The 240,938-nt window shown below is 40.7% G+C and overlaps 2 protein-coding genes and 1 pseudogene across 5 annotated transcripts; 2 read left to right on the forward strand and 1 right to left on the reverse strand.

The window, feature by feature from the left end:
- The first annotated feature begins 22,956 nt into the window (after positions 1-22,956).
- Positions 22,957-23,257, forward strand: LOC108593033 (large ribosomal subunit protein mL40 pseudogene; annotated as a pseudogene).
- A 24,165-nt stretch (positions 23,258-47,422) lies between these two features.
- SLC35B4 (solute carrier family 35 member B4) lies at positions 47,423-75,558 on the forward strand. 2 transcript variants are annotated; one of them, XM_002751971.7, is made up of 10 exons: positions 47,423-47,731; positions 54,472-54,585; positions 57,172-57,274; positions 59,713-59,762; positions 62,416-62,497; positions 62,705-62,765; positions 64,266-64,375; positions 64,921-64,996; positions 68,455-68,530; positions 69,850-75,558. In XM_002751971.7, the coding sequence occupies exons 1-10, from the start codon at positions 47,655-47,657 to the stop codon at positions 70,094-70,096; spliced, it is 996 nt and encodes a 331-aa protein (XP_002752017.3). In that variant the 5' UTR covers positions 47,423-47,654; the 3' UTR covers positions 70,097-75,558. The 2 variants fall into 2 exon arrangements, with proteins under 2 accessions (XP_002752017.3, XP_017831117.3); XM_017975628.5 differs by lacking the exon at positions 54,472-54,585.
- Positions 75,559-102,966: 27,408 nt separating this feature from the next.
- LRGUK (leucine rich repeats and guanylate kinase domain containing) lies at positions 102,967-240,044 on the reverse strand. Of its 3 annotated transcripts, XM_002751972.6 has the most exons (20): positions 239,717-240,044; positions 229,754-229,861; positions 227,379-227,460; positions 223,491-223,591; positions 218,477-218,558; positions 209,441-209,565; positions 204,344-204,487; positions 185,990-186,070; positions 183,486-183,572; positions 182,179-182,285; positions 177,305-177,424; positions 169,411-169,507; positions 164,022-164,135; positions 162,992-163,193; positions 160,874-160,969; positions 139,858-139,997; positions 120,776-120,864; positions 118,919-119,044; positions 109,280-109,419; positions 102,967-103,265 (listed from the first exon to the last, which is right to left on the reverse strand). In XM_002751972.6, exons 1-20 carry the CDS (start codon positions 240,014-240,016, stop codon positions 103,135-103,137), a joined length of 2,472 nt encoding a protein of 823 aa, XP_002752018.3. In that variant the 5' UTR covers positions 240,017-240,044; the 3' UTR covers positions 102,967-103,134. The 3 variants fall into 3 exon arrangements, 2 of the variants coding, with proteins under 2 accessions (XP_002752018.3, XP_035110594.3); XR_013524246.1 differs by lacking the exon at positions 139,858-139,997; XM_035254703.3 differs by lacking the exons at positions 102,967-103,265; positions 109,280-109,419; positions 118,919-119,044; positions 120,776-120,864; positions 139,858-139,997 and adding an exon at positions 152,813-154,213.
- Between the last annotated feature and the right edge of the window lie 894 nt (positions 240,045-240,938).

Here is a 240,938-nt window from a genome sequence, read left to right on the forward strand (position 1 = left end):
GTGATAGGAAATAAAATGGGACTGGATATCCCATCTCATTAAGATAACCCATCTTATTGGACTGGATGTCCAATCTGCCCTTTACTGCCCGACTTGGCTGTCAATCCTTACTCAAAGTCTATTAGCATTTTTCTCTGTGATGTCACTATTAATAATACTTATTAAAATCACTTCAAGTCACCATAGGTGTGGCACAGCTATATATGCAAAAGGTGTTGCCATTAGATCATGAAAATGGAGTCTTAGTCTCTGACCCCTCACCTCGGGGTGAGAGAGTGCAGTCAAGCCAGCTGGGCACTGAGTCAGTCCCACAGGCTCCCTGGAACCTGTCCATCCCCCACCCTTCTCCCTGTCTTGGCTTCCTGTTCTCCACATGAGTCACCTGCTACTGCCATCCTCTGGAAGTTTCGCTGCCCAATGAACCATTGGGCTTTAATGGCTAGGAAATTTTCCAATGATTCACCATGTCTGTCTTTCACCTAAGATCACGCCTTCTCCTTTTGTGTTTACCTTTGGATTTCAGAGGGGAAAAGAAAAAGGGGAGGACAGAAATGAAGGAAAGGAGAAGAGGAAAAGAAAGAAAAGGGAAGGAGAGGTGTTCTGGAAGTGTTTACCTGATTCAGAAGGAAACAGCTGAAATGAAACCAATGGAGGCATGTCTGTGCGCCACACCCGCTGACTCCCATGCTGGATCTCAGGCTTTAACATCTCCATTATGCACGTGGTTGCCTGGAGCAGTTACAGGATAATCCGTAAATTGTGTAATATGGATTTACTTTCTTAATTGCATTTTTATGTCATTAAAATGAATTTAGACTTGGCCTTATTAAACAACAAGGGGCGCTTACAGATTCCTAGGGGAGAGGACAGCTTGAACACAACAGCTTCTATCTCCTAACAACCAGAATCATGGCAAGAAACAGACACATTCCAAGGGGATGTTCAAAGAAAATATATCACAGGGACTATGAACAGTGATGTGAGCAGAGTATAGGGATGGAGCAGGATCTCGGAGCTAGCAACGGTGGGAGCGATTATTGCCTGACACCTGAAGTGGTTCCCACAACTCAGATCTAACTCTAGTTCTAAGGGACGGACAGCTCCAGCCAGAAGTTGTGGTCTTGGGTAGAGGAACATGGTATGGCAGGAAGGGAGGAACCAGGGAAATAACCCTGATCTCTTTCCTCTCACCCTTCAGTCTCCTGTGGAAACCTCCCACTGGCTGAACTCACCCAGAAGTGAGAGGGTGAGAGAACCCCTGGAGGCTGTTCGCTCACACCAGCTTCCCAGGGTCAGAGCAGAGCACAGAAGTGAGGCACTGGGTCTCCAGGGGCAAATAGAGAAGCTCTATCTCTATCTGTGCAGCATATTATGATATCCAGAGAACAGATATTTGCCCCTTCAGGTAGAGATAGATGCAGATGTGTAGGTTCAGATAGATTTTTAAATCTCATTTGATCCTCACGACGACCCCGCAGGGTTTTCGTGTTTTTCAAATGCAGCACATTGGGCTCTCAGAGGTCAAATCATTGACCCCACTAGAAGCCGTGGCAGAGTGAGGACATCAATCCAGGATTTTGACCCTTCAGACAACATTCTCTGCCTCTGCCTCTTCTCATACCTGCCTAGCACTTCCTTTCTCCTCACCTGCCCAGGGTTGACCTATCCTTCAAGACTAGGTCAAGCCTCTATGAATGAAGTAACTCCATCCATCCCATACCTTCGGACTGCCTAGAGCCATTGGTGGTGGTCAACACTGCATAAGTTGGCAACTATTCACTTACTGCCTTTGTATTGTTCTGTGGGTGTTGTCCCTGAATGTCAGAGGCTATTTTCCTGAGACAAGATCAATAGAAGAGTCTTTGGGATGTCAGCTTGCAAGAGTACTTAGCCCATTCTATCCCTCAGATCAATAACTAGTTGCCAAATTTGAATAAGCAGCAGGAGAGGGGAGACTGAACCATGTGAGGATGTGTGTATGTGTGTGTGAGCGAACAGCATTGCATCAGTCAGGGTTTAATGCAAGAAACAGGAAAAGTCTAGCTGAAAGGGATTGAAGATAGGGAATCAGGCACCCCTATAATCACGGGGCAAGCAGAAGCAAAGGGATCACCTTTGGATGATTGGCTTTTAGGTTAAATTACTCTAGCTGTGCTCCACAGCTCAGGGAGCTGTCACTGCATCCAATCGTGTGAGGCACCACTCAGTTGCCTTGCACCTCTGAAGTGAGGATCAGACACCCAGACATGGAGTTGAGCCACCACAAACATTCACCTCTGACTGACCTTGCTTCCAACAGCCACAGTGTAGACAGATGGCCTCTGCCTGCTTCTCTAACGCTCGAGCAAATTCAGCTCACCGGCACCATCTCGACTGCACCTAGGACCCCAGCTCTAAGAAATATGGGAGGGCAGTTCGGGGCCTCTCCTCTCTTGCCATGTTGAAGGGGGCTCAGCAAGGGGTGGAAATGGATCCTGATTGTCGGTGAAGCACGTGGCTGCGGGCGGATGTGGAACATCTGGTGCTGCCTTTGTCTGAAATCAGACAGTGTGGTCGGGGCTGGATGTCTAGGAGGTCTGTAAACTCGGCAGGGTTGAGGAAAAATGCTCCTGAGTTATTTCAGATTGAGCATTTTTATTCCATTGGTGAAATTTCACTATGGGCTTCAAGATCAGCCTTGAAGTGAAGCAGATGTCACAGAAAGACCATCTGTACCATGAAAATCATGTGGAGAGGAAGGCAACCAACCTTCCCTTGGTACCAGCATGAGGACCATGGATGGGATGAGGCTAGTGTTGAATTATCAGGTTTTAAGGTAGAAGAACCTGAGTCTTTTGAGCACCAACTGCTCATTTAAAGCTCCCCTCCTCAAGTCCGCAAACACACACACACACACACACACACACACACACACACACACACACACACCCCAACTGCTCATTTAGAGCTCCCCCTCTCAAGCCCACAAACACACACACCCCAACTGCTCATTTAAAGCTCCCCCTCAAGCCCCCGCGCCACACTTCCATCTTGAGCCTTTCTTGAACAACAGTGCCCCCTACTGGTACTGCGCAAACATTTACTTGAGTTTTCTGTGCCTTGGCAACAAATCAACTCTATCTGAACTCAACTTTTAGGTGATGGAGGGAAGACACTAAACTAAACTGACACGCTGAGCAGGTTAGAACTGGAGCACATAACACTTGGCTCCTGGGAACTGGAGCAGCCCCTACCTCTTGATGTTCTGGGCTGACTCTAGCTAGTCAGGACTTAGAACAGGCGTCCTAGACTGGGGACTGGTATGGCACATTTGGCAACGGCTGGAGACATTTTTGATGATCATGACCGGGCGGGGTGCATCTGGTGTGTAGAGGCCAGTGATGCTGCTAACCATCTTACAGTGCGGGGTCCTCAGGTACCATGGTACCTAACAGGCCATGGACCGGAACTGAGCCATATAGCAGGTGAGCTGCAGGCGAGCCTGCAAAGCTCCACCTGGATTTACAGCCGCTCCCAATCACTCACATTATTGCCTGAGCTCTGTCTCCTGTCGGATTAGCCACAGCATTAGATTCTCAGATTCTCATTGGAGCATGAATCCTATTGTGAACTGCGCGTGTGAGGGATCTAGGCTACACACTCCTTGTGAGAATCCAATGCTGGATGACCTGTCACTGTCTCCCATCACCCCTATATGGGGCCGTCTAGTTGCAGGAAAACAAGCGCAGGGGTCCCACTGATTCTCCATGATGGAGAGCTGCATAATTATTTCATCATATATTATAATAACAATAGAAAGAAAGTGCACAATAAATGCAGTGCACTAGAATCATCCCAAATCATCCCACCCTGCTGGTCCATGGAAAAATTGTCTTTCCCAACACTGATCCCTGGTGCTAAAAAGGTTGGGGACTGCTGCCAGAGTGCACAGGACAAGAAAGAAGTACCTGGTCCAAAATGTCGGTAGTTCCACAGTTGAGAAATTCTGCCTTAGAAAAGGATAGTTTTCCCCCTAGGGACTATGCTCAGGATGACAGGACCTCCTCTTTCACTGGGACTCAAACCCCTTGCATAGGTCACAGTTCTCCTCAAACCTGAGACACTGAGAAAGAGACTTGGGGCAAAGAAGAAAAACCCACAAACCTCACACACTTAGGATAGTTATTAGAAAAAACAAACAGCAGAAAATAAATGTTGGCAAGGATGTGGAGAAAAGCGGAAATCCTCATATATTGCCTGTGAGAATGTAAAATGGTGCAGCCTCCGCAGATGGAAAACATTGTGTCAGTTTCTCAAAATTTACATCTAAAATTACTATACAATCCAGCAGTCTTGTGTACCCCAAAATGCTGAAAGTAGGGCATCAAATAGATACTTGTACATCAATATTCGCAGCATTATTCACATTAGCTAAAAGGTGGGGAAAACACAAATGTCCATTAGTAGAAGAATGGATAAACAAAACGTGGTATATATAAACAATGGAACAGAATTCAGCCTTAGTAAGAAATGATATTCTGAGGCCTGGGGCAGTGGCTTATGCCTGTAATCCCAGCACTTTGGGAGGCCGAGGCAGGTGGATCACGAGGTCAAGACCATTTGGTCAACATGGTGAAACCCCGTCTCTACTAAAAATACAAAAAAAATTAGCTGGGCATGGTGGCGCATGCCTGTAATCCCAGCTACTCAGGAAGCCGAGGCAGGAGAATTGCCTGAACCCAGGAGGCAGAGGTTGCAATGAGCCAAGATTGCACCATTGCACTCCAGCCTGGGTAACAAGAGTGAAACTCCGTCTCAAAAAAAAAAAAAAGAAGAAAAGAAAGAAATGATATTCTGACACATGCTACAACATGGATGAACCCTGAAGATATTATGCTAAATGAAGTAAGCCAGTCAGAAACACAGAAATATTGCATGATGCCATTACTTATCCTCATAATAGGCAAATCCATAGAGACAGAAAGTAGGATGGAGTTTACAGGGGCTGCGGGGAGGGAGGAATGGGAAGTTTCTGCTTAACGGGAACAGAGTTTCAGGTTGAGAAGATGAAAATAGCTCTGGAGCTGGGCGCAGAGGCTCATGCCTATAATCCCAGCACTTTGGGAGGCTGAGGTGGGTGCATTACCTTAAGTAGGGAGTTTGAGACCAGTCTGACCTACATGAAGAAACCCCATCTCTACTAAAAATACAAAATAGCTTGGTGTGGTGGTGCATGCCTGTAATCCCAGCTACTCCAGAGACTGAGGCAGAGAATTGCTTGAACTTGGGAGGCGGAGGTTGCGGTGAGTCCAGATCTCACCATGGCGTTCCAGCCTGGGCAAAGAGTGAAACTCCATTTCAAAAAAAAGAAAAGAAAATAGCTCTGGAAATGGATAGCGATGATAACTGCACCGCATTGTGAATGTACCTAATGCTACTGAACAGTACACTTAAAATGACGAATTTGATGTCATATATGTTTTACCGCAATTAAGGAAAACAACCCACATCCCTGGGACTCTCATCTCTCTTAGACCAAACAGCGGCCAAGGTCAGCAGAGGCCCCTGTTCACCAAGACCCTCTGCCAGTGACCCACACAGGCCCAAAGGTCTGTTTGCCAGGCCTAGGCCAGGTCATGATATATTAGCTGAGGATTTGCTGCACACAGCCCTGATCACCCCAGGCTCAGATTGGATTTACTAGGACTAGAGACAGCTGGCAGCACATGTGGCCACGGCTTCAGCTCACCAAGAAGGCATCACCTAAAAGTCTGAAATGTTCTGCGCGGGAGGGAGCTCCTCTGAAGCCCTCTTGGCTTTCTGTGGAAAAAAAGATAAGAGAAAGGGGCTGGACCTTGGAGGAGGGATAAGAAGCTTGCCAAGTCCTTCTGGCTGTCCCTGCTTATCTGCTGTGCCTAGAACCTGCCAGCTCTGCTCCAGTTCAAACAAAGCTACTTTACTTTTTTTTTTTTTTTGAGATGGACTCTTGCTCTGTCACCCAGGCCGGAGTACAGTGGTATGATCTTGGCTCACTGCAACCTCTGCCTCCCAGGTTCAAGCAATTCTCCTGCCTCAGCCTCCCAAGTAGCTGGGATTACAGGCACATGCCACTGTGCCCAGCTAATTTATTTTTATTATCAGTATAGACAGGGTTTTGCCATGTTGGTCAGGCTGGTCTTGAACTCCTGACCTCATGATCTGCCCCGCCTCGGCCTCCCAAAGTGCTGGGATCATAGACATGAGCCACTGTGCCCAGCCAAAGCTACTTTACTTATCTTAGTCCATTTCTCTGTGGCATCCCGAGGTCCATTGGTGTGCATGTGTCCAGGTGGGTGCACATATTCATGAGTATATTTATTTAACATTTGTGTCTGAATGAGTGATCTCATGTCTTTAGAATACAGGACGATGGGGTCAAGGTTGGGGTTAGTTCCAGTTATGAACAGCAAGCGTCACACAGCAATCACTGTTTAGGTCACAGAGCAGCATTGCCTCAGCTAACCTGCTGACACAGGGGAGTCGGTAAAGGAAATCCATCCACCCCCAGCCATGCTCAAGCCCTCCAGGAAGCAGAAGCCTTTGCAAAACATTGAGCAATGCAGAAGGACCTTTAGTGAATGGTGTATGGTTCACGCTGTCTTTTACTCAGAGAATGCTGCAGAGCCCAGAACTAGCCTGTAGGCGATATTAGTCACTTTCCATCAACGAAAGCCTCCAGCAGCATGAATTCATGATTCTGTTTGAAGTTATGGGGTGTCCATGGTGTATACCCCAAGATTTTCCCAATGATTCCTTTGGGTTTCCACTGAGGGAGATCAGGGACCACCGTGTAGCCTGGGAGGACAGGAGTAGACAAATGTAGTTGCTGAGTTATCGGGACTGGAAATATCTATACTCCCAGTGCAGGCCCTGCGGAATTCACAGACCGTCAGCACACCCCTCTTAGTGGAGGCCTTGACCACCATTTCTAGCATGACCACAGCATTCTCCTTGGCCAACCACAAAAAAACCTTTCTATGTGACTGAAAAGCCATGGCTTTCTAAAGCCTAGAAATAGGGGTAATGTCATACGAGGTCACACCTGTGGGTCAGTCAGTGTCCCTGTACATTGTCTACTTGTGCAGAGTTTATCACAATGTGAGAAACCCCGAATCTCCTCTTGTCTCCTTACTGTACACCCCCAACCTCAAATTCAGCATAATAGTTCCCTTCTCTGTTTTTGATCATACTACTCTACCTGAAGAGAATCCCTCCCGTCCTTGCCTCTTTATTCAATTTCCCCAGTTTCTAACCATCTTTATACTTGCTGTTATTTAATCAAGTTGAATGTAGAAGGCAAGCTATCTTAAAACTGCTTTCTTCCTGGCTAACACGGTGAAACCCCGACTCTACTAAAAAGACAAAAAATTAGCCCGGCATGGTGGCACACGCCTGTAGTCACAGCCACTCAGGAGGCTGAGGCAGGAGAATCGCTTGAACCCAGAAAGCAGAGGTTGCAGTGAGCCGAGATCACGCCACTGCACTCCAGCCTGGGCGACAGAGCAAGACTCTGTCTCAAAAAACCGATACGAAGCAACTGCTTTCTTCTGGAGACTTTTGTTTGCAATTTCAAATTCTGCCACCAGGTGGTGGTAGCACGTTATTCTGGTTTCCAAGAGAACTAATATCCTACCACGTGCACTGGCAGCCATCGCCACCTGATCTCATGATTCTACAGTGACCTTAATATTACCATCCCCATTTTACAGATGAGAAGGTGGAAACTCTAGAGACCCTGCCCAAGATTACACCCCTCATAAGAAGCATAACTAGAGCTGTGAACCCAGGTCTGGCTTTAAAATCCCACGTTATTCTTATTGAACTTTGCTGTTGGGGGAGTTTCCTGAAGAGACCCCACTTACAATTTGCCGTCTTTTCTTTTAATTGAGTGAGTCACACAGTTTGCCCTCCAATCAAGACCCTATCTTGTTCCTGGCAAGTCATATGGTTGGTCTTTGTGGCAAGGCTAACTTTCCAAGTCAAATGAACAATCAGATGTGATCCCGAGGGGTCTACCATGAAAACCTAAGACACTCAGATCACTCAGGGAATTCCAAAGCTTTAGAAGCTCCCTTCCAGGAGCTAGGACCAAGTCTGGATCTCTGTTGGGATAAAATTAATTCTTCATCGTACACATCTCTATGGCAAAATACAGTCTCCTGGAGCTTCCCATTCTCCACAATGTCTCAGAGTTCAGAAAAATCCTAACACCAACCATAGTACAAAATAATGTGGCCACAATGTGAGGCTCTTTTCATCTGCTTCAAGCCAGGGGTAAATTTAGAGTATTAAATGAGCTATCTCTGATGCATACGGTAGGGGCAAACTTCCATAAGTACAGTCTCTCTCTCAGCTAAGTTTTTGAGAGCTAGTGAGTCACTTTACACACCCTGGTAACCGTTGGAGAACAAGTATTTGATAAGCTCAGATCTGAAGGCCTTGGTCCGTCTCACCAGGTCTATACCCTCTGCTGTTCAAAGAAGCTTCTAGCAGCTTCACTGATTATATCAACTTTGAGTTTAATGTAGGAAGAGAGTAGATCCACCTAGTATTATCACTTCCAAGAATAAATACTGTGTTGTGGGTGACAATAAAATTGGCAAAATGAACGTCCTCTTAGGTGGCAGATGTTATCAAGATAGCTGCTCAGGGCCGGTCACAATGGCTTACACCTGTAATCTCAGCATTTTGGGAGATTGAGGCAGGCAAATCACTTGAGGCCAGGAGTTCGAGACCAGCTTGGCCAACGTGGCGAACCCCATCTCTATAAAAAATACAAAAATTAGCCCAGTGTGGTGGCGCACACCTGTAGCACCAGTTACTCGGGAGGCTAAGATGGGAGAACGGCTTGAACCTGGGAGGGAGGCTCCCCATGAGGTTGCAGTGAGGTGAGATCGTGCCACTGCACTCCAGCCGGGACTACAGAGCAAGACTCCATCTCAAACAAACAAACAAAAAAGACAGATGCTCAGGCACTCCCACAAAAGCTGCCAGCCAGGATCCCTGCTCCCCTTCTCTTCTGTGCCAACAGCTTCATCAGGAAGTTGGCCACAGGGCCCTCTTCACAGCCTGTTTTGTCCTAAGAGCGCAGTGGACCCAGTGCTCGTCGTCTGCCAGGTTTACTTTGTCCTCAACTTCCCATGTCCAAAAAGAACTGCTCGGGCCAAACTGCTTCCCAGCAAATAAAGAAGCGATGTCCACTGAGGAGTCTTTCTGGACCTCGTGCTGCTGTTGCGGTGTTTGGTGATGTGACACTGGAATGTTACTCAGTGCCATTGTGCCCCTTCCAAACCCCCCTGGGCATATGATCAGCAAAACACCAAGATTCCTGGAATACACAATCCTTGGTTCACTTTGTTGATTACTGACCTTTTCCTGGGGTTGTTTGTTAACTAGGAAGAGGATAATTACATGCATTCCACATTCCAGGGAACTGAGCACTGTACCTTACCCATTACACAACAGACACATAATATAAGTTACACTAAATTACCACTGGGTTTTAAGTCAGCGCGTACTACATTAATGAACGTGAGTTCATCATACAATCCCCCGTGGGATGGGCACCCTGAGAAACACAATGTTTCTTGTGTTATTAGAGTTTGGATAGAAACAAAATCTTCCTGGTGTATTGTCCTTGAATTCACAGCCTCCATTTAGCCTGTGGGAGGGAGTTTGAAGGTGATCAGCAGAGATTCATATTGATGAAAGAAATGAAATCATTTGAACTCAACATGGCAATTCTGGAAAAGTACTCCCATACATGCCCTGTGCAGCCCTGGAAAGTTCTGGTCTTAGCATGCCCTGGAACAATCTCGGGGTGCATCTAGAGAAACCACAGAGCAGCTATAGCGTCAAGCACATAAACCTTGACTATCATCTACGCGTACGCTGCAAGGGGCAGCTCAAGGGGCAGAGACCTCCGAGGCTCCTCATGTTCATTGCTGTGCTTGACACAAAGATGCGCCACCCAGGTCAAGGAAGGAGTTGCAGCCCAGCCGTGAGAAGTGTGGTCAGCAGACAGCCTCTAGCTGTCAGCAACTTCAAGGTCAGCCTCAGCTATAGAGAGCTGCTGCCTCGCTGGAGGTCACAACTTCTGGGGACAGCTGTGCCTGGTGGCTGAGCAAGACCAGGATACAAGGCCAACTAGCGTGGTGCAGCCCTCGCTCCGTGGCTCTCCTCTGAGTGGTCTGGGTTTTCTGAGGCCAGCATCATCCAGGTTCGGCTTCTTCCTCTGCCCAGGCCCCCTGCTTCTTTTTATGGGGGTTGATCCCTAATACACATTTGAACCCTAGACTCTTGTCCCAGCCTCTGCTTCCAGAGAAGCCAGCCTGGGCTGTCACACTACCTGCCACCGGCACCTCCCCTTGGCAGCCTTCTGGGGGGCATGAGGTTTTCACTGCTGGGAAGTAAAGAGAATACAGACTTGAGTCACACACGGAAGCCCATTTGGATAGTCCCATTTTGTCCCATTCCCCAGCTTTCTGTGGTTGGACCCTGGTTTGAAAAACAAAAAAAGACCACAGACCTGAAATTATTTATTTATTTATTTATCTGTTTGTTTGTTTATTTATCGAGACAGAGTTTCACTCCAGTCACCCAGGCTAGGTACAATGGCACTATCTCTGCTCACGGCAACCTCTGCCTCTTGGGCTCAAATGATTCTCAGGCATCAGACTGTAGCTGGCTACAGGTGCATGCCACTACACCCTGCTAATTTTTGTATTTTTTTAAATAGAGACAGAGTTTCGTCATGTTGCCCAGACTGGTCTGAAACTCTCGTGCTTCAGCGATCCACCTGCCTTGGCCTCCCAGGCCTGAATTGTTAAAATCATCACACTATTTCATTTAGAAGCACTGCAGTGCAGATGGGAAAATGGGGCAGCTCACTACCTGAGGAAAGGGATCACTCATACCAATTCTTTTTTTTTTTGAGATGGAGTCCTGTGGCCCAGGCTGGAATGCAGTGGTGCAATCTCACTGCAACCTGTGCCTCCTGGGTTCAAGAGATTCTCCTGCCTCAGCCACGCTTCACACCAATTCTTTACATCAAAATGACTAGTTTGCAAGAAGCTCAACCTAAGATCCCTTCCAGGGCTGTCCTATGGAGGGCAGGGAGAAGAGCTCCCCAGACTCTGATAGGAAGGGACGAGGAACATTCTAGGTGAACCGTTCTAGCAAATTTCACAAAAGCTATTTGAAAGAGTATTGATTACATATACTTGAAAAGAGTCATCATAGCTGTCCAGAAAAATACTTGCAGGGAGTTCAACATTAAGAGTCTCTTCATCAGGGGTCCAAAGTGGCTCCCGCCGGAGGTCGTGGCGCTTGCGAAGGCGAGGTCATCAGTTCAAGGCTAACCTGAGCAACCTCATAAGCTCAAACGGATTGGCAAAAAAAAAAAAAAAAAAAAAAGAGTCTCTTCATCAGTTGATATTTTAAACTTCTTTCTCTAACTACTGACATGAGTATTGAATCATTATGGAGGGACTGATCTATTTCTGGATTTAGTCGGGAAATTGAGATCAAAGATCCTGCTCTGTGTCATTTCAGATTCTGAGCCCAATTTAGCATTTATTTCATCTTGCCTTGACTCATAATTAGTTGCGTATATATTCATCTCCCCTGCTAGACCATAAAGTCCTTGAGGATAGAAATGCTTTGACTTATTTTTTGCACCCACTTCACTCCTCCATCCCTGACTCCATGCACAGTGGAGTGCCCATGAGGTTGGCAATCATTAAGGAAGAGGTAACAAAGGGCAAGGAAAAGTGGCAAAGCATTGCACCTGTGCTTCATGCCAAGCCCGGAACAACTGACAGAAAGTTCTACTGATGGGGCCACAGCTGTCCAATTGGGCAAGTCTCTTTCCCGGCAGCATAACTTAGCAGGATGTTGAGATACTTCAACAGGTCTGGAGATGGTCCTGCCACACTTTCATCTGAAACCCACAAGAAGAAGCTACTCACTTGTTTCCTGAATTTACGTGGTCGCAAGTGGCTCTTGGACACCTGGAATGGTCTGTGGTCCTGGCAGAGGGAGAAGGGGCTGGGGAAACAGGATTGGGGGGGGGGCGCATATTGTGAGCAAATATCCACATTTTCCCAACTGTGACTTCGGCTGCTCAGGGGGATATGTATGGATTTTCAGGTACCTACGGACTAGAGATTCCTCAGGTCTCATTCTCCCATGAAGCCTCTTCCTTCAGCCTTCCAAGCTGCCAGTGTTCTCTTATCCTTCTGTGCCCGCCAAGTTTTCCAGGGCACAGGAAATTCCATTCTTTTTTTAAACAATGATTGCATCTAAATTCCAAGCCACCCTTTTCCCATTTATATAATACACAATTTTATTATATATTATGTAAAATATATTTTACATATATTAATTAATATATAAGCCACTGCGCCCAGCTAATTGTTCACTGTTTTGATCCGCCATTGCTGAAAACAGTTGCTAGTAGCTTAGAGGAGAAATAATAGTATCTTCATTACATAAAATATATTTTACATAATATATAATATATATATTTCATTAGTGATACATATTATTCTAGAAAAGAGCACATTTTAAATGAATTATTTCAGACATCTTTTAATACAGATGTTAATTAATGTTTCATTTTAGACAAATATACTTTTTTTTTTGAGATGGAATCTCAATCTATTGCCCAGGCTAGAGTGCAGTGGTGCTATCTCAGCTCACTGCAACCTCCGCCTCCCAGATTCAAGTGATTTTCCTGCCTCAGCCTCCCGAGTAGCTGAGACTACAGAAAAATATACTTTTAACTTAATAATGTATTTAGATCAACATTTTAACTTAAAGTATTTAGATAATATATATTATATATTTATGATTTACATTTTTACTTTATAATGTATTTAGATCAACTGCCTATGTCAATAGGTAAGCAGTGCTATCTTTTTTAATGCCTGCAGATAATTCATTCCACCCTATGGATGTAGCATAATTCTATCCTATGGATATAGCATAATTTGCATAGCAAACATTATTGCTGGCATTTAGACCATTTCCAACTGTTCATTTTTATTTTTGAGCTGGAGTCTCGCTCTGTCATCCAGATTAGGATGCAGTGGCACGATTTTAGCTCATTGCAACCTCCGCCTCCCAGGTTCAAGCAGTTCTCCTACCTCCGTCTCCCGAGTAGCTGGGATTACAGGCATGAGCCACCACGCCCGGCTAATTGTTGACTGTTTTGGTCAGCCATTGCTGAAGACAGTTACCAGTAGCTTAAAGGATAATAAAATCTTCATAGTCCACAGTTTGTGAAACACTTTCATGTGTTGTATCAAATCCTTCTACCAACCAGGTGAAGTAGATATTTCAGGAAAGGGAGGAGGCTTAGCAATGCTGTAACTTGCCCAAGCTGGGTGGGGAAATTGTGTCTCAAAGCCAGGATTTCTACCTTTAAGAAACTGACTTAAGTGGATCGAAAGGACAATGTGATTAAAAATTACTGTCTTGTCCATTAGTAATTTTAGCCCATTGTAGAGTTATTTTGTAACCTTTATTACATTTTTAGGGAATTCTGTCAAACTTCGGAGTCCTTTGGAGGCAGCTTCAACCCTCTACTTATAATTCATTCCCGACCAATGATTCCTGACCTGCCATATTTATAGTTGGAAATTATTGAAACAAACAAAATGTCCAACCACAGAGGGTGTGTTGGCTTCTCTGCTGGAGTATGGAGATTGTCCCTGTCCTGTGTTCACTCACTTGAGCAGTCTGGAGTGGGAATTCCCCAGCAGTACCTGTCTCAGCCTCACTCATCCAGGAGCAGGGGTCCATGGGCCACATGACCAAGGCAGTGACAGCCTCCCTACTCAGAACTGCCTCTCCTCATTGATGGGGGAGCAGCCATTTGGTCACATATGTCACTAACGCCAGATGTTGTGTGATGTGCTAAGAATAAAAAATTAAGTTGTAAAATAACAAAAAAGCCACTTCCTTCCCTTATCCTAATTTCAGCTGCAGACCAAGGCAATCTTTTTATCCTAAGCAAGATTTAATACACTTCCCCCCTCCTCTTCTATTCCCACTCTGTTGCATCTCATGTTGTATGCACACACACATCTGTGAGCACCAGTCCTCACTTGACAAAAAGGATTTTAAATGAAAAAAGATGTGGGAAGGGAAGATATAAAGAAAAAGAAACTAGCTAGATGGACGTGCCTCCAAATCTCAAAGGTACTGGCTGATGTTAGTGTAGCTTGGAGATCACCTAATCATTTAATGAAACAGAGAAGAGAGAAATGCATTTGCTAGTCTAAAAAGCCACAAGTCAGTGAATGCAAATGTGCCCTATTCAGAAAACCAAATTAAAGGAACTACTGGGAATTCTCTGCATAGTTAAGCAGAACAATTCCCCCCGCTTTAAGGCCATGTTTACCCTTCAGAAATCACATAGCCTTAAGATGGAAATCTAGAAATGCGTCATTTTCAGGAAGGATGTGTCACATTAGCCGGACCCTGTCCTTCAAAGGAAGAAACTTGAAATTAATCATTGCCCTGGACAGTTTCTGCACATGCTGCAGCTGCAAAGAGAGAAAGCATGTCCTAGGGCTTATATTTAACTCTGCTGTGAAATGACAGGTGTCTGGGCCAGTCAGAACCTTGGCCTTGCTCTGACCCATAGCCACAATCCAACATGAAGCCAGTTCAAGACACCGCAGACCAGGGAAGTGCCTTCCAAAGCCACAGACAGGTACAGGCAAATGAAGTCATGGGGAAGATTCACAGCTCAGCCCTTGAAATTTGCCACTGGGTCAGTTGCAAGCATTTATTCAAGGTGTATATGCTTTGATTAATTGCTAGAGCGCTTTTCTTCCCATTGTCTCCATCTCCAACCAGGCCAATGATAGATTTCTGTTTTAGGTAATGGAAATGCCCTCAGCCTAGACCAAGCTGAAAGGGGATTTGTGTGAGCATCCTAAGACCTCATAAGGAAGAATCCCAGAGGAGACAGGAGAATGTTTGCCTCTCTCTGAGTCTCCATCTGGGTGTGCACCTCTCTCTCTGTCTCTCATCTCTGGTTGTGTCTCTCTCCATGTAGGCTTTTCAGCTTGCTTTCTTCATGTCTTCCTCTCGTGCACGAAACTCATTCCACAGCTCCACGTGGACTTATCTTCAATGGCACTGCAATCAGCTGAGGCTGATTGATTCTGATTCTCAATCCCACATTCCTAGAAGGCAGAAGATTGTAAACAAACAAAAAAAAAAACCACAGCTTCCACCTTCATGGAATAATTTAGTAGAGAGAAAAAGACACCACCAGAAATGGGCACATACAAAGATAAAGCACAAAGTGAGAGGAGGTAGTATGCAAAAGTACAGACTGCTACAGACAGAATTATAGAATGACGGTGTGTGATGGCAGACACAGGGGGTGCAATTATGTAGATTGAGGATGCCAGGAATTGCAGTCCTCAGACAGTGACATTTAAGCCAAACATGTATATATATGAATTAGCCATTCAACAAGAAAGAAAAGAACATTCTGGGTCAGGGGACCAAAGCCCTGGGGTGGGGAAGAGCTGAGCTTACTTAGTAACATTACATGCCTGTGCGGCCAGAGTGTGGTGAACAGAGCAGAAGGTGAACTGTGATGAACCAGAGAGGTTCTCCAGGGCCAGAGATGCTGGGTCTTATAGGCCAGGTTAAGGGTTTGGGATGTTGTTGAAATGCCTCAGGAAGCCATGAAAGGATTTTAAGCAGGTACATTATTTTGTTTGTTTTAAAGTATCATTTCTACAGTGTGAACCAATATAACTGGGAAACAGCCATGGAGGCAGGGAGACCAGTTCAGAGCCCACTTTGGGAGTACAGAGGAGAAACTATGCTGGCTTCTTAGTCCAGGGCTACAGGTCAGAGCAATGGCCAATCTATGGTCAACTGGGGATCACAGCTCCCCAGGTTTCGGCCCTGAGCAACTGGGTAGGTGCAGGTGCCAGCAATGAGATGAGAAGCCCTGGAGCAGGAGCAGATGGGGCAGGACACATTAGGCTTCAGTTGCCTCTGAGACTTCAACATAGAATTGAAGACCAGGTAATTGTATATAAGAATCTAGCACTTAGGGCTGGGAGTGGTGGCTCATGCCTATAATCCCAGCTCTTTGGGAGGCCAAGGCAGGCCAATCCCTTGAGGTCAGGAGTTTGAGACCCACCTGGCCAACATGGCAAAACCCCGTCTCTGCTGAAAATACAAAAATTAGCCAGACATGGTGGCAGTTGTCTGTAATCCCAGCTACTCAGGAGGCTGCGGCATGAGAATCGCTTGAACCTGGGCATGAGAATCACTTGAGCCTGGGAGGTAGAGGTTACAGTGAGTTGAGATTGTTTCACTGCACTCTAGCCTGAATGACACAGAGACTCTGTCTTAAAAATAAAAATAAAATAAATTTAAAAAATAAAGAATCTAGCATGGTCTGGCTGTGAATGATAAAGTTGAGAGCCATCAAGATAAAGTTTTTTAAATCATGGGAGAAAGTGCAGAGTGACATGGAAACAGAGACTAGGACTGAGCTGGAGAATCCCACATTGATTGCTGAGGTAGGGAAAATCAACCAAGAAGTCTGAGAGGGACTAGCTGGAGAGAAATAAGGAAAATGGGCAAGCAGGCTGTCCCATAGCAAGGACAGAGATGGAGTAAGCAGCTGAGCAGCTGGACAAAGTCACTGAAACATTTAACTGCTTAAACCAACACTGACCCAAGGCCTGCATGTAGGTATTGGGCACTGTCCCAGAAGGTGTCCATTAGACATAGCTAATGATGACACTGTCTCTATTTTCCTTCCAACTCCTTCATGTTTTATAACTATTTCAGGTTTTACTGTAAACATCCACCTATCTATCCATCCATCCATCCATCCATCCATCCAGTCCATCCACCCATCCATCCATTTACCCATCCACTCATCCCTCCATCTACCTATTCACCCATCCATCTATCATCCAGCCCTCCATCCATCCACCCATCCACCCATCCACCCATCCATGTACCAGGCTTCCCACTAAGGTGCAGGACACACAAGAATACACAAGGGGGAGCCCTCAATCTTCTTTCCTTTCACTTTTTCTTTTCCTTTCCCTTCCCTACTGGTTTTTGCTTTCCAGCTCTGAAGAAATTGTGCAAAACGTGCTTCACGTATGTATAACAATATGCATTCTGGTATTTGGTTTTGGTAAAGCACCTCACATTCCAGTTTAATTATGTTGAGTTAGTAGTAGCAATAATGGCAATAATAGTAACACTATGATTGAAACAATATCCCTTTTAATGAAGAGAAGGAATATTTCTAGCCTTCCAAATTACGGCACTGTGTTTTCACAGTCTAGATTGCCTCTAGCCCATTTAAGACGACTTTCCCTCGGTTAATTCAGTTTCTTTCAACATTTGCATTTTCTTGCAGCCTGTCAGCATGAAAAACTCCTATGTCGTGATGCCTTAAAGGTCAGTGTAGTACCGTCACAAAGACTGATGAGACTATTTTCTCAAAAGACAAATCTGTTGTGCTATCCTCAAAGTGAGCCCTTTTTTTCTCCCACCCTGGCTCCCCCAGCATCCCTGCTGACTTCCTCCCTAACCTCTGCTACCACTAGAATCACAAGTTCTCCTTTCCTGGGTAGGTCCCTTCTCTCGCTACCATCTGCCATTTCTATATCGTTTATTTGTCGTGCTTGGTAATGATGGTAGATTTCACGAGAGCTTTCCCACATAGATTCACGTATTCCTTAATGACCCTCTGTGGGACGGATTAATAAAATAAGGCACTGCCAGTCCTTCTTCAAATCTTCTATTATGTCAGAATTCACCTATCACCAGTTTTTTTCTCTATGCCTAGACCGTTGCAAAGCAGCCTCACAGTGGTTCATTCATTCTCCAGCAGCCATGACCTCCCAGTCTCTCTACTCTCTGCCACCTACCTCATTCCACTTATGCCCAGTGCAGCCTAGAGTTTCACAACCTGAGGCCATCCCTTATCTTTCTTTAGGGCAGCATATTCCACACACTCAGTTCTTGTTTTTGTTGTTAGTTTTTTCTTAATTTTTTTTGCGTCCTCTTTTCCCTAAACCCCGAGCCCATTCCGGTGGTGGATTGCCTCACAGCCATTCTGAGGCAGGTAGTGTATCATCATCGAATGCACTTTAACGCGGATAGAGGACATAAATCCTCAGTAAATAGATAGACTCCATCCGCTCATGTTTGCTGTGGCAGGTGATGAATTAGGGAGATTCACCTTCCGACGTGTGAGAGTTGTTAACCCTGCAATAGCTCTACCAAAGAAAGAGGCTGCTGAGTGTCTTTCCCTGGGGGCCTTTCAAAATAAAAATGAACCTGCCGCAGATGATTAAGGGGGGGCAGATTCGATGACTTTTCAAAACTCCTTCCAGTGCTCAGTTTCTACAATTCATCTCTCCCCAATTCTCCCCTCTGATCTCAGGAGCATGAGAGAAGTTGTGTCGTGATGGACTGTACCCATCCTCCCCACTTCATGTTCTCTTTGTCCTGATTTTATTGATGGGGTGAGGTGGACTTCTTGTAAACCCATCAGAAAGATATCTGAAGCACACCTTGGGGTACATATTACATCTAAGAACCCGATGTTCTTTTACTGCTGTCCCTGAATAACAATTATGCATCTGTTTCCGCACTTGACCATGTCTCAGATTTGCTGATTTTCTTTGCTCATGCTCTCTTGCCAAGTTGTGAGTGAATGGGCACTTCTCTGAGGCACTGAAAGTCTCCCGAGAAATAATTAATCCATCAGTTGTTCACTTGAGAGGGTTACTGTGAACCCGGAAGCATGTTCTTATGTAGCCTCCTGAATTTAAAAGCCTGTGCTTAGCTCAGGTGCATTGTGTGGCTTAATGTAATGTGTCTCACCCAGGCAAATCACTTGCTCTACAAACATTACTAAGCACCCACTATGTGCAAAGCTCGGTGCTTGGGAGATGCTAGGGAGGATCCCAAAGCCAGAGCACAGAGTCAGTGGCATAGCAGTGAGTACAGCTGCTTTCCAAAGACACAGCATGCTCCCTAACAGAGGAGGAAGAGGGTTTCAGGAAAAGCCTGGACTGTGGAGTCAGACAGACCCGGGCTTTTACCCACCACCAGCTTTGCCACTGCACAGCCAAGGAATTTTACACATTACCAAGCTCCCACTAAGCCTTGCTTTCTTCCTCTCTAAAATGGAGGGAAATGTAAGACTCTTGCAAAGTTTAAGTGAGCAAATGAAAGCGAAGTGTTCCATCAGTATCCAGAGTGTATTAACTGTATCAAACCTACCCACAGCACCTGAGTTTAGCTGGAAGATTTTATTTAAGGTATGTCTCAGTGCATAGCTGTATTCAAAAAAAACAATTTCTCCCACAGAAATCTTTGGAGCAAAATGTCTTTTCTGAAAGTGCCATAAGGAGGCAAAAAGATTGCATTCTACAATTAAGAGCAAGCAGGGCTCCCCACCCATTCTCTTTACTCCTCTCCCTCCCCCAAATCCCACATCTTATGCAATGCCCCACCCTTCTACTTTTCGTAAGTCCTCCTTTCACTCCACCTGACTCTCAGACTCTTCTTCTGACTCTCAAACCACCTCCAGCACACCTATCCCACCTTCCCAAAACGAAGAAGCCTCCTACAGAGCAGCGTCCTGAGATTTTTTGCTTTGTTTTGTTTTGTTTTTTGAGACCGAGTCTCACTCTCTCACCAGGGTGGAGTGCAGTGGCACCATCTCGGATCATTGCAAACTCCGCCTCCCAGGCTAAAGCGATTCTCCTGCCACAGCCTCCCAAGTAGCTGAGACCACAGGCACCTGCCACCACCCCTAGTTAATTCTTACATTTTTAGTAGAAATGGGGTCTCACCATGTTGGCCAGGATGGTCTTGATCTAGCCACCTTGTGATCTGCCTGCCTTGGCCTCCCAAAGTGCTGGGATTACAGGTGTGAGCCACCAAGCCCAGCCCAAGTATTTTTTTATTGCATTTTAGGTTTTGTGGTACATGTGAAGAACATGCAAGATTGTTGCATAGGTACACACATGGCAGTGTGATGTGCTGCCTTCCTCCCCTTCACCTATATCTGGTATTTCTCCCCATGCTATCTCTCCCCAACTCCCCAACCCCGCTGTCCCTCCCCTATATCACCCCTATAGACCCCAGTGTGTGATGCTCCCCTCCCGGTGTCCATGTGTTCTCATTGTTCAACACCCACCTATGAGTGAGAACATGTGGTGTTTGATTTTCTGTTCTTGTGTCAGTTTGCTGAGAATGATGGTTTCCAGGTTCATCCATGTCCCTACAAAGGACATGAACTCATTGTTTTTTGTGGCTGCATAATATTCCATGGTGTATATGTGCCACATTTTAAACCATGCAGGACATTTATCCATATGTCTAAGGATTGTGGAGGCTGTTGACTTGAGGGAAGTGATTTTTCCCACTTGTATTAAAAACAAAAACAAAACCTTGGGTTTAAGAGAAAAATCTATGAAAGAATCTGAAAGGATGGAGGAGGAAGCGGGAGAAAGTGGAAGTGGAAGGTTTCCCCTTCTTTGTAAGAGATAATGAGCACTTGTCCTTCCAAAGCAGGGAGAGCATAACTGCTTGGTATACCAGCCCTGGAAGGAAAGCTGGGACACTAACTGCACACATTTCAATGGTTTATAAAGTCTATGGTTCCTTTTCACCATCACTGTGAGAGCAGGGCTTTCTACAGTAGTTCTGTAGTTCTGAGAATGTAGTGAAGCACCCTGCATCTTCCTCTAGCCGAAGACACAGACGGAGGCACACATGCCCTGCCCTGGCAGAAAATGCAAAAATGCACTCTTAGGCCAGGCTGACTTTCCCAGAGTCACACCACATCTCTGAAGAAGAACAAAGCATGAAAGGACCTGGATTCAAAATGAAGCTGCTGGCCAGGCACGGTGGTTCATGCCTGTAACCCCAGCGCTTTGGGAGGCCAAGTCGGGTGATCAGTTGAGGTCAGGAGTTTGAGATCAGCCTGGCCAACATGGTGAAACCCTGTCTGTACTAAAAACACAAAAATTAGCTGGGCCTGATGGTGGGCGCTTGTAATCCCAACTGCTCAGGTGGCTGAGGCAGGAGAATCACTTGATCCCGGGAGGCAGAGATTGCAGTAAGCTGAGATTGTACCACTGCACTCCAGCCTGGTTGATAGAGTGAGACTCTGTCTCAAAAAAAAAAAAAGGAAAGGAAATGAAGCTGGTATGCAATGTGCAGCTGCCCAAGATCCCCCGTGGAGCCTACAAAGGCTCACATGACTATGGGTTTGTCTGGCCCTTGTGAGAAGGGGTTTCTGGAGGTACAGACAGCAACAGCTCTCGGGTACATCAAACAGGGTCTCCTGCATTAACCTTGGCTGGGTGTTTCATCAGATACAGTTTAAAGTGGACAGAGGATGGGTGGAAGGAGATTGAAGTCAATTGAGTGCATTCCATATGCCAGGAGGCTTACATCTGTCGTTTACTGAATTCTCTAATGCTGGATTAGGTAGGTGTTATTATTCTCTTTTTGTGGATGAAGAAACTGAAGCTGAAGTTTTTAAAAACAACTTGCATAGGTCTCAACAGCTAAGAAGAAGCAGTCAGAATTTAAAGGCAGATCCATCTGATTCCAAAATGTCTTCTTTTCCCATAACTCTACATAATCTCCCCATCTTCAGGGTTTTGCCTTAAAATTAAAACCTCATGAACCTTATATACAAACTTTACACATTCCTAAATTAAGGTTTAATAGAGAGACCCCCCAAATCATTTTCGATTGACATATATGTCAGGTGGTGGATATGTTAATTAGCTTGATTTAATCATTCTACAATGTAAACATATACAAAAACATCATATTGTAGCCATGATATATACCATTATTACTTGTCAATTAACAATATAATAAAAATATAATAAAATTTTAAAAAATCATTTTCACATAAAAAAGAAATCACGCAAACCCAACTTAATTAAAATCATTAATCCACCCTTTGCTCAAAAACTGCCCACACTCTGCTACTTTCAGTCTCTGGCTTTATTTATGTCCTAGGCATGTTGAGAATGGCCAAATGACTGACATAATTTTGCTGCAAATGGAGGAAACTCTCTTGTGGAGATTATGGTGGCCCTGGTCTCACTTCTGCGCAGGCTCACAGCAGTGTAAGACCATTCACTGAGGCAGCCATAATGCCCCGAAATTGTACTGAACAATTGTGCATTCAAATGCTGTCATTCGCCATTTCAGAAGTCAAAATACGGCTATCTGTACAACTGTTTTCACAAAATGTAGAATCACAGCAAAGGAAAATTACTCCCTTCCTTCTGAAGCATGTGTTCTCTTTGTTCACCAAGTTAATGAACTCTCCGCACTGCCAGGTGAAGGACCAAAAAGAAGGAAAATAAATGTTTGATTAAGAAGAAAGAAGAGCGGCGACTTAATCATTACCCACCTATACCAGGAAGTCTGCACGGAGTGTTGGAGATGAGCTTTCTTTTAAGAAAGGAACTTAACTGGCACCTGACTGTTTTTCTTCTTGTGTTTCTAATTTGACCTTCCCAAATGGCATCTGGATCTATAAGGAGATGAGGGGGGCGGTCTCGAAGAGAAGGAATTATTGCAAATTGAGGGAAGCCAGTGACCTCCAGAATCTTTGTTCTTTTATCATTTCTTCTGCAATTCATAGAAGTGGGACTAAGAGGGCTGGCCTTGCTTGCTGAGTTGTTGCACAGAGTAAAGTCTTTTGCAAAAGCAAAGCAAAGCATCAACTCTCTAATGTGCAAGGCAGTGTTCTTTATGGGTGATGTGGTTTGGCTGTGTCCCCATCCAGATCTCACCTTGAATTGTAATAACCCCGTGTGTCAAGGGTGGGGCCAGGTGGAGATAATTGAATCATGGGTGGGGTTTTCCCCATACCGTTCTCATGGCAGTGACTGAGCGGAGAGCTCTGCTTCTGAAGAAGTGGTCCTTGTACAAGCAGCAAGAGCATGAGATGGAGAGGGACACCATCAAGGCCATGCTAGAAGCCCAGCAAGAAGCCCTGGAGGAACTACGACTCGAGTCCCCGAAGCTCCATGCTGAGGCCTTCAAGCGGGATTCCAACCTGTTCCCCTTTGAGAGGGAAGGGCCACATTACACACCACCTATCCCTAACTACCAGCCCCCTGAAGGCAGGTACAGTGACATCACCAAGGTGTACACATAAGTGGAATTTAAGAGATAGACTTGCAGGCAGCTGTCCTTAATGTGCTGCCCCTGAGAGTAGGAATGACCAGGGTTCAAGTCTGCTTTCCACAGAATCAGGCACGCTGTTAATAAATACTGATTTAATTAAAAAAAAAAAAAAGGGGGGGGGGCCGCGTCGGGGGCGGGGGACAGGCGCGTCCCAGACCCGGCAGCCAGAACGCCGGAGCGCGGTGCGGCTGGACCTCCGCAGGAGGCGCTGCGGGCCAGACTGTGAAGGGGCGCACGCCCAGAAGCGACAAGGGTAGACATGACGACCTCTGTGCTGCCAGGCGTCTCGCTGCTACCTCTGCGCCGGACGAGCGGGCTTCTGGGAACTTGGCAGGCGCAGATTGGGGACTCCCACCAGCGAGCTTCATTGTTGTCCTTCTGGGAACTTATTCCCATGAGATCAGAACCTGTTCCAAAGAAGAAGAAGGTAGATCCTAAAAAAGACCAAGCAGTAAAGAACCGCTTGAAAAGGAGGATCCGAAGACTGGAAAAGGCTAGTCAGGAGCTAATTCCTATTGAAGATTTTATTACCCCTATAAAGTTCTTGGATCTCTCATGAGATCTGACGGTTTTACAAATGGGAGTTCCCCTGCACAGGCTCTCTTGCCTGCCGCCCTGTAAGATGTGAGTTTCTTCTTCTTTGCTTTCTGCCATGATTGTGAGGCCTCCTCAGCCATGTAGAACTGTGAGTCTATTAAACCTCTTTCCTTTATAAATTACCCAGTCTCAGGCATGTCTTTATTAGCAGCTTGTAAATAGATTAATACAATGGGTGAGAAAAAGCCCCAAATGTTCTCCGTCATGCTGGCCTCGCAATGTCCCTGGAGGTTTCTTCCTTATGGCTGGTTCATCCTGGATTCCCCTTGGCCACAGAAACAGCCCTCAACTCTCTGCTACTAAACAAACTGGTTTCAAAGGCTCCCCACACAGTGACTAGCACATCATGACCTCATTTCCTAAGACAACAGTAGTTGTTGAGAATGATCTGGCTTCTCAATTCTCCTGCTAAAACTCCCTCCTGAGGACTCCAGCCGAGAACTATGACTACCTCCTCCAGTCCCCATATTGCTCCCTGGCATGTTGTTGACTCTGTATTAATGACAAAGAGGGAAACCTCTGAGTCCTCCTGATGCCTCAGCAAATATTAAGTTGAAAACAAGCACTGGAAACTTAGGTCAGAAAACACATTATCGGCCTTGTATATGGCCATTAAGAATCTTAGCCAGATGGAAGGCAGAAAAAGCACAGCAGAAAAGCACCTCTTCCACGTTCTCAGCTATTTGGAACAGCAAAGCTCTGTGTATGTACATATAGAACAACCAGCTGAAGTAGATATTGTGCGAACAACCTGTGCCAGAGACTTCAGGTGCCTATAATTAGCAACCAAGGAGAGTTGGCCCAGCTTTGTAGATTTTCCTATAATGAGATCATTATTTTATACACTTATCCAATTCTGCATGAAGAGTTTCTTTATAATCCCTTTACGACTTTGTGGGGTTTTTTTTTTTGTTTGCTTTTCATTTTATTTTTGTTTTGAGACAGGATCTCACTCTGGCACCCAGGCTGGAGTGCAGTGGCACAGTCTTGGCTCACTGCAGCCTCGACCTCCTGGGCTCAAGCAGCAATCTTCCTACCTCAGCCTCCTGAGTAGCTGGGACTACAGGCATGTGCCACCATGCCCAGCTAATTTTTCTATTTTTTTTTTTTTTTTTTAGAGATGGGGTTTCACCATGTTGCCCAGGCTGATCTCAAACTCCTGGGCTCAAGCAATCCTCCCACCTTGGAGTCCCAAAATGCTGAGATTACAGGCGTGAGACACCACATCTGTCTCCTTTATGACTTTCTACAAGTTCATGCAATGTGGGAGTCAAGGAGCATAGAGACATACAATTTGGACTCTGGGAGGAGATGCTAAGAATCAAAGAAAGCTCTGAGAGAATCAAATCTAGCTCCTGCCATGTAGATGTGTCTCAAGTTTTAACCATGTGCCTCGGTTTTTCTCTCTGTGAATTGGAGAGAAGAGCACTAGCATATGCCATAGGACATGCTGCAGACCTAAACTACACATGCAATTTCTTTATCTGAGAAGCCCAAGGTACATCAAGTTCATTCATGTTGTTAACATTTGCTGAGTATATGCTATAAGTGGCCAGGAAGTTGTCTAGTTGCTGGTTGCAGCAATGGGCAGAGCAGGCAAAGACCCTGTCCTTAAGGAGCTTACATTCAAGTCAGAGGAGATGGAAAAAAATAGTTATATGATATGGATAATATAATAATTTGTGGTATTGATAAGTATGAAAGAATCAAAATGGGGTCACTAATGTTCAAAAAAATGAAAGAAAAAACTGACAAATAGAGCTGAGGAAGGCCATGAAGAGAGGCATCACACTGGTATTCATGAAAACAGAAACTATTACAAAAGACTGCTGATATGGTTGGCTGTTCCCCACCGAAATCTCATCTTGAATTGTAACTCCCATAATTCCCACATGTCATGGGAGGGACCTGGTGGGAGGTAACTGAATCATGTGGGCAGATCTTTCCCATGTTATTCTCATGATAGAGAATAAGTCTCATGAGATCAGGTGGTTTTATAAAGGGGAGTTCCCCTACACAATCCCTCTTGCCTGCTGCCATATAAGATGTGACTTTTCCCCTCCTTTGTCTTTTACCATGATTGTGAGGCCCTCCAGCTATGTGGAACTGTGAGTCCATTAAACCTCTTTTCAGCCAGGCATGGTGGCTCACACCTGTGATCCCAGCACTTTGGGAGGCTGAGGCGAGTGAATCACTTGAGGTCAGGAGTTCAAGACCAGCCTGACAAACATGGTGCAACCCCGTCTCTACTAAAAATACCAAAAATTAGCTGGGAGTGGTGGTGGGCACCTGTAATCCTAGCTACTGGGAAGGCTGAGGCAGGAGAATCACTTGAACCCAGGAGACAGAGGTTGCAGTGAGCCGAGACCCCGCCATTGCACTCTAGCCTGGGCAACAAGAGCAAAACTCCTTCTCAAACCACAACAACAATCTCTTTTCTTTATAAATTATCTAGTCTCAGGTATATCTTTATTACCAGCATGAAAATAGACTAATACAACTGCAAAATCCACAACCTTACCCAAAGGTCATCACAACCTTACACAAAAAATACTTTAGCAAGGACATCTGCCCAGCATCTGCTTGTGTAACCTTGGGCTGGTGTCAGCCTTGTTACTAATCTGTGTAACCAAGTAGGATTATTTCAAAACAATTATGTAATCCTCCTCATTTTTCCTTTAAAAACTTATGTCTTCCTTTACCTCCGTGAATACACACATAGTTTACTAAGGCACACATTTTACCACTGCAATGTTCTATTTCCAAATAAATACCTTTTCTTTTAGAAAACCTCTCTGTTATTTAGGTTGACATAAGTATGCTTCAAAAAAATAAAGAGGAGTAAGTTGCTGGAGAGTGATGAAGGGGGGAGAGTCCTGCTATTTTAGGCAGGATGACCTGGTACAGACTCTCTAATGAGTTCATTTGAGCAGAATCTGAATGAAATGAGGAAGTGGGTGATGTAGATATTTGAGGAGGAAGCCATCCAAGCAGAGAGAACAGCAAAACGCAAAGCCTCACCCATCCCTCAGTATTCTAATCAGAAAAGGGGCCAAGGTTTGCTTCTTCAGACAGAGGCTGGGGATGCGGAGGTCCAGATAAAGGAAAGATGTGGGCAAATCCACACCATTTCAGAGTCTGGACAGAGGCAAGGGGAAAACGTTGCAGTTCTGGCTTCAGTCCCACCTACCCCATCAGTGCTCTAATTCTGAATGCTTGTGTGTCTCCAAAATTCATAGGTTGGAAATCTAACTCCCAAGGTCGTGGTACTAGGAAGTGAGGTCTTTGGGTGGTAAGTAGGTCACAAGGGCTAGGCCCTCATGAATGAGATTAGCAGCCTTATAAAACTGGCTCCAGGGAGCTATTATGCTCTTTCCACCACGTGGGACACAGCAGGACACTATCTGTGAATCTATCTATGAACTCAATCTGCTGGCACCTTGATCTTGGACTTCCCAGCCTCCAGAACCATAAGAAATAAGTTTCTGTTGTTTATAAGCCACTCAGTCCATGGTATTTTGTTACAGCAGCCTGAATGGACCGAGACAGCCTGCTAGTGTTAAGAACTAAACTGCAGCAGCCTTCCACTGTTTTCTCAGACCCATCTTTCCCTGACTGTGAAGATCCTTCTACTTTTTTCTATAAAACGGAGTTTGGATTCTGTGCATCTCTGAAAATGGCAGCAGGAAACTTTGAAAGTGGTCTTATTTATGCAAAGCAACACCATTCTCCACCTACAGTATGCCTGTGAGTGGGCAGGAGGGAAAACAAAGCTGGGGCCCTGTGCTTCACACACAAAGTGCCCATTACCCTCCCACTGAATTTTTTCTTTTTTTTTTTTTTAAAGGCTTCAGCTAAATTACAAGCCACATTACAGTCTCAGTACACCTCGTTGTAGGGTGTATATTATACTTAGCCATAAAATGTCTTAAGGTTTCTTGGGTTGGAAATAGGTATAACATTACAGTCCATTATTATTATAAATTTCTCTTCATTACCCTTTGTTATATTTCTTAGCTCTAACCAAAATAATTCTTACTCTGCTCACTGTTTACAACCTTCGGCTGTAAGTGGATGGTCCCTGAGTTCCTCCAGATCATCATTTACTGAGCTCTACCTATTCAGCTCTTTTAATCTTTCTTCATAAATCAAGTTGTCCTTCTCCATCATTCTTGTTGCATTTCCCCTCACGCTCACCCCATTCGTCTGTACCTGGCTGGTAATTAGGTGCTCAGAGCTGAGCGCAGCCTTCCAGGTGGGGGCTCAGCAGAGTCAGCTGTTTCTCCAAGTGTTGCTTAGTGGATCCATTTCCGTTTCCTCTTGGGCCCCACATTTCACCCAGACAGAGCTGAGCTGAAGAGAGCACAAAGGAGAACAACACAAACATTACCCAGACCCAGAAAATGGGTCCTGGGAGGAAGATACAAAACTGGGCCATGTTCTATTTGGGGCCCAGAAGCAGTCACAGGAAGAGATGCTATGAAAAGGACAGGAATTCTTTTTTACTCCATCTTCAGTGACAACAAGAGAACAGGTGTCACGTGGCAGCAGAGACATTTTATCTTAAATGCTATGAAAACCTGCAAGAGGCTGAGCTTTCTAGGATTTCTTTCTTTCCAGAAGTCACTAGAAGCCTCCTCTACTGTAAGGTGACAGACAAGGTGACGCCTCTGATTCCAGGAGGATGCTGAAGGCACGACCCAGCAACTTGCTCTTTCCTGCCCACATTCCCTCACCTCCAACAGGCTCCTTCTCACTCCCAAGTCACAGAAGGGGGCACTTTCCCAGCTCTCACCCACAGTGACCCAGAATTAATTCATTTTCTCATCAGCAGATGCATGGAAGAGGAGAAAACCACATCAGCAGATAGCTCGTATGGGTTCTTATGAATCAGCCACACCTCTCCAGCAACTTCATTATGAGCTTTCCTCATATGCCTGCTCCAGCCTTGAACATAACATTCTTCTAGAGCAGGCATCTGACAGACACTTGGGAGATGGCCCCAAACAGTAGATTTTCATGTTTCCAAGCCAGAAAGCCCTGTGTTGTTGCCTGGCTCTCCCATCCGCCGGATGATCTGAGGTGGGTAATTTAACCACTCTGGGCCTCAGCTTCCTCATATACAGGATGTCTCATTGGGGTTTTTGTCCACTGTGAGTGAGAGGGCATAAGCAGAGCTCCTGATACATAACAGGCGATGTTAATTTTTCTCCCTGGAGGCAAAAGCTGTAATGGTGGCTGGCTGCCGTAGACCACACAATCACTCATGCTTAGGAAATTTCTGTAATCATTCCTACTTAGGGAAAGTTAGCGTTTGGAGAGAAAAATTCAAATAATGCAGTTTGTCTAATCCATTAGTGAGACAGCATAGAAGTTCCTAACCTAGCTTTGATCTGCAATTTGGAGGAAGCAGTTTCCAAATACTTGAGGGATCATTTATCCCCCTTGATGTGATGCTGAAATTTAACTCCCATTAACCATAACAGGCATAATGAGTCAGCAGCCAGGGGGAAATACCCTCCAGTGCTTAATGAACACAAAATAAAACATCTCCTTTTATCTTCAACATCTACCAGGATAATTTGAATAATGATATTCATATTCATGATGTATACCAACCCTTCCATCAGCTCAGCCTTGTCACTAAGGCTCCCACTGAATGCCAATAAGTAAGCAGAGATCTTTCCGATGATGTGGTGGAATGGAAGACGCTACTGCAGATGAATCATGGCATCTCAGGTCAGTGAGGCAGATAAAAGGCAAAGGACATTGCACACTAGCTGCATCTTTCTATTCGAACCCATGGAATCGGGTGACCTTGAAGTGATAACCTCCAGGTAGAGCACAAATCACCTTTAACCGAGCAGAGATATTACCAACGAGAGATGGATGACAATGGGACAGTGGCAATAATGAAGACTGTGTTAGTCCATTCTTGGGTGGCTATAAAGGAATGCATAAGACTGGGTAATTTATAAAGAAGAGGGCTTTACAGCCGGGCATGGTGGCTCACACTTGTAATCCCAGCACTTTGGGAGGCTGGGGTAGGCAGATCACTTGAGGTCAGGAGTTTGAGACCAGCCTGGCCAACATGTTGAAACCCCATCTCTACTAAAAATACGAAACATTAGCTGGGCCTGTTGGCATATCTCTGTAAGTCCAGCTACTGGGGAGGCTGAGGCATGAGAATTGCTTGAACCCAGGAGGCAGAGGTTGCAGTGAGCTGAGATCAAGCCACTGCACTCTAGCCTGGGTGACAAAGTGAGACTCTGTCTTAGAAAGAAAGAAAGAAAGAAAAGAAAGAAAGAAAGAAAGAGAGAAAGGAAAGAAAGAAAGAAAAGAGGTTTAACTGGCTCATGGCTCTGTAGGCTGTACAAGAAGCATGGTGCTGGTATCTGCCTGGATTCTGGTGAGGCCTCAGGGAACTTTTACCCATGGCAGAAGGTGAAGGCAGAGCAGGCATACACGTAAGGAAAGCAGCAACAAGACACGGGGAGGCACTACACTCTTAATCAACGAGATCACACATGAACTCAGAGCAAGAACTCACTCACTATCCTAAGAACACCACCACGTTATTCATGCGGGATCAGGCTCCATGACTCAAACACCTCCCACCAGGCTCCACCGCCAACACTGGGAGTTACATTTCCACAGGAGGTCTGCAGAGGACAACCATCCAAACCACATCAAAGCCCATTCCACCAAACACAAGGTTCAGTAATTTGCCCAACTGAGACCAGACAGGACAGATGTAGAAGTTTGAAAAGGAGTGAGGATGGGCAGGGGGAGGTGGGTGGAAGGGTTCAGGCTATATTATAGTCCCAAATTGGACATGAAAATCTCTATAGGGAAGCCATCGCTTTCTTTTATGAGCTCCTTGAGGCAAAAGACTCTGTCCTATGTATTATATATTTATATTTCCACCTCTGAGCACAGGGCTTGGTGCATAGGGCTAACAGTTTCAAAGCGTTCATTATGCACCAGGCCTTGGGCTAAGCATTTTACATCATGCAATCTTATTCTTTTCTCACTATGAGTCTATGAGGGAGAGAGGTAGTATTATTTCCTTTTTACAGATTAAGAACTTGAGTCTGGTTCAGAGAATTCTAAAAACTTGCCCAAGGCCTGCTAGTAAATGTTGGAACTGAGACTTGAACCGAGGTCTGGCTGGTGCCATTGCCTATGATCTGATGCACCATAAAATGCTGACTTCACAGCACGTGGCTAATTTGACTACAAAATTGAATATTGCCTTTTCTTTAACTTCAAATATTTTAAATGTAAGTAGCCAGATGGGGCTAGCAGCTACCAGACTGGACGATGCAATTTGGAAGAAAAGGTTGGGGAAGAGACGTCACATCAAGAGGGTTGAGTATTGGATACTGCACTTCCATTCAGAATTTGGCCTTGGATCCACTGTGGGAAGCCACTGAAGAGTGTGAGTCTAAAGTGACCATCAGATTTGGATTTATAGTGACTTGCAGCATCATGGAGGATACACAGAGCACAGGGTGCTATCAAAGCTCATAAGAGGGAGCCCCAACTCAAGATGAGCTTGGAAGACTTCCTGGAGGAGGAAGCCATACCTGGGAAGAATCTGAAAAACTGAGCTGACATTTGTCAGATGGCCCTTCAGGGAGGGCATTGGAGGTAGTGACAAGAACAGGTGCAAATCACCAGAGCAGGACCACATGGCTACACTCAGGGATGTCCACGTGCAAGGGTGGAGGGTTGTGAAATGAGGATGGGAAGTTAGGGAGTGAAGGGCCTTGGACACGGGTTTGGATTTTCATTTTCTATAGAGATATAAGAGATTCATCAAGACTTTTAAACGGAAAAGTGTATCTTACATGTGAGACCTTGGGTTAACTATCAACCTCTCTGAGCTCTTTCATTTTTTTGAAAACTGAGTTGTGGATAATTGTTGTGAACTGAACACAAGCCCGGGAATCTCCTCCAGCGAGAGGGTCCCAAACCTGGAAGAGAGTGTGTGTGGAAAAAAAGAAAAGAGCGTGGTCTGGAGGACTGGATTAGGCTATGCCCAGGCAGCCATTTTATTTTTGCAGTAGATTCCATTATATACTTTTCTGCTTAATGTTGTTTACATCAGAGCATTTGTCAAATAACAAAAGAAACAAAAAACAATTCTGGGGAACTAGTAAAAGGAATAGCACAAGGTAAGTAAGTTACGCCCAGTAAATACTTAACAATTGTAAAATACTGAAGTTAATATTTTACAACTAATGTAGCAAGGATCCAAAAATGAACACAATGAAGCAATAAACCATAAGGAACCGAAAGTGGACACAATGCCTCCCAAGTCCTCATATCCCTAAAGTAATGTCTGCTAATTATTTTGAATAGTATAGTCCCTCTCTCGGTTCCTGCTTTCCCTCAGCTCGACTCCCCCCAACCGGGGATCTGTGTCCGGGCTCAAGCTCACCGTATGGCGAGGCCCATTTCCTAGGGGCCTCACACGGGAGCGATCCCCACAGTTCTCCCTCAGATAATGACACCTGCTTTGGGGATCTGTGTAAGGGCCACTATGTTGCCTACAGCTGAGCAATTGCAGGATAAAAGTTAGTTCTCCTGGCTGCCTCCTAAAAGCTTAGCACTTTGGAGTGGGCATACCACTTCCCTTCTAGCTGTCACCAATATAGGCTTGATGACTCCAACTTCCTCCTTTTAACTTTCTCTTCCCACCCTCCTCTGCAGCACCCCAATACTGTTTCATAAATACCCTAAAATTATGGGTGTTTAGGGCATGACCCTACAACAACAACAAATGGTTTGTTAATAAAGAAACACCAAAACTTTTATTTCTAACAAAACCCAGACCGCCATATTGGTGCCTCATGAGAAATAGAGTTGATATTAATCCTGAGTTGTTTTCATTTTATGTGAAAGAACCACCTTCTTTCACCCTCGCCTGCAAGAACAAGCAAAAGTGAATGAGGTGGGTTTGTCCAAGTGCCTTTCCAGGTTCCACCTTCTGAGTAGGATTATTCTATCGAAGGGGATTGGAGACTGACTCTCTGCCTTCAGACGACATGATGTAACCTCCAACAATCACAGCCGTATAAGGAAAGCAGGCTGCAAACACTGCACTTGGGCCAGGTGCAGTGGCACAATCCCAGCACTTTGGGAGGCTGAGGCAAGTGGATTACTTGAGGTCAGGAGTTTGAGACCAGCCTGGCCAACATGGCGAAACCCCCATCTCTACAAAAATACAAAAATTAGCCAAGCATGGTGGTGGGCGCCTGTAATCCCAGATGCTTGGGAAGCAGAGGCTGGAGAATGGATTGAAACTGGGAGGCAGAGAATGCAGTGAGCTGAGATCGCACCACTTGACTCCAACCTGCACAATAGAGTGACTGGGATTCTGCCATTTGGGATCAGGTTAGACTGTAAGAAACTTGAAGGGTTAACCAATTGTTACAGACTGAGGTTTTGTGTTCTTTGCCTGTCCCTGGCTCCTCTAAAACAAACAAACAAACAAACAAACAAACAAACAAACAAACAAACTGCACTTGAACAAAACCTGTTGCCTCATCATCAGAAACTTTGGAAGACATTCTTCTCAGGAAACAGGTTTTCCGTATGTCAGTGGGGTGGGCAGGAACATAAAACCTTCTTTACTTAGGCGTTCCTCCAGCCACTCCTCATTACTGCTCACATGAGCCATCTGTCATGGCTGAAAAGTTAAGAGATCTGAAGTATCCAGAATGAAATCTGATTCTGGACAAGCAGTCTTCCCGTGTTCTGACCTTTGTGAGGTTATGGCTTGTGGACATTAGACGGGAGCTTGAAAGGCCTGTAATTCAGTTTTCTTCTCTGTCCTGTTAGAACTTGTTGAAATATCATGAGGGCAAAATGGAAGGGAAACTACTTGCCGCTAAAAGCTTTGCAGACATAGACTTCAGCACTGCAAGAAAAATAAGCCTGGAAGAATGAACTCCCGGGACGTAACTCACAGTGGCAAAGAGCATGGACTCCATGTCAGACTCTGTGGACTCCATGTCAGATCCTGCTCAGCTGCCAGCTGCCTGGAGCCTGTTCTTTAACCTCTCTGAACTCGATTTCCTTATCTGTGTCTGTACAATGAAAATAAAATAATACAGCTCTCCCATAGGGCTGTGGCAAAGTAATATACGAGACATTATAATGAAAAACATCTGGTAAAATATCAGGCATAGGATTGCTGTTCAATGTACGTCAATTATCTTAAAGAACACTGACATAAAGTAAAGGCGTTTGTTCATTGATGTATTGAGTGCTACTGTGTGCCAGGCACTATTCTAGCTGCCGGAGCTTCACACAAAGTCTCTGGCTTCCCAGAGTTTACGACTGCGTGGAAGACACCGGCAATAAAAACCAAAATAGAGAAAGATAATGAATATCCTGTTGAGTCATGGTAAAACAAAGAAAATAAAGCAGAGTAAGTTCAAACAGAGCATCAGGGGATGCTATTTTAGCTAAGGTTGTCAACAGAGATCTCTGTCCGAAAGTCACATGTAAGTGAAAACTAAATGAAAGGAAGGAGAAAGCCATGGATACACCTAGAGGGAGAGTGTTCCAGGCTGAAAGAATGGCCAGGGCAGAGGCGCTGTGGCAGGAATGAGCTCAGCATGCTGCAAAGGGCCCAGCATGACTGGGGGGCAATTTATACAGGCAAGAGCTGGCAGATGAGTAGGAGAAAGGTTATCAGGGGCCCAGTCACAAGCTGGAGTATTTTGAGAAGTCTCAGTAGTTTCATCTGTGTTTATCTTGCCTCTCTGATGAAATTGAAAGCCTCTAGGATCAGTAGAGTAGAGTAGTTAGAGTTAGGACCATGGTTTTGAGAATCAACAGATCTGGGTGTTAGCCAAACTCCCAACTTAATAGCGCCTTGGAAAGGCTCTTAATCTCTCTAAGCCTCAATCTCCTCATCTATGAAATGAATATTGTAACAGTGCCCATCTCACTAGATCTTCATGAAGACTAAATGAGATAACTTGAATACAATGCCTGGCATTGTGTAATTCCTCCATACGTCAGATATTACTGAGGGTGATGGGAACATGCTCTGAGCTTTTCTTTTTTTGATATGCCTATCAGTAAATGCATATTAATCTCTTACCATGTGCAAGTATTGTGATGGATAATCTCATGCTTCATAGTGTTTTGTTGGCCACATAACAAGACTCTTCACTCATTTTTTGAAGACTTACAAAACAGCAGTTACTTTTTAACCTAGCAATCAGCTGACTGACAACTCAATTCGGAACACCAGAGCTGGGAGGAAAACAAAATACGTCTTTGAATTCCCAAAACACCTGTCAGAAAGATTATGCACTAAAGCAATAAACTTGAATCATGGAGAGGCCTCCGATCCCTACTCATTTTTAATCTCTACTCATTTCACAGGCGCAGCTGAGTTTCTCAAGCTGCAGAGAGTTAGAGGGCACAGTGGCCAAGGGCAACATGCTGAATGTAAAAAACGCAACGGTGTGAAAGAAGACAAAAATAAAAGCTTTAAAAAGCAGAGAGAAGGACTCAAAGAAAGAATACAGGAATCTATTCATTCCTTTGTTTCTTTAACTATTCATTCATTCACTCAACACGTATTTATGGGTAAGTATTGTAGGCTAGGCACTATCCTTAGGAGCTGGGTACATAGAAATGACGAGAACATATTCTTGCCTTCACAGAGGCACCCTGGCTCATACACAAGGGTGTGGAGGGGGCAGACAGGCAAGAAATGATTTCAATACAATGTGTTAAGAGGCCAAGGGGGAGTACAGGACACTAGGGGGCACTGGAGGAGCATTGATCAGTCTTAGGCATCAGAAGACTTCCTGGAGAAAATGGGGCCATTTAGTATCAGGGCTCTTAGACCATAGTTCACACAATGGCTCAGCGAGAATCAGCACGTTGCAATAGGGGATGCTCAAAACCATGGCATCGAGTACACAAACAAGGAGAGCCAACATTCATGTATCATATTTGATAAAGCAGGGGATTGCATGAAGATTTCCATTCAAAATTATTTCAGTACAAAAATACTCAGTTCTAAAATCAATATGTTACCTGCAAGTTCTTGGTTAGTCGGAATGAGTTATGTCCTTGTGATACTGGATCAGTGAGGAATTACTGTAGGCAGCACTTGTCAGACAATATATAACTTATACTATAATAACATTTTATATTATACTTAAGTATTAAACAAAATATCTGCTTTGGTGTTATTTATATTTGGGATTTGAATTTTTTTAAACCATCTGGTTTTAGGGAGAAGATTTGGAAAGAAGAATCCTTGGCTACAGGAGTTCTTTGAAAGCTTGTACTATCGATGCTACAGTTAGAAATCTAAAGCAAGTCTGTTAACCTAAGTCTCATAGCCAAGCAAGGGCCAGTTGTCCATCTATCTAGTTTACTCAAAAATACATACCATTGATATTCAGTGCAGGGCTGTCTGTTAGAGCCAAAGATGTGAACCAACCTAAAGATCTAATAACAGGGAACCAGTTCAATAAAAGATGGTATATCCATAAATGGAATATTATACAGTCATGAAAAAGAACAACACAGTACTAATATGAATATTCTCCAAGACCTATTTTTTAAGGAAAAATACAGCATGAGAGTGAAAAAACTACATATTTTGTAGAAAATGGAAGAGTATACAAAACATTGGTGACAATGGTTGCCTCAAAGTGGGAACAGTGGGTTATTGGGGCTTGGGAGAGGAAAGGAAAATTATTTTACATGAGTATCCTCTACGCCTTTTGATTTTTGTACTGTTTATACATATTACAAATTAAAAGTGTCACCAATCCCAAGGGTAATATGTCAGGGTCTGCTGGTAGAGAGATGGAGCTGGTGTCAAATGAGGGTGTTAAAGAGCTGGTTCATCCTTTTCCTGGCTCTGTCACTTCGGACGTGATCGGGGTCATAAGCCAGCAGCCTACAGAAGAAATCTGGCTTAAAGATTGGTGTATGCCGTGCCTTAATAATGTGAATTTGAAGAACTTAAATAGACATTTCTCCAAAGAAGATATACAGATGAGCAATACACACATGGAAAGGTGCTCAACATCACTAATCATTAGGAAAATGCAAATTGAAACCAGAATGAGATACCACCTTGCATTCACTAGAATGGCCATCATACAAAAAACAGAATGTAGCGAATACTGGCAAGGATGTAGAGAAACTGGAACCCTGTGCAGTGTTGGTAGAAATATAAAATGGTGTAGCCACTGTGGAAAACAGTATGGAGATTCCTCAAAACATTAAACGTAGGACTATGATAAGATCCAGGAATTTCACTTCCAGGTACATCTCCAAAATACTTGAAAGAGTTTCAAAGAGACATTTGTAACCCTGTATTCATAGCAGCATTATTCACAAAAGCTCAAAGGTGGAAGCAACCTAAGGGTCTGTGGCTGGATGAATGGTTAGACAAAATGTGTGATATGCCTAGAGTGGAAAACTATTTAGTCTTAAAAAGGAAGGAGATTCTGACACATGCTATCACATGGATGAATCTTGAGGACATTATGCTAAATGAAATGAGTCACTGAAGGACAGATACTGTATAATTTCACTTACATCAAATACCTAGAGGAGTCAGACTCACAGAGGCAGAAAGTAGAATGGAGGTTTCCAAGGGTTGTCAGGAGGCAGGAATGGGGAGTTGTTATAGAACGGGTGTAGAGTTTCGGTTTTGAAAGATGAAAAGAGCTCAGGAGCTGGATGGTGGGAACGGCAGCACAGCAGTGTGAGTGTGTTTAATACCACGGAACTTTACACTCTAAAACGGTTAAGGTGGTTATGATGGTTATGTTATGTGTATGTTATCACAGTGAAAAATAATGTTGAAAATGTAAATTTGAATGTATTCAGAGTTTACGCTTTTTAATTCCCCAACAAAATTCCTATGGTTTATGGCCAGTTTCACACATTGACCTTAGAAATCAGTTTCACCCACTTTACCTTACTTGCCTGGCCTACACATTCACAGTGAGCCTTGAAAAATATATTTCATCATATTTCCCCTAGGACTAATAATGCCGACCTGCTTCATAAGATTAATGTAGGGGGTAGATGAGCTATGTATGGGGTCACTTTATAGACTGAAACTGTCAGAAACTGAGACGTGCTGCATTCTCGTCCTAGAACAGCCTATCAAAGCACATCTTGGTACATGGTTTAGTTACATCTTCACAAGCGCCTAATGCCTGAATCAGAGGAGAAAGGTGGCAGTCAGGGTAGGAAAACTAAATGATCCCATAGGTTTGGTATTTTTTCCCCTAAGATATTATCAGTTGGCCAGGTGCGGTGGCTCACACCTGTAATCCCAGGACTTTGTAAGGCCGAGGCAGGTGGACCATGAGGTCAGGAGATCAAGACCATCCTGGCCAACTTGGTGAAACTCCACCTCTACTAAAAATACAAACATTAGCTGGGCGTGGTGGCATCCGCCTGCAGTCCCAGCTACTCAAGAGGCTGAGATGGGAGAACCACCTGGATCCGGGAGGTGGAGGTTGCAGGGAGCCGAGATGGAGTCACTGTACTGCAGCCTGGGCGACAGAGCGAGACTCCACCTCAAAAAAAAAAAGATGTTATACAAGGCAGGGGGATAGAGGCACAGTAAAACAAACAACAACAAAAAAAACAACTTGGAGACTTGTCACATTTGACATGGGTAAAGAACCAAGAAAACTTGATTCTTAGACATGATTCTTTTTCTAAAGGTGGTATAAACAGTCTCTTTTCCTCAGTTAGATTTGCTACCTCTGTTCAATTATATAATTTAACAAACAGCTTTTCAGCAAAAATGAAGGGGAAAATGGTAAGGCACGTAGACAAAAGAGCCCTGGCTCCTGCTGTTTGGAAGCTCATCCACAGTCATGGGCACCGAGGTTTATTTCTTCAGGGAATTACTATTTTTTCTTGTTTAATTAAATTGTTTTATTTTTATGGATTTAGGGGCTATGATTGCAGTTTTGCCATATGGATATAATGCATAGTGTTGACATCTGGACTTCTAGGGTACCCATCACATAAAGAGTATACATGGTACCCATCAGGTAACTTCCCATCCCTCCTCCTACCCTCTTCTCCCTTTCTAGTCTCCGTGTCTATTACTCTGCTTTCTGTGTCCATGTGTACACATTATTTAGTTCCCACTGATAAGTGAGAACATTCAGTATTTGACTTTCCTTCTGAGTTATTTCATTAAGGCAATGGCTTCCAGTTCCATCCATGTTACTCCAAAAGACATTCTTTTTTATGGCTGAGTAGTATTCCACTATACCATGTTTTCATTGTCCAATCATCTGTTGATGGATACTTAGGTTGATTCCATATCTTGACTATTGCATTAGTGCTGCAATAACCATACTAGCATAGGTATCTTTTTGAAATAATTATTTCTTTTCTTTGGGGTAGATACCTAGTAGTGGAATTACTTGGAGAAATCTCTATACTATTTTCAAAAGGGGTTGTACTAATTTGCAGTCCCACCAACAGTGTCTAAGCATTCCCTTTTCTCTGCATCCTCACCAATATCTGTTGTCGACGTTTCCATAGCAATCATTCTGACTGGTGTGGTGGTGTGACTGGTAATGTCGAGTGTTTTTCTCACACACTTATTGGCTGCTTGCATGTCATCTTTTGAAAAATGTTTATGTGTTTTGTCCACTTTTTAATGTTTTTTTTCCTCATTGGGTTGTTTGAGTTCCTTGTAAATTTTCTTCAAGTAATTATTCATACTTGGTTTCTCTTATAGCAGGTACCATTTTCAAACCCTTACCTGTTTTGTTTATGAGTCCCTTAAAAAATAGCTGGTTTTCGGAAAGGTCCTCTTCCTTCCTTCCCCCTCTTTCTTCCTTCCTTTCTTTTTTCCTTCCTTTTCTTCCTTCCTTCCTTTCTTCATTCCTTTTTTTCTTTTGTTTTCTTTCTTTCTCTTTCCTTCCTTCCTTCCCTCCCTCCAACTTTTACTTACTGAGCACCTACCATAAGCTAGATGTCATCTGGATGTGGAGGTTACTGTGGCTGAGAAGACAAAGCCCTTGTCCTCAGGCTACTAATATTCTGGTCAAGAAGGTTTTCTTCCTAGCCAAACCGACATTCCTACTGTCATGCTCTGAAATTACAGATATCTGAAAAAATATGTCTTCAAGTAATGCCCTTGAAAATGTTAAGAGTTCATAAATCTATAAATATACCAGGGCATTGCTTGAATCTGACCCATGAAACAAACAACAAGAATATTTTGACTCTATAAATAATACCTTAAGTATATTTACAGTGTTCCTTTCCCATGCACAGCTCTAAATATCTCAAGATTTATGTAATGCAAGGATGAGAAAATCATCTTCATATGGATAGATATGGAAAACAGGTCTCTGTAGGATTGGCAATTTTAGACTTAGGCAGTATTCCACCAGAGTTATATTATTTAATTTTTTTGTCAACAACTTGTTTATGTGAATTTTACAAATGATTCAAAATATATGAGTGTCTAGAACTAGAAACAAAAATGGCTCTTAGAACAAGCTTGACAGCTTTTCCCACTGACAACACCAGGTCAAAGATGATGAACATTCCAAAATCAATACATCCTTCTATCTAAGCATTAGATCTAATCAATATATCCTTCCAAGGTGAGAGGACTGTGAAGAGGTTTAACCACGTTGAGCCCAGCTGCTAAGAAGTTGCTATTCATTCAAAAATGTTAGAATTCAGAATTCAGGGTAATAAAAGAAGAGAAAAAAGGTCTGTGAGATACAGTCATAACTATACTTATAACTTGGGTTTTATGATGAAGCAAAATGTTGAAGTTGACATGACCCCTAAAAAAAACTCCTGAATGTTCTAGTTGTCTATTTATGGCCTCTCCGCTCCAAATCCACCCTTCATGGCCCTGTTTGGGACCCTGTGGGTGTTTCTCCTCTGACAGGGGGCACAGTGTGGAGCTTTGTCACAGAAGGGGCTGCAGGGACACTGAGGGAGGAGGTGGCTTTTCCTCCTGGTTCTGGTGTGCTTCCCTCTATGTTGTTCATGCAGCACTCAGCCAGCTTGTAGGAGACCCTGGGGATTCACCCTGGTGAGTTCAGCAGTACTCTTACAGGTGGTATCCAGAAAAGTCTGCCAGAGACCCACCCAGCTTCCTAGAAAGTACAAAACTTCCACCAGCAGCTTCTCAATGAGCTGGTCAGTGCTCCACTGGGACCCAAGAGAGTGACCTCTAGTGAGTTTTATCAGCAGCTCACTGAACTTCTCTGCTAGCCAGAGGACTACAGCCCTTCCCCCTTCAATGAGATCTGAATCTCCATTTGGGGAGGACGGGAGAGAGCCCTTTTCCAAATTTGTTCTTTACTTGGGTAGTCTGACTCAGTCTGATGTAGTGGCTACTCCTTGTATCTGCCATTCCTATAATTTGGGGAGTTCTTTTAATCCTAATCCTTTATAGTAGTTAATCTTCTAGTTAATACTATTCATTAATATTTCTTTAAATTTTCTTTGTTCAAATACTACATAACTTCTGTATCCTGACTGGACCTTGATTGATACACCGATGTCCAACAGAAACGTCCAAGATATTTCATAGTAGCCCTATTGATAATAGCCAAATTGTCCCTCACCAGAGAACAAATAAATCGTAGAATATTCATGCAAGGAAATGTTGCGCAGCCATAGGAATAAATGAGCTACAAACACACACAGCAAAAAGCTGAACTGACAACGTCATGTTGAGCAAAAACAGCAGAAACAAAAGAAATATACTGCATGAATCCATTTGTGTAAAGTGCAAAAGCAGACAAAACCTACCTTTGGGCCTAGAAAGTCAGAATAGGGCTTGCCCTTGGAGGGGGTTAGTGATTAGGACGAGGCACAAGAGCTGTTGGAATGCTGGTACTCATTTATTTCCTAACCTGAGTATTGCTTATACACCACTGTTTATGCAAATTCACAGAGCAGTACATTCTTGCTGTTTACATTTTTAAAATTAGTCAAGTTAAAAATATCATATATTCACGAGGTGTGAATTATTTGACTACATCAAGCTGATTCATTCATTCATTGAATAGAAAGTATATGCACATATCATGTACCAGTCACCATGTGTAAGATGCCGAGAATCTGGAGCTAAATTAGTTTTTGTGGATCCTGTTCATAAAAGGCTTAGTCTAGAGTGGGAGATCAACATGAAAACAGATAACTGCAGTGCAACATGATTAATGGATTACTCGGGGCATGGCGGAGTGCTAGAGGTATAAAGAAGGGAGCCGTAAATGGTTCATTGAAAAGCTGACGGGTGTGCTGGCTCACATCTGTAATCCCAGCACTTTGGGAGGCTGAGGCAGGTAAATCACCTGAGGTCAGGAGTTCGAAACCAGGCTGGCCAACATGGTAAAACCCCATCTCTACTAAAAATACAAAAAAATCAAATAAAATTAGCCAGGTGTGGTGGCAGGGACCTGTAATTTTAGCTACTCAGGAAGGGGAATTGCTTGAACCGGGAGTCAGAGGTTGAAGTGAGCTGCAATCGTGCCATTGCACTCCAGCCTGGGCAACAAGAACAAAACTCCCGTCACCCACAAAAAAGAAAAGCTACACACAGAAAAGTGACATCTTAGCACAGCACCTTCGTCCTGCACAACATAGAGGTATCTACTCACTCTACTGTCCTCTCCGGTCACCATAAAAGGACGAACAGGAGTTGTCTAAAGAGAAAAGGATATTCCAAGCAGACAGAACAGCATATGCACAGATAGGAATTTTGAAAGTTACTGTAAACCCGGAGAAAGTGAATTTATGTGGGTGGAGCCTAGGTAGCCCTAGGGAGAATGACACAAGATGAAACCAAAGAGGTAAACTGAGGCTTGATTGTGATGTTGATATGCTTTCTACTAAGTGTGAATTTTACACAAGGACTCAAGGAACATTGTATAGCTAGACTTCAAAGTCACCCCTCCCACGCAGACAGGACAGATGTCTGTTAGTTTTCTCCCACAGTGAATCAGGCTTGGTCCTTTGGAATCAATAGAGTATGGTACGAGTGGCACTGTGGTGACTTCAGAGGCCACCATGGCTCCTGTCTTAATATCTTGGAATGCTTGTTCTAGGGGAAACAAGTTACCACTCTAGAATTCCAGCTATCCTGAGTCTACCATGCTGTGAGCAAGCACAGCCTGAGAGAGACTATGTGAAGAGACCTGCTCCTGCCATCTCAGGCATCAACCTTTCAAGCTTCAGAGAACTCCAGCCCCAGCCCACTTCTGACTACAACTGCATGAGGACCCAACAGAGAACAGAGCAGCTGTGTGCTGAGCACGGCCAATGCACAGAACCTGAGTGAGAAATATAGTGTTTGGGGTTTTTTGTTTGTTTGTTTTGCTTTGAATCACTACAGTTTGGGGTGGTTTGTCATGTTGTACTACACAATTGGAACACACATCTCGGAATAGCAATGGGACGTGAAGATTTTGGGTTTGTTTTTGGAATTAGCGTGGGGGATGGGTTGAAGAACACTGAAGCTGAAAGTACCAAGATGTGAGGAGGACTTTACAGGAGGAGAAGTGGATGTCAATGGGAATGAAAAAGAAATGCTGGAATCTAGAGATACTTGTGAGGTGGAACTCACAGGATATTAAGAGCAAATAAATGTGCAGTGGGAAAAAAAGGAAGACCAAAATCTTTCAGGGTTTTTTCTAAAGAGAAGAGGTAGAGTACAATGTTCTTGATAGAAATAAAGGCCTATTAGGGAGGGTAGATAATGAAATGTGCATGCCCTGATGGCGAAGAGTTTACAGGGAAATATTAGTGAGGATTCCAAAGACACTGGAAACTTAGAGGACACAAGGGAGATGGGGCTGTCATAGACACACATGCAGGATCACTGTTTCATATGGCAACGGTGGAAGTTTCAGAGGTGAAATCCCCAAGAGAACATTTTGGGGCAATAAAAGGAGGGATTCAATGATGGAAGGAGAATCAATGATGGGATCTCTCTGAAAGGAGAACCCAGTGGTCAGAGGAGGAGAGACCATTAAGGAAACTGGAAAGGGTAAGTCAGAGAAGTCAAAAAAGAAACAGGAGGCTCATGTCTTAGAAACAGAGGAACAAGAGAATGTCAAGAAATATTCGTTTTTCATTGTAAAAAGCCACTGCCAGATCAAGTAAGGTGAGACTGTGGTATATGGTTTTGACAATTAAGAAGTCATTAAGGCTCTAAACAAGGCTGCTTTTAGTACTCTGGCATTGATCAGAGCAGTGTAAGAAGCTGATTGGAGGCTTAAAAAGTAGAGACTAAGGGCCGGGTGCAGGGGCTCATGCCTGTAATCCCAGCACTTTGGGAGGCTGAGGTGGGCGGATCACGAGGTCAAGAGATCGAGACCATCCTGGCCAACATGGTGAAACCCCGTCTCTACTAAAAATATCAAAATTAGCCAGGCGTGGTAGCACACACCTGTGGTCCCAGCTACTCGGGAGGCTGAGGTGGAAGAATCACTTGAACCCAGGGACAGAGGTTGCAGTGAACTGAGACTGGCCACTGCACTCCAGCCTGGTGATAGAGCAAGACTCTGTCTCAAAAAAAAAAAAAAAAGTAGAAAGACTACAAATATAGATTACTCTTTAAAGATAGTTGATGGTAAAATGAGGAAGGAAGAAAGATAAGTTCGTTTCTTTGAGCATGATTGTGGTCTGAGGGCAGGTTTGCTAGCAAGAGTTCTCTAAGTGAATGAGAGGGGAGGATAGAGAGGTCTTCAGAGTTAACAATTTTACAGGGTTCTGCGCTCCAAGTGTGGTCAACAGATCAGTAACACCACCATCATCTGGGAGCCTGTTAGAAATGCAGAATCTCAGGCCACACTGCAGTCCTACTAAATCAGAATCTGCATTTTAACAAGATCCCCAGGTGATTAACATGCACATGAAATTAATACTCACTGCAGTAGGTCAAGACAGAAATGTGGAGGAAGGAAGGAAGATACAGAACTCATGAAGGTATTACAGTACTCAGGTCATTTTTTTCTTGCTCAATCACCTAGGCATCCTTTGGTTTTTATCTGAGATGTAATGAGAAATGTTTAGAACATCCTTTAAGGGCTTCCAAATTCTTGGCATATATGGAAAATGAAGGTCTGTGTGATGAGAAGTCACTTCTAATGAAATCCTGATGAAACTCCAGATTAACTTTCCTCTTGGCAGGATTATCTACAGTGGAGGTGGAGATATTATTGCTTCAGCCTCACTCCCAGATTATCTACTTTATTTGGTCTTAGGTAGAACTGGTGCTACTATATGCATGTATATATACCAGTTTTATATATATACATGTATATACATGTGTGTATATAGGTATATATATAAATATAACATATATGTACATATGCATGTGTATATATATAACTGATATATATACGTGTATATATATATATATATATATATATATATATATGTATCTCCTGTGTGACTCTATTATGCTGCCAAGATTGAGAACCACTGAGAATTCAAGTAAAGCAGTGACTCTCAACCATGTCTGTACATTGGAATCACTTGAAGAACTTTAAAGATGACTGATAGCCAAGTCCTGCCCCCAGCAATTCTGATTTAATTAGGCTGAGGTGCAGCCTTAAAGGTGATCTATTGATATTATTTCTAATCCTAGCCCCCTTCCTTTACCTCAGTGGTTCTCAAACTTAACTGCACAATCAAATCACATGGGGGCTTTGAAAACTGCCGATGTAGGCCGGGCGTGGTGGCTCACACCTGTAATCCCAGCACTTTGGGAGGCTGAGGTGGGTGAATCATGAGGTCAAGAGATCGAGACCATCCTGGTCAACATGGTGAAACCCCCGTCTCTACTAAAAATACAAAAAATTAGCTGGGCACGGTGGCACATGTCTGTAATGCCAGCTACTCAGGAGGCTGAGGCAGGAGAATTGCCTGAATCCAGGAGGTGGAGGTTGCGGTGAGCCGAGATTGCGCCATTGCACTCCAGCCTGGGTAACAAGAGATAAACTCCGTCTCAAAAAAAAAAAAAGAAAGAAAACTGCCAATGTCCAGGCACTTCTACTGACAAAACTGCCTGTATCAGCAATCAGATCTTTAATGGTGAAAAAAAGGCACACTCCCTCTTCTTCCAGTGGAATTCTTATAGCAGTTACAGTCTGAGTCATTCAACAAATGTTTGTTACGCACATATTATGTTCATAAGCTAGTGCTGCACGGCTCTTTATTTGTAAAATAGGTTTGTCCACCCAGCAAGACTCATTTTTGATTGAAACGCGTTTACACTTCCTTTCTACTTCCCAGTGTCTACTATAAAAGGTTAGCATTACTGCACAGTATTTTACCACATCAAATATTGAAGTTGTAATTGAATCCCACAGCAATAGCAAAGTACATGGTACAAAGCTAAGTAGGATTTTGGAATGCTATATTGCTTTTGCTATTTCCTGTGAGACATGAACACTCTGAAGTTTTTCTTGAGATCTGCAACATAGTTTGGAATGCTTTTTCCCAATCCGTGGCTGGGAGACCACATTGGAATCATGAGGTACTCGTTATCAAGTGCAGATTACTGGGCCTCACTTTAGACCTACCAAGTCAAAATCCCTGTGTATGGGTTCTAGAAACCTGTATTTTTAGCAAGCACTCCAGGTTCTAATTCTAATGCATTCTAGAATTTGAGAACTGCTGCCTTAAGAAGGTGAGTAGGAAAAAAAACTAACATGAATAAAATGCCTACTACCTGTGAAATTCAGTATTTAATGAGCGGCCGTCTTGAGTCTCCACAGTGCTGGCACATTACAACAATGAATTAAAGAAAGTCCTGGGGCACTTGTTCTCAGGATCTCTTGAGAGCCTTCGGTGAGAAAAATTAAAATTAAAAAAAAAAAAAAAAAGAAAGGAAGGAAGGAAGGAGGTAGGTTTGTTCTTAGAGAGAGAAGAAAAGAAAGACAGAGTCCTTACTCTAGAGTAGCTAACAGGGTCAATTAGTGTGCTGGGTGCCTCATCAAGAATGAGAATATAAAAGCAATACACTTAGTATGTTAGGCTTTTCAGGGACAATATCTTTTAATTCTCACAACCACCAGGTGAGATAGGCATTCCTGTTCCCCTCTTCACCCACGGTGAGATTGAGGCTCAGAGAACTTGCCTAAGTTTCAACCTCAGAACCTCTGAGTCCCACTATTACTAGAGGTAGACAGGTAAGTTCAGATGAGTTTCTACTTTCACTTAGTTCAGGAAGCAGAGTTGGTTCAGCTGCTAGAACACTTCCAACGAACTGTTACAGCTTTGTAGTTCTAGTGCCGCCGCGTTTCTTGTGACCCTGGCGGCCGAGTTACTTTCTGAGCTCTGGGCGGTCTCGCAAGAAACATTGACAGCGTTGGGACTTCACTTCCCAGCAAGCCCCGCGGCCGCCTATCACGCGAGGCATGCCGGCACCTCGCCCCTCTGTCCTCTCTTGAGGAGCTGCCTGGCGGAAAAGGGAACGCCGCAGCCAGCCGTAAAGGCGCACGGCATCCTGGGACATGTAGTCTGGCCAGTGCTCGGACGCCCCCTCGGATGAATGGGACCGAGGCTGACTGCGAACTACAGCTCCTTGGTGGCAACGTCGGTGTTGGCCGCGAGGGAAGGGGAGACCTCGGCGGCCCCCATTGAGAGCGGCTCTTCGGGACGGTGCGATGTGCTGCGCTGCGGCGAGGCAAGAGGCCGGCTTCCTGGGGTAGCGTTATAGGCGGGCGCTTTCTCTGCGCGCTCGCTCCCCAAGCCCTGCACCGGCCATGCGCCCGGCCTTGGCGGTGGGCCTGGTGTTCGCAGGCTGCTGCAGTAACGTCATCTTCCTAGAGCTCCTGGCCCGGTGAGTGACCCGCTCGGGCCGCACCCGGTCTCCCGGGGCGGGTCGGAGGAAGCCGGAGGAGGGGTGCCCCCGGGACGCGCCCACGCCCCGTCCCACCCCGCCGCCCACGGAGCTCGGGGCGGGACGGCCTGAGCCCCCACAACAATCCGTCCTGTCTGGGCAGCCTGGGACCCCACTGAGTCCGCTGCTTCCCAAAATTGCGCACCGGCCGCAGTCCCGCCTGACAGTTTCAAAGCATCCCAGCGAGGGGAACACTCAGGGTGTTGTTGTCGTCACCCCTTTTCTACATTCGGGGGGATTGAAACCTGAAGGATTTTTCACATGACCAGTCCAAGGTCGGCAGAGAGCTAGTGTCAGAACCAAGATTCCTTTATCAAACCACTCTTCCTTCCCATCCAACTCCAGCTCTTTTTTCGATCCTGTTAAATGGCACAGACTGGACTTGAGCAAAGTTTTTTGACTTATAAAGCAGTCTGACTTTGTACGTGCTGCAAAGAAAGTTTTATTTTTATTATGGCATCCCGCAAAGCATTTGCCTTATTGGTCTTGGAGATGGTTATGAGTACTTTGCCCAAACACACATAAATGATGCGGTAGAAACAGATATTTATGTAGAACACCAGTCCAAGTGACCCGAGAGTGCTCTTTGAGGTGGCTTTGAATGTGCAAAGTTCAGTGGATAAAAGCTATTACCGAAGAGACCACAGGTGATGTGGAAAAGGCTTCAGGACTAAAAAGCTCAGTGTTGTGAATTTCACTCTTGGCTCCGTCATCCACTGGCCGTATAGTATAGCCTTTCAAGTCACTAAGTCTCTCTGGGCCTCCTTTTCCTTTCGGTAAAACAATATATAGTGTTATCTAGCTCGTGTTTCTGGGTCTGTACATTACAAGTTGAGTATCCTTCATTTGAAATGCTTAAGAACAGAAGTGTTTTGTGTTTTATCGTTTTTTTTTGGATTTGGGAATATTTGCATATACATAATGAGATTTGGGGATGGTACCCAAATCTAAACACTAAATTCATTTGTGTTTCATATACACCTTATACACATAACCCTAGCTTGAAGGTAATTCTATACAATATTTTTTAATAATTTGTACATGAATTAAAGTTTGTATACATTGAACCATCAGAAAGCAAAGGTGTCGGTTGTGAAATTTTTCTCTTATGGCATCATATCAGTGCTCAGAAAGTTTCAGAGTTCAGATTTTCAGATGAGAGATACTCAACTGTGTCTCTGTTGATCCTCCGAACGATCCTGTGCAGAAGATAGGTCAGGAATTATAAACTGTTTTACTGAAGTGGAAACGGTCCAAAGAAGTTAGGTGACCTTTCGTTACTTGTAAGTGGCAGAGTCAGAAGTAGGACCCGAGATGTCTCAGCTCCTAGTCCGGTACCTTTTTCAGCCTCCCTGCCAGCTTTGAACTGGAGCAGCTCTTAGATTTTGGTCATTCAGTTCTTCATGTGGTGCCTACTAGAAGTTTCTTTTATTCGAAACCATTGATTAAATTATCCCGAAGCAACCAGTTTACTTAAGGTAAACTCTGTGTGGGGTTAAGCTTTGCTGTTACACAGCTTGAAGTTGTATTATACAGAAAGTTGATAAAGATCTGTTATTTGACTTGGGAATAGGTAGTGAGGGATAAAAAAGTGAAAAAAAATTTTATTCAACTGATAGACTTTTTTTTTTTTTTTTGGAGATGGAGTTTTGTTCTTCTTGCCCAGGCTGGAGTGCAGTGGCACGATCTTGGCTCACCATGTTGGTCAGGCTGGTCTCGAACTCCTGGCCTAGCGATCCACCCGCCTCAGCCACCCAAAGTGCTGGGATTACAAGAGTGAGCCACCGCACCCGGCTGCTGATACACTTTAAAAGGAAGGCCACTTTGACAACAATTGATTTGAAAATATAAAAAAGTGATATCATCAGGCCAGCCATGGAAATGAAAGAGAAAATGGTGTAATATTTTTGTTGAATATGCCATTAAATTAAATCTTGCCAAAGGCTGTATGACATGAGAATATGCAAGCAGCTGAATCCCTTCTTTACTAGTTTGTGAGCCCTTGACTGAATTACTTGATGTCCCTGAGTCTGACTCAACTGTCAAACAGGGTGAGGGTGATGATGGTTCTAGCAGCTCCACAGAGTTCTGAAGGATTAAGTGAGGTACACATGCACAGCCTACAGCACACCTGTAGGGCTTGCCATTCTCTCCAAGAACTTGGTTTCAATACAGGTATATTTCTTTTATGAGCTGTTCCTGCAAAGTCGTGGACAAATCTAGTTTTACAAAATATTTTCATGTATTATAGGAGAGTCTATTTAAAATATTTTGAATAATTTGTAAATAAATCATCACTCATCTTTATTTTTTTTTGTAAATCTGCATTTTTTTGCATAAAACAATGGGTTTTCATAAAGCGGTGAGGAGGTGCATTTGTTCGAATAATCAGGAATACCCCAGACTGAATAGAGCCCTTTCCTAACTTGCTTAGAAAAGTCTCCACTTCTTATGTTACAGATCAATAAAAAAATAAGAGCGAGTTGAACCAGATGGCCTTAAGGTTCTTTGTAGATATGGCCTTGGAATTTGTGACTTTATCTTGGAATATCTGACTTCCATCACAGTGGAAGGCCCATAAATTTTTATAGAACAGCAACTGTGCTTTTTATATTGGCTGCCTTGGAGCCATTAGGTGCCCTAATAAGTAGAAAGTGTAACACTAAATATAAATGCTAAGTGACTTTCAGAAAGAAGAGGACATTTTTAAAAAAATATATATTTTATTGCGTTTTAGGTTTTGGGGTACATGTGAAGAACATGCAGAATTGTTGCATAGGTACATACATGGCAATGTGGTTTGCTGCCTTCCTCCCCATCACCTATATCTGGCATTTCTCCCCATGTTATCACTCCCCATCTCCCCACCCTCCGCTGTCCCTCAGAAGAGGACATTTTTAACCATTTTTGCCAAATTGGAAAACAAATTTACTCTTTCCTTTGTGATTTTTATACCTATAATTGGGACCAATAATAAAACACAATGCAGTGGATAGAGCAGATAGGTAGTAATGGATGAGTACCTTGATACTCCTCCTTAGGGAGCTTACATTCTACCTTGGAAACAAAATATACAAACATCAGCTAGTTAACTAGGCAAGATATTGCACGTCTTACATCAGGAAAACATTTTTTTTCATTCAAGTTTCCTAAATTCAGCAAAAGAAATGCAAAAGGCATAAACTATCTGCCCAATTCATTCTCTTCAAAGTTGCATTCTTTTTTTAATAAAAATTTGAATTTTTGCCAAGAGAATTCAAAGTAAGAGAAACTGTTTGCAGTTAGTGATTACAATTCCTGAGGAATAGGGCTCAAGAAAGCAAGAGATCAGGGGATCCAAGTTTTTACTCTGAAGTTTTAGAATGAATTATTCAAGTTAAAGTAAATAATTCCATTGGTAGTTATACAACAGTGTGTTTCACAAAGCCTTTATAAGTTGGGTTTTCAAAAATTGAATTATTCGAGTCCACTAGGGAGATTTTTTTAATTCTATGAAAATAGAAACAAAAAGTAGATTAGGGTTGCTGCTGGCCTGAGAGAAGGAAGTGGGAAGTGACTCAGAGTGGGTGGGGAATATCTCCTGGGAGTGTCCTAACATTAGATCGTGGTAATTACGGCACAACTAAAAACCCATACCAAACCCCACTGAAGTGTAGCAATAATAATGATAAGGGTAACTCCAAATGCTGTTTATTTGCTGTTGACCCCTGGGAGACTCACCTAACACAGTGCCGTGGGACCCTCGGCGTCTTTGGCAATGGGATGAAATGGAATGAAATATCAATACCTACCTCCGTAACATAAAGATCAAATTTTAAAATACTAAGATGTCCGTTTAAAAAATCCTATAGCGAATGCATATGTAAAGTGAATCGTTTTTTAAAACACTTTTTATCTTTCTTAGAAATTATAAGATTCTAGATCACATTGGAACCCTCACATTCATTCTCTTGCTTAAATGAAGGTGGGTCACTGACCCGAAAGTGAGAGCACAGAGATAATGGGACCTGGTCAGTCTCCTCACCCTGCTATGGCCCTGGCTTCTGACTGCCTCCTTCTTCATATCTGGCTCCCTCATATTGCCATCTTCTTGGGCAGGGGTCTGGTCCCATTCAAGTTGGGGGCTCCCTGGAAGCTGCCATCTAACTCTACACATAATTGGGTCTTGATAATTGTTCTTTAATTTGCTTGGCCTAAGTTTGTTAAGGAGAACATAGAAGGAACCTTTTAAGCCTTTTTTGATTAAGTCTGGTGCTTGGCACTTATGTGTATTTTCTCACTGAATATTCACTACAACAATGAAGTCAGTTCCATTTTGGAGATGAGAAAAATTAGTCAACTTGATGAAAGGGTGAAGACCTTTTAATATGCAGGAGCCTAGATCATGGTCATCATCTGCCTTTTTCACTCTGTGGCAGGCATGCATTAAGTGCTTTTCAGGGATGGTTCACTTAGTCTACAATAAATCAAACAGATGGGCGCTAATACGGTTCCCATTTTAAAGATAAAAACACTTGACATAGGTAAATTAATTCACTTCTACTGTCACATAGTAAGTGACAGAGCAGCATCTTGCATGTCAGTGTATACTTTTAAGCACAATGGAGCATAGTGGTTCTCAACTTTGTGGCAGCACCTGAGAACCACGTGTGCATCACATACACAGTGGTACATGCACCCACACACACTCTCAGCCCTTTCCTTGCACTTTGACTGGTATTTCTCCAACCTGCTGCACATGACAATCAAGTGGAAGGCTTTTAAAAGTACAGATTCAAGGGTCAGACTAATCAAACTAGCAGTGGGAGAGTGGGCCTCTTTGGGCAAATAGATTGGTTGGTTTGTTTGTTGTTTGAGACAGAGTCTTAATGACTTTGTCACCCAGGCTGGAGGGCAGTGGCACAATCTCAGCTCACTGCAACCTCCACCTCCCAGGTTCAAGTGATTCTCCTGCCTCAGCCTTCTGAGTAGCTGGGAATATAGACATGCATCACCACACCCGGCTAATTTTTGTATTTTTAGTAGAGATGGGGTTTCACCATGTTGGCCAAGCTAGTCTCGAACTCCTGACCTCAGGTGATACACCCACCTTAGCTTCCCAAAGTGCTGGGGGATTAGGGGCATGAGCCATGGCCATTTTTAAAGAGCAGAGCAGGCTGGCCAGAGTTGCAAAGCACCGAACCATCTAGAGTTAAAATTCCTTCTGTTGCGCATATTTAGGCTAATGGTTTTAATTAGCTCCTTGAATGAGGTAAATGTCTTACATGATTATTTATGGATTCCTGCAACATTTTGCCTTGTCCTTTGAACATAAAGTGCTAAAAGAGAACTTGTTAAATTGCATAGAAAGCAGTAGTTTTCAAGGAAACCTTCATAGGCTGCAGAGCTTAAAGAGTAGCAAGACTTCTGCTTCAGTTAGTAAGCCTAGCTCGGTAGAAGAATGGCTCGTGCCTCAGTTGTCTTATTTTTGTGCCTGATGGGTATATTTAAGGACTTGTATATCTTGGCGTTGCTGTATAATAATAATACCACCAATGGAGGATGGAGTCATTTCTCATAAGTATCATTATATTAATACGTAACAATACAATTACATTCCTCTCTTCACCAGCTTTAGGTAAATGCCTTTGGTCAAGATGAAAATACAGAGTACGAAGGCTGGTGAATATTGGTATTATAGGAAATCTGGAAGCTTCAGGAAAGCAAAGACAACTGCTCACTCTGTTCTTCCGGTGATTGAGCAGAGCTGAATGGAAGACAAGCTCAAGAAAACCTGAACATTTTAAATGACTGGTTTTCAGAGAGCCTTAAGATGAATGTCAGGAGGAAGCTTTTAACTTTGTAAATTTGTTCTTAACGATCACTGCGGAATGCGGGGAATCTTCCCCAACCATTTCATAGATCACTAAAGAGGGTCTATTGAATTCCACAAACATTTTTTGAGTGCCTGATATATTCAAAACACTGGGTTAAGGGTTGCGGAGAATAGACGACAGCAGTGTTTGTCAGCCTTTTGTTCATTACGGCTTGCTCCAGAATAGTTTTTAGACATTATTCTCTTAATTCCCCACCCCTGCATAGGTACAGTATGTACTGGTTCAGGTACTGTATCGATATTTGTACTTTATTATTATAAAAAGAGTAAGATTCCCCCCATCCCAAGAACCAATTTTTGTCCTGTTCTGGGCACCATTTAAAGTAATGTCCCTATCATCAACAGTGGGTCCCCTTTTCGTTTGACAGCAGTCTTGGTGATTCCTGGTCAGGAGGGATATATAAACATTCCAGGAGACCTGAGTGTATTTCCGTCCCTGGGCTTTACTACCTAAGCTGACTTTGACTTCAGAGATCTTTTTGGTGAAGCAATGATCCCAATAAGAACACATGACCAATTTCCTACAGTTTACTAGGAAAGCTGTATCATAGTTCTAGGCACCAGTATATCACAGTAGTTCTGACTCACGGCCTGGTACACGCAGGGAGGAGTGAAATAAGAAAGCTTGACCTCTGTGAGATCAGTGCTAAATGTATATGATACAAAGGCTATGAACATTGAGATAAAGAAGGACAGTGAGTAATTGCAATCCATCCACCCTATTATTCTGGCCCTATAATTAGAATGCATTTTAGCGTTATCTCTATTTTTGCCTCCCCCTCCCTTTTTGTTATTCCCTGTACAGGAAGCATCCAGGATGTGGGAACATTGTGACGTTTGCACAGTTTTTTTTTATTGCTGTGGAAGGTTTCCTCTTTGAAGCTGATTTGGGAAGGAAGCCACCTGCTATCCCTATAAGGTATGGCACATTAGAGTCTCTTTTAGCTTTTGGATTTTTTAAGAAAGTAAAGAGGTGGTATGAAAGGAGTATGAGACATTCTTTTATAGATTTTTATTTCAAAGATATCAGTAGAATAATAAGTCATTTTCTGAATTTAAGATGTTGTGGAACTCCCAGGTGCCTACTTCCAAAATAAAATTTGTGCCACAAGATTTAAAATAACTGTGATGGAGGGGTGTGTGTGTGTGTGTGTGTGTGTGTGCACGCGCGCGCGCACGCGCGTATTTAGTATAGTATTAGTCAGAAGGCCTAATGTGACCACACATTTTGTGCTGCATTCTGTGTTGGTAAAGTTAGCAAGCATTCTAAAAGAGAAGTATCCTTGTTTCTTTTTAAAAGCTAATGGCTTCTGGAAATAAATAGAGGTAGCAGTTACATAACTTTTGTGAATATACTAAATGCCACTGAGTTGTTCACTTTAAACTGGTTAATTTTATTTTATGTGAATTTCACTTCAATTAAAAGAAAATGAATGGCAAACGAAGTCAGAATTTGTGGATGCCAGACCTGCAGTCCATTAGCCCAAATTTGCATAATTGTACTCATGGGGCCAGATAGAAAACAGGGCAGTTCTTGTGATAAACAATGTATTGAAAACAGCCTTCTTGCTGAGAATGACTTGAGATAAAAGTGTCATTCATCCAATTGTGCGTATTTAGTAGGACAGTGTCACTTACTCCCTTTGAGAGCGACATTCTGGTACGAATATATCCAAGTATGAAGGTGAAGGCCCATCTTCGTTGGTTTTCTTTTGCAGATTTCCATGTAGCATGCTGTAGAAAATCTGGCTGAATTTTAGTAATATTATTCTTTTAAATTTCCCAGTGTGATGCTAAATATGCTAGATAATTTTTGCTTTGCATTGGCTTTAGCATCTGCATATAGCTTTCTGTCTCTAAAGGTCAGCATTTACATCGCAGTAAGAGCCCCTGCATTTCTTGACTCCTCTGGCCCTTTCCCACCTCTTCCCACTATCTCTTCCCATTCCCTTTCTACCACTAGCATAGACCAGGAGGTATACCCTGTCACCATATCTTTTATAATAGCATTGTAGCTGGCTGACCTCCCTGCCTCACACCTCTTCATCTGTCCATTTCACTTAATGTCATTTTATCACGTCGCCCCACTCTGCAGTTACCACGTCTGAATGATGTCCAAACTCCCCAGCCTGCCCTTTGAGGCTCTCTTTGACCTCGCCCTAACAGCCATATTCCCATGCATGTCCTATGTGTGGTGGCCATTTTATCTTCTGTAGGTGAAGCCATAATCAAAATTTTGCTCAGGTCATTCATCCCCATCAACAATTTCTAGGCAAGCAATGTGGAATAGTTAATTATCCTTATAGAACTTGACAAACTCTAAATGGTACCTCTTCAAGATATAACTAAGAAAATTTGGCAAGAGACCTTGTAAAGTCACCGATAGTGTATTATTTAGAAGCTCTGAAGAAGCTGTTGCTGGTAAGTTTGCTTCTGCGTTCACTGTCAAGTTCCTCAGACTTTCCAGACTGTATTAATTTAGCCTTGGCTTGACTGCCTGTTGTGGTGTGTGGCTCCATACCTAACCAGCAACGCAGAATAGGTTCTTTCAGGGAACATCGCTCGGGACTCAGTGCCGTCATATCCTTCAGATGTGCAAAGGTGGAAAATGGTTGGGAATCTCAAAGATCAACATTTCCTGAAGAATATGGAGTCACTTATTTGCCTTTTCCCTGCAATCTTTAACCATTTATTTTAAATACCGTTTTTTTCTCTTACTGAATATAGTAAGTTAAGTCATATGAAATTTCTGACATGCAACTCTTGATCTATAAAAAATGGCAGTTTCACATGTAGAAGGCCCAACATAGGTAGCAGGCATCTTGTATATTTTTTGGATCACAGTGATGACATACAAATGTAAAATTATTTAATCTATCTGTTCATAAATATTCATTTGTGTTTATCCCTTTATTAGGGTTACTGGATTTTTTTTAAAGTTTTTGTTTCTGTTATTATCTTAAGACCTATAAACTTCCAAAAAACAGAGATCCTAATTTTAAATAAAAATCTGTACAAGTCAAATCGTGTCCTCATTAATTTGGAGGCCACTAGTTTAGAATGAGGGAAGATTTTAGCAGCTGCTAGGCTGAAGGTAATTCTTAACTTAGCAAATATTTTCTCTAGAAACAGCAAAAATTAACAGTACAAACCAAGTGTATGGAGGAAGCATTTGAGAGAATCAGTCATTTTCAAGTTCTTCACAGGTATATGAAAATTATCTACAAAGAATCAATACAGTTGTTTTAAGTTGCTATCTCTACTTGAAAAATGTTAAATTGTGTTTCTTTAAATGTATTTTATAACTCAGGCTTTCCCATGTTAGTCTGGCTTTATGAAGTATTTTGATATGTGCCAAGTACTTGACATCACATAATAGTAATGCAGTCCTATAACGCAGAGGAAATGCGCAAAATGCCTTCGTAGCCAAAAATATGTATTTCCTATACTTGATTTTCTAGAAATCCTAGATTCTGTTTGATGTGCGGTTCTGTCTGCATTTCAGGTACTATGCCATAATGGTAACCATGTTCTTCACTGTGAGTGTGGTGAACAACTATGCCCTGAATCTCAACATTGCCATGCCCCTGCATATGATATTTAGATCGGTAAGTGCTGCTGGATCACGTGTGTATGCGCCTCTGAAAAGTGTAAAGCTGGTAGATTGAATATATGGCAGAACTAGAAAGGTGGTAAGTGGTCTTGGGTAGAAGAATAGGTTTGTGAGTGACTGAGCAAGGATGGCTTTCATCTGAGAAGAAAGGCAAAAGAGGCCGGGCACAGTGGCTCACGCCTGAAATCCCAGCACTTTGGGAGACTGAGGTGGGTGGATTACGAGGTCAAGAGATCGAGACCATCCTGGTCAACATGGTGAAACCCCATCTCTACTAAAAATACAAGAAAAAATTAGCTGGGCATGGTGGCGCATGCTTGTAGTCCCAGCTACTGGGGAGGCTGAGGTGGGAGAATTGCTTGAACCTAGGAGGCGGAGGTTGTGGTGAGCCAAGATTGCAACATTGGGTAACAAGAGCAAAACTCCATCTCAAAACAAAAAAAAAAGAAAAGCAAAAAGAAATCTCAAAGTGGATAGTATACTTTTATTCATCTGAGGTCTGATGAGTGATTAATTAAAAGAAAATTAAATTTTTCCCAGGAAACAGATTTTTTTTTTTGAGACGGAGTTTCGCTCTTGTTACCCAGGCTGGAGTGCAATGGCGCAATCTCGGCTCACCGCAACCTCCGCCCCCTGGGTTCAGGCAATTCTCCTGCCTCAGCCTCCTGAGTAGCTGAGATTACAGGCACGCGCCACTGTGCCCAGCTAATTTTTTCTATTTTTAATAGACACGGGTTTCACCATGTTGACCAGAATGGTCTCGATCTCTTGACCTCGTGATCCACCCGTCTCGGCCTCCCAAAGTGCTGAGATTACAGGCTTGAGCCACCGCGCCCGGCCAGGAAACAGATTTTACCTTCATTTCCCCCCATCTCTTTGATTTTATATTCAAACATGCTATTAATGTTATTTAACTTATTTCTTATCACTTACTCTTTGGCTTTTTCTTCCATAAAATTACATTTACTTCTAGAACATGAAAGAGATACTTGTCTTTTCTGATTTTTTTTTTTAAGCAGAGACTTGAGATAGTAGAGGGGAAATTCTTGATGAAGGTAGGGTTTTTCCCAAAGCAGTCCAGGAACAAAAGGCTAATTGTGATGATAACATTTCCATGTGGCCTGAGATTTTTGTGAGATTGTACTGTTCCCGAAAGGACTTTCCAAAGCTAATTATAATAATTAAGGTAACCTTTGAAGCGTTGAAAACATAGTAGACTTTCAATAAACACCTGTTGATTGATTGTCACCTTTTTAGAGAAGAGAAAGATTCTTCTTCTTGCATGACTTTTTCCACTAAAACTGGTTGGGGGTGAGGGTGTGGGTAATGGGGAGAAGCTTTTAAAAGCTCTTATAAGTTAAGTAGATGGAAATTTTGACAAAAATAAGTCTATGATAACATTTATTTCTGCTAGCCCTCGCGTCAGGACTGACCAGTACAGTTGTTCCTGGAACAACATGGGTTTGAACCACATGGGTCCACATAGATGCGAATTTTTTTCAACCAAATACAAAAATACAGTATTCATGGGATGCAAGACATGCCTATAAGGAGGACTGATAAGGACTGTATTGAAAATTGATCCTTCTTTTTTTTTTTTTTTTTTTTGAGATGGAGTTTCGTTGTTGTTACCCAGGCTGCAAGTGCAATGGCACGATCTCGGCTCACCGCAATCTCGGCCTTCTGGGTTCAAGCAATTCTCCTGCCTCAGCCTCCTGAGTAGCTGGGACTACAGGCACGCACCACCATGCCCAGCTAATTTTTGTATTTTTAATAGAGACGGGGTTTCACCATGTTGACCAGGATGGTCTTGATCTCTTGACCTTGTGATCCACCCGCCTCGGCCTCCCAAAGTGCTGAGATGATAGGCGTGAGCCACCGCACCCAGCTTTAGAATTGATCCTTTTTATTCTCATTGTCGTTTTCAGAAGATTTCATTTTTTAACATGATAGTTTTTGTGGATTTTAGACAGAGTCTTACTTTGTTGCCCAGGCTGGAGTACAATGGTGCCATCTTGGCTCACTGCAACCTCTGCCTCCTGGGTTCAAGCAATTCTCCTGCCTCAGCCTCTGGAGTAGCTGGGATTACTGGCGTCCACCACCACATCCAGCTAATTTTTGTATTTTTCAGTAGAGATGGAGTTTCACCATGTTGGCCAGGCTGGTCTCAAACTCCTGACCTCAGGTGATCCTCTGGCCTCAGCCTCCCAAAGTACTGGGATTATGAGTGTGAGCCACCATGCCTGGCCATCATAATAGATTTTTATGGTTTATACTTTTGCCATCATAAGAACAACTAAATCCTACGACTTATTCATTCTAGCCTCCTTGATTCCATGTTTTTGCCCCTTGCGTGTTCCTGTTCATCTCGAATTGTGTTGCTTTTTTTCCCTAGTGCACTAAACCTCTCTGTTACTGTTGTCTCCTTTGCAGGGTTCTCTAATTGCCAACATGATTCTAGGAATTATCATTTTGAAGAAAAGGTAAACAATACACTTTAATATTTTGTGTATGGAAATGATATCCTGAGCCCCTGCCTATAAGCTCGTCATCTGGATTCCTTGTCCCAAAATAGTGATAAGTTTGTTCCTGGCCATCTACCTCTTTTCTTAGTTCTTTCTGTACCAGTAAGGCCTAATCATGCAATGTCCTGAAGCAGCTGACCAGGTAAGAGGCCCCACCTGTGGTGTCTCTGTGTAGAACTGAGTAGCTCCTGGCATCATTGAATTTTAGTATCATACTAACCTGTGACACCAGCTGATAGAGATGATAGAGTGCAGTATGATCACCGCTAGCCACATGCGACTGTTTACATTTACATTGTTAAAATTAAAGAAAATTAAATATTTAGTGCCTCAGTTTCATTAGTCACATTTTTTTCTTTTTAATTTTTTTGGAGACAAGGTCTCACTCTGTCATCCAGGTTGGAGTATAGTGGCACAATCGTGACTCACTGCAGCCTCCAGTTCCCAGGTTCGAGTGATCCTCCCACCTCAGCCTCCCAAGTAGCTGGGACCTCAGGTGTGCACCACCACGCCCAGCTAGTTGTTTTGTATTTTTGATAGAGATTGGTTTTGCCACGTTGTCCAGGCTGGTCTCAAATTCCTAGTCACATTTTCAATGCTCAGTAGACACACGTGGCTGGCGGTAACCACATTGAAGAGCCCAGAGGTGGAACATTTGTAATATTCCAGAAATTCCATGGGACGCTGCTGCCCTGGAAGACGCTTTTCAGTACAACATAACAAACTAAGGAATGGATGTGCATATTAAAAAGGAAATTCCTAACAAAGGCCCAATAGCCAAGAAGATGGAATGAAAGGTTCAGGGCTGTTCTTTGTGACTGTCACCAATGGCTATCTTTGGGATAGGGGCAGGAAATGCCAGAAGTACCTGGGATGGTTTTTGAACGTATTTGTCTCTCACCTTCATTCTGCGCCTCACGCCTCACTCCTAAGGATGAAGGATGCTAGCAAGAGACAACACGTAGGGTTTGGGAAATTTCTCAGGGAAAGTTCACTTTTAAGACCAAATTATACAAGTTGATGGCACCTTTTCAGTGTATTCATTATCCAGCCCCAAGCTCTCTATACAAGCTTGGAAAGTAGCTGTCAATTCAGAATGTGAGAACCTCGAGTTATTAAGTGTTAAGGGCTGTGTCACAAAAAGAACGATTGTCCTGTCCCACTAGGCTCTGTATCATGGACCCTTTATCTCCTGAGGCTTCTGAATTCCCCGAAAAGTACTACAGTAGTTGATTTCTTTCTTCTTGGTTCTCTGCATTTAAACATATATGCATGTGATGGTCAGGTTGATTACATTTGAAGGGATCACCGTACTTCTTGTAGTGTAGAATTCACCTTGAGACAGGCCTGTGGTCTTTCCCAACCTTTGATTCTGTCTCATAACAAGGATACAAAAGAAAATGTCATAAGAGGAATTGAATTCTCCAGATATTGCCCCAAAATGGTAGGGGTCTTTCTCAAGCAACTTGTTTGGAGTCTGTTGTCCTCCATCTGTCGAAGGCTTTTGACTCTCTTTTCTGTACGTATCTCTTTCCTATAGAGCAGGAATTTCCGTAACTTTCCAGTAGAGTGAATTAGTAACTTCGTATCTCCTTTTATCTTGGGTAGAAGCCCCTCAAGTTCATAATGTGCTCCTCATTCCAGGATTTGATATTCAAATCAATATTCACCTTACCCATGCCTTTCATTATTTATTTTTCTTGGCCTGAGTTGTAAACCTCTTCAGCATGATCTTTCCAGACTGAAGAGGTTCATTATTTTTTACCTTTGCTCGCACCTGCTTCCTCCCCGACCCCTCTCTAGCATGGTCCTCTTGGCCCTTTTAGTTCCTTTCTCTGCTTATTACCTAGTTCTACAGGCCTTCTATGAGATACTGTGACCAGAACAATACTATGTGTTTGAGTAGAAATACCTCGGATGGTTCATCTTCTTAGTTTAATTTCTTTTAATCCTTGCCTGAGGCCTTTTGCTTGATTACCAAGAATCTGAGAGGGTGCTGATGATACTAGTTAATGTGAAATGCTGCTGTTATTACTGCCCATAGTTCTAGAAACTGAATATCCTTCCCCTTATCCAACTTTGCCAACATTTTAAAACAACATGAAATTATTCAGAGATTAAAAAAAAAAAAAAATAAGCCTCCCCCTGAGAATGGCTGACTGGATTATTTTCTGAGTACTGAATCCTGCTACTTGCACTTGATAGCCTGTACTTCCACTTGCATAGTGTGTCTTAGGACACAGATGTGGGCCTCCTACAGACAGGAAAAGCAATAGATCCTAGTAAGGACTGGGTCAGGCTTTCGTTTGGACCCTTGAGAGCAGAATGCAACTGTCACCCCTGGTCTGTTTCTGTTTTTGTTTCCTGATAAAGTAATTAATTGGTCAACAAAGTGTTAGAAACAGACTGAACAGTACCAAGGAAAAGTGCTGGTTAGAAACCAGTCAGTATCCTGATTCATTCATATACATATTTCTGTGGACTCTGCTAGAAAGTAATCCTGTCTGTCATATTTTAGTGATTTGTACCTTCATGTACCAATCTGACTGTAAATATCACTTGGAAATACATATCTGTGCTTTCCTAAGGTGTTTTTCTTATTTTTTTGCAGATACAGTATATTCAAATATACCTCCATCGCGCTGGTGTCTGTGGGGATATTTATTTGCACTTTTATGTCAGCAAAGCAGGTGGTAAGAAGCGCACAAATCATTTTATGTTCACTAGTTGCTCTTGGGGCCCAGTTACCAGGCAATTAATAAAATTCAAATTCTTATGTAATACAAAGATTCTGAAAGAGAAGAATGGAGGGAAATGGGTAACGTAAATGTTTCCCTTGTATGTCGGCGCCTTGCATGTAGTTCTGCTCTCTGTACCTTGTTTATTTTCTTATTTCCTAGACTTCCCAGTCCAGCTTGAGTGAGAATGATGGATTCCAGGCATTTGTGTGGTGGTTACTAGGCAAGTACAATAATTGTAATAAAGTTAATTGCCTCTGTAGTTGTGTTTGCTGAGTTTTCTCCTAAGAGACATGTTTCTTGGCAAGAAGCTTCAGCTAAACAAATTATGCCATGGAAGAGAGGCACCTGGGATCATATATCTCCAAACCTTATTCAAGAAATGAAAAAAAGAAAATGCCCGCGATCGTGGCAGTATGTTCTACAGCATGGATCCGTGTTTTTCTCAGTTGTCACTGGTGTAGAAAGACAAGTGTGTGTCTACTTGCCCATCACACTCTTTGAACGTCATCCGTCTCTTCGCGATCTGTCTGCCTAGTCGAAGCTTTTGCAGGCCATGTTAGAGCAATTGACTCTTTAAATTTCCAAGGGACTCATTTCTAAAGCCTTATTTTCTTCAGAGGTTAGCTGTTCCATATGGCGGTGTTCCCAAACCTGACTGATCATCAGAATCTCCTGGGGAATTTTTTAAAATACAAGGATCTCTTTGTGGAATGAAATAGGCAACTCCTGTAGAGCTTTGTTCTCATGTTGTTTGATATGGAGGTGAGACTCGTTCCAGGAGCTTTCAGTGATAACAATAACAGATTGAAACTGACCAAGTGGGAGAGAAATAGCGATGAAAGAACTGTGTTCTCCTTGCTTCTTGGCTTTGAAACTTTCTCTCTTTAGGTTGCTGTTTGTAACATAGAAAGATCCTTATGAGCTATTAGAAATATACCCAATCAGAAAAATTTGCAAAGTATATGTACATACAGTCCACGGGGGAAATAGTAGCACCCAACAATTTTAGGTTCAGCCTCATTAGTCTAGTAATCAAAGAAATGCAAATTGAAACCCAAATGTAATACTTTTTTATGTTGACCTATCATACTGGCAGATGATAAATGGTTATCTCATTGCTGCTGAGGGTCCAGTAAGACAACTATTTTTATATGATAAAAATAGTGTGGGTATAAATGGACACAGCATTTATGGAAAAATATTGTGTATTATATTTTGTTAAATGTCCACAGCCTTCGAGTCAGTAATTGCACTTATGAGAGTTTATCCTAAAACATATCAACATTTGTTTAAATATTTGTATACAAGGATGTACATTGATTTTAATAATGAAATAATTGGAAATAACCATTCTCATAAGACATTTAAGTAGGGTACGTCCATATGATTGTCATTAAAATCATTCTTTTGAAAAAAATTTAATGACTGATTTGAAGGAAAAGTCCAGGTGAAAGCTCATGAAAAAAGCAAGATGTAAAATTCCATATGCCATGCGATCCTGTCTTAGTGTAAAAACTTTACATAAATGAATACATAAGGAGATGTAGAAAGCTGTAAAGGACTAGATGGCATTAACGTATTTTTATTTCTTTTAACAATTTTGTACATGTTCTACAATTAGTTTGTAATATTTGCAAGACATTAAACAACAATGTTCTTCAAGAAAACATCTGGAAATGAGCAAATGCAGGCGTCTTGTAAGCTGATGTTTGTTTTCTAGGTATTGGGGCACTGACTTTTGCTCTTCTAATGTCAGCAAGGATGGGTATATTCCAAGAGACTCTCTACAAACGATTTGGGAAACACTCCAAGGAGGCTTTGTTTTATAATGTAAGCAACTTCTTGAACATGAAAATTCCTGAGTTGTAAAATGTTACTTCAAGTGAACTGTACCATTCTTCTGATGTAGTTAAGGGGTATTATTGGTGGTTGGCTTTCAGACCCATGGACTGAAGCAGTTTTAATGGGATGCTCTTGTGGGTTCTGAGCACAGTTCACTGCATGAGATGATCACTATCAATCAAAGTGAATTAAATTGTGTCTGCACACTTAGCAAATTCTTCTGTGCAGAATGACTATGTGCTTAAATGTCTTCATTCCCTGTTGTTGAGGAAAGGATGCTGGGTTCATTGTTTGCTTTGTCTGGTGATGGCCCTCAGACCCTGTAAGGGCAAGAGCCATAATTTGAGAGTTGATGTCCTGCCATACGATGTGAAGTGGTCAAGGAGCACTGTATACATTTAACTTAAGTCTAACTGGCTTTTATTTATATTGCTTGTCAAACAGCGCGTACAACTTTTAATCATTGTAAAGCTACTCTAGTTATTCTGTAATGTTTTGGCACTGAAATTTATGTGATCTGTTTCTTTCCATAGCACGCCCTTCCACTTCCTGGTTTCGTCTTCTTGGCCTCTGATATTTATGACCATGCAATTCTATTCAATAAGTCTGGTGAGTTTGGGGTTAGACAGTAGAATTACCTGACAGTTTCTGAGGCAGAGTCTCAGTTTCACTCTTGACTTCACCACGGCCTTTTTCATGATCTTATTCAAATCATGTGTTCCTTTTGAAAATGTCTCCATTCCACTTTCCAGTCATTGCAGCAGCAAAAGCTTTTACAGGGGTTTCTCAGTTATTTACAAATGAAGTAAAAGAATATCTTTGCGTTTTCTGTTTTGCTTTGGAATTTGTGTGTTGGCATTTGAATGTGAAATGTTTGATGTTTTGAGAATGCAAATGAATACTCATAGCACACTGCAGAGACTGGAGCCCTGCAAAGTTGGGCAGCCCTCCAGCTCTCTCAACTGCTGTTTATCCTTCTCTGCCATGAAAGACAGAGCTGCTCACAGATCCAGCCCAAGCTGCCGTGGAGCAGAGCAAGAGGGGCGCTCAGTGATGACAAGGGTCTTCTCCTACTTACAGATGAGATAGGCAGCAGATGAATAAGCAAAATTAGTTTCAAGTATCTAATGTAAGTTAGCTATTACTTTTTAAAGTGGCAAGTTAATAAATTAGCTACAGATTGTCGGTTAACCTGAAAGGGATCTATATGAGCTGATTATCTACTAAAAGAGTATTATATGGACAAATTGAACACACAAGGAACAAGTAAACATTTTTAGAATCACGGCTTTGTGTTACACACACCTCGAATGCTTAAGTACCTTTTGCAGAATGGCGGTAGGTGCTCAGCAAACATTTGCTTGCCGTGTGAGCACAAGTGGTGAAGCTATTCTCTGCATTTATAGTGTTGCCTCTCCCGTTTGCCCCACCCCCCAAAAATGTGATGAACATAGTGTGGAAGAAAGTTTGTAAGGCTCTGAATTACTCAAATAATCATTTCTTCATATTAACACTACAGTTTTTAAGATCTCTGAGAAGCCCCACATAGCAAAGGGCTGTTGAAATAAAAATGTCAAATTCCATGCAATTGATTTAGTTATTAGAATGCTGCTTCTAAAAGTCACAGAGCTGGGTATTTATGATAAAATGTTTTACAGAACCTGCCTTCTTCAGAATCATTTCCAAGTTAAAGATACATTTTCCTTCTCTTGCTTTTCTTGAGATTAAGTGTCTGGGATTTGTGAATTTTTCAAGGGAGCTAAATATTCATCAAAGTATTTTAAGTGATATTCGTTGTATCTTTCCTTCAGAGATACAGTGTTTCCCTGAAGTTAGTAATCACATTTGTTATTTTTCTGGTATACCTCTGAGTATATCAAAGACAATAGAATACCAGATTATTGGCATTGCCCACTGATCCAGAACCAAGTTTCAAAAATTAGTCTTTCTGTGTGTGTGTGTGTGTATGTGTGTGTGTGTATGTGTGTGTATGTGTATGTGTGTGTGTGTGTATGTGTGTGTGTGTGTGTGTGTATGACATTTTTGGGCAAAAGAAAATTAATGTTTATTTTCTTACCAGATCTCAGCATCACTGTATCAGAACTTAAATTATGCTGTATAATTCAAAACCTGAAAATAATTTAGCAATACAAAAAAACTGACCCTTTGAGGATTCCTATGTCCTTATTATCTTTCATCTTATTTCCTCCCAAAAATTTGCTGTGCAGGTGTCATTATATAAAGCTAACATGAGAGAGAGAGAGAGAGAGAGAGAGAGAGAGAGAGAGAGAGAGAGAGAGAGAGAGTGTGTGTGTGTGTGTGTGTGTGGTTTTTGGTTTTTGTTTTTTTTGTGTGTTTTTTTTTTGAGACGAAGTCTCAGTCTGTCACCAGGCTGGAGTGTAGTGGCACGATCCTGGCTCACTGCAACCTCTGCCTCCTGGGTTCAAGTGATTCTTCTGCCTCAGTCTCCTGAGTAGCTGGGACTACAGGTGCACCCCACCATGCCTAGCTAATTTTTGTATTTTTAGTAGAGACGGTTTCACCATGTTGGCCAGGATGATCTTGATATCTTAACCTCGTGATCTATCTGCCTCAGCCTCACAAAGTGCTGGGATTATAGGCCTGAGCCACCGTGCCTGGCCATATGTGTACTGTAATAGAGACAAGACTATTGCCCAAGCTGGTCTCAAATTCCTGGGCCCAAGGGATCCTCCTGCCTTGGCCTCCCGAAGTGCTAAGATTATAGGCAGGAGCCACTACTCCTGGACTGAAACTAACATAAGAATATATCTAAAGTTATTCACAGATGTCTAGTTCCATCAACCTAGACTTCTGCTAATTTTATTTTTATTGGTTTTCTTCTAGACCATGTCTGTTTATACAGATTCTAACATTGCTGTAATCCTTGTGTGGATATAATTTTATATTTGTTTTTTACTTTTTTTTTCCGAGTTTTTTCATGTGGTAATATAATCTCCATCATTTTTGTTTTTATCAAATGTATAATGCTTCCTCTAATGAAAGTTCCTTTGTTTATATAGCCATTGCACCATCATTGGGCATTTGGTTGATTTTGATTCAGAGTTATTCTTTATTATATATAGTGCTTTAATGAATGCAGAACTTTTTTCTTCTTTTGAATTATTATCTAGGATTAATTCTGAAGGATGGGTTGGAATACTTTTTATATACCCTCAGTAAGGATTATGAAATTGATTTTTTAAAGAATGACACCAAGTTACACTGCCACCAACCTATGGTTGCCAGTTCCATTCTACCTTGCCAGAGTAAGATATTATTTATAAATTTTGAATTGGCCAGGCATGGTGGCTCAAGCCTATGATCCCAGCATTTTGGGAGGTTGAAGCTGGCAGATTACTTGAAGTCGGGAGTTCAAGACCAGCCTGGCCAACATGGCAAAACCCTCCCTGTACTAAAAGTACAAAAATTAGCCAGGTGTGGTGGCACATGCCTGTAGTCCCAGCTACTTGGGAGGCTGAGGCACAAGAATCACTTGAACCTGTGAGGCAGAGGTTGCAGTGAGCTGAGATCACGCCACCACACTCCAGCCTGGATGACATAGTGAGACTCTGTCTCAAAAAGATAAAGAAATAAATTTTGAATTTGCTAATTTAGTAGCTATAAAATGGTACAGTCTTATTTACTTCAGAATTCTGTAATTACTAGTATGATCAAACATATTTCCAAACAGTATGTAGTTACTAGCTGCCTTTCCTCTTGTGTCGATTGCCAGTTAAGGCCGTATCATTTTGAACTTTTCTGTGCTTCACAGTCTTTCTTTGTAAAGTGAGGTACTATTCAGGCAAATAGTAAAGCATTTACTTAAAAATTAAAACAATTATTTGTTTTAAGAAACCATTGTCATGACTTTGGCGGCTGATGTAGACTAGGGTCAAGGCAAGTAAAGTGATGTGTGGTCCAATTCTGTTTGCAAGGAAATCAGTGTTGCTGTTCTTATTAGGTTCCATCTGTATTACCCTGTTAAAAATATGAAAAATTCAGCTGTGAAAAAGTGATATGGCTATATCCTCTCATAATCTCTGCAGAGTTATATGAAGTTCCAGTCATCGGAGTGACCCTGCCCATCATGTGGTTCTACCTCCTCATGAACATCATCACTCAGTATCCTTTGGACCCCGCCGTCACCTTTGTGTCACCTTCAGGTTCTTTTGGCATAGGAATGGTCATTCTTTTCTTCTAACGGTGTGTTAGAATGAATCTGATTTTCTCTGGATTTATTCTGCAGTAAGCTGGAGACAAAGAAACCCATTCAGGGAACTCCTTGTAGAGGGCAGAAGAGATGTTAGTGGTGCAGTAGGTCAGTAAGGCATAGGGCAGCGGGAGGAAGTGCTCTGAGTGGAAGTGTAGGAGTCTGTTGATTGGTAGTGGCAGCACAGTGGCTCAGGCCTGTACTCCCAGCACTTTGGGAGGCCGAGGTGGGTGAATCACCTGAGGTCAGGAGTTTGAGACCAAGCGTGGCCAACATGGTGAAACCTCATCTCTACAAAAATATAAAAATTAGCCAGGCATGATGATGAGTGCCTGACTCCCAGTTACTCCAGAGGCTGAGGCAGAGGAATTGCTTGAACCCGGGAGGCGGAGGTTGCAGTGAGCCGAAATTGTCCCATTACACTCCAGCCTGGACGACAGAGTGAGACTCTGTCTCAAAACAAACAAGCAAACAAGAAGCTACTGTAGAGCATGAGTCATCTGTGATTTCTACCTGGGATTTTTTGGGTGTCCTGAGATATTTCCGGTTATAACAAGCTGCCACAAAGTCCTGAAAGAAATTTCAAATTACCGGCTACTTAGGAGGCTGAGATGGGAGGATCGTTCAGGCCCAGGAGATCAAGGCTGTAGTGAGCTTGATCACTATACTCCAGCCTGGGCAACAGAACAAGACCCTGTCTCAAAAAAAAATTTTTTTTTCAAAGTAATCAAGCTTTTGTTCTTTTAAATGGTTTTTTTTGAATGACTTTACATTCATTAGAAAAATACTGTTGTCTTTGAAATAGTGAAACGAATCAAGATTAACCTTATTCCTCTGAAAGCTCCTGCTCCTATATTTGCCGTAGAGTTCCTTTCTGGAGGAGGGGATAGAAGGGCTGGAGGCAAGATAAATAAAGGTGAATGGGATCACTCTTACTAACACTCCCAGTTACCCTCTGCCATTACCTTGGAGGGAGGTGCCTGTCATTATAACTATAGGAAGACTCCAAGATAAGAATTAGGAGGGTTTTTAGGTAGTTTCGAATTGGGACCCACAAATGGAATGGCAGGAGTTCTGCAGGTTCTCCCCAGGGGGAGCCTCGGGGCTGCCATAGCAGACCTTTATGTTTTCTTAGAACTTGAGAAGTTAAGCTGGGGACCATGGCAGAAGTTTCTCTCACCGGTCCCCCAAGTACAGTCTATAGAAAACTACCTTGACTCCACTGCTCCAGGTATGTGTGCATCCGGGGTGTGTTCATCCTCACAACGGAGTGTGCCTCCCTCACTGTCACGCTCGTTGTGACCCTACGCAAATTTGTGAGCCTCATCTTTTCCATCTTGTACTTCCGGAACCCCTTCACCCTGTGGCACTGGCTGGGCACCTCGTTTGTCTTCATTGGGACCTTAATGTACACAGAGGTGTGGAACAACCTAGGGACCACAAAAAGTGAGCCTCAGAAGGACAACAAGCAGAACTGAGGCCTGCCTGCAGTATTAGAACAGTGTCGTCATGAGGGAGGGACCCAGTGAAGGTTTGACCACCGATTCGCTTTTGTTAATGCCGAGCTACGCGGCCGTGCAAAAGGAAGTCTTCGGGAGGAGGGGACTTCCCACCTTGCTCGTGGCGATACAGACCAACACGTGTAGAGTCAATAGAAATGCCTCAGCCTAAAGTAGAAAAAGGAACTGTTCTGGACTATTAAATAGCCCACACATTTATTTCTGTTTTGTTTACCAAAATATTCAGTATTATTCTTGTTTATTGAATTCTGTGTCCCCAGAACTCCTGGCTTATTGTCCATGGTCTTGGAAAAGATTGTCCCTTCTATTGCTGTCCTCATGCATCTCTGCCACAGCAGCCATTGTTGTCCTGTGGCCTCATCTCTTTTGTCTCCCATCACCTTTCCCTTCCTCAGCAGCACCTCGCACGCAGTCAGTCAGACGCTGCAGGTACTGGGAGTGGCCAAGTAAACTGAGGCACCGGTAACAGCGGGGCTGGACTTCCTCCAGCAGGTTGGGAAGGAAATAGATGTTCCCATGAGCCAAGTCCCAGTAACATTGGAGCAAGGTTGGTGGGACTCCTCTTTCCCACATTTTGCTTTTTTTTTTTTTTTTTTGAGACTGAGTTTCGCTCTTGTTACCCGGGCTGGAGTGCAATGGCGCAATCTCGGCTCACCGCAACCTCCGCCTCCTGGGTTCAGGCAATTCTCCTGCCTCAGCCTCCTGAGTAGCTGGGATTATAGGCACGCGCCACCATACCCAGCTAATTTTCTATATATTTAGTAGAGACGGGGTTTCATCATGTTGACCAGGATGGTCTCGATGTCTTGACCGCGTGATCCACCTGCCTCGGCCTCCCAAAGTGCTGGGATTACAGGCGTGAGCCACTGCGCCCGGCCCGCTTTTTTTTTTCCTATGCAAAAGTCAGATGCTTCTTCTATACGTTGCTTTCTAAGGCAGCTGTGTAGCACATCTCACAGCAGGCAGAGTGCTAATAAGAAAGGCAGGTTGTTACAGACTGGGAGCCCATGAAGCCCTTTACCTAGCTCATCATGGTGGTAACAGCAGGATGGCCCAGCAGCAGCTGGCCCTATTCAGCACCACGAGAGCCATGGCTACCCCTGCTGGCCCAGCCAGGCACTCACAGGGCAGAAGGGCGGGTCCTGAGTGGGAGGATAAGGTTTCACTACCAGGAGATTCCCTTCTGCCTGATGACTCTGATAGAGTCACCACCAGTCAGGGGATGCACAGACAAAGATATATAGTGGGTGTGATGTGTAAATCAGGTCACACCTCAACTACAATTGAAAGTTATCTTTTTGTCCTATAAGGTATCTTACCATCTCCATGGGTATTGCGGATGGTTGGATGTGCTTTATTCTATGTGGAAATGTGCCTCTCTTTGCTAATCATTTCAAAGGTCCAATTTTCCTCTTATGGGACAGTCTTGAGTAGGAGGAAAGCTGTTGCTGAAATATGCATAGCTTGTGTGTGCTCTTGTATAGTCTGTGATTGAAGGGCACTGAAGTGGCTGCACTTTCTATCCCCTTTCTTCACTCAGCTGGGACCTTACATACTGGTACATGGCCCTCCAGAAGCGGCTGAACTCACTGGCCATTTCTCTTTTTGCCTATAGACAAAGACTTTTTTGTGTGTGGTGTGCACTTGTGTTCTTAAACTGAGATGTGGCTCTCCAGGTCTTCTGGGCTCATTCCATGGTGTGTTGTGTTTATTCTACTGTCCAGAGCTATTCTTTGATGGATTTGAGCAACGGCGGTGAAGATAAATGTCCAAGAGCCACCAGGTCGCTTGGAGAAGAAGTCACTTAAGCTGCCTCGGGTTTTTGTTACTTAAAATACGAATATTATTTCTCCACCAAAATCACTGAGTTTATAGAGTCATTTGTTGTCCTGGACATTGACAGCTTTCAAGAGCCAGTAATGGGCTCTTCAGAAAGATGCTGAATTGATGTGAACCCATTCATAGGATCAAAAGCCACTTGCTTTGAAATATGTGGAGTTCCTCAGAATTGATGGTGCTAGAAATATCCAAATGTCAAATAACCTCTTAAAAGCAACAAAAGCTACTTTTCTTATCACTTAATAGAAGAACCTGTCCCTAGAGGTGATTTGATTGCTACATATCTGGAGTCTCTGAACTCTTAATAGGCTACAGCCTTACATAACATAATATCACCCATTTTATGTTGATGAAAACATAAGTTTTCATTATTGGGTATGTGTTGATGTATGCAGACGGTACTTGGGTCAATTAGGTTTTAGCTTCTGGTTTTAGAGCATGTGTGTTCATCTCAGCGTGAATACCTCAGCCAGTTTTATGAATAGGAGGCTATATACGCGCAGAGAATAGATTAGAGCACTCATACAAGATGACCACATAGAGAAGCAGAAACCCTGAAATGCCCTGGGAACTGGCTTTCCTCTCTAGTAGCTGGATTTAAGGAAATATGTCTAACAGACAGCAATTAATACTTTTTAAAACTGATCTTAAAAAAAAATTCCCCTTGGTTAACTAATTTTTCAATCCAGGGTGGACATTTTTTCAACCTTTATTAAAAGGGAAAATAAACTATTTTGTAGAAGATCAGACTCATACCTAACTGGAAGAGAAATGTCAAGTAAATGTCTCTCCTCTTTCTCTGGGTCAAGACCATGTAATTTTGTGCTTCAGAGATGAGGATGTAGTTTGTTTACAAAGAGTTTAGTCTTTAAGACATCCAAAACTCTATGCTAGAGCAAAGATCAAATAGCAAAGGACACTAGCCAGAAAATACAGTGTATGTGTATGTGCACCTGCGTGCCTGCTGAACAGCTTGGCAGTGTAACAGACAAGGGAGCAGAAGGTGGTAGATACTTGAATTGTCTTAGCTTAATGCCTACATATCTTTTGCCGAAACTCTATTGTCATATTAAAAATGTTATCTTTTCCATGTTTATTAGTAATTTATTTTTGATTTTTTGTTCTCTTTTTCATCCAACTAAAACAACCATTAATGTACTTGATACGTTTATATCAAGTTCTGAAGTATTTAGACAAAACCCAAATACTTGGTTTTGTTTAAGTTTTTTCCTCCTTTCCATCCAGTTAACCACAGTGAAACGCCGCAGTATCTTAATTTGGTCAGTGCTACGGAGGAAGATCATGAAAGCTGAATTGATCTGTGCCATTCCTCTGGGAAGATGATGTGATGTTTTTATAGGATTCTAATCAGTATCTTACAGTCGTCTCATGAGCGCCTTTCCTCTGTTTCACTTCTGAACTCCTTCCCCACTTCCTTCACTCCAGTTTCTTCACTGGTTTCTTCACTTGCAGTGTTTTCTGCTAAGAAAGACCTATCATCTTAGATCTGTTTATGCCTCTATTCTTTGGGGCCTCTGGATGTTTTTGTGGATTTTTACAGAGTATTTATGTCTGCACAACATGCATTTTGTTATACATTCTTATAAGCATTGATATTGAGGGGGCACATTTATGATAGTGAGAATATCTCGCAGAGTATGTGAATGTCATATCTGTAGATGAGGATGAACTTGAAGGGTTAAGGTAGAAATGTTTGTTTATTCTTTTGCAGCCCAAAGTGAGGCTGAGAATCTCTCCCATCATTCCCTTCTCTATATGAGAATCTCTACCACCATTCCCCTCTCTATTTAGGAAACAATAATTTTTTTATTTTGCTATGTTTACCCTTTCATTAACTGGCTTCACTCAACTGTGCCAGATACCTATAGAGAGAGGAAGTAAAAAACATTAAGTCGGAAATAATTGTAAACCAATGAGTAAGCTCTGGGCTGGTGGACATGGTCACTGGTGGACCAGTCGGCATTGACCTCAGCAGATGGGGAAATGCACATGGAGGAGAACCACGTTGAAATCAAGATGCTATGTTTGTTGTATGTTGTTTCTCTTTGCCTGGAGTGAATAGCACTATAAGTCATTCCACTCTTATTAGATAACCAAAGCATTTTGGTCTCAATAGCTTTCTCCTGAAAAATGTGATTGAATCTTGCCTGTGGCAGTTTACTCTTAAGGTTGAAAGAACTGTCAATGTAGATAAAATCCATTCCTTATTATTGATTGGTGTGACATTTGAAAATATGTCTCAACAATATTTGTAGGTAAAAGAACTAGTCATAAGCCTTGAATGTGTTCAATATGTACCAAGCTGGGATTGGAGGCTGGGCCCCCCCCGGCTTTGTAGCACATTGTCTTTTTCCAGCAACTTCCTCCTAGTAGACATTCCAAGGATGGAAGGGGCCAGGGATCATGTCTTACTCATTTCTGTATCGCCAGCGCCTGGGATAGTGTCTGGCTCATGTTACGTGAATAAATGAATGCTTGCCAAGATTTCTTCTTCCCTCAAGTTTCTGGGAAACCTGAGGGTTCCTGATACCTGTTCCCATTCTTCATCAACTGGCTGGCAAGAAAGCAAATAAGGGGAAACCTTCCTAACATTCCAAGCAAAAGAAAGAAGAACTACTCTCAGGAGGATGCACGCCAGCGATTGCTCAACGTGCAGCCTGCTACCTCACTTTTGTCTCTCTGGATTGCCTGGTGGTAGGAGGGAAGAGCAGTATGTAGTTAGCACCTTATGTAGTTGATGCACAGGAAGAAAGTACAAGGAGCTCCCTATTAGAACATTAAAGATTCTTCCAAGTTTTTGAAGTAGGCGGCCTGGGGTGACCATCCCACCCTTAATCTCCATAGCTGGTACAGTTAGCTCTTGCGGTGGCTGATACTGATGCCTGGAGATCACTGTCTGTCAGTCCGTTCTCAGTGTCACACTGAGACACCTCCCCTGAGCCTTACCTACTTACATTGCTAACCATCCTACCAAAATTTGTCAATTTTAATCAGTGAGGCAAGTTGCAAGGGAGCCAGAGAGAGGTGAAAAAAGAAAAGCAGAAATACTAATACTTTCTGAGAAGGAAGTTGTAATAATTCCTTTGGCCCATTGACTTACTGACTCTTGCAATGTATAGAAAACTCCTGGGAACCAAAGAGAGCAGTAGTGGTTTTTCCCCAGTGCAATAAAAATGCCTTTGTGTATCACTTGTGATTGCCAGTCATTTCTGTGCCAGTTGCTTTCATTCCAGAGAATGGCCTCATTCTCTGAAAAAAAGAGGATGATTTTAGAAGTAGGATTTCCTAACAAACTATGTGGCGGGGAGGGATGGCGGGGGTTTTATTCATCCCATCTGAGCTCTTCATTCAGTATTACCATTAGGTTTTAAGAACAAAGATGGGGTAGGAGGGAGTAGAAAGCAGTAGAGTACATTCAGAACAGCTACAAGACATTAGTGGGTATTCAGATTTTGAGCTGTGTAAATATCAAACATCGGCTTCCAGCCTTAAGAGTTGTTTGAACAGAGAGTTAAGGAGGAAAGGGAGATTTTGTGAATAAAATATTTTGCTGAACGGAATGAGTCTTTTTGCCATTATTTCTTATAGACGGCCATTTTTTTCACCTTCTGAAACAACTCTGGAGACATCTGGGGTTTATCTTGAATTGTACCGTCATTGTTTCTTAATAAAAGTGATAAATTTCTTGCAGGTGTTTCCAATCACCATTACCTTTGAAGTGCTTGTGTGCAATTTCAAAAGCTCTCCACTTTTTACCTTGTGGAATGGCGGTGGCATATTTTACTACAAATGATTTTCAGCAACCTGTCTTCCTAATGCCTCGCAGCTGGATCAGTAATAAACCACTTCTCAGGCTGATTTCTGCATCAGAAGTTAGTTTATAGAGGATCAGCCTACTTTTGGAAGTTTTAGAGGTTTGTGGCATGTACGTTCTATAGCAAATCTCTCAAAACTTCTTTGCCTTAATAGAAATACACTGACTTTTGTAAGCCGCAGTGACCCGCTCTCTTGGTCTTTGATATGTTGCTTTTAAATAAACCTCAACTGGGAAGCAGCTCTCAAAGGAGTTTACCATACCCAGCCTATTTTTAATCATGTTATGCAGCAGCCCTCAGGTACAGAACACAAAAAGAAAAATGAGAAGTTTTGCACTAAATATAGAATAATTAAGATTCATGTCTTTAAAAGTGGGAGTACATTTCTGTCAGGACAGGGCTGGATGTTCTTAAACAGCCCTGGGCCTGTCATTTCTCACAGGAATGGTGTCACTGCTTCTGAAGCCCTTTCACTCTCAAGTCATTTAGGCCATAGAGTGTGTCGAACTCTAAGATGTTACGAACCACAAGCCTACAAAAAGGTAAAGAACCTTCTGGGGGACTAAATTATGGTTTAGGTCAACTGTTCAGCAGATTGTATCATCTCATTAGTGGAGCAGCCTTCTACGCGGAACTCTGTGATTCTGATGCTAGCAGCAAAACACCGTTGTAGATAATGCAACGGCATCTGGGGCTGAGTGTCCCTCATTAATAAAGGCTCCAAGCACACAGGTGAGTGTCAACAAAGATCCAATTTCTTTGTCTTACGTTTAGCATTCAAGCAGTACATTAGTTCATTCTCACGCTGCTAATAAAGACATACCCAAGCCTGGATAATTTATAAAGAAAAGAGGTTTAACTGACAGTTCCACATGGCTGAGGAGGCCTCAGGCAACTTATAATCATGGCGGAAGAGGAAGCAAACAAAGTTTTTTCACATGGTGGCACGAAGAAGTAGTACAAGCAGGGGAAATGCCAGACACTTAGAAAACCATCAAATCTCGTGAGAACTAACTATCATGAGAACAGCAGAAGGGAACCCGCCCCATGATTTAATTATCTCCACTTTAGTCCTGTACTTGACAGGTGGGGATTATTACAATTCAAGATGAGATTTGGGTGGGGACACAGCCAAACCATATCCAGCAGCTATAAGAAATGAATACATATCAATGAATGGGACGTGTGTTTATGTCAAAATTTTTCTTTAAAAGGAGAAAAAAGCTCATCTGGCTACACAAGTGTTTGTTAATAGAGCTTTTCAGTAATGTTATTTGTCTTCAAATTAATAAAATCTCATTAAAATTATTTTAGTATTGATTGCTTCTTAATCAGCACTTCAAGAAATTAGCATATAAGTCCATTTTTACATGTGACTCCGTGATATAGAGATGCATTCTAAAGCCAAGGGAGCTTATGATTATAATTACTGGAGTTTTATTATTTCCTGTAATAGCTTTGAATGAAGTTTACTGCATGAAACACTCCTTTCAAGAAGGCCATAAATCTGTATTGATTTCCCAGAATCTTTAGCCTTGTTAAAATAATAGGTTTCATTCCAGCAATTAAATGGTGTGACATAGTAATAATAGTAAACATATATTTACTATGCGTGAGGCACTTATATCAATTTATTTAGTCCTCATGAAAAATCACTGAAAGAAGAAAATTATCCTTGTTTTACAGATAAGGAATCTGAGGCTCAGATGAGTGACCTAACTTGCCTCAGTTACTCTTATATTTTGGAGCTTGGATTTAAGCCCATGAAATCTGATTTCAGAATTCATACTGTTAAATCCCTGCATTACGGCACCTCTAAAAATCTCAGTAATGAGACTGTACAGTCTCCCTTTGCCCTGTGTGTCCCTGCTTGGTGTAGATATTTATATGCTAAAGTTTTGAGTCTGTTATCAAGTGTCTGAATTCATGTCCTGTTTCCTAAGAACTTATGATCTGTTCTATAGTACAAGGGTATGAGTCTGCTCTCACACTGCTGTAAAGGACTACCTGAGACTGGGTAATTTATGAAGGAAAGAGGTTTCGTTGACTCAGTTTCACCGGCTTAACAGGCTTAACAGGAAGCATGACTGGGAGGCCTCAGGAAACTTACAGTCATGGCAGAAGGCAGAGGGGAAGCAGGCACCTTCTTCACATGGTGGCAGGAGAGAGAGTGAAGGGGGAAACTGTCAGATCACGCAAGAACTCAAACTCATTCACTGTCATGAGAACATCAAGAGGAAGTCTGCTCTCATGATCTCTTCACCCCTCACCAGGTCCCCCCTGACATATGGGAATTACTGTTTAACATGCAATTGGGTAGGAACACAGAGCCAAGCCATATCAACCAGCAAGAAGAAAATAAAACCCAGGAAGTTAGCAGCAAAACAGGACTCTGAAACCATTCTGCCTCTCAAATGTTCACATCGAAATGTACCCATTTTCTCTGGTATCTATAGCATATCACTTTCAGGTTGATAAGCAATAATAAATATACAGAATAGAAAAAGGTAATTAAATCAAAGTATCAATGAATGCCACTTAAGTAGCTGTAATTTGCAGGATGTTTCATGTGTTAACTGGTCTTTCAGTTTCTCCAAGTTTGGTCCCAGAAAACATTTAGATTCTGTTATCTCACCTACTTGGAAAAATGCCATCCCTGAATTATCCTTTGAGAATGAACCTTCAACCATTCTACGAGGATCATTACAAGAGTTTTTATTTTCAGTGATTCAGTATCTTTGACACAAATGAAGTTTAATATGTTAGCCATTATCCACTGGGTTGCCTAATATCACCCATTCAAAAAGGATCAATGTTATACTATGGCTCAGTTTTTGGTTCTAGAAAATATTTGATGTGTTTGGATACATGAATTCGTCAGAAAATGAACACTAGCTGTCATTCCTTTTATACAGATTTTATCAGGATTATGTTTAATTGCATGTAATAGAAACTCAAACCAGTCCATTAATGGTTTATTTTTCACAGGAGATAGGCACATTGGGGCTGGGTCAGTCATTCAAGGAAGTTATCAAGGAAAACAAGTGGAAGCTGATATAAAATGGCACATCTGCAAAAGCCCACTTGCCAGAGGAGCGATCTGATGGCTTCCGCTTCACTTCTGCCTTCCAGACCTTGAGTACCTGTCATTAGAGAAATACCAGGAAGCTGCTGGCAAAGATTTTGGGAAATGTAGATTCCAATACTCCCAGCTCCTCTAGTACAGGGGAGAAGTGTATAGGGCTGACTTGGCAACTGGCAATCCAGCGCAGTCCACCCCTTTGGTGGACTATTCAACGATAATGTATAACTTCCAGACAAAAAAATTAGAGCGACAACTGCAGACTCCTAATATGACTGTCCCTCATGTGAATGAACATGCTATCATTCTTTCCCAAAATGGAGATTCAAAGTCCCATAAGTCTCCATATCCATTTCTAGTTCAGTGGGCCGTTCCCCTTTGATAAGCCTGTGAACCTAAAGCCAAAAATCAAAAGCTGACCACACATGTGAAATCAATTTGCTAATGGTAATATACTAATATCTTTGTAAAAACGCAAAAGTAAGATATGCGGGGTTAGAGTCCTCGTTTTAGCAATTGTGCGAGGCCATACGCCACTCCTCTGTCTGTATTGCCTTTGCCTGCTGCCAGCTCCACCGTTGGTCATGGGTCTTCACCTTGTGAAAGGACCAAAACCTTCATTCCCTTTCCTGCCTACATTGGTGGTGGTGGTCATTAACTTTTACCTCTGGACACAATAAGTACTAAGAAAAGTACCCAGGGAATGCTTCGAGTTTCACATATTCCTTATCTGCATGATGTAGCAGGAACTCTGTTTCCCATTGATTACCGGGATCAATTCCCCCAGCAACTGTAGGCATCATTTTTCTTGCCTACTGCTTCAGTGGCATAAAAAGGTAAATGTGACCAGGTGGCAGTCTCAGCTCTCTCCCTAACTGAAACTTTGTTGCACTCATTGGTGACAGTGTTCCTCCCTTGAGACCTAAAACTTCTAGACCAGCAGCGCATGAAGTTGTGGGGATCAGAAATGAAACTTTTGCAAGGGGTTATTTTGGGTAACAATGAGAAGCCATTCACATCTACTTCCTAACTCCTGGACCTGGGTTTTCTTGTGGGTGAAAAGGTGCCATATTGAACCGGTTGCAGTCCAAGCATACACCATATCTTGTGGGACAGCAAGTTTTCATTAATCATACAATCAGCCTCCATGGAGACTCCACCAAGTAAACCAGGATGTGTAACTTCCCCAGATCATCCTTCTCTGACTGCCAGACAAGCAATGAGGTCTCGGGTGTTTGTTACTGGTTTAAAAACTGGTTTAAAACAACTTGAGTGGCATAAAGAGATTTGGCTGAGCTTAACCTGTCTATGGCGTCTTACTTAAAGGTGGCTTAAACACGTGCAAATGGAACACACACACATTTGCAGTATTTCTGCTGTGAATCCTGAAAGCTACATTCTTTCTTTTTCATTTGAAGGCTCCTCAGCTCCCCCCACCTACCCACACCTCTTTGGTGGGCCCATTTTAAATGTGTTAAATCTAGGAAAAAATGTCATCAAAAGGAGAAAAACAGGTGGGAAAGAAAAAGATGAAAACACTCTTTGACAGTTCACTTCTGTTTTGCAGCTGTGAGAGCTGTAGATTGAATTGTGTTACCCCCTCCTCACCAAGCTAATTAATTCTCTTTTTTGAAAAAGCCACGTCTCCTTCCTTCAATCAGTGTCAACAGCCAATTACAATCTTTCATCACCCAAAGTGTAATAATGCAAATGTTATCAAGGAAGAAAACAGTTGGACTGACAAGATTAGCAATTCACTCCTCCTTTCTTAATCTTGTAATCACATGGTATACAGTAGTTTACAATAATATACACCCAAGTTTGCTAGTAAATTACTCTATAAAGGCCGTATGTAAATCCCCCATCATGTCATGTCTACGTTTGGCACCGAACCGCGTGTCTTCCTGTAGGAGATGCGGGATGAATTAAGATTGCCTCCTTAGAGAGCTTTCTCTGCATCCATTAACCACTGCAGAAGTTGTTAATTATGTAAAGAGAGGCACACTTGGTAGAATATAAAACCATGAATGACATTTAGGGGCAACAGAAAACCAAGGCAGCTGACAGTGACAGTAGGTATTTCACCAATGCTAAGATTAACACTTCACTGTTACCTATCTGCTGGAAGGCAAAAAACTTCTTGTTTTATGGGAGTCTTTGACTCCCATGTTTATCTATGTCATTTGGAATTTGTCCCTAAAGTCTTTGGGAAGCCCAAGTTTATTATCGGTACACTCCCCACAACGACCGGAGGGTGTGAGTACAATGGGTGTGAATTTTGCAACACAATCAGGGTTGTGGAAGGAATGACACATAGAATTGTTACAAAGACTTTGATTTCAAGAACTCATTCTCAGCCCTCATTCTGCCAGGCTGGTAGGGCTCCCAAGCTCCACCTTTGCCAAGTAAACCTCATTTCCCTGGGGCCAAAGAAAAACCCAGGAGGCTTATGTGATGTTTAGAAAATGAATGAGGGCTTCTGCATTTCTGTGCATTCCTGGTTACTGAGGTCTCTGAAGGCTGGTGACCCTGCAGCTCCAGTGTCTGACCCCAGAACAATGCCTTGGCTACCCCTCAGTGTTTGAGCATTTCCCTGGGTCCAAACCCCTGGCTTGCCTCAGGCAAGAGAGCACAAAGGGCTTGGAGTGGGGAAATGAAAGCTTGGCAAAGGGATTTTATTTATTTATTTTTTGCGGGGGGAGGAAGGGAGGAAGGCAGGAAGGGAGGGAAGGAGGAAGGGAGGAAGGCAGGAAGGGAGGGAAGGAGGAAGGGATGGAGGAAGGAAGGGATGAAGGAAGGAAGGGAGGAAGGGGGGAGGGAGGGAGGGAGGGAGGGAGGAAAGGGAAGGAAGGAAATCAAGCAATGAGAGAGACATTGCCGACCTGTATCTAGAGGTTTACAAGTTAATTTCTTTTTTTTTTCTTTCTTTTTGAGAGAAGGAAAGAAAAAAGAATGAGTAAAGGAGAGGAAGAAAGAGGAAGAGAAAGAGGGAGGGTGAACGGAAATATTGCTTTATTCTGAAAAAAAATGGGTATTAATAATGGCCAATGTTTCATTTGAACCTATTAATAGGTGTGATGTGGTATTGACAAGAGTGTATATTTTGTGTATTTGAAGTGGAGAGCTCTATAAATATTCATTAAGTTTGCTTGTTCTGGATCTGAGTTCGAGTCCTTGATATCCTTATTAATTTTCTGTCTCATTGAATCTAAGTCTCTATGTATCTGGGTGTTAGGATTGTTAGCTCTTGTTATTGCAGTGATCCTTTTGTATCTTTGTTGATCCACTGTATCTTTGTTGCTTTAAAATCTATTTTATCCGATATGAGAATTGCAACTCCTGCTTTTTATTTATTTATTTATTTATTTATTTTTGCTCTCCATTTGGTTGGTAAATCTTTCTCTATCCCTTTGTTTTGAGTCTTTGTGTATCCTTGCATGTGAAACAGGTCTGGATGTAACATGCCGTTGTGTTTTGGCTGTGTCTTTTGATTGGGGGATTTAGTCGATTTAAATTTAGGGTTACTGCCATTTGATGTTAACTAGCTGTTTTATCCTTTCGTTGATGTAAATTCATCTTTATGTTGGTGCTCTTTACTTTTTGGTATATTTTTAGAAAGGCTAATACTGGTTGTTTCTTTCTGTGTGTAATTTGCTTCTTTCAGAAGCTCTTGTAAAGCAGGCCTGGTGGTAATAAAATCTCTGAGTACTTGCTTGTTCATAAAAGATTTTATTTTTCCTTCAGTTGTGAAGTTTAGTTTGGCTGGATATGAAATTCTGGGCTGAAGGTCTGTTCTTTGAGGATTTTGAATATTGGCCCCCACTCTCTTCTGGCTTGTAGAGTTTCTGCTGAGAGATCTGCTGTAAGTCTGATAGGCTTGCCTTTGTGGGTAACCTGACCTTTCTCTCTGGCTGCCCTTAGTATTTTCTCCTTCGTTTCAACCCTGGTGAATCTAACGATTATGTGCCCTGGGGTTGCTCTTCTTGAGGAATATCTTTGTGGTGTTCTCTGTATTACCTGGGGTTGAATTTTGACCTGCTTTGCTAGTTTAGGAAAATTTTCCTGAATAATATCCTGAAGGGTATTTTCCAGCTTGGATTCATTCTCTCTGTGGCATTCAGGTACACCTATCAAACCTAAATTTGGTCTTTTCACATAGTCCCACATTTCTTGGAAACTTTGCTCATTCCTTTTTATCCTTTTTTCTCTAATCTTGTCTTCTCGTTTTATTTCATTAAGTTGGACTTTGACCTCTGATATCCTTTCTTCTGCTTGAACAATTCGAGTGTTTAAACCTGTGCATACTTCTTGGAGTTCCTGTATTGTATTCTTCAGTTCCATTAATTCACTCATACTCCTCTCTAAGTTGTCTATTCTCAATAGGATTTCATCAAACCTTTTTTCAAAGTTCTTAGTTTCTTTACATTGGGCTACAACATGTTCTTTTAACTCACAGAAGTTTCTTATTATCCATTCCCTGAAGTGTAATTCTGTTATTGGGATGCGCTTGTTCTCCATCAAGCCTTGTTCCATTGTTGATGTGGAACTGTGATCATCTTTAGAGGGAGAGGCATTCTGATTTTGAGTATTCTCAGCCTTTTTACGCTGGTTTCTTCCCATCATTGTAAATTTATCCTCCTGTCATCTTTGAAATTACCAACTTTCCAATTAGGTCTCTTGAGTGGACGTCCAAGTTGTTAGTTCCCAGGGCCAGAACAGCGGTGTTAAGACTGATGGTGCTTTTCTGCCCAGGATTCTCCTGTCTGGCTTCCTTCTTGTGTCTGTAATAGGTGACTCTGCCTTCCCAGGGCTCCAAACCTCGGTCAGAAGGGGAACCAGTCTCGTTTACTCTGCGCCGAGAGCTGCCGCGCCAAGGTGCCATCACAGCCGCTGCGCCGGCCACAGGAATCATGCTGGGGACCCGTGTGGGTCTTCCAAACCTTGGTCAGAAGGGGAACCAGTCTCGTTTACTCTGCTCCAAGAGCTGCTGCGCCAAGGTGCCGGCAAAACTGCTGCGCTGGCCACAAGAGTCGCGCTGACGACCCATGTGACTCCTCCACTGGGGATCTTCTGCACCGTGAGCGACCAGAATTTCTCTGAAAGTGTGGCATCCTCTAGTTCTCTGCGCTTTCACTGAGAGCTGCAATTCCGATATGTTAGCGATCGGCCATCTTGGATCGTTCCCAGCAAAGGGATTTTAATGGAGATAAATGAATGGCAGAGGCAGATCATACTCAGGGAAACACTGGAAGTGTAGCCTTGAGGTGGAGGAAGGCTTGGGGCACCTCCTTGATTTAGAGCTTTCTGTCTTCCTTATATTATTCTCCTAGATTCCAAGAGGACTCACCACAACCACCACCATCTCTATCAAGGAGACTGTGGATTGTGCTGTCTGTTGTCTGTGGGATCCCCTTGTCTCTGCTGCTGTGTTTATGCCCATTCCTTGTCTTGCGATGCTGAAGGAGAATTTCTCCTTCCTGGGTGACCACAGGAATATCAGCCAACCTTAGAAAATCTTATCTGGGAGTGATTACAGATAAGAGTGATCCTCTGCGGAGGAACTGGGCACACATTCCATACTTTCCCAAAGTCCTCTGCATCATTCCTGCCAGGGGACCTCTAGGGCTTTCATGGCCATAGGACTTGTGACATGGCTTGGCTGTGTCCCCAACCAAATCTCATCTTGAATTGTAGCTCCCATAATTCCCACGTGTCATAGTAGGGACCCGGTGGGAGATAATTGAACCATGGGGGTGGTTTCCCCCATTCTGTTCCCATGATAGTGAATAAACCTCATGAGATCTGATGGTTTTATGAGGGGAAACCCCTTGTGCTTGGTCCTTATTCTCTCTCTTGCCTGCTGCCAATGTAAGATGCGACTTTCACCTTCTGCCATGATTGTGAGGCTTCCCCAGCCACGTGGTACTATGAGTCCATTAAACCTCTTTTTCTTTATAAATTGCCCATGTATGCCTTTATCAGCAGTGTGAAAATGAACAAATACAACATGTGATCCTAAAATTGAAAATCCCGGGAAGCCCACGCCCCATAGTAACCACTGCTGGAGTCACACAGTCAATCCAGGATCAGATATTGGCAGCCAATGAGTAATGCAAAATAATTAGAGTGAGAACATATCCCCGAATCATCCTTAAGTAGCCAAAATGCAGCCATGGTATCATAGATGATTGATGGAAGGCAGTGTTGCTGGGCTCAGTATGTTTAGTGCCCACCAAGAATTAATGGAAATATTTCTATTTCTAATCAAACAAACACACACACTCTGCTGTGGATGCTGCATGTTGAGTTAATTCAAGCAGGTAAAGCACAGATTCCACAACACTTTGTCAGTGCAGTTTGCAGGCATTCAAAGGTGCTGGCAAAAAGTCACTTAGGTGCCTCTGTCATTTCCTGTCCCCAGAGTGCCCTTGGAGGGCATGGCTTACACCATTTTGCAAGCAGGAACTCGAGATGGTACGTGAAATTTTAGAATACATGACCAATGACAAGTTAGTGAAAATGGGCCATGAAGGATTAAGCATTCTGATTATTTTTAAATGTGCTATTCTAATTCATTTATTGTTGAGTACCATGATTCAAAAGCACCGAGCTAAGCTATAGAAATAGCTGAAACAACTTGGTACTAATTTCAAGGTGCTTCCAACCCGTCTGATGTGATGGTTCTAACTAATCAAAGACAACTACTGGAAAACATTGGTATTTTTCTTTCCAGTTTTTTATTCACCAGATGCCATACGCCAAGATTAGTATAATACTAAATATACAGTACTATTTTGTTTTATTTGCTGAACACTGTTTTGTATATGTTTCTAATGTTCTTTGAAAATGTGAGTTTTAATGACTTCATGACGATCTATTATGTGGATGTTGCATAATTATTTACACAAATTCGTTATTGTTGGTCATTTAACATTCATTGCTTCCAAATTGACTTTATTGTAAATAACAATCCCATGAACATCTTTGTAGGGAAATATGTCTGCATTGATCAGATTTTCTTCCTAGAATACATCCCTAGAAATAGACATATTAGTCCATAGAGTGTAAATATTTAAGATTCTTTATTTTTTATTTTTATTTTTTTTGAGACGGAGTTTCGCTCTTGTTACCCAGGCTGGAGTGCAATGGCGTGATCTTGGCTCACCGCAACCTCCGCCTCCTGGGTTCAGGCAATTCTCCTGCCTCAGCCTCCTGAGTAGCTCGGATTACAGGCACGCACCACCGTGCCCAGCTAATTTTTTGTATTTTTAGTAGAGACAGGGTTTCACCATGTTGACCAGGATGGTCTCGATCTCTTGACCTTGTGATCCACCCGCCTCGGCCTCCCAAAGTGCTGGGATTACAGGTGTGAGCCACCGTGCCCGGCCCCATATTTAAGGTTCTTAAAGACAATTTTGTGGCTGTATACTTTACCTAAGTCATTAGTCAAGTACATATTGGGCACGCTCTTGGGTGCCAGATAACATGCTAGGTGCCAGTACCAGGAATATATTGTTGAGCAGAATCAAGAGTCACTGTTCTTACAAATGTTATCATTGATCAAGAATCTAGATCTAATCTGAGAACAAGAATCTTCATAGATTTAATATTGAATTTCGTGCAGAATTAAAAGCTTAAGGGAAGGAAAAAATAAGAACACAAAGAAAGCTTTGATTCTAACAATATCATTTATGCAAATAATTCCAAGAAACAAATGGCATTAAAATGTGCTAAGCTTTGTAGCAGCTGTCAAATTACCTATAAATTATGTATGGTGTTCAGTTAGTTAAGGTTATGGAGGAATATTAGAAATTGGTTTAACTGCAAATGGTTCTCAAAGGGAGAAATAAAAATAATTATTTTACTCCCCAATTTCATAATGAAAAGAAATAATTCACACACCAGAGGGGTTATTTATTTTTCTGCAAAGTTATCTAAGAAAGACTACCAAAAATGCTAGGAATGGGAAAATTTAAGAGGAAGGAAGAGTCTGTTGGGAATTTTTGCACAATGTAACTAATCAAGTTTACATGAACGGGTTCTCCTCATGTTCCAAATCTATGGATGTTCTGGGCGAAAGCATGACAAGGAACCGGGGGGGGGGGGAGATAAAAAGATAATAATTAAGCCACAAACTAGGAGAACATGTTTGTATAATACAACAGATAAAAGGTTAATAAACAGCATTTAGAAAGAACTCCTAAAATCAGTAAGGAAAAGACAACTAAATAGAAGAACAGGCAAAAAAGACATGAAAAGTATTTCACAAAAATAAGTATTTCACAGCATAGAAAACATCCAATAGTCACTAAACATGAAAGGATGCTTGATTGCATTAATAATTAGAGATATGCATTTTAAATCCAGAGTGACATATCACATTACATTGAAATGTGTGACATATCGCATTACATTCAATTTGTGCTACATAGTAGTATATAAAAAGTTTCTGTGGATACACTCTGTCCAAACTTAATATTTTCTAGCTTTCCAAATCTGAGGGCCAATATTGGAAAGCTAGAAAATATTAAGTTTGGACAAAGAGTGTATCCACAGAAACTTTTTATATACTACTATGTAGCTCAAATTGGTAGAGCCCACTTGGGAAATAACTTGAAGTTATCTTTTTTTTTTTTGAGACAGAGTCTCCCTCTGTCACCCAGGCTGGAATGCAATGGTGGGACCTCGGCTCACTGCAACATCCAACTCCCGGGTTCAAGAGATTCTCCTGCCTCAGCCTCTTGAGTAGCTGGGAGGGAGTCCAGGTGCCTGCCAGCGCGCCCAGCTAATTTTTGTATTTTTGGTAGAGATGGGGTTTCACCATATTGGCCAGGCTGGTCTTGAACTCCTGACCTTGTAATCCACCCGCCTCAGCCTCCCAAAGTGCTGGGATTATAGGCGTGAGCCACTGCACCCAGCCGTGAAGTTATCTTTTAAGGCTGAAGACCTGTTTATCCTGGAACCAGAAATTCCCCTCCTGGATATACCCATAGAGAAACTCTTGCACATGTGTACCAGCAAACACACATAAGACTGTTCAAAATAGAACTGCTTGCTTTGCAAACAACTGGAAAGACCAAAATTGCTGTTGACAAGAGAATGGAAAAATGGAAAAGTAATGAATGTACTATAGCTTCAGCCATCAACAAAGCCGAATCTCAAAAACATAATGTTGAGCATAAAAAGCCAGGCTCAGAAGACAAAAATTTGAGCCTTTTCATAAAGCTCAAAAATGAGCAACATCAACATGTCCTGTTAACAAAACAAGGTAAACTCAATCTAGAAATTTAGAATTGAGGTTATCTTTATGTTTCTGGGCTTACATTTTAATAAGAGGAAACATACCATAAACAAGATACATAATTAAAATAAATGTTAGATGTTGAAAAGTGCTCTGGAGACAAATGAAGCAGGGAAGGAGAAAGAGGTGGGGTATAGGTGGGGGCTCTAGACAGAGAGATGTTTAAATAGGATGATCAGAGAAGACCTGAGACGTTGCTGTGTGAGCGAAGACTTGAGAAGATGGGGGAGCAAGCACTGTAGTGATCTGGGCAAAAAGTGTCCTGGGGAAAGTTACAGGAAGTGCTCACACTCTCATCAGTAGCTCAGTTTCATAAGTGAAAGTCATGTTATCAACACTGGTGCAGTGAAATCAACCAGCCTCTTTCACTTTCCACTATCTTGCCTTCCCTGTTTCTCCATTTCCCTTCATCCTCTGGCTTTCTGAACCATATACTGATTAGGTTTTTAAGGACCTACCCAAGAACAAGCAAGTGTAGTTATTATTTAGGCAAATTGAGTGGCTCAAGCAAATCTTTATTTTGCAGAATTCATAGTAAGATCCAGAATTTTGCTACAATTTACAAGAACTGCAATTTTAGGTAAAATAGATTGGATCTTTGTACCTACACTCAATGATCATATAAATATCATATAAAATTTAAATAGTCCAGAGTGGCAATTCAGAATATTTTTGACTTTATAATTGACATGCTTTTTTTTTTTAAAAAAAAGGAGTTAAAGAATTAGAGGCATGCATTAGGATAATAGAATTTTCAAGAGAACCTAATAAACGAGGGTGAAAATTAGATTTGGGGCTTTAGTGTCTGGATTCTAATCTAACATGCTGTGGAATGCACCTCGTCAAATTGCAAAACTAATCTCTCAGGCCAACAACTGCCTGGGTTAATTTAAAAAACCTGAAGTTTTTTACATGTTAGTAAATACAAGAAAATATATAACTGCAGACCTTTCTCTTTCTTAAAGGCAACCAAGTTGTATGTGACCTTAGTGGAGCCACTCTGATTGATGGAAGCATTCTAATTAGTTGATCAAATTGCTCTCATTTTTCAGAGTTCTTATTAGACAAAACTTCCTGCATATGATGTTTAAAAAGAGTAATGCCATAGATTCTGCCTGGTGCTAGGCTGATTTTTTTTGTACTAACTGTTTTTCATGCATTAATTTGCCCATCTTTCTAAACACCACCTGTGCTATTAATAGAGTTTAGTATCAGGCTATTTTCATTACTCAACTTCTTTAGGGAAGATTTTTTTCAGAAAAGTAAAAAATGATAACATAGAATGATTATGCATTTGGAAATCTAAACGGCACATGTACGAATGTGCATGCAATGTCTCACTGATATTGCTATGTTTGTTTTAGGGGGTTTGATATGATTTGGGAGAAGTAGAAAGGTAAATTCTCCAGGTGCCCTCACACCTCTTCTCCCCACAGACACTGGTTGGGGACTGCACTGTGGGCAAACCATTTGACCACAGAATTTAAGAGTTGCTGCTATTCATGGACGTCTAGCTAAGGCCTAATTTTCATTTTTTTCCATTTCTCTTTTAGATTTTGGTGTATTTTTTGTGCTAAAGAGATAAATATTATGTATCTGTAAATATATTACAAATGTAAACATATATACGTATTACATACAGATACGTACTGCTTTAATGAGTTTTTCTCACTCTATTTTTATTCTTTTGTTTCCTATTTATATTCACTCTATTGTACAATTTAGCTACTTAATTATTTAGGTTCTCTATTTTGTCTTTTAAGATTTATTATTACATGTTTTAATGCTACACCTTAAAAATACTTATTTTGAACTGTTAGTTTAGAATAGTTCTTTTAACCTCTCAAGTGTTTTTATTTAACAAGTCTAATGTAGAAATGTTCTATACTATGTTATTTATTTTTTTCTTTTTGTGTTTTTATTTATTTCTAATTTCTTGGGTTTGAAATTCTTGTTCTCATGCATTTGAATATCTTACTGATTCCATTTTTATCCCTTCATATTTAAATTATTTCTCACGTGTATGAATAGAAACAGAAAGATGGACTCACATGACCTGCACATAGAGTGATCATGAAATTATTGATCATGAAAAAGGACCTCTGTCAATAATTTTGCTGGGATGATAGACACAAACTGGGACAGCCAAGGGCAGACCAAAGTACATGCATATCTCAACCCTTTCCCAGCATTCCCAGGCACCATGAAAAGCAGAGCTGCATTTCTGGGATTTCCTAATAGATGTTCCACATCTTCCAACCCTGTCTGGGTAAAAAAAAACTTATTAAAGGAAAAATAGCTCATGTTTATGAAGCACCGATCATTTGACAAGCACTTTACAGGAACAGTTCAAGGGGAATGGGGCACAAACTTCCCCTGAAGGTAGATGGTGTGGCTTCCAGAACTGGTATGGTGTGGCTAGTTCTGCTTCTCCCACATTTCTATGAGTTTCTCTCCACCCAAATCCTGGTGGTCTCTGACATCCTTCCCATTGGATTTGGGGCCAGTCTTGCCAACAGCGTGTGGGAGGGAAAGGTCAGAGAAAGCATCCACTGGCATGATCTCTCCGCAGTCCTGGCTGACTGGTGAAAAAAACAGAACCATAGGGAAGTGGTACTGGAGAGGCCCTTGGCAGGCTGTCTACTTACTCCCTGCCTCCCTCTGACCTGCATATTCTCATGTGCGTTTGTGGCACTTTTCCCTGACAAACGAAAGGAGTTGCCGGCTATATGCAGCTCCTCTGTTCCCTTCCATCATGACGAGGACTCTGAGAATGGCGGCAAGGATTTGCCCTATGAAGGATTCCTCTTAAAATGAGAGAGTTTGCTTCTGCTGACAGCACCCCAACTGGACAGACGTGGTCCTCTTGGATTGCCAGAACTTTAGCGGGATCCTTGCCACCTCCTAGACAGACCTTGGCTCCCCCGAGGAGTGGCCCAGCTCTTACAATAATTATTGCTACCATAATTTATTGAATCTGGGATGTGGTACATTATAATATGCACCGTCATTTTCTATTCCACCAAGAAAGAAAAACAATGCTGCCAGTTCAACTATGGCATGCCATCAATTTTTAAATGTGCCCTGAGTTTAGAGATATTAAAATGTGAAAAATGTCCTCTTAGAATCAATGGAATACTTTTTTTTCCCTTCTATTTTCCACCACTTGATTATTAATTCTCCTCTAAGATGCGGCCACAGGGAATTGAGGACTTGAGGCTAGAGGCCTGCCTGATATTGTTCAACCTGATTCATGATATGCCACCATTTATCTCCCTCGCCCCATCCCCCACGATTCTGGTGAATGACACCACTATCGGTCCTTTCGTGATGGAGCCTACCAGATGAAGAAACAGAGAGCTGGGTAAATTACCTAAAGTCAGACTCCTAGCAAAGCGTTGAACCAGGATTTGAACTCGAATTTTGACAGCAGTCTCCCACAGTGAATCATAATAGTGCCTTCCAACATAGTTAGAAGTGCCTGTCAAATCACACCTTTGGTGGGAGTGGGGAGAATTGCGATTTCGTATTCGCTAGTCTACGTTAGAGGACATTACAAAAAATAGAAATGGCTTTGTCAAACTCAAGACTGTATTTAATGCCTGTAGGCTACTGAGAGTGTGGTCCATACATTCACATAGCACCCGCTTTGGGAGAATTGGGGAAGTAAGTCTCTGAAGTCATTATCAAGAAAAGCTGTGCTGCCTCTGAGCAACTGTTTGACTTAAGGCCATGAGTCTTGAACTGTGGAATAGAGCTTACTTTTTTCTTGCTCTCGCTACTAGGAAGCTTAATTTTGTGACTAACAATTAGAGCTTGCATTTGATATATTAAACATTTTTCTTTCTTTTTGCCACAATATCTTGCCCTTTTTGTGCTTTATCTGACTGAATTGAATTTACTACTAAATGTTCTCAAATCTTTTTGGAATGAGATGATATAAAAATACATAAATACACACATTTTTTGTGAACTTTCGAAAACTTAGTGCTCTCTAGAAACTGGAGCACAGATAACCTGGTTGATATGGTAGCACATTGGCAGCTACCTGTCCTAAACTTCCCATGCAATGAACTTATCAAGGGGTCAAAGACAACTGCTTGATTAAATCCAGGAAAAAACTTCAACAATAACAAGAGTAATTGGCACCTAGAAGTAACATCTAAAGTTAAGTCCATCTGCCAAAGTCTTGGTATTTCCACTGAGCACAGCAGAAAAAAAATATAACCTGGGAACAGCAAAATAAATGAAAAGAAAAAAATTCAGTGGTTTCTTACCTCTCATCTCTCCTGCTGGAATAGGGAAATCAAGCAGACTTTTCTATACTGTATATTTTCAGAAATACTCCCTTCCCCTCATTTTCTCTTCTGGCTTTTATTTGACCATGAGAAGGTTTCCATATAAAATAATTGGTAGTAAGCATTTAAATTACTAAAAAGTTCAGAGAGAATTACAATAAAATAAATATTTAATATAAAGCCAAAACAGCTCTTAGAGATTTATTTGAAAAAAAAAAAAAAATGGAGATGGGATTCTATAACTGAGTCTGTAATTTCTAATTAAACTTATAATTGTGGGAATGGGAAAGACAGGGATAAATGAAAAAAAATTAAATACTATGATATATGCCAGAGTAGAGAAAAATATATCTTCCAAATTACTATAAATGAAAGGAGCAAAAAATGTATAGCAAAAACATAAACCAATAAATGAAACAGCAAAATATCAGTGTCAAACTCAATAAAAAATATAAAACAAAATGATAGAAATAGGACTTAACTTACTATGAAAAATAAAAATAGTTTTGCTGCACAACTGAAATGAAAGACAGATTTGAATTGAGTTAAAGAAGGTCAAGAGTGAGACCAAAATTAAATTACATTGAAAAAATAAGATTGAAAGGATGGGTATAGAAGGCAAAGGAAAATCAGCACAGGTGGCACTGATGTTTTCAAAGGAAAGTTCAAGGCAAAAACAAATTAATACAACATTGAAACAAAAAGGACCTTTTTCCATTGAAACAAGATGAAATCTGTAATTAGTATGTAATAATCCTGTACATTTATGAGCTGATTAACATAACATCAGAATTTGTATAGAAAAAAACTATTTGATGTATAAGAAGAAGCAGACCGAAACACAATTATAATTAGGTGCTAAAATCCCACACCATCTATTACAGAACACGTTGATAAAAATAAGAGGTTGTATCTAGGTAATTTAAATAACATAAGTAGTAAATGTTGCAAATTAGTAGATGTTGCAAAATTTTATATCACAGATTTTCTTTTCAATTCCACTGATTTTCTAAAATTGAGCACATTATAATAAGGGATTACAAAGAACATTCATAAAATTTAGAAATATAAACGACACAAGCTATATTTACATTTCTTATTGTAATTCAATAAAACTAGAACTTACAAGGAAAAAAACTCTCAAAATGACTGTTGGGTCAAAAAGCACAAAACTATAATGATAAACAACCCTTGATAATCGCACTGTCCAATGTGGTAGTCACTAGTCACATGTGATTATCTACATTTCAATTAATTAAAAATAAGTAAATGGAAAAATTCAGTTCCCCAGTCACACCAGCCACATTTCAAGTGCTCAACAGCTACATGGAGCTGGTGGCGACCGTAACAGACAACGTAGATATTTCTACACATTTCCATTGTCACAGGAGGCTCTGTTGGACAGAGCTGCTTGCGGAAGACGGAATTGTGCATATACACCAGCAAACGCTACATAGGAAAATATAGAGTTAAAGACGTCTCTATTTAAAATAAATGCAGACCAATAACAAATTGAAATGAATATTTATTACAAATGGGGACAACATAGTTAATATTGAATACAGTATAATTAGTCGGGAACCACTTTCACAAAAATATAAGAGAAAACGCTAAAATTCCAGAATAAAATTGCAGCAAAGACATGAACCAACAATTCGTGGTTCAATTAAGAAAAAAATACGAATTAAAAAATAAGCATATGAACAATAGTAAACCTAATCAGTAGAATAACATGTTTTCAGCAATCAAATCAGTAATTCTAAAAACGTTTAATACACTTTATGCTAATGAGGGTGTGTTCAGATGGTCACTCATAAACTGCTGAAGGCCAAAAATTTTTAAATTTTACAGAATCATCCTAGAAAGCCCCCATTCGACCCTGTGGAGCAGCAGTTCTCAAATCTGTTTGCACACTGGAATCACTCCGGGGAGTTAAAAACAAAATTGGAATGGCTGAGCTTCCCTGCCCATAGGTTCTTATTTAATTGGCTTGGGATAAATACTGGGCTTTGGTATTTTGGAAGCTTATGAAGAGTGTGATGTGGCCAGGTACAGTGGCTCACGCCTGTAATCCCAGCACTTTGGGAGGCCAAGGTGGGCAGATTGTCTGAGGTTGGGAGTTCGAGACCAGCCTGACCAACATGGAGAAAGCCCATCTCTAATAAAAATACAAATTAGCTGGCGTGGTAGTGCATGCCTGTAATCCCAGCTACTTGGGAGGCTGAGGCAGGAGAATCACTTGAACCCAGGAGGCGGAGGCTGCGGCGAGCCGAGACTGTGCCATTGCACTCCAACCTGGGCAACAAGAATACAACTGCATCTCAAAAAAAAAAAAAAAAAAAAAAAAGTCTGATATGCAGGCCAGGTTGAGAACAATGACTTTAGAGGCGTAACTGCAGGGACCAGGGTACACTAGAAATCATATCTGAGTGTGGGATTCTGAGAGGAGGGGCGATCATGCCCGTTGCCTGGCTCTACCATAGAGAGTTCTACCAGATAACAGGTTTGCCAAGTTCCCAATAGGTCCATATCCCAATACGTCTTCTCCTAGTCAGGAGAAGACCAGGTGCATATCAAAGCAGAGAAAGGCTGAGCCTGACTCTTGACACAGGGAGCAGTTGGTTTATTGTGTGCTTTCATGAAGGGAACCAAAGTTCCATAAAAAAGATTGTTGACATACCTGGAGAGGTCAGAATGACGGGGATGTAGCCACAGCTACAGGCATGCATTCTGGCAAATAGATGATACCTAAGACTTTCTCGTGGATGCAGGGAGGAACCTAATGTCTCCCTGATGCTTTGAAACCCCACAATCCCCTGGAAGTTGGATAAAATCCAAAGTAAAATGCAAGAGAGGAGAAACTGTGAATTAATTGAGATTGTCCTGAATTGAATGAGAATAAGATTAGACAGATTCAGATGTGAGTATTCAACATTATATTGAAGGTTCTCTCCAGTGCAGCTTAGAAAAGAACAAAGGAAAGGAAAACAGAAAATAATAACAAGACTGGAAAGAAAAGAAACATTGTTATCTTATTATACTATCTGCATAGAAACCCTGAAATAATCTATAATACATTGTCAGAATTAATACACAGGTTATCTGTAGAAATGAATTGCATTTTATACACCAGACACAGAAACTATAACTTTTAAAAACATTCCATTTACAAAAACCAAGATAAAACGCATCTAGGAATAAATCTCACTAAAGATACATTTGTCCTTTATGGAGAAAATTATACAATTTCATTAAAGAAGTTAATGAAAACCTACGTAAATGGAGAATGTTTATGGATATGGAGAGCAAGTATCATACAAAAGAGAAGCCTCCTGAAAGTTTTGAATTGAATGTAATCCTAACCAACTCCAAGCAAGGCATTTGTAGAACTTGATACATAAGTCCAAGCATTTATGGAAACAATCTATGAGAGAGAATCTTACAAACGGGTAGGGGAGAGTAATGGGACAATTGGAATAAAAAAATTCAATCCCACCTCACATCATACACAGAAATCCAAATAAAACATAGAGCTAAATTGGAAGAGCAAAACTTAACAAAAATTTAGAAAAATATCAGATAATTTTTTGACAATAGGATAAAAAAGAAACTCATAAGATGTAAAAAAGTACAAATCAAAAAGAAAAAGATTGACAAAATTGGTCAAATAAAAAAACTTTCATTCTTTAAAATATAACATTGTAGAAAGTGAAAAGATAAGTGACAACCTGGAAAAAGACCTTTGTAATATATGTAATTAACAAAGAATTATTAATCAGAATACATAAATATGTCAAATTAATTTAAAAAGATAAATTCAAAAGATAACTCAATTTAAAATTGGGCAAAACATATAAATAGGTATTTCACAGAAGAGAATCATAAGTGGCCAATAAACTTATTTAAAAGGTTCAACTTTACTTGACAATTGGAGAAATTCAAACTAAACACCACAGTGAGATTACATTAACACTTATTGGATTAGCAATAAAAAGACTATTAATACCACTATTGAAAATGTAAAAAAAAAAAAATGAGCACTCTCTTACGTGTTGGAGAGAGTATATTACAGCAAACACTATAGTAATATCTGATAAAGTTAAAGATTTTTATACGTATAACACAGCAATTCCACACCTAGACAAGAATGTTTTTAGCTGCATCCTTTATAATTACAAACATGTGGAAACAAATTTAGTGTTCATCAACAGAAAAGTGAATAAATCACAGTATATTCTTACAGTATAATATTATATAGCAGTAAAAATTATAAAATTATAATAAGAAAAACTATATGGATTAATCTTCCGAACATAATGTTGAGAAAGTTAATTGCTGAATACATGCAGTAAAAATTAAAGTTTTGACTCATGGAGAACAACAGTATATATTTTAGGAATAGACACATATGTACCAACAGTGTAAAAAATTCATGGGAAGGATAAAAAACCAAATTGAGAATAATAGTTACATCAGGGTGGGAAAAGGAAAATATTATTAGAAAGGATAAAAAATGGACTTTAAATACATCAGTAATATTTTGTTTCTTAAAGTGGGTATGTGATGGGCATGGAGTTTTATTATATTATTCTTTTTCACTTATAAGATATGTCTTGTGCATTTTAAAAAGATTTACATCTAAATATTTCGTTGTGTTGAGTGAGCGTAGTTTCATTTCTGTTTTCAAATGCTCATTGCCAGTATGTAGAAATACAATTGACTCTTTGAATTGATCTTGATACCTGAGATCTTAATGTACACAGTTATTCATTCTCAGAGTTTTTCTTTTCTAGATTTCTTGGAATTTTCTATGTAGATCAGTGTTACCTGCAGCTTAAGGATTTCTTTCAATCTGTATTCTTTTTATTACATTTTCCTACTTTATTGCACTGGCTTCTAGTCCTATGTAAAATGAGCAATGAAAGTGGTCATCTTTGCCTCGTTATTCTCAGAGAGAAACCATTCAGCCTGTGACCACTAAGTATGACTTTTAACTGTAGATATTGTTCTTTATCAAATTGAGGAAGGTCCCCTCTATTCCTAGACTTTTATTATGAGTGGGTGTTGGACTTTGTCAAGTGGTTTTTCTGCATCAATTTATATATTCTGATTTTTCCTCTTTGGCCTGTTATGATAGACTTCATTGGTTGGTTTCAACTGTCAAGCTTGCCTTGCACCTCTGGATTAAATCACACTTGGTCACAGTACATACATTTTTTATGTATTGCTGAATTTTATTTGCTCATGAAATATTTGCCAAGATGGAATATATCCAGAGCCATAGAAGAACTTCAATAAATTTTAAAAAATTGAGGCTGGGCACAGTGGCTTGCACTTGTAATCCTAGCATTTTGGAAGGCTGAGGCAGAAGGATCACTTGAGGTCAGAAGTTTAAGACAAACCTGGACAACACGGTGAGACCTCATCTCTACGAAAAAGAAAATTAGCCAGGTATACTGGCACACACCTGTATTCCCAGCTAATTGGGAAGCTGAGGCAGAAGGATTGCTTGAGCTAAGGAGGTCAAGTCTGCAGCAAGGTATGGTGGTACCACTATATACTAGCCTGGGCAACAGAGAGGCCCTGTCTCAAAAAAAAAAAAAAAAAAAAAAGAATTGAAATCATATAGGGTATGTTCTCTGACCATGATGGAATCAAACTAGAAATTAACAACAAAAAGGTAACAGGAAAATCTGTAAGTATCTGGAAATGAAACAACACACTTCTAAATAATTCATGGATCTACAAGGAGGTCTTAAGGGAATTAAAAATACACTGAACTGAGTTAGGGAGGAATCCCTCCTGATTTTTTGGAATGTTTCGGTAAGATTGGTAGTAGCTCTTTGTACAACTGGTAGAATTTGGCTGTGAATCTGTCTAGTCCTAGGCTCTTTTGGCTAATATTTTGTTAAGAATTTTTGCATATATAAGTGATATTGGTTAGTAGTTTTATTATACTGTCTGTCTGATTTTGCTATCAGGGTAAATTGGCCTCATAAAATGGGAAGTTTTCCTTCCTCTTCTGTTTTCTGGAAGAGATTATATAGAATTGGTGTGAATGCTTCTGTTAGCAATTGGTTCTTCAGTGAAAGCATTTGGGCTTGGAGATTCTTTTGCAAGTTCAATTATAAATTCTTTCATTCAACCTAATTCTTTGATTTTCTTAGTATATTTATAGGGTTATTCAAATTATCCCATACATTGAAAGTTATGGGAGTTTATGTTTTTTAAAAAATGAGTTTGTTTTATCTAAATTGTAAAATTTTGCATGTAGAGCTGTTTGTAGTATTTCCTTATTATCTTTTTTATATTTGTGGAGTCTGTAGTTTCATCCCCTATTTCATTTGTATTATTGGTAATTTGTATTAATACATTTTATCTTCATCTTTTTTTACTTGAGATAGCCCATTTTATTATCTTTTCAAAGAATCACCTTTTGTTTTATCGACTTTCCTCTATTGTTTTTTCCACTTTCATTTTCATTAATGTCTGCTCTCTATTCTTTTCTTCTGCTTGATTTGGGTTTATTTTGCTTTTTTTCTGGTTTATGAGGTAGGAGCTTATTGATTTAAGACTTTTCTTGCCTAATATAGGCATTTACTGCTACAAATTTCCCTTTCCGCACTGTTTTAGATGCATACTACAAATTTTGGTAGGGTATATTTTCATTTTTATTCAGTTCAATGTATTTTATTTTTTATCATTTAGATTCGGGGGGTACTCCTGCAAGTTCATTGCATGGGCATATTACATGATGCTGAGGTTTGGGTTTCTAGTAACCCACCACCCAAATCATGAACATGGTACCCAATAGGAAGTTCTTCAAACCTTGCTCTCTGCATTAGTCCATTATCATGCTACTAATAAAGACATACCAGAGACTGAGTAATCTACAAAGAAAAATAGATTTAATGGACTCACAGCTCTACATGGCTGGGGAGGCTTCACAATCATGGCGGAAGGTGAAAGGCACATCTTACATGGCAGCAGGCAACAGAGAACGAGAGCCAAGCAAAAGGTGAAACCCCTTATGAAACCATCAGCTCTTGTGAGACTTGTTCACTACCCATGAGAACAGTATGGAGGAAACTGCCCCATGATTCAGTTATCTCCCACCAGGTCCCTCCCACAACAAGTGGCAATTATGGGAGCTACAATGCAAGATGAGATTAAGGTGGAAACACAACCAAACCATATCCCCCCACCCACCACTGTTTTGCAGCCCCAGTGTCTATTACTTCCATCTTTATGTCCATGTGTACCCACTGTTTAGCTCCCACTTATAAGTGAGAAGATGTGACACTTGATTTTCTGTTTCTGAGTTATTTCACTTAGGATAATGGCCTTCAGGTGCATTCATGTTGCTCCAAAAGACAGGTTTTCATTCTTTTTATGGCTGTGTACTATTCCATATTTTCACTCTTCCCATTTTTCTTTCTTCGTTCATGATCTTTCAGGTTTCCTTCTTTTATCATTTCCATTCTGTTTCAATAATTTCCTTCAACTATTCTTTTAAGATAGGATTGTTGGCAACAAATTATTTTCATTTTCTTTCATCTGAGAATGTCTTGGTTTCTCCTTCAGACCTGAAGGACATTTCCACTGAATATAGAATTGTAAGTTGATAGTTTTTTTCTTCAAGCACTTCAAAATATACCATTTCCAAGGTTGTTGATGAGAGTCCACTACCATTCATTTTTTTCCCTATAATGAAGATATCGTTTCTCTCTCATTCCTTTAAGATTTTGTGTTGTCTTTAGTTTTCAGAAGTGTGATTATTATGTGTCTTGTGAATTTCTTTGCTTTATTCTGTTTATGATTCAGTCAGTTTCTTGGATTTGTAGGTTTTTGGCTTTTGCCAAATTTAGATATTTTGGATCACTTTAAAATATATATTTTTCAGTCTCACTCTTTTGTACTCCTTCTAGACTCCAATGACACAAACATTAGATCTTTTCACATAGTCCTACACATCCCTGGGGTTCATGGTTTTTTCAGTCTATTTTCTCTCTGTCGTTCAGACTGGGTAATTTCAATTGCTCTGACTTAAGGTTATTAAGTTTTTTTCCTCTATCCTCTCTATTTCACTCTTGTGTCCATTCAATGAGTTTTAAAATTTCAGTGATTATACTGTTTAGTCATAAAATTTCCTTTTGGTTCTTCTTGATGTCTTCTGCTTCTTTGCTATGATTTTCTCTTTCTTTGCTGAAATTCCCTATCACTTCATTTGCTTCAGTTCCTAATTGCTTGTTGAAGCATTTTTATGATTGCTACTTTAACATCCTTACCAGATGATTCCAACATCTGTGTCAATTTGGTGTTGGTATATATTGACTGTCTTTTCTTATCTAAGTTGATGTTTTCCTAATTACTGATATGGTGAGTGGTTTAATTATATCTTAGACATTTTGAATAGTGTGTTATGAGACTTCAGTTCTTATTTCAATCTGTTGTCTTAGCAGGTCGTCTCTGACACCATACCAGTGGGGCAGAAAGGCATTGACTCATGACTGGTAGATAGAGAAGTCGAAGTCCTCCACTTGGCCTCTTCTGACACCCAGGGTGGGAAAGAGAGGAGTGATGCCTCATTAATGCTTTGGGGTGGAAGTGTAGGGTCCCCACTAGGCCTCCACTGAACCACACTCACTGGGAGCGGGAGAGGCACCTTGTCACTGCTTTTCACATGGCCTCCACTGACACTGCAGGGACCTGGGTTGATGGTGAAAGTCCTCTCCATGAGACCTTTTCTGATATTCTCCAGTGGAAAGAGAGGAGAGGTGCCTCATTATTACTAGGTGAGGAGCAGAAGTCCAGGCCCCCCAAGTGGCTTTCAATGACATCATGGGAGGGCATTCTCATTAATACTGGGCAGTGGTTAAAGTCCCAGCTCTCCACAACACCTTCTTTGATACTATCCCAGCAGAGAGGAGGAGGAAAACCTCGTTACAGCCAGAAGAGGTTGGAAGCCTTTGCTGACAGGGTGGGGAGCATAGTTTAATCCATGGTGGTTGGCTGGAGTGGTGCCACTATCGTCTAACAATTTTCTATCTTTTGAGACTGCCCCTTTCCTAGTCCTTTGGCCAGAGACAGTGGGCTTTTGCTGGGGCTCTTGTTGATGTATCCATCAGTGTCTCTGAATTATAGTTTCTCTAGCACCTAGTTTAGGATCTATGAGGAAAACACAAACTCTGAGGATTAACCACCATGTTGTTACTTGAACTCTGAGATCCATAGCCCACCTGCCTTCTTGTCACCTCTCAGAGTTTTAGCTATAATGTTCAGGATTTTAGCTGTACTCAGTGAGAAAAACCAGGAAATGTGCATCTCCTCCATGTTGTCTTAAATCAGAACTATTATTTTTATATTTTCTATCATCCCTGAAATATTTCATAATTTTTTAAAAGATTAGATGAAGCTTGTGAAAGTTAAACTATTCTCGAAGATTCTTGGAGTACAGTGACCCACCCCCTTCCTCCCCACTTCTCCAGAAAAGATGTCTCCATTTTCCCAGCCCAGCCTTGTCATCTCCTCTCCTCCGTGGTCCCCCTGCTCCACCCTCACCAACCCCAAGAAAAGAAATTTAATCAGCTCCCGTTTGAGAGCAGAACTAGGAGGAAGACAGGAGCCAATAGCAAATTGTGTTACAACCACATTTGTCACAGGGAAGAGGGTTATTAAAAGGGGTTTTGATGTTTTAAAAAGGAAAGTCTTTAGAAGATTCTGATGTTCAAAATATTTAACAATGAGTATACTACTACATGCAGGCTCCTCTTTTCACTAGTCATCATGCACAGAGCACTCAGAAAACAGTCCATTTACCAATACAAAGGAATGTATCTCAAAGTTTTAACAGTCAGGCAGACTTACTGGCACATACTAGCTAAATACCAGCCTTGTCTATAGCTACTCAGTGGAGTTTTCTTTATAAGACAGGGAGTGAAACATAAAGATGATGAAAGTTGTCTAAAAGCATATCTAAGACAAGCAGTACATAATCAGAGTCAGAGAAGGGTGAAATAGAAGAATCAACTCTTATGTTTTATTCTTTCATGTTGCTAAAGCAAGTCAAGAACCCCCCAAACGACATGAATTCCCTAAGAGATGTAGTCGATATCATGTTGGCTACAAGTTAAATGGAACTCTGCAGTCCTTTCATAATCAGTACAAAATAAATCAGTCCTCTAGCACATACAGGAATGTTGTAAATGGGCATGCTGAAATTCTAAGAGCACAATCCCAGTTGGATATATCAAAAAGCCACTCTGCATATCACAGTGCAGAGATCTTGGGAGAGTTTCCCATCTGATATTTCTGAGCAGGAAACAGCTGGAAAAAATTATTTATAGCTATGGAAAAAACCGAAATGACATTTTTAAAAGCTAAGAATAACTCCCATTTTTTTAAAAAAACCTCATATCTTTAAAAATTATTTAAGAAACTTATTTTTCAATTAAAAAAATAAAAGACACCAGTCAAAGCATCACAAAAGAAATTCATTGAGAGAATTAAGGCAGGTAGAACATTCTTCTGTGGGTAATGGGTTGAATGAGAAACGGCTGGTGCCCATGGCCAGGTAAGGCAAAGAATTCGACATCAGCAGAGCAAGTCTTCCATGTTAGGATCAGACATCAAGTGCTGGCCTACCTGCGGCCCTGAGGGATTGGAGGGAGGGTGGGTTTGACGTTGGAACCTGGGTGACTGCTGACTGGCACTGAGTGTCGCTGGTGTTGGTGAGACTCTTTTTCATGTGCAAATGATTGTATAGGTAGTGCTGTAAAACATCCAGAAAAAAAGACATATGTGGTTAATCCGTTGGTTTCTTGGTACAAAGAAAATAAGCATTGCATGACATACACACAGGAACAATTTCTAGAATTCATTCTTGACAAACTATGAGGAATAAATGAGGCCAGGCATGGTGGCTCACACCAGTAATTGCAGCACTTTGGGAGGCCAAGGTGGGTGGATCACTTGAAAGAAAGAAAGAAAGAGAGAGAGAGAGAGAGAGAAAGAAAAAGAAGAGGAAAGAAAGAAGAAAGAAAAAGAAAGAAAGAAAGAAAGAAAGAAAGAAAGAAAGAAAGAAAGAAAAAGAAAGAAGAAATAAATAAATAAATGACATTCAAAGAAGAACAATAGTAGATAAGGTCAGAACATAGCATGTACATGGTTGAACAAGTGTTAGGTTGTGTAGACTTGCCCAATGACCAGAGGATGCTACAGCAAGCAGTCACTAGCGATTCTTCCACCTGCTCACGCCCTCTGTAACAATGCTCCACTCAGTACTCTCTCACAATCATACACATGCACACAGTGACACACACAGTGAAGTTCTTTCTATAGAAACTTCATGTAATGCTCTCTAAAGATTGGTCCGTTCACCAAGCAGGAAGACATCTGGATCTAGGTTTCTCCAGGGACCATGGGAAGCAGGAGGAGTTTAGAAGACACAGAGGAAAGGTAGAGGCATGGTGGCCATGGCAGAAGCAGAATTCTCACTGGTAAGAGAGCAGAGCAGCAGGGATTGAGAAAGTAAAGCAGAGTATTCCACAGAGTGAGAGAAACAGAAATGATGGGTAAGATTACGAAGACTGGATCTATTGGCCAAACCAAACCAATGAAAAGTCAAAGGAAATACTGACCTTTTCAGGATATATTCAAAGAAAAAATAAGGCACTGCTTGAGAGGATACTGTTATCAGCAAAAGAAAAGGAAAAAAACTCCTCCTTTTTTTTTTTTTTGAGACCAAGTCACGCTCTGTCACCTAAGCTGGAGTGCAGTGGTACGATCTCAGCTTACTGCAACCTCCACCTTCTGGGTTCAAACGATTCTCATGCCTCAGCCTCCTGAGTAGCTGAGATTACAGGCATGCACCACCACCATGCCTGGCTAATTTTTGTATTTTTGCTAGAGTTGGGGTTTCACCATGTTGGCCAGGCTAGTCTCGAACTCCTGATCTCAGGTGATCTTCCCGCCTAGGCCTCCCAAAGTGCTGGGATCACAGGCATGGGCCACTGTGCCCGCCCTTCCTTGTTTGCTGGTTTTTATTTTTCTCCATGGGGATATTTTTTTAAACAGGAAAGAGCAAAACAAACATGTTGAGAAGGAAGACAGTAGAGGAGTAGGCCTCCTTTTTCAATCTGTTCAAGTTCTACCACCAGATAAATTACATCTCGCAGTGGTGGACTTGCTCATGGAAGCAGTTTTAGAGCATCCAGCCTTAGATAATTCATCCACAGTGAGAACAGCATTGAAGGACAAATAATATTGCCATTTAAAAAAAAGGAATAAAGATGTACAAACCAATACATTTGACTTTATTTTTCTTTAGTTTATTTTTGAGATGAAGTCTCACTTTGGCACCCAGCCTGGAATGCATTGATCTTGGCTCACTGCAACCATCGCCTACTGGGTTCAAGCAATTCTCCTGCCTTAGCCTCCCGAGTAGCTGGAATTACAGGCACATGCCACCCTGCCTGGCTACTTTATGCATTTTTAGTAGAGACAGGGATTTGCCATGTTGGCCAGGCTGGTCGTGAGTTCCTGACCTCAAGTGATCTGCCTGCCTCAGCCTCCCAAAGTGCTGAGATTACAGACATGAACCGCTGCACCTAGCCACATTTGACTTTAAATCTTAGCAAATTTCAGTTGATTAAAGAAATGGCTGTGCATTTATAAAATACTGTAGTGAGTGATGAGTGTTGAAGGGCTTTGCAAAGGATTTGTAAATTTTATTTAATTTGTAAATAAAACTTTATTGGAAGCCAGCCTGTACCCATTCATTTGCACATTGTTTATGGCTGCTCTCACACTGGTAGGGCTGAGGGTTACACAGGAGTCCGCGTGGCTCACAAAGCCAAAAGCATTTACTGTGTGGTCCCTTATAGAAAGGTTGCTGACCTGTGAGTTAGAAAAATACCACTGATATAATGTATCTTGATTTCTACAGGGCACTTATCAAAGTTTCTCATGGGGTTACACTAGAGAAATGTGAGTAGTAATGACATAGAAGTGATTACTTTCAGGGCAAGTGGACTTTCCCTGAAGTTAAGTCTCCAGAGACTTGCCATGTGACACTACTCTCAGCTGAGTCCTGAGTTCTGTTGTTGACAGTGACTATGACATAGGCAGAGGTCACATGCTTGTTGGTTTTATAGATTTCAAAAATCGATAAAATAGAGAATATAGGAGATTCATCAGATACCAAATGATCTATCAGGCTGGAATGTAGAGGCAAACCAAATTGATAAAAAGATGAAACAGGCCAGGCAAGGTGGCTCATGCCTGTAATCCTAGCACTTTGGAAGCCCGAGGTGGGTGGATTACCTGAGGTCAGGATTTTGAGACCAGCCTGACCAACATGGAGAAACCCCATCTCTACTAAAAATACAAAATTAGCCAGACGTGGTGGCACATGCCTGTAATCCCAGCTACTCAGGAGGCTGAGGCAGGAGAATCGTTTGAACCTGGAGGGGCAGAGGTTACAATGAGCCAAGATCCTGCCATTGTACTCCAGCCTAGGCAACAAGAGTGAAACTCAGTCTCAAAAAAAAAAAAAAAAGAAAGATGAAAACGAAAGTTGCATTTACATAAAAATAAAATCAACTTCACATACATGAGATGATAGAGACGTGGTTTGACAGTTCACGTAAAACAGACATGAAAGTTTGACTCAGAGCCAGCAGTATAATACAGTTGCTAAGAAAACCACCATGGTGTATCAGTAAAATGGCAGACTCAGAACTTCCAGTACCTTATTCTTCCCTGGGAATATTCAATAAACAACTAGAAACCAACTAAAATAACCCTACAGAAACTCTGGAACCAGCCAAGTATCTAGAGCAACCAAACAAATGCCCAGTCAAGGAAAAGCCACATTCAGATGGTAGGAAATGTCATGGTGTTTTCACCCATCCTTGCCCCACCTCACCCCAGCACATTGCAGTGTGATTTGGGGGAAATGCAGTCAGATCCCCAGACCCCTTCTGTAAGCCAGAGAGAGTAGAGCAGATCTAATTTGCGATGTTCTGTGCCCATTTGGCGGCTGCCTGATTGGTCTCTGTGTCATCTAACTCAGAGTTCAAATGGCCAAAAGAGGCATAGCTGGGATCTAACACGAGGGGAAGCCACAGGAGCAGTGGGCATGGCTCGTGAAAACCACGTGGGGACTACTAATTGAGGGATACGATAGAACAGGTAAAGTCCCAACAAGCAGCAGGGGTGAGACTCCTAGGAAAATGAAAACATTGAAAAGCAACTGTGTCTACTGGGGATTTGGAAAAAAGGTACACACATGCAAGCCCAGGGAAAATGGACACCAAGAAAAGGCCTGAGAAGATGTGACACCTGCATGCAAGTCTGATCCTAGGCTTAGAACAGACGCTGCTAATTAGTCTTCTCCAGCACTGAGCCAGTCTGCAGCCTTGGAGAGGTAGCTGTTTGTTCAACTGCCCAATTTTCTACAAAAGATCAAAGGCATACAAAGGAAACAAAAAGTGCAGCCCATTCAAAGGAACAAAATAAATCTGCAGAAAGCATCCCTAAAGAAAACCAACACAGCCTTCTGCCATGCGGATAAAAATTCACAAGCACAATATCTAGCAGGTATCTAGCAAGTTACTTCTTTTTTTTTTTTTTTTTTTTTTTTGAGACGGAGTTTCGCTCTCGTTACCCAGGCTGGAGTGCAATGGCGCAATCTCGGCTCACCGCAACCTCCGCCTCCTGGGTTCAGGCAATTCTCCTGCCTCAGCTTCCTGAGTAGCTGGGACTACAGGCAAGCACCACCGTGCCCAGCTAATTTTTGTATTTTTAGTAGAGACGGGGTTTCACCATGTTGACCAGGATGGTCTTGATCTCTTGACCTCGTGATCCACCTACCTCGGCCTCCCAAAGTGCTGGGATTACAGGCGTGAGCCACCGCGCCCGGCCCTGCAAGTTACTTCTTACTTGTACTGTAACCTCATCTTATCTGGTTCGATATTATATATTATAATATGCACATATATGCTACACTTATGTATAGTAATACATGATAATACTTTATTATTATAGGACAGATATTATTATTCCCAAGGCTCAAATGTTAACTGACTTGCCCAACATTATGCAGCCAGACATTAGAGAAATGGAAATAGAACCCCAGTCTTCTGATTCCTAATCTAATGTCTTTCTACTGTACCACACCACTGATAACAGCTCCACTTTGCTCCGGTCAGTCTGTTTGGAATGCGGTGTTTGACTCTAAGTATCCCATTTAAGGAAGGATTCAGGCAGAGGGGAGAGAGTGAGATGGGGATGGTATAAGAACACTGTCCTATGGGAAGCAAGAACTGTGATGAACCTTGGTGCTATGTTTGGTCCAGAACTCCTGGTCCCCTCGGGCCTTGGACTGACAGGTCCCAGCCTTTCCAGAATTCTGAGAACATTTCCCACTTCTGCAGGCTGACATGAAGGCCATTAGAATTTGGAATTATTTCCTGGAGCTTTGGTGTTAGAACTCTCATCATTGTTGCTTGTGTCCCGCATGAGTCAAATCCTTGAAAATACCTTATTCCAGCCAGCTATCCTGAATACCACTGCAGTGAAAGGGAGTCCACCCTCACATTCCTTAGAAGATGCCTGCTTCACTAATCCCATCCTTTTGGAAACACCATCTAGTGTGTCTTCTCATGCCAGGCAAACTAAGAGGTCTATATCAGTTCTCTTTCTAGTTCCTCCAGTCACCTGAGCAAGCAGGGTTCAGGCAAAACATCCCCACAAGATTGCAAATGGTGGCTCGTTACAGAGTTCTCCCCATTTGCTCATTCCTCTGTCGGCTACTCACAGAGCCCCCCCTTTCCTCCTGACACCCCAATTATTCTCTCCCATTCCCATTTCCACCTCCAGTCCTCTGTTTTCGCCACCATGTTCAAGGTCTTTATTCAGTGTTATTTGTGAACACTGCTGCTGAGCCCAAAGAGAAAAATGCAATGGGCAACTCTGTCTCTGGACTTGCACGTTCACATGTGTGTTGGGGATCTTGGGGCAAAAAGAAGGTGAATGGGGGGTGGGCCAGATCCTTCAAGCATTCTGCCAAACTGCCACAGTGAAGGCTGGACTGCAATTCAAAGCCTCCATGATGCTCTTCACTTTCACTGAATGAAGTCTACCTCCCCAAAGCCTCCTCTGAAGAGCACATGGTCCTCGCCCCAGACCGATGAAGATAATGTGGTCAGGTGGACAGGGCAGCAGCTTCCTCTCAAAATAGCTAAGTGACCGTGGGTGAATTCCCCACCTTTTTCAACTTTGTTTTTCACCTATAACAATGGGCAACAAAATAACTAACACTCTACCTTAGAAGGAGATTCTGACTCAATACTCTCATTTAATTTTCAAAAATCAGGATCAATAAGAAAGACAGTGGGAAACATATATAAATATAATATAGACTTACATTTATGGAACCAGAAGTGAAACAACTCACACCTTTTTTTTTTTTTTTTTTTTGAGACAGATTTTTGCTCTTGTTGCCCAGGCTGGAGTCCAGTGGTGCGATCTCAGCTCACTGCAGCCTCTGCCTCTCAGGTTCAAGCAATTCTCCTGCCTCAGCCTCCCGAGTAGCTGGAGTTACAGCTGCCTGCCACCATGCCTGGCTAATTTTTTGTATTTTTAGTAGACACAAGGGTTTCGTCATTTTGGCCAGGCTGGGCTGGAACTCCTGATGTCAGGCCATCCACCCGCCTTGGCCTTCCAAAGTGCTGGGATTACAGGATTACAAGCATGAGGCGCCACGCCTGACCTAACTCATACCTTTCAGGGTCTCTTCTGTCTCACTGTCACTGACTCCCGATCCTAGGTGTGAAGAAATGCTCCCCTCTGGAGCCTGGAAAGGTAATTCTTTTGACCACGGGCAGAACCGAAACAATGAACAATTCATGGAATCCTTGTCACTGAAAAAATGAAAAATCAAAGATCTTTTTGAGATGCAAAGTATGCACTACTAATGGCCCCACGATCTATGCCTATGACTTCCCTGGGTTACCTTTATCAGGTCCACAGTAGTTGGTGGGCATGTCTTGTGTTGAGCTAGTTTTCAACAGTGTCTATAGCAGGTGCTACCTAGCAGCTGACATATCTTAAAGTATGTTAGGTACTGTACACATTAGCATAAATGTCTCATCCATTACACAAGACATAGCTGAGTATCTACTAAGCAAGGAATCATGATAGGTGCTGGAGTATAAAATAAGATGAGTAAGGTGCAGATCCTAATCTCCAGGATTTTAGAATCAGTGCTATTTCAAGGATAGAGAAACAAAACCATGTTAGGTGGCCTCATCTGGGGCTTAGGTTTTGGGGACTGTGATTTCGTTTCCTTTTTTTTTTTTTTTTTTTTTGAGACAGAGTCTTGCTCTGTAAGCCCAGGCTGGAGGGTAGTGGCACAATCTGGGCTCACTGCAACCTCCACCTCCTGGGTTCAAGTGATTCTCAGCCTCCCCAGTAGCTGGGATTACAGGCATGTAACATATTGCCTGGCTAATTTTTTTATTTTCAGTAGAGACAGGGTATCACCATGTTGGCCAGGCTGGTCTCAAACTTCTGACCTTAGATGATCCTGCCCGCCTCAGTCTCCCAAAGGACTGGGATAACAAGTGTGAGCCACCATGCCCCACACTCATTCCATGTTTAGGATAATGTTCAGGTATGATTGGGCACCTGAGATCCCTGCTTCTGAGCCAAAACTCTTCCTACTGCCAGGTTCCTTTCCTTTGGGGTTCACTTGTTTCTTGGCTCCCTTCCAGGGAGGCAGCTCTACCAGGGGAGCCGGTCCTGCAAAGCCCTGGCAAGAAGCTGAACCTTGTTTACAGGCACTTCTACGACTGCGCCCCATCCCCACCAAATTTGCTCTCATTGGAGAGTCTGAAATTGATCACTCGAAAATGGCTGATATTTAAGCCATTACTTTTTGAATAAATCCTGCCTTTAAACAAGGGCCAATGTCCTAAAAGAATACAGCTCTCATGGTAGATTTCAGGCCTACAGATGAGGGCAGGAGAGATTTACTAAGTGAAATTTCCTCACTAAATGTTTATGCCATGCCCTGACTCAGCAAGGGGGACAGCTCTGATTCCATCTGACAGGTGGACATGAACCTCTCCCCTCTCCCTGACCCGTGCAGTCCCCATCTCCCACCTTGGGACCCCAAAGATTGTTTACGCTTTTAACCCTTTTCTGTCAGTCATTTGTCAAGTCATTCACAATTCTAAGACTGAATATGTTCAAAGGATAGAGCAGTGAATGTGAGAGATGGACCTGCCCCGTCCAGCTTACAGATGGACTGGTGGGGGGGGGTGGTATCTAATCACACATGTACTTTACAAAAACTGAGACATGAAAGGAAATGCAGATGCTATAAGATGATACATTAGGCATGGCAGGACAGCTCTCCTTGAGGAAGTGCCATTTTAGTTAAGACCCGAGGGATGAACTAGCTAGAAAAGGGGGAACGTCAGGTGGAGGTTGAAACTGGAGGGAAGGAAAGAGAATGCTCTCAGCAGAGGGAGCATCATGGCATCTGAAGGGCCTCACTGGGAGGCAGGCTTCCCTTCTCCAACTTAATGGTTCTGAAATGCTTCTTAGTCAAAGTAAACTTCAGGAATGATAGAAAGATGCTGGCTTGGAAAACTAACTGGAAAAAGACAAAATCAAGGAGTAGACTTTTTTTTTTTTTTTAAGATGGAGTTTCGCTCTTGTTGCTCAGGCTGGAGTGCAATGGCTCGATCTTGGCTCACTGCAACCTCCACCTTCCGGGTTCAAGCGATTTTCCTGCTTCAGCCTCCCAAGTACCTGGGATTACAGGCACGCACCACCATGCCTGGCTAATTTTGTATGTTTAGTAGAGACGGGGCTTCTCCATGTTGGTCAGGCTGGTCTCGAACTCCCAACCTCAAGTGATCCACCCTCCTCGGCCTCCCAAAGTGTTGGGATTACAGGGTTGAGCCACCGTATCTGGCCAGGAGTAGACTTTTTAAAGAGAAGGTTCAGGAGTGGGAATAGGATAATTCAACTACTGAAAGACAGGAGGGGGAAAGCATGAGGCCTGGAGTTTTATACCACTAGCACTTGGGAAGAGGGCACCATAACCCAAGAGATGTGCGTCTCTTCTGACAGGCCACAGAGGACTTGTTCCTGCCCATGTTTCTGGATCTCACCAGCCAATGACTCCAGGAGCAGATGGTGGGTGATTGAAGTATTTACAGACTGTGCTCTTGACCTCCCCAGCTGTCTCATCACCAGGTGCCCTCAGTCACTGGTAGGACCTCGGCAAGGAATCATGCTGAGACCAGGCAAAAAAGTTCCCCCATGCACACACAGAAAGATTTCTAGTTAACAGCAACGGTCAAAAAGAAAAGGTATAAATGTAGGCAAAGCCCTCAGACATAGAGTTCAAATGCAAATATGGGCACTTCCCATTTTTAAAAGTTTAATGATGTTCCTTTAGAAAGCCACAGAGAATGTGAATTCTCTGTCGGAGATGCTGGCATATCTTGGGAGGCTTTAGCAAATAAGAGGTAGCTTGGGAAGAAGAAAGAAACTTCTGGTAGAAGATAATGAAAATCAGACAAAAAAGAAGTCTGAACTAAATTGTCTTTCATTCATCACAGACCTTCCTGTGTCACTGGTTTTCCTCTCATACATGCCTTCTTCCTTCAGTTACATTCTAAGCCTTGTAGACAGTGTAGCCAAGTGGCTTAGCACAAAGATTCGAGCCTTTTGGCCTTGGTTCAGACCTCAGCTCTGACACTTGATAGCTTCAAGTCCTTTAAATCACTAAATAACTTGCTTCAGTTGCCACATTTTAAAAATGAGGACAAGACAGCATTTTTTTTCTTGCCAGGTAGAAGTTATAAATTAGCGTGTGTGTGTGTGTGTGTGTGTGTGTGTGTGTGTGTGTGTGTGTGTGTGTTTTGAGATAACATATGTCACATTCCCAGAACAGAAACTGGCATGCAGTTGAGTGTCACACAAGACCCACCAGCTTTGTAACTCTGCTTCTCATATCCCATACACATTCATACTTCAGTTCAAATGTTTTGGATTGACTTATCTTTACCCAGAGTATTAATATCCTGAAAATAAAGTTCACTAATTGCTTCTCATTATAAAAGTAAATCATATGCATTTTAGACCATTTAGAAAATACAGAACCTAGAAGGAAAAAGGAAAATCACACACAGAAAGCCACTCTTACAGTTTGGCTCTTTTGTTTTTATGTAATTGTGCACATTTTCAGTGAACGATTTTAAGTTATCAACAGTTTTCTGAACCCTGATCTTTAACAGCTGCACGACAGTCCATCAAGTATACGCTTCATGCTTTATTGGACCATTCTGTTATTTTTGGACATTCAGGTTCTTTCTAAGTTTTTCTGTTTTAATGAGTATCCTTGCATGTGATGATTTTCCACATTAATTTATTAGTATCTGCTAGGGTCTGAATGGTTGTGTCCCCACAAATTCCTATGTTGAAATTCTCATCCCCAAGATGATGACATTAGGAGGTGGGGCCTTCGGGAGGTGCTTAGGTCATGAGGGTGGAGCCCTCATGGGATTAGTGCTCTTATTTAAGACTCCAGAGAGGCCAGGCATGGTGGCTCACGCCTGTAATCCCAGTACTTTGGGAGGCTGAGGCGGGATGACCAAAAGGTTAGGAGCTCAAGACCAGCCTGACCAACATGGTGAAAACTCGTCTCTACTAAAAATACAAAAATTAGCTGGGCGTGGTGGCAAGTGCCTGTAATCCCAGCTACTTGGGAGGTTGAGGCATGAGAATTACTTGAACCCGGGAGGCAGAGGTTGCAGTGAGCTGAGATCATGCCATTGCACTCCAGCCTGGGCAACAGAGTGAGACCCTGTCTCAAAAAGAAATAAAAAAATACTCCAGAGAACTCCCTCACCCCTTCCCTTGTGTAGAGGACACATCTACACAATGCCACAAGACAGCGTCTAAAGACCAGGAAGTGGGTCCTGCCCAGACACTGAATCTGCCAGCACCTTGATCAACTCCCAGCCTCAGAACTGGGGGAAATAAATATCTGCTGTTTATTAGCTACACAGTCTGTGGTGTTTTATTACAGCAGCCTGGATGGTCTAAGACAGTATCAATTCCCAGAAGTGGGATAACTAGGTCAATAGTAAATATATTATTTAAGATTTTGCTATAAACTTCCTAATTGCTCCCCCAAAGATTGTGAATTTTATTCCCCAACAAAATCTGGGTCCTCTAGCAGTATCTTTCTCTTTGCCTCATTTAAAAATTAATTGTAAAATATCAGTTTTGCTAATTCAACAAGCAAAAAGTGGCATATTATTTAAAATTGCTTTCTAATCACAAGCAAGATTAAACATTATTTTTTATATTTATTCATTAGCTTCTCCCCACATTCCTTTTGTGAACTGTGTATGTCTTTTGCTCACTGATCTGTTGAGGACTGTAGCGTTTTTCTCACCAATTTGTCTAAACTCTTTACATATTGAATATTAATGCTTTTGTTGTTTTTTATAAAGCTTGCTGTTTTTCTTTTAAATTTGATTTGGACCTAGACAAAGTTTTTCTCACGTCTCCAAAAACTTCTCATAAACATTTTAATCAAATTACTCTACATATAGTTAAAATTAAGTCAAATTATGCTTAGTAGTCAAACTACTTCTAAATGTTATTCACATCAAATTTTTTTTTATGAGATGGAGTCTCTCTCTGTCGCCCAGGCTGGAGTGCAGTGACGTCATCTTGGTTCACTGCAAACTCTGCCTCCCAGGTTCTACTGATTCTCCGGCCGCAGCCTGCTGAGTAAGTGGGACTATAAGTGCACGCCACCAAGCCTGGCTATTTTTTTGTATTTTTAGTAGAGATGGGTTTTCACCATGTTGGCCAGGCTGGTCTTGAACTCCTGACCTCAGGTGACTGCCCACCTTGGCCTCCCAAACTGCTGCTGGTATTACAGGCATGAGCCACCGCTGCCCCCTCCCACCAGCCCTGACATCAATTTTAAACATATCTTTTAATAGATAGGATTTCTGCTATGATACAGACGAACTTAACTCTCTTTATAACACTCCCTCAACATAGTTCTATCACTATTCTCAGTTCTTCCACCTGTCAGAGCAGCGTCTTCATATATCATATTTTAAATCTCCATTTCTTCTTTCATTAACAACAGATAATAATATTGACCCTCCACCTCTACCTCCTAAACTTTGTCATGACAGATTTCTTTTCACTCTCAAGGTAGATTACATTAAGCTTTGTACTCATGGTTCTGTCTTTTCATGATTTGGGCAAAGGTTGATTAAAATGCTGGAAATTGGTAGGTGATTTTTCAGTGCAGAACCTAGTAGGTGGCTGTGATTATACTTTCTTTTCTGTAGATCCAATATTATGATCCCTATCCCAGCAAAGAAGTACATTTCTAGGATCAAGTTCAAATTGACTTCCACTGTTCGCACTCCACATTTAACTTAGATTTGTATCTGGCAATAGGAAACTCTGATGCAGTTGGGTCTATACAAGGTAAAGCCTGCCATTTAAATGAAGGCATCTATGTTTACTAGGATGATATGACTGTGGCAGAGAGTAAAAGAGTGGAAGCCGGTCTTCATGAGATGTCGCCGGGAGTTCAGGGCTCTAGTATTGAAAAACTTAGTGCAATTAGCTATTATCTGGGTCTGTCCTCGACCCAGGAGGTAAGGTAGTGGGTGGTATAGGCATACTGAAGGTGAGACGGCTAATGCGCGTCCCTCACATTGTCTGTGTTATGTTTGAATAGCAAGCAGAGGCTGCAGCACTGGTGCACTTGGGAATCCCAAACCAGCTATCCTGGAAAGCCCACATGCCGCTGGGCATAGGCACCTGCCTACTACTTGGACCGCAGATGTCTGTTAACTACAGCTAGGGCTACACGGCACCAACATTCCCAGACAGAGGTATTCCGGGACAGGACACTCTCTCTGCATCCTAGGGGCTCTGCTTAGAAGTGTCAGTTACTTGTTATCAGATGGCAGAGAAGTCTCATTGCTTGCTCACAGGTCGAGGTCCATCTTACCATCGTGGGCTGAGTTCTTGGGACTGTCTTCCTCTTGTTGGACAACAGCCTTTGGAATTCTATACCAGAATGCTAGGCCCCTTTAATTTAATTAATTTATCTATTTGAGACAGGGTCTGTCACCCAGGCTGGAATGCAGTGGTGCAATTATGCTTTGATCTCTTGTGCTTAAGCCATCCTCCCGCCTCAGCCTCCTGAGTAGCTGAGACCTCAGGCACTCACCACCATGCCCAGCTATTTATTTATTTATTTTTGTAGAAATCAAATTTCACTATGTTGCTGAGGCTGGTCTTGAACTCCTGGGCTCAAGTGTTCCAATCCTTCCACCTGGGCTTCCCAAAATACTGGGATTAGAAGTGTGAGCCACCACACCAAGCCTAAGTCCCCTTTAGATAGAGCAAAGTCTCCTAGGAAACCTTGTTTCCCAATCTCTTGCTCCCACCTAGGATAATTGAGCTTGCCCAAGAAGTACTTCCTAGAGAAGAGTAAACTGAGATAAATATTGCCAACATCAGGATCTCCCAGTCACTGAACAAATCTCTCCCCTACCTCTTGTATCGGAAAAGTGTCATTATTAAGCTATGCATGGGATCTTCTCTTTAGATGTATTCCTAGACTGAGTCTTTTTCCCTAAATATAGCAGTACATACGTTTATGTTTTATGGGATGGAGATTTTTATCAAATGATACCTGTATAAAGATGTTCTTCCATCTTTTAGTGAAAAATGTAATAACCCAAAGTGATAAAGATACAGTGCATACAATGGTAGTTATATTTAAAACATATACATTATATATATACAGAGCATATAAATATGTAGCATGTTAATTAAAGGGAACACAGAAAGAATGTGACAAAAAAAATTTCACTGGATTTTTCATACAAGTTGTATTAGTTTGCTCTGGCTGCAATAACAAGGTACCATGAACTGTGTGGCTTGAACAACAGAAATTCGTTGTCTCACAGTTCTGGAGGCCTAGGGTCCAAAATGAAGGTGCCAGCCAGGTAGATTCCTCCCAGGGTCTGTGAGGGAGAATTGCTCCAGGCCTCTCCTCACTTCTGGGGTTTGCTGGCAAGCTTTGGTCCTCCTTGGCTTCTGCCCCATCACCCCACTCTGAGGCTTCATCACAAGGTATTCTCCCTAGGTGTGTGCCTGTGTTCAAATTTTTCCTTTTTACAAAGACAGTCTTATTGGATTAGGGCCCAACCTACTCCAATATGACCTCATATTAACAAATTACATCCTGCAGCAAACCTATTTCCAAATAAAGTCACATTCTGAGGTCCTGGGGGTCAGGACTCCAACATATGAATTTGGGGTGTGGGGGACAGCTCAAACCATAACACATATGTTTCGGGAAAGAATATGTTTGCATTTAAGACACACACCAAAAAAGGCATCACAAAGCAAGTTCTTCCTTCAATAATTATTTTTCCTTTGTGTCAAAGGATTAAATGAATACACGTTGAAAGTCAGAAGAAAGAAAGTGTTGGATTTCAAAGACACGTGCATGGCCACAGGTGAAGTGTCAGATTTGAGCCACAGGACTGACGCCTTTTACTAAGGGAAGAGATAATATGTAAACCTACTGCAGCGCATCAGAAATTTTCGTTCTCTCTTTTTCGCTGTATTCCCATCTGCCTACCTCACTGTACTAACAATTCAGAGCTCAAACAAATCCTCAGAGATCACAGTTTCAACATGGTTGCAGAAAGCTAATTAAACTAATTATAATGCTAGGGTCTCTAATCTCTAGTGAAATGTGCAGACTGAGAGGAGACCATTTAGAGGGGACAGTTATTTTTCATCAAATTTATGGGAGGAAACCCCAAGTGTCAGAACAATAAAACCCAGAAATAAAGAAAAGCATTGCTCATTTTAAAAGTTTTCATGCTCATTATATCACCCTTATAAAATATCCCTTTGCCGTGACAGGCTTCTAAAATAACTTTGTAAAGTTATACTAATACTTCAAAAATTATAAAAATGGTCATTGTTGAAAATATGGGGAATGAACAAAAAAAAAAACAAAAATTGGCCATAATCTTATCACTAGATGATAATAACATAATATTTTGGTATAAATCTTTTTACTTTCTCATTTATTAAATATTTTATTAAATTCTTATGGATTTTTAAGAGTTTTTAGGAGATAGAAATAAAATATATATCCTGTGCAAACAATTTAGGTGTTACAGAAAAAAAAAGGATAAAGAAGAATAAAATAACTGGTAATTCTAGAGAAATAGCTACTATTAACATTTTGGTGAGCTTTCTTTTAGTCACATTGTTTGTCCGTTACATTGCCATGCGTTTGGATGCTCCAGAGAGACTGCCATACCCATAGACCCCTTCTGAAGGGTTTTCCACTTGGTTCACTGTCACTGGTCTAACCACACAGAAGACTGGCTAACGAATAGGTGCCTGACATAGGGACAGCCAATCTATAGACCAGCCAATCTATAGACTAACCGATGAGGGTCCCGGCTAGATATCTCTACCCAAGAGGGGTACCCCATAGTAGATGGCAATTGACCCAATTAGCCAAATCTTCGTGTATATTTGTTTTACAGAGAGATGGTCAGTTGCAGTGGCAGGAGCAACTGACAGAGAAACAACATATAGTAGAATGTTGGCAAAAGCACAGCACTACAATCAGTGATGGGGGCTCTGTTGTAGTCTATATGGGGCCCTCAACCTAAACATTTTCAGCTTTGGAATGACACTATGACATATTCAACACTGAGACCCTGAAATGACCTTTTCTATATTGGACTTCAGTTGGTAAACATTTTGAAATATAGTGCCATACTAATCAGAATGGTTGGTTGCAAATACAGACACTCTTTGGTTAATGTGAATATTTAAAAGGGAATTCTTGGAAGACTATGGAGTACTTTATAAAATTAATGGAAACTAGAGAACCATGCTTTAAAACTAGGCAGGAACAAAGGTAAGCTAGGAGCCAAGAACACAGCCGAATCACAGTACAGGAAGAGATTGGTAGAACATTACCTGCCTTACCACAATGGATGTCTGTGCTCTTCCTCTGGAATTTTGGTTCTTCTGCTACTGGTGATTTGAATAACTCTAACTGCCCCTGTGTCTTTGTATCACTCCCTCAAGATTCAAAGTCCCACATAAAAGCTTCCAGTGGTATAAACCTAGGTTATATGCCTGGGCCCTCCTTAGAGGGGCAGGGTCTACTCCCTTCGAATTCTACAGTGGGAGTTGGGGCCCTGCTTCCCAGTTTTAGGATTTCTCTGAAGCCTAGAGATGAGTACCATGATTTTAACTAAGCAGCAGAAAATCGCCAATTCCATCCAACAAAATTTCTCAACTCACCTCTTTTCAGGATGTGGTTCAAATGGAGGTTTAAAGTAGTCTTCACAAAGATCAAAACTTTTCTGTAGTTCTTCTAAAGTTGTATAATAGTGTAGACCTCTGGTGAGAGGTGCTGGTACTGGACCCCTGAAATTGGAAATTTAAAAAAGAAACCAAAGGATTTTATAATGATACCAAGTGCACACACATGTATAACTAAATATCCCAGATAAACCCAAAAGCCAATGAGATCTATGTGAAATAATGTAATGTATCCACTCAGAAACATTCACATCAGAGCTTGTCTAAGTCACTGGCATCATTACATTCTAATTCAAAGGTTAAGTAAATATGCATTGCTGTGAATATTCCTTAGCCATTAAAGTACTATTACAGACAAATTATCTTCCTTGAGATTCATATGTACTCTGTTATAAATCCTAGTCCATTTGTTATGCAAGAGCTGGCAACATAGCAACTGCTATAAAAGTTAAAAATAGGTGTTTTCCGACTTTATTTATAATCTAATGCCTTGAAATGGTGTCCAAGAAAATATTTCTAAAAATTCTACCATTATACTTTCAACTAAACTCTAGTATAAAGTATCCTTTTTCATCTATTCATATGTGCTGTATCCAAGTCTGTTCTTTCAGAGTGACTTGAAAGAAAAAGAATCATTAGCCATTTTTCGTGAATAAACCCTGCCGCTCTTTGCCTCAGACTTGCTAGAGTAGCTATGTGCAAAGCAGCCCAATTGCATATAAATGTAGGCAAATTCAAAGCATCTTTCTGCCTTTGTGATGACCCATGTGGAACTCATATTTAAAAGTGCATAGGTTCTCTGACTAGGGTGTTTGAACAGGCCTGGCATTCTGCTAGGCAGTGGTCACCTAGGCCCAGCTTCAGCTGCTGGGGGAAGGGGGGACAGTGTCCCACTCCTGGCCACCACCCTCCCAACCCCCCTGCCATACAAATTTGCATATATCACACAGCCGGTCTTTTGAATCAGACTGTCCAAAGATAGTCTACCAACATGAAGAAAATTAATCACTCTGTTTTGATATGGCAGGAAACAAGTGAAGAAAAATGTAATTTAATTTATATTGATTAAAGACTCTCAACTTAAAATTAAAAATAATAAAAAAGAACCCAAATGGAAATTTTAAATGGCTTTTAAAATTCTTGCTTTCTTGAGTCACCGCATTCTTACCTTTACGAAAACGTTTCATAGAATGCTATAATCAAGATTTTATCAGTAATCTTAGTAACTTTATGAAAACACAGACTTCTCCATTTCATTATTCAAATATTCTAAAAGATCACACAAAAATTATTATAGCTACTAACATCTATGAAGCCCTACTATGTGGCAGGCACTAAGTGAAACATTTCATACTAAGGATTAAGAATTCATGGATTTATAATGAAGACACAATTCTTCCCATCCCCATGGAATTTATGGTCTAATATGGAAAATAGACACTAAACAGTTGATCCTACAAATAATTAATAACTATTGTTCTGTGAGTCATGACAGACAAGTACAGGGTCACGTACCATGGGATATAATTAACCTTTAGTCATGAACAACCTTGGTGAAACCCAGCACTACTATTCAAACCCCTTCAGAAATGTTCTCTGCAATCTTCAAAAAATCATCAGTTTATAGCAGATTTGAGCATACTGTGCCTTTTAAAAATGTATATAAATGAAAAGGAAACACAACTTCTAGAATGGGGTTTACTGCTGAATCACTGGGTCCATTTTAGGACAGAGGTATCTCTTTATGTTCATGATTTAGGATTCATTTGCTATGTCTGGACACTAGCAAGTCAGTCTAAAGTTGCTCAGGTATAAATACATGTGATAAATTGCTACCTTTGAAATAGGAGTGTGTGACCAGGGCGTATCCTTCCTATTAGAGCTTGCCGGGCTGCCTCATGCTGTCTGTGTATGGAAGCTCTTTCCTAGGCAAGAAATACCATCAGAAAGGTATATGATGTTAAAAATGTCAGATGATTAAAGCAGCTAAAATAATTCTCATTTTTACCAGAGATTGACAAACATGTGGAAAGAAAAAGGGGGAAGAAAGACAGGCATAAAAGACAATATTCATTCAGGAAAAAGAAAAGTACAAACTTTATAAATAAAACCAAAATATTTTTATAACGTCTGTAATATATAAACTCCATGTGACATCTAAATAATAATATGGCAATTTTAATTAACATTTTACGTGTGTATTTTTATCTTTCTGATGAGATTATAAACTTCTCAAAGGTTCAGACTATTACGGTCTTTTTAGTTTTCCCAGCTCTCAGCACATATAGTAGCTAACTGATTGAATGAACATACCCACCAAAGTTTAATTATGAAATAGGAGAAATTGATGGTGAAGGGGTCTTTCTCTCATTATTTCACTAATATCACCATCACTATTTAGTAAGCATTTGATGGGGATACACATACATAAAAGACAGTTTCTGCATTCAAAAGGTTTATGGTCTGGTGGCAAAAGGCAACAAAAAGGAAAGAAAACCCAGATAGCCCAGGCTGTTTTATAAATAACAGAGGATGCACGGATACACAGATCGCCTGATGGATGTGATCTGTTTAGCAACTGTCCAGGTACTGGATTTCCTCCCTTAAACAAACCTATTATACAAAGTTCTTAATTTACAGAAAAGATATATTAACAAGTGATTATTTGTTTTACATACAAGACTTACAAAGGGACTTTATAACGGCATTTATTTAAACAGCAAGTACACTTAAAATACCACTAATCTTTGCTCCCAGTAACTTAATCTGAAATATGCCTTGCTGTTTTAGTTATGTAATTACCAGGCTCCACTATAAATTGGCATTCACTTAAAATTTCATAGGAAATAACAACAAACAAGCATGCAAAGGAAAGAACAGAGGATAGTTAAAGATGGTGAAGCCACAACTCCAGATGAATCACCTGTCTTAACCTTTGGGGCTAGCATAGTTTCAAGTGTTCCCATGTCTTTAGGGGGAGTTTTTTAAAATCAATTTTTAGGAATTAAGTTGATGTGATGGTAAAAACATTTTTGCGTCACAATAACTTATCCGTAGTGATGCCAAGACTGGCACACTGAACATCTCTGGAAATAAGTCACATTCCAGAAAGATCAGAGTCCCTTTTGCCACGGCTGTAACTCTGCACACAGCTCACACACCTTACCACAAAGCAGGACCTCAATAAACCGCTTTAATGAACAACAGTATAAATCTGGGGGGATAATATAAAGAGTGAATAATGTTTACTATATTTTATAATCTGGATTAGAATTTGCTGTCAACTGTTTCCAGCTTGAAAAATGTTAAGCTTTTGAAATTGTGCCTTGGAAACCATGACACAGAGAGCTAAGGTGGACTCATTGACCACAGACTCTCAGGTGGGTATTCGATTACCAAAGTCATTTTACTCTTTCCCTGAGCTCTGTGTTTCTATGTAAACAGGATGAGGAGAAAATGGTGTTGCGGGGAGTCAGGGGAGGATGTAATGAGACAAGAAAGTTTTGAACCTATTTCAAAACTATAGGTTTAAATAATCCCATAAATATATCTAAATGGCTTGACATTGCTATAAAATAACTATTTATTAACCAGGTCTGCAGTGAATTTACTTTATTTTTTGTGTGTTTGTTATTATTCACTCTCCTGTGAATTTGTTATTATTTTGCTGGGAATCATTTTATACTAGTACACCATTTACTACTGTGATTTCACTTTATACCGTCCTTACTTTTTCCCCCACTGATGTTTAATTTACATTTTATTATAACTGAGAAGATGACAGTGGTAGTCGCAGCATACTTTTTGGATCCTCTAGACTCTCCACATAAAAATAAACAAAGCAACTAACAAAATCAAAAACATGTCAAAAAATTTGCAACAAAACCAGGTGGCAGGGTATCGCCTCAAACCCAGAAATACAGGTGGGGCTTTTATAACCCAACACCTGCATGGTATCAGTATCTATGCAGGAGGAAGTCAAAGGATAGCCACAACACCTGCATGGTGTTAGTTCTATGTGGGGGAAAGCTGAAGGAAGCGTCATAGTGACTCAAAGACCTGGAAAGGGAATGCCAAGACAGCTGACACATATTCACTGAAAAGCAAAGCAGGAAAATTTCGGAACCACAAGCTGAAAGAGAAGACGGGTTGTTCCCACTCCAATAGTGGGTGAGTATAAGAAGTCATAGGAACTTCTAAAGGAGCTGGGTCAACTGTGAGTTCTTGAAACTGACCCCCTGGGACTCCTTGCTAAGACAGGCCCCACACCCAGAGAAGGTGATAGGGGTGGAATCAAAATGTATTAGAACGGAGTCAACAGAAACAAAAGAAAGAGAAGGTCTAGACCAAAGGAGTGAGGAGACAAAACAGAGCCAGGAAATCCCAGGAAGAAGCTGCCATGTGTTTTGATGCTATTTGAAGGAATTGCAGTCCCTTCTAAAAGTCTGAGAAAACTAATTTCACATAAAGATGAGCATCAGTGGATCACGAGGTCAAGAGATCGAGACCATACTGGTCAACGCGGTGAAACCCCGTCTCTACTAAAAATACAAAAAATTAGCTGGGCATGGTGGCGCGTGCCTGTAATCCCAGCTACTCAGGAGGCTGAGGCAGGAGAATTGCCTGAACCCAGGAGGCGGAGGTTGCGGTGAGCCGAGATCACGCCATTGCACTCCAGCCCAGGTAACGAGAGAAACTCCGTCTCAAAAAAAAAATGAGCATCAGAAAGTATTTAGTGGAATCCTACACAAAGTTATTGGGAGAGAAAAAGGATCAGAGTAACACCCTAACAGACAATAAAAGCTTTCATATAAAACCATAAAAAAATAATCTGTAATCTACTACTTCAGAATAAACTAAAAGACATTAAGAAAATGACACAAAACATTAAGGAACAAATACATTACAATTTTAAAAACTCATGAACGAGGTGGTAGTACTCAGGAAAGAATCAGAAATAAAGAAAAAAAAACACCTCAGAAACAAAAACGAAACTAGAAGAAATACAAGAGTACTTCTTGTATAAACACAACAAACAATGGTTTAAGAAAACTTGAATGTGAGCAGAGTAAAAAATTTTAAATAAAAAAGAAATGGGCTGGGCGCGGTGGCTCACGCCTGTAATCCCAGTAGTTTGGGAGGCCGAGGTGGGCAGATCACGAGGTCGAGAGATCCAGATCGTCCTGGCCAACATGGTGAAACCCCGTCTCTACTAAAAAATACAAAAATATTAGCTGGACGTGGTGGCATGTGCCTGTAGTCCCAGCTACTCGGGAGGCTGAGGCAGGAGAATTGCTTGAACCCAGGAGGTGGAGATTGCAGTGAACTGAGATTGGGCCACTGCACTCCAGACTGGTGCCTGGTGACAGAGCAAGACTCTGTCTTGAAAAAAAAAAAAAAAGAAATGAAGAGCAATAAAAAAGGATTCAAGAGAAAATGATGAATATTTAAGATAGAGAAAGAACACTCAACATACAAACAACTGGCATCCTTGACAAAATAAACAGAACAAGGAAACAGGATAATGATAAAAACTACAACCCCAGTATAAAGTACAAGAGTATCACTGCGCTTCTTACCTATTTATCTTATTAATTATCACACACTGTCATCCACATACAAGAACTCAGGAAATATTGTTCCCATAATCCTTTTCATATCTAGTGAAGAATAAGTTTAGATAACAAAAAACTAGAGCGGTCGAAAAATAACAAAAAAAACTAGAGCGGTTGAAAAAAAGGGAGAGTGTGCAATGACTGTGCTTTGATAGTGCAGCTATGAATCCATAAATACTTGGGGGAGAACATCTGTAAAAAATGTTTTTAACTATTTTTCAGCTTTCATAATGGGTGCTGGTGATATTAGCATTGTTATCCTGAGACGGTTCTGTGTATAAGGTGGGATAAATCAAAGGAGTAATTTAATGGGAGAGTGTATCATCTCCTGTCTCTTTCAGAATCAGGGTTCTCAGTGTGGCAGAAAGAGAAATACATAATAGAAAAAAAAAAATAAAGGAAAAATCTGGAGAGGACTCAAGATGACGCTGTGAGAACAACCCAGGATTGGATCTCTCGTTGTGTCCGCGGAGAGGTGAGTCTGAGCTGCATTTCCAGACTGATCTTTGTTGCCCACGGAACGGGGAAATTCCCAAGTGAAGAGGAGACGTGGGACGCCAGGCAGAACCTCCGCCTGGCGAAGCCGGCAGCCGGGGCGGCGGCGGCCGGCCCTACCCAGCGCTCCCCACAGGGCGCGCTTGTCTGGGCGCCCTGTTGAACCGGCAACCGGAGACGTGAGAGGGCTGGACTTGAGACTGAGCTAGACTTGGACAGTGGGCCAGCCCAGGGGATTGCAGGGACAGAGTGTTAGGGGTAGCCCAGCGGGACGAACAAAACCGCGATTTCAAACAAGCCCTGTGCAGACGGCCCGAGACGCTCTGAGGGGGAGGGGCGGCCACCATTACTGAGGCAACCCGCCCCAACTGAGATACACGCCCATTGCTGAGGCAGCCTGCTGTTGCCGAGGCAACCCGTCCCTACTGAGATACACACCCACTGCTGACGCAGCCTGCCATTGCCGAGGCAACCTGCTACAACAGAGAGACTCCGCTGCAGAGCATGGCGGAGAACACAGCAGAACAGCAGAGCCAGGGTGAGCCTCACAACAGCAGGGCGGAGCCTCGGCAAGCAAACAGTGGCTAGTCTGCGTCCTAGCTGGGCAGGACCTCAACGGACATCCAAAAATAAAGCCCAAACCCCTCAACACAGAGCATTTGAGGAAAAAATAAAGGGTTTTTTTAATGAGCTCTGCTGCAGTAGAATCAAACATAGCAGCCTAACAGCCCTGAATGAACAACAGAACTCACAGCTCAGCAATTAAGCTCCTATAAAGTACAAACTGTCTCCTCAAGCAGCTCCCTGACCCCTCTATATCCAAAAGACTGACATTAGGCAGGCATCATCCTGGGACAAAGATAGCAGAAAAAGAAACTGGTAGCATCCCTCGCTGTGCCACAGCCACTAGAGGTGCACCCCAGACAAGCAGGGTCTGGAGCAGACCTCAGCAGTGGTACAGCGAAGGGGCTAGACTGGTAGAAGGAAAACCAAGCAACAGAAATACTTCATCATCAACATTCTGGGTGTCCACTCAGAGACCCAATCGAAAAGTCAGCAATTACGCAGACAACCAGCGGACAAATCCACAAAGATGGGAAGAAACCAGCGCAAAAAGGAGGAAAACACCCGAAACCAGAAGACCTCGCCTCCTAGAAAGGACCAAAACTCCTCACCAGCAAGGGAACAAAGCTGGACGGAGAATGACTGTGACAAAATGATGGAATTAGACTTCAGAAGATGGATAATGAGAAACTTTTGTGAGCTAAAAGATCATGTATTAAATCAATGCAAAGAAACTAAGAACCTTGAAAAAAGATTTGAAAAAAGATTCGAGGAAATGATAACAAGAATGGATAACTTAGAGAGGAATATGAATGAATTAAAGGAGCTGAAAAACACAATACGAGAACTTCACGAAGCAAGCACAAGTTTCAATAGCCGAATTGACCAAGCAGAAGAAAGAATATCTGAAGTCGAAGACCAACTCAATGAAATAAAACGAGAAACCAAGATCAGAGAAAAAAGCGCAAAAAGGAATGAACAAAGTCTCCAAGAAATGTGGGACTATGTGAAAAGACCTAACCTATGTTTGATAGGTGTACCAGAAGGGGACGAAGAGAATGAATCCAAGCTGGAAAATACTCTTCAGGACATCATCCAGGAAAATTTCCCACACCTAGCAAGACAGGCCAACACTCAATTGCAGGAAATCCAGAGAACACCACTAAGATATTCCGCAAGAAGAGCAACCCCAAGGCACATAATCGTCAGATTCAACAGGGTTGAAATAAAGGAGAGAATACTAAGGGCAGCCAGAGAGAAAGGTCGGGTCACCCACAAAGGGAAGCCCATCAGACTCACAGCAGATCTCTCGGCAGAAACACTACAAGCCAGAAGAGAGTGGGGGCCAATATTCAACATTCTTAAAGAAAAGAACTTTCAACCCAGAATTTCATATCCAGCCAAACTGAGCTTCAGAAGTGAAGGAAAAATAAAATCCTTTGCGAACAAGCAAGTACTCAGAGATTTTGTCACCACCAGGCCTGCTTTACAAGAGCTCCTAAAAGAGGCACTACACATAGAAAGGATCAACCAGTACCAGCCATTCCAAAATCACACTGAATGCTAAAGAGCATCAACATAATGAAGAATCTACAACAACTAACAGGCAAAACAGCCACTTAGCATCAAAATGGCAGTATCAAATTCACACATAACAATATTAACCCTAAATGTAAATGGACTAAATGCACCAATCAAAAGACACAGACTGGCAAATTGGATAAAAATCCAAAACCCATCAGTGTGCTGTATCCAGGAAACCCATCTCACATGCAAGGATACACAAAGGCTCAAAATAAAGGGATGGAGGAAGATTTACCAAGCTAATGGAAAGCAAAAAAAAGCAGGAGTTGCAATTCGCATCTCTGATAAAATAGACTTTAAAGCAACAAAGATCAAAAGAGACAAAGAAGGCCATTACATAATGGTAAAAGGATCGATACAACAAGAAGAGCTAACGATCCTAAACATATATGGACCCAATGCAGGAACACCCAGATACATAAGGCAAGTTCTTAATGACTTACAAAAGGACTTAGACTCCCACACAATAATAGTGGGAGACTTTAACACTCCACTGTCAATACTAGACAGATCAACCAGACAGAAAATCAACAAGGATATCCAGGGCTTGAACTCAGACATGGAGCAAGCAAACCTGATAGACATTTACAGAACTCTCCACCCCAAATCCACAGAATACACATTCTTCTCAGCACCACATCACACCTACTCTAAAATTGACCACATAATTGGAAGTAAAGCACTGCTCAACAAATGCAAAACAACTGAAATCATAACACACAGCCTCTCAGACCATAGTGCAATCAAGTTAGAACTCAGAATTCAGAAACCGACCCAGAACCGCACAGCTTCATGGAAACTGAACAACTGGCTCTTGAATGTTGACTGGGTAAACAATGAAATGAAGGCAGAAATAAAGAAGTTCTTCAAAACCAATGAGAACGAAGACACAACGTGCCAGAACCTCTGAGACACATTTAAAGCAGTCTCTAGAGGAAAGTATATAGCAATAAGTGCCCATATGAGGAGAATGGAAAGATCCAAAATTGACACCCTATCATCAAAATTGAAAGAGCTAGAGGAGCAAGATCAAAAAAACTCAAAACCCAGCAGAAGACAAGAAATAACTAAGATCAGAGCTGAGCTGAAGGAGATTGAGACACGAAAAACCCTTCAAAATATCAATAAATCCAAGAGCTGGTTTTTTGAAAAGATCAACAAAATAGACAGACCACTAGCCAGATTGATTAAAAATAAAAGAGAGAACAACCAAATAGATGCAATAAAAAATGATAAAGGGGAAATCACCACAGATTCCACAGAAATTCAAACCATCATCAGAGAATATTACAAACAACTCTATGTGCATAAACTAGTAAACCTGGAAGAAATGGATAAATTCCTGGACTCCTGTGTCCTCCCAAGCCTAAACCAGGAGGAAGCTGAAACTATGAATAGACCAATAACAAGGTCTGAAGTTGAGGCAGCAATTAAGAGCCTACCACACAAAAAAAGCCCAGGTCCAGACGGGTTCACAGCCGAATTCTACCAGACACACAAGGAGGAGCTGGTACCATTCCTTCTAAAACTATTTCAAACAATCCAAAAAGAGGGAATCCTTCCCAAATCATTTTATGAGACCAACATCATTCTGATACCAAAACCCGGCAGAGACCCAACGAGAAAAGAAAACTTCAGGCCAATATCCATGATGAACATAGATGCAAAAATCTTCAATAAAATATTGGCAAGCCGATTGCAACAGCAAATCAAAAAACTTATTCATCATGATCAAGTAGGATTCATCCCGGGGATGCAAGGCTGGTTCAACATACGCAAGTCTATCAACGTAATTCACCACATAAACAGAACCAAAAACAAAAACCACATGATTATCTCAATTGACGCAGAGAAGGCATTCGACAAAATTTAACAGCCATTTATGCTAAAAACCCTCAATAAACTCGGTATCGATGGAACATATCTCAAAGTAATAAAAGCTATTTATGACAAACCAACAGCCAATATCATACTGAATGGGCAAAAACTGGAAGCATTCCCTTTGAAATCTGGCACTAGACAAGGATGCCCTCTTTCACCACTCCTATTCAATATAGTACTGGAAGTTCTAGCCACAGCAATCAGGCAAGAAAAAGAAATAAAGGGTATTCAAATAGGAAAGGTGGAAGCCAAATTGTCTCTATTTGCAGACGACATGATAGTATACCTAGAAGACCCCATCGCCTCAGCCCAAAAACTCCTGAAACTGATAAGCAAGTTCAGCAAAGTCTCAGGATATAAAATCAATGTGCAAAAATCACAAGCATTCATCTACACCAATAACAGACTTAAAGAGAGCCAAATCAAGAACGAACTGCTATTCACAATTGCTACAAAAAGAATAAAATACCTTGGAATACAACTCACAAGGAACGTAAGAGACCTCTTCAAGGAGAACTACAAACCACTGCTCAACGAAATCAGAGAGGACACAAACAGATGGAGAAACAGTCCATGTTCATGGTTAGGAAGAATTAATATCGTGAAAATGGCTATACTGCCCAAAGTAATTTACAGAATCAACGCTATCCCCATCAAGCTACCATTGACTTTCTTCACAGAACTGGAAAAAACCACCATGAACTTCATATGGAACCAAAAGAGAGCCCGCATAACCAAGTCAATTCGAAGCAAAAAGAACACAGCGGGGGGCATCACACTACCGGATTTCAAACTATACTACAAGGCTACAGTAATCAAAACAGCATGGTACTGGTACCAAAACAGAGATATAGACCAATGGAACAAAACAGAGGCACCGGAGGCAACACAACATACATACAACTATACAATCTTTGATAAACCTGACAAAAACAAGCAATGGGGAAAGGATTCCATGTTTAACAAATGGTGTTGGGAAAACTGGCTAGCCATGTGCAGAAAGCAGAAACTGGACCCCTTCCTGACACCTTACACTAAAATTAACTCCAGATGGATTAAAGACTTAAACATAAGACCTGGCACCATAAAAACCCTAGAAGGAAATCTAGGCAAAACTATCCAGGACATAGGAGTAGGCAAGGACTTCATGAACAAAACACCAAAAGCATTGGCAACAAAAGCCAAAATAGACAAATGAGACCTAATGAAACTCCACAGCTTCTGCACGGCAAAAGAAACAGTCACTAGAGTGGATCGGCAACCAACAGAATGGGAAAAAATTTTTGCAGTTTACCCATCTGACAAAGGGCTGATATCCAGAATTTACAAAGAACTCAAACAGATTTACAGGAAAAAAACAAACAAGCCCATTCAAAAGTGGGCAAAGGATATGAATAGATACTTTACAAAAGAAGACATATATGAGGCCAACAATCATATGAAAAAATGCTCATCGTCACTGGTCATCAGAGAGATGCAAATCAAAACCACATTGAGATACCATCTCACGCCAGTTAGAATGGCGATCATTAAAAAATCTGGAGACAACAGATGCTGGAGAGGATGTGGAGAAAAAGGAACACTTTTACACTGTTGGTGGGAGTGTAAATTAGTTCAACCATTGAGGAAGACAGTGTGGCGATTCCTCAAGGCCTTAGAAATAGAAATTCCATTCGACCCAGCAATCCCATTACTGGGTATATATCCAAAAGACTATAAATCGTTCTACTATAAGGACACATGTACACGAATGTTCGTTGCAGCACTGTTTACAATAGCAAAGACCTGGAATCAACCCAAATGCCCATTGATAATAGACTGGATTGGAAAAATGTGGCACATATACACCATGGAATATTATGCAGCAATCAGAAATGATGAGTTTGTGTCGTTTGTAGGGACATGGATGAATCTGGAGAACATCATCCTCAGCAAACTGACACAAGAACAGAAAATGAAACACCGCATATTCTCACTCATAGGCGGGTGATGAAAAATGAGAACACATGGACACAGAAAGGGGAGTACTAAACACTGGGGTCTATTGGGGGGAAAAGGGGAGGGCCAGTGGGAGGGGGAGGTGGGGAGGGATAGCCTGGGGAGAAATGCCAAATGTGGGTGAAGGGGAGAAGAAAAGCAAAGCACACTGCCATGTGTGTACCTACGCAACTGTCTTGCATGCTCTGCTCATATACCCCAAAACCTAAAATCCAATAAAAAATTAAAAAAAAAAGGAAAAATCCTGAAAGTCCTGAATTTGAATTGGAAATATTAACTGAATTCATGAAATATTTTCTCTATCCACAGAAAAGACCTAGAAATGACAACCACCCCAATAGTAATGAATATCCCTGAAGAGCAATGTGTTCTTGCACCATCATTTCTCACTTAAACCAAGATTTCTTGAAGAAAAGACTGATTCCAAGTCTGGGATACAGAAAGTACAAGGAAGCACGGATTATCTTGCCATACAGAAAGACAGCTATGAAAGACTCTGCAGGTCATGTTAAAGGACACAGGTACCAGCTTGAAAAGGCTCCCACTAGCCAAAGGTAAGATGATATGAATTTCAATAAGGATAAAAAATGCAGTAGGTGGTGTCCTTCAAATATGTTTAAATGAAGATCATAATGACCATAAGTGATAACTTAAAATTAATTGGTCACCTTCAGAGAATAAAAGGAAGCCAATTCGTTATTTTGACAAAAAGCATTTAGCCTGCTGATCCTATATGAACTGACGATCGATGAAAGAAGCATCTCTTTATAGTATTATTCCAGCTAATAAAAGAAAACGAAATGATAGAATTACAAAATCGTCAAGTTTTCAATTCCCAACATATTAATTAAACTAGGTTTAAACTGAACATCAGCTAATATAACAACAATAGGTGTAAGAAATTTCTTCTGCTAGCTTATTTTAAATGTCTGCCTACAAATCCTCTTAGTGTTAAAATCTTCCAGTCACTGAAAGAAAACAGTACCTCCCCAATAGTTTCCAGCTGGAAACAGCGACGAAGAAAGGAATCGAAGGAAAACTTTAGAGGAAGAGTTTTAGTACATGACAATTCATTCCTTTGTCCATTCACTTACCTCATTCATAGGTTCAACAAAATGTACTGAAGCCATGCAGGGAGTCAGACGACCATACTGTTGGGAAATCATCTAACAAAGCAGAGCATCTCATCTCAGGAAGACCAGTGTGTGAGATCACCAAGAGACTGGGAAACTGCAGTAGATTGTGGTATTTGAGGGTCATATAATGCTTAGAAAAAAGGACATTGGGAGTTGGCCAATGAAGAGCTGGAGAACAGCTTTGAGAGGCTGATCTTTGCCCCTGTGAACCTAACTGAAGCCTTTTTATAACAAAAGAAATATTGAAAATGAAACAGTTTAGAGCATGAAGGGCCAATCTTTTGGCTTCCCTGGGCCACACGGGAAGAAGAATTGTCCTGGGCCACACATCAAACTACACTAACACTAACGAAACCTGATGAGCTAAAAAGAAAATACACTGCAAAAAAATCTTATAATATTGTAAGAAAGTTTCTGATTTTGTGTTGGGCTGTGTTCAAAGCTGTCCCTGGCCGCATGTGGCCTGCAGGCTGTGGGTTGGACAGGCTTTGTTTAGCGCCTGAGTTCAAATCAGACACAAAGAACAGAGGCCAAAGATACTGGAAATCAAATTCTCTCAAGATTCACATTGATGTATCAAAACTGAAAGGTGCACCTGAGTAGAAGACGGCCTTTTTCTTCTGAAATCAAAATAGACATCTTAAATTGTGTGATACTTGGACAAGCAGCCTCTCCTCCCTGAGCTGACCTGGGTGCTAGGAGTATTGAAAGGAAATGGTGCTTGGTGGATGTAAGTGTCACCACAGGTCCACTTTCTCATTGCCTTTCATACACTTGGTACTTAGAGGATTGTACAGGCCTTGTCTGCTGTATACGTATATTTGCTAAATTGTCTGTCAATGAATTGATCAATCAGCAATTTTTATTTCTGGAGGATTGGCTCTCAGTGACTTGGACTGCTTCAGGGGTAAAGGTGTTGGAGGAACTGGCTGAAGAAACAGATCCGATGGAAATAAGAAAGTCAGGTTTCTTCTAGAAGGTAAAAACCTAGTCACAATAGCAAATCCAAAGCAAGAAACCTTAACTGAGTCAGCATAGCCTTCCTGTACGTTTCCAGGGAGCCAACTATGCAAAAGAGGATTGGGTTACTATCACAGAGTGAGACTGAAGTATAACAATATCCGACAAGTAACACACAAGAACGTAGACTCCTGCAACCTACACGTGGGTGTTGCATAAATAAAAACCTCTCACTGATAAGATTGGTTATATATTTTTTGCAATAGTAAGAAAAGAGCTGTGCGCTGTTTTTTACTCAAACCTGCAAATAAAAATGTTTAAGTATTTAAGAAGTAAGGCTGATGAAAATTATATTTACAGTTCTCTGAGATTCTCTTAGAGATGTTCAAATTAATGTGATTTGGGAGTCATTCAGAAAAGTAAATACCATTTAAGATAGGAAGAGAGAAGAAATAAGACAACAAAGAACTGTATAAGCAAGGAATGAGAAAATGAGTAAATTAGACATTTTACTACATTATCTAAATTCATATTCAGTTATGATCACATTTATAGAAAGAACTTTATATTTATAAATGATTGGGGTAGCAATCAAGAAATGTGCTATTAGCAGATTTTGTTCAGACTTGAAGCATAAAAAATAATATTCTTGGGCATTTCTTCCTAAAAAGACAAATCATTTGGGTTCTAGAGGAAACCTCCAGTGACCTTAGGAATAAAAAATAAAAAATAGCTGTCAGTACATTGGAAGTCAGTAATACTGAGGATTTCCACATTCCATTAGTCCACTTCTACTCAAAGAAAAAAGGTAATGGAAAGAGGGCTAGAGATAAACTGACCTTATCCTACCAGTACAAGCAGACCAGACGATGTCACTACTAGATTATTACTTCTATAAGGACAGGGACCAGGCCCGTATTGTTCTGGTGTCTACAGCAGGGTCTGATCAGGAAACGTCTGATCAAATTGAAAAAGCAAATCGACATCCTACATACATGATAGGAATTCAACAAATATAGGATAGATAGATAAATAAATGAGTGAGGAAATAGGAAGAAGGCAAAAGAAGGGAAGAAGGGATGGGAAAGGAGGAAAGGAAGCGGGAGGAACAGAGAAAGGAAGGGAGAAAAAAATGAAATGAAGGAAGGAAGGAAAAGGAAGATAAAAGAAGGGAGGGAGGAAGGAAGGAAGGGAGGGAGGAAAGAAGGAAGGAAGAAAAGAAAAAAGGCAGAAAAGAAAGAAGAAAGGTTGGAGGAAGGAAAAAAGAAGGAAGGTCCTTTTGAATATGGGAATGGAGACGATGGCTGTGAGAGCAAAGGCTCTTTCCAAGCTTGATCAACTAGCATTACATAATGGACTCATCTGCCAGTAAACTATCACAGACCACAGACACTACTTTCTTACATGGCCACACTTTCCTTTACTCAATATTTCACTTTTCTGAGATTTATGTCCAGTGAGGTAGTGAGCTGGGTCTCCCCCTAATCTGGGCTACTGCCATGGATCCTCACTCTCTTCAAAGCCTTCAGATGGATCAAGTGGACTCTGGCTGCTTTGGGCTTCAGCATCACCCTTGGATTCTCACCTTATAGATTGCTCTTAATTTTTCAAACTGCAGCCCTCAGGAAATCCTATCCAATCCTGGAGTGGGATATGTAACTCGCTGAGGCTTGTCCAGCTAATGAACAGATCAAATATCATTCCAGTTCACCAGGCAGCCTCCTAAACCTCACAAACAATTGCCAGTGTCTCCACATCCCTCAAGACCCTTTTCATCTCTCCCCTCTGGAGATAAGCACTCTCCTGACTTATCTTCTTTATAAGTAACCACTTCTTTATAGTTTTATCACCTAAATGTGCATCCTTAAATACTGTGGTTTAATATTGCCTGTTTTTAATTGTATATTAGTAAAATCAGAGAGCATGTATAGCATGTATTCTTTTGAGTCAGAATTCTTTGGTTCAACAGTATATTTGTGAAACACAACCAAGAAGTCAAGTTTGTTGGTTTACATTACTGTACATATTTTATTATATGATTATTCAAAAATTTACATAGCCATTCTGCTATGAACATGAGTATTTCTAGTTTAGGACCATTATGAAGAATGCTACTATAAACATTTGTGCACATATCTTTTGGTGCACATAGCCCCTCATTTCTATTGGTTATATACACAAGAATACCATGATTGAGGTTCAACTTTAGTAAGTAATGCCCAACTATTTTCCAAAGTATACCAATTTAATCTTCCACGAGTTGTCTTATAGGAATTTACATTCCCCACATACTGATAGACAGTCTTTATAATGTGGTACTTTTAGTTGATGCATAGTGGTATCTCATTGTGATTGTACTTTGCATTTCCCTGATTAGTAATAAGGCTAAGTATCTCTTCATAAGAACATGGGCTATCTGGATATCATTTTGTGAAGGGATTTTCCTATGGGTTGCCTGTGTTTTTTTTAATAATTTGTAGGAGTTCTTTATGTATTTTGGATACACTTTGTTGGTTATAGTTATGGCAAATACCTCCTCACTCTCTACCTTCTGCCTTTTTTTCCTCTTAATGATGTATTTTAATTAACAGAAGATCTTAGTTTTAACATACTGCAATGTTTCAGATTTTTCCTTCATAATAAATGCTTTCTGTGTTACATTTAAGAAATCTTTACCTCAAGATCATAAAAACATTATCTTACATTTTTTTAGAACTATGAGTATTTTGCTTTTCACATTTATATAGATATAATCTACCTTGATTTAATTTTTGTATATGGTGTGAGATCAGGGTTCAATCTAATTCTCTTCCTATTTATATCTAATTAATGCTATACAAAAGGCGTCATTTCTCTGCTGCTCAGTAGTGCCACTTTTTCATAAATCAACTTTGCATTTGTGCATGGATCTATTTCTGGGCTGTTATTTAGTTTATTTGTCTCTTTTAGTGGTGATACCAGCATTTTCATATACATATTAAAATCAGATTATTAATTTCCACAAAAAATGTGAGAATGTTTTTGATTGGATTGAATTGAATGTATACACCTATTTGGAGAAAGCAGACATTTGTATAATATGGAGCCATATAATCCATAAACATGGTCTATCTCTCCACTTTTTAGGTCTTTAATTTTTCTAGAAAATGTGTCTTATATTTTTCTGAGTAGAGGCATTACATATCTTTTATTAATTTGTTTTAAAATATTTGACATTTTGGATGCTACTGAATATATAGATTTATGTATATTAAAAATACATAAGATATATGAAAAAATATATATACATATATTTTGAGATGGAGTCTCCCTCTGTCACCCAGGCTGGAGTGCAGTGATGCCATGTCAGCTCACTGAAACCTCCAGTCTCCCAGGTTCAAGTGATTCTTGTGCCTCAGCTTCCCATGTGGCTGGGACTACAGATGTTTGCCACCATGCCCAGCTAATTTTTGTATTTTTAGTAGAGATGGGATTTCGCCATGCCAGGCTGGTCTCAAACTCCTGACATCAAGTGATCCTCTCATCTCAGCTCCCAAAGTGCTGGGATTAAAGACCTAAGCCACCGCACTTTGCCTGAAAATATATTTTTAAAAAATTAAATATATTTAAAATTGTTGCTATTAGAAAGAATTTATTTTTATATGTTTTATGTTTCTAATAATCTTGTCAAATGCATTTATTAACTATTTTCAAACTTTACACCATTTATTTCTAGTTTATGCTTTATTGTAGTGGCTAAGATCTCTGAGGTTCACCTCTCAGGGTCATCCTCCCCTAATTTCTGGCCAGGTAAACTTTCTCTTTTCTGTTAATTCTCTGATGCCTTCAAGTAGACAATTTTAAATCCAGGTTTTCTAGTTGTTTTCAGCAGGAGGGTTAATCCAAATTACCAGGTCTGCCTTTAGTGGAAGCAGAAATCCAATAAATCACTTTTCAGATATCTGAAAGTTCTTGGTGATACAGGGATGCTGATGATCCCCAAAGGAGAGCTGCTGTTCTTGAACATAAAGAAGTACAGCTGAGGGCCTGAGCCCTTCCTCACTCCCTGCCTAACCCCACCATAATAGCAATGACATTTGTTCTACAGTCAATCATTGACAAAGAAGTTTCCTATGCATTTGATACAATGACATTGTAAGGTAGGTATTATTATTTCTCTGTATATACTTTACAGAAGAGGAAATGACATCTCATAGCAGATCAGTGGCTTTTGTAAGATCACCCACCAGGTGGCAAGGCTATCACATGATTCAAAGTTAATGCATTTTTCCTCTTGGGTCAAGAAGCTAATAATTAAACGGAAATAGAAACTAACATAGACCAAATACACACATAAACATGTACTTACCCAACTAGTTATGACATGTGCCCTATGTGACTACCAAGAAATAAGATTAGTTTCCTTAAGACAACACATAACACCAGCCTCATTATTTTATAATCACAGCTCACAGACATGTCATTGCATGCTATGGCCAAGGGAAGAAGAGAATATATTACAGAGGTGGTATGGAAAAGGCCTCATGTACACAGTGGGTTTTGAGGTGGGTTTGAGCAGGAGAGAAAGAATGCAATCTTTGGTATAAGTGGGAATGGTACTTCAGAGAAACAGAACCAGAAAAATACACACACACACACACACACACACACACTCACACACTAGAGATGGGAATTTCTACTTTGTCCATCACTGTCAGAGCCCTCTCAATAGTTTCCAAAAGAAAATACTAACACATTAAATATACAGTTAAAACACCAAAAAGCACAAAAAAAATGCCTTTTTTCTTTTGGACAATTTAAGGTAAAGGTTTTTGACAGAGGCAGCTGCAATTACTTTCTTCCATACACTAAACAGTTCTAAAAAGACATGGCAATTTACCTTAGGCAGGTAAGATGAGAAAAACATCTTCTTAGGGTTGCAGTGAGGGGTACGTGAGATAACCTATCTAAAGGCTCTTTCTAAATTCCAAATGCTGCACGAAGGCAATGTATGTTCTCTAACATACATCATCCTATCTCACTGAATCTTCTGTTGTGATAATCTTGAAAAGGTATGTTTCTTGTTTTGCAACATTATACCAGCTGTGCAAAAGGTTAACAACCTGTGAGATCTCCTAAAATGTGATAAATACTTGCAGATCCCAAGAGCACTGAATTCATAATCTTTAAAAGAAAAATGAGGCACGAAGCATCATCTTAGGTGAATTCACCCATACATGTGACAAGAGCAATTCAGTATTACATTTGCCGTAGCTTCTTAAGAGTGAATCTGTTAGTTCTGTGGCAGCTTGGTTTGCTTTTCTATGAAACTACCTTGTTACATTTGTATTTCCACCTAAACTGCTAGCACTGAGAGGCAAAGGCACCAGAACCTCAGGGCTCTGCAAATTACTACCATCATGGCTCGGTAAATGCCAGTGCTGACACTGGACACAGTACATGTTCCACACTGGGTACCAGATGCTGCGGATTATGGAGGTTGCTCAGTTCTTCAGGGAGCGGGCACCGCAGGCAACGTGTGGTCCAGCATGTAAAAGGTCGTGAAACTCTATCTTTTCCTATTATATCTGAATACTCCACAGCCTGAGACTTTTTGCCTGCAGTAATCAGTATCAGTCTGATTCTTTTGATCACTGCCTATGGTTCTGAGTTGATGTAACTATTTGTTTCAAACAGGCTAGCCTTGGCCAGGCATGGTGGCTCACACCTGTAATCCCAGCACTTTGGAAGCCCAAAGCAGGTGGATCGCCTGAATCTGGGTGTTCAAGACTAGTAGAGAAACCCCCTCTCTACTAAAATACAAAATTAACTGGGTGTGGTGGTGCACGCCTTTAATCTCAGCTACTTGGGAGGCTGAGGCAGGAGAATCACTTGAACCCGGGAGGTGGAGGTTGTGGTGAGCCGAGATCATGCCATTGCACTCCAGCCTGGGCAACAAGAGCGAAACTCCCTGGCAAAAAGAAAGAAAAAAGAAAAAAAATAGAACAGGCCAGCCTCAAGGAAACATAAACAGGGAATTGATAACTGAAACAAAAAGTTCTGTTGCTTCTGCAGCAAATTGCAACTGCAACTAAGTCTCTTTAGATTCCCAAGTCATCCTGTAAAAATGATTACAGATGGAAAACAAGTACAAGCGCATCTGAATCATGTGGAGGAAACTTACTAGTCTCAAAATTGAAAGCCAATTTTGCATTCAGTACTCCTGTGCATGCTGCTTTCTCAAAGCTTTCAGAGAATTAAGTTGGGACTAAGTAATGCGACTGGTTTAAATAGTGCTAAGTTATAAAACACGGACTCTTCGAGTGGACTCACTTTTCAGGCTAAGCCCAAGAATACTCAAAATTACATCCCAGCAACAAAGCAACTTTTCCCTTGAAATACATCTTTCACTACATTAATTTTCTTGTAGTGCTTTTCTGTTCTTACTAAATAGAAGATTTGAATGTCACAATTTTCACTGGAAGTCCAGGAGAAAGTACTCAAAATCTGATACTGAATATTCTACTCCTAGAACCAGCGTCTATTCTTAGGGATGTATACAAAGAGGCAAAGTCCTGTCTTCAGCTGACACTAGTGAGAGAATCATGTGGAGGAAACTTATTAGTCTCAAAATATTAAATTTTCCTCTTTGTCTGACATTTTATAAGGCTCAGTTGCTGCTTCACCCCTTCTATCCTTCCCTTACCGCTGGCATTTTTTTGGCTGAAAGTTTTGCCCATAATTTAACAAGGTAGTTTCTGTCTGTAGAATGCAGGAAATCAGCCATATTTGAAGAAATATACTTTGTAGGATGCACTTCAGATGTCAGATGGGATGTCTTAACATCTGGTAGAAAAAAACAAAATAAAGTTTAAAATAAAAGGCATCATATAAGGAAAATTTCTGAAGTGATAGAAATGTTTTATATTTTTATTTCCCCAAACATAACAGTTGGATAAAGTCTGTGCATTTCACCTTGAAAATAAAATAAAAATATATCTTAGAATAAAATAACTCAATAAAGTCAGCCTATAATACCTAATAGACATATCCTCTGAATATATCCAATACTCAATCAATTCAGGTTTATTTTAAATATAATCAAAAGAAGTAAAACATTTCATAAACAGTGGCTTCTAGATACTTAATTGAAAAGTTACTCTTATAATGAATTTTCATTTGATGAAATTCCAAAAGGCTAAAAGGAAAATAAACTACGCAATGCTAAGAGGCTTTGAAAGAGAATGGAATGGATGATGAGGGCACTGTTTAACAGAATTATTCATAAATAATATCTAATATTTTATTTAAGATGTTAGAATGTTTCAGAGACCTAGAATATAAGAATAAATTTTTATTCTTATTTATGTAAAACTTACATATAAATTTTTATTACTGCTCATTCACAGAGGGCCTAGGAGAAAATCGCTTTAGCCATATGGGAGCATCAACATTTTCAGGAGTATTGCTTTGAAAATGCTAAAATAAATGACATTCACATGTATCTTCAGTCAATATGATGAACTAAGCAGAAGTGGGAAGCTACCCCCACCCAAAGATGAAAGAAAATACTAATGTATAACATAAATTTGTTTTGTTTTTAATACATAATAAGACAGAAACCAAGAAAGAAAATGTGCTAGGTGGTACAAGTGTAGTGAAGACTGAAATTCAGAGCAGTGAGAATTGATCGGGGCAGAGGTTTGAACACATGGCCTGAGAGGGGAAGCCACAGTCCTTGCATGCTTGGCAATACAAAACCTGGACTTGGCCAGGTGCAATGGTCCACACCTGTAATCTCAGCACTTTGGGAGACCAAGGCTGGCGGAACGCTTGAGCCCAGGAGTTTGAGATCAGCCTGGCCAATATGGTGAAACCCCATCTCCACAAAAATTAGCCTGGTGTGGTGGTGTGTGCCTGTAATCCAAGCTACCTGGGAGGCTAAGGTGGGAGGATCACTTGAGCCCAGGAGGTAGAGGCTGCAGTGAGTCATGATTCTGCACTGCACTCCAGCCTGGGTGACAGAGTGAGACCCTGTCTCAAAACAATGACAAAAGGAAAAAAAATGACCTGGACTGTTTGATCAGGTGACAAATTGGAAAAAGGGTGTCTGGAAATGTCAGTCCACAGACCTAGGGACTTTGCCTGGGCACAGATGCTCACCTAACCAGACAATAGAAACACCTGTGGGAAATCAGACTCTGATTTGGTTTGGAATATCAACTTGAACTCCCCCAAATTGTGTGGCAATCCCAAACCAATAAAACAAGGTAAAAGTTGTTGCAGACAAGTGAAAGTATTTAATCATGGTAAGAAAGTCTAAAGTTCCACCCAGCCCCCGTCTTAAGAGAGGGAGATTCAACAGATGCAACAAATGTGCCAGGACTATATCCAAAGAATTCCAGGTAATAGAACAATCTAGAAAGGAACATTAAAGAAACTATGTTTAACCACAGAGTGATAAAATGAGACAACTGTACCCAAAAACATTCTCTGCTGTATCTCTGTGATTAAAAAAAAAGGGCACTTGACCCATATTTATTGAGTATCTGCTATGTGCCAGCTGGTGCTCTGGATGCTGGGGATATCACAGTAAATAAAAAGTTCTTGACCTGTGGGGATTGCATTCCAATATTGGAGGCAGATAAATAACACATTAAATAATGTCAGGTAATGGACAAGAGTGACAAAGAAAGAGGAAGCTGGATGAGGGAACCGCATGAGAGATGGCATGGTGGTCAGAGGAAGTCCTCTCTAAAGTGGTGACATCTAAACAAACATGAAAAGGCGTAAAGAAGAACAGCATTCAAACATCTGGGGAAACCTATGTCAGATAGAAAAAGGGGCTGGTATAAGGACATGTCCTTAATATAACTGCATCACAGTAAATAATTCAGAGTGGCTGAGGCAGAAACAGAGAGAGAAAGAGAGAGAGAGGAGGTGCATCCTGTGCTAAATTATCTTTTGGGGAAAAAAAAAAACAACCTTGTCCTGTTGATGACACTCTAAGCACAGAGCATTAGGAAAAAGACCAGATGAACTGGAACCACATAAATAAGATAAAATTTAAAGAAATAAAAGCTATATTCATTGAAATAATTTCTATAGAGAAGATCCTATATAGTATATAAAAGTTTATTCAAAAATATAATTTTTGTGTATGGGTTCCTTTTTCCAGTTTTCTAAGATATAAGCTGTCTGTACCATGGTGTAAACAAGTCGATTTCAATCTGATGACACAATGAAGCTATAATTCCAATAATGTAATGTCTGAATGATTTCTCAGCAACAAAACATTCTGGGTAAAGATAATGTGTTTAAATTACTATTAAACTACATTGTAATACTACCACTTTAATGACTTGAACTCCTATAATGTGGAGTTTCATACAGTTCTTAATATATTGTCTAATGACTTAATACATCAACGGACAAAAGAGCTTATTTCCCAATTTAAGAAAAAAGCCATAATTACCAATGTTATAACACCATGAAACAAATTTTCTTAATGTGATTTTATTCAAACTATCTAAATTAAAGTCAACCTTGAGGCAGCACTTTAAATATATATAAACTACTTTACTGTCCACAAAAAGAAGGAAGTTCTTCAGCATATAGGCTAGTTAAATTTATTTAAATACCTTCAATGAAGCATAAATGAAGTTAATGATCCTAGGCAGATTTTTAAAGTTCTGTTATGGATTAGTATCATTACAAATGCAGGAAAATATAAATGAAGTATCTGGAACAACTGGAACTACATTTCAAATTAATTCTAAATGGCTTAGATCTTTAATATTAGACATACTCATTTGAGGTCAAACAAATTAAAATAATATTTGCATAAAACATTTTAAAAGAATAAGCATAAAATCCAACCTAAATAACAAAAGCAGTAGAGGCCATGTACCTACGAATAAAAGATTTATATGTATATTTAACATTGTATCATCACACAGACTAAACAGGGCCATTTAATGCATAAAGGAAAGGAAAAAATAGAAGAAGTTGATGATCTGGTATCACAGGCACAGAGCCAGGTCAATAACTAGTGATGAACTTACCATACGGGGATCAGATTGTAAATATTTTGAAAAACACAATCTCTATTTTAATGACAAGTGTTTCTGCATTTGTAAGATTTCTTATACAGCAAAGCAATTTAGTCATTCTCCTGTCCAAAAATGTACTGATTACTTTTCAATATGAGCTTTTAACATTTAAATAAAACCTTGCAAAAAAATGTATCAACACTAGAATTGATCTCTCTTTGAAAGCAGTTAGTCATGGATGACTTGGAAACAGGATTTAATTTTAAAATAACAGTCCTCAGATGCACAAATGACTTCAAAATCGCTTATTTTTTACCCCTCACTGAAATGGAGCTTTGTAATCACAGCACTTTGGGAGGCCAAGGCAAGCCGATCGCCTGAGGTCAAGAGTTCAAGATCAGTCTGGCCAACATTGGTGAGACCCTGTCTCTACTAAAAATATAAAAATGAGCCAAGTATGGTGGCATGCACCTGTAATCCCAGCTACCGGGTAGGATGAGGCAGGAGAATCACATGAATCCAAGAGATGGAGGTTGCGGTGAGCTGAGATCCCACCACCGCACTCCAGACTCCACTGGGCAACAGCAGAGTAAGACTCCATCTAGGGCCAGATACAGTGGCTTACACCTGTAATCCCAGCACTTTAGGAAGCCAAAGTGGGTGGATCACGAGGTCAGAAGATTGAGACCATCCTGGCTAACATGGTGAAACCCCATCTCCACTAAAAATACAGAAAACTAGCCAGGCGTGGTGGCGGGTGTCTGTAGTTGCAGCTCCTCAGGAGGCTGAAGCAGGAGAATCACTTGGATCCAGGAGGCGGAGGTTGCAGTGAGCTGAGATTGTGCCAGTGCACTCCAGCCTGGGCTGCAGAATGAGACTTCGTCTCAAAAAAAAAAAAAGACTCAGTCTAAAACACACACACACACACACACACACACACACACACAACCCATATGGTGAGGAGTTTTTTTAAAGGAAAAAGTAACAAGAATAATTCATACATACCTACAATGATTAAATGTATAGACTCAGTCTAAAAAACCACACGCATACAAACAAACAAAAAACAATATAGTGAGGGTTTTTTGAAAAAAAAAAAAAAAACTAACAAGAATAATTCATACTTACAATGATTAAATGCATATATATGTATGATGTAAATACCTGTAAAGTCTGAATAAAAGTCATTATATGGAAATATGTAATCACAAAAAGAGCTTAAAAGAAAACACAGTCTGCTATCAAATTTTAAATCTTTTTAATATGATAGATAATTTACAGTGGAAAATTAAGAAAAAAGTTTAGTTCATTAGGAAGTGCTATCACAAAACTAAAGGTGTTATAAGAAGCTATTTTTCCAGGACAGAATTACATCTTAAAAGTCTTGTCTATTTGTGCTTCTAAGAAAAGAATAATATCAACTAGAAAAATAATAATTTCACATAGTATCCGTGATAATTTTCCATAGCAAAATAAGCTTTTAGAGTAGAAAGCTATCTCATCAGTCCAAGGACATACAGTAATGATGTTATAGTTATGTTATATATATGGTAAAGTGAATACATTTACTAAAATATACTAATGATAAAGTGCTATACTCTTGAGTGTCTAATCAAAGGAACAATAAGTTATTTAAACAAAAACAATTTCTACGTCAGGAAAAAGGAAAACATGTACATGTACATTCATAAGAACAAATAAAGTACAAAAATTTCCCTTTCCAGTAAACTTCATATGTTGTAATGTCTTCGGTGGAGGTGTGAACTGATGGGTCAATATTTGGGCCTTACATCAAGAATGTTCCAATTAAAACATAGAGCAATAATGCCCAGAATCCCCCCCAAGAGTGGATGAGTATATAACGAAGTAGTTAGTTGACACTTTAAAGAAGATAAAACACATAGAACAGGTAAATTTCAAGAGTGGAAATTTGCTATATATGATCTGTATTATATAGAAGAATTTGGGAAAGAAAAAAGGAAAAGGGTGACAATGATTGGCAAGAAACGGTATACATCATCAGGGAGCTTCAATACACATTAAGTTTCCTTTCCTTCGACTAACATGTTCAAATGACTGTATTTCCACTGGGATTTCCACCCAATCCCACACCCTAAGCATGATCTTTGCTTGCTACGGGCTTATCCTTCAAGAGCAACTTTTTTCAAAGATGTTGCCTCATTGGTCACTTTCTCCAGCAAAGACATTCTCTGTCTTCCTTCACTTTGCTTTTCTGTCTTAGGACACTGAGGGTGTATAGATCTGGTAATTGTAGAAGCTTGTCTTTGTCTCAACTGATCCACAAAGAGAAAATGAAATACCCACCATCTGGACAAGTGACTTGACAGCATTTACTATCTAACCAGTCTGAAATCCAGGATATAAAGAATCTTGATTTTATCAATAATGAAACAACAGTAAAAATAATAGATAGCATTTATTGAGCATGTACTATGTGCCAGGTGTTACTACAGGTCTTTTATGTGTATATCACATGGAAATTCATAATAATATCAGAATTGGACATTTCCCTACTCACTTCTCCAAACTGCCCTGCTCCCTCTGAATGCCCATTGAAGAACCTCTTGATCTCTGTAACATTTTGCTAAACTACAATTTCTGTCCAATATTATTCTAATTTTAAGTTCCTTAATTAAATCAAGGTTGTCAAATTTTAAAAAAGGATTTTCACAAAGACTATCGCATTTACCAACTATTGCCATCCAGTTTGAACAGTGTCACCCTCTTTCAATGAATGGGAAAATGCAAACATTTTTTGCTGCTTTCTTTTTTTTTTTGAGACGGAGTTTCGCTCTTGTTACCCAGGCTGGAGTGCAATGGCGCGATCTCGGCTCACCGCAACCTCCGCCTCCTGGGTTCAGGCAATTCTCCTGCCTCAGCCTCCTGAGTAGCTGGGATTACAGGCATGCGCCACCATGCCCAGCTAATTTTTTGTATTTTTAGTAGAGACGGGGTTTCACCATGTTGACCAGGATGGTCTTGATCTCTTGACCTCGTGATCCACCCGCCTCGGCCTCCCAAAGTGCTGGGATTACAGGCGTGAGCCACCACGCCCGGCCTTGCTGCTTTCATATTAATATGAACAAACACTCATAGAAGCACTTATTCTACTAGATATTGTTCTGGGTGGTTTTCAGTATATTAACTCATTTAATCCCCATAAAAATAGCATTAACTCCATTTTATACATGAGAACTCTGTAACTTGCCCAAGGTCACATGGCTAGGTTGTAATGCAACTGGAATTTTTAAGGATTAGTTTGAATTTTAGTGTTATTTGCAATCATGAATTTCTAAGGTTACAATCTGTAATAAAAGGTCTTCAGCTTTTGCAAATCATGATTGCACTCTCATAATCAGTTTTAAGATTAGAGGTTTGATCTTCTAACACCATTTATCTGTCATCAACACAAAGACATGGTTAGGCCCTTCTTATCTTCTTCTCTGAATGGCTGGTCAATACAGAAAAGTGATTTCTAGAATTAGGTCTTTCAAATTGGACTATGCAATTAAATTCATTTACAGACATACTGTGCTAGTACTATATAAATAGTGCAATTATCTTAAGTGGAACTTGGTGGATCTTTTATGGTAATAAGATGATTTTCAGGCTTGTCATGGAGCAAAAGGCAAGGAAGTTAGCTGATCAAGATTGTTCTGAAGTGCCTTTTTAAAAAAAGCTTCATATAAAACATACAAATTTTGGATATATCTTATCCCAAGCCCCAACATTGACAAAAAACGTAACTGCCAATACACCAGATCCTTGTCCTAGAGAAGAATTCAGCATAAATGATGTCACCCATCCAACCTCACTTGAAGGCAACCAGAGCTGGGAGGCAGTCTGGTAGCAGGCCTCCAAGTAAGGACAGCATCAGAGCAGAGCTCTAGGGCGCTCAGTGCAGGGTTTTCCAAACTGCAGGTTGCAAACAAAATTGTGAAATCAATTTAGGAGGCCACAGACAGAATTTAAAAATTAAAATCCAGCACCATAGAAAATATGAGTCATCTATCACCATGGTAAGGGTGTTTTTTGACATATTTTTTTTTCTAGCTGTGTATGTGTTTACTGGGTCATGATATTGTAAAATGTATACTTCTAATGATGGATCTTGGTCAATAAAACTTTGAAAGCCATATATCTAAGGAGTACTAAGTACATACAATTTTCTAGTACTAAGCACTACATTTAATAAAACAGGATTCCTCGTAACCAGCAAGTGGAGTCAGTTGCACTAAGTGGATCTTAGATCATAAAATGAATCTTACATTTTAGCCAGTCCAACTAATCCCCCAAGATAAGAAGACCTTCTGTAAGATTCCCATAACAGAGCATCTAACTTCTGGAGCAAGCTAGTCTGTCCCTCGGCAAATCACCTCTAACTCTTAGAAGGTTCATGATGTCAAATCAAAATAGAATGTAAGGCTATTGCTTTTGCATGACAGCTCTTCAAAGTGTGTGTGTGTGTGTGTGTGTGTGTGTGTGTGTGTGTGTGTGTGTGACTGAATTTCATATAACTTTTTCTGAATAAACCTATAGGTCATTGTAGAAAATTTAGAAAATACTAAAAAGCATAAATAGGAAAATAAAAATTATACATAATCCATAATCCAGAGCTAATAATTGGAGCCACACTGATTCTATCCTCTTCTTCTTTTTTTTTTTTTTTTTTCCGAGATGGAGTTTCGCTCTTATTACCCAGACTGGAGTGCAATGGCGTAATCTCGGCTCACCGCAACCTCTGCCTCCTGGGTTCAGGCAATTCTCCTGCCTCAGCCTCCTGAGTAGTTGGGATTACAGGCACGCGCCACCATGCCCAGCTAATTTTTTGTATTTTTAGTGGAGACGGGGTTTCACCATGTTGACCAGGATGGTCTCGATCTCTTGACCTCGTGATCCACTGGCCTCGGCCTCCCAAAGTGCTGGGATTACAGGGTTGAGCCACCGCACCCGGCCCTGATTCTACCTTCTTAACCTGCTTTCTACTTACTATGAAACCAATAGTTTCCTGTAATTAAATATTCTTCTACAACATGATTATAATGACCACATAACATTCCAGCATACAGCTATGCCATAACTTATTTTTAAAACCCCATTAGATAGCTGGATTATTTCTAGATTTTATCATAAATACAGTGATATGAACATCACTGCACATAAGTGATTACCTTATGATAATCCTCAGATTCAAATTACTAGACTGAGGATACACAAAAAATTGTGTATCTTGTAAATGTGACAGAAAATTGTAAAACTGTGCCCCAGAAAAACTGTGCCAATTCACTTTCTCTACTGAGACAAAGAAAGTGCATTTACCCATATCCTCGCCAGGTATAGGCATTAAGCTGTTTTTCATCTGCCAATTCAGAACAAAAAAAATGTCCATCCTGTTTTAACTAATAATGAGGTTAATTATTTCTGACATATCTATTGGCCATTTTTATTTCCTCTTCTGTGAATTTCCCACTCATGCCCTTCATTCAATTCTCTTTTGACATTTTGGAAATCACTGATTTAGCTCTTTAAATATTAGAGGAAGGCTGTCACGCCAAGTGGCACTATTATCTCCATTGATTTGAATATTAGGTGCCAGTCTCCCTTAAAGGCGATAAAGATGTATTACTAATGTAGTAACTATAAGCCACCATGTTTTTTTGTTTCTATAAAGATCACCTTGCTAAGCAACATATCACATGGGAATGATAGAAACTTTGTAAATATAGATGGAAAATGGCAATTTTTAAGCCTTGTTATTCTCTATGTAAAAATCGGAAGTTTTCCTTATACCAAGAAAATCAGTAATAGCACTAAAAACCTTTTGTTGATATTCTTTTCACTCCTTTCCTCTGACCACAAACAAAATGTGGTCAGAACCCGACACTGAACCTGAGACATTAGGAACGTACACTACTAAAACAATAACGCAGGCACAAAGAAGTGATACAAAAACTTGGCTTATCACTTCCTGTTAGTACTTTAATGGAAATGGAACCCCAAGTGCCTTCAGGAGCCTCAGAAACAGGTGCTCAAAGAGGAAAATTACACATTTCTAAAAGTAATCTTAAATTTCTAAAATTCTTCACCTAAGTGAGACATGGTCAACGCTAAAGTGCCCACACCCAGCTCAGAAAATGAGTCATCATCTTAATTTTCTTCCTCTCTTGCACAATCTGCCCTCCTCCACATCCAATCTAAATATTTATCTACTTTGACAATTCCTGCCCCCAGAGCCTCATTTCAGGCCTGACCCTATTTCCTGGACTACAGCAATAACTTTCCAGCTGCTCCTCTTGTTTCCTGAATTGCTCTCCTCCAATTCATCCTCTATACCTCCTCCAGACAGACGCCCCTATGATACAAATTCAGCGGCTCCCCATTGTTGAAGATCAAGTTTCCAAGCTCACTGGAGTAGCACAAAAGGCACTTTGGATCTACATAGACCTACATCTCTCCTGGCATTCGGGTCCTTAGAAAATGCTATGCCTGTGCGTGCCTCTGCGTAGGCATATGTGGTTGCTTCTAAGAAAACTTCCTCTTGCCGTCAGTCTGCTGACTAATTCTGCAACCGGGAAGACTAAGCTGAAGGCTGACCTTCTCTTAGAAGTGTTCTCTGATCCAGTTTTTGTATCCCAGGCTGAATTCAGTGTCCTTCCTCGGTATTCTTATGACAGTCTGGGAAAGTTAACAAATGGATTTTCCTGTCTGTAGGATGCAAAATATAGCCTAGCACGCTGTGGGGCCTTCAGTTGCCCTAATCACACGCTATTATTAGTATAATGAACTCTCTTATCTGTTTCCCTTGATAAAAGACAAAGCTCCTTGAAGCGTCCTCATCATCTCACCTTATCTAGCAACCAACACCATCTGGCACATAGAGTGTACTCAATAAATGCTTGTTGGATGAATGAACTTTTAGTAAAAATAAATAAATAAATAAATGATATGCTTTCTAAAGTTGCTGCATTATTTTCTAAATATTTCTAAAGTTACTGTATATGAAACATTATTAGATATGCTTTCTAAAGTTACTGTATTATTTTCTAAATATTTCTAAAGTTACTGTATATAAAACATTATTAGATATGTTTTCTAAAGTTACTGTATTATTTTCATTATGGACAACTCAGATAAATCAGAAGGTAATTACTGGCATTACATAAGCTTTTCATTTTGCAAGAGGATTTCTATATCCTGGATTTCCAAAATTTCTAAAATACCAATTTCCTCTACTGCCCTTGAAATAACATTTGAAATTCATAGTCTCAGGGACACATCTGTTTTGTGTAAGATAAAATACATTTACACAGGCATTTAGTCATCAGTTACATTTTTAAATAGGAGATACCAAACACAGTAAGTGCTCAATAGATATCTTTTTAAGAGTCACAACTTAGGTTGTCTGTTTTAGTCACAATTGTCCTCTTTTTGGGGGGAGTATAGTCTCCATACATAGGAGTAGATTCAGTAGGTATGTCTAAAGGTAACCCTGGTCCCTGTCAGAGTAGAATGGTTTAAGAACGAGTGCCTAAACCAAGCTAAGCCAATAAGACTTTCCCTGGATTAGGATTAATGAACATTCATTCAAATTAACCCCTTTACAGTAGTGGGAGCTTCCAGAGGTAAAATGAGATGTGGGCTTGAGAGCTGCTGGTGGCCAGGTTCCCCAGCATGTGCAGAAATTGGTAAGAGTCATTTGTAGTCCAAAGAATGAGGCCAACATGGAGGAAGAAACAGAGATGAGAAGCGGTGAGAGTACCAGACCACAGTCCAGGAGATGACTAGAGTCCTGGTTACGCTCCGCAACTGGCCCCCAATCTCTCTGAGCCCTGCTGGAGCCCTGCGCTTCTGGCAGTCTGGTCACATGCAATCTTCTACTCCCTTCTCACAGTCACACGAGCCGGCTTAGAGTGGACTCCTATCATTTGCCAGCAAAAGAATCCTGATGGTATGAATCGATAAATGAACAACTGATCCACTCCCCACTAATTCTTTTAATCGATTCAACCAGATGGTTTGACATCATAAAGGCATGGGCTGATTTACATGAGATTTCTATTCAGAGAAAGAAGGAAGGTATTCATTTTGAAATACATTTCAAAAAAAAGTAAGTTTCAGGCAACATATTGCCAAGACAAATCTGAAGCATTTGATCACAGTATCATGCGTGCAAAATAGGTTCTGTTCCCTACAGAAGATTCTCACAAATTAACTGCAGGTTTAGAACCTCCAGGAACAGCAGTCTCTTTCTCAAGAGTTCTTTTTGCTTTGGAACTCCTCCATAACGCAAGAGAGGTGAGAGGACTTTCTAGAAGTCTAGAAGCAAATTTTCCTTATGAAGAGAACAAAATGTAATGGCAATATGGCCTGGCTTCAGCCAGAGTTGGAACTCAGGTTGGATTTGTGTCTGGACACAAAGGCTACTTGCTGACACCAGCCTTCCAGAGTGGCTTAATTTGATGGCAGCAGTTGATAGAGCTGCACCCCTCTGTGACGGCTGCTCTTCCAGGCTGCAATGGCAACCATAGAAGAGGCACAGCAGTGCAGATTGCCTGCCTCCTAGGAATCCAAGGTCTGGACAGCGCTGAACGGCCCCTCCACCTACGCTGGCTGTGGGTTCAGGATGAAGCCAGTGTGAAGACCCAGCCATCGCTGGTTGTTCTGTAACGGTGCTGCCTCGGGGTTCCCAGACCTTAATGCGCTGGTGGCTCTGGGGGTAGCTTAAACCTTGGGGCTCTGATTTCCCCTGGTGTGCAGTCTTCCCTCCCGGCTGCCCTGCTCCTCAGCAGACAACTGGTTCTGAGGAGTAGGGGGGCTTTTGTTCTGTGGCACTGCCCCATGTTTTCTGGTTTGCTTCTCTTTGGCTTGCTGTTTGGAAGCAGGTACATTGTCCCTTTGAACAGAGCTCTCTCTGGCCGGACCTGCTCCCTGATAGGCTGATGCGTCCTGACCGGTTGCTGGGTGTGGGGCTTGCTGTCCTGCTCTGGGGGTTGTGAAGCAATCTCTCTCCTCTGAGACCTGCCCTTTCAATGAACCTGTCCCTTTCTCCCTGGATGCTCCATAGGAGCTGAACTGCCCTGTAGCGACTCCGCAGGGGCCTTTTCCCCCTGGAGGGGTCTCCCACTGGGGGCTGGCCCTCCTGAGCTGGCTGATCGCGGCCAATGGGAGTTTTATTTTCTTTAGATCATCCTCCAAAAATCTCTCTTCCAAGATGGCCCTTGTCTGGACACATCTACGTTCTGCGCCAGGTCATTTGTGAGGAGGTTGGTATGGGCCCTTTTTCTGGAATTTGTTTTTTTCTCTTGTTGTAATTGGGGTCTTTAGGTGATGGCTCAGGATGGGGTGGCTCAGCAATTTCTGGTGTATGGACTTTGCTTCTCTGGTTGCTCTCAGGGTTCAAAGGAGGGCTGGGGTTGGGATGCTCAGGCACCACGGCGGGCCCTGGCTGACGGTGGGTTCTAGCTGTGAGGCTGGCTGGTGGCTCCCAGGCGGTGCCTCTTCCAGGGGTGCCAGTCCTCTAGCCGTCCCTTTCTGGATGGGGAGTTTTTTTCCCTAGCCCCTGTCTGCTGCAGGGGCCCCTGGTTATGGGTGAGGCCTGCATGTCTGGAATCCTCCTCCTGGAGAGTCACCTGCTTGGGGAGCTTTCCTGTCCTTTGCAGGCTTGGATCAAGCTAAATCCCCAAGTTCTGGGGCAGCTGTGGCTCTGGGAGAGGAGCAGGAAGGCGAGGAAGCCTCACTTTCTGAGCCGCCTCCTCCTGAGAGGGACTGGGAATGCTCCTTGCTCACGGCTGGGGGTACTGATCAGAGGGAGCTTCACCTCACTGACCTGGGCTTGCTGAGGACTGTGGACTTCCTGGGGGCTCCCAGGAGGAGCTGGTGGTTTTGAGTGGGGAGGGCTGATGGGAGGCAGTTTACTCATGTCTGCTTCCCGGGTTGGTGGAGGCCTGGGAGAGGGAGTCATGGTTTGATTGGAGGTTGCTCCTAAAGCCTCTTCCCTGCTGGGTGATAGGAGTTTGAGGGTGGGCCTCCTGCTCTGGAGGGGAGCCAGCACCTGAGGCTGTGGCAGCCGTGTAGGAGCCAGCCGGCTTCTAGGAAGCAAGGTCCCTGGGGCTTCCCTGGTCTGGGCCTGCTTGGTATCTGTTGCTAAGTCTTGGGGATGTGGCAATGCTGGGTAAGGGGTACTGACCCGGATGGCTTCCGGTCTGGAGGTTTCCTCCTTCAGAGCTTGCTGAGAATCTCTAGCAGGTTTCTGCACCGAGTCAGGGTGGGAAGAATCTTTTGGAGGATCACAGTGGGAACTGCTGGGTGGAAGTTTTGCTGACTCAGTTTTTGAGTCAGGGTGGGAAGAATCTTTTGGAGGATCACAGTGGGAACTGCTGGGTGGAAGTTTTGCTGACTCAGTTTCTTCGTCCTGACTTCTCTGAGGGCCGAGGGGAGTGGGGCCAGGTCGCTGTGGAGGTTCAGGCAGGGAAGGGCCAGTGGGGGTTACCTGGGTCTCCCCTGACTCCTCGTCCTGGCCTGGCTGAGGGCTGTGAGAGGCAGGAGGGGAAGGGTGTGCAGGAGGCGCCAGGGCAGGGGCGACTGGAGACTGCCCCACCTCAGTGGCTTTCGCAACAGGGACATCGGTCTCAGCGGCTATTTGTTTTGGAGGAAGATCTGATTGTCCGACATCCTCTTCCATTGGGTTTAGGGCCAAGTCCTGGGCCTGGTGAGAAAGCCCCAGGGCTGATGAGCTCAGGTGTTGAGGAAGCTCAGGATTGAGATGGCTGTCAGGAGAAAGCTCTTTTTGATGGGTTTCTCTATCATGAGCCAGCTGTTGGTTCTGGGCAGGAGTCAGGCTCTGATTTTCTAGGTCCTTGGCATGAATTTGCATTCCAGAGAGATGCTCTGTCATCTGGCCATCTGCTTGCAGTTTCGCCAAGCGCCTGGGAGATGGAACCAGGTGTGCTGGTACCCCAGAGAGAGTCTTCTTGCTAGAGGGAGCTCCTGCTTTAATATAAAAAGAAGTTAACTAAAAACAGAAGTTTTAACTTCTTTTAATTTCTAAGCAGTTCCTAACTGCTTAGAAATTGATGAGAAAAACATCTTTCCCCTGTTAGATGTACATAGGCCCTTGAAACAAATCAAATAAAACTGCTTAGAAATTAATGAGAAAAACATCTTTCCCCTATTAGATGTACAAAGGCCCTTGAAACGAATAAAATTATACTTATAGGAGAACATAACCTTCCCTTCTCCTTGGAGATACTAAGTGTCTATAATTCTCTTATTTAGTGGAACTTCAAACAGTTTAAGTCAACTGAAAACATAACCTTCAATGAATAAACATAAAAGGTTTATGTTTGGTTCTTATTCATAGAGCCAACATTTACATCCAGGTTTGTGGGTGGTGAGACATTTTGCAAGTGAATGAGATTTTACATTGTTACCACCTTAGAGATCAGTGTTGCTTTTGATGGTAGAAACTAGAGGACAGACATCCAAGCCAGATGAAGTCCCATTTGTTTGTTTCCCTGTTTAACGGCAGCCCCTTATATAAGCTGTGAGGTCTGTGAAGAGTTACGTCTGTTCGCCAATACCTAGCAAGGGGCAGGAACTGAGGAAATGAGTGATGAATGCAAGAAGGAAGGAAATAATCGGCTTGACAGAATCATAAGGCACCACGGCTCAGAGCAGGTGCTCCTGAGGACCCCCATCCAGGCTGCTATCCCCCCACTCAATCCCCTTGGACTTCCACGTCTACCTTGCCTTCAAAATGGCTCTCAGAGGCCACTAGCAGTGCCGGTATTGCAGAGAGGATCTGCTTTCTCCATTCACCATGACAGCAAGTTCTCAGTGACTGATCTCAGGGACAGTCTCACAGATGCCATCATCCAGCAGGCACTTGTTCAGTGAAGACTTATTCGCTTGATGGATTCTGGGGGCCCAAATACCATTTTACCCCAGTCTTAATGACACAGCTCTGAAATGTGGAGTGGTCAGAGGCGGCACATGAGTCTGGAACAGCCTTGAAGAAGCTAGTCTCAGCTCACTTTGGGGGAGATCTGATACTGAGACACTCCAACCGAAATCAGACCTCTGAGGTGACCCTGGAGTGATCCATCCCCAGGGGCAAACCAGGCTCCTGGCCCCTGCTCCCCTCCACTGACGCAGGATGAGCTTGCACTGCTGGATTCTCTCTGAGTCCCTAGTGTGAACATGCACCCTTTGCATCCTACCAAACCAGGTGTTCTCCAGGGAGATACAGGGACAGGTGGGGGCAAAGAAAGGCTTCCCTCTTGGTGTGGTTTCTGAGGGGATGTCCTGTTCATCATTTGGATCTCCCTAGTTTATAAATTACAAACTGAAACACTAGCTAGGACAAGAAACAAGGTTACATTGGAAAATTAAACTAGGAAAATATTGAGAACAGGCCAATTATAGAGAAAATAAAGTAGATTAGAGGTTACCAGGAGTTGAGGGGAGTTATTGTTTAATGGGTATAGAGTGTCTGTTTGGGGTAATGACAAATTTTGGAAATAAGTAGTGGTAATGGTTATACAACATTGTGGATGTAATTGGTGCCATTGAAATATACCCTTAAAATGGTTAAAATGCCAAATTTTATGTTACAGTATGTGTTTTTGCCAAAATATAAAAGTAATTTTAAAAGATGTCAAAATATAAGAACAATGAAATCCTGTACTTAAGATTCTTTTGCTCTTTAATCTCTCCTGGTTTTCCATAATATATAGAAAGACATAGGGATTTGTTCCCCACTTTCACAATTTAGCAATTGATGTAACTTGGCAAATACCAAGCCTTTTATTAAAGATAAAGGGAAACTTTATGGACCAGTAAACCTCTCAGTTCTCCTCTGTTTGACTCCTCATAACCATCATCATTTCTTTCTATCACTAGTCAGAATAATGATTTGCAAATATAATTTCATTTTATGATCTACATAGCAAGAATTCAGGGTGATAGTTGGTCTGACTTTCTAAAAGCTTTGCTGGAAGCACTGACTATCCCAGAAGTAGGTTGTGTAGAGACAAATGGAAGGAAATCCATCCCTTAATACTGAGTTGTGAATATAGGCCTTTTTCCTTATTTTACAGAAACCATTTGGTTGACTGGTGCTTTTTAAGTCTTCATGTATTAGAAATCAATGTCATCCACATTACAATAGGAAAATACGATAATTCTATACCTAAATTGATACATATTTTAAATGAGGGGTATATCTGAATATTTCAAGGGTTTATAATCACTGTATACCGTAAGTTACTATTTTATACATGCATTAAGTGAAAAATTCAATTAATCCATCCATTGGTGAGGGTTTATATTTCTGGGCCCAGGATTACAGATGCTGTACTCAGAACTGATAAACCTTGGGCTCACTTTTATCACTCTGTTCCACTCTCATTGTTAAGAGTAGAAACTCAGTTTGTATTCTTGGTTACAAATTAGCAATGTAAAATTACAAACGATAAAGCTATGCCTTACTACTTCAGCTACCTGGGAATAATTTTCAGTTTGCATTGATATAGGATTACCACTTCAAGAGAAACTATGCTGCTGGACATAAGCGATGTACTGACGCCTAATCCCATTGGGAAAAACCTCAGTCTGGACAGCCGGATTCTAACAGTGCACCATGAATTATATATAGGTTGTTATTTTAAGAAATGGTAGTGCAAAATTGTTTCTCAAGTTAATGGTTATCGGTTAGATTTAGAATAGAAAACCAAGGCTTCATATTTCCAGTGCAGTTTTCTAATTGCTCAAAGTTGTCTTTCATAGAATCGTAAATATTTTTTATTTCAATTTCTTCCCTTTGACAGCTCAATTCTTTTTTAAAAAATTCATTATACTAAAACTATTGGCTTTTTTTTTTATTTCTAGAGGTCCCCTGTGTGTGAATGATGTGTTATACACATATACCTAAATTATAGAACTTAAAATAAGTGACTCAGCTCAGAGCAGGAGCAACAAGGTGAAGCACCAGCTGGGTACATGACGGTGACTCTGCTGGGGCTCTGGGACCCTTCCTGGGGAGTGCTGACACTCGTTTTAAGGTAATTATGGTTGGCCCCACTCTCTTGCACTGAACCTTCAAACATCTATTCTTGGCACTAAATTCACAGCCCTGAGACTCAGAAAGAACATCGGCTCTACTTGTCCCACTGGAGACACCATTAAAAGTGTATTAGTGAGGACCATGTTCATTAGAACTCTTTAGATACTCACTGGAATAATGTCTGGCCTTTACAATGTTACTTTATGTGCAAGTTTATTCTTAAACCCACAAATGAAAAATGTAACTTCCTCAGAAAATTAATTGCCTAGACAAGATAAAGTGGTTGGCTTCAGAAAACACATTGTTTTCCAAAATATTAAACATGTCAGAAAAACAAAGGGCCATTGAGGCTAGTGATTTGATTCATTAATTACATATCTGCCTATCTACTTTTTAAAGTTGAAATTCTATTAGTCAATAACTAGATGGCTCAGTTTCAGTTATGAAATATATATGAACGTGATCACATTTTTACAAATTCAGTAATTCACACTTTTCATTAAATCAGCCAGGCCTAACCTCATTAGTCCAAATAAATAAAATTTTATTATACCAGTTAAAATGAAAGTCTATGTTTTTTTTTAAATTTTTATTATTTTTTTTGAGACAGAGTTTCCCTCTTGTTACCCAGGCTGGAGTGCAATGGTGCAATCTCAGCTCACCGCAACCTCCGCCTCCTGGGTTCAAGCAATTCTCCTGCCTCACCCTCCCAAGTAGCTGGGACTACAGGTGTGTGCCACCATGCCCAGCTAATTTGTTTGTATTTTCAGTAGAGACAGGGTTTCACCATGTTGACCAGTATGGTCTCGATCTCTTGACCTCGTGATCCACCCGCCTCGGCCTCCCAAAGTGCTGGTATTATAGGCATGAGCCACTGCGCCCGGCCAAGTCTATTTTTCTACGCACACATTATCTGGTCTGGTAATTTGCCAGATGGCAACTGCACCCAATAGCCAGTGTTCCTGATAGTTGTAGAATAAGAAAAGATACAGAGATGGAATCTCACAGGCTGCTAAGGCAAAGTCTTGTTCAGAGACAACCTTAGATTGAAAAATACATGTTTCTCAGTTACTCAGAGCTGGTCAGGCTCAGGGGACTGATTCCTGTTTATCCAAACCCACAAGAGGCTGATTTAAAAGCCAGTATACCAATTAATTTACAATGGAGACGAGCCCGACTTGGGGATCAGGGTAGGGGGTAAAATGTAGGGCACAGCCCCAACAGGGGCAGGTCCACCCAAGGGGACCAAATTAAAGATCAGAAGGTTGCTTGATTAGCAAAGAATTAAGGCAAAGGGAGCCAGGTTCCCTCAGGAGAAACTTCTACTGAGCTGCAGAAGCCTCTCTAGGTATACTACACAACTCTTCTCCATAGAGATGGCTTTCTAAAGAACTGGGACCCAGTGCAGAGACTCCAAGCAGGGCTGGATAAATATACCTGACATGCTCCTAATCTAATGTCCCCCAGACCACACTTTGTAGACTGAGCACGGTCCTCACCAATCCTCCATTCCTTTCTATTTTCAGACAGGTCATACCCTAGTCACTTCATCTCCTACAAGACATATGTAGAAGGAAATTCTCAGCCATTATCTTTTGATTTTTACCAGTCTCACACTGACCTCATTCCAAAATACCAGGGGCCTTCAACCTGGAAGAAGTGTGCAAAATTTAAAAACAGTAATGGTTTGAACTCTGGCAAAATCACGACCTGCCCTGTCTCAGTCTGCCAGGATGCAGCCAAGTAAACAAAATCCTATTTGGGCAAAGAGTCACAACCGCTAAAACACAAAGCTGAACATACCTGCAAAGCAGCCAGGGTCTCGAGTTAACATTTCACAATACACAGTGTGTGAATAGGGTTCAGTCCATCAAGGGAAACTTTTAAAACGGACTATAGTGGTAAAATACACATAACAAAAATTGACTACCTTAACCATTGTCAAGTACACAGTTCAGTGGCATGAAGTATATTTACACTGTGCCACCATCATTACCATCCGTCTCCAGAACTCTTTGCTTTTTTTTTTGAGACAGAGTCTTGTTCTGTAGCCAGATGCCAGGCTGGAGTGCAGTGGCGCAATCTTGGCTCACTGCAATCTCCGCCTCCTGGGTTCAAGCAACTCTCCTGCCCGAGCAGCTGGGACTATGGGCGTGCACCACCATGCCCAGCTAATTTTTGTATTTTTTAGTAGAGACGGAGTTTCACCATATTGGCCAGGATGGTCTCGATCTCTTGACCTCGTGATCCACCCACCTCAGCCTCCCAAAGTGCTGGGATTACAGGAATGAGCCACCGTGCCCAACCTCCAGAACTCTTTTCGTCTTCTCAAACTGAAAATTTAAGGGGTAGAGTTCTCAGCTCTGTACCCATTAAACCACTCCCACTCCCTAGCCTCTGGCAACTACCATTCTACTTTCTGTCTCTATGAACCTGACCACTCTAGATACCTTGTATAAGTGGAATCATACAGTAGCTATCCTTTTGTGACTGGCTCATTTCATTCAGCACAGTGTCTTCAAGCTTCATCCATGTGTAGCACATGCCAGAATTTCCTTCCTTTTTTTTTTTTTTTGAGACGGAGTTTCGCTCTTGTTACCCAGGCTGGAGTGCAATGGAGCGATCTCGGCTCACTGCAACCTCCGCCTCCTGGGTTCAGGCAATTCTCCTGCCTCCACCTCCTGAGTAGCTGGGATTACAGGCATGCGCCACCATGCCCAGCTAGTTTTTTATATTTTTAGTAGAGACGGGGTTTCACCAAGTTGATCAGGATGGTTTTGATCTCTTGACCTCGTGATCCACTGGCCTCGGCCTCCCAAAGTGCTGGGATTACAGGTGTGAGCCACCGCACCCAGCCCATTTCCTTCCTTTTTTAAGGTCAAATGGAACTCTGTTTTATGAGTTGCTTCCACATTTTGGCTACTGTGAATAGTGCTGCTAAAAACATGGGTGTGCAGCTCTCCTTTTGAGACCCTGGCTTCGATTCTTTTGGAGGTATATCAGAAGTGGGATTGCTAGATGAGAGGCCAGTTCTATTGTTAATTTTTCGAGGAATCTCCATACTGTTTTCATAGGAGCAATGCCATTTTACATTCCCACCAACAGTGCACAAGGGTTCCAATTTCTCCAAATCCTTGCCAACACCTGTTATTTTCTGTTTTTTGTCTTGTTTTTATAGCAGCTACCCTAACAGTTTTGGGGTGGATTCAAGGGAGCCTTTTAAATGCATCTCAAAATTCATGTACCAAAATTCTAATTAAGGCTTTAGAATTCCTGGATTCCTGAGTTGTGAACCATGAGGCTAACCCTTCCTCCTCCAAGGGTTATCTATTACCTCCTCCAAGGCACTGCCCAGCCTGTTGCTGAAGGGTAGTCCCCGGTGGTCCATTATGGTCATGGAGATAAGCAGAGTTACAGGTCCAGAAGGCTGACTCACGCTGCTTGTTTTGGGGACAATTGCCCCAGAAGAAGTACAGGAATAAAAGAGAAGCAGCTTCAGCCCAAGTGATGAGTACCCAAATGGCAACTCAGATTTGTTTTCCTTTCCATGAAAAAAAAGTCCTGGCATAAAGGGGAGGGGACGGTACCTGCAATTGCAGCCAAACCCTTGGCAGGTTCCTCAGTCAACCCCAGGTATTCTCTGATGAGCTGACTCAGTTTTTGGTAAGCAACATCCAGATCATCTGCAGCAAAGAGAGTACACTTTAAAACAACAGGATCGGATCCAATACAGTTGATGTTTAACTATTGGTGGAAACGATTTGTTTACTACATTTAATTTTATAAATATCATGGCAGGCAGAATTCTAAGATGACCCGAAGGGCACATCATCCTTGTATAATCAATCTCCTCCCTTTAAGTGTGGGCAGAACCTATGGAGGGAATGAGATACCACTCCCATGACTGTGTGACATACAGCAAAAGGCATTTTTTGCAGATGTAGTTAAGGTTATTAATGGATTGACTTTGGAATAATCAAAAGGGAGATTATCCAGGCAGGCCCATCCTAATCACATGAGCCCCATGAAAGGAAAGTTTTCTCCAGCTGTTGGCAGAAAAAGAAGTCAGAGACTCAGAGCATGGGGAGGGTTCAATGCGCTGGTGCTGACTTGAGAATGGTGGGGCCACGTGGATGAGACCCAAGAACAACCTCCAGAAACTGAGGATAATTCTCGGCAGACAGCCAACAGGGAAATTGGGACCTCCGTTCTACAACCAAAAGAAATGCCATCCTGCCAACAAGAATGAGCTTTGGAGGTTTATCCCCAGAGCCTTCAGATGAGCCCTCAGCTTCCTGATACCCTCAGCGGAGAATCCAGCTATCATATACCAGACTTCTAATCTCTAAAACGGTGAATTAAATAAATGGGTGTTGTTTTAAGACACTAAGTGTGATAATTTCTATGCAGGAATAGAAAACAAATTCAATTGTGTAATACATTAACACGTTTCAGAAACAAAAACTATTAATAAGTTGAATCATATGTAATTGCTGTTTTCATAGATTAAAATAGTTGAGTACGTACAATTTCATATGGTTCAACTAACGTCCTCTGTCCACCTAGTTCATCTGGTTTCCCTTTCCCCAAGAGGTAATCAGTGTTATTAGTTTCTTGAGGATTCTGCCAAAGATTTTTTTATGTAGTACAAGAAAATACAATTACATATTTTTTATATAAACGATGGCATACTATATTATAAACCTGTCTTTTTTAGTAACTGTTTGACTTGAAGATATTTCCTTATCTGTTCACAGAGAGTTTTCTCATTCTTTTTATGACTGTGTAATATAGCACACTTTAAAAATATAAAGAAATTTGCCAGGCGCAGTGGCTCATGCCTGTAATCTCAGCACTTTCGGAGGCTGAGGCAGGCAGATTGCTTGAGGTCAGGAGTTTGAGACCAGCCTGGCCAACATGGCAAAACCCCATCTCTATTAAAAATACAAAAATTAGCTGGGCATGATGGCAGGCACCTGTAATCTCAGCTATTCGGGAGGCTGAGGCAGATGAATTGCTTGAACCTGGGAGGTGGAGGAGGAGGTTGCAGTGAGCTGAGATCACATAGCTGCACTCCAGCCTGGACAACAGAGTGAGATCCTCTCTCTTAAAAAAACATAATAATCATAATCATGTGCTGTTCACCATCCATGCAGTAGATAAAGAGCATTAGGTACATGTAGCAGGACGGTAAACTGAATATTTAAATATTTATTGAAATACGAAATTCTCTCATGAACTACTGCTTCAAATTAAATGGCCATTTCTAAGCTAATTTCTGAAAATGTTTGCTTTACATGTACGTTTTTATGGTTATAATATTTTGAGTAGTTGGATTTTCAAACTATATGTAGATTATAATAAAATTACCTGAGTTTCATATGCCTTTCTAGAAATTTAAATGTATATTTCACATTATGTATAATTTAACTTTGTTCTCACAATGGCCCCTAAAAAATGAACTTAGTTTAGGCTCATTTTACACAAAACCTTATTAGCTACAATCTTAAGGAATAATTGAGACGATGCTCTCATTAAAACAGTGGAAGGTTAGATCTCTTGGATTCTTACCCATTTTTGCAGCTCTTTGTGATGCACTGTTACAAAAAAAATATCTTTAACCCAAGACTTTTATTCCCACAAAACAAACTTCTAACTTGGTAGCCTTACATTTCAAAAATAAAACTTTGCTGAAAATTACCAACCTGCATTGATTACTGCATCAAAATATCCTGGAAATTTCTGATTAATTTTAATGTAAATGTCCACTCTGGAGACAGAAAATTCAATTTCTGCACGACTGAATAATCCCTTTCTCCGTAAATATCCCTCATATTTTTCCTTGTTCATGGGCACCACCAGGATATAACGAGGCTCAAAATAGGAATATTTCAAACTTCTTACACCCTGTGCATTAAAAGGAAGATAATAAATTGGAAACAGACACATGATTTAGAAATCATTTTGGAGCCATCTGACCACATGGGTATAAGTAGTATTATTAATATATTGAATAATTTATTTCATCTGTATAGTTAGCTACTATTTTTCTATAAATATCTCAAGATTGGATTGCTTATCTCTCTTCATCAAGTTTGAAATTGTCATTGGAAATATTAGAATTCACTCCACCTAGTTTTTCCTTTAATTAATCATTCTAATGAATATGACTGTTAGAAAATTGCTAGATATAAAATAGGTACATCCAGAGCAATACTGCAACTTTATTACAGAAAGGTAATTTCAATTCTATATTTCAAAAGGCTTCTGTGGAGCACCAGGAGGTAGCCATCTTACCAAGGAGAAAAGGCTCCAGGAACCAGTTCAACACTATAAGGATCAGGCTTTATCTACACCCTTTTCTATAAACAGAGGCCATGCTTTAAAAAGAAAAAGGAGAATTTAGTGAGGAAATAACAGAAAGTAAAGCTTCAGTGGCTGTTTCACTCACAATATCTGTGCAATGCCTTGTATTGTAACTTAGTTACTTAGTGGTTCACATGACTTGTCCCCATACTAATTATAAATGGAACATCTTTCATTTATTTTGTGCCTGGCAATGTGCCGCCTGTGCATCACAGCCCCTCCCCAACTTCAAATATGTATATAAATTATCGCATGCACCCAAAATATGCATCGCAATTATGTATCAGTAAAAAATTGATACACACACACACACACACACCACTCACACAAACTATACACACATTGATTGGTTGAATGAAAACCACTTACTTCTATTTCCATATGAATACAGCTTGCCAAACCATCTCTTGCAATACCTTCCACCGTGTCCCTACTTAATCCATACTTGTGATTACCGTAACTAAATGTTAAAATGAATTTTCCCTGGAATTCGAGAAGAACAAAGGTTTTCGTGTAACAGCAGCCATCATGGAATCTAACTACAACTAAAATCATTTGATGTCATATTTTACATAATTTCAAAAACCTTACAAATTTTAGCAACTGTATAAGGGTAAATGAAACTTAATTTCAAACTGTGACAGAAAATGTATTCAGAATTCTCAGCTAACAAAAAAAAAAATCAGGTTTTTTAGAAATAACCTGCTGACCAAATGCTGAGAAGCATTAAGGCGCTGCAGCGTATGGTACAATAGACTATTTTGTTTACTTATCCGCTTCCTGCCAAACCCGCACCAAAACCTTCATTACTGAGAGAGAAAAACTAATGGTCTGCCCTTTGCCACTGCCATTTCAGCTATGCCAGCACACCAGGCAGCCCAGAAAAGCCTTCCGTTTCTAAAAGCCTTGCATTCCAAGATAAGCCATGAATTACGGATAATTCCTGGAGGCCATGAATTACAGGGACATCCTAAAAGCTTTGAAAAAGCAGGCCCATCCTGTTTTCCTCGTAAAGATAGCTTACTATTGAAACTGCCCCAAATGTTATTCAACGGAACCAGTGTCTGCCCTATAGCCATTTGAACTATAAATGATGCCTCTGTCTGTATTCTGGAAGCTCAGTTCTTTCAAAAACTGTATTCCCTTGCAAAAAAAGAAAAGAAAAAAGGCAAGTAAAAGCACATCTTTCAAAATTGTCTATGGCTTTTTCTTTGGCAATACTATATTCATTAAACCACTAGGTCAAATCTAAACTGGGTAACTGATGACAGCAGAAGGAATAAACATGTGGATGATCTTGGCAAGTAGGACTTCTCATATATGTGATTTTGAAATGAACAATGACGTGAAAACTTCCAGGGCTGCAGTGAATCCCATCAAATGGCGGTGGCAGCGTTAAGAACAGCAGCAGCTGGGTCTCTTGCTACCCGGCGTCTTGGCCCCAGACCTTCTGGAGATGTGAGGGTAGAGGGATGGGCTGTCTGTCAGGGGAGAGAGGTCGGAGGCAATAAGGCATGGGGTGTCTTTTGAGGTTGGGGGGCAATGTGTCTGCTGCAGGTGATGAGGAAAATCCACATCCCCCATAATCAAAAGAAGTTTGTGTTATGTATTCCAAAAGTTAAAAACTCAAAAATAAATATTCTTACTCTTTTACTCCTTCAATGTTATACTTTCTTTGTTCTTTGGAACAAATACTGTGACTCCTTTTCTTTGTGTGTGTGTATGTGTGTGTGTGTGTGTGTGTGTATGTGTAAAACCTATATAGATACATATCTGGCTCTCTTTTCGGATAGACACTTTATCTTGTTTTTTTGCATGTGCTGGTTGGTGTTATGTGTTAACTTGGAAGATGTTTGGGGTGAGAATAACATTTAAATTGGTGAACTCTGAGGAAGCAGATGGCCACGCATAATGTGGGTGGGCTTTATCCAATCAGTTGAAGGCCTCAGTATAACAAAAAGATCAGCCTTTGGATTTCATCTGTGCCACTGAAACCTCCATTGCAAAATTATGACTGAGACAATGAAAGAGATCTAATCTAATGGACTCCATCTTGCTTCTAACCTCCCTTGTTCATTCTTGAGCACAAGTTGAATTGACTGTGGGAGGAACTGAGTTTATACAGTTTAAAACAAAGACGATAACAGCCCTTTCCCAAAACAAACTTCCTTCTTGCCAGGGGACTAGACTGCCTTTGTAGGACTAAAAAATTAGTGAGAAGATTAGAAATTATGGTTTAGGAGTCGTGTAGCTGGAGGCTACCAAGATTCTGACTCTCCCTAAACTGCTCCTAAGATCAGTGCTTGAGATATTTTGCAGACCCTGCACTTGATGGATCAGCTGGCATCACCCAGATCAATAAACTGGCTCATCTGATCTTGTGGTCCCTACTCAGGAATTGACTCAGCACAAGACAACTTTGACCCCTTATGATTTCACCTCTGATCTGACCAATCAGCACTCCTGGCTCATTTCCTTCCCCCTACCAAGTTGACCTTAAAAACTCTGATCCCCAAATGCTCGGGGAGACTGATTTGAGTAATAATAAAACTCCAGTATCCTGTCCAGCTGGCTCTGTATGAATCATTCTTTCTCCATCGCAATTCCCGTCTTGATAAATCAGCTGTCTAGGCAGCAGGCAAGGTGAATTCATTGGGATCTCCTGGCTGCCTGGCTCACACTGCAGATTTGGATTTGCCAGTCCCCATAACCCATGTATGCCAATTCCTTCTACTAAATCTCTTTCTTTTAAGAGATGGGGCCTTGTTGTGTTACACAGACTGGAGTGCAGTTGCATCATAACTCACCGCAGCCTTGACCTCCTGGGCTCAAGCAATCCTCCTGCCTCAGCCTCCTGAGTTGCTGGGACTACAGGCATGCACCCCTATACAAGGCTACTTTTTTATTTTTTGAAGAGATAGGGTCTTCTCATTATGTTGCCCAGGCTGGTCTCAAACTCCAAGGTTCAAGTGATCCCCCCACCTCAGCCTCTCAAAGTGCTGGGATTACATGTGTGAGCCTAACCCTAAGTCTCTATCTATCATCTATCTATCTATCTATCTATCTATCTATCTATCTATCCATCCATCCATCCTATTGATTCTGTTCTCTGGAGAATCCTAACAATCTTTGACTCACTCTGTTTTCAAAATGTATACTTGAATTCCTTTTCAGATATAAACTGTAAGTTTATTTATTTATATGTACAAGGACCTTCCACTGTGGATCCGAAAAAAAATGCGTTTTCTAGAAAGATGTAGAGCCGCAGAGTTGGGAGGAATCTTGCATAGCACATAGGTATAAAGGAGACCTCATTACAGGTTTGTTAAGATTTGGGATTAAATGGTTTCCCTCCACCCCATTCTGACTGGTGATGTTACTTTCATTTCTTACTGCATGTGGATTTCCTAATAAATAGCAATAGTCGTACTCTAAAAACCTCATGGTCTGTGGTTTTATTTCTACAGGAGAGGGAGAGCTTCTGTGGGGACTGTGTATGTGTCCATAAAAAGATATGTCTCATATCTGTGGGCATGTTAGGGGGATGGCTGCGCATTGCGGGGGAAGTGTCTGATGGGAAGGAGGAGACACCTGTGTGTGGGAGGGTATGCAGGTCTATGTGTTGTACCCGTGAGGGCAGGAAGGTGTGACTGTCCATAGTAAGGATGTGCCAAGGTTGTCCATCAATGGGGCTGCTGTGATGGGGGTGGTGGGCAGGCTCTCTGGGTGGCTGCTGTGTGGAGGGGGTTCTGTGTACAGAAGGCTGAGTGCCTGTGGGTGATTGGCAAAGCTGAAAATGTCATGAGTTTGTCATTTCTAGGTTTTTGTCTCTCTTCATGAAACGGTCTCGAGCTTACATTAAAGGAAAAGAGATCAGAGGCAAAATTCAAGTTCAAGAAAATTACACTATCCTGAAGTATATGTGTGTGTTATCAGAAGCAGTGAAAGTAAGTACTTCTCAAACACAGGAGAACTTTTGGAGTGGTAGTAAAACCTCTAAGACTAAATATAGCATAGAAGTGTAGTGACTTTTTAGACTAGGAATTGAACCAGACTAACGTGATTACAGATCTGATAAGGTATGAAACATCAGAGAGCAGATGGGGTACTGAGAACAGATGAACTGAAGTGAAAAAAAATGCCTCATATTCTAACAAGAGAAAGTAACATTAATTTTGGGTACTAGTTGTTTTTCATCCTACAGAGTCCTAAGAGTATACTTCTTACTAATATCAAGATAACTTCTCAAATCTCTATTGAGGCTTTTAGAAACATAAAGTCCCAGAGGACTCCTAATCAATTAAACTGAACTGCCAAAATATAGCTCTAAGAGAGAAAATTAGGAAGAATTTCCTAGACGTTCTTTTGACAAGGTTAGAGGGAAAATTGCCCAGGGATTACAGGATTTTCTCACTTGTATGTCTCCATGAACACAAGAGAAGTCCGCAAAACATGCACCATGTATAGAGTTGGCCATTCAAATTAAACTCATAGAAACTGCAAAGCCTATGCTGAAAAGTTCCATGATTATCTACAATGAGGTATAAGCCAGGTCCATTATTTTCGGGTGGGGACAGAGGAAGGAAGAAGGAAAAAGAAGGGGAAAGAGGGAAGGGGATATGTAGCTATAAGGGCATCATCAGTTGGATGGCAATCTTTCAAAAGCAGAAACACAGATTAGTCGCTCATCTGATAGTTTGTGGGCTTCAGAAAAGTAGAGAAAGTCATGTAGGATTTACTTGGTGATAGAAACAACAAAGATATAAACAAAAATAAGGTCCATGGTGAAGTAAAAACAAAAGGTTTACAGATTTCATTGGTCATGATGAAAATACGAGATACTCTTTCAGTTTAACTGAAGTCATGGGCAGATATGTATTTACATTAGCATATACTTTCAACAGATAAAACATGCGAGGATTACGAGGGTTCCCTTTCTATGTGAAGGCCAAGAAGGAGCAAATAAGTTGTTTAAAAAAAAATTGAATTCAAAGACAAGAGTGTTGTGAGTTATTATCAATAACTAGATTGTGAGGTTTTCAGTAGAAAACAAACAAATGAAAAAACCCCAAATTTAAATTGAACGAGATTGCTCTGAGTGCCTGTGAAATGGACTAATGCAGGGTTAATTACCTTGACCTTGTAAAAACATAGTCCCCAAAGAAGTTAGGGATCTTCTCCCATCTTCTAGCAAGAGCGGCCATCTGCATTTGTGAACTGCTTGGCCTCCAGGACTGAGGACTTCTCAAACAGGAACATGACCATGGAAGCCAACTACATGGGACACAGCATATTGAAATGGTGCTTTGGGTTGTAACAATTAGAAAGCACCAGGGATAACACGCAGAAAGAGTACTCTCTGGACAGAATACCCACATCTCCAGATATACTTAATTTACAAGCTTTGTGTACCATCAGTTCTGTAAGAATTGTTTATCTTGAGTAAATCTGATAACAGTAGCAGCAGCTGATAAGCACAGATCACAAGAATTTTTCATACTGCTTTGGTTCTATTTCCTTAAAATGCCTACTCATTCATTTTTATTGAAAATGTACAGTCTTTTCCCTAAGACCATAAGATAAAGAAGCTTGTGAAGAATGATGCATTAAGCACTTTAAGAAAACAATAACCCAATAAGAACTCACTTCTCATAACAAGCACAAAATTTAATTCTTCCTTTTTTATTTTATAGCTATTTCCTAATATTTTTGCCAGAGGACATATATTTCTTGTGCAAGAAAAAGGCAAAATTCTTACCATGTTTACCATATCATCAAACACTTCTTGAGAGATAAAATGATAATCAACTCGATCCCCTTCTCCAAAGTATGGTGGTCTTGTGGTGTGACAGGCCCTGAAATCACACAACAGATCACCTAGTCTCTTTCTAACTTGAAATTCAAAATGGAAAAGGTTTCAGTATAACGTATGTTTTAAAAAAATGAAGTTAATCCACAAATCATAAATCATAAAGTAACATAATTGTGAGAACATGGTGGTGTTGAAGTTCTAGGCTATATTCAGTTGCTATCATCTATAAGGATTACAGAAAATTTGGATTATCCGTACCAAGTTTTTACTCATTATTATTTATCACCTTCTGAACCACTTCCTCTGCCATCATGTAATAATACTTTAGGAAGTATAACAATACTTACCATGCAACTATTTTACACCCACCTGCTTTCATGCTTTATCTACGAGCATTTTCCACAGGCTGTCTTTCTCTCCTTCCATCTGGCTGGCCTACTTGGTTTTCAGGACTCAGTTTAAATGTCAACCCTCCAAAAATCCTTTTCTGATCGTTTACGGCTGGATTATTCATCTCTTTATATTTCCGCAGCCTCAGTGTCCATGCCAATTGCATTCCAATTATATGTTCAGGCCCATGCCCTCCACCACATGAAGCCAGATCTAACTCATGTACCCTGTGCTTGGTCCATATCAACATTGTACATAAATCTCCTGTGGCAATCCATGGTGCCAACGCTGAATGGAATTCTCAACTCAACCAAAGAGGCCTTTTCTCCTCACTGTCTGAAATAGCCTCCCCACCCCACCATACCCCTCAACTACTCTGTATCACCAGAACTGCTTTCTTTTATATATTTACCTGGGGTTTTTTTCCCTATCTTCACCAGAAGAACATATGAATCATAAAGGGGAGGACCATGTCTTATTCATTTTATTCACCATTGCCTTTCCAATGTCTGCCACATAGCAGGCTTTTGATAAATTTTTGTAAAATAAATGAAAAAATGAAACATGAGAAGTGGATAACAGGTGCTAAGAACTCCACTTCATAGATGATTACAAAAGTTACTCCTTTAAGGTCACATAGCAGGCCAGTATTGGTCCTACATCAAGAATACGGTGGTCTCAACCACCAGGATTCTTGAATTCATATCATTCTGCCTTCCAATGTTAAGTTCAGGAAATGCAAACTGATTTTTAGATTATCCTGTAGTTTTAAAATAGGAGATGAGAGCCAGGCACAATAGCTTATTCCTGCAATCCCTGCACTTTGGGAGGCCAAGGTAGGAGGATGGCTTGAGCCCTGGAGTTCAAGACTAGCCTGGGCAACATAGTGAGATCCTGTCTCTACAAAAACATTTAAAAGCCAGGTGTGGTGGCATGTGCCTGCGGTCTTGGCTACTCAGGAGGTTGAGGTGTGAGGCTCACTTAAGCCCAGGAGTTTGAGGCTGCAGCAAGCTATAACTGCCTCGCTGCGTTCCAGCCAAGGCAACAGAGCAAGACCCTGTTTCAATAAGTAAATAATAAAATAAGAGATGAGGATAGTTAGACACTTGACATGCTATTTCATTTATTCCTTGTAAAAACCACAAGCTAGGTAGTATTTCTACTTTTTATTTTACAGATAATGAAACTGAGACATGGCAATTAAGGAATGTTACTAAGTAGCAATGCCAAGATGACTCAAAAGTCAATTCTTGTTAATGTCATACTAACTCAGGGAGTAAAGTTGCAACCTCAAAAGGCTCTTCATTGCAAAGACAAATAAATGTTTACAATTCATACCACTGCTCCCTTTCCATTATACTCAAGAATTAACTGTACTAATAAATTTTATGGTCTTAACATCATATTTAAATTACACACTCAGGAAAGAGAGTACATTCTAAGAGAAGACTGTCAAAACACCGTGGCATTTGTTTTGTTGTTTGAATACACTGGCATTTCTTCACGTGCCTTAGCAGAGACCTGACACCCTCTGTCTATTGGTGTCCTTGACAGCCAGGGAAGATAAATCAATAGCTTGGCACCCTTGCAGCAAACCCTTAGCACAGCCTTTACACACTATGCTGAACTTTCATTTCTCAACAAAGGAATTGAGTGGCAAGAATTTCTTCAGAATTTCTCAAAGAAAGACAAAACAAAGAAGCAATCTGAAGCTTCTAGGTAGGTAAATAAAATGGCTCCACTGATGTGCAGAATGCTGATGACAGGACCTGCAGACTTTCTATTAAGGAGGACCTGAGATGACCTGTGGTTTTTTGAACTTGTCATTCAATTTTCACATATGCAAATGTTCACCATGTTATATGCTGCCAAAATATGAACATATCAAAAAGAAAATGCTTCATAGTGAAGGCAACACTTCATTAAACTTACTTAGGAAAAATGATACCAAAGTCTAGACAAAGAAATTTGCTTGAGCCAGGACTTTCAAAATCCTTTTTTTTCCCTTGTCTAAATCTTTCCACATGTTTATTATTTACTAATTTATTTACTAGTTAATTTATGGTTTGTAATGGGAGCCATAATCCCAGGGAGTTTCACTTACCAGAGAAAAGGACTGAGTTGGAGATGAACCCCAGACTCCAACTCTGGTCCTAAAAGTCTAAGGGTGCCAATTCATGGCCAGATGAGGCTGCTACAAAACCAAGTTCACAGAAAGGAGGTGATCAAGAGGAAAAGGAATTGGAAGGCCAGGCCAAATAATGGAATCCCAAAACTTCCAGGGAAATGCAACAGGAAGAAAAGATATCTAAGAAGAGCTAGCAGGTGGATAAGGAAGTAGAATTTTTTTCAGTGTCATTCACAAGCACCCAGACTTAGAATCTTAATTCTGAACCAGATTGCCTCAGGAAATAATGAACTTGTTACTGCAAATATTTAAGCAGAGGCTTGGCTCTCAGCACATCTGGAGTCAAGCACATGACAGCACATCACATTGTTAGTAAGTGAGCTCTATCAATGGATAGCCACAAAAGCCCAGGTATTCCTAGAGGAATTCAGTAGGTAAATGAAATTGGTCTGAACACCCAATGCAGATATAGGTCAATAGCTTGCTGGATACAATTTAAGTGATCTTCAATGCAAAAGATTCCAGCACATACTGTATGTAAGTATCAAACTCCACGAAGTCACTACTCTGCCACTTTTCAGTAACTACACACTAGTTTCTGACTCATGCGATCATCACCCGTCACTACCTTCTAACTGGTCTCCTTGTCTCCAGACTTCCTTCCCTAAGCCCTTTCCCAAACTGCCAACAGGGTGCGCTTTCTAAAATGCAAATGCAACCATGCCATTCCCCTGTTTAGACATCCTTTATGACCAGATCCCTGTCTATCCTCCCAGCCTGATCTTCTGCCATCTCCCTTGATATTTCAAGCTCAGCCATATGATGTCCTCTCTGCCTAGAATACACCCCCAACTCAAGCCCCACATCCCAATTCTCTTTGATTTCTATCTCAGAGGCTGTTTACGTCCCTCATCATAGCATCCATCCAACTATCTTATTAGCATTTACCTGTTTAAGTCCCATACTACTTTGTAAGCTGTCAAGAGGAGAAGAATCATGCCTGTTCATTCAGTTTCATCACCAGCATATAGTATATGCACAGTGCTCAATAAATACTTAATGAATAAATGAACCATTCTACAAATTTATCACATGTGTATAAACAGACCCATTAGCTGAGACTGCATTTAGGTTGCTGTAGCTAATACCATCTCATGTAGCTAAATGGCTGTGATCTCATGTTTTACTGTATTATAATGCTAAAAATAAAATATATTTAGTAGTCAACATTATGAGAAGCTTATGAAAATCGAGATGTCTATAAAATAAATATCTAAGAAAGAATAAAGTTTTCCTTTCAGGACCATTCAGATCACTTTCATGGCCTTAAATCCAGAAGATAAACAGGCATGATGGCATTGTTTTGTGTTGTCCTCATTACCCGGCACTTTTCCAGGAAGTCACTGATTTGTGGGGTATTACAGCTGGAAATCAACAGAGAGACTTTGGAGAAAGTAAATGTGTATCTCTAGGTCACCCATAACTAATACAGGTAAAGAAAGAGTATTCAACATATTTCTAAAACCAAGAACAAATAGTAAAATCAAAACCTAACTACAGCAAAATCTCTCAGCCACACCAATATTTGTTATGTGACTGAGTTATGTTTTCAATATTTATATATCTGGATATGCAACTTAGCACATGGAAATTTCATTAAATGTCTTGACCTTGGATCAATGCAATTTAGAAAGGAAATAAAATACCAGGAGAAAATTAAATGAGAAGGGAAAGAAATGATTCAAGGAAATGGTGGAGAAAGTGACTTGTAAATACTTTTATGTTTCACAATGAGACTGTGTTCATGCCTTTTTTCTTTTCACATAATTAAAAATCAATAAAACTTTTGCCCTTGACAATGTGCTTTGGTTTTATTTTTTAGTTTTAACCAGAAAGTTGCTGCATATAATGGTAGCACTATCTTACTCTCTCAATGGATAAAATAACTAGCTATCTAATATCGTTTTTCATCCAATGCATAGTCTTTTATCCAGGCCTTGATAGAATTCTTAGAATAATTTGCCATTGAGCAAACCTTGAACTCTGCCTTCATAAGGATGACAGTGAACGGTTGGATGGTGCTTCTGAACCTGTGAGGGAGGTGGATGAATGAGTTTGTAGTTGCGAGGGAGGCAGTTAGGAGTGTCTTTCTACTCACCCCTAATTCCAGCCAGAAGAGAAGAGTAGCAGTGGTTGCAGTAATAGTACAGGAGCATGAAGCTAATTTTTGGATTCTGTTTTGCCATCTTGTACCTCCACCTAAATTTCACATAGCACTAATTATCTAAGGTCTGATCCCCCATTAGATTCCAAATTTCATTAAGGCAAAGACCTCACCAGTCTTGTTCCTGCTGTACCCTAAGGGACTAGCACAAGAGGGGAATTCAATAAATATTTATTGAAAGAATGAACAAATAGATGAATCCATTCATCTCTGCATAGCTCCATGAGTGGAGGTTGGGAAAAATCACCCATGCTTCTATTACAGTCACTGTCATAATCCCTTATACACGATACCATTAATTCAGCCAATCATTTACTCAATTAGTCAGTTACTTAACAAATATTTATCACACACATATTAAGTGCCTGGCCATATACTGGGCATTGAGAACTCAGTGGTGAACAAGACTGACAGGAGTCCTACCCTCAATGGGCTACAGACAATCAGGGAAAGTAGATATTACATCAATTAATCACAAGCATGATGGATAAGCATTTTAACTACAAAAGATTTAATTAAAATGAGTAATTGGGAGGCCGCACCAGGTAAGAATGTAAGGGCAGACTGGCTCAGAATCTTGATGATGAGTCAATAACCACCTCTAAAAACATATCCAACAAAGCATGCCTTGGCAACAGCATAAAACCGATAAATAAACAAGACTGGGCTACCAACCATTTACAACATAACTGGTACCAGAGATGTGAAAGGACCTGGAGAAAACCTTGGCTCCTCAAAGGTTACTTTGGTTTGCTAAAAAGTTCCAAATTTACGCATTAGCAAAATAGCACACACCCTGTTGCATTAATTAGACCTTCCATTCATTGTGTTCAGCTTATCTTTAAAAACAGGTTCAGTACACCCACAGAAACATAATGCACTCTATATTTTCATTCGAACATTAACTTTTAATTTACTTTTGTTACTTCAGGGTGTTTAAAATATATTAATCAATAAATTATTCCATAGTATTTGTGGCCTAGAGTTGTTCAAATAAAGGATGTAATTTTAAATATCTAAATAAATGGGGCCTGCTTGAAATAGTATTTACATTGCTTAAACATGTATAGCTTCAGGGAGGGAACTTTTTTTGTAATAGCATTAGGGAAAAATTTGCACTTATTTTTCTCGCCGTCCTATATATCTTTGGAGTCACATCCTCAGCTCAGTGACAGGCACCACTAATCTAAAAGTAATTTCTTCACCATACATAAAAAATACAAGAGGAAACCAGTTTAAGAGATGACAGATAGTTCTAAATTTGATTCACTAAAACCTCTAAAAAAAAAAATCCCTTTTTTTTTTTTTTTTTTTTGAAACAGTCTTGCTCTGTTGCCCAGGCTGAAGTGCACTGGCAAAACCTTGGATTCTCACATCTCAGCCTCCTGAGCAGCTGGGATTACAAGAATGTGTCAACACACCCAGCTAATTTTTATATTTTTAGTAGAGATGGGGTTTTGCCTTGTTGGCCAGAATGGTCTCGAACTCCTGGCTTTAAGTGATCCACCTGCCTCAGCCTCCCAAAGTTCTGGGATTAGAGGCATGAGCCACTGCACTTGGCCTCAAAAAATCTTTAAACTCAGTTGGAGTTTCGTGGGTTTTTTGATGGTTCTAGTTTTTCAGACATGTTCCTCTATTTTAACTGTGTCACTAAGACATGACTAAGCAAACTGTTTGCTCCAGAAATCTTGAACTGTATTGAATGCTAACCTGAAGGGAAGACAAAGAAAAAACATGCTGCTTCTTCTCCTTCTTTCCTCCTAAATTACGCCTCAAAATAGGAAGACCTGTTGGAGGCAAAGAAGCTCAAGTGCTGTTGGCATGTGTTCCGAGCTCAGACAGGAGAGGTTGTCACTGAACACAGATCTGCCCATCACACATCACAACATGGTGATTCATGCTGTCACACTGCAAGGCAACGGGAGAAGCCTGCCTTCAAATGCCATCATGCTTAATTAAAAAGATGTTTATTTTCAAATCCTGGAGGGTGATTTGGACTGAGACTGAATTAAGTTAAGCATTTGAAAAATTAAAGTTAAAAATACACAGTGTATATCACAGTATGATATATGGCAAAGAAGCTGATAAGCCTTTTATGGAAATGATGGGTTTATGAGCCATGCTGGTTCGCTTACTTATTTAAGGGGGAGTAGGGAAGTCACTGCTGCGTGTTTACTGTCTGCTTCACAAAAGAAAAACTACTTTGTTTCTTCCTCTATATGGTAAGTTCTTCTATTGCTAGAATTATACTCTAGCAATCGTCTTTACCATATCATAACATGGCAGAAGAATCAAGATTCCATCATTCCAGGACCAGGTGATCACATTGATCCAATTTTGTCAATATTTTACCTTCCAGGATTAACGCTCACATGGTGCTTCGTCCTTACCAAAAGTTAATATCTGTTGAACGTTCTACAATGTTGACTTTGCTACAGTATTTAAGTGGAATATTTGCTACAATATTTAAGTGTAACTTAAATATTGAGTTGTTTTGTATATTTCTGAACTTGCTTAAAATTAATAGCCAACATTAGCAACATCTGAAATTTTACTAGAAATGAACTATTGAAGGCCAGGCGCAGTGGCTCACGCCTGTAATCCCAGCACTTTGAGGACAAGGCAGGAGGATCACAAGGTCAGGAGTTCAAGACCAGCCTGGCCAACATAGTGAAACCCCATCTCTACTAAAAATACAAAAATTACTGGGCATGGTGGTACACGCCTGTAGTCCCAGCTACTCGGGAGGCTGAGGCAGCAGAATCTCTTGAACCCTGGAAGCGGGGGTTGCAGTTGCAGTGAGCCGAGATTGCACCACTGCACTCAAGCCTGGGCAGCAGAGCAAGACTCCATCTCGAAAGAAAGAAAAGAAAAGAAAGAAAGAAAGAAAGAAAGAAAGAAAGAAAGAAAGAAAGAAAGAAAGAAAGAAAGAAGGAAGGAAGGAAGGAAGGAAGGAAGGAAGGAAGGAAGGAAGGAAGGGAAAGAAAGAAAGGAAAGAAAGGAAAGAAAGGAAAGAAAGAAGAAAGAAAGAAAGAAAGAAAGAAAGAAGGAAATGAACTATTGATATGTGCAGTAATTCATACGAATTTCAAACTTACCCATATCGGAAGTAAGTGCTAAACTGTCTGCAGAGGCGATGGGCAAGTTCTCGTTTCCCACAAGCTTCAGGACCAGCTAATATGAGCATGGGATAAGGGGCATCCAGGCTGGGAAGAGTGCTGCAACACAGGACCAGGGTCAATTGCCCTACTGCAGTCAAAGAGACAGCACATTAACTACATCTGTGAGTACATCCATCATAAATCCGGCTAAATGAGCACTTGCTATATAAGACACTGCATAGAAGAATAGTTGTACTTTCCAGAAACAGATTGATTATATGCCACAAATAATATTCAAAGCATAGATATCACATAAGGTAAAATATGAACTTATGTAATTTACTTTAACTTGACTTTTAAAGGAAAAATATAATATATATTGGTTCTTGATTGCTAGAGTGAAATATTCCTCCCCAAAACTGATCAATGAAAGAAATCAGGCTATTAAAGCTAAATAAGACTGTAAAGTTAAGATAAATGTTTATAACTACTGAATTAGAATGCAGGTATGTAAAGCCAACTTAATGGTAACAGCTAAAATTTACCTGAGCAATTACTATGTGCCAGTAAGTATTCCAGGAGTCATACATGTATTATCTCATTTAATTGTCACAAGAAGCTAATGAAGATGTTTCTGTCATTTCCCCTTTTAACTCATGAAGAAACTGACGTACAAGGAGATAAGGAGGTTAATTAACTTGCTCAAAGTGATAGCTAGTAAGGGAGAGCTGATACACAAATGTCAACTTGGCTGCCAAGCCTGAAGCCTGGACTAAAGAATAAATGGATTGTTAATAAAAATCTCTCACAACACACTGAATAGACGTGTGTAGACTCTACTCATGGCACAAATTGTAGCAATCTAAAATAAAATAGAAAATTAAAAAAAAAATCACATGGCTGAGATGTGGATTCTGTGAAGATGAAGGTATAGATTCTGAGAAGAGTCTGTGGCAACAGCATAGTTTTTCAATCTAAGAGCCACGAACCCACAAAACCTGTGTGGTACTGGAGTCAATGCAGGAGGAAGAAGAGGGAAGCAATGGGGCAGCATCTGACACACCTGAGAGCAAGTGAACCCCAAAACAGCCACTGGGTACCTGCCAAGAGCAGGCAGGCTGACACCATGCATACACAAAAGCCTAAATGTGAATGTTCACGACAGCTCTAATTTTAATCACCCAAAACTGGAATCAATCCAGATGTCTTTCAACAGGTGAATAGTTCAAGCAATTGTGATGCATCCATGCCATGGGATACTACAGGGCAATAAGAAAGAATGAACTATTGATTCATGCAACAACTTGAATGGATTTCCAGGGAATGAGTGTGAGTGGAAAACCGAAAGCCAATCCCAAAAGGCTATATACTGTATTCTATTTATATTACATGCTTGAAATGACAGCATTATAGATAGAGACCGGGACAGATGAGTGGTTTCCAGGGGTTAGGGAAGATGAGAGGGAGGGAGGTGCTGTGGCTATTGAAGGGTGTTACAAGGTATCCTTTTGATGAAACTGCTCTACGTCTTAACTATAGTGGTGCTAAGATGAATCTACACACATGATAAAATTGCACAGAAGTCAATAGAGCTAAAGACAAAAGAGTACATGCAAAACTGGTGAAATCTGATAAGATTGGTGAATTTCCTAGTCAATTTCCTGGTTTTAATGTTCTGCCATAATTAGGTAAGATATCACCATTGAGGAAAACTGGGTGACTGCTATATGGAATTTCTCTATATTATTTCTTACAACTTCATGTGAATCTACAATTACCTCAAAATATATATATATATACATATATATATATACACATATATATACATATATATATACACATATATATATATTTAAATAACTAAGAAAAAGAAAGAGACAAATATTGAAAATAAGCAAAAGAGAGCTTCTTCCTGAAGAAGAAAACCAAAGCAAAGGAACAGAAAACAGACTATACTTCAAAAAACCTTCCCTGAAATTAAAAAAAGAAAAACAAACAAACAAAAAACGTACACATTGAAAGGGCCCACATTATACCTGAACTATCAGCCCAGAACTAATACCAGGACACAGTCTAATAAAATTAACTGGGCTTTAAAGTAAAAGAAAAAAATTCCAATTAGAAAAGCATATTACTTATAAGGAAAAGAAAATTAAATTATCATCGGATTTTGACAATGTTTTCTTCCAAAACACAATGGAGTAACATTTTTAATATATTCAAGGAAAAAGGTGTGAGTCATGAACTTTATATTTAGCAAAAATGACTTTCAAGTATAAAGGGCACACATTATTATAACATGTAATAGTTTAGAGGATACTGATCCCATATTCCTTCCTAAGGAATCTACTAGAAAACAATCTTCATACAACCAAAGTGACTCAAGGGGCATCAATATAATGACTGGTAGTGAGCAATAACTATATAGTTAGCCTCAGACTTAAGACTAAATGAGAGCCAGAAGGAGAAATACACTGTGTGATGGCTTCATGTTTTGACAATAGTCAAAACTATAGTCAACTATATTTAGTACAACACTATTTTCTAAATGGGGTGGTTGACACTTATATGAAATACATCGAATAGGCAAATTCATAGAGACAAAAGTAGATTAGAGCTTATCAGAGGCTGGAGCAGAGCAGAACCAGGAGTTATTGCTTAATGGGTACAGAGTTTCCGTTTGAGGTAATGGAAATGTTTTGGAAGTAGACGGTAGAGATGGTTAGATAACATTATGAATGTACTTAATGCCACTGACCTGTCCACTTAAAAATTGTTGAAGTGGCAAACCTTGTAACACATATTTTAGCACAATAAAAAATGGGCAACTTGTAGGCAAAAAATATTTTTAATGTTTTCAGGAATCATTTTGGTGGTAGTATTAATATTAGTATTCTGATGCCATTGTGGTCCAATCTAGGATTTTTTTAAATGAGTAATTATGGGATTTGGTAATTTCATCTTCCTCTGTGTCCCTTAGAACCAGTGTTCTTGGTGTGGGGAATAAAGGAAATACACATACAGTAGGGAGGAGGTTGAGTAAAAGCTTAACTGTAGTTTTGGAATCATATTGTAAATATCAAGAATTCAGGAGGTATTTAATCCATCTATCTATAGAAAGACACAGATAGGTCTGTCCAAATAGAGATAGATATAGATAGAACAGATATAGATAGGTGCAAATGGGATGGATGGATGTATGGATGGACAGATGAATTGATGGAAAGACTGGTATTCTTAGCTCTTTCCACTAAAAGGCCTAGAAATAATGACCAACCTGGTAGCAATGACTATCTTAACCCCCAGATTGGGATTTAGAAATACTATTTTTTACTAAAACTAGGGCTTCTTACAGAAACGGCTGATTCCAGATTTGGGACAGGACATGTACAAGATGCGTCTGGAGAACTTTGTCATGTCAGAAGGAAGGAAGCTATCAATGACTACCAGAGTCAAGGTTTGGCCATGTCATTTTAATACTGTATCCTCACCCCAATTATACCAGGAGAGGGGACAGTGATTCCCTAGTAATACAGCATACAAGTCCCAAAGCCAAGAGTCGGGGTTCCTCTCCTGGATCCTGACTTCTGGTGCTGACAGAGAGCTGTGTACTGGCCTAGACAGAGTGGGAAGGGCACTGCAGGCCTGCACACTAGCTACTGGTACTGTGTCCATGAGTTCCCACAATGAATGCTACTCCGCCCTGGAACATCTGGGCCTACTTGGCCTTTGTTCTTGTTTGCCAACAGCCAGAAATGATCAAGATATATGTGTTTATCAAACACTGCTGCAAATTTCTTTGATATATGTTTTTATTTAAATGTATCCTAAAGCATGTAACAACTAGCAATACCATAAACTAGAAAAGAAATATAATGAGGACTTAAATGGCCCTCTCTTGAAGCAAATACACTTTTCCAGATGTATGTAAATAAATGATAATTCATTTTACCTAGAGGGTCACCATAAACATGTAAAACTGTCAATGTCTACATTATTAAATTATATGTAAAAATCATGTCCTGGCTTGCAAAATGAAACATTTTGCTCTCTGTGGGAAACAGTCATGTGAAGTACAGGAAGGAGGAAATACCACATGAAGAAGGGAATTTATATATCCAAGAGATTTTACAAGTATTTTTTAAATGCCTTTGGGTATTGATAGAATTTCTGCATTATACTTATAGCATAAATGGCCATCTGCTCCAACAGATTGTTTTAGAAAGAAATGGAGAAAGCAGGGTAAATCTGTCTTTGAATTTAGAGGTGAGAGACTCTGTTCATGTGTTTGATCAAGCTGGGCAACTCCTTCCTGCTGAGTTTATCATAGCTTAGTGCAAAGACTGTTTCACATTTCCCTTAGGCTAGTTGGGCTTCTTCTAAGGGACTCCTTAATAATGGGAATTCATGGGACAGTCTCTGGCAAAGGTATTTAGCATTCACTCACAGCTGAGGGGAAATTTACAATGGATATAAATTATCACAATTTTCTGTTAAAGTTAAGGTCTATGTTTCTATTCTAAGACCGAAAAATCGACTTCCTTTTTTTTTTTTAGATTTCACTGTTGTATAGCACAGGCTGGCCACCACACAAGAGGCCAGACAAACCAGTGAGGCTGAATCAACTCATCACCATGCTTGGGAAAAAACCAACAAGCAAGCAACACATTCAAGTACATAATATTAATAATACGCCATAACAGAGACAGTATCATCTATCGAATGAAGACTTGGCCCCTTCCCTCAGAGAAGGGGAAAAAGCAGCATTTATCGGAAATGAAGGAGTCACAAAGTAGAGGGCTAGGGAAAATGATGAGGCTGTCTTTTGCTTGATCACCCTGAATTCTGGCCTGTGGATTCCTAATAAATACCTGTCAAAGATCCTCTGCGGCTGCATCACGCTGTTGACAACATGGGTCAGGTGGTCTCGGGCTGCAACCACTTCAGGGGGAGGATCATATTTATTCACTGCTGAAACCTTTCCCAGAATGAGAGATGTAAAAGGGAAAGAAAAAAGTTTGTTTCTAAAAAGAAGACAAGGCCTGGATTTTTCCTTACTGAAATGTTCTATACATGCAACCAGGTACACAAAATAATTTAACACATGATTACTTTTAACATAGTAAACATTCCAACTTCTAGTATGTGAAAAAGGAATAAAACTTCTAGCTGTAGATTACAGGTTTTTATGCATGGGGAATGTTTTCCTCATACCGTCTCACCAAGAACAATTCCCATAATCTCAAATGCTTCCTCCTCATTTAGCGTAACTTTCTTCATTCAAGGATATGGGCCTTTTCTTCATAATGTGCAGTTTTCCATTTCCTTGTCTTTTCCATCCTTCTAAATTACATTATCCTCAACTACCATATATTTACTTAATACATGGTTTTACATTTTATTCCTTTTGCAAAATGTTAAAGGAAAAGAGAAATCTAATAAGTACCTTTGAGCGTGAGAATAATGACAGACCGGCATCTGTAACTATTTTTAACCAAGATTTCAGAAAGGCATCTATGAGATGGAATACTTGCTCTCTACATATTTATACCTGCTTTCATTCCATCTCAAATTTGCATCCAGTGTAAGGAATCCCTCATTAGTAGAGATTTTGGCTGTCACCAACTACTAACGTGACACAAAGCAGAGTGACTGTGGGTATGAAAAGCAGGGAGGCAGGTGCTAGCATTCAAAGTCTGGTTACTCTGGAATTTTGTGACTACATGAATCATTATTTTAAAGAGCAGAATTAATGATTTAAAATATCAGAGTAGCGATTTATTTGAGTACCTTTCAATTATATGGTAGAGTGACATTATAATACATTTTATTGTTAAACGAATTTTTCAGGTAACACAGAATCATATACCTTCCAAATATGACAGTTTTTCAAAGAGACAGTCTGCCATAAAGCTGTGACCTATATATATGTTGCTTCTGTTCCCCACAGCCAACCTTTTCACTGTTCTAACAGCAAGTCAGCAGGCCTTTCACTGCATTTGTGTTGATACTCACCTTTGCAAAGGGTTAAACAAACAGATTCTAAGGCAAGGAAACATTCCCTAAATGAATTAATGTACATACTGTTATGTGTCTTATTTATTGATTACATTGCTTCCATGGCACGAGCTTTTGAGCACATTTACCCATAAACACGAGAAATGACATGATTACATACCTTTTCTTCCACTTTAATCTTCTTCTGATCTAATTCTGTTAATCGCAGAAGCACAAAAATTACGAAGAACCAATATTCAGACTTTTCCTATTTAAAATATCAAGAGGACTGTTCAGTTGCCTTCCTGTTCCCAAATCAACAAGCACCAGCACTGCGTTTTTCATGAGCTTGGGCCTCTCACCTGCTACCTTAGCATTCCCACGTATACCCTCACAGGGCTATGCATTTCACACTTACCAGTCCCCTTACATTAACTCAATGCCGACTAGGCCTTGTAAAATATAAAGTCTTCCAGTGTACACTCTTGTGAATCTCCCTGTGAGATTAGAGATTAGCAGGACAGGTGAATTATCCTCATTTCTTTTTTAAAAATTTAATTTTAAGTTCTGGGATACATGTGCAGGACGTGCAGGCTTCTTACATAGATAAAGGTGTGCCACGGTGGTTTGCTGCATCTGTCAACCCATCACCTAGGTATTAAGCCCTGCATGCATTAGCTATTTTACCTGATGCTCTACCTCCTCCCACCACTCCCCGGACAGGCTCCAGTGAGTGATGTTCCCCTTCCGGTGTCCACGTGTTCTCATTGTTCAGCTCCCACTTAAAAGTGAGAACATGCAGTGCTTGGTTTTCTGTTCCTCTGTTAGGTTGCTAAGGATAGTGGCTTCCAGATTATCCTTATTTCTAAAGGGAAAAGCTACTAAGCCTCAGAGAGGTAAAGCATCTCATCTAAGATTCGTGGCCAGTGACTCAAACCCTGTCTTCTAACTCCAACAAGTTTCAATTTTGCAAATAATAAAACTTCAATGTTTTATATTATTTTGTTATTATTTATATGCAATATTTTGTATTAATTTGCATTGTTCATTATGAATTTGTTTGTAATAATAAAATAATATTCGTTTATAAAACAAACTGCTTATTACTCCCTCCCATCAGGATTACCTGCCTTTTAGAAATAGAATTAAAGTTTTTGTAGTAGAAACTATGTCCCTTTGACACGAAAGACACTAGATATTAGTGGATGATCCAGTATCTATCAGGTTGGTGCAAAAGTAATTGCAATTTTTGCCACTAAAAGAAAACAAAAACCACAATTACTTTTGCACCAACCCAATAGATGAGCCTGTATATCAGGTGAATGTACAAAGCTTAGGTGATTTACTTCTACCCATAAATGTTGGGGGGGATGTTTTGCATATAAATCAGCTAACGTGTCAAAGGGCTTGTGATGCTTATTCATGCATCGGCACAAATACTCTTCAGATCTGAAACTGAGGTGTGCTGACCACTTTACGCCCTGCCTCTTATTTTTCCAGAAATAAAATGCTTTTAAATTGCCCCCCCCCACTATTCCTGCACCAAGGGCAGTTTTTAATTCATAAACCTTTCTTCTATTTTTTGTTTTTCACCTATCTAGACATGTTCATCAAGATACACACAAAAAGAAAGTGACTAAGAGCTACAGGCCAAGTCAAGAGCCGGTGGAAACTAAGTGAAGGATACAGGTAGGAGAAGGGAATGAAGGACAAATGGACAAGGAGAGAGGGAAGGAGGCCAGGAGAAAGCATCTATCAATGGAGAGAGGGACTTGAAACAGTCCCTGATCCTTAAATCCCAGAGGTAAAGAACTAGGAAATGTGTTCGTTTGTTCTATAATTATTTTACAATTACACCAATTTCACGGCTCTATCCAGGTAAATTTGGTATGTAATCTTAGATTTTCTTTCCCGTTATAAAACAGGAACCACATTCTGTCTCCACCTCTGGTGTCTCACATTGTCTAACGTGAAAGAACATTGTTCTGCAATTTCATTATCTCCTTTCCGTAACCTTTAGTACCACCAGGGATGAGTCACAAACGACCAGCAGAGTAAGTAAGTGATATTCAACTGCAGGCTTTCCTTTACTGTCAGTCATGTGAAACCTTGTTATAAATCAGCTAACGTCTGATTTATAACGTCTGATCAGCTTGTTAGTCATGAAAGAAGATCTTATGTCTTAAAAAAAAAAAAAAAGTCACGGCTGGGCACAGTGACTCACACCTACAATCCCAGCACTTTGGGAAGCCGAGGTGAATGGAGCACTGAGGTTGGGAGTTTGAGACCAGCATGACTAACATGGAGACACCCTATCTCTACTAAAAATACAAAAAATTAGCAGGGCGTGGTGACGCTTGCCTGTAATCCCAGCTATTTGGGAGGCTGAGGCAGGAGAGTCACTTGAACCTGGGAGGTGGAGGTTGTGGTGAGCCGAGATGGTGACATTGCACTCCAGCATGGGCAAAAGAGCCAAACTCCGTCTCAAAAAAAAAAAAGGCAACAAAAAAAGTCCCTTTAGGTACTACTAAACCCTTCCTTAGAGAGAAGGAAGATAGACAAACTTCATTCACATTCCTGATATTCTTTTGTCAAAAGTACTTCTTGAAGAATTCCTAGATAGTTACTCTCAACTCTCCCCATTTTCTTCTCTCTCTCCCTCCTTTGATATAAATAAAGTCTCACCTGAATTGGATTGTTTAGAAGATTGAGAACTCGAAGGATAGGTAGATTTTCAATGTATTCTATTTCTCTCAGCTCAGCAATCTGCTCAAAGAAAAAACTTATCAACGGACTAAATGTGCAAAGGCAATAGAAAACATAATACAATAGGAGCCAGTTTGGGTCTTATCAACTCAACTTATTTTAAAAATTGCTCTGTCTAGCTTTTGAATGAGAATTCCACAGAACAAGAGAATTGCTGCCCCTTCAATAAACGTGTGTGAACACAGCAACGTGTTTTCTTCTCTAGCTAGGGAATAGTCAGTTTCATCCTCTTTTCCATGCTCACTTTAAGGCAGAAATAAAACAGCATTCAAAATCAGAAAAACAGTACAAAAATGCACCCTAGGATGACCTGGTTACCCATCCCACCCTGTTCCTAACCCTCCAGCCCCCCGACTTCCTTTCCCAATCCTTCTTCTGCCACCCTGGTCATTTGTGACTGGTTAAAGGCTTCTTCCTGCATATACACATATGGCTTTATCACTTTTTCTATGATAATTATTTCAAGGAAAGGTAAAAAACTGAAAATTCTGTGACATATTTCTTGGTGGGTGGGTACTGTTCACCTTGAACTCCTTAGCTAACTTGCACATGTATGTTTTATACACTTTTCCGTATAGGTTGTGTTTCACAATTTTAAAAAGTAGGGAAACAAAAAGGAAAAACACAAAAAAGATGGCTTAAAAGTTCCTTAATTTGACCAGGAATAGAACTTGGGTTGCAACAGGCCTGAATTCTCCACTAAATTAAAGACTAATAGGTTTGTTTAAATGTTCTGTAATCAGCATAATTACAATTTAATCTCAAGTGTAGATACTGAAATTTAGCAAAAGTTAATAATCGCTTTTTCATTTCTATTTTTCTCCAAATCATTTCTGCATGCACTGGAAAGCACTCCAACAGCAGGGTCACCGTTCACTCCTGAGTTATCCAACCACGACACACAGCTAAACTGCAAACTAGAATCAAAGCCAAGCAGAAGACAAACATGCACCCTGTTCAAAGGATGCCATTTTCAAAGATATAACATGAAAGGTGAAGGCCAGAGTTGCAACTACAACCTGCACACATTAATCTTGTTAGAGTAACATTATACTATTATACACATCTTTTTCTATAAGATGACTAAACTGCCCGTCAGCCTGCCATGTGGATTATCTTTTTTAAAAAAGGGATCAACTGTTTTCTATTGTATTATTCAGGAAAATGGAAAAGTAAACTTGTGAACAATGTATTAATTTCCCTCTAGCATACCACTCACTCATGTTCTTGCTTTTTTTTTTTTTTTTTTTTTGAGATGGGGTCTCCCTCTGTCACCCATGCTGGAGTGCGGTGGTACAATCATGGCTTACTGAAGCCTCAACCACATTAACTCAAGGAATCTTCCTACTTCAGCCCCCAACCCAGAGTATCTGGGACCACAAATGTGCACTGCCAAGCCCAACTAATTTTGTAGTTTTTCTAGACAGGGTTTTGCCATGTTGCTCAGGCTGTTCTTGAACTCCTGGGCTCCACCCACTTCGACTTCCCACTCCCAAGTGCTAGGATTACAGGCGTGAGCCACCACACTTGGCCTGCCCTTGCTTTCAGACCTAACACTGATGTTAAGAGGAGATGTGTTCCTACACTCATCATGTCTCACCAACAAGTTGTGGCCACATGCACTTGCACACGTTGCTGGTGAGAGTGGAAGCTGGTGCATTCTTTCTCTAGGGCAACGTGATGTGTTTCATATGTTTCATAAGTTATGAACCAGCTCTCCCACCTTAAGAAGCTTATACTAAAGAGAATATCTTGTATCTATTTTTTGGAAAAAAAATTAGATACAAGAACATTCAGTCTAACATCAGTAAAAGTAAAAAAATTATAAATTCCTAAGAACACCATGATTATGTAATTAAATGGGTAATAGTACAGTCCTACAGTAGGAATACTACATGCTCATTTTAGAAGATGGTGCTATTTACAATGACTGACATGGAAAGATCTCCTTGGTATGTTGCAAACATCATGAGCATAGTGATCATGGAATATGCAAAATTATATTACCACAAAGATGTCAACTGGGATCAGTTGGTTTTCTGAGAGTCAAATGAAAGGAACTCATCTTCCCTTCCTGGCCTTCCAAGGCTAGAATGATATAAGCGGGGAGGAGGTATGGCTTCACCTCCCCACTTCTACTGAATTAGCAAAGTGCCACAGATACTGCTTGTCTTGCATGTGCCCTCCCTTTCCTGCACAACCTACCTGGAGGTGGATCCCATCCTCACATCTTTTCTCTGCAAAAGCCAGACTCAACGCTGTGTGTGTAGCAGATTTTACAGCCGGAGTACAGACAACAGCACCCCAAACAGCTTTCAGTGAAATACTGCCAGCAAGGTTATGTTCTTACGGGAACTTCAGCCATCTGCTGCCGAGAATGTCATCCCAGCACGGTTGATCCCCCCGCTCCAGTCCAGACCATTCTCTCACCTCCTTTGCCTCTACTCACAATAGCCCACACCACCTCCCACCCCCAAAGCATGATGACTTCTTCTTTTTTTCCTTTTACCATTTTCCTCAAGGCCATAGTATCTAAGCATCACCATCCAGATCTAAAGGAAACTACTAAACTCTTTTCTTCAAAAAAAAATATATATACATATATAATTTCTTTTCTTTTTTTATTGCATTTTAGGTTTTGGGGTACATGTGAAGAGCATGCAAGATAATTGCATAGGTACACATGTGGCAGTGTGATTTGCTGCGTTCCACCCCTTCACCCCTATCTGGCATTTCTCCCCATCCTATCTCTCCCCAACTCCCCCCCACTGTCCCTCCCCTATCCCCCCAATAGACCCCAGTGTGTAGTGCTCCCCTCTCTGTGTCCATGTGTTCTCATTGTTCATCACCCACCTATGACTGAGAACATGCGGTATTTCCTTTTCTGTTCTTGTGTCAGTTTGCTGAGAATGATGTTCTCCAGGTTCATCCATGTCCTTACAAAGGACACAAACTCATCGTTTTTGATTGCTGCATAATATTCCATGGTGTATATGTGCCATATTTTCCCTGTCCAGTCTATCATCAATGGGCATTTGGGTTGGTTCCAGGTCTTTGCTATTGTAAACAGTGCTGCAATGAACATTTGTGTGCATATGTCCTTATAGTAGAACAATTTATAGTCCTTTGGATATATACCCAGTAATGGGATTGCTGGGTCAAATGGAATTTCTATTTCTAGGTCCTTGAGGAATCGCCACACTGTCTTCCACAATGGTTGAATTAATTTATACTCCCACCAGCAGTGTAAAAGTATTCCTATTTCTCCACATCCTCTCCAGCATCTGCTGTCTTCAGATTTTTTAATGATCGCCATTCTAACTGGCGTGAGATGGTATCTCAATGTAGTTTTGATTTGCATTTCTCTAATGACCAGTGATGATGAGCATTTTTTCATATGTTTGTTGACCTCATGTATGTCTTCTTTTGTAAAGTGTCTGTTCATATCCTTTGCCCATTTTTGAATGGGTTTGTTTTTTTTTCTTGTAAATCTGTTTGAGTTCTTTGAAGATTCTGGATATCAGTCCTTTGTCAGATGGGTAAACTTCAAAAATTTTTTCCCATTCTGTTGGTTGCCAATTCACCCTAATGACTGTTTCTTTTGCTGTGCAGAAGCTGTGGAGTTTGATTAGGTCCCATTTGTCTATTTTGGCATTTGTTGCCAATGCTTTTGGTGTTTTGGTCATGAAGTCCTTGCTTACTCCTGTCCTGAATGGTTTTGCCTAGATTTTCTTCTAGGGTTTTTATGGCGCCAGGCCTTATGTTTAAATCTTTAGTGCATCGGAAGTTAATTTTAGTGTAAGGTGTCAGGAAGGGGTCCAGTTTCTGCTTTCTGCACATGGCTAGCCAGTTTTCCCAACACCATTTATTAAACAGGGAATCCTTTCTCCATTGCTTGTTTTTGTCAGGTTTATCAAAGATTGTATGGTTGTAGATAGGTTGTGTTGCCTCCGATGCCTCTGTTCTGTTCCATTGGTCTATATCTCTGTTTTGGTACCAGTACCATGCTGTTTTGATTACTGTAGCCTCGTAGTATAGTTTGAAGTCCGGTAGTGTGATGCCTCCTGCTGTGTGTTCTTTTTGCTTAGAATTGACTTGGCTTGGCTCTCTTTTGGTTCCATATGAAGTTTAAGGTGGTTTTTTTCCAGTTCTGTGAAGAAGGTCATTGGTAGTTTGATGGGGATAGCATTGAATCTATAAATTACTTTGAGCAGTATGGTCATTTTCACAATATTGATTCTTCCAAACCATGAACATGGAATGTTTCTCCATCTGTTTGTGTCCTCTCTTATTTCGTTGAGCAGTGGTTTGTAGTTCTCCTTGAAGAGGTCCTTTATGTTCTCTGTTAGTTGTATTCCTAGGTATTTTATTCTCTTTGTAGCAATTGTGAATGGCAGTTCATTCTTGATTTGGCTCTCTTTAAGTCTGTTATTGGTGTGTAGGAATGCTTGTAATTTTTGCACATTGATTTTGTATCCTGAGACTTTGCTGAAGTTGCTTATCAGTTACAGGAAATTTTGGGCTGAGATGATGGGGTCTTCTAGATATACTATAATGTTGTCTGCAAACAGAGACAATTTGGCTTCCTCCTTTCCTATTTGAATACCCTTTATTTCTTTTTCTTGCCTAATTGCTCTGGCTAGAACTTCCAGTACTATATTGAATAGGAGTGGTGAGAGAGGGCATCCTTGTCTAGTATCAGATATCAAAGGGAATGCTTCCAGTTTTTGCCCATTCAGTATGATATTGGCTGTTGGTTTGTCATAAATAGCTTTTATTATTTTGAGATACATTCCATCAATACCAAGTTTATTGAGGGTTTTTAGCATAAAGGGCTGTTGAATTTTGTCAAAGACCTTCTCTGCATCAATTGAGATAATCATGTGGTTTTTGTTTTTGGTTCTGTTTATGTGGTGAATTATGTTTATAGACTTGTGTATGTTGAACCAGCCTTACATCCCTGGGATGAATCCTACTTGATCATGGTGGATAAGCTTTTTGATGTGCTGTTGCAATCGGCTTGCCAATATTTTATTGAAGATTTTTGAGTCTATGTTCATCATGGATATTGGCCTAAAGTTTTCTTTTCTTGTTGAGTCTTTGCTGGGTTTTGGTATCAGGATGATGTTGGTCTCATAAAATGATTTGGGAAGGATTCCCTCTTTTTGGATTATTTGGAATAGTTTCAGAAGGAATGGTAACAGTTCCTCTTTGTGTGTCTGGTAGAATTCATCTGTGAACCCATCTGGACCTGGGCTTTTTTGTGTTGTAGGCTCTTAATTGCTGACTCAACTTCAGATCTTATTATTGATCTATTCATAGTTTCGACTTCTTCCTGGTTTAGGCTTGAGAGGACACAAGTGTCGAGGAATTTATCCATTTCTTCCAGGTTTACTAGTTTATGTGCATAGAGTTGTTTGTAATATTCTCTGATGATGGTTTGAACTTCTGTGGAATCTGTGGTGATTTCCCCTTTATAGTTTTTTTTTTTTTTTTTTTTTGAGATGCAGTTTTGCTCTTGTTACCCAGGCTGGAGTGCAACGGCGTGATCTCGGCTCACCACAACCTCTGCCTCCTGGGTTCATGCAATTCTCCTGCCTCAGCCTCCTGAGTAGCTGGGATTACAGACATGCACCACCATGCCCAGCTAATTTTTTGTATCTTTAGTAGAGACAGGGTTTCACCATGTTGACCAGGATGGTCTCGATATCTTGACCTCGTGATCCACCCGCCTCGGCCTCCCAAAGTGCTGGGATTACAGGCTTGAGCCACCGCACCCGGCCCCCTTTATCATTTTTTATTGCATCTATTTGGTTATTCTCTGTTTTCTTTTTTATTAATCTGGCTAGTGGTCGGTCTATTTTGTTGATCTTTTCAAAAAACCAGCTCCAGGATTTTGATTTTCTGAAGGGTTTTTCATGTCTCTATCTCCTTCAGTTCTGCTCTGATCTTAGTTATTTCTTGTTTTCTGCTAGGTTTTCAGTTTTTTTGATCTTGCTCCTCTAGCTCTTTCAATTTTGATGATAGGGTGTCAATTTTGGATCTCTCCACTCTTCTCATGTGGGCACTTATTGCTATATATTTTCCTCTAGAGACTGCTTTAAATGTGTCCCAGAGATTCTGGTACACTGTGTCTTCATTCTCATTGGTTTCGAACAACTTCTTTATTTCTGTCTTCATTTCATTGTTTATCCAGTCAACATTCAAGAGCCAGTTGTTCAGTTTCCATGCAGCTGTGTGGTTCTGAGTTAGTTTCTGAATTCTGAGTTCTACCTTGATTGCATTGTGGTCTGAGAGACTGTTTGTTATGATTTCAGTTCTTTTGCATTTGCTGAAGAGTGATTTACTGCCAATTATGTGATCAGTTTTTCAGTAGGTATGATGTGGTGCTGAGAAGAATGTATATTCTGTGGATTTGGGGTAGAGAGTTTTGTAAATGTCTATCAGGTTTGCTTGTTCCAGGTCTGAGTTCAAGTCCTGGATATCCTTGTTAATTTTCTGTCTGGTTGAGCTGTCTAATATTGACAGCAGAGTGTTAAAGTCTCCCACTATTATTGTGTGGGAGTCTAAGTCTCTTTGCAAGTCATTAAGAACTTGCCTTATATCTCTGGGTGCTACTGTATTGGCTCCATATATATTTAGGATCATTAGCTCTTCTTGTTGTATCAATCCTTTTACCATTATGTAATGACCTTGTCTCTTTTGATCTTTGTTGCTTTAAAGTCTATTTTATCAGGGATGAGAATTACAACTCCTGCTTTTTTTTTGCTCTCCATTTCTTGGTAAATCTTCCTCCATCCCTTTATTTTGAGCCTTTGTGTATCCTTGCATGTGAGATGGGTTTCCTGGATACAGCACACTGATGGGTTTTGGCTTTTTATCCAATTTGCCAGTCTGTGTCTTTTGATTAGTGCATTTAGCCCATTTACATTTAGGGTCAATATTGTTATATGTGAATTTGATACTGCCATTTTGATTCTAGCTGGCTGTTTTGCTCGTTAGTTGATGCAGATTCTTCATTTTGTTGATGCTCTTTAGTATTTGGTATGTTTTTGGAGTGCCTGGTACTGGTTGTTCCTTTCTATGTGTAGTGCCTCTTTGAGGAGCTTTTGTAAAGCAGACCTGGTGGTGACAAAATTTCTGAGTACTTGCTTGTTCGCAAAGGATTTTATTTTTCCTTCACTTATGAAGCTTAGTTTGGCTGGATATGAAATTCTGGGTTGAAAGTTCTTTTCTTTAAGGATGTTGAATATTGGCCCCCACTCTCTTATGGCTTGTAGGGTTTCTGCCGAGAGATCTGCTGTGAGTCTGATGGGCTTCCCTTTGTGGGTAACCCGAGCTTTCTCTCTGGCTGCCCGTAGCATTTTCTCCTTCATTTCAACCCTGGTGAATCTGATGATTATGTGCCTTGGGGTTGCTCTTCTTAAGGAATATCTTTGTGGTGTTCTCTGTATTTCCTGGACTTAAATATTGGCCTGCCTTACTAGGTTGGGGACATATATAATTTCTATATGTGAACATATAATTTTAGCCGGGCACAGTGGCTCACGCTTGTAATCCCAGCACTTTGGAAGTCTGAGGTGGGTGGATCACAAGGTCAGGAGTTTGAGACCAGCCTGGCCAAGATGGTGAAACCCTGTCTTTACCAAAAATACAAAAAAAAAAAATTAGCCAGGCACAGTGGCGGGTGCCTGTAATCTCAGCTACTCGGGAGGCTGAGGCAGGAGAATCACTTGAACCCAGGAGGCGGAGGTTGCAGTGAGCTGAGATAGTGCCATTGCACTCCAACCTGGGTGACAGAGTGAGACTCTGTCTCAAAAAAAAAAAAAAAAAAGAATATCTAATTTCTACATGTGAATATATATAAATATATATATATACACACACATATATATTTGTCTTCTTAGAAAACAATTGGGTACAACCATTAAAATTTTTTTCACTGGCACATTTAAACATAAATCTGTGCAGAAAAATATTTTTCAAACTGTGGGGACCCATCCACTAGTTGATGATGATGGTAATTGCGTTGCTGGAATAAGAATCAACAGATGGATCAAAGGAACAGAATAAATACTTCAGAAGACAGATCTTTTCTGTATTGGTTACGTTTCACCATTTTAAGAAGTGGGAAAGGAAAACAAAAAGGTTCCGTGACTTCCTGAATTTGGCCAGGACTACAGCTTGGGTTGCAGCAGGCCTGAATTCTCCACTAAACTAAAGACAAACAGTTTTACTTAAGTTTTCCATATCTTAGTAGAATCTTAAGTGAAATAAGAATGGTGTATATTTAAAAGATGAACCACAAATGTTTTTCAAATGGTGGAGATCTATCAAGTAATTGATGATGGTAACTACATTGCTGGAATAAGAACTAACCGATGGATCAATGGAACAGAATAAATACTTCATAAAGCATTTATTTCTGTGTCAGTGAGAAAAGTAGTATTATCCAATAAAACTATTTGTTAAATGAGTTAATGAGTATGATTGGTTAGCACAAGACTGGACATATAATGAGTTCTCAATAAATGATAGCTGTTATTATTTCAAAAAGTAAATAAATTATTTACATCTTTAGTTATTGTGGATACATAAAAGTTGTACATAATTATGGGGTAAAAGTGATATTTTGATACAAGCATACAACGTGTAATGATCAAATCAGGGTAACTAGGGTATCTATCACCTCGAGCATTTATTTTTTCATTCTGTTAGAAATATTACAATTCTAATCTTTTAGTTCTTCGTAATATACAGTAAATTATTATTAACTACCATTGCGCTATTGAACACTAGATCTTACTCCTTCTATAAATTAAAATTTTTGTTTTAATTATACTATAAAATAATTTATGGATTAAGAGTTGAAAGGTATTAAAAGAAACCAGGGCAAAAAAGTTTAGGTGAACACCTAACAGATTTCAGAACAGAGAAAGACTTCATACAAATTTAAAAAATAATAAAGGAAGACACAAAGAAAAATACTGACTTCATAAATGACTTTAAAATGTGTATCAAAAGTACAGTGAGTACAACAAAAGCCAGAATCATTGTAATAAAATAAATGATAGACAAGGACACAAATAGACAATTTCTAAAAAGAAAACCAAGTGGCTAAAAAACAGGTAAAAAAATGTTTAACATCATGGATAATAAAAAAATTTTATATAAAATAATACAACATACTGCTTTTTTCTACCTGAGTGACATAATTTTTATGACATAATTTGCTCACAAAGGTGTCATAAGATATGCTTATAATATAGTATTCTAACTTTTTTTTTTTTTTTGAGACGGAGTCTTGCTCTGTAACCAGACTGGAGTGTAGTGGCGCAATCTCGGTTCACTGCAATCTCCACCTCCCAGGCTCAAGTGATTCTCCTGTCTCACCCTCCAGAGTGACTGGGACTACAGGTACATGCCACCACTCCCAGCTAATGTTTTATATTTTAGTAGAGACAGGGTTTCAACATGTTGTCCAGGATGGTCTAGATCTCCTGACCTAGTGATCCACCTGCCTTGGCCTCCCAAAGTGCTGGGATTATAGGCATGAGCCACCGTGCACGGTCTATAGTACTCTAACTTTATATAATTAATATAAACCTTTATGAAATATATTAAGAGTCTTAAAAATGCCCACATCCAGTAATGGTATTTCCAAAAATCGATCCTAAGTAAATAATTTAAAATATACTTAAAGATTTATATATAAGAATATATACTACAACAAATTTAAACACAAATTTCAATACATGAATGGCTCAATAAATCCTGACATATCCATCCAATCAATTATTTTACAAGTGTTAATCAGAATTCTGAAATGTTGGGACAATCTGTTTCCTACCTGGGAATCAGATGCCCACCTCACACTATCCACAAAAGTAAATCTCTTTTTTTTCTCTCTCTCCCTAGAATCTATCCTGAATACTGTAGCTTAAACTTAATTTTCCTGAAACACTGATTGTAACTTTACTATTCTATTCACAAATTCCCAGTGGTTTTCCCAAACTCTACCCTGCATTAAACACAAGATAAAGTTTACATTTCTTAGCCTCACAGTCAAGGTACTCTGTAATCTAGTCTTCATTTTTCTCTTCAACCTTTTCTCCAACTTCTATATAGCATCTACCTATCTTCCACATTGGTCAAATTGGTGTGTTCTTTTTGCTTGAAAGTCATATGGATGGGCCATATATTGTTTAAAAAGTTGGGCACTGCACAAAATTAGGAGACACCATTCACCTGCAACGTGATTGGTGCCCAGTAGGGTTGTGCACTGCACAACCTGTATAAATGTAAGTGTGGCTCCTATTTCACAGCAGAAATATCATAGCTTCTGTCCTCCTTTCACATCATGACCTGCAGCGGAATTACTGCTTCAATTTTTAAAAAACCTACATATAATAAAATTGTAATAATGAGATCAAGTTTAAACTCATGAACCCAGGATGCAAAGCCTTCTTTGAGCTAACCTACTGTAACCATCTAACCTTATTCTCAACATAAATTATCCATTATAAGTGAGTCAACAATCAAGTCTCTACAGAGAGAATGCTTACTTCTAGATTATTTCATTCTCTTTCTTTCCCTCAAACATATTTTCTTCCCACCTTTTTCTAACAATCCAAAAACAATTCAGCCTTCTTTAATCAAAACAGCTTTCACTGTCTCCACAAAATCTTCGGAAATTATTCTATTCCACAATCATTCTTTCTTTCTTATTATTAAGGTTATAATCTGTGCTGAAATATTTAACACTTGGATAATATTCCTTATGCCCCACATTTTGTCAACCACTAACTAGACCGTGATTCCTCAGTGGTTGAAATATCAGCTTTTCTATCAGTTATATCCCTTGAAAATAATATAAAGCCACATAATACATGTTTGTGGATTTGCTGTTTTCACTTAGATGTGTAAAGGTGACTCTTGTGTTAATCTGTGAAGGTCCTTAAAGAGTTAATTTAATCTCTGTATAGTGTGATTTTATAGGTTTTTTGCTACAAACTGTCTGCTCCCATCCGTCATGCTTTCTTATCATTTGTATTTCTGTTTCATGGGAAACTAGGCCCTCATTCCTTGTCTTGTGTGATTATGAAATCCAAGCAGAGCCAATGACTGTCTTTCTTGGAATATGAGATACGAGGCTACTTGTGCCTTTCTTGATTACCATGTGAAAAATACTTTCTTGAAAAATGGAGTGAAATGAATACAGAAAGAGTAGAGAGATGAAGAGAGAGGGAACTGTAAGGACATTCTTTGAGCTCCTCAATCTTTTTTTTTTAATATATATTTGAAAAAATAGAGACGGGGTTTCTCCATGTTAGTCAGATCGGTCTCAAACTCCCAACCTCAGGTGATCCGCCTGGCCTCCCAAAGTGCTGGGATTACAGTTGTGAGCCACTGCACCCAGCCGAGCTCCTCAATCGTTATACTTGAAATCAACTGTGTCCCTGGACTGTAAATTTATTATATATTTATTTTTTTTTTAGAGGTGAGGAACTAGGATGTTGAAAAGTAAAAAAAGGAGAGAAGGAGATGAAGAAAGAGGAAGAAAAAGAGGGAGAGAGAACAGGAATATTGCTTCATTCTAAAAATGGGTATTAATAATGGCCGATCAATGTTTTGTGTATTTAAAATGGAGAACTCTATAAATATTTATTGAGTTTACTTGTTCCAGATCTGAGTTGAAGTCCTGGATATCCTTATTAATTTTCTGTCTCGTTGAGTCTAAATCTCGTTATGGGTCTTATGTATCTGGGTATTAAGATCTCTTATTGTTGCATTGATCCTTTTACCACTGTATCTTTGTTGCTTTGAAATCTCTTTTATCAAATGTGAGAATTGCAACTCCTGCTTTTTGTTTATTTATTTTTGCTCTCCATTTGGTTGGTAAATTTTTCTCCAACCCTTTGTTTTGAGTCTTTGTGTATCTTTGGATATACTGTTAGGTTTTGGCTGTATCTTTTGATTGAGGGATTTAGTTGATTTAAATTTAGGGTTACTGCCATTTGATGTTAACTGGCTATTTTATCCATTCATTGATGTAAATTCTTCTTTATGTTGATGCTCTTTACTTTTTGGTACATTTTTAGAAAGGCTCATACTGGTTGTTCCTTTCTATGTATAATGTTTCTTTCAGAAGTTCTTGTAAAGCAGGCCTGGTGGTAATAAAATCTCTGAGTACTTGCTTGTTCATAAAAGATTTTATTTTTCCTTCAGTTGTGAAGCTTAGTTTGGCAGGATATGAGATTCTAGGCTGAAAGTTCTGTTCTTTAGGTATGTTGAATATTGGCCCCCACTGTCTTCTGGCTTGTAGGGTTTCCGCTGAGAGATCTGCTGTAAGTCTAATAGGCTTCTCTTTATGGGTAACCTGGCCCTTCTCTCTGGCTGCCCTTAGCATTTTCTCCTTCGTTTCAATCCTGGTGAATCTAACAATTATGTGCCTTGGGGTTGCTCTTCTTGAGGAATATCTTTGTGGTGTTCTCTGTATTACCTGGGGTTGAATAGTGTCCTGCTTTGCTAGATTGGGAAAATTTTCCTGGATAATATCCTGAAAAGTATTTTCCAGCTTGGATTCATTCTCTCCATCACATTCAGGTACACCAATCAAACGTAGATTGGGTCTTTTCACATAGTCCCATATTTCTTGGAGACTTTGCTCATTCCTTTTCATCCTTTTTTCTCTATTCTTGTCTTCTCGTTTTATTTCATTAAGTTGGTCTTCGACCTCTGATATCCTTTCTTCTGCTTGATCCATTCTGCTATTTAAACTAGTGCATATTTCACTAAGTTCTCGTGTTGTATTTTTCAACTCCGTTAGTTCATTATATTCCTCTCTATATTGTCTATTCTTTTCAGCATTTTGTCAAACCTTTTTTCAAAGTTCTTAGTTTCTTTACATTGGGTTAGAACAAGTTCTTTTAATTCCCAGAAGTTTCTTATCATCCACCTTCTGAAGCCTACTTCAGATAATGGAACACAGTCCTTTTCCATTAGGGCTTGTTCCGCTGCTGATGAGGAACTGCAATCCCCTGTAGAGGGAGAGGGGTTCTGATTTTTGGTATGCTCGGCCTTCTTAGGCTAGTTTTTTCCCTTTATTATAAATTTATCCATCTGTCATCTTTACAATTACCGCCTTTCTAATTAGGTTTCTGAGTCGACTTCCAATTTATTGATTCCCAGTGCTGGGATTCAAGCAACCCACTGCGCCGGCCAAAATAGCAGCGATAAGACTGATGGTGCTCTTCTGCCTGGGAATCTCTAGTCTGGCTTCCTTCTTGAGTCCGCAACAAGCGGCTCTGCCTTCCTGGAGCTCCAAACACCGGTCAGTAAGGGAGCCAGTCCTGTTTACTCTGCATGAAGAGCTGCCACACCAAGGCGCTGGCAAAACCGCTGCGCCGGCCACAAGAGTCGCACTAGAGACCCGTGGGGCTCCTCCACTAGAGATCTGCTGGTCTGTGAGCGACAAAAATTCGTCTGAAAGTGTGGCGTCCTCTCGTTCTCTGAGCTTTCACTGGGAGCTACAATCCTGAGCTGTTAGTGATCAGTCGTCTTGGATCTCTCCTCAATTGAATTAAAAACTAAATCTCAATTGAATTAAAAACTAAATATGGAAAAACAAACAAAATTATAAGAAAACATACAAGAATATTTAAAACCTTAGGATATAGAGAAATTTCTTTAATTAAATATAAAAAGCAGAAATTATAAAAGACCATATTTAAGTATAACTTTCAGACTTCATACTCTATTCCCTAGACATAGAGTTTTACTTGGTGCATAAGTTTTCTAGGGTTTCCATAGCAAACTACCACAAACCTGGAGGCTGAAAACAACAGAAATTTCTTCCACAGTTCTGGAGACCAGCAGCCTAAAATCAAGGTGTCAACAGTCCTACACTCTCGTAGAAGGTTCTAGAGGAGAACCCTTCCCTGTTTTCTCCAGCTTCTGGTAACTCCAAACCTTCCTTGGCTTGCAGCAAGATAACTCTCATCTCTGTCCCATCTTCACATGGGTCTTCTAATGGCCCTCTCTCTGTGTCTGTGACTTAGTCCCTTCAGCCTCTTATGAGGACATTAGGTTTAGGGCCACCCTACATCCAGGATGTTCTTCTCTTTAGATCCTGAACTTGATGACATCTGCAAAGACATCCTCTTCCACAAGGGGCACATTCATAGTTTCCTGGGGGTAGGCTTTTTGGAAAAGAGGGGCACACAATTCCACCCACTATACTTAGTAAGGATTTGCCTCCAAGAAAAATGGCTCCATGGCCAGGGCTTGCCTTCTGTCACAGACAGTCGGCCCCCAACCCCATGTCTGCCTCTAAGGTTTAGGACAGGATAAAGAGCCAAGCACTGGGGCTCTGGATGAGAGTAAGGAGGCTGGATGGCACCCCTGTCACCCCATCACGAGTCACCTGAGCTGGAAACCTGGATGTTGCCCTCAGCATCTTCTTCCTCATCTACCACCACCTCCAATCTGTCTTAGTAATGCTACGTCAGCAACACCTCTATACCCCAGCCTTCCTTCCCCTTCCTCACTACAGCTACCTGATTGAAGGCCCTCATCCTCTCAGCTCAAACCATCCTCTGATCTTCAGTCACCATCTCCCTTCTCTGTCCTGGAGGAAGACACTCGAGCCTCACTTCTTATACACAATCATTCCAGAATCTCATCGCATGCAACTCAAATATCAGCCAAGCACTTGCTAGAAAGGAGGAAAATCTGGGTATTCCTGAGAGCTCCTGAGGGTCATGCATTCAGTCAACAAATATTTTTTAGGTTTTTTTTTTTTTTTTTTTTTAAGCGATGGGGTCTTCCTCTGTTGCCCAGGCTGTAGTGCAGTGGTGTGATAACAGCTTACTGCAGCCTCAAACTCCTAGACTCAGGCCATCCTCCTGCTTCAACCTCCCAAGTAGCTGGGACTATAGGCACACTAATTTTGTTTTTAATTTTTGGAAGAGACGGAGTTTTGCTGTGTTGCCCAAGCTGGTCTCTCCTGGCCTCAAGCGATCGGCCTGCCTTGGCCTCTCAAAGCTCCGGGATGACGGATGTGAGTCACCATGCTTAGCCAAGACAACAAATATTCTTCACTGCCAACTCTGAGCCAGACATTGCTCAAAGCGAACAAGATAAAGTCCCTGCGCTCATGAAGCTAACATTCTAGTTGGAAAGCCAGTGAACTCTCACAGATGTGAAACTAGAATATGCAATATGACATAACCTCAGGCGATAGTAAGTACTACTGATAAATTAAAAAGTGTAAAGGGATAAAGAAAACAGAAAGGGGCTGCTGGGGAGGCCAGAGGAGGTCAGAGGCCTTTTTTTGTGAGTTTTCCAGAAGCTTAAATGAAATGAAATGATGATTTTTTTAAGATGTGGGGAAAAGCTTCTAGCAGAGACACCAGATATTATGAAGCTCCAGAGATGGAAATACACTGGATCTGCATGAGGAATGGAAGAAAATGGCTGCCTTAACATTCCCACCCCTTCTGCAAGGGAGCACTTCACCCCACCTAGTCACATAAACTGGCCACTGACAGCCAGTCCTGCGCAGCTGGCCTCACCAAGCCAGATGGCGTGGCGCATGTGGTCTCCTGGTCAACACCCTGCACTCTACTCAGTGAGCCAGTGTTAAAGCAGCCAAAGGGCAGCTATCCCTGTTGACCCCATCATCATGGCACCAGGACACCAGGAAGCAGGCCAAGTCCATCACTGCAATGCAGGCATTAAGAAAAGGGTCAGGGGCAAAGGGGAAAGTCACGTTCACCTTGGTCTGAGAGTTCAAAAATTGCTTGTAAAAGTGATGAAGCAGCAGCAAAACCTGGAATCAAAGCGTGCACACATCAGCACTCTCTGCAGATAGCCAAGACTATCCAGAGGGCAGCTGCTGAGCAGATCAGGCTATCCTGCCTTGGGCATCACCTTTGGGTGTAAAGAGGCCAAAGACCTCCTAGGGCGTCTCCTTCCTGTGGCATCCCAGGGCAAGGATACGTTGGCTAGGTGGAATGGAGATTGACTTTAGCAGGAGATCTGATCAGGCTAGCATCAATGGCATGCCTCTGCATCAATGCCGTCAGCCTCTGGAGGCCCCAAGGATCACCCAGTCCAACTCTTCTCCTTACAGGCCTAACCTAACAAAGATAAATCCAGAGAGAAATGAAGTTCACTTATAAGCCTGATTGCGTTTAATGCCCCCAAAGTTCATTTTGTTCACATACATGAAGAGGAGTGTGAGCCAGGGTTCAATGAAAAGGGGGGGAACGTACATTGCTTGTGGGGGCATTAAATGGCATCTGTCTTTGAACAAGAAAGAAGCAAGGAGTCCTCTGCAAAGTATGTCCTACTTATACAAAGCATCGCAAAAATAGAGTAGAACAATGATCTTCAGCTGCCATCGTGCCCATCAGCATTCAAGGAGAATGATTTAGAAGGAGAGCCAGAGCACTGCAAAGAATGAAGAGATGGGGAGCTCTGGGAGGAGCATGATTATTACTCAGGATGCAAGTTCTCTCCATGCTTCCATTGCTTTATGAGTATTACCTTGTGAATCCTCACAAAAATTCAGAAAAGTAGTTGGGAACAAACACTGTGAAATAACGACACTAAGACTTGAAGAAGTAAGACAGTGCTTTTCTAAGACACTCCCAGACTGGTATCTTGCTTCTAGAAGAAACGACTGAGGTTATAATAAAGCTAACAGTTTGCGACATGTTTTAAATGCTGGAAATGATGTAAAATCTAACAAGACTACAGAGTAGAGTGTGCCTAAGGTCCCCAAATCACCAGCTGATGGTAAACATTTTTAAGTGGCATTAAAAAGATGTTCAGGCCAGGCGTGGTGGCTCACGCCTGTAATTCCAGCACTTTGGGAGGCTAAGGCAGGTGGATCAAGAGGTAGGGAGTTCAAGACCAGCCTGGTCAAGATGCTGAAACCCCGTCTTACTAAAATTATAAAAATTAGCTGGGCGTGGTGGTGGACACCTGTAAGCCCAGCTACTCGGGAGGCTGAAACAGGGAAATTGCTTGAACATACTCAGGAGGCAGAGGATGCAGTGAGCTGAGATCGTGCCACTGCACTTCAGCCTGGGAGAAAGAGCAAGACCTGTCTCAAAAAAAAAAAAAAAGAGATGTTCAAATGATCACATGTAGGTGCTACAGTGTTTCAACAGCTAACACTAAGTACACAATACTGATGAAGTCCTACCAATAAAATAATGTTCTTAACGTCAAATTAATCATATGAGAAGAAGCTACATCGTGTTTCTGCTAACTGATACATTTTCATTCTCTGATACAGAGCATTCTCAGTAGTCCCCATGATTAGAAGCACAAATGCTTTATTAAAAATAAAATATAATTAAGAGTGAAAGCCAGTGTCTGTGATTTTTGAAATAAGGTGTGCATTATTAAGCCAGACATGAAAATTTGAATAAACCCAGTCCCCAACCCGTCATGCAGATTGGTATATAAGAACCCCCTTCCTGTGCCTTTTCTCTTTATTTGTGAGGGTTTAAGCCTTTCAGCCTTTCCTAGGGTATTTGCATTTTTTAAACTTTTTAATTTTTTTTAATTGACAGATAAAATTCTACGTTAGTTGTTTGATACAACACAATAATTTGAAATTCATCAAATCATCATGTTACATTGTGGGATAGCTAAATCTCGCTCTTTAACATATGAGTTACCTGATAAAAGAATCATTTTTATGGTGAAAATGTTTAAAATCTACTCTCTCAACGTTTTTCAAAAATAAAATATATTTTTATTAACTATACACGCCATGTTATACAATCGATCTCTGGAATGAATTCCTTCTCTAACTGGAATATTGTACCCTTTGACCAACATCTCCCCAGTACTTCATCTATCGACTTTTCTTTAAATGGCAGACATGGGGCAACACCAGCCTATGGCTATTCTTGTATCTCCAACCTCATTACTCTGATATTCTAAACATTCCTAATACCATCTTTCTATACAAAATTTTGCATGAACATGTATACTTTAGAAAATCATCCACACATGGTTGCAGTTTAAACCTTAGACATGTAATTAGGAAGCATCACATTTTCAAAAACTGAGATTTTAACTATTTAAAAAAAAAAATCTTTCTGTAACTACTCTAGGAATTTTGCTAGAACAATACTTCTAAGCTGGCATTGAATGTGACTGCCCTTGAGAAACCAAAAATGGAGTGTCTGTGCTAAATAACATGTCCTCTTATGTCGACACTGAAACCAAGACATGTGAGTACAACACTACCTTATTATCCTTGAGGTTGATTACTTCCAGGAGGTCATGATTCTCTAAGCCTTGGAGACTACTTATCTGATTGTGGGACAGATCCAGGTTCTGCAGGGCTTTCAGATTCTCCAAACCTGTGATCGTCTCAATCTGGTTATTGCTCTAAAATAGACAAAATATATTTAATGTCTCAAAGACCTCTCACAGGAAAAGTTGTAATGGCAAGTTTTCATTTTGGATGCTGACCCAATTCTCTTTAAAAAAAAAATCACGAAGGCATTCTTGTCCTTCCCCCCACCCTGTTTTCATCATTCACCTCTCTAAACATATACACATACCCCAGAAAGAAGTTCCAGTTTTTCAGCTGGGAAACTCAGTATATAACATCTTCATTAAATTTAAAGCAAGGTGAGTATTCAAATCAGTAAGAAAGAAAAAGGCAGGTAATATAAGATTTTAACATTGCACACCTGAAGCATAATGACAGCATAACGCCAGATATATCATTAGAAATATAAATTTAATATAATTCTTTCATCATGATCACAAGAAGCCACTTGACTATTATAATCCCCACATACATTTTGTTTTCAGAAACATCTAAATATAATCACTCATGTGGCGAGGGTGGTAGTAGTCTGTTACCTTAGTTTTCTCCACTGAGCTGTGCCTCCAGTTATTCCTGCCCTTGTGCAGTTTCCTCCAATTTTGTTTTTTTTTTTTTTTTTGAGAAGGAGTCTGGCTCTGTCCCCCAGGCTGAAGTACAGTGGCACAATCTCAGCTCACTGCAACCTCTGTCTCCCGGGTTCAAGTGATTCTCCTGCCTCAGCCTCCCAAGTAGGTTAGAATACAGGTGCGTGCCACCATGTCTGGTTAATTTTTGTATTTTTAGTAGAGATGGGGTCTCACCACGTTGGTGCAAGGGTGGTCTTAAACTCCTGACCTCAAGTGATCCACCAACCTTGACCTCCCAAAGTGCTGGGATTACAGGCGTGAGCCACCATGCCTGGCCACAGTCCCCTCCTCTTAAACCTAGACTGGACCTATGACTTAGCTTCGCCAAAGAATATGGCAGAAGGGTTCCAGTTCTAAGCTTAAGACTTAAGAAGGCCTGGCAGCCTCTGTTTTTGTGTCTCAGAAGTACTGAGCTACCACATAAGAACTGTAGATAATTCATTGGAGAGAACTTGCAGAGAGGCCATAGGGGAAAGGAAATGTCACATGGGGAGATACCCTGACACTAAATTGAGAGAAAAACCCAGCCAGCCTCTCAACTGAACCAACCCCCCAACCAATATGCCAGCTAAATGCAGTAAGCCCAGTGGAAGAACGTCCCAGCTAAGCCTGGCTCAGATTGTAGAATTCGTAGTTAATTCAATGGTTATTTCTCCAAGTCACTACAACTGGGGTGGCTTGTTATGCAACAGTAGACAACCAAACCAAGTTATTCAATAATTCACACAGAAGTATGTTCCTCGACAATGAGAATAAAACAAAGATTTAACACTGAAATGTTGTCTTCCTTCTCAATCTCCATATATCCATGACAACAAATAAGACTGATAATATTTCTCTTCCCTCTATATTTTTCCAGGTGCATGTTTCCTGGTACATTTGATAGCATCAGCCGATTTTCATCCCATTTTTAAAATAAAATTTCAATAATGAGCAAGATTTATGTTCAGTAGTATAATTCTATGACTTTTAAAAACATGTTAATAAAGGTTGGTAATCTACAAAGCTGACTGATAGCACACAAGGGTTTATCGTACTATTCCTTTTATTTTTACATATGCTTGAAAAATATCCTTAAAAAATACCCATAATCCATTTGCCAAAGTAAAGTCAAATTTCCTTGTGTCCAGAGTTCAAAAAAGTTATATAAAGTACAATGGAAATGGGAGAGAAAAAAAACTACACTAAATATCATATCCATATTAATTTAACATAGTACAATAAGACCCCAATAGCCTATTCAAAATATCCCCACATATCAAATTTATATATAATACATTTCTTCCTAAAGAACTCTGAAATGCTTTAGCTGTGGTAGACAGACTGTAATTCTTCTTAATACACTTCTTCCCAAAGAACTTTGAAGTGCTTTAGGTGCGGTAGATAGGGTGTAATTCTTCTTACAGTGTCTCTAATGGTTTTCAAAGTGGTAGATGACGTGAGAAGAGGGAGGCATAGAAAAGTTTAGTTTGATAGCCTATGGTCATAAAGGAACCAGAATTGAAAAAAAATCAGAAACACAGAATTGAAAGCTATCTAGTTAAACCCTTTCTCCAATGCTGAAAACCCAATGCATCACTCCGAAAAGTGGACACCCAGCTTCTACACAAACAGTTCTTTCTGCTTGTTTATGATGAATGGGGAAAAGACTTTTAGAATAAAGCCATTTTCTCAAAAAAAAAAAAAAATGAACTTAGAAACATTCTTAACCTACCAATTTTGAAAGATAAAAGCAAGCGGCATTTACTGTGACAAAATAAATTTTAAAGTTTGGAATGCATTGTCACTACTTGCTAAGAAGCGGGGCGACAGTACAGCCCATCAGTGAACCACATTTTCCCCTACATTTATCATAAAAGTGGATGATCGAGAATTAACAGTTGATTTGTATGATGACTTGTTCTTCTTTCTCTAAATTGTAATGTAAATTATTTTCAATTGTAACTAAAGCTACTGGTTTCCTGATTCTATGAATTAAAAATAAAAGCATTAAAAACTGTTGAAACAAATTTTATAGATTTTATTAAATTTTGGAAGAGAAAACCTTTCTATTCTCAAAAAATTAAGAAAAATGAATGATAGTATATTCTTTGTATTCTAGTTCATCGTGGGTGATGAGGACAGAGATTGGGAACAATCCATCAAACCTAAGAAAATAAAAGTATTCTATCCTTTTACTTTTTTTAATTTTTATTTTTCGAGACAGTCCTGTTCTGTCACCCAGGCTGTAATGCAGTGGCATGATCTCGGCTCACGGCATCCTCCACTACCTGGGTTCAAGTGATTCCCCTGCCTCAACCTCCTGAGTAGCTGGGACTACAGGCACGTGCCACCACACTTGGCTAATTTTTTTGTATTTTAGTAGAGACAGGGTTTTACGATGTTGGCCAGGATGGTCTCGGTCTCCTGACCTCGTGATCCACCCTTCTCGTCCACCCAAAGTGCTGGGATTACAGGCATGAGCCACCGCGCCTGGCCTATTGTATCCTTTTTCTAAAAGCTACTTGAGACAGAACTGTCAATATGGATTACTTATTTTGTAATTGAAATACACTCTTAGGATGAAAATGCTTTGCATTATTATTCTTAAGAATGAGTTCATTCTCCTTTCCTTAAGCACACCCCTGCATCTTTTTCTGTTTATCATGCTCCATTTTAAATGAATGGGAACACCAATACTGAGAAGCTAAGTAAAGAAAAGAATAAGATTCTAACAAACCACAAAATAATCACACATGCTGCTAAAATGCCTTCAGATTGTCATAATTTTTCAATGTGACTTCTTTTCTAACTTAAACATTTTCAATCTAATTTATCAAATTCATTTTCATTTATGTTTTGCTCATGTGCCTGAAAGGTCAGGAAAATTATTAAACCCTCAGGTTCATCCTCGGTACTGGGCCTAACTCACTGCAGGAATGGAAGACTTTTAAGAAAGCTCTTCGAGCTCTAACCTAAGGGAAAGAAAAATTAACACATAGCCAGTCTTCAGTGATCTATGGTTAAACAAGGCTGGAATAATATATTGTGTATGTCAAAAATCAGCAGATAATCCAAGATGACATTTCATTTCTTACTTTTTTTTTTTTTTTTGAGGCAGGGTCCCACTGTGTCACCCAAGCTGCACTGCAGTGACGTGATCATGACTCACTGCAGCCTTGATCTCTTAGGTGATTCTCCCACCTAAGAGATCTCCCAATCTCTAAGTGATTCTCCCACCTCAGCCTCCCGGAGCTGGGACTATAGGCTTGCACTATCATGCTCAGCTCATTTTTTATTTTTTGTAGAGACAGGGTCTGGCTATATTGCCCAGGCTGGTCTCAAACTCCTAGACTCAAGCGATCCTCCCACCTCAGCCTCCCAAAGTGCTGAGATTACAGGCATGAGTTGCAGTGTATGGCCCAAGATGTCATTTCAGGTAACGGTTTCAGCAACCCCCTGTGGGATAGTTCATGTAAGATATTACAAGTCTCATGGCTTGAAATCCTACCAGCCAACCCTATGATAGATGTAACGAAGAACGGCAAAGCCATCAAGGAGGGTAAGAAGGAGGAGGAAGGAGAAGAAAGAATCCTGGATATTCCACAGCCAGTACTGTAGACCCCCAAGTTACGGAGCCATACTGTTATTTCAAAACTATTGTGTACATCTTTGGGACTGTTAGAATCCTGCTGAATTTCTGTAAGCTGAGTTGTAGCCACACAGCAGGTCACACAGCTTGAAAAGAGCGCTCTCTGTGGGAAAAAGTAATCAAATTTAAACTTTCTCACTGGAATTGTTTATTTTTAGCATATTTTTTATTTTGTAGAGTGGAAGACTAACACGTTAAAAAATAAAAGGACTGTCAAAATTCAGTGCCTGGAAAACATCTTGTGGTCCATTTGAAAGCAGTTTAAGTGTTAACAGAAATAAATATTATACTTAAGTATGCTTAGATGTTATTTTCACCAATAAGATATTATAAAAAATATTTTTAAATACATGCTAAAAGTATACCTTTCTTTCCCAGTACAAAAAAGCCAATCATTTAAAATATTGAATTTTGTAACAAAAAAGCCAATCATTTAAAATATTGAATTTTGTAACAAATTAGAAAATCATTTTACTTGAGCATGAAATACTGCCTGCTCTCTCCCTCCCTCCCTCTCTCTCTCTCTCTCCTCTCTCTCTCTCTCACACACACACACACATACACACACACACGCGCGCGCACGCGCACAAATGGTAAAGAAAGGAGCAAACAAAACTGAAGACTGAAGACTAACATTTCATGAAGGAATTAGGTCTTTATATATTTGAATCCTAAGTAGTCATAATTCATATAGTTACTAAAAACATTAACTACTACTTCTATACAGAACAGCATTTTGTTAGACTCACCAGACAAAGTGTTTTGATTGGTAACGTATTTAAGCCATTAATTTTCATGATCTTGTTGTTGGCCAAACTAAGGTGAGTTAGATTGTTGCACATCTCTAGTCCACTGATTTCTTCTATCTTATTGCCTACACACCACAACTGCGTTTAAGGAAAATGTTATTAAAAGCATTTGGAAGAAAAAAAAATCAGTGTTTAATCATCACTAGACAAAGCAGACCACAGCTTAAAGAACGATTATATGCCCAATATAGAATGAATATTAATCCTGAAATATATTTTTCATACAGAACATGCCATGTTTTATACAATGTTTATGTTAAAAAGGCATAGCTTTTGGGTGTGCTGGGTTGCATTTGACACATGTAATAAGTATGGAAAGAAAAATCACAGTGGCCCATAGCTGCCTTGTTGGGAGTGTGTTTTCCCTTGATCAGTTAAGCCTCCATGAGAAACTCATGTGCGTTTCCACAGGCAGAACTTCTGACTACCCGATCGCCCTGCAGAGGCAATATGTCATCATCATCTTCATAACTAGGGTGAGAGCCTCGGAGATGTCATCTGTAACAAATGGGTGGTCCAAAGACCAATATCCTGTTATAGAAAGGAACAGCAGCCCTTTCTTTCTGTCTACATGGACCTCTATTCTCCCTTTAAAATAAAAGAGGCTTAAACTCTGCCTTATTTTCTCCATCTGTTAAGTTTCAATTTATTATAAAGATTTTAGCTTATCTTCTGTGTTCCATCTTGTAGTCACCTAACACTACAATCTCAAAATCATCAATTCTGTTCAGCTCTCTCTGTTCTCAATCTCTTTGGCCAGTTTCTAGGATTTAATGTCATTTCCCCATCAAAGCTCAGTTTTCCCTCTCAAGTAACCCATGATATCTCCATTTCTCAGCCACTCATACTCTTCAGGGCATCCAATCAATCACCAAGACCTGGCATTGTTTTGCCTTAAAATATCTCTTCAATTATTTCTTTCCTTTTTATTCACTCCTCTGTCAACTTAACTCACCTTTAACATCAGAAATTAGACTAATACCCATTACTTCCTGCCCTAAAGTCACTCTACGCACTGTACGCAGGTTAATTTTTTTTTAATATTGATTGAATATCATGTTTCAATTAAAAAATCCTCATGGGAAGAATTCCAAATTCCTCACTCTGCCATTTAAGAGCCTTCCCTATAAGCAAAACTTATTTATCCAGTTTCATCCACATTATCATCCAATGAGAATTCCCTATTTCTACCAGGTCAATCCTCTCAATAGTTCTGGAATGCACCAAGAACTTTCTTTTTCCTACTCCTTTCTAAACCATACTCATTCTTCAAGATTTAACTCCAAATCCCACTCTTTTTCTTATGTTTTTTTTTATATTCACATTAAATCGATATCTTGTTTTTTTTTTTGACGTATTTGACACTCATTTTCTTACTATTTATTTTCTGACTCTTACTTTTTAAATACACAAAGAAGTGAAAATGATAGGCTAGTAGAACAAGTTCAGGATATATATTAACAGATAAAAGATTACTACCTAGAATATATTAAAAATGATAATAAATCAACAGAAAAAAGATGACCCAGTAAAAAATGGACAACTAATATGCCCAGGCAATTTCCAAAAGAGTGACTCTAAGTGGCTAATAAACATATGAAAAGCCATTCTGTCACCTGTAGTCAGGAGAATGCAAATTAAGATAAGATGCCATTCTTTACCCATCAGCTTGGCAAACATTTTAAAGTAAAAGGTTTTAAATAACAGATACCTTTTTGCTACTGAGAGAGTTCATTATGATATAGTCGCTGTAGAGGCAATTTTGTAATATCTGTCATAACCATAAATATGTCACAGCCATTCCACTTCTTAGTATATATTCTACACAAAGCCATTTCTTCCTCAAAGCCTCTCCTGGTCAACCTCCAATCTCCAAGCTATCTCCTTTCGTTAATCAGAGAAACAAACAATTTTTTTAAAAAAGGAGGAAGAAGTCATAAATATCACAAAAACATTTTGCCTCCATAATTATTTGCAATTATCCCAACTCTACTACTTGGCAGATTTTTCATTTAAAGTGGGGATAATATCAGGTGGCCATTAAGGCTGAAAGTCAGGTCATGGGGAAAAAAATCAGAAAATGGGTGTGAATGAGCGACAAACCATAAATCACCTCACAATTATAAGGCATTGATATCATTACCAAATTACATCACACGAGGCCAAAGAAGCATGTCCTCTACCTCTAGACCTCTACCTCTTGCCCAGTAGCATAGAAATGGAAAGTTCAAGGCTGGGATTAAGCCTGAAAATACCTAGGCCAGAGAAAGAGGTCAATAAGGAAACTAAACAAAAATATAAAATGTACCAGAAATTCTTAGGTTTTCCTCAATGGTTTCAGTTTCAGTCCTTGGACTGAAGTATAGCTCTGTTTGTGGTCAATATGCATTTTCAAATCTGTTTCCATAAAGCTTCCTGCCAGAAGAGCCCTAGAAGTAGATGTTTGCACTTACAAATTCTATCTTTTCTGGTTCCATTTTCTTTGGGCTGTTTAAATAATTATTCTGCAACTAGAACAAAGACCAGATCTTTGTAGATAAAGATTGTAACAAAAGATGAATGTGAAATATAGCAAACAGGAGATTAAACTATCTCACATAGGAATGGATGAAATCAAATACCCTTGGAGCAGGCAATCTTTGGCAACAAAAACTATGCAAGGAAAGCTTTGAATGGCCATCTGTCTCAGTTTAGCAGAGACAGAAATCACATTGAAGTCCTATTTTAGGAGTACTAGAGTATCCTAGTAGCTCTCCCTCAACCAAGATGAAGATACTCTGAATCATGGCAGAATAAAATCAGTGCTTGTGGGTATCTGGCTCAGGAAGTATTCTCATGGGAAGCAGGCAAGGATCAGAAAACCAGAAAACAGGAATCCTGAAATCATCAAGAGATGTCAGAAATAAAAAAGGAAAGCTTGTTTATTGTGTCTACAGTAATTTTCTAAGACATTACAGGCTAACCACAGTTCCCTTGGTACCTCCTGCTTACCCTCTAGCTTGGACTCCCACAGCTATTCATGTTTTCTGAAATTAGCACTGCAAGGACAGAAAGGAGGAGGAACTCAGATGCCTCACTGCAATCAGAGCCATGGTTTCTGCAGGTACTGTTATCACTAACAGCACTGGGGCTAAGGAGCAGGAGTTGCCTGAAGATCTCTGTTGAGAAATAGGCTCATTCCAGAAAAATTGTTTCCTCCTGTATCTCAGCTTTTCACTCTCTTTTAAATTTCAAGGAATTTCAGGCACTCTAAATATCAGGTTCCTGAGTAAAGAGAACTTACTACAGTGACACAACAGCTTTTTTCCCTACTTCCTCCCACAGTCACCTCACGTGTGCCAGGAGGCTCTGCCAACAGTCCACATGCAGGCCTAGGCCATAGAGAGCTCTGAGTTCATAGATGGTCTTCAGTATCTTTATCTCCCCAATCTCTCGTTCTCTTAAGAACCTTCACAAAATGTTACTTGCCTTCCTCCTAATGTTATTTGTATTCTTTCATAGGTCTTAGGACTTCCTGGTAAGAAAAATCATAATCTGATAAATCACTAATCATTACAATGAATTAGCTTACTGGGTTAATCCTCTTAGGTATATTTTAATTTTAAAAGACCACTATCAGTAGAAAGAAACTCAAAAGAACTCAAAATCATCATACTGAATTCCAGCTCTAAACTTTTATGATTCTGTGAATAAATCTTTTAAAGTGAAATCGTAGATCCTTGGAGAAACTGAATGAAGGAACCCTGTGGCACTGAAGCATAACTTTACAACTGGGGAAAAGCCCAACAATATATTTTTACATTTTGACGATGCTGTCAGCAGTTCGGAATGCTTGACATGAATTATTCACTAGTTCAGTATTTGCTCTTATTCATTTGTCTACAATCATAAAATATGGTTCGGGTGTATAGAAAACAGTTACTGAGAAATAGTAGGAAATCCGTCACAGTTCTCTTAGTGGAGAGAGCTGCAATGATGGGTTTAATCAAAACCAGTCCTGAAAGATCTATATCACCTTACCAGTGAAAAATGCTCTTCACTATAGGAGTGAAGCTCTCCAAGAGATGAAACACGCATACAGTTTAAATGCCTCTGTGACAGAACTTGTAATTACTCAATGAATTGCAACATGCGAAAACCAGTGGAATTCAGAAGTCTCAGTTCAACCATTTACCAAATAATCCGGGGCAAGTTATTGACCCTTCTGGAGTCTCAGGCTCTTCTTCCATAAAATAAAATAGTGATTAGCACAAGATGACTGCTAAAATCCTGTCTGGAATTAAATTTCTATGAATTTTTAAATTCTATTTATTCTATTATCATAAAATGAATTCTAATCAACAACTAGTCAATGTTTATAGGTAAAGAATAAGCTGTACTCTTTCTTAAGAATAAATATATTTACTTAACCTCAGCAAACTTTATTGTATTACAATTTAGGATGATTGTCAATTAATCATCAATTATCCATATATGGAAAGATATAATAGCATAAGATAAAATAAAAAATTGATATCTTATACTTAACAATTCATTCTGAGACACTGATATAATCTACTACAATTACACTGTCAGTATTACTAGCTCAACTGATTTGTTTTTATTTTAAATAATTATTTTCAAAGAAATTAATTTAGAATTTTCAGGTTTTTAAATTTTTACATAGACCTGGGTTAAGTTTAATACTTGATTCGCCATTAACCTATGCTTGACTAATTTTATTGACTTTTACGAATATAGTGAGTATGCTTGAAACTAGCGCCCCACCCCCAAGCCCAATCAGTAGAAAATTAATGACTTAAATCTGCCTGTGCATAGCTCTCCTACCAAATCCCTGTGTCTCCTTCCCAGAGATAGTAACTATGCTCAGTTGTCTCTTTTCTCTTCCCTTCTTCCTTTAATTTTATGCCTAAATTATACTTGCTAAGATTCATCCTTACATGCATGTAGATATTTCATTCATTTTCTATACTGTATGATATGCTATTGTGTGACTACACCATAACTTACACTTTCTCTTATTAATGTGTGTTTGGGCTGTTTTAATTTTTTACTATTACAAGCAATACTGCTAGGAACATTCAGTATAAGGCTCCAGGTACATGTATGCTAAACTTTCCAAGTGTAGGAATAAAAGTACTAGGTCATAATGAACTTGGATGTTCAACTTTACAAGACACTATAAAATTGTTTTCCATGGTGGTTGAACTAATTTTATACCCATAAACAAGATAAAAAGATCTTCTGGATCTACAAGTTCTCCAATACTTGGTATGTTTAGATTTCTTAAATTTTGTCAATGCATATAATACAGTATCTCATGCGGTCTTAAGTTGCATTTCTCTGAATACAAATGAGGTTGATCTCTCTTCATATGTTTTTTTGCCTTCCCTATTTTCGAGAAAATTCTTTTTCACATCTTTTATTTTGTCCATCTTTTACTCCAGGGACATGGGATATATTTCTCTTTAGTTAGGTCTTCAACATCCTTAAATAAGTTTTTTTTTACTTCCCGCCCCACCACCACAGGTCTTACTCATCTTTAATAAGGTTTGCTTTTGTTGTTCTTATAAATGGTGTTTCCCTTTAAAGTTCTTTCCTAATTGCTTGTTTCTGGTGCAGAGAAATGCAACTGATTTCTGTTTACTGAAGTCATATCCAGTCATATTGTTGAACTCTCAAAATTCTATTATTTCTAATAGTTGATGGCAAGTTTTTGATATTCTCTATAGATAAACATGTCATTTGCAGAGAATGACTTTTATGTTCTCCTTACCAACTTTTACACCTTTAATTTCTTTATCTTGTTTTACGGTGTTGGCTAAGACCTCCAAAATAATGGTGGGTTGAAGAGGCAATGGCAGACATCCTAACTTGTTCCTCATTTTAAAGGAGAACGCTTAGAACATGGCCCCAATTAGGATAAAGTGTGTTTCAAATATTTTTGTAGACATTCTCTATGAAGTTGTGAAAATTCTCTACTATTGAGCGTTTTTATTGTGAATGAGAGCCGAATTTTATTAAATTGTATCTGTTGAGTTTCTATATCTCTGGATCATAAGGTTTATTTCCCTTAATCTATTAATGTAGTTAATGATGTTTATAGATTTTCTAATATTCAACTATTCATACATTCCTGAGAAAAACTCAGTTTGGTGCTAATACATGGTCTTTTTAATACACTATCAGATTCAGTTACTAATACTTTGTTTAGGACTTTTACAGCTACATCATGAGACAAGCCTGTCATTTTCCTTTCTCTTATTGCTCCTTGGCTGGTTTAGTTATCAAAGAAACCTCATTAAAATGAATTGAGAACATGCCTTCTGTTTTTAGTGCTTGAAAGAATTTGTTCACTATTGGAAGGTCTCTTCTTGAAAATTTTGGGTCTAGGCTTTTTTTGGGTGGGAAGATTTTTAATATTTTAATCTAGCTTATTTTAATGTATAGTAAATTACTTTTATAGTTATAGGACTACTCAGGGTTTCTATTTCCAAACTCATGCATCATATTTTTCTAGGAATTTTTGCATTTCATCCAAGTTTTCAACTGTACTGCATAAAAGTTATTTTAAAATTCTTTTCAACCAAACTGTTTTATTTTCAAAAATCAGTATAATCTAGTGATTTTTCTTCTCCTCAACAGATTAATTTATAATCATCACAGATATATTTTTGCTTTCTGCTGTCCAGAAAAACTTGTAAAACTTCACTACCTGTATCATGCACAATATGATATACTTAAACAAAAGAGAAAGAAGTATATCTCATGCTGTTTCAAAACTAGCCTACTATCTTTTCAAAACTGTAAGAGATCTAAGTAGTTTATTTCATTAATAGTTAACGAAGGATAGTTTGTTTTTGCATTTTTTAAAACACAGGTGAGAAATGGTACCATGTTACACTCTAAGTATATGCCCATGTTGTGAACTTCAATTGGTTTTGATGTAATAATTACAGCTTTTTATACTTTAGTGATAAGACTCAATTGCTACATCTAATGTCAAGAAAAACAAGACTACTTCCTTTCTTCTTGATATCTGACATTTACAAAATCATAATACTTTAGTTTTTACATGGAAAGCTAAATGTATATAGAAATTAAGACTCTCATGATAGAAATGTTTTCAACTGTATTTTGAGTCCAAAATAGTGTGGGGTTGTTTTCTTTGGCAATTCCATGTCAAAACATAGAATGTTTTTCTGGGAGACAAGAGATCTCCATAACAAACTCCAGACTGTCATGTCACCATCCTCATTCAGGGTACCCTAACTGCTGCTTTCTGGCTTGCAGGAGTTTAGGGGCTGCTTACTTCTAGACCAACCAGTGTTTCTTAAGCTTTAATGTGCACTCAAATTGCTTTGGGGGGTCTTATTAAAAGCAGATTCTGATTTCTTCGGTCTGCAATGAAACCCAAGAATCTGCATTTCTATGAAGTTCCAGACAATGCTACTGCTGTGGTCTTCCTGTGTAGCACTTACATAGCCTGAGATAAATAGATATCTGAGCCAGATCGCTTCTGGACTGTCAGGCTATCTCTTTGCAAACTCAAAATACATGATAGTTAAGCATGAAGTGAAGGTTCTACAGAGAGATGCTGCTAATGTGTATGTGTTTAGTTTGCCATCAAAACATGTTATTTTGGTCACTTTCTGATTTCTCTGTTAGGCTATAATCAGAAAGACTTGCTTATTTAAGTACCATCTAAATGTCCACTAATTGCTTGTTTTCACACACAGGTTCTAAAGGGAATGGTGCTATGTTCTAAGCTTTCCATCATATATGAATAAAGAATTTTCCTTTTACAAAATATGTCTTCAAGAAAATGTACCCTCTGCGGTCCCTCGTCTCAGCCTTATCACAAATGTAGTGTGTACTAGCTGCCATCACATCCCTGAATGAGGCACCCAAAGCAATCAGTTCATTCTCCATTATGTCCCCCCAAATCCTCAGGTGAATAGTAAGATACTTACTGAGAAAGAGAAGGTACTGGCTCCCCGCCACCCAGAAATCATCAGTCTCTGGTGTGAAGAAGAGACTCACGCTCATTAAACTCACAGATCTCCAATTAGCCCCTTAGGCTCTAGAAGCTGGAGCTCACTGACTTAAAGTAGGTGCTTTGCTTGCATGGGAGCCTGGCTCATGAAACAGGTATGTTGCAAATCAAATCAAAAGTTGTTTGTTTGTTTTTAAATGAAAGCACATTTAAAATACACTAGAAAGGCTTACTAAAGGGAACTTCGCATGAACTCTTTTGTAAAATAAATAATCACTAATTTTCCTTATGACCATATCTAGATTTTCAAATGCTGAATTTATATGATAGGACCCAAGTTTCAGTAAATTTGAAGAAAGAAGTTAATTTTTTAATTTTTGCTGAGACAGAGTCTCACTCTGTTACCCAGGCTGACGTGCAGTGGTACAATCTTGGTTCACTACAACCTGTGCCTCCCAGGTTCAAGTGGTTCTTGTGTCTCAGCTTCCCAAGTAACTGGGATTACAGGCATGCCCCACCACACCTGGCTAACTTTTGTATTTTTAGTAGAGGCAGGGATTTTTCCATGTTGGCCAGGCTGGTCTTGAACTCCTGACCACAGGTGATCCACCTGCCTTAGCATCCCCAAGTGCTAGGTGTGAGCCAATGCACTCGACTGAGAAAGGAGTTAATTAAAACATAACTTCTTCTCCGGTTCTAGAATAAGAATAAGCCTACATTTATCAGAAGAATGACTATCTTACTTGGCTTTTCAGGGGTAAGATACTCTTGGCAAGCTTTGACTCACAGTTTCATTTCTCGTTAAATAAAATATCTATCCTCATTTTGTGAATATCAATTCATAGTCATTTAAATGAGTCACATCTCTATTAAATTGCTTATCTGGTACTAGTCCATGTAATCTAGGACAATTCTTGAATATATAGCCTTTAATTCTTATATTATTTTTAAATTTTTCCCCTTTACTTTTCAAAGGATACCATCCAAAATTAGTTTAGTGAGAGCATGATACGCTGACAAATCGCAAATTTCAGAAATTTGGTTGTGGGAAAAATCCACCTTCTGGCAAGAAAAAGAGAAGAAGATGTTATATTAATAGCTCATTTTTCATATTTACTACAATAATTAACTGCATAAGAAGAAGGCATTTCTGACTGCAGAGGTAGAATTCATTACTGAAAGTACGCTAAGGATAAGAGTCATCTATCTTTAATCATCTTCTAACTGGGATCTTTTTCTGTCCACTTCGAGGGATACTAGAAAAGCCTCTTTGCGGTGCACAGAAACCTCCCAATGCCCTAAACACTTTCAATTCCTGCAGCCACGCTCTCCACTTTCAGCATCTATTTTACGTGTTCTTGATCTTCTTTCAGGATTTACCTGAATTTCACCCTTACCTACAACCATTTCACTTTCTCTACTGCCCAGTAAACTGTATTTGCTTCATTTCTGTGCATAGCTTGTTTCTCATTCCTTCACCTTTTCTCATGCTACTCTCCAAATGCCAGAATAGTCTTTCTTATTCATCTCCAGGGAATGCCTCTTCAACCTTACCTTCTTTCTCAAAATTGACTACTGTAGGAAAGCATTTTCAGCAACATCTGTTGTTCCTAGCCAAACATATAAGACTAAAAGACAATATTAAATAACTTTAATTATTCACCTACCGGCAGAAGATTTAAAAATTTTTTAAGTGAAGAAAAACTCATGTTTTGGAACCACTGCATTCATAATTTGCTGAGTACATAATAACCATTTTCTGGAAAACCATCAAGCAATTATAAAATAAGCACTATTCTTATTTTTCCATGACCTTTAAAATAGTAATTTCATCCCCCAAATTTGTCGAGATTATTCTAGCAACATATTAAATACTAAACCCTTTAAGTACTAGAAACTTTATATAGTAAATACTAAAAACTAATTTAGAAACAACTCAAGTGGCAAGAGTAGAAAACTGATGAAGTCAATTACAATACAGCAAGCATCAGAACTACTTAGTAAAATATTAGCAAACCATATGAAGAAACAGGAATGTGCAAATAAAAGTGTGATTTAAAAAATCATAACACCAAATGTATACATATATAAATGGCAGCTATGTAAAATTCATACTATGGAATAGGTCAGTTTGGCATGATGTAAATGGAGTTTAACATTCATCTTTTTCTTCTATAGAATAATAATGAACTACAAATAAACTTATGGGCTTACTTACCATTGACACTTTTTCATCAACACCTTTCATTCTGGTGTCATAGCATGACATCTGTATAATTATATCTCAGTCAGGGCAAATGTCAATACCATGCTCTCTATGTAGCTATGGTATTAGGTTTCTTTCCTTTTTTTTTTAGATGGAGTCTCGCTCTGTTGCCCAGGTTGGAGTACAGTGGCTCACTCTTGGCCCACTGCAACCTCCGCTTCCAGTTCAAGCGATTCTCCTGCCTCAGGCTCCCAAGTAGCTGGGACTATAGGCTCCCACCACCATGCCAGGCTAAAGTTTGTATTTTTAGTAGAGATGGAGTTTCACCATGTTGACCATGTCTGGTCTTGAACCCCTGACCTCAAGTGATCCACCCACATCAGCCTCCCAAAGTGCTGGGATTATGGGTCTGAGCCATGGCACCCGACCAGGTTTCATAAGACACCTTAAAGGGGTTTGTACCCCTGTTCAGACTCCCACTGGAACCTAGAGCTTGAAAAAGTAGCCATCAAATCAAAGGAACATTTTTGACCTAGTAAGAGCAAAAGCATTCTAATAAATACAAAGAAGAGTATACATACATGTCCCTGCTCTAGGAAATGCATGTTCTCTCTGGTTGGTGGTACAAGACTCACAGATATTAAATGAAAAGGAAATGGAGTTTCTCAAGAGGGTGGGCATAGTACACGAGCCTGACTTACTGGAAAGAGTGGGCTATGGGGTCTCAGACAGTGGGTTCAATCCCAGTTCTGTTACTTCCCAGAAAAGGTGAAGTTGGTTACTTAACCTTTCATGCTTCAGTATCAGGACAGTACCGTCTGCCCCACAGTGTTATTGGGAGGATTAAATAATACTTTGAAAACACATGAGGCCAGGTGCAGCTGCTCACACCTGTAATCCCACCACTTTGGCAGGCCAAGGGTGGTGGATCACCTAAGGTCAGGAGTTCAAGACCAGCCTGGCCAGCATGCTGAAACCCTGTCTCTACTAAAAATACAAAATTAGCCAAGTGTAGTGGGCTCATGCCTATAATCCCAGCTATTTGAGAGGCTGAGGCAGAATTGCTTGAACCTGGGAGGCAGAGGTTGCTGTGAGCCGAGATCTCGCCATTTCACTCCTGCCTGGGTAACAAGAGTGAGACTGCATTTAAAAAAAAAAAAAAAAAGGGGGGGGGAAGAAAACAAACACCTGGAGGCCGCCATCATTCCTTCCCTGGTCTACACAGAGCTCACAGTGGCTTGCAGCACCCAGGGGTGCAGTCTGGCACTTGGTTCACACTTCTCTAAAATGACCAATATATTTGTTTGTAATTCTCCAGGACCTCAGAACTTTACAGATGGGGGTCTATGATTTTTTTGTTGTTGTTGTGGGGTCTTTCTGCGAGAGTGCAAGGAAGGGAAGTGAAAGGGAGAAACTCCAAAAAAGTTTTTCCTGGGGTAGGGGTCCTGCTGTTACCATGAATGATTGGCCTGTGGCTTCAGGCAAGGCGAATGAAACAGCAAAAGGAGAATGAAAACAGCTCTGCGAATTCAATTCCTGATAACCTCAAGACCAGGCCGCCCACACTGAGTACAACAGGCACCTAATGTGGCTTATTTGCACAAACGAATGTCACCCTGGCAAAAACTATAATATCAAAGTGAAAAAAATGCACTATTGATAAAAACGGAATGGTATAAAATAGAAGAAAAATTGAAAATTAAGATCTCTCATAAGTATAAGGGAATATCTGTTCCTTGACTTCAGATTTTCATCTTTGTGTGAATCTCAATAGAATATTTCGAATTTAAGTTCATTTGGTTTTTAAATAAAATAAGACTTTAGCAACAGTTGATGTACGTTTCTTAAAATAACTTTTAATTTTTGAGTCCAATACAACAACACTAATCACAAAACCCAGGGTGATTGTTTCTAAATTTGTCAGCAGATTAGATCCACCTGATGGTCTCTTAAAAAGTCAAGGACATGGTCAGGCGCGGTGGCTCACGCCTATAATCCCGGCACTTTGGGAGGCTGAGGCGGGTGGATCACGAGGTCAAGAGATCGAGACCATCCTGGTCAACAAGGTGAAACCCCGTCTCTACTAAAAAAAAATACAAAAGTTAGCTGGGCATGGTGATGCGCGCCTGTAGTCCCAGCTACTCGGGAGGCTGAGGCAGGAGAATTGCTTGAACCCAGAAGGCGGAGGTTGCAGAGAGCCAAGATCGCACCATTGCACTCCAGTCTGGGTAACAACAGCGAAACTCCGTCTCAAAAAAAAAAGTCTGGGACAGTTGCGGAGGCTCACACCTATAGTCCTAGCACTTTGGGAGGTTGAGGCAGGTGGATCATTTGAGTCCAGGAGTTCAAGACCAGCCTGGGCTACATGGTGAAATCCCATCTCTACAAAAAAAAAAATCAAAAAAATTAGCCAAGTGTTTTGGCACGTGCCTATAGTCCCAGTTACTCAGGCTGAGGTAAGAGGATCACTTGAGCTCAAGAAGCTGAGGTTGTGGTGAGACAAGATTGTGCCACTGCACTCCAGCCCTCCAGCCTGTCTCCAAAAAAAGAAAAACAAAAGTCCAGCACCCAAGCCTTACCTCCTTACCTTGGACTATTTAAATCAGAATCTCTTGCAGTGGGATTTGGGCATCAGTAGGAAACCTCTCCCAGGTGATACCAATGTGCAGAAAAGTGTGGGAATCACTTCTCTATGGCCTCGCTACTTAAGTATGACCCATGGATCAGTGGCATGACATCATCTGGAAGGTGTTTAGCAATCACAGGCTCAAGCCCCACCCCAGACCCAATAGGTCAGAATTCCTTTTCTCAAGAACCACAGGTGATCTGGGCATGTATTTAAGCAAGAGACTGCTCTAGCACCTGCCGAGCTATGCCATCCACAACTGTTCACAGGTAGTTTATTTCTGCTTCAGAAATGCAAAAGCAAGGGCAGAGAAGGAGTGGAGATCTGAAAACATTATTTTCTTAAAAAATAAAGTTGGATAAATAAAAGGGCAAACTTTGAGCCTAGGACATTTTTACAGATTATTCAGATAAAGTGTTTCTGCTCTATGTCCCATAACATCATGCTGTACATTTCAAATATACACAATAAATGCATTTCTTTAAATAAATAAAATGTACCAAGTAATATTTTTTAAAACTTGTTCTGTTGCCAGGTGCAGTGGCTCCTGCTTGCAATCCCAGAACTTTGGGAGGCTGAGGCAGGAGGATCACTTGAGGCTAGGAGCTTGAGACCAGCCTGGCCAATATGGCAAAACCCCATCTCTACTAAAAATTCAAAACAAAACAAAACAAAAAAATAGCCGGGCATGGTGGCAGGCGCCTGTAATCCCAGCTACTTGGAGGCTAAGACAAGAGAATTGCTTGAACCCAGGAGGTGGAGGTTGCAGTGAGTGGGGATCAAGCCACTGCACTCTAACCTGGGCAACAAGAACGAAACTCTGTCTCCAAAAAAAAAAAAAAAAAAAAAAAAGTATTCTGCTATAACTAACAACAAAAAAAAAATGCAATAATAACTACTGTTCAAATGAAGGAAAGAGAAGACCAGAGCAAAGTTCTTTGGTTTGAACGAAGCTTCCTAAAAGCCTATCCACTGACAGACCATCTTCCTTTTCCAAAATAAATGATACGCAAACCTTCTTTTTCATTTCATTTCTGACACTTACATTACTTACCTCTGTATCTTATTCTCCCTGGATTCTCTATTTGAGTGCTATTTTGCTCATTTAATTCATTTTTGCAAACCCCTTAACATGTATAATTAATGTATTCATAAAGTCTACCTTGAGGTTTTTGGGTGGCTTGAAATTGAAGAATGTAGTCAAATTATTTTGAGAAGCATTAAGTTCTAGGAGATAAGGCATACAACTCACACAAGATAAATCTGGGGGGAAATAGATACAGAATAAGGTGAGCCAGGAAAATAACAAGACAAAGGCACTAAAAACAGCATGCATGACCTCAGAATTAAAATTATAATAGTTGCAAGGACATCTTAATTATTCCATATGAGTGAAAGAAATAAAATCAGGAGTATGTGAAACATACAAAAAAAATGTGGAAAACTCTCGATGAGTCTTGATTTAATCCTCTTCCCTGGGGGGGGTGGCCAACCCGTCTCCCCTATTTTGGGGGCAGCCAAGTAACCAATGCCTGCGGCCTCTTCCACGTGTACGCTCACTCTCCCGCTAACAATGAAATGCTACAGAACTTGCCAGCCTTTGAGAAAAGGATGAGAAGCAAAAGCCTTAGACAATCCTCTTGATAATTAGCCCCTAAATAACTAAATTAGCTCTTTTCATAAAGAGTGGAAATGCCACAATTAGGAAACTCTCTTTGTTGCAAATTAAATTTTGTTTCAGTTGGACTTAGCGCTAGATCGCATTAAGTATCTGAAGTGATGTAACTCATTGCTGTTACTTGCTTTTGACTCCGGATTGGATCAAACATACATCTGAGTTTTGCATTTATCCCAAGCACAGACTTTGAATCCTGAATACTAAGTAAAGGACTACTGTGCTAATAAAGGATACCGCTAATGAAATTACATATAAAAGATTTAAAAAACAAACTATTGTTTTACCTTTCTTTGTGACTTTATAGCAGACACAGAGGTAGCAGAATGAATTAGGGAAGGAATCGGGAAGGATTATAGCCCTAGTCTCTACCAGTAAGTCCTTTCTCCACTTGAAAATGGCAACAATACTAGCATTTCCCTCTCTCTCCTCATTCTAGATCATAGTATGTGCTATTACAGCCCTCTGGGGGATGGCTTCTACAGGGAGAATGGAGCCTCCTCACCCAAAGCCAAGCAAAGTACATCTACCTTTCTCCAGGTGGCACAGACAGAGGCAGACCTGGGGAAGGAAGCCAGGCGGCAGCTGGAGCCCTGCCCTGAGGTGGGTGGGACACGCTGTGTAAGGGGCCTCCAGGTATCTTCCCTTCTCAAGAGTCACTGAAGCCAGAAATTTCCCTCCAATTTCTATGTTATTTCTCTAGACAAAACCATGCCCTTTCTCTTACTAAATGTAAATAGTTCTAGGAGAGACAATACTTTGAGACATTAACACTTTGGTGGAAATGAATCAGAAAACCCAGGAAGAACTCTTCGAGGAAACCTAAGGAGAAACTGTAATTGCTTTCCAACTGGTATCTATTTGTCCACGCTGAGCTCAGCTACATGTCTGTCAGTAGTGGTCTTAACTCTACTAATTTCCATGGGACCCCCAGATCCTCCTGAAAGATGATCTTTCTGTGGGCAGGTAAATAGAGATCCTTCTTGAAGCAGAAGCAGCAGCTAGTGCTTGGCTAGAGACAAAGAGACGGTGATTTCATATACCGTAGATAACCAGTTTTCATATCAAGACACGAAAAAGTTCCTGGGACCTTTGACTTGAGCTGGCCTGTTGTCCCCATCAGTGCAGTGACCACCTTGCCCACAAGAGGGCAGGAGCTCCTCGTGTCTCCAACTCTGGTTCTCGGCGTGTGGTCTGGGACCGGCACCATCGGCCTCATCCAGGGGCTTATTTGAAATGCAAATTCCCAGGCCCCTCTTCAAACCTACCGAATCAGAAACCCCAAGAATGGGGCCCAGAAATCTGTGTTATCAGGAACCCCAGGTGATTCGGATACAGTCCGAAGGTTGGCCTACAGCAGGATACCAGTGAGGCTGTCATCACAAAAAGAAAAACATGCTGTACCTTACATACAGGAGGCTTTCAATAATTGATGAACTAATGAAATGCGCTGTCCAAGGTTAATGAGGACTGATCCGGCTGAAGAGGAGCGCTTGGAGCATAACTGTGGGCTCCCTGCTCCCATTTGTTGTCAGCACTTAGCATTGGCAAGGCCTCCCACCTTTCAGCAATTTCCTACCCAGCCCATGAAAACAACCTCAGAGGTGTGGAGTAGGTAGGCCAAGTGCTCCTGCCAGAAACACTAGAAAAGGCCTTCCGATGATAATATCTGAGATTTGCTTTAAAATAACCCTGGGGAAGGGGGGCAGGAGGAGGTAGAGATGGGGTGATCATTGTTGAACCCAGACATTCATTCCAATATTCCATTTGTGTACATACTTGTAATTTCCATAATAAAGCTTTAGAAAACTAGAAAGTAATTTCAAAAACAGTGGCATTTTAAGAATGAAAATGGGCTAGAATATTTCTTAATCATTAGAAAGTGGACTTTAATTATCAGAGTCTTAGAAGAGGGGAAAAAACAAAATCAAACAGAGAAGACATATAAGCAACATTTGTATGTCATAAAAAAGGCAGGCAAAAGAAGCAAGCAGAAAGATTATCGGTGAAGAAAGCAGGTCAGAAGTAATGATTTGCTTACTTCCTTAGAAGTTTAAAGAAAAAAACTGTACACTGTCAACTTCAAATAAGATCAGAAAATTAGAAACAAGGATCAAGCTTTGAAGACAATTTGACAATGGTAGGACTAATTTCATTAAATGTGAACAAGGTGTCATAACAAATATATTACATCGAACTACAAATGGTGGAGTTGGAGTTGAAAGGATCAACTAAATAAAGAGAGCAAAAAAAGAATGAAAAAGATGTATTTGTGAATCCCTGGTGCTCAAAAACAAGGATAAAAGAGCTAATGGATTTAAAATGCAAAACGTAGGCTCGGGCACAGTGGCTCACACCTGTAATCTCAGCACTTTGGGAGGCCAAGGCAGGCAGATCACTTGAGCCCAGGAGTTCAAGCCCAGCCTGGGCAACATGGCGAAACCCCATGTCTACAACAAATATAAAAAATTAGGCATGGTAGCATGTCTGTAGTCCTAGCTACTCAGGAGGCTGAGGTGGGAGAACTGATTGAGCCCAGAATGTCAAGGCTGCGGTGAGCCACGATCAGACCACTTCACTCCAGCCTCAGTGATGGGGCAAGAACCTGTCTCAAAAATAAAATAAGATGGCTGGGCGATGTGGCTCATGCCTGTAATCCCAGCACTTTGGGAGGCTGGGGCAGGCAGATCACTTGAGGTCAGGAGTTCAAGACCAGCCTGGCCAACATGGCAAAACCCTGTCTCTACTAAAAATACAAAAAATTAGCCAGGTGTGGTGGTGTGCACTTGAAATCCCAGCTACTCTGGAGGCTGAGGCAAGAGAATCACCTGCACCTGGAAGGTGGAGGTTGCAGTGAGCTGTGTTTGTGCCACTGCACTCCAGCCTGGGTGACAGAGTGAGCCTCCGTCTCAAAAAAAAATTTTTTTTAATTAAAAATTTAAATAAGATTTTTAAAATGCAAAATAAACAATGTCATAAAATGCAAAAGCAAAATAAAGAAAATCCATTAAAGAAAAAAGCAGACTAATTCATCTATACTGAGTAACTAACAGAGGAAAAGAAATCATTAAATATTCAGGGAGTATTGAAGAAGGAATGATCGATCTCTTAAACGGAAAAAATAAAGCCAACATTATATCTCATGCTCTTAAATATCATTGACTGCATCTCAGCGACATTATAATATTGCAGATCTGTGCTTTTTCTCTCTCATCAGTTATTGGTGCCTTTTTTTGCATGGAAAACAAAGGAATAATATGTAAATTGATATACAAATTACTTATATCAAGTTTGGTATTATCAAACCATATTACATACATCAACATTTAAATTTTCAGATAATTCAGTGATCAATCTAGAATGACAATTACATACCTTCAATTTTATTTGCTGAAAGATCCAACTTCTGTAGGTGAACATATCCACAGAGAATGCTAACATCAATTAAATTACAACCCTGAGAAAACAAAAGGTAAAAGACTTTAATGTTGCTTTGACAGGTTACTACTCAGCCTTCTTGCAATAAATGTTGACGGAAAGAAATCCAGAATTTCTTTCACAAATATCGAAGTGAGAGAACAAAATCTGAAGCCTGCTACTAATAGGATCTCCAAAAAAAAATAAAAATAAAAGGCCTTCCTTTGAAGAAAATAATAGCTTAGGAAATTAGTGTTTCTAGCAAAAACGATTATAACATCAAAGGCCAATTTAAAGCAGTGTTCATGGAGACGTTAGAACGGAGTTCTTGTTTTTGTTTTAAACCACACAATAGCAATAAAGACAAGTCCTTTATCTAGTAAAAAAAAAAAAAAGAGAGAAAAATGCCTAGAATTTAAATGAAGTTTTAAAGAGCATTCACACCTCATCAGGAGATCATTAATAACAATAGTACCTACGCTTTCACAGGGTTCATTTTCAAAGCTCTTTCGCAAGAGTCTCATCTGATCAAACACACCCGTGAAATCTGTAGGACAGCTTATTCCCAATTGAGAGACGAGGGGTGTGAGATACAGAGAGGTATGTTAATAGCCTGAAATCACACAGCAAGTTAGTGATAGAGAAGCAGTGTCTAAGCCTTTTGAATCCTTGTCCAGAATTCTTTCCAGGAAATCTTGATTCTAGTGAGCTTCAGGTGAGATTGAGGGGAATTTGGTTTTCATGGAACAAAGACGTCTTTGACTGTTTTATGTCGTGATGTCAGAGTCAGAATAAAGCGAACCAATGAAGAGTCATTATAAGCACGTTCTCATATGGAATAAAGGTGACTGTTTAATGAAGGCTGCTGGAACAGTAATAATAAATAATTACTTACTGAATACTGTGTACAAAGCATTGTGCTTGGAACGATGAGAAATACAATGATGGAAAAGAGCTATATTATGCCCTTAAGAAACTTATGACTTTGGCAGGAGAGAAGAAATGTACACAAGTAATAAGAAAAAGTGGAAAAAAATAACATGTAACATAAGTAAGAGATAAAGAAAAAAAAATCACCAAACCGGGCAACCCTAAGAAAGTGTATTCAGTAAGACAGGTTATTAAGGCAAAGTAATTCAACATGTAATATCTGAGATGTAAGGAGGTCAGTGGCAAAATAAATTAAGCTTCAGTCCATCCAGCTGAAATAAGATTTAAAGGATTGCTGTTTGGGGTATATCAATTTAAGGCATAGCCCTACCTACATAAGTAGAATATTGATTGAAAGGGACTTGTGTGGGGGTGCATTGGCTGCTGAAATTATATCCCATATTCCAGCATCGAACATGGTGCAGTGCATACACGGTGCTCCCTGTATGTTATTGCCTGACTGGCTGAGTCATCCATAAAATGTTATAAAGTGAAAATGGAAAAAAGATTACAGTTTTAATATGCTGGCCTTGAAGGACATGCCATGGAGCTAGCAGAGGTGAAAAGAGCTTAACATTTCTTGTGTAGCCTTCTCATTCAAATCCAAGACAGAGCAGCCTTACAGATATACCCTTTTGCCAAATCACGGTGCCATGGTAAAATTTCAGTGCGCTTCTTTTTTCTCATATGTACCTAAATTTACTTTGTGGATCTCCAATGAATATTTAATGCTTTATAATATAAGGAGGCAAAATGCCTTAAATTGTTTTCCTAAGACCACAGAGAAAATGAGGAAAGAAGCAAGTATTCCCAGTAGTTTCCTCTTACAGCCTCTCTTCTGATAAAATTGAAGCCAAGATTTTGTGCTACTCTATGACACGTACTGAAATCTTAAAAACTGATGAATAATAATAGATTCTTTTCTTTAATGATAGGTATCTTGTGGAAAGTAAGCTATAGCTCAAAGCCTCTTATTTCTTGACATACTTAGTGGGGAAAGTCAATATCACAATACTGTGTACCCTTGGATTCAGATGTAAAGTTTAGCGCTGCTTCCACTGATCAGAGAGAAAATTCTTAAAGAGCCTTTGAGATTGGTTTTACAGAATCAAATTCAACCTCCTGGAAAGGAAGCATTGATTACTATAATATAGACTACTTAAGATGAAAGAGACAGAGTGTGAAGAGAATGAAAACTAAGAAATTGGGGGGGGCTGATTACTGGATGGGTCAGGGCACTTTGAAGTCTAATATTTACATAAATATCTCTCATCACCAGTCTCTATCAAATGCAAGGCTCCAAGATTTGCTGCCACCACAGAAGCTACGAGTACTGAAGAAAATAAATATGGTCGTGCCAATGTCAAGCTGCAGGCAGCCAATGGAGATTTTGGCATACTCACTGATAAAGTCAGATTGAGGTAGACTTGCTCAGTCCCAGACCCTGAGCGCCCCAACTGATGGAGTGCTTCAGCCACGGCCTCCTCTCTCAGGACCCCATCAAATTTCTTCTGTAAAAAAAGTCAGAAAGGTAGACAAAGAAAAGACTCTTATCAGAAAAGAAACAATCTACCTTGTCATATGCAGCACTTAGTATATTGTATACCCAGGAGCTGAGCCCTCCAAAATTTACCAATATCCCCCCAAAACTTCAGTGTTGATAACATACACGTATTACATATAATTAAATAACTATCTGCTGGCTGGGCACAGTGGCTCACGCCTGTAATCCAGCACTTTGGGAGACCAAGGTGGGCAGATCACAAGGTCAAGAGATCAAGAACATTGTGGCCAATATGGTGAAACCCTGTCTCTACTAAAAATACAAAAATTAGCTGGGTTTAGTGGCACGTACCTGTAGTCCCATCTACTCAGAGGTTGAGGCAGTAGAATCGCTTGAACCTGGGAGGCGGAGGTTGCAGTGAGCTGAGATCATGCCACTGCACTCCGGCCTGGGCAACAAGAGTGAAACTCCATCACAAAAAATAAAATAAAAGAACTATCTGCCAAATCAATGTTTTCATTGCCACTGTTTTTTTCAGGTGGTCATTTGTGTTGGACATTCAAAGCTGAGTGAATATTGTAGCAGTAGAAGCATCAGTGTCAGTGGTGGTATTGATTGAGTGCTTCTCTAATCTAAACACTGTGCTAAGAGCTCTCAATAGATTAACTCATTGAATCCTTTGGACAACACTGAGATAGGTACTCTTATCTCTACCTTACAGACTGAAAAACTAAGGTTTGGAAGTTCTCACCTGAAACAAACAGATAGTATGTGACAGAGCTGAAATGAAGATCCCAATCTGTCCAATCCCAGGGCAGTTCTCCAAAACTGTCCTAACCACTGTGTTTAACTGCTTGCCCACACCCCAAAGGATGGTTACATCAAATTAAGCCAATTATTTCTCTTAACCTGGCATTCTTGCTGGAGAAAACAGGTCCTTCAGTTCAATTAGTCAATGTTGCTAGATTTGTAAAATTTACAAGATTATTAAAAAGGTGATGATTGGCCGGGCACAGTGGCTCACACCTGTAATCCCAGCACTTTGGGAGGACGAGGCGGGTATATCACTAGGTGAGGAGTTCAAGACCAGCCTGGTCAAGATGGTGAAACCCTGTCTCTACTAAAAATACAAAAATTAGTCGGGTGTGGTAGAGGGCACCTGTAATCCCAGCTACTCGGAAGGCTGAGGCAGGAGAATCTCTTGAACCTGGGAGGAAGAGGTTGCAGTGAGCCAAGATCACACCACTGCCCTCTAGCCTGGGCAACAGAATGAGATTCTGTCTCAAAAAAAAAAAAATGGTGATGATCATTTCTATAAGGTGGTTGCCTCTTGGTCTATAGACATCACACAGACCAATGTCAGCCTGACATGCCCTTCCTCCAACAATGACAGACAAAAGAGATAATAGGTGGGTCAGTACTAGGTTTGTGCTGCCTTCAACTCCATAATGATCAACACATTAACACTGGCATCAACACAAGGACACAAAACACAGTAATCACATCACTCACTCTGACATAACTAATCATGACTAGCATGTAGACTATGATGGCAAAATATCCCTTTTCTAAGTCCTCTCTATGAATTCAGGAACCAACAAAGCTGCTCCAGCTGTAGGTACTGATGACATACTCACGTAGGCTTGTGCTATTATAAAGAGTTTCTTTCCCCACAAGTTTCCACTGATCCAGGGAAGTAAATACCACCAACATGGACAGCATATGGCTTCAGAATTGGGCAGGCATGGTTTGAACCCCAGCCCTGCCATTTTGGATGTGTGACTTTGGGGAGCCTTGTAGTTTTCAGCTATAAATAGGAAACGTTATTACCTTTGAAGAAGTACCAGACAGGTTGCTCTAAAGTATGCCATGTTGGTATATTGATTATTTTGAGCTGAAGGCACTTGAAAAACAGCAAATGCAGGGAGAGACTCTTTCTGAACTCTCTTTATCTGCCTAAAGGCAGATCCTCCAAGAGAAACTCAGTTGTCCTAAATTCCCACCTTGGTGGTTTCATTAAACAGAGAAGATTGACTCTTACCCACCCCAGGAGAGGAGACCAGAAATCAATGTCACACTCAGACAGACTTTGTCACAAACTCTCATACCGCACATCTGCTTTTTATCCATTCCCTAAAAAGCATTTATCCTCCCCTAAGGGACCTGCATCCCTTCTCCCCTTCCTCTATTGAGATGGTACATAACTTCTCAAATCTCACTGCTTTTTTAATTATTCACTTTTATTTTTCCTGCAATGTTCCCCACAAACATTAAAAATTTATTAAAATTGGTATATGTATATATATACCTTTCCTCCTGTTAATCCATCTGTTTTCAGTTTATTTTACAGACCCAGCTATAAAAGCTAGGAGTGTAGAGGGAAAGTCTTTCCTTCTCCACATCTTCTTTTAATATTTTTGGAGAAAGAAAAAAATGGATATACAACTCACAGCACAGTAGGTACAACACAGTGTTCCCAACAGATGACAATTTTGTTATTATTAATTGATGAAGTCAGAAATTCCACATCTTAATGTTTCACTCACCCACGCCAATCAGCCTGTTCACAAAATGGGCAAAACACATTTACTTTTCTAAATAAAGTCCTAGTTTATTATATAAGTCCTGGGAAGGAATGTCACCTTCCCTCCAAACTTTCCACCCAGCCCTCTGAAGTTCATCTGGCCCCTCCATTTTCTGGTTATATGAAGACAGTGCATCCTTACTTATAACAGGTGGATGCTTCTTTTCAACTTAGCCATTGACACGGAGAGGAGCCCAGGCTGTCAGCATTTTTCCATGTCCCCAACACAGCTCTCTGCACAATAACCTCCTCACACCTCCTGAGGTTCCTGACATGTGGCAGTATTGTCTTCCCCTTCCAATATTCGATCATTTTCAAACTCCTGTCGTTATCTTGAGTGGCTTCAGAAGCCCTGTGGATGGGCATCCAACGCTCCCTTCCTAACACATGCACACATGCACATGTCCTTACTGTCTCAACTCCAGACAGCTTACTCTCACGGCCATGCCTGGACCTAGCCATCATGCTAAACTGCTCCATCCCGGAAACCTCAGACTCCAGTATTCCGCTCTAATCCTACAGTGGCTTATCCTTCAACCTGTCTGGTACCTGTTGAACTTGCTCACCAATCACAACAAAATCTCCAGTCTGTTCACAGATAGACATCTTTCTCAGAGTCTATCTGTTCCCTTCTGACTATATTCCCTTCCCTATTGGGCAGCCCATGGGCAATTCTCTTTTTCTTTTTTTTTTTTAGACACGGTCTTGCTCTGTCTCCTGGGCTAAGATGTAGTGGTTTGATCTCAGCTCACTGTAGCCTTGACCTCCTAGGCTTAAGCCATCCTCCCACCTCAGCCTCCAAAATAGCTGGGACTACAGGCATGTGCTACCCTGCCTGGCTAATTTTTATATTTTTTTATAGAGGCGGAGTTTCACCATGTTGCCCAGGCTGGTCTCAAACTCCTGGACTCAAGCAATCAGCCTACTTCCACCTCCCAAAGTGCTGAGACTACAGGCATGAGCCACCACACCTGGCCCCATAGGCAATTTAAATTTCTCTCTATCTTCAAGTCTCTGATCCTGGTCCCCCCTGGTTGCAGCTACCCATCCATATACAAATCTGAATCAAGTTCACAATCAACTGCTTTACTGAGGCAGGACTGTGTCATGTTCATCATTCATCAGGGGGAAAAAAGTCTGTATAGAGTTCCTAGCACATGCAGCTTGGCTCAGTGGATAAGACATGGTAAATAAGTAAACAGCTATGGTGCCTGTCCATAAGGGATTTACAGTTCAGTCTGGGAGACAGACACGTATTCAAGCAATTTTAGGCTTTGATAAATATTAGAATAGAGATAAGCAGTGTCTACTGACTATGGGCAGGGCCCCCATTGTATATCAGTGCCAGGATGGAATAACAGTTAGCAAAGTCTTCCAAAATGAGAGAGCCATTCAGTAGAGACTCAAATTGTGAGTTACTCTGACGAAAGGGAAGATAAGGCTGAAAAGCGAGCCAAGAAATAGTATTACAGGCAAAGGGGGCAGCACGTACAAAATCCCAAAGGCAAAGGCAAGCATGGCCCATTGAGAGAATGATGAAGGTTCAAGATGGCTGAAGCCTAAGGGGGAAGGAGGCAAACAGTGCCTCACACATGCTGAGTGCTCAAACGTGGGTTGAATGAATGAAAGCACCTACCTGCTAGCTGCTGAGTGGGCTGGAGAAGATCCCACAACCGAGCATCCTGGAGTCCCTGCAAAGCTGAATTTTAGCTGCGTCTCTTTGCTATTAAACAGTCTCCCATTCTTCATCGGCCCCTTTTCAACTCCCCTTCTTGACTAGCCCAGCTCTCCATCACTCTCAAGCTGGCAGAGCCTCCGCTCCATTGCCCTCTTCTCAACTAAGGCCCTTCTCTTCTACTTCCAAGGCAAAATGGAAGCTCTCACATGTTAACCCTCTCAGCTTCCTAGGAGCACCTGCCCTAATGTTTCTCACTTAGGTCTAAAGGAAGACTGTGTTCTCTCTACTCAGGGTCCCACCCCCTTCTCTCTCCTCAGGGACCACTTTTGCCCCCTTTTGTCTGTGTTTTGAACCCACCACTCTCTACTGTTCCCACTCCAGCTATAAAAGTATGGTAGACTCTACTGTCCTACAAGGCTTCCTTCAGTCCGGCAGGTTCCTTGAGCTATAAACTGGAGTTTCCTTTAATAACCAATCTTCTCTAGAGTTGTTTTTTATGCCATAGCTCTCCTTTCCTTGCCTATCACCTATTCTTCAACTTCACTTAGCTTCCTGACTTCACCGCCTCCTAAAAATCAGGTGGGCCACTGTCTCCACTGACCCTCACATAGGCAAAATCAATGAGCACTTTTTAGGCCTCTTCCCACTTAATCTGTGTGTAGTATAACCCATTCCCATGTTCTTTCTTTTTTCTTTTGAGACAAGGTCTTGCTCTGTCACCCAGGCTGGAATGCAGTGGCATGATCATAGCTCACTGCAGCATCGAACTCCTGGGCTCAAATGATCCTTCTGCCTCAGTCTTCCAAGTAGCTGGCACTACAGGTGCATACCTCACTATGACCATTCAGCTAATTTTTTTTAAATTCTCTTGTAGAGATGGGGGTCTCACTAAGTTACCCAGTCTAGTCTCAAACTCTGGCCTCATGCCATCCTCCTGCCCTTGGCTCCCAAAGTGTCAGGATTTCAGGCATGAGCCACTGAACCCAGTCATCATGTTCTTGAGACACCTGGCTTCCCTATCATATAGGTCTTCTTTCTCCTCCTGCTTCTCTTACCAGTCCTTCCCAATTTTCCTCCCTGCTTCTTCATCTGCCTACCGCTTAAATACCCTTGATATCTGTACCTTTATGGTTCTATTCGTGGCTTTTCCCCTCCCATCCCTTACTGATTGTCCAGAATCTAGTGGTGATGGTTCCCATGTCTCCTACTCTGAGATCCCTCGCTGATTTCTGGTCACGTGGTTCCTAAATCCAACACCTTAGCACAAAGCTCCATCTTTCCGTGATTTCTATGATAGATAATGGCCTTACTATTACCCCAGACCATGCCATAGGCCTAACAGCCATCCTAGACTTCTAATATTTAATTTGTAAATGAACCATCTTAAATACTTTAAATATGTTTTTATCTTTAGCTTCCTTTCCATTCCCACTGCCACTGCCTTAATCCAGGCTCTTCTCACTCCCCTGGATTTTGCTAGAATCTTCTCACTGATCTCCTTGCCTCCAGTCTTACAATCCTCTAATCTAATCCCACCTGGCCAATGGAGCAGTTCCTCACTGTGTAGAGACCCCAGTCCAAGTCCCCACAACATCCCAGTGCCCTTCACCATCTCACTCCTCCCTAGGCTGCTGCTGCTTCTTTTTTCTTTTTCTTTTTTTTTTTTTTGAGATAGAGTCTTGCTCAGGCTGGAATGCAGTGGCAAGATCTCGGCTTGCTGCAACCTCCGCCTCCCAGGTTCAAGCAATGCCCCTGGCTCAGCCTCCTCTGTAGCTGGGACTACAGGTGTTTGCCACCATGCCCAGCTGATTTGGCTTTTTTTTTTTTTTTTTTTGGTATTTTACGGCCTTTCACCATGTTAGCCAGGATGGGCTCCATCTCCTGACCTCGTGATCTGCATGCCTCAGCCTCCCAAAGTGCTGGGATTACAGGCGTGAGCCACTGCGCCCAGCCTGCTAGGCTGCTTCATCTGTTCTCACTTGTAACTCATCGGTAGGAAAAGCTGCCACCTGCCTGTCCACACGGCACCTCTCTACTCAGGCAAGAGTCTCCTTCCCCTGAAGCCTGCCACGCTGCCACGTCCCTGCAATCCAGCTGTCAACTGTACTCATCTCTTTACGGCATACTACTGAATTATGCTGAATTGCTATGATATACTCACATTCTTATCTCACTTTGAAAGCAGGAACTGTGTATGTCTTCAATCATGTTCTCATCTTTTTCTACCATTACTGTTATTATTTATTGCAGCCATAATTTTTTGGGAGTCTACTCTGTATCAGACACTACAGTAAGAACTTTAAATATAGAGTTTCTTATTAAATTTGATGCTCATAACTATCCCAGGGGTAGGTATTATTACCCACATTAAGGGACTGAAAAGAAGTGTTTTTCATGCATCAATTTTTGGGCCCAGAAACTTCTGCTCTGTACAGTCAAAGCAATAGTGCAGTACAGTCTGTACAATCATGCAGCTCCGTACCGTCAGAGCAATCATGCAGTAAATGCTTGTTCAGTGAAGGCTAAATTAATCAACTCACTTAATGGGCTGCAGTTAGCAGATAAAAACATGTAAGTTACTATTTGTATTAATTGGATCCAAAATATATTATGATAAGCATTTAACATACAGGATCTCATTTAATTCTCACAATTCTGTAGGTATTGTTATAATTCCCACATTAAGAATGAAAGCGGTTGCCAGGCGAGGCGGCTCATGCCTGTAATCCCAGCACTTTGGGAGGCTGAGGTGGGCAGATCACCTGAGGTCAGGAGTTTGAGACCAGCCTGACCAACAAGGAGAAACCTCGCCTCTACTAAAAATACAAAATTAGCCAGGTGTGGTGGCGCATGCCTAAAATCCCAGCTACTTGGAAGGCTGAGGCAGGAGAATCGCTTACACCTAAAAGGCGGAGGTTGCAATGAGCTGAGATCATGCCATTGCACTCCAGCCTGGGCAACAAGAGCAAACTCTGTCTAAAAAGAATGATAGCGGTTAAGTAACTTGTTCAAGATCTCACAACTAACAACAAAAAGCTAAATCAAGCCTCAAACACTAATCTTGTGTTTGAACAGGTGGTCCATACTGCCTCCCTTAATTCATAAGGGCTTCTGAGGTTTAAGGCAAGTTTCATTAAAGGCACCCAATAATCATTGTGACCATGATAGCACTGCAAATATTCGCCAGGCTAAGATGGGAATAATAAATCACGGAACATGAATTTCCAAATTTTAAAACTTGGTTTCAGTTTATTTAGCATATTAATATGTGTGCAATACTGTGAAAAGCCAAAATAGAATAAAAACACAAAATTAATATTTAGAGTGTAAATGGAAGGAATAATGAACCTGTTCCACACGTCTTACAAGGCAAAAAGGGAAAACTACTAGTTCATGTCAACCCCTTCTATGGTTTGTTCATGGCATACTGAAGACAGATTAACAATGGTGCTAATGAACCCCATAGCCAAAGAGCTAGGTGTTAATTAGAATAACAAAGTATACTGGTGGTTCATTTGTGAATTCCTCTGGGGGGAAGCTGGTGAAACCATACAAACATCTCAATGTGGCAAAAACACTGCTAGAGTTTTGCAACAGTCACTGTTAAAGATAGCAAAGTAAATCAACAAAAGACAAAAGTAATAACACAGTAATTAATTGCTTTCTATGGTCAACTTGAAGCAAAACTGATGGTAACTGGTTAGCCATCTTGAGTATAAGCAAGTAGAAAAAGAGGAAAGACAAAAAGGGGGATGAGGATGGGGAAAAAAAAAAAAGGCCAAATGTTGAAAGTGAACAGAAGGAAATTACAAAGGAAGGGGAACCCAAGTAGTTAATAAAAGAATCAGGGTAACAGAATATGCTGCAGGTTAGAGAGGGGGAATAAGAAGAAATAAGACAAATGAGGAAAGGAGTCTGTGAAAGGGAACAGGCATAACAGAGAAATATTTCTGGCCACAAGGAGAAAAGGTGACTATGAATCGATGCAAAGATGCAAAGGGGAAACCAGAAGAATATTACAGAATGAGGGTAATAAAAATATCCTAGGCTGGGCACAGTGGCTCTATCTGTAACATCAGCACTTTGGGAGGCTGAGATAGGCAGATTGCTTGACCCCAGGAGATCAAGACCAGCCTAGACAGCATGGCGAGCCCCACCCGCCCCTGCCATCTCTACAAAAAATATAAGAATTAGCCAGGTACTGTGGTATACGCCTGGCTATATACCACTGGCATATACCAGTATAGTCCCAGCTACTCAGGAGGCTGAGGCGGGAAGACTGCTTGAGCCTTGGAGGTCAAGACTGCGGTGAGTCATGACTGCACCACTGTATTCCAATCTGGGTAACAGAGTAAGACCCTGTGAAAGGAAGTGCAGGGGAGGGGAGGGGAGGGGAGAGGAGGGCAGGGGAGAGGGAGAAGGGAGGAGAGGGGGAGAGGGGAGAAGGAGAGGGAAAGGGAGGGAGGGAAAGAAAAGAAAAGGACAGAAAGAAAGAAAGGAAGGAGGGAGGGAAGGGAAAAATAAGAGAAGGGAACAGAAGGGAAATGAAAGAAAGAAATTCTACACTTTTATATTACATTTACTTCTTAAAATAATTTGATGCAATTTATACTGCCAAGGAAAAGGAAAGGGGAGAAAAAACCTAAAGGAAACTTTGAAATTAAGAAAAAATGTTGAATCTGAGTTTCCTGGCAGCTAAGACAAAGAGAAAAACCTAAGCATATTGAAAGAAAGCAAATTAAATTATGCTTTTGAAAGAAAGCAATTTATTAGAAGCCAAGAGAAAAAACTGATGTGATGAGAAGTGGAAAAGACAGGAAGACAGCAATGGACTAAGAAAAGAAAAGGATGATAATACGAGTAAGAAAGAGGTGGAATTGCGTGGTGGTCAGAAGAGGTATTGCAGGAAGGAGGGAATCGGCAGTCCTGTGAAAGGTAAAGCCACCACCCCAGTCAATACAGGTGGGATGATGGGAACATTCCCCACATCCTAAAATACTCCCACAGTGAGCTGGCTGTTTGAATATTTTAAGGGCTCCTTTCTGGTGTGTGTGCATGTTGCTTGCATAAGACATAAGCCCCTGACAGAAGTAATGTATTCAACTTTTAAGTCATTAGTCTTTGAGGAAGCACTTTCAAAAGAGGATTCCCCGCCCCCCGAAGGAGGCTGATGGGACTAGATCTGGGGTCGAATGTAGAAGTATTTTATAGCCATGGGCAACAGGTGCTGGAATGCCAGAGATGAACTCTGCCTATTCACAATACTGTCAAAGTGTAATTGTGAAAAAGCTAAAGCCATAATTCCCAATTATCTAGACACTCTTTCAAAGTGACGGTGTGTTAACTTGACTCATAAGAAATCAAATGTGTTAAGGAAAAAGAATGGAGATTTTTAGAGATATTTCAGGCAGGGGGTGAGAAAACGGGGTAACAGACGGGAAAAAAAGAGAGGAAACAGGAGTTCCTGGAGGCGAGAGAGCCTGAGAAGGTGTGGGAAGCTTCGGGCTGGTGGGGGTGCATCGGGAGCTGCCGCCTAAGTAGCAGGGCCTGACGGCTGGACGAGAGAGCCAGGGAGTGAGGGGTAGAGGGGGAAGGCACACCTCCAAATTCAGCATTTCGGACTCTGAGGACTCCTCGGATCTCAACTCGCCCTCGCCCAGGTCCTCGTCTCCGTCCGCGTCCAGCTCCTGATAGCGGTGCATGAGCTGCTGGAGCAGGTAGGAGGAGGCTGCGTTGTACGTGCCTTTCGTCTTGTGCCCCATGGGAAAAGAAGACCGGCAAGGCTGACGCTCCTCTTCTGCAAGAAACTGTAACGATTGGGCTCCAGTTCGGGATCTGCCCAAGCCTCTCAGGAGAGAGGCAGCTCTGGTCCTCAGGAGAGCCCTCTCGGAGGCCGCCATCTTGTTTAGTGGGGTTGCCTAGGAGACTGACGCTCGGCAAGATCAGCCGCAGGGGATTCTGGGGCCTGTAGTCTACTCCGCGCTTGCTCGCCTTCTGCAGGCGGGGGCAAGGGGTGCGCCACTCGACTTTCCTTTTTCTCAGCCTCTTCTGTTGTTCTTCTCTTTTTGGTCCGTTCTATTAGCTTGTCTTTCTTGTTTTCACAACTTTTCGCTACACCCCCTTTCTTGATTTCCAGCTGTTTCCTCCCTACCCTGAGACGCCTCTTAGAGCTTTATCATCCCACGCTAGGATCGCAGGTGCGCCTCCGTTCCCGCTTCATTCGCAAAGGGCTCTCTCCGAAGAGTCATACTTTGGAAGTGTCTAATGTCTCTAAAGCTGTCTGTGGAAAGCTAGTACCATTGAAATTTATGCAGAGCGCGACGCTAGTAGACAAGGGTGCATCTAAGTGAAATGGAAGGCATGGTTTCTGTCCTTATGATTTAATTGCAGATAATAAAGAGAAACTACCAGACAACGCCTGAGAGCTGATTTGCAATTAATTTACATTCCCCACCCCCACCCCCCAATGATAAGCCTTGTCCTTGGGGAGAAAAACTGGCAGTGGTCTAACCATCCAAACAGAAAGAGAAAAAAATTGCTGTCAAATTGACACTGTATCTGAAAGCGTCTGAAAAGCTATTAGCATCCCATAAATAATTATATTAGTCAAGTGACCTGCATTGGCAATTATTTTAATCTTGTTGCATAGGCTCTCTTTGCAGTTAAAAAAAAAATACTCTTGCAAGATAACAAAGCGTGATTTTATGCTAGTGTGATTTTATGTGACCCAAATCCCATAGCCTTAAGCTCCACAAAGTCGACACTCTATAGAAAAGCAAAATGAAAATTATAGTAACTATTATTGCCATAGAGATGACACTA

Source organism: Callithrix jacchus, chromosome 11 (assembly GCF_049354715.1).
Source record: "Callithrix jacchus isolate 240 chromosome 11, calJac240_pri, whole genome shotgun sequence".
Classification (NCBI taxonomy): domain Eukaryota; kingdom Metazoa; phylum Chordata; class Mammalia; order Primates; family Cebidae; genus Callithrix; species Callithrix jacchus.

Excerpts from the sequence above, each read along its gene's own strand:
- LRGUK (XM_035254703.3), bottom strand. The coding sequence starts at position 240,016 with ATGGCGGCCTCCGAGAGGGCTCTCCTGAGGACCAGAGCTGCCTCTCTC. Across the intron at positions 209,566-218,476 it reads CACTAAACTAATTTTGGATG|GCAATAAGATAGAAGAAATC; the intron begins GTATCCTTTGAA and ends TGTGGTGTGTAG. Across the intron at positions 183,573-185,989 it reads TTCTAAACAATCCAATTCAG|GAAAAGTCTGAATATTGGTT; the intron begins GTGAGACTTTAT and ends TATTTTAAATAG.
- SLC35B4 (XM_002751971.7), top strand. The coding sequence starts at position 47,655 with ATGCGCCCGGCCTTGGCGGTGGGCCTGGTGTTCGCAGGCTGCTGCAGT. Across the intron at positions 62,498-62,704 it reads TTATGTCAGCAAAGCAGGTG|ACTTCCCAGTCCAGCTTGAG; the intron begins GTAAGAAGCGCA and ends CTTATTTCCTAG. Across the intron at positions 64,997-68,454 it reads AATTCTATTCAATAAGTCTG|AGTTATATGAAGTTCCAGTC; the intron begins GTGAGTTTGGGG and ends TAATCTCTGCAG.